We start from the raw sequence: 284,046 nt of genomic DNA on the forward strand, positions 1-284,046 counted from the left end.
ATTTTTGAGAAGATGGTGACTTTGAGGGTGAAAGCAAATAAATTTTACCTTTCCATCTCAAAGCATTAGCCCCGTAATAGCCCGTGCAAGAACTGAGTACATAGGATGCGCCTCGTGGAGTCACGGGGCCGAGAGCACACGGTATGTGTGTATTTGTAGAGATAGGGCTGTGCATGGCTCTTACTCTAAAGAGGAAAGCTGGAGCTGTTTTACGTGTTAAAAAGAAGGATTTTAGTGGTATTTTAAGGCCATAAATGCAATCCGTAAGCAGAAAGAGCAATGAACAAGATGCAACACGGGAAAGATATGCTCTGATCAGACTCGTGGGGACCAGAGGTTGGCAGTGGACACTTCCTTACGTCACCAGTGTCTGTGGGGAGGGAGCTTGCTGGAGTGACCCTCTGGGCCGCTTCCACGCTTGCCTTGCCCCAGGGGAGAGAAAGGACTCGTCCGACTGATCAGCACCAACGTCGGACGGTGGTTCTGTTGCTGCAGGGGTGTCTGCGCTGGGAGTGGGTGCGTGGGAGCTACCTCCAGGCTGGAGGGCAAAGCTGTTTTTTGACTTAGGTGGTGGTTTCAAGTATATACCTTACAAAAAATCATTAGGCCACATGTTTGTCTTTTTGTCATTTTCTGAATCTTTATTTTTCTTTTAAGATTTACTTATCTGAGAGACAGAGTGGGGGAAGCACACAAGGCGGGGCGGAGGGAGAAGCAGACTTCCCGAGACCCATGCGGGGCTCGCTCCCCGGGCCCTGGGATCATGACCTGGGCCGAACGAACGCAGATGCTTGACCGACTGAGCCGCCCAGGCGCCCCCACTCTTCACATTATGGTAGAAGGATTTTGATTGGTCATTTGGGGAGAGGGACGTGAGGCGGGTGGCTTAGCCCCTTCCTTCTGTTCGCTCTCTTTGCCTTTACCTCTCTGGAGCAGTGGGCTTTCTCTGCTCCCCACGCCGGGGTCTTAGGGGACGGTCCCCCAAAGACGGGAGGCAAGCAGTTGGGTCCCCTCCAGTGGCGTTCAGTTTCGTCAGGGACTGAGGAGGAGGGTCTGGTTCCGGAGCTGCTGCGAGCGAGCGCATTCGGCTGCGGACGGAGAAGCACATTCGCCGAGGGCCCTAACAGCGACCAGAGGAAGAGAGGCGGCCCCGGTAGCACAAACACGGGGCTGACTCTCCCACCGCCCCTGTGCTCCGCAGGGTGGGGTGGGTCATGGGGCATAATGTGCATCTCTGGTCTCGTTGGCTAACGTCCGGGGCTGCCGGCGAGGATGAGAACACACAGAAAGGGGAGGGTTGAGCTGGTCCGTGGCCGCACGCGGGCCACCCGCGCCGCAGCGCCCCAGGTACGCCGGGCAGATGGAGGTTCGTAAGCGGAGCGTGTGTGTGTCGGACCCGGACAGGGAGGAGCGGAGAGACGAAGAGCTCCTTGCAGTTCGAGACTCGACGTTTCCCTGAGGTTCCCTTCAACCGCCTTTTGTGGCCTCCGTGTCCTGGCCCTGAGAAACCCAAGTGTAGCCTGGGCCACTCTGCAGGCTCCCGGGCCGTCGTGATGGGACGGGGTGCCTGGCTGCGGCCTCTCCTCTGACGGGTCTCCCTGCTCCCAGGTCAACAACAGGGCTGGGGCGCTTTGTGCGGCAGAGACAGACAGACAGACAGACACACAGTGGACAGTAGCACCGCGTGGCCAGGGCTCGGGGAGCGAGTCCCAGCGCCTGCTCGCACCCTTCCCTGCGCCGCTCCTGAACCCTGTTCCTTTCCCTTCGCTCCTCGCTGTGTTTTAACGGACTTCACAACCAAAGTCCTCGGAGCAGCTTCATTTGGCCGATGAGACCTTCTGTGCTGGGCGTCTGGGGTCGCTGGGCTGCGGGTGTCCGTTGACGGTGAGGGTGAGCCCCGGCTGGGTCTGGGGAAGGCTCTGTGCGATCAAGGCAGTATTTAAGTGGACACCGTCAACCTGGGAGACTGTGAAAAACGACTAGTCTAGCATTAAAAAAGCTGTTAAAGCAGAAGGTTAGGAAGTAAATCCAGGTCAAAACTCAATGGAGGCCTGATCAAATATAGAGAGAAAAAAAAGCCAAGAAAGCGCAAAGCCGAAGGCAATGTCCTCAGGGCTGGGAGCTGTGAGGACATGGGCACAGGGGTGCAGGAGACGTCCGGTGGGAGCTGACCTCAGAGAATGCTCTCACACCCCAGCCCCCCACCAATGCCCGGGGGGCAGAGCGTGACCTGCAAATCCGAAAATACTGCCCGTGGCCCTGTCACCCGTCACGAAAATGAAGAACTTAAACAGGTCAGACTCTAAAGAGGAACAAATTATTGGATCAAGTCTTGGGAAACATCATGAGTTAACAGTGAAGAGGAGAAGACGCTGCGCCCGGCCACTCTGTCACTGTGGCTTTGCCTTTCCAAGAATGTCTTTCAGATGGGATCACCCCACACTTGACACCCTGAGCCAGGCCCCCAAGACGGACCCCACGTGCTAAGTGCGTCAGTTGTGGGTCCCTTCTCGTGCTCTGCACTGAGCCCTGAACGGTGCCGAGTGGCCGGTGCCGGGACTGCCAGCTACAGACCGTGTGCGGAGGCGTTGTCGGCGACAGGCTCCGGCCATACAGCTCAAAGTCACAACCTCTCCCAGGGACGCGTGGGTCGTGGCCCAACGCACACCTTAAGGAGAAAATCCGGAGCCATAACATAGGACGTGGCGGGCGAAGGGCTCGGAGAGGACAGAAACACGCTGGTGGGACCAGACGCATCTCACCTCTCACAGGAGCCCACCAGCTGTGCTCCTGAGCCTTCAGAACACTGCGGGAAAATTCTTCGGTAATGAGGGCGGAACGAAGCCACATCCCCCGACCCAGAAAGCCATTTAACAGCCGTCCAAGGGAGTGAGCCTTCTGTCCGTCCCGGGAGAAACGGAGTCAGGAGATGATGTGAGCTGGACACGGTGGACGGGCGACAGCAGACCAGCACGGGTTCAAACTCTCGGCTCGAGGAGGCCAGCCCCCGCGGCTGTCGGTGCACCGCTCCCCACGGACGCACCGACCGGGCTGCTGCGCGTGCAAGGCTGCTGCTTCTCCTCTCCAAATGGAAAGTGCACGGAATTCCTTTGACTCCTTTGGCCTAGAGAGAGTTAAGAAGCACCAAGTAAAAGTTGGCGGGAACATAAACCAGTGCAAACACTGTGCAAAACAGTATGGAGGATCCTTTAAAAAATTAAAAATAGATCCACCATCTGATCCCGTAATTCTACTACTGGGCATTCACTCAAAGAAAATGAAAACATTAATTCCAAAGGTTCATGTGTCCTTATGCTTCCTGCAACATCATTTACAATGACCGAGAAACAGAAGGAACCGGACATCCATTGACAGATAAAGAAGAGGTGGCATGTGTGTCCTCATACACACACACACACATACACACACGCACGTGTGCGCATCAGCCACAGAAAACAGTGAGATCTTCGCTGTGACAACATGGGTGGGCCTAGAGGGTGTTACACGAAATGAAACAAGTCAGACTGAGAAAGACAAATACCATACGAGTTCACTTACATGTGGAATCCAAAAATCAAAATAAACAAAGCAGAAATGCAGAGAACAAACTGGTGGTTTCCAGAGGGGTACGGTGTAGAGCACAATAGAGGAGATCACGAACAAACTTCCAGTTATAAAATAAATAAGTCCCGGAGAGGAAAATGCAGGATCGGGACCATCGTCAATAATATTGTAATGGCCTTCAGCGGTGACAGGTGACGGCTGCCCTTACCTTGGGGAGCCCTGAGTAATGGGCAGAATTGCCCCGTTCCCCTGCTGCACCCGTGAAGCTAATACAACATTGTATGTCAACTACACTTCAACTGTAAGTAAACATTTTTAAAAGCTTAGAAAATAAATTTTAAAAATAGGTCAGAGCTCAAAAACAAGAAAACAGGGTGCACAGGAGACTCAACGGTTGCGGTCTCACGGGTGCCAGTGTTTCGAGATAAACCCTCTCTCGCAGAAGCTCCAAGAGGAACCCTGTAACAGTAACGGAATCTCCACATACTGGATTGACCAAAAGGCAGAAAAAATACTTAAAAAGTCAATACTGGAATGCTTGGTGGCTCAGTCGTTAAGCGTCCACCCTCTGCTCAGGCCATGATCCCGGGGTCCTGGGATGGAGCCCCGCGTCGGGATCCCTGCTCCTCGGGAGGCCTGCTTCTCCCTCTCCCACTCCCCCTGCTTGTGTTCCCTCTCTCGCTGTGTCTCTGTCAAATAAATAAATAAAATACGAAAAAAAAAATCAATGCAATTAGTCGTAAGGTAAACAAGCTCAAACATTCTGTTGCTTCCTGCAGAGGCGTACGCATCGTGTTGAGAACGTCGGAGTGATAGCGCCGTCTTACACCAGTCCTCGGGCCAACCGCATCTGTCTGACGTCCTGAGTTAAAAAGTGTCTGTGTGTCTTCATTCTAGCCTCATTATTTTAAACCTTCTGAATTTCGTCTGTTGGTTTAGTGGGTCAGATAAATTATTCTTTATAGAAAGTATTTGAGGGCATGAAAATATAAACATGTGTATTTAACTGAAAGAAAACTGCCATTTTATTAAACAAAAATTGGTTTTTGCAGACTCCGAAAAAATAGTGCAAATCATTTTAACTCGGTTGTTTCCCCTCTGCGATCCGTATATGATTTTTAAATGTCGTTCCTTCATTGTTAAACTTGATGATTATATTACACTTCAGATGTAATTTTTGAGATCTTTGGATTTTTAACACCTGGGACTAATAATAAATTAATTTAGTGAATAACGTCGTCACCTGAAATCTTGGGGGATTAAAGTGCATAAATACAGATTCTAAAACTGATCCGTCACGCTCTTAACGCATCCTTGCTTTCTGTGAAGTTCCAATTAAGACTGAGTATGTGGGATGTATATTGCCTGGATACGGTTAACTTGTTTTAAAACTTTACGTTCTTGTCCAACTGCGTGCATGCATGTGTGTGTGTTGAAAGGAGTAAACATGCATGTGAAATGTGTTTAACTGAAAAAGCTTATGAGGGATGAAGAGGAGGAGGAGTCGTTCAGATAAGTATCGTGTTAATCCTTGAATATACAGTGTTCTCTGAAAAAACCCGGGAAACAACAAACCGTTTCTTTGTCTCTGTGGAGGACAGAACCATCCCGTTACCTCTCATCTCCCCAGGAACAGAACTTCAGGAAGCTACTCCTGTTTGTAGCTTTGCACTGATTTCTTGAATCATTTGATTGACAGATGGATGGATTGATTTTAATGATTTAATTTATTTGTCTCAGTGTGAGAGAGAGAGAACGAACAGGAGTGGGGGAGGGGCTGAGGGAGAAGCTGACGTCCCGCTGGGCAGGGAGCCCGACAAGGGGCTGGATCTCAGGATCCCGAGATCATGACCCGAGCGGAAGGCAGAGGCTGAACTCGATGAGCCCGTCCCCCACTCCCCTGGCGTGCCTCTTAAATCATTTTAAACAAAAGCTCCTCGTTTCTAAAAAGCTGAATCTACCTTGCTTTTCTGACTTTAATAATTTCTTTTCTTTAGAAAACGAGGACATGCTCGTATCTTGATGCGCTTAAATGTTGGATGACACTCTTGGTATTTCCCTGCCCTGATCTAGGTCCACAAGGAAAACAAAACTGGCAGATGGGAAAAGAGAACGTGATTGATTACACGGTGTTAAAATGTCACACACAGTTAGTGTGTCACTAACTGTTTGCTTTTCAGGTGGAGCAGAACATACATGGCCTTGTGCATCACGACTGGGGCAAAACTGTCCAAGAACTGATGTGTATTCTTAGACACAGAACCCTAGTAATTCCCTAGCAACTGGAATACATAACAAAAGAACCCAAAGGCTCTGGGCACTTGTCAGTATCCTTACTGATCCCAAGTCTGTCCCCTCTGGACCATCATGGACTAAATAGACCCAGACAGGGGACTGCACTCTTCTCCGTTCTGATGAAATACTATGGACTAATCAGACCTATTCAGTCTTAACATTTACAGGTGTTTTCATAAACTACACAACAGAAACAGGGTTTTCTAGAAGTGGGAAGAAAAAGAATTGCAATACAAAATGGTACCAGAATCCAAACAGACTTCCCAAGGACAAAATGAGGATTTCTAGTACTCGAGTCAGAAGAGATGACTGCATGAACATGCGTAGTAGTAGTAGTAGTAGTAGTTACGCTTCCTAGGTCATTCTCTTGTTCAGTTTTTCAACCTCACCCAATACTTGAGAGTGAGAAATCATTCCTAATATTGATAATATGTGTAAGGGGTGTTCTAAGCTGTTGGAACTCCCAAATGTGGGGCGCGTCTGCCCCATGTTCACAAGACGTCAAGATGATTAGTTGTTGGATTTTGTATCAACAGACTTCTTGCAGAACTTTCTGAGCATCTCAATGTTATTATGAAAGTTCACATTATTAAATCAACACTACATTGCTTGCAGAGGAATATACTGATCATAGAATTTAACTTTGTTCAGAGATAAGTGAAACAACCTGTGATATTTAAAGCAAAAGGTACAATAATCTTTAACTGGAAAATAGCTGAAAATGTGTACCTACCATAACATCTCAAAATACCTTTAAATATTGTCATTTAATTCATGGACCCCACTGAAGAATGAAATGTGTAAAGAATGTTATAATCAGGGGTGCCTGGGTGGCTCAGTGGGTTAAGCCTCTGCCTTCGGCTCAGGTCATGATCTCAGGGTCCTGGGATCGAGCCCCGCATCGGACTCTCTGCTCAGCGGGGAGCCTGCTTCCTCCTCTCTCTCTCTCTCTCTGCCTGCTTGTGATCTCTGTCAAAATAAATAAAAATAAAATCTTCAAAAAAATGTTATAATTAAAGAAATGATGATTTAATTATTTATTCTGTGAGAATTAGTATAGTGATATCAGAATGACACTGGCTACTTAACAATTCTAGTTTAAAAGCCACATGTTGGGTCTTGAGATACATCTAAAATTAAGGCGGAATTTTGGGGGGTGAGTTCTAGTTCTGACTTCATGGAAAGCCACACACCTTATTTTCATTTGTCCAACAAGAAGAATAAATATTGTCTTGCTTCCTTCCACCCCCCCACCAACTTCCTCTCTCTCTCTCTCTCTCTCTCTTTCTTTCTTTCATTCTCTTAGATTTGTTTATTTGGGACAGAGCACTAGTTGTAGGGCGTAGAGGGATAAGCAGACTCCCTACTGAGTGGGGAGCCTAACGAGACACCAGGCTCGATCTCGGGGGCTCGATCCCCGGACACTGAGATCATGAGTTGAGCTGAAATCAGGTGCTTAACCGACTGAGCCGTCCAGGTGCCCCAAGAACAGATATTTTCAACTATCCAATGTGTCTCGGGCATTGCAGAGGTCGCTGGGATGCTGTGGCGAGTATGATGTACAAGAGGGGCTTTTCCCAGGATCTTACAGTCTAGTAGGAATTAGCTATTGATCCTGAGAACATACTTAAGAGCCACAGACCTTCGTCACCATAATTTAGAAATCAGTCCTGGCTCATTGACTTGAAAAGGAAGAGTGCTCAACCCCAAACAGCAAAACTTGACATGTGGGTCTGGATTACATTTTCCCTAATTAACCTACGCGCCAGCAGTACACACAGGGATGTGCCTGTAAAATACACACATTCTAACAATCGTATTTAATGGGAAATAGAGTTGGCTTTCTCTTTGGGGCTGAACGTGACTTTTGGCTCGAAAGGCCAGAAGTTTCCAGGGCATTTGCTGGGTTATGATAGACTGCCTCGAAGCTGACATCAATCACAAGAGCTTCCAGACTGCGCCGTCCCCCTCCTGGGCTCTGCATCCCAACACCTCTCGTTCTGGAAGGACATATCTCAGGTTTTTAAAAGTTACTGTTTCCTAAGCGCGTCATTTCTTGGGCTTTCTCCTCTTTCTCTTTCAATGTGATTATTATCTCCTTCGGCAAAACTTTGATGTTGTTTCTCTTTCCTCCTGAACTGCTACCTACCACTACCTGTTTTTAGAAAAAAGGCAGAGGGCCCACCGTGGCACGTACGCGTGTTAATCTCTTGAGTGGCTGCCGCGCACAAACGTAACACAGGACGAGTGTGTGGGGAACCAGAGGGTCTGCGCCGCTGCACACGAGCGGGGATTCAAGTCAAGAGTTCTTCCTTCCATGCCTCCCAAGCCCCGATTTTCTAATTTGGAGTTGCCTAACTCTCGAGTGACTTCAGATGAGATGACTTACGTAGTTTTGCTATTGGACGCATCTATAGGAATGCTGCTGATTAAAACAAGGTCTGTCTCATTTCCTGAATTATTTATAAATCCGGTTGCTTAATATAAACTAAGTATCCAAGGCAACACACCGCTCCTGATCTGGGGGTTTGACAAAGGAGCGTTCATTGACTGCGTGAGGCTGTGGATGAACACAGCACACTGGCTTTTCAGGCCAGAGTCCAAAGTGGGACTATCCCGTCCCCTAGGACAGGTAGGCAAACTTAAATAATTAATGAATGGTTTGAAAATATTTTGTGGTCTGCATAAAAGAAGCCTCATTTTGAGAATGAAAATGCTTCTGGGAGAATATAAATATGCTTCTGGGTTTTGACTGAATCTCTGAGCCAATAGTCTCCATTTTTTTTTTTTAAATCACCATCACCCTTTTTTAAATACCATCAAGAAGAGGGTAAAAAATGGTAAGCATATACTTTCACGTGTGTGCATATAAACATGCACAAATAGCAGTTCTAGGAAGGGGTAAAATGTAAGCAGAAGTCCTAACATTTTCTATCCTACCCCAATGTGTATTGTCTTGGAGCTCATTGCTCAGTTAACGATCTCTTAAAGACAACAGTGAATGAGAGCTGACACGTACAGGATGTTTACAACACGCACTACAGTACGAACTGTTTTCCATATCTCATTTAATCCTCAAACAACCGAGGAGAGCAAATGATACTATTTTCCCCTCTTGTAGATGAAAGCTCTCTGCTTGGGCTCATGCTGCTAGTAAGAGAAATCCCTTTGCTGAAATGTATGTAGTTTGAATCCCAAAGCCATGCTTTTGCCATGCTGTCACCTGAAAAAGGCACCTGAGTTTCTGCAATATATTTTTAACTTCTCTTCCTTTTTTCTTCCTTTACATTTTTAAAATTTTCAAATAATATTTGAAAATAGTATTAAAAATGTAAATGGGAAGGAAAATATGCACGAGAAGAATAGGGAAAGTCTCCCTTACCTCCTGACGCTATTTTCTAAGGATACCCACGATCCTGGGTATCGTGACATCAAACACAGTAAATCATTTTTTTCCTCAAAAAAAGTACAACTGATTTGTTTTTGCCTTTGTTTGGAGCTCTGTTCTGGTAAAGGCAGAGTAACTCATACAGACAAATTTACAAACACAACTGTTGCTGGCCCTGCAGAGGAGAATGTGGGGAGAAACTGGAGGGGGTTGACACATGGAAGAAAAGTTCAGTGCTGGTGAGTCTCCTGCTTTTGCAGCTTTCTGCCCGAGGACAAGCCTCAGTTTGTGCTATACACGGTGCCTGGAACTCCAAAACCTGCAGATTTCTGGTTGAAATAACAGAGGAGAAACTTTGGGACAAGCACAAAAGCTGGAAAATAAAGGGAGACATCTCAGAAGGGTGGAGCTGCCGGGCAGGCGTCCCGAATTATGTGTGTCAGTGCTGCCCAGATCGCCGACTGGTCCCTGAATGGTGCCTGAGCCGGGCAGATTCCAAGCAGCACAGCTAAGAAAGGCTGAGAGACTAAGGAGAGATCTCTGCCACTGCCCATTGTAAGGGAGACAGAGTCTGCGTTCTCGTAAGTGGACCACCCGTTAAAACAAAATAATCACTACTAGTAGATGTAATCTGTCACACAATGTCCAGAATAGAATCCAAAATTATTAGACACAGGAATAAAGAGAGGAGTAGGACCCATGCTGAGAGCAGTACCTCTCAATCGTTGTGAACGGAAGGTCCCTCTACACTCCAACATTACTGAGGCTCTGCTAGGACTTTGTTATGCATCTTACCTCTATTGATATTTGTTAGAAGTTAAAACTGATAAATCTAACAATTTGTTAGAAGTTAAAACTGATAAAATCTAAAAATATTTCCTTAAATTTTTATATTTATTATTAAAAAAATAAACCTCACACATGTTGACAACAACAACCCATGTTCATGAAAAATAACTATATTTTCCAAAGCAGAAACAATGAGAAGAATGGCTTTGTTGTATTTTTTCAAGTCTCTTTGATGTCTGATTTGATGGAAGATTAGTAAGACTCTCATATTTGCTTCTGCATTCAATCTATTGTAATCTTTTGGTTTTGTTTACATTGTGAAGATAATGTGGTTCCCCCATAGTTCAAAAGATAGAAGTATTTAACAGCCTTTCCAGATAATTGTGGATATTCTTCTTTCATACTATACTAAAATTTGACAAGTGCTAGATCCTTAAAGGATTGTTGCAATGTGGAATTTGAAACTATATCACAGCCTGTTGATTTTCACATTCTATTATATTAAAATCCATTATTTTATATTGCACTTTGAATGGATCCTTTATTGTGCAATATTAGCTTTAGTCATTTGTAAAATACTGAGTTATGCAGATCTTTCAGATGTTGGCATACTTCATTGTTCAATATTTTATTAAAAAAAACATTCATGAGTATCATAACTGATTTCACCAGGTCAATCTTTTTTTTTTTTTTTAAGATTTTATTTATTTATTTGACAGACAGAGATCACAAGTAGTCACAGAGGCAGGCAGAGGGGGTGGGGGAAGCAGGCTCCCTGCTGAGCAGAGAGCCCAATGTGGGGCTGGATCCCAGGATGCTGGGATCATGACCTGAGCCGAAAGCAGAGGCTTTAACCCACTGAGCCACCCAGGCACCCCCAGGTCAATCTTTAAATATCAAGAAACTCTTATGCTCATGATAGCGGTAGATACAAGTTTTTCAAAATTTAAATTTTCACTTGAAACTTCAGATTTCATTGTGGGCCAAAAATAGTCACTTTCTTTGAAGTTACACACTCACATGATTCTTTCTTTCCTTTTTTTTTTTTTTTTGAAAATATCTATCAAACACTAAATTCTGAGAAACCAGTGTGACTACCCATTGTTCTTTCAATTAGAAGTGGTGTCTCATGAAAGAATCAGTGAGTTCTGCTGAATCATTCACATAAGTGCTTTTCCTATCTGCTTCATTATACAGCAAAAGTGACTTATGGATGACTCATATCTTGTTGCATAGAATATTGAAAAGATATGCTCTCAAAGGCTGATATTTAAAGAAAATAATAGCTCATCCGGCTTTATCAAAGAAATTCTCTCAGTCGTACAGTATAGTATATACTGCCTTGATTCCTGCTCCCATGCCAGCAGTTTAATTGACAACTGCTTTTGTACCATAATTGCAAATGTCAACATATTGAAACAGACAAATAACATCTTAGTAGAACCATGAAAATAGTTTTGACCTTGCAGTGCCCCAGAAAGCATGTTGGGGAACCTCAGGAGTTTGCAAACCATACTTTCAGAGCATCTGCACAGGAGGAAATGGAAATTATGGAGTCAGACCTCAAGATCACCCAGATGTTTAAATTAGCAGGCAAGCAGCTATTATAAATATGCCCAAAATTTTAAATGTAAATGTGCTCAGAAGAAATGATCAAATAAGAAATCTCAGCAGTCTCCAGCTCTGAGTGTAAAAAATTCACTGATGGGCTTAACAGCAGAATGGAGAGGAGGTGTGCAGCCCACTCAGAGTGGTTGTGCTTTTCCTCCTTGAGGGTAGTGTCTATGTACGTTATTCCGAATTCTTCTACTTGGGAGATTTGTCTCTTCTCTCCCATTTATTTATTCAATCATTTATTTTATATCAGTGGGATTTGTGGATACTTAATTTCTGCTTTCTGTTATAATCTTGCAGTGCTTTATTTATGTCCAACTAGTTCCAGATCTGGCAACCGGAGAGGTCTTTCTCTTGGTTACTGAGTCTCTTTGACATACTCCCATGATTGTGGGTTTCTTTATTCTGTGTTTTCTTTTCTTTTCTTTTCTTTTTTTTTTTAGCACTTTCTTACTTTCTGATTCTGCAGCATCCTTCTGGCTCATTCCATATATTTTCTATAATGTCCCAGTCCTAAAATCAGCTATTTCTCCAAGGAGCACTTTCACTGAGGGATGGTATTAGAAACCAAGATTTGGGAACTAAGTGTGCTCATTGCTACTGGGCTACCATTGCTTTTGAGTCATCACAACTGGGGGCAAGGACATGTAAGTCCTTGCATCGATATGCATTTATCTCTTTCTGTATGTAACCCTCTGCATCCATACTAAACTAAGCATGATTTTACATGGATGTCTCCAGTGTGATTTCCTTATCCCATGGGTAATCCTAGCACAACCCCTGGTTGGCTTATCTGTAGTCTCACACACCAACTGCCAGACATTCAGTTAATTGTTTACTGACTTAAAAGGAAATTATAATCATTAATATCCATTACTGGCATTATTCCTATTGATGTTCCCCTTGTCCCAGATTTGGCCAGAGAGATCTCTTTCAATCCACGTCTCTCTCACCTCTGCCAGTCTTTGAGCACCTCATTGCATCCTGGGACAACAATATTCTGGACTTGCCTTGTGTTTTCTCTGTCTCAGATATAGAATCAGTCGTATCTTCTAGAAACCCTAATCCACCTCCTCTTTTTATTGAAATATAATTCCACATGCCATACAATTCATCCATTTAAAATGCACAATTCAGTGGTTTTTGGTGTATTCTTAGAGGCATGCAAACATCAGCAGTCGATTTTAGGACATCTCCCTCACCCCAAATGGAGCTACATATCCTCTACGTACCATCCCTCAATGTTTCCATCCTTCCATCCCTCCCCTCCCCCTAGACAGCGGTGGCATGTGCCTTCAGAGCCTAAAGAACATGTGCATGTATGTTTGTGTGCATGGAAGCACACACAACTGGCAACTACGGCGTTGGCAGGAGGAAGAGGCAGTATCTGGGAAATCATAACCACAGAGGATCTGACGCGGAAGGTGAAGTTTCCAAATGAGAGGGTAGGAGAAGAGAGTGGTCAAGTCCCCACAGCAGGGAGTGGGGGTGGCGACGGGTAGGGCAGAGCCCTGATGACCACCCAAGAGAAGGGGGCAACACAGTCATGATGATTGTGGAGTTGAGTGTTTGAGACTCTGCTCTGCAAAGTCTAGTCATGGAACTCTCAGTAATTTAAAGCCTCATGTTCCCTGTTTGTGCAACACTTATCTTTTGCCTTATAGGTAGAGGGAGCTCACAGGCGCAAGTCGTCATGGTTGCTGCTTAGGAAGGGCACCTACAAAATCTCGGCAGGGGCGGAGTGCAGCGGCCAGTCAAGAGGCTTCCTCAGAGGGTGTTCTCTGCTGTACCTTCTCTGTGGGGACAATGTCCCTGGGCGAGGCTTGCTGGAACACTCCCAGACTCTGGACCTGGGCTGTCCTGGATTTGCCATTCCACCCCTCCCACTCTGAGGTGAGTATTCAGGTTGGATGGAAAGCGAGATGGTTCTGGAGAGGAAATCCACTCTGGAGGCTTAGAGAACACTTGAGAAAGAAGCCTATTTCAAAGCATTAAAAAGAGACTCAAAGAAATTCAAAGGGGCTATTGTTTTGATTTTTATTTTGGGACTAAAGCATGAGTGAAACTTTGCACCCCTCTTGAAATGCACTGTGACCACTGTTTTGTGCCTTAAAGAAACAGATACTCAAAATGCCTGTGTAATACCTAGAGAACTTTGTGTTAAAAATCACACAAATACCTCAAGTTGAAGACAATTACATATATTTTTTCTATCACTTTCTTACCGCTATCTATGAGCACACACCATTGTGAAAGTTTCCCACAGTTGTATATTGTAGAACGTGCAGATTGCAAGCTCTCTGCGTCGCTGTGTGAGCAGATCCTCATAGACTCAACATGGCTGTGGCCGCACACACAACGTCCCATGCTGTCTTTTACCTGCCTCTTCACTGCTGGAGACAGAACCGCAATTGTTTCCAGGTAGCTCACGGTGACAAAAGTCTTCCAGCTGTTTCTTGTGAAACCTACCACCTTTTAGGGCTGTGAATGTCTCTCAGGATTCACAGAAATTTTGGTTTAAGAGTAAAAAATCCAAAGAGTGTAAGGCAGATCGGGTTCCTGACGATCTGTCATTGCCACCTTTGCATGCAGTAATAGCATCGAAGCTGGGTACATATCGCCCTGCGCAAGGTTACATTTTTAGGCCCACTTTGCTGCCTGGTGCGGCCCAAGGGAAGCAGAAGGGCCAGGTGCCCACTCCTCCCTCCTGCTGGTGGCAGGGAGTGGCCACTCGAGACCCAGAGGCGGACGCCCCATGTTGAAGACGCGGGAGCTGTCGTATATGCAGGGACTGTTAACACTTCTCTAGTGCAAGCTGTCACGTCCACGGGTGCCTCAGATCCGGGGGCCCGGACTTTATGCTAAATCCTACTTTCTTGTCGACTGTTTCAGGCGAGATAGTTTTAAGACTATGCTTCCGTCTTCAGAAAAGTCCAGACAGTTCTGCTTCAATCTTCACACAGCATTTGCTAAACCAGTTTTGTCTCTCCACTTGTGCTTGATAACGTGCTGGCAAGTGTTTCAGTTTGCCGGGGACACCTGTTGTTCTCCTGCGGTTTTGGGCAGTAGAGCTGTGCTCAAGGAGGGATGGCTTCTGCCACTGAGGGCTGCCCGTATTCTAGTAGGCCGCGGGTGGCCCTCCTGTGTCACTCACACGCACTTAACATGGTATAGAAGTAAGCGGGAGGCAAATCAAAGAGTGGCAGCTGCGCGCTGGCTGGAGGCGAAGGTCCCAGTCCTGCAGACAGACAGTGGCACTAGTAACCGAATACCCCCAACACCAGCCCTACCTTCCTCTTGAAAACTGATACTGGTTGCCGACTCACCCTCTGCTCCTGGTGTACATCTTCTATGGAAAAGTACAAAGGAACTAAAGGGACTTAGATATTTTCCCGCATTGACTTCTAAGAGGCAGTTTCACAGACTGGGGTATCCCCATGACTGTCTTTCAGTGAGAGCCAGAGTTAAAATTATTGAGGACGGAGCTAGTGTCTTTGTGCCGCTCTGTCCCATCCACACCAGGGCTGTCCTTCTTCATCTGCTTTCTAACATAACAGACAGTCGGCGATGGTCTTTCTGCAGCTCTCCTAATCAACCACGTATTTTCTGAGGTTGTATTATTTTTTGCTTACCTTTATCCAGTTTGTTAAAATATGAAACTTTGGCCCTTTACAAATAATTTGTATTTTTCTGACATTCTTTGCTTTTTTGATGGTTCCCGAACAACTTTCTGAGTGTCTCTCTTCTGACCCTATTAAAAACTTAGTACAGAATGTGTACTATAATTTAGAAATTTTCATAAAGTTGAACGTATTTTCAAATTTACATAGTGTCCATTTTTTTTAATTAAAAAAAATTCTCAGTATAGTTGACGCACAATGGTACATCAGTTTCAAGTGTGCAACACGGTGATTGACCTCCCCTATACCTTACGCCCTGCCGGCCACAAGCATAGCCACGATCTGGCACCGCACAACCTCGTTACAACCCCAGATACCACGGGCTGTATTCTGTGCGTGGTGTGGTGGTGGCCATGGCGTCGTGTCACATTCTCGGCTCTACAGTAAAGTCTTCTAGATGGTTTCTATCATTGGATTCATTTATTGTGGCAAAAGACGGGTTACAGAGCTGTGTAAGGCAACCCAACTGTATTTCTTACCTGCTTGCGGGTAAGACACATCTTGTAATGTTCTCGTTAGAGTCAGAGGGCTCCGCTCAAGGTTTTTTGTGTCTCTTAAAAGGCGTCGTAGGCCTTTCAGGGGCAGCGCGTCGGTATGTGGCAGGGGCGTGCGCGGGAGAGCTGGGCCCCGCAGGGCAGTGGCCACCCCGGCTGCGCAGTGTGACTGCGCTGTGGGGCGCCCGTCGCGGCTGGCCCGGGCCACAACCGACGCCGGTGCGAGACCCCAGCCCTGGCCGGGGACCCGCGCGCCGGCGCTGGACAGAAGAGCCAGTCGCTCAGGACGCGGGGCTCTGCCGCGGCCGCGCTCGGAACGACGTCCTCGAGTGTCCCGGCACCGACGTGAACCTGAGCGTCGGAAAAGGGGGGACGACGGACACAAGACGGGCCCCAGGACGCTTGCACAGCGCCCGCGGCCGCGCGCCCGGCCTCCCCCTGCGCCCCGGGCAGAGCCGGGTCCCGCCGAAGACAGGCTCCGGGGCGGACAGGCGCCTGCAGCGCGCGAGCGGGACCCACGACCGCGGCGGCCGGCGGGGACCGGGTGGGGACGCGGCGGGGACCGGGTGGGGACCGGCCGAGGCGCCGATGAGCGCCCCCCACCCCCGGGCGGTCGTCAGCCTTTGCGGCCGAGGCGGGACCAAACGCTGTCCCTGCCCCCGGCGCCACCCGGGCCCGTCGGTCCGTCGAGGGGCCTCAGCGGGGCCCGGGGAAGGCCGTGCACCTGCCGCGGGTGGGCGGGGCCTGCTCCGGGTGGGCGGGGCTTGCAGCGGCACCGGCCCCCCCCCCAGCCCGCAGCCCCGCCGCTCGCCCGCGCTCACAGGCACGTGCCCGGACGACCTGCGGCTCGCGGACGCGCGGATACCCGGGAGCCCCTCGCACCGCTGCCACCAGCCCGGGAACCTGAGAGGGGACCGTGCCGCTCCCCTTTGCCGCTCTCACGGGCCCCCAGGGCGTGTCCTAGGGAGACCGGGAGTTCTTCCTGCGCAGACCCTCCCCCTGGTCGAGCGCTGCCCGCTCCGGCCTCCGCCGGACGACGCTCCGTCCCCGGCGCCGGGCAGGGGAGGCGGAGGAAAGTGGCCGCGGGAGCGCGGCGTCCCCGGGCCGGGGCGGGGCGAGGCGGCGAGGGGCGGGGCCTGGGGCGGGGCCCGGCGCCGGGGGCGGGCTCCGGGGGCGGGGCGTGGGCGTGCCCGGCGGCGTGCGCGGCGGCGGCGGCGGCGGCGTGCGGCGGGGGCGGGGCAGCCGCGGGCCCGCGCCGTCAACAGACAAGATGGCGGCGGCGGCGGCGCCCGGGGCCTTGGGCAGTCTGCGGGCCGGCCGCGCTCGCTTGGCGGCCGCTTGCTGCGTTCGCTGGCGGCTGGGCCCCGGGGCGAGGCTGCCCGGCTCCTGGAGGGGCCCGCGGGTCGCGCCCGCGGTGTGGGCGCGGGGCTGGGCGTGCGCGGCCGGGGGCTCGGCCCCGCGGAGGGGCTACGGCTCGGACGTGAGGCCGGAGGACGAGCTGCGGGTGCGCCACCTGGACGCGGAGAACCGAGGTGGGCGCGGCCGGGGTCGCTCGCTCAGGGGTCGCGGCTCACGGCCGTGTCGGGGCGGCCCGGAGCCCCGCCTGCCCCCGCCGGCTCCGCGCGCCCGCGGTCGGCGCCTTCGGAGCCCGAGGCAGCGTCGGGGGCGGCCCGGGAGCGTCTCCGGCGCCCGCGCGGGGTCTCCGGCCGGGCCGAGGTCGCCGGCCGCGGTGCTGTCTGCCCCCCGCGTGCCGCCCGTCGCGGGGACCGGGGCCGGGGGGTTCCGGCGGCCGCGGCCAGACGCCTCCGCCCGGGACTCGCGCCCTCGGCGCCGCGGCTCCTTCCCCGCCGCGTTTCGGACGTTCGGTGTGTCCGGCTCCGGCGGGTGCGGGGCTGCGGTTCGTGCCCGTGAGCCACCGGCGGGGAGCGATGGCGCGGGTCCGGGTGCGGGGTGCGGGTGCGGGCGCGGGGTGCTCGTGCTGGTGCGGGGTGTGGGGCGCGGGATGCGGGTGCGGGTGCTCGTGATGGCGCGGGGTGTGGGGCGCGGGGCGCGGGGTGCGGGGGCGGGCGCCGCCTGCCCGAGGGTCCCTGCGCTGCCGCGGGGTCGGGACACGGAGCACAGCCGTTTGCCGGACGAGCGGCCGCCCACGGGGACGCGGGTCCCGAGCCCCTGCCGTGCGCCGAGCCGGTGCGGGACGCAGCGTCTGCTCACGCGGCGAGGAAGGGCCCCTGCGGGCTTGGTGGGGGCGCGGGGCCGGGACAGCCGCGGAGACCCGGCGGCAGTTCGGCCTGGGGCGGTGGAGGGCGCGGCGGGGTGTTCGCGGCTCCGGGTTGGGCGTCCCCGGCGCGGCTGACCGGGCAGCGCGGCCTCCAGGGGCTCCGGCCGGTGTGCGCAGTGGGAGAAGCGGCGCCGGCCCCGCGGGGCCTCCGTGAGCGTCCGGCGCGGCTGCGGGTCCGCCCGGTCCTCGCTGGCCCCGGACGCCCCGTGGACCGCGGAGGTCGCCCGTGCGCCCCTGGGCAGCGCGTGGGATGCGGAGCGGGCGCTCCCGGAGCCCTCGAGGGCGCGTGCGCGGCGGTTGGCCCCGCGGGCGAGGACTGAAGGTCCAGCCGGAAAGTAGACTTGGGACGGGGTGAGTCGAAGCCTTTCGGGCGAGCTTGTGGGGTCGCTCCGGGGACGAGGTGCGGGCGCCGTGCGCCGTCGCGCGTGTTCGGGATTGCGGTCCGCCGGACGGACAGGGGCCCAGAGGCGGGTCGCGTCGGTCCGTGAGTTACGGTCCCCACGGAGCCCGGAGAGGACGGGGCCCACGAGGCCGCCAGCTTGCGGGAACCCAGTCTGCGGAGTCCTGGGGATGAGAGCTTCGGCCCGGGAGCACGACCGCAGCCCGCACCGTGCGGGGACACGAGGCCGGAACCGGCAGGTGCGGGAGCCTCTCGGTGCCTCGGCGTCCCTGGGGCCGTGCAGAGCTGGGGGTCCGCAGCCCGCGAGGGCAGGAGAAGCCCAGAGTTCCCTGAGACGCAGGGTCAGAGCAGCCCGAACTCTGTTCACCCTGGGCCTCGAGGCTGCTGGAAGTGCAGGCGCGGGATGCCCTGGCCTCCGTCCGTGCTCTGGGTCCGGATCCTGATGTGGCCCGGTCTGTGGCCGGGGTGTCTCCGTGGTCGTCGGGCTGTCAGCAGCCGCGGGGGCCGCGGTTCATCGGGGTCTGTCCTTCCCAGGGCGGCGGTTCAGCACTTGGTTGTTCACACGCGTCGGGGGTTGCCTTCCCTCAAGGCGAGGCCGGCCGCTCTGCCCGCTTCGGAGCTGCTGGAGCCGCCGTCGGCCTTCCCTGCTCTTCTGCGGGTCCTTCCCCGGCCCCTGGCGGGGTGCGGCGACCCGTTCCTGCTGCTTCCCAGGCTGCTCCCGGTGCGGCCTCGACTCCCGACGGCGACCCGGTCCACAGATCCTTTAGGAGCCACGTCAGGAAAACCACAGAAGCGGAGCGAAGGAGCCAGGCCCGCGCGTCAGGCCGCAGCCCTGCCCCGCTCCCAGTTCACAGGTGATCCTGACGGGCCAGGCTCTCTGCAGCCTTCTTTGTCGCCGCTGCTCGGGTCCAGCCGGCTCGTCCCTGCGGGGCAGTGGCTGGGTTCTGCCGGCCGCTCTTCCGACATCCGCCTGCTTCTCGTTTTCAGCACATTGGTTTCTTTCATATGTTTTTCCTCGTGTTTTTACCTTTATTTATTTACTCTCTCATGTTTTTCCCAACGCATCTTCATACATTTTATGGCATGGGAATTACATTTATAAACATACATATTAAAGTATGAATATATTTAAGATTTCATTCATTTACATGAGAGCATGTGACCTAGAGAGAGCTCTGGCCGCGGACAGGGGACAGGAGAGGGACGAGCGGACTCCTAGCCACAGACCCCAGGTGAGGACCTGCGCTGAAGTCAGATGCTTGACCCACTGAGCCACCCGGTGCTCCAAGATGCATGTGTTTGTAAATCTTCGTTGATGTACCACTCACATACCACAGCATTCAGACACGGAGCTGATTCTAGTCCTCGGACAGCGCTGTGCCGCCGTTTCCACAGTCCGGCTTGGGAACGAAGTCGCACTTCCTCAGCCCGGACAGAAGCCCCGTTGCTGTAGTCACGGCCGCCCATCCTCTCGCTCCCTTCGCCGCAGGATCGGGCCCGCGTGTCCGTTTTCTGTGCAGCAGCGGTGTCGCCATTGGGCGCTGCACGTGAAGAAGTCGTCGATGCGGGCTTCGGTGGCGTCCAGTCCCCGTGTGTCGGCCGCCGTCCGTGCTGCAGCAGTGTCCGCGCTTCCTTCCGTTTCGGCGTCGGGTAACGTCCCGTGTTGGGATGGAGCAGGGCACGCTTGGCTTGTTGGTCATTCACACACAGTTGGGCCGTTTCCGCGTGCTGGGGACTGTGGACACTTCGTGTGCGTTTGGTGGGCGCTTCCTTTCACTCCGTTTAGCGGAATTGCTGGGTGCCCTGATAACTCTGTGGGGACCGTTTCGAGGAGCTCCCCCACTTCTGCAGGGCGGCTGCAGCATTTCGCAGTCCCTGCAGGGAAGTATGGGGGCTCCAGCTTCCATGCGTCCTGACCGATGCTCGCTCGTGTTTCTGGTTCTAGTCGTCCCGCTGCCTGCGAGGCGGTGTCTCCTTGTGGCTTTGATTCGGGCTTCCTAATGGTTAACGATGGAGCCTATGTATCTTCCTTACAGAGTGTCGCTCACAGGCTTTGCCTTTTTTTTTTAACTGGGTGTGTCTTTTTATTGTTGAGTTGTAAGAGTGTTTTTTTTATATATTCCGGATGCAAGTCCCTCATCAGATCTATGATTTGCAGAAAAATTTCCCACCATTTTGTGGGTTTTCAGTTTTTTTTTTTTAAAGATTTTATTTATTTATTTGACAGACAGAGATCACAAGTAGGCAGAGAGGCAGGCAGAGAGAGAGGGAAGCAGGCTCTCCATGGAGCAGAGAGCCCGATGCAGGGCTCAATCCCAGGACCCTGAGATCATGACCTGAGCTGAAGGCAGAGACTTTAACCCACTGAGCCACCCAGGCGCCCCAGTTTTCAGTTTTTTAATGGTATATTTTGAAGAACTTGGGTCTGTACGTGGTTTATTAGAGGTAATCTGTTCCTGGTTTTCAGCACGTTGTGCATTACATGTTATTTTGTAGTAATAGTAGTAAATTATTCAAGTTCACAGAATTTCTAAAGTAAAAATGTTATATGTGCACACGGTAAGATTAAATAGAATAAGCACGGTGGGATGGTGCCAGCTTTTCTATTTTCAGGCCCCGCCACCAAAGGTCGCACTTCAAAGGTCTCCTGAGCTCAAGCTGTGAATGCTGATGATGTGCCCTGTCCCGTTTTGTCTTGCAGGGAATGGCTAGACCACATTTTGCTTCTGTTTTTCGGGTGTTATGTGTAATGCTGCTGAACACTGGACTGACTTGTTTGGACATACGTGTTCGTTTCTCTTGGGTAGATACTAGGCTTAGAGTCAGTGGTCATGTGGTGATTTTATGTTTAGTTTCCGGAAGACCCATCGGAGTGGTTTCCACCGCAGCTGCGCCATTTCAGCATCTTCACCAACAGCGCGCAGGGGTTCCTGTTCCCCCCGCTGCCCGCCAACGCTTGTTTCCATTGGGTGTTCCGTGCAGCTGTCCTGCTGCCCGGAGGTGGTGACTCGCGGTGGTGTTGGTGTGCGTCGTCCTGCTAACGAACGACGTGGACCGTGACTTCGTGGGCTTGGTGGCCATCTGTGTGTCTCCTGTGGAGACAGCTGTTTACACCTTGTGCCCATTTTTCATTCTGGCCGTTTGTCCTTTGGTAGTGGGTAGTACAGATTCTTTCATAATCTGGATATTAGCCCTGTGTCAGATGTATCATTTGCAAATACTTTCTGTTGTGTGAGTTGTTTTTTTTTTTAAACTGGGCAGTTTTAATGAATTACATTTTTTTCTCTTGTTGCTTGTGCTTTTGTTATCATGTTTAAGACTCTGTTGCCTAATCCCAGGTCATGAAGATTTATATGTGCTTCCTTCTGAGAGCTACAGTTTTAGGTCTCAGTGTGACTGACTACCATCCATTTTGAGAACATTTTTATATTTGGTGTGTGGGGACGGTCCAGTTTCATTCTGTGATGGTTAATCTCCAATTGTCCCACCCTTGTTTGTTGAAAAGACTCTTTTTTTTTTAGCACTGAATTGTCTCAGTATCTCTTTTGAAAACCAGTTGGCCGTAGAGTAGGTGTTTATTTCTGGACGCTCAGTTCATTGATCTGCATGTCTGTCTTTGTGCCAGTACCACACTGTTTTTACTGTAGCTTTGTAGTAAGTTCTGAAATCGGGAAGTGTCCTGATTAAGTCCTTCAATTAAGACTTCCATCTTTCTTTTTCAAGATTTTCACCCCTTGGGGTTCCTTACAACTCCATTTGATTAGTTTTGTGTATTTTTTCAGAATTATTGATAAATATAAAAATTGAAAGATGTAGGGAAGGTAGTGTGTAGGTCATATACATAATTGGAAAGAAAATGTAGTAGTTCTCAAGTTTTTAAAATTCTGAAGGTTTTAATGTTTATTTCTGTCCCTGGTTCTCTGTGTGTGAGTTTGTATTCTTTTACTTACAAGGGCTCCCTAGATTTTAGAAGCTTCAGGCCTGCAAACCCTGGATTCCACTTGGTGACAGTTACAGGATGTCTCTTTACATTTTCCAAATGCCTTCCAAGATGTCTTTCATACCACTGACGTCTGCTCTTGTGAACAAATAGGTAGTAGTGTTTTGGCTGGGTGGTTGATGGAGACAGTATTTTTAGGAGCATCTTTAAAATTAAGGATGCACACTCGGGGGATGCCTGTTCAGTAGGATAGAAATAGTGCCTTCCTCTCGGGTTGCTGTGAGGGTCTTTGGCTTCGTGAAGCCCTGGGAGCCTGTCTGGCATATCCTTCCGCGCTCTGCTAGTGACAGGGCTGTCCTCATCCGGGTTTAGTGCAGAGCCTGCTCTGGATGCAGCTGCTGCTGCTGGTGGTGGTGGTTCTTGTTTTTCTTTTTTTAATTCTTATTTATTTCTAAAAAGATTTTCTTTATTTCTCAGAGATAGAGTGAGAGCGAGCGAGAGAGCGAGAGCACACAAGCAGGGGGAGCAGCAGAGGGTGAGGGCGAAGCAGGCTCCCCGCTGAGCAGGGAGCCCCGTGTGGGGCTCCATCCCAGGACCCTGGGATCATGACCTGAGCCAAAGGCAGACACTTAACCCACTGAGCCACTCAGGCGCCCCTAGATACGAGTTCTTCATGATTTTCTCCATGCTGAGATCATTTGGAATTCTTGAAAATTTATTTTGTGAGCTGAAGTTGATCTCTGTACTCACTTTGAAAATAGGTTTGCAGGTTCTTGCCTGGAGAAGGCATGCACACGTTTTGTTGTCTTCAGTAGAACTCAGTTTCAATAAGGATTGTATCCACCCCCAGCCCCAAGGAGGTGGAAGGCATTTCCCTGCACTGGGAGAAGTTGTACTTATTCATGGGACAAGCACGGTCAAGTACAGGTCATATAGGGCTTTGAATATCATGCCAAACTCTTTGTATGCAGATGTTTTGGAGACAAAGGAATTTAAGGAGGGGTGGATTCTGTGCATAATTGCTTTTGGAAGATTGATGGTTGGACTGAAGCGCTTGGAGTGCGGTGGTGGGTTCCCTGTAGAATTAGGGGAGTGGGGAGGGAGGACCGGGCTTCATGGGAGAAAGGAGCTTTGCTTTTAGAGATTGAGGTTGACTTACTTGTTGGGCTCAGTCTCAGTGGAAGTGCTTTCAGGTAAGTATGTCAGACAGAGCCAGCGAGAAACTTGGGATGGAAATGCTGGAATGATGTGGTGCGGTGGAAAGAGTGCGTGGATACCAACTCCTGACGTCTGCGGAAAAGCGGGTCCCATGGGGCTCGCCTGGGACAAGGCCTGGCTGGCTGTGACTTCTGTATGGGCTTGAAGATGATGAAGCCACATTTTAAACAGTATTCTGTAATTGAGAGTTCTCACTAATAAGTACATGTAGTAAAATGTGCCAGATTACCTTGGTGGGGCTTAAGAGGAGAGAAAGGGCAGGCGTCAGGATGTTAATAAAGGTGTTTCTGATAGAAGAAACTGCGTGTGGAGCCCTGGATTGCGCTTACAGATGTATCGCGGATACCGCATTGTTTGAAATCTGCTTACCTTGAAAAGGAGGCTAAACGTGAACGTGAGGACGAAGCTCTTGGCGGGAACCTCAAGGAAGGGGCAGGTTTCCCAAGTCCCAAGTTACCAGCTGTGTGTGGGGGCGTTATACCCTGAGAACTCACTAACTCAGATGCTGTGCCATTTTGTTTTGTTTTTCACTAGGAATTGTGGTGCTGGGAATAAACAGAGCTTATGCCAAAAATTCATTCAGTAAAAATCTGATAAAAATGGTGAGTATAAAGATTAAGCTGTTTGTTTCTAACATTAAGATACAATGTTGACGTCAATCTGAAAAGTGATTTTTTTCCTCATTTCTTTTTTTTTCCTTCCCTACCCTCCCTTTATCTGTTTAGCTCTCAAAAGCTGTGGATGCTTTAAAATCTGATAAGAAAGTGCGGACCATAATAGTCCGGAGTGAAGTCCCGGGGGTATTCTGTGCTGGTATGTACACACACTTTATTAGGACGTTGAACTATAGTTTAAGTTTTCCTCTGTGATAGCCTATTTTCCATTATGAAGTGTTCTGTGATTTGAATTCCGTTACCAGCATTTTCTTTGTCTGTTTTTTTACTGTTTTACAAGAAAAAAAAAAAGCTCTCTATTAGTTAAGGAGCTTTCTGTTGATTGTTTCGTAAGTCAAAAAAATAATTTGAGCCACTAAAATATTTGTAGTGCATGTGAAATATTTATGAAAGATGAGCTGGGGGGAAGAGTCGAGTCTTCTACCCAGAACAGTGTGCTCTGTGCGCATTTGCTCACCGAAGACCCTGACTGCCTAGCAGCAGCTCCCCCAGTGAAAAGCATTGGGTATAGACATTTGCTTTGGACGCTCTTTGTAGAGCTCCTGCGTAAGGATGTGATGTGTCTACAGACTGTCTTTATAAGTTGGCATCCACAGCCGTGAAAATTAGGATTTCCCCCCTGATGGTACTGTATTACCAAAAGCTAAAGATTAAGTTGCCTTGCCTTTTCCTTTTATAATTGTTTCCGTGCCATGAGATTGAATGAATCGGTTTCAACTAGTAAAATAGTAAAACGACTAAAAATGTAGATGAGGAAGGTAGATGCTGATGACCCACAGCATCGTCGTTATCTACAAATCAAAGTAGAAGTTGGCTGAAGCGTAAACATTTTTTTCAGTAAAAATATAAATGAGATAATCCCCTTCAGGCAATTAGATGTTTGAGGGAACAGCACATAGTATTTTGTTCATTAAACAAGTATCTATTAAAGCTTTAGAGTAAAACCAGAATAATGCCGAGAGTGACGGGAAATGTGGAGAGTGTCTTTGTTGTGGGCGACAGGTTTCAGTTTCTTTCTCAAGAGCCCTCAGTCAGTCAGGGTTCAGCCTCTGTGGCTTCCACCTTAAAATACTGCAGAATTTTGCGGTATTTAAGAAACACTGAGTGTAAATGAGTTACATTTTGGCTTCCAGTGTACCATGGCATGCCTGAAAAGACTAGTTTTCACTCCAGCTGGGTAATCGGAGAGAGTGGGATTATCCTCCTCAGCGGTGGGGTGAAGGCCTTTTGTGATAGAGCCTCTGCTTGCCCTGCCCTAATTGCAGGCAGAGAAGGCCGTCCGCCTGGCGGGGCTGTCGGAGGCCTGGGGCCGGTCCGGTATGGCACATGAGGCCCTCACTGACGGCCCTTAGCAGTTCTTACACGGCGGGCTTTAAGTACATTTCCATTGTTGCCTGAACAGGATGGAGAACTTCCACGGAGAGAGTTCGAGTTCGGATTCTTGTATCTGTGACTGTAGGACCAGGAGACTACATCTCCAGGCGGCTGAGTCCAGCCCACGTCCGATGGCCTGGGAGGGCTGCTCAGGGGCCTTGAAGGAAAGCCCAGGGACCTGCATCTCTGAGGAGTGACAGAGATCCGGTGAAGGCAGAACAGCGTTTCAGAATTCAGCACTCCCGAGCCCGCCGGCCTTCCTGCCTTTGTGGCTTCCCTGCCGCTGGCTGACGGAACGGGGCCACTCCTAGGAGAGTTCTTCTTTTCCCGGTTCCTTTGCTGCCTGTGTGTTTTGCTTTTCTCGCTTGTTGGCACCCTGAGAAAGCCTGTGGGGCTTTAGATCAGTTTACAACTCCTTTTTATAGGTTGCTTTTTGGGGGACGTATTAAGTAATATACCACATGCTTTTCCCCAGATGAACACAGTGCCTCGAACACTGTTTCCTGAGGCTCCATCAGGTTTATTTCCTCTGTCGCATTGCTTTGTAACTTCTGCACGACCAGGATCATCTTCTGCTGTATGCTTTAACTCATGAGATTTGTTACTGGATTTTGTTAAAAAAAAATCAGAGTGTGAATTTTAGTAAAATTGGGGCAGGTCATTTATGTTAGTAACTCAGTATATGTAATGGAATCATTCTTTCAAATTTCTCGGGAAGGTTTTTCTTTTCTTACATATATTTGAAAGAGGCAGTTGGGTAGGCCTGTCATTACTAGTAGGTGCACATGAACTCTAAGTCCAGTTCATAAAATCCCTTTGCAGAGTGGACAATGAGCACTTACAGTTTTCATAGTTTGTACCAGTGTAGAAATCTGGATTTAGCCAGGCCTCGTGTGTTACTGTTGAAGAATGCAGACTGTCACGTAGTTAGAACTTTAATTTCACCATTGTCGTCCGCTGCTCGTTACTCTGAGTCCTGCAGCCCCTCCGGTCGGTCTTCCCCTTCCCTTTCCGCCGGTGGTTCCTCTCCTCCGTCTGTATTCCAGCGGAGCCCAGTTTGTTTCCCGAAACTTGGAGCTGTAAAGCGGTCTTGCCTCAGATTTCTTGAGGACGGGAACTTCTTTTCGTTCTTTAAAAGTCATCTTTCGTATTCTGGGAACACAGCCCGACAGGGACTCGGCGTGTGGTTGCTGAACCCGATCGGGCTTTGAACCGCTGTGGTTCAGGGAGCGCGGGGCTGGTGCGCGGCTTCACGGCCGTCTCAGACCGCCTTCTGCTCACTCACAGTGGCTCCGGCGCTCGACTTCGGTTCATTCTTCTTCTTCTTCTTCTTCTTTTTTTTTTTAAGACTATATTTATTTATTTGACAGAGATCACAAGTAGGCAGAGCAGCAGGCGGGGGGCGAGGGGAGCGGGAAGCAGGCTCATGCTGAGCAGAGAGCCCGATGCGGGGCTCTATCCCAGGACCCCGAGACCATGACCTGAGCCAAAGGCAGAGGCTTAACCCACCGAGTCACCCACATGTCCCAAGGTTCTTATATCCTTTTTCGAATACGCCAGAGAGCAGATGAAGGGGCGCTATTGAAGTGATCCCTAGTGTGTTGAAGGTTGGACTGAGTGACCCCCTACTTTGCCTTTTAAGTGTACTATTAAAATCGATAGCCGTATTTCACTTAATTGGTGATCAAAATGTACACAAAATGTCTAAAACGTGTACAAATAGAGAAGTCCCGCTTCTACCCTTCTGCTCATTCTTTTCCTAATAAAAGTTGAAATTTGTATTAGATTATTTTTATCCTTTTAGTATTTCATTATACAGACGCACACGGATACGCACACAGACCCAGTGGGACGTTAGGGGACTCTCGGGAGGGAGAAGACGGACAGGACGGCCTGGCGGGCGGCGCGGGGCGGGACGCGGGTGCTGCTGGGAGGGCCCGTGTGTGCCGCGGCCGGCCTCGGGACCAGGGCTGTGCGCTCCCGGGAGTCTGAGTGCTACTTTCTTGCTGTTTCCACGCTTTCTGTGAAATAATTATCTTCCAGTCATAAATTAGAGTAACCAGTGATACACGAAGTAAATAATTTGGGGGAAAAAATCACCAGGTTCCTTAAATTGTGACATTGACCGAGTTTCTGAATTATTGTTACAACATGTGAGAGGAAAAGCTTTAAAATAAGAAGATCTCATACAGCCATTCAGATGCTCTTATTTGACAGAATCCCTGTGAGGTTACGGGCCTGGTTAAAGGGAAGGACTTAGCTGGAGTACTTCTCTGGACTCCTAGAGCCCGGTTCTTTTGTTTCGTTTTTTAACTGCACTGTGATTTCTAATCTTTTGGAGTATGAGGACTTCTTCTTAAATTCTGAAAACTCCATGCACTTACATGTCCTAGTCGATTGAGAAGATGGGTAATGTCAAAATGCCAGTCTGGGTACAGCATTGTATAGAAGTGAGTTTTCTGTTAATTAATAGTGATACCTAGCTACAGAAAAAGAAATCATAATTATCACGGGTGGACGTGGATGTTTTCAGATGCCATGCCATACCCAGGCGTGACCCAGGTCGGGAATCACTGAAGTGCACGCTTCCTCGTAGGTTAGACGCTGCGTCTGGGTTCACGGCCTGCCTGTGTTTCTCCGGGACTACAAGACATGTCGGTCTCATAGTCACAGTCATCGTGAAGCCGTGGCCAAAATGTGTGCTTGCTTTCCCTGCATAGTCTAGATGTTATTTATTCATTCAAAACTTTTACCTTGTTTCTTACACACATAAAGACACACTCACATCCACACACAGAGGAAAGCTGAAATAATTCTACTACACAATTTTAACATATTGCCTGTAATGAAATTATGAAAAAGTTCTTTTGGCTGGGTTACTGAAGTCGATGTAAGTGCGTAACCCTGGATTTTTACTTTTGTTCTTCCAGTGTTCCAACACTAAGTAGCAAAGGACATATGTGTCGTTTTTACCATCAAATTTTTAGAAATGAAAGTTTTGAGAAATTACTGAGAATAAGGATTTTTTTCCTTTGAAATTACTAAAATAGATTATAAACAATTCTTGGTAATTGATTCTTGTATTCAGAACTCTAAATTGAGTGTTTCACTGAATTATACATAATAGTGTGGGTTTTTTTTTTTTTAAAGGAAATGTAGTTTTGCTTCTGCTTTTGAATTCTAGTAAATTATGATTTCACTAAAAACTTCTCACTAAAATTGTCAACATGCTTTATTGAATGTTGTGTGTAGTGTTCAGATAGACAGATGTCATGATACAGATCCATGGGGGCTGTTGACGGGTGAGGTTCTCTCTTCAGTCTTATTTCAGAATCTCAGGTTAAGTTGTAGTAATGTACTTAAACGTTAGTCCCTTACAGAGTTTGATAAGAAAGGGAAGGGACAGGTACCCACAAATCTGTAATAGTTTAGCATAGGGTTCTTTTGTTGTGTATCATTTTTTTTTTGAATTAAAATAATCTAATTTTGGGGTATGAATTTCTTGCAATAAAATGCACCAATTCTAGAGGCTCCCGTTCAGCTCAGAGCGAGGAGCTTGCCACTCTTGATCTCAGGACTGGGAATTGGAGCCTGAGGGTAGATGTAGAGATTACTTAGTAAAATAACACCTTGGAAAAAAATGTGCCGATTCTAAGTATGTAATTGCTGAGTGTTGAGATTTTGGTCACGATCTCCGCAGTGATCTCTAGAGCGGGCTCATCGCTGGCAAAGCTTTCTCGTGCTCATGTGTGGTCAGTCCCATCCACGGCTCTGGCCGCTCGGACAGCTTCCCTCGCTCTTCCTACAGTTTCTCCTCTTGTGAAGCGTCTCCCGAGACGCCTGGCTCGCTCAGCCTGAAGAGCTTGCGACTCTTGAGCTCTCGGCGGTGAGTTCGAGCCCCGTGTCGGGTGTGGCGATCACTCAGGTTGAAGGGACCCCTGCTGAAGGTGGTCTGGTGCAGGAGCTTCCGTCACTGAGCACGGTGGCTCGTGGGGCGGGGTGCTGCGGGCTCCGTGTTCATTCTGCGTGCCGAGCGGCTTGTCCTGTGTCTAACGCCTAGTGGTTTTGAGCATCTTTTCTGGTGCTTTTTTGGTCTTTTTTTTTTTTTTTTTTGGTGGTGAACTCTTTATTCAGTCTATTCCCCATGTTTTTATCAGATGTCTTCTTACTGAGTTGCAGACTTCTTCGCATATTCCTGATACAAGGTCTTTCATCTGAGGAGTGTTTCCGGGGTATTTTCTCCCATTCTATGACTAGCCTTTTTATTAACAGTTCATTTTGAAGAATGAAGGTTTTTATTTGAAGTTTAATTTATCCATTTGTATATTCTTTTGTGGGGCTTGTACTTACTTTGTGAATTAAGAACTCTTATCTTATTCCAGAGCACAGACTTTGTCAAACTGTGTTGTCTTTTAGAATTTTTTTAGTTGTTATGTTTTACATTTAGACCTTTGATGCATTCTGACTTAATTTTTGTATATATTGTGAGATGTAGATTTAGGTATTGTAGTAAAATAAAACATGTCTTTGGTCTTTGCCCCAGATTCCTGGCACAGAACACCTAAAACCCGGGAATTCCCGGAGTGCTGAGAGGGCCTTTTTATACTAAAGAGTTGAGTCAAGGCTGGGGGTACCTAGATAGCTTTAGGGCGGGGCGGGATGCCAGAGACTCAGTCATGGGATTAAAGGGTCAGAACTTTCAGTCCCACTGCCCCAGAGTCTGAGGAGGGGAGAGGGGCTGGAGATGGAGTTCAGTCACCGAAGGACTTGGTGCCTGTGTAGTGCAGGCTCTGTCAAAACCCGTACACAGTGGGAAGTTTCTGGGTTCTTGAACACATGGGTGTTTGGGGAGGTGCCGTGCCCACAGAGGGTGTGGAAGCTCTGTGTCCCCGGTCCTCTTACCTTGCTCTCAGTATCTCTTCGACCTGGCGGTTCCTGCCCGAGTCTTATCCTTTTAATAAACTGGTAAATGTAAGTAAAGTGTTTCCCAGCTTCTGTGAGTCATTCTAGTGAATTCTTGAACCTGATGAGGGTTTTGTGGAAACCCTTGAATTTAGAGCTGGCCAGTCAGAAGTTTGGGTGCCTTCTGGGACCAGTGACTGGTATCTGAAGTGATAGCAGGCTCACGGCCCTGAGCCTTTAATCTGTAGGGTCTTTGCTGACTTTGGGAGTTAGCATCAGGATCGAATTAAGTTGTTGGACAGCCTTTGGCGTGGATAATTAGAGAATTGGTGTGGAGCCCCGTGCCCCCCACGCCCCGCCAGTTGGTGTCAGGAGTAAGATTTGCTAGATTGACTCCCGGACTCGGGAGGTGCTTTACTTACCATTAGTAGTTTATTATAAAGGATAGAAAACAGGAACAAGGTAAAATGCGTAGGGCAAGAGTAGGGTGGATGGTGAGCACGTGTGTTCAACAACCTGAAAGCGCCCTTGAGCCCCATTGTTCATGGGTTTTATGGAGGTTCTGTTACATGGCCACGATTGATTAAAACATGGGCCTTTGGTGATTGAACTCAGCCTCTGGCCCAGCCTGCTCCCAGAGGTTGTCCGTGCCTCTGTCTTCCTGGTGAGGAGCCTCTGTCCTGAAGCTACTCGGAGCCCCCCAGCAGTGGTCTCATTAGCATAAGCTTAAGGATGGTTGAGAGGGGCTCATGAATAAGAATAAAAACACCTCTATCACTCCAGATAGTTAAAGGATTTTGAAAGCCCTATGCCAGGATCCTGTGAAAAGGACCAAATGTATTTTGTATTATATTGCAGGTTTTTTAAAACAAATTTTGCATATGCATATTCCAAGTTTTCTAACTGCATTTATTGAAAAGAGTAACTTTTCCTCCATTGAATTATCTTAGGACTTTCTAAAAAATATATGTATGTGTGAGTTATACCCAGGCTGTCTTTGCTGTTCAGTCTCAATTACTGTGTATACATCTTGGACATATTTAGTTAAATTTATTCCTAAACTTATTCCTAAATATTTCATAGTTTTTTGATTTATTCTAAGTGGTATTTTCTAATTTAGATTTTGATTTTCTATTGCTGGCATGTGGAAAATACAATTGATTTTCATATACTGACCGTGTATCCTACCTTATTAAACTCACTTTTTAGTTCTGGGAATCTTTTTATTTTTGTAGATTTCTTGGGATTTTTCTTTGTAGGCAGTCATCTGTACCCAGTTGTTCTTCCTTTTTAGTATGTTGGCCTTTATTGTTTCTTGTTACATCACTTGGGGTCTCCTTTACAGTTTGAATAAAGCTGATGAGAATGTCCGTCCTAGTCTTCTCTCTGCTGAAGAGGGGCGGCATTTGGTCTTTCACCCATAAGTATACTGTTCGCTGTGGTTTTCTCAGAAATGTGTTTTTATTAGGTTGTAAAAGACTCTATTCCTAGTTTGCTGGTTTTTTTTTTTAAATCACGAATAGGTATTGAATTTTGTCAAATTTCTTTCTTTTGTATCTCTTTCTCTCTCTCTCTTTTTTTTTTTTTAAAGATTTTATTTATTTATTTGACAGAGAGATCACAAGTAGGCAGAGAGGCAGGCAGAGAGAGAGGAGGAAGCAGGCTCCCCACTGAGCAGAGAGCCCGACGCGGGACTCGATCCCAGGACCCCGAGATCATGACCTGAGCCGAAGACAGAGGCTTTAACCCACTGAGCCACCCAGGCGCCCCTTTTGTGTCTCTTAAGATGATTGTATCTTTTTTCCCTGAGTCTCTTAAAAGTAGCAATTATCAAATGATTTTCAGCTATTAAACAACCTTGTATTCCTATAATGAACCCTTCTTGGTCATTTTTACATGTTGTTAGATTCGATGTGTTAACGTTTGGTGGAGGAATTCTGCAGCTGTTTTCATGAGGGAGATTCAAGTACAGTTTGTCTTGTAACGTCTGTGTCTGGTTTTAGTGTCGGGGCATTGCTGGTCTCGTGAGATGAGTCAGAAAGTGTTCCAATTTTGGTTCTTCTGTTTTGCTGAAGAGGTTGTGTAGAATTGCTGTTATTTCTTCTGTAGTTGTTTGGTAAAATTCACCAACAAAGCCATCTGGGTCCAGTGGGAAGATTTTTAACTGTGAATTTAATCTTTTCTGTAAATCTAGGGCTATTCAAGTTACCCACTTCTTAAATTGGGGTAATTTGTGTCTTTTAAGGAAATTATCTGTTTCATCTAGGTTTTCAAATTTACTGCATAAAGTTCACAATATACCCTTATCTTTTTAATGTCGACTGAATTTTTAGAGATATCTTCCATTTTTCCTGTTGATAATTTGTGTCTTTTTCTCAAATTCTGGCAAAACATTTATTACTTTTCTTGATCTTTTCAAAGAACTGGCTTTTGGTTTTATTGGTTCATTTTTTTCTTTCCACTGTTTGCTTTGGTATTAATTTATTCCTTATTTTCTAGATTCTTAAAATGGAAGCTTAGATCTTTGATCTTAAACCTTTTTCTTTCCTAATAGATGCTTTTAATATTATAAGTAATTTTAATTTTTTCATTTGGACATGCCAGAGATACCATTAAGAATGACTCAGGGTACTCATGGACTTTCTGAGAAAGTAATAATTACTGGCTGTTGCTAATTCATTTCTAACCCTATTTCCATTAAAAAAATATTTCTTAAGTAAGTGGCTCAGCTGGCTGAGTGTCCGACTCTTGATTTCAGCTCACGTGGTTCTCAGGGTCCTGCGATCGAGCCCTGCGCTGGGCTGTGCACTCAGTGGGGAGTCTGTTGGAGGTCTCTCTCTCCCTCTCCCCCTGCTCTCTGTCTCTGTTTCTAAAGTAAGTGCATCTTAAAAAAATGTCCTAAGTAATACTTTATGCTCTGTAGATCCTGTTTTCTTCTTAAGAAGTAGGGGGTGCGCGTTAGGAGTGATCCGCCGACTTCCCCTGGCAGCCCAGCCCCGCTGCAGCACGTTGCCCAGCAGAGTGGCCCGGCGGGCTGATGTGAAGGATCGCCTCACCGCCCTGCTTCAGCCGATCTCCGAAGTGAAGGTGTGGTGGCTGAATGGTGGTCCCCAAACTTGTCCATGTCCTGAACCCCGGACCTGGAGCTATGTGACCTTCTGTGACACAAGGGACGTCATCCTTAGGAATCAGTTGAAGATCTGGAGCCGGGGAGGTTATCCTGCGTTAGCTGGTGGGCGCAGCCCAACGACAAGGGTGTCTCAGAGGCAGGAGGACAGGGATCTGCAGGAGAGACGGAGCTGGGAAGTGGGGTGAGCCCGGGCCCGTGCGCAGCCTCCGGTGTTGGGGAAGGCCCGGCATCTCACCCTCCCAGGAGCCTGCAGTTTCTGCTTCTGACCTCAAACCGGAGGACGATGCCACGAAGCTGGCGGCTCCTCGGAGGAGACGGACGCCAGGCGTGTAGGTCCGGCTGCCGCCCTCCCTGCCCCGTCGGCCTCTTCCTCTCTCGTGTTCTCTCCGCCTTGGTCCCTGCCCGCCGGAGCTCGTTTCTCCGCTCAGACCCCGCGCTCCCGTGGCTCCGAAGGACCTTGGCACAGATGTCATCTCCTTGGCTGTTCCCTTGTCGCTGTAGCCACGCCCCCCACCCTCCACCACAGTTTCCTATTTTAGCTGCTTCTTGGCACTTTTCAGTTCCGGAATTTATTTTTTGCTTGTGATTGTGTGATCGGCCTGCTCCTCCTGCAGATCTGCCAATTCCCTGGAACTGGGGCAGGGCCTTTATCAGAGCGCTGCCTGGACCGTCGCAGGTCCTGAGCAGAGAGTTCGGGAGGAAGAGCGGAAGGGCTCTGGTCCTTGAGGAAGCGCCGCCGGCAGAGCGGCAGAGCGTCGTCTTACCTGCCTTAGAAGTCGCGCTCGTGTAGGCGGCTCGTGTAGGCGGCTCGTGGCGAAGAGGAGGGACTTGTGCGCCTTCTGTCTCCTCACCCTCCGTATTAAAGGGACCATCTGAAGTGCAAGCATGTCTCCGAAGAACAGAGCTGCCTCTTCTGGGGAGAGGAGAGAATGGGCCCCTCTAGAGGCGGCGGCTCGGCCGGAGGTGGCTGGCCTGGGCTTTTGTCTCTTGGGGCCCCTCGCCAGGTCTCCCAGAGAGGCCCTGCTGCCTTCAGTGGCGAGGAGGGCACTGGAGGCCAGAAGAGCTCCTGCGTGTGGGGAGTCCCAGGGGATGTAATTCAGCCTGTGACCCTGGGTGAGGTCCCGTGGAGCTCCAGGGGCTACAAAGGCAGAGCCTAAAAACTTAGAAACAGATGGTTAAGCCTCTGCCTTCAGCTCGGGTCATGTTCTCGGGGTCCTGGGATCGAGCCCCGCATCGGGCTCTCTGCTCAGTGGGGAGCCTGCTTCCTCCTCTCTCTCCCTGCCTGCCTCTATGCCTGCTTGTGATCTCTGTCTGTCCAATAAATAAATAAAATCTTTAAAAAAAACAACACAAAGACTTAGAAACAGATCGAGTGTTTATCCGTGTGCTCTGGCGGTGGAGACTCAGCCGCAGAGCTTGCTTTCTGAGGGGAAAGTTCGTCTAGACTAGGCTTCAGCAAACGCTTTCAGTAAAGGGCCAGATAGTTTAGGCTCTCTGGGCCTCTTACAGTCTTTGTCATGTATCTGACTACCTATCTGTTTGTCTGGTTTATTTTTATTGAGCTTCAGGAGACAAGAAGGACCCCTTTTAGCTGGAGGCAGACCAGCCTGCCCGCTGTGATGTGCTCACCCCAGGCCAGACTCGATTTCTTTTTCCCGTTTGCTGGTCCACATGTTTTCCCTGGACCTGGCCTCTCGGCCTGCAGCTGGAGAAGCCAGGCTGAGTTCCGTAGGGGTCCACGGAAGGTGCTAGATGGCTGGCCCCTGGAGACTGCATCTCTAATCAGCAGTGAAAGTGCCCTTTTGTCTTATGTGACTGAGGAGTGACCCTGCAGAAAGCTCTGCAGCCCGCAGTCGCACAGGTGCGTAGCGTTAGTGGCCTTTGGGGCCCCTGTCAGCGAGGATCACCTTGTGCTTTATGTTCCTGGAAACCCCCCATTAGAATGTCCGTTTGAATAACTTAGGACTTGCTCAGCAAAATCAAGTTTGAGACATGGAAGTAGTCAGTATTTTCACATTCTCTAAAACAGAAGTATAGGCCACATGGTTAACAGATACCAATGTAATGTATTCATTAAAACACTTATAAAAATGTCACGTACTTTGAGTTGTTATCTCTTCCTCACTATAAACTTTTGGTGATTTTCTTTTCTTGAATCATATGAAATATCTGTGATTGGTTATCGATGTAAGAAAGATGTTAGGTTCAAAGCCGATGGCCAAGAAAGAATTCTTGAGATGTCTTTGGTGCAAAAAGGCGGTTTTCTTAAAGCCTGGGGACGGGACGGGTAGTCAGAAAGAGCCGCGCCGGGGCCCATTACATACTTTCAGTCGAGAGGGGGTTGGGGGGCAGAAGTCTCTAAAGAATTTGGGAGCAAGGTTTCCAGGTCCTCGAGGGGGCCGGCTGTTGTTGGGAAAATTCACTTATCACTGGCAAATGAAACCTTAGTCTTGAGACCCTCCAGATGTGTGTCAGTGGGCCGTATGCTTGGACGGTGATTGCTAACCTCTATTTTGGGGAGTAGCGATAAAGGAAGTTTCTAAAAGAATTTCTGTGTTAAAGTAGACTTGAAGGATCCTATAGGTCCACAAGTCCAAAATGGACTTTTGCCTTCAGCAAAGTGTCAGCATCGAGGCAGTGGAGTCCCTAGACCAAGGTCACGCCGCCTGTTTCAAGGACTTGTCTGTGGGCTGTAGGTAGTAAGGAAATTTAATAATTTCTCTTCTGCCTTTGTTCCCACATCAGTTACGTTTGTGATGAATAGACCACCCCTACTTGGTGTGTTCTCCGGGACGATCTGCCTGACCCTTTTGAGGCTTTTTTTTAAAGCTTTTGATGTCTTTACTGAGTGCCCAGGGTGTTCTGTAGATTTTCTCAGTTCCTGCTGGTCCTAAGGCGAACAGCAGAATTGTTCGCACCCTGGCTTCCTGTCGATGTTCTTTCTTTGATAACTGCCTGTGAATGGGCATTTCATCTTCAAGGTTAAGGGAACTGGGTGCAGATTAGGGAGCTCTTTCTCTGGTTTTCTGTTCTGCGAACTGCGGCCACCCAGCCTCCCTGCTCGCTCTGTTTAGGGCCCCCCGTCTTGCGCCCATCCTGGAAAGCCCCCTTAGAAAGAAAGCTGGAACCGTCAGTGGACTCCCGTGCAGTCTGTCACTACCTGTTGATCAGCTTCTGGAGGAAGTTTCCAGTATTTGAAGGAAAAAAGGCTAGTCTGCTGTCCCTTAGCCCGTCGTAGTCAGAGCTTTAAATTTTCAGTTCCCTTTGTAGGGAATGGTGTTAAGGAAGTAAGAGCTGGGTGCTAACCATGCTCTTTGTCCCTTGGTGTCTTTGTCTCTAGGCCCTTTTACTGGATAAAGCTAAGAGCTACTTAGATAAATGAATTACACTGTATTACACACACACACACACACACACACTCACTCTCCTATCGGTGCATTTATGAATGGAAAGCCTTGAGTTCATGTTGACAGCTCCATTTCCAGTTCCTCACTGTAGGATCCATTTCCCTCTACCATTAGGTTTTTAAAGATTTTATTTATTTATTTGTCAGAGAGAGAGGGGGAAGGAGAGGGCACAGGCAGGGGGAGTGGCAGCAGAGGGAGAGGCGGACTCCCTAGGGAGCAGGGAATCCAGTGAGAGACTTGACCCCAGGACCCTGGGATCATGACCGGAGCCAACGGCAGACACTTGACCCACTGAGCCACTGAGGCGCCCCTCCTCTCCCATTCTATCCTTGCGTTATCTGAACTACATGTATTCATCTGCTCAGTTCTGCAGTATGCAGAAAATCGTTTCAGAACTGCTGGCTTGATGCCGCTGTGATAAGCGCACTTTCTGACGAGGGTTTACGATTTCCTTAGAGCATTTCTGGCTTTAGACTGGGGTGCAGAGTAAAGCGCTGTACTGGAAGTTATTCGTGTCATTTCTCGTTCGGTGCAGTTCTGTCTTGTTCCTATGAAATCGAGTTAGGTTTCCTCACTTGTTTCTTTGACTTGACTGTGTGAAATACCAGCGCCGTTCCACAGCCAAAGCTCCCCGCAGACGTGCCCTCCTCCCTCCGCCCGGCCAGCGGGTCCGCACCCTGAGGGCGTTACGGCGTCTCATCAGCTCCTCGTTCACCCATCAGGTTTCCTTTTTACAGAATCAAGGGCGTGCTTGTGTGCCTGGTCCCGTTTTCCTCATGTAGAATCTTGTCTGTGCTCTTTGTGCTTGTTTCAGTTCATAGCAGCGTAGAGATTAGCTCACAGGGATGTGAGGGTGCCCGCAGCGGATGGGGGCTCGGGAGCCTTTCTGAAGACCCACTGTGCCACGGTGGGCGGCTGGCGGTGACGGGACGGACCCAGGCTCTGCAGGGGATGAAGAAATGGCACCATCTTAGCGCGGAGGCCTCCCAGTGAGCTGGAGAGCCTGGCACGCTGGGTAGAAGGAAAGTTCTGGGTTCGGGATGGTAAAAGGATGCTTCACTGAGGGAGAATGAAGCTCTGTGTATTAGAGCTTTGAATTCAGATAAAATCCTATGGCAGAACAGTCTCTTGTCAAATGGGAGTTACTGTAAATGACCTGGGGAAAATTTACTGTATAATTAAAAAAATTTTTTTAACACTTAAGTGTTTCTAGAGCAGTTTAGGTTCACAGCAAAATCGAGAAGGGCATACAGAGATTTCCCATAATCGCCCTGCCTCATACACACGTAGCTTCCCTCATAAGCAGCACCTTCCACCAGAGCGGTCCGAACTTACACTGACATGTCCTACGCACCCAAAGTCTCTCATTTGCGTTGGGGTTCACTCTTGCTGTTGTGCACTCCGTGGGTTTGGACAAATGTAGAACACGTATCTGCCATTACACTATCATGCAGAATGCGTCTGCTGCCTTAAGAATTGTCTGTAGCTCACTTGTCCCTTCCTTATAAAGCCCTGGTGACCATTGATCTTTCGCTGTGTCCGTGGTTTTACCCTCTCCGGTATGTTACACCAGAACCACACCGTGTAGCCTTTTCAGATTGGCTTCCTTCATTTCATAAGATGCACGGAAGATTCTTTATGTCCTTCCGTGTCCGTGGCACAGTAGCTCGTTTCTTTTTACCGATGACAGTCCACTTTATAGACGTGCCACAGCTCGGTCCTCTGCCCACTGAAGGACATCTTGGCAGCTTCCTAGTGTTGCAGTTGTGAAGAAAGCTGCTATCAGTGCCTGTATCCAGGCTGTTAAGCAGACCGAAGTTTTCAACTCTTCGGGTTAAATACCAACAACTGCCGGATCACGCATTAACAGTGAGTTGAGTTTTCTAAGAACGTGTCAGACTGTCTCCTAGAGAAGCATATCATTTTGCATCCTATCAGCATGAACAATATGTTTTTGCCAGCATTTAGTGGTGTCAGTGTTCCAGGTTTTGGCCATTCTAATAGGTGTACAGTGGTGTTTCCCTGTTTTAATTTGTATTCCCATGACGACATGTGATGTGGAGCACCATGTTTATCTCCAGTCTCTATAGCTTTGGTAAAGTGTCTGTTAAAGTCTTTGGCCCAGTTTTTTTGTTGTTATTGTTTTTGTTTTTTGTTTTTTGGTGGTGGTGGTTTTTTAAATTGGCTCCATGCCAGTGCGGGGCTTGAACTCATGACCCTGAGATCAAGACCTGGGCTGAGATCAGGAGTTGGATGTAACTGACTGAGCCCCCCAGACACCCCATTTGGCCCAGTTTTTAATTGAGTTGCTTGTTTACTTCTTGAGTTTCAAGAGTTCTTTGTATAATTTAGATCACAGCCCTCTATCAGGTGTGTCTTTTGCAAATACTTTTCCCGTTCTGCAGCTGCCTTTCTCGTTCTCTTGACTCTATCCTTGGCAGAACGGAAGTTCTTCATTCGGATGAAGTCCAGCTTATCCGTTACGTCTTTCACGGGTCGTGACTTTGGTGCTGGAGACGTCCCTCCATCTGTAGATCCGGTTGGGAAGAAGGGACATCCTGACCACGTTGAGTCTTCCTGTCTATGAACATAGACTGTCTCTCCACCTACGTTGAGTCTTCCTGTCTATGAACTTAGACTGTCTCTCCACCTACGTAGTTCTTTGTTGATTTTGTTCATTTTGTAGTATTCCTCCTGCGGACCTTACACATATTTTGTTGGACTTATACTTTGGTATTTCATTTTTGGGGGTGCTAATGTAAGGGACATCATGTTTTTATTTTCAAATCCCTCTTGTTCCTTGCTTGGGTATTGAAAAGTGATTGACTTTTATATATTAACTTGTATCCTGCAATCTTGGTATAATTGCAAAGTCTAGGAATTTTTCTTTTAATTGAGTCTTTTGGATTTTCATGTCATCTGCAAAAAAATAGTGATTGTTTTATGTCTTCCTTCCCAGTCTGTTACTTTTTACTTCTTTCTTGCTATATTACGTTCATAAGGACTTCTAGTAGGAGATCTGAAAGGTGTGGTGGGGGGGACGTGCTTGACTTTTGCTTGATCGTAGTGGGAAAACTTTGAATTTCTCACCATTCATTATACGAGCTGTAGATATTTTATAGATATTCTTTACCAAGTTGAAAAGGTACCCCTCTGCTTCACTTTATCAAGTATGCATATCATGAATGGGTATTTGTATGCTTTTTCTGCATCTATTAATATGGTCATGTGATATTTTTTCTTATATAGCTGCTGATGTGAGGATTACTTTGATTGATGTTTGAATGCTGAGCAGCCTTGTGTACCTGGGATAAGTCCCACTTAGTTGTGCATAATTTATTTTAAAAAAGGTGAAAACTCATTTCCTCTTGCAATTACAGTGTGGGTTCATTGGACCTTTTTTTCTGAATCTAAGATGCATTGCGGGTTCTTGCTTTGTATCACTATTTGTATTAGTAATTTCATCATCTGGGAATGGATTTATTATTACTTACCTCTTGGTCACGGCTGTGCTGAGGAGGACTACAGTACACACATGAAAAATGATGGAACTGCCCAGAAAGATGAAGGAATAGTCAGATCATTGCTTCTTCATTGCATTGCCTCAAGAATTGCATCGTCTTTTAAAAATTTAAATGAGGGGGGTGGCTCAGTGGGTTAAAGCCTCTGATCCCAGCATCCTGGGATCAAGCCCTGCGTTGGGCTTTCTGCTCAGTGGGGAGCCTGCTCCCCACCCCCCTGCTTCTCTGCCTACTTGTGATCTGTCAAATAAATAAATAAATAAAACCTTTAAAAATTTTTTAAAAATGAAATCGGGAGGCACCATCTTCGTAGTCCGTCTTTTTATTTATGTATGTATTTGTTTATTTATTTGACAGAGAGAGACATGGAGAGGCAGTACAGGGAGTGGGAGAGGGAGAGGCAGAAGCAGGCTTTCCGCTGAGCCGGGAGCCTGATGCGGGGCGCCATCCCAGGACACTGGGATCATGACGTGAGCCAAAGGCAGATGCTTAACGACTGAGCCACCCAGGTGCCCCTGTATTCTTTCTTTTAGCTTTTATTGAACACATTTAAGAATTTAGAATTTTTAATTTTCTCCCTCTGATGACCAGGAGTAGAAAGTTGACAGAGGAAGATATTTCATCGTTATCAGATGAATAATCATCAATAGAGTCAGCAGGACTCCAGGCTCTAATCATTGAAAGTGAAGTTGATCATGTAAGGGAAATCGGAGACTGAGTGGTCAGACGACAGTGTCCCGGGTGAGTTCTCTTGAAGTCAGGACTGGAGGAGTGAGCAGTTTGTTGTGTGAACCGTGGACAGTGATTCATACAAGGAAGTGTGGAGGTGCCTTCAGTGAGTCCCTTGGTAGGAAGGACTTGCTTACGCAGTGGTTTGTGACGAGCTCTCGGACATCCCACTTTGCTAAGATGTTGTGTGTCCGTATTCCCGAATTTCCCGTAATGTTCACGCGCGATTGTTTCCTCGACGCAGCTGTAGGGGCGGGAGGTGAAGGCTGGTGCACGCCCAATGTGCGGTAGGAAGGACTAGGTGGTGTGCGGATGAAAACGCATCGTTGGCTTTGTCGCTCCAAGGTTCGTACGTCCTAAGCTGAATCTGTTTCACAGAGTACAAAGAATATGACTATTCTAACAAAATTGGGAGCTGTCAAACTTTTCAAAGCACTGCATTTCTACAGTGCAAGTTCAAGAAGAACTGCAAGTAATGATCATCTATTTTATAAAAATCTGGGATCAGATTTTTATAAAACTACATGTTCCAGGTTCATATGTGTCAGTTGATGGGCCGTTTTGTCCACATGGTGTGTCTTTGTGTGTGTGTATTTGTGTATGTATCCATATATATGAATGTCTTTGTTGTGTGTGTGTGTGTGTGTCCCCACATATATGCACATACCAGGAGTGTTTAAAAATATGGGGTTTGTATATTTATACTTTGACTAAAATGTCAAATTTGCTTTTTCATTTTTCTGTAAATTATTTGTAAAATGACCCACATATTAAATAAAACACAATGGTTTCTCATCTTCAGCTGATGAAGGTGTGCTGAGGGTCGGGGGATGCACCCGAGTGGGTCCTTGCCCTCCGCCGGCCGCGATTACGCGTTCCCGGGGCAGTACGCCTGACGGTCGGCCATCTGCTTGGCTGTAAAACCTCTCCAGATTTGAAAGGCTGTGTTGTGACTGCAAGCACTTAAGATAGAAGTCATTTACAAAAAGGTAATTAGAAGAAGTCTCCATACGTTGGGAGATTTAAAATCACTTCTGAATAACTTACGGCTCAACAGAGGAATCTTCATGTAAAATAGAGCATGTTCAGAATTACATTCTAACAAAATACTTTGAAAGTTGTGTAATACAGTTAAGATTGTATTTGAGGAAAGAATGAAGTTTTGAAGTGAATAGACTGAGAATCCAGCTGAGGCAAGACACAGATAGCTGCAGGCGAGACGTAGACAGGCCTGGAGGAAGCCGGTGCAGGTGAGCACACACGTACGACGCAGAGAACGCGGCATTAGATCAAGGGCGGAAACACACGCAATGTGCAGATCGCACAAAGACGCCAGACGTATCGATTCCATAGACATTAAACTGGTAAGGTCATGTTTGCCAATAATTGATGTCAATACATTTGAAAATTTTACGTGAAATAGATAAATTATCACAAAATAAAACTAAATCAGAACTGACTTAAGAAACAGAAAATTGACTAATCCCAGAACAGTGGAAAGATACGTGGCCCGATGATTGCAGAAAGGCATTCTACGCGGAATGTCTGGAACAGATCATTCCAGTCTCACATCGTTCTTGGAGAAGATGACGAAGACCCTTGCCCAGCTTCTTTGTGAGGCTAGGCTGACCCGGCTCTGTGCACCATGCTAGAGCCGTGCAGGAGGGAAGAGACGGGAGGCGTCTAGACGGACGCCTGCCCAGAACCCTGGGAGCATCGGCTCCCCCTGCACTGTAGATTGAGCTGTCTGGAAATCCTTGTTATCTTGACCTGATACTTGGGTTGAATGGGAGGAATAAAAGCCCTTTTGGGGTGCGAGTGAGAAAGACCAAGGTGTTTGGATTGGCAGCCCGTGTATGGACACCGGAATGACTGGGAACGTCAACTTCGATGCTGCACATATCGATACCACTACAAATCGTGGGCGTTTCATCTTCTGCTGCGGAGCAAAAGGCAGTTAAAGCTACCATTTCTTGTCCATTAGATGGGCAAGACTTAGCAAGTGTGGCAGTGCCAGGCACAGGTGCAGCGCACTGCTGGCCAGGTGTGCAGGCGGGAATACCTCGGAAACTTGTAAAGACCGCCGTCTCCATCCGTATGATCTGGCCACTGCACTCCGGGGAAAAGGACTTCAGCGACGATCTGCCAGATGGGGGTGGGGAGATTTCTAGGCATTCTAGAGGCTTTCGGGAGGAATATTCAGGAGGAATAGCTTGTTTTCAAACTGTCTAGTTGATACAGCTTACAGACGTAGGTGCACTTTCATGAGACTTCTGACCAGTCTGTGCGTGACGGTCACTCCCACCATCTTCCGTGTCACAGCGGTCCTTGCATTTCACAAGTCGTCTTGATCTTCCTTGCTTCCTTGCTCCAGGAATGGAGAAAAGGTTCTGAATTGCCAAAAAGGGTTTATTTTATTTTATTTTATTTTTAATTTGAATATTGAGAATTTCAACTGGGATCCTGTTCCTGTTCTGGCAGTTTCCAGCTCTTTGCCTAATAAAGTTCATATGGAATTGTTAAATGCTTCTTGATTACTATATGATTTTTCAAGTGGTGGATCCGAAGGAGCTGAAGATATCCGGCGGCATTGCGGAAGTGGAACTCCTTTGTTTATGTGAGAAAGCTTTCTCCACACGACTAAACTTGATAAGGAACCCTGCCTCCTCCTAGCATGGACTTGCATGCGTAGATACACGAGATAATGAGTGGAAGGAGGCAGATGGACCCAGGATCTCAGTGAGACACGTGTCCAGTGTAAGGTTGCTTTGAGTATGGAATCGTTACTGGACGTGCGCTCCAAGGCCGCTGCGGCCGGGGGTGCGCCGGTTCAGACTCGTAATGAAGTCAGTGCCGGGTAAACCACCCCCCCCGCCTTTTTTTTTTTTTTTTTTTAAGATTTTATGTATTTATTTGAGAGAGAGAGAGAGAGAGCATGAGAAGGGAGAAGGTCAGAGGGAGAAGCAGACGCCCCATGGAGCTGGGAGCCTGATGTGGGACTCGATCCCTGGACTCCGGGACCGTGACCTGAGCCGAAGGCTGTCACTTAGGTCAGTTCATTTCACCCGGTCACCCCTAGAGGAAAACTTTAAAGTTAGTGCTTTATCATAGTTACAGGAAATTTAATAAAAATTAACTCAATCCATTTATGTATTTCATTGCAAAAAAGTTTTCTATGCATAAATACTGAGTATATCAGCAAAAACAGTTACAGGAAAGAAGTAGAAATAGTAGTTCCTATAGAACAGAAACAATGTAACATTTAGGCTTTGTTCGTGTGTTAGATGTGGGTGCTTTCGTGAATCCGGTCACTGGGGTTGCACTGGGCACACTGCCATGGTCTGAGTCAGCTGTTTTGTAAGATGCCAGTGTTTAGGACCCACTGTAATCTTTACAAGTGTTTAAACGCAAGTGATAAAAGTTGTAAATGTCATATACAAAGTTTCAGTACAGCCTATTTTTCAAAATTCTTTTTAGCAGTATTTAGCAGGCATGAAAAAGGTTGAAAGACCCTTGGCTTACGCAGTAGATCTCCAAAGGGATGGGAACACACAGGGGAGCCTGTTGGAATTCCAGGGGGTTCTTCGGTCGGTGCAGTGAGAGCAGGGCCTTGTGGTCCGGCTGTTGGGGGCCAAGGAAGGTAGACCTCCTGCAGTGTGTGACAAGGAGTGCTACTGTTTCTCGTGACTTTTCTTACGTCCTCCTGGATGGTCCACTGCACGTAGAAATGAGCAGAAACCTCACACACCGTCATCTGAAGGCATATTTAAACGTGGGAATTTATATCAAAGAGTAAGTCCAGGAGTTTTAGGGGAGGGCCATTTTAGTGGGCAATATTTAAGTGAAATAGGTTTTTTTCTCAGAATTGCTAAGTTGCTAAATTACATATTAACTCTGCGTTGTGTGTCTGGTGTATTAAATACTGAACTGTGTATTTAGATGGGACGAGTTTGCAGTAGGGCCGACAGTGCAGAAGCGGTGGAAGTGAGGAAAATGTGTAGCTTGGAACCAGATACTGTTTCAGTAACGTGGCAAGCAGATGTGACTGAAGTTCATGCTACTTTCTCGGTGACACCAGGGTGACCGCACCACTGATACTGTCGTGCTGTCCACAGCCTCACCAGCCCCCACCTCTGTGGCACTGTCCTGTTCTCACCCCAAACCTTTACCACTTCCTCTGTTGGTTATTTAGTCTTTTTTCTATTGTCTTTCCCTCTCCCTTGCCTCAAAGACCCCATGTCAGAGGGGAGCTGGGAGACAGAGCAGCCCTTGGGGGGAATCTGCCTCCAAGGAAGAGGAGAGGGCGGCGGTGGCTGGAGGCGGAGCGGATGGAGTCAGGAACTTTGTTTTCACCTTTTCAGTTGGATTATAATATACATACAGACAATTGTACAAGTCTTGAGCGTGTAATACGTTTCTGTGAAATGAACTGACCTGTGCAGCCCCCCCAATTTAAGAAGTGGACCTTACGGCGGTGACCAGCAGGCCCGCAGCCTCTTTCTGTCGCTGACCGTCTCTCACCCAGAGCGACTGGGGTTCTTCTGATTTTGATCGTCAGATCCCAAGTTTGTTTGTTTTTCATCTTACGTACCTGGAATTATCCCGCAGGTACTCTTCTAAGGTTGACTTTGACTCAGCCGTGTCTGTGGGACGTGGTTTGTGCCGTTCGGCGAGGAGTGTTACAGTCCTGTTCCTCGTGGCACCTCTCTGCCATTCTGTGGGTGCCGGACGATCGGGGCGTTGCCGGGTTTTAGCTGCCGTGAATAATGCTTCTGGGAATGTGCTTTTATTCCACATTCATGTATTTCGGATATGGGTGTTTGCACTTGGGGTGGAATCACTTTCCAGAGGGATTTTGACCAGTCTGTGCTTCCAGCAGCATGAAGTCCGCGTCCCGTTGCGCTGTGCCGTCCCCAACACCTCCGCTGTGGCTGGCTTGTGAAGTTGTGTCTCCGAGCCGTGTTTGCTTGATGACTAATCATGGGTGTTCCTTTTCATCTCTTGGTTAGCCAGTCTCCTCTTTCTAGAACTATCTGAGTCTTCTGCCTGCTTTTTACCTTTTACTTTCTGTGATTTACACATGCCGGGCTTCTAGTTCCCGCATTTTTCTCAGACATTTTCTCTCTCTTTCACGTGCATATTCATTCTTGTAATGGTGTGCTTTGATGAACAGAAATATTTAATTTAATGAAGTCCAGTGTTTTCCTAAGTCTTTGGAGAAATCTTTAAAAAAATGTTGTGTATACCAAGGTCTTGAAGATATTTTTGGTTTTCATTTAGAAGTTTGATTGTTTTCCTTTTCACATTTAGGATATAATTTACCATGTATTGATGTGTGTGTGAGTCAGGTGAAGGGCCAGAACTGTGTTTTCTCGCATGAGCGTTCAGTGGTCCCAGCCCCATTTATCAGGGCGTCCGTCTGGTCTCCCTCCCGCAGTGCCATCGTTGTTATAAATCAGGTGGGTCTTTTTCAGACTTGCTGTTTTGTTCTGTTGGTTTTTTGTTTTCTTTTCTCTATTTTTGAGGCTGTATTAGTTTTCTTAATTAGAGTAGCTTTATAATAACATCTTCCTGTTTTAGTATAAATAGTCCAACTGTTTCTCCTGCAGGAGGCTTTGAAAATGCGCTTTGCATTCTTAGCTTCTCATTTTCCAGAAGCATTGGGGTTTTAATTGGAACCGCATTGACTCTTAATTCAAAGAAAATTTTTTATCTTTCAGCATGAAAGTCTTCTAAAATGAGCATGATGTATTCCTCATTTAATTAGTTCTTTAATTCATCTCAGAAGATTTTGTAGGTTTTTGTGTCAAGATGTTACTCATCTTTTGGGCGCCTGGGTGGCTCAGTGGGTTAAGCCGCTGCCTTCGGCTCAGGTCATGATCTCAGGGTCCTGGGATCGAGTCCCGCATCGGGTTCTCTGCTCAGCGGGGAGCCTGCTTCCTCCTCTCTCTCTGCCTGCCTCTCTGCCTACTTGTGATCTCTCTCTGTCAAAAAAAAAAAAAAAGATCTTATTCATCTTTTGTTAGAGTCATTCCTTGGCTCCTTGATTTCTGAATGTTACTGAGATGGTATCTTTTTTAAATTTTACACATTTCTTTTGTTAGTATATATGAAGACAGTTGATTTTTGTTTATTGAACTGTATTCTTCAACCTTACTAAATTCACTTGTTTTCATGATTTCTCAATTCTTTTGGCTATTCCTCTTATATAATGAAGTCATCTGCTCATGTGACAGTTTCATTTTTTCCCTCTGATCCATGTAACTTGAATCTTTTCTTGTACTGACTGTTTTATCTGTTACTGTCTTAGTGATTGACCTGTAAAGGTGATGGTAGTTAGAGATATTTTATTATTACTCTTAACCAGATTCAGAAAGATCCTCTTTTCTTCCTAGTTTGCTGTGAACTTCATTAAGAGTGACTGTTGATTAGATATGACAACGATAGCATGTGTGACTGAGATTGATAAATTGAACTTCTCTGAAGTTAAAACAAAAAAAAAAAATCAAGAAAGTGAAAAAAACCACAGATGGGGAGAAAATGTTTGTAAATCATATTTAGGAGAAAATACTTGTATCTAAGATATTACTCTTAACTCAGTAAGATGACAAATTGTCCAGTTAAAAAAAAAAAAGAGCAAAAGATTTGAAATGATGTTTCACCAAAGACCTGTGTGAATGGCTAATAAGCACGTGAAAAGATTCTTAACCTCATTAGTCATTAGGGAAATGCACGTTTAAACCATAACAGATACCGTTGTACTCCCATAAAATGCTATAAAAAAATGACAGGCTAGTGCTGGTGGCCTTACAAGGGTGACAGGGACCCTTAGGCGTTGCTGGTAGGAACGTAAAGCGGTGCAGCCACTGTGCAGAAACAGTGACAGCCGAGTTTTGTTGTTGCTAAGTAGAAATTTACAGTATGAGCCAGCTGTGGTGCTCCTGTGTATCTGCTCAAGACAGAATCCCGCGTCTACACAGGACCTTCCTTGTGTGTGAACGCTCGCAGTAGTATTTTTCATAGCAGTCAAAAAGTGGAAACAGCCCAGGTGTCCCTCAGGGGGGGAGTGGATAGACAAAACGTGTCTCTGTCCCTACGGAGGAATACTCTTCAGTAATAAAAAAGCCCTGATCCATTCTTGGGACGTGGGTAAGCCTGAAACACGCCGCGCTTGCCTCGTGGGAGGAGAACACAGGAACTGTCTTGTCTGTTGTACGAGTTTGTTCCTGTGGAGTGTCCGGAGCAGGCACGGGTTTAGGCAAACAGTGGCTCCCGGGGAAGCAGGTGGGAGCGGGGAGCGTCTGAGCGTGAGCCGGAGGGAATGGAAATGCTCCGCAGTTGCCCGGAGGTGCGGGTTGTACAACTTCGTAAATTCACTAACGGTTACTGAATTGTACTTAAAACGACTGAATTTTACTTCCTGTAACTTATGTCTCAAGATGGTAAAGAATGAGTTGAATTTTAAGTACTCTTTCTATGCCTACTGAAAGTTTATATGATTTTTCCCTTTTATGCTGTTAGTTTTACAAATTTAAACACTTGATGCTAAACCAGTCTTGAATCTTAGACTGAATGTAACTTGGTCTTGAAATACGGTATTTTATTTATGTTACCACTGTGTGTGCTTTACTAATATTTTGTTTAGGGATTTTTTGAGACTATATTTATGAGAAAGATTAGCCTGTCATGTTTTTTTCTTAAGGTGTTCTTAATTGGGTTTTTGTTTTGCAATTTTCCGTGTGTCAGATTCATGTTAATTTTTTTTTTTTTTTTTTAACGATTTTGTCTTTTTTAAGTCCTCTCTGTACCCATCGTGGGGCTCCAGATGACAACCCCGGGATCAGGCGTGCGCTAACCTCTGAGTCCTGCAGGCGCCCTCCCCCCGCCCATCCAGTGTTTTCGTTGTGTGTTTGGAAGAAGTTACTGTTGGAGCCGCATGAGCATGGGGTTTCCTTTGTAGCAAAGTTTTAAATTAACATATTCAGTTTCCTTCATAATTATTGGTGTTTTCAGATTTTCTCTTTGTCAGTTTTAATAAGCTGTGTTTTTTTGAAATGTGACCATTTCACGTCCTTTCTAAATGTATAGGGCCGCGGTTGTTGGTAATATTCTCTTGTTTTAATCAACGGAGAATCTGGCGTATTATCCTCTTTTCATTCTTGCTGCTCGCTTTGTTTAGGTTAAAATTCTACGTGAGTAGTTATTTTTCGGGCAGGTTCTAAATTTTTTTTTTTTTCACTTGGGTCCTTTCTCTTTAGCATTTGGTCTCGGTATGGTTTTCTTCGTGTTCACCCTGTTTTATATTTAACCTTCAGAGGTCCCGAACAGAAGCCTCTGGTGGTCTTTTTTGGCAAGCCCTGAGCTCCAACTTTTTTCTCATTTCTGTGAAATTATTTAGAAACTTATATTTGCCTTGATGTTCTCATACATTCTTACCGTCTTAGTTGTTCTCCGTTGTCCTCAAACTAGCTGCCTTATGTTTCGTATCTCGGGTTTCATGAGAGAATCGGTCTGATAATAAACTCTTCCATTAGAACTGGCAGTGAGAGTCCACATAATTTTCTTTTCTTTTTTAAGGTGAGCAGGGTTACGGTGTTCCTGTAGCTGATGGGAATGGTTCTCAGGAGAGGGATACTTGACTCTTTGTTGGCGATGCCAGCCAGGAAAGGGATGGTTGCTCGCGTGGTGGCCCTGAAGAGAGAAGGGGTGGGATCTAGGGCACGAGTTGGCTTTGGTCGTGAGCAGTTCGTCGGAAGTGAGAGGAGGAGCAGAGTGTAAGAGTCTGCTCCTGGTGCGTGGGTAGGTTTGGGGGTGGGTGTTGGTGAAACTTTTCTTCTGAGTGCATCCGTTTTCTTAGCCAGTTGGTGTCAGGTTTGGCTGGGAGGCTTGAGGTTCAAGGAGCGCGAGGTGTTAGGAAATGGCCTGAGGGTGGAGCAGGAGGGGGCTGCCGTGGGATTCCGTGGCAGCACGAAGGCCCTCGCACCCGCAGGGAGTGGTCGTGGACATGGGGGATTTACAAAGAAAGAGAAAGATGCCAGACCTCAGATACACCCGATCTTACCGGAGGAGAAATTGACAGACTCTGGAGGGATCGAGGCGAAACTGCACGTTTAGGTTCCGCGTGTTCAAGGCTCCAGGGTGCGTTTCTAAAGTAAAAACAACAGGGTGTTACAGTGTTTAACATGTAGTCTCAAGGTCACAAGGGTCCAACATCCCACGGAGAAGGGACATGATTTCTAAAACACACGCTGGATCCCGTGGCGGTCTCCACAGTGGTGAGGGCCAGACCGCCTCGTCCAGCTCTGCGGGGCCTGGGTGTGCGCCTGGACGCCCGAGCTCCCGCGGGCTCCCGACACGCGCTCTCTGGAACCGGGGCGCGGAGGCCGGTGAAAGCCCGGTCTGGAGCGCCGGTGCCGTGTCCGAGGGCACCGCCTGCGGCGTAGCCCACGCTGAGGGTCGGTGCCGCGGTCCCCCGGCCTCCTGCAGGCCCACCGCGAGCAGAGCCCCGGGGGCTCCCGTCCGCTTCTCCCCTCGGTCGCTTGGGCTCCCCTGCCGTCCGCCCTCCCCGGGCCGGCCCCGCGTTCAGCCGCGTCCACAGACCGGTGCTGGGGGCCGCGGGCCGCCGCCGCGCCTCGTGCTGTCACTTGCACTGTGTCCTCAAGCTCCACAGGTTTTTCCTCCACAAACATATCCAAGTGGCTTAACAAGTGTTTGGCCCTAAAAATATTTTTCACGGAATAAGCTTCCTAGGAAGACATACATCAGGCATTCGGAAGTGTTTAAAGCCCGGTGCAGTGAGTGGCCGTCGGCAACTTGAGCCGCGCCGTGTCACACGAGTGGCCGTCGGGGACTTGAGCCGCGCCGTGTCACACGAGTGGCCGTCGGGGACTTGAGCCGCGCCGTGTCACACGAGTGGCCGTCGGGGACTTGAGCCGCGCCGTGTCACACGAGTGGCCGTCGGGGACTTGAGCCGCGCCGTGTCACACGAGTGGCCGTCGGCGACTTGAGCCGCGCCGTGTCACACGAGTGGCCGTCGGTGACTTGAGCCGCGCCGTGTCACACTAAGCCGTTCCAGTGACCGTTGCCGGCCGCACTCCCTTCTCACAGAGCTCGCTGCGGATCGACTGTGGCATTTATCCTATCCCTGCACGTTTCACTTCCCTAAGGAGCTTTCGTTTGCTGTTTACTTATTTCTTAAGCTATGTGCCCAGTGTGGGGCTTGAACTCAGAACCCTGAGATCAAAAGTCACGTCTCCCCTGACTGAGCCCGCCAGCTGCCCCCCTCAATAGCATTCGTTTAAAGAAAAGTTATGACGGTGATGAGCATCCCGTGTGTGTTTCTGTAAATATGATAGCGTAGTGTCACTAAATCTATAAATGTGTATTAGTGTTTTAAGGTATAATAAATATACATAATTCTGTGTTCTTCAACACTTAGCTTTTTCCGTATTTCTACTTTTAATTCCTTCATTTTCATGCTGAATGTGTAATATTCTGTATAAATATATCTTAATTTTATTAAAAATTCTTCTGATGTATATTTAGGTTATTTCTGATTTTTTTTCAATTTTATATATGTTGCATTGAATGCTACTGTACATATTCCTTGGGCATATGTTTGCAATTTTCTAGGGTAAATATAGCTAAGAACTGATGAGTTGTAGGGTATGTGCTCTGACGGGAAGTGTGTGGGCTCAGAATATCCCAGCTTGGCTGGCACTTGGTATTCTGTCTAGTCCCAATTTCTTTATAACGGACTCTTCAGAGAGTAAATAGCTGAGTGTGTACCTTCTAGGTTGTCATTTTACTTTGTTTTGTATTTGTTCATGTAAATGGGAGCCATTTCTCATACAATTTTATTTTATTAAAAAGAATTCTTTGTTGAGCTACAGAGTAAGGGATCCCTTAAGAATTTCTTCTCTGCTCCAAATTTATGGCCTCTGCACCGGGTTGACGTTTATACTTCCAGCCGAATGTGGTACTGCTCAGACCGCCGGCTTTCTAGGCGCCGAGCAGGTGGCTGGCGTCCGTCTGCAGTCATTTATCTTAACACGAATGGGTTCGTTTGTATTATTAAACTAATGAATACATAATTTAAAAACATTTAATAGTTTTTAATAGAATAACTATTGGTAGATACCATCTCAAGGAAACCTCTTCCTCTAAGAGTGTAAAGGGGCCCCGAGACACCAGGTTCCAGAACCGCTGCTGTGGGCACATGCGGTATGAGCAGGTGTTTCACTCTTTCCTGTGCTGGTCTTCGAGAGGGAAAACCTAAGTAACTTACTTCCTTCAGTGGGTAAATTCAGTTGATATTCAAGTTACCTGTGAATCTTAAGTAAATTTTCAATTCATTGCCTTAAAATCTTGTTTCTAACTAGACTGTGTTTGTAAATAAAATACTTTGCAGGTGCTGACCTTAAGGAGAGAGTCAAAATGAATCCCAGTGAAGTTGGTCCTTTCGTCTCCAAAATAAGAGCGGTGATTAATGAAATCGGTAAGCTCAGTTTAACTCCTTTTAGCATGCTGAAGATGACCGTAAATGTCAGACTTCGAGAGTTGCACGCGGTCCTTCCGTAGAAGCTTTCGCTAGGGTACTTACTTACCGTGTTGTTAGATAATCATCATCTCTAGCGGGTTGCTGTGGAGCGCAATGTAATATACTTGACTTGAAAAATTGTGAAAAATATTTTATAAAGATGCTTCCTATACGTGATGACATGGCGTGTGAAGGTGGTTATTAGCAGCCAAAGAGAATGTCTCCCTGCATATAACTGCATACACACATATTTACGCATTTGGCATTGTGTTGTTGCTTGTGTAGATAGGATCATGCTATTTCCTTAGAATTAGAGACTTCTGGGTAATATGAATGTCTCAGTGCATATCAACCTACTGGATTATTAATACTTTTTATTATATTGCGGTGTAGTAATCCACAGCATTGTCATATCTGAAATTTTAAATTACTTCATTAATGTGTAGGGATTTCTTTCCATTTTTTGTTATTTATAATAAAGCAGTGAGTATCTTTGTATCAAGTCTTCGAGAGCGTTAGAATGTGTACTTACAGGATAGATTCCTGAACGTGGCATTGCAATTCTAGGTATCATGTGTTTTTTTTTTTTTTAATATTTATTTATTTATTTGACAGAGAGAGATCACAAGGAGGCAGAGAGGCAGGCAGAGAGAGAGGAGGAAGCAGGCTCCCTGCTGAGCAGAGAGCCCGATGCGGGGCTCGATCCCAGGACCCTGAGACCATGACCTGAGCCAAAGGCAGAGGCTTAAACCACTGAGCCACCCAGGCGCCCTATGTTGTTTTATATTTTAATCATTTTTACCAGATTATATTCCAAGAAGATTGTCATAATTTACATTCCCATCACTTACATGACGGTACTTGTCTCTTCATATTTTTGCCAGCATTTAATGTTGCTGCTTTTCAAGTTTGCCAAGGTTTAAAACAAAAGACATCTTAACATTTTATTGTATTTGAATAAATTTATTTTTTGAATCTTCGCATTTTATTTTGCTTTTGGCAGATGCTTTCCTGTTAGACTTTGTCCCCGCTGTGTGGATCGCCCCTTCGCGGCGCTCCCCCTCCCCTGCGCAGCGCTCATTAACAAGTGCGCAGCGACGGCCTCTCATTGTCAGTGTGTTACGATGCCGGCTCCTGGTGCCCGGCTCCTGGTGCGTCACCCTGACTTGTGCCGGTATTAAATCTTGAGGGTATGACGTTCCCTTGTTACTCTTTTTCTTTTCTCCGTGAAGATTTTCTTTGGTTCCCACATGTCAGTTCTTCCAGATGAATTTGGAATTGCTAGTTTTTAAAGCAAGGGGGGAAACTGCTGTCGCGGGCTTTGATTGGAATTTCTCTGAATCTTATTTAGAATTGGCGTTTTTGTAATACTGATTCTTTCCATCTGTGATGTGTATGGGTTTCATTCCGTGTGTTTGGCCGGGGTGGGGGGGTGTCTTTTTTTTTTAATGTTCTTCAAGAAAGTTTTCTTGACTTTTGCCTTGCTAGGTCTTCCGTCTTTTTCTCCAGCTCAGATTTACACTTGCTCTTTTATAGCATTTATTCCTTTGAACGGGACCTTTTGCTCCTGGTGAAATCTGGTTATTGTAGTTCTGTAGGAAAGTGACGAAGTTTCAAGTGCTTATTTTATGTAACAGCAGCTTGATAATTACTTTTATTAGCTGTTGTTACTTCTAGGTTAATTTTTTTGTGTTTTCCAGGTGAAAGTTCATTATCTGTAAATAATGCTGTTTTTAGTTTTGCTTCTCCTAGCATTTTACTCTTAGGTATTTTTCATGTTTATATTGGTAAGCCGGTTGGTACAACACTCAGTGGTTGCAGTGTGTCCATCTCTATCTTCCTTGTCTTTCTTCGACTCTGATGAGTGCTTTTAGTGTTTGCCAGTAATCAGCAAGTTCGGGGAGTTTTCTTCTATTTCACCTCCTTAGGCGTTGTTACTGTTTTTCCATCAGGAGCACGTGTTCATGTGTCAAATGCGTTTTTGGTGCATGTCAGCATTTATGCTGTTGAGCCGTAGCAATGTGGGGGTGTATTGAACGGTGTGTGTTACTTTTTGACTCCCCGAGACTTAACTGCAGAAGCCTCCCCTTGGCCAGAAGCCTTACTGATAACAGAAATAGTTGCTAATACATACCTGATGTGTTATAGGTATTATATAGTATATTCTTACAATAAAGTAGTAACATTTTAATAATAATTAAATATTAATATAGTAAATTTCTTAGAATAACGTAAGCTAGAGAAAATAAAATGTTACTGAGGAAATCATGAGGAAGAGAAAATACATTTACAGTACTGTCCTGTATTTCCTGAAAAAAATCTCTGTATAAATAGACCTGCACAATTCAAACCCGTGTTGTTCAAGGATGAGCTGCAACTGAATATACTAGAATTTATCTTATTTAGCCTGTAGTATGCTGAATTGTATTAGTAGAGTTATTAATGCTGTGCTGGCTTCGCGTTACTAGAATCAGCGCCACCTGGTCATGGTGGTTAGTGGCTGTAGCGGTTTTTAATATAAACGGGGGATTCAATTTTTATGTGTTTTGCTGTGATCAGTCTTCCAGTTTTTTGTCTGTTCCCCTTTTCTGGTTTAGTATCAAGGTGGTTTAACTTCGTAGAATGAGGTGAAAAGCTCTCTTTTTCTCTGTGCTGTGCAGGGCAGTCCTCTGTTCTTTCAGCTTGGTAGAATTTGACCATGTAACATTTTGGGGGGCTTGTGTGGTTTTGTTTACTTACTTTTTGTGTTTTAGAGTTCAGTTTTAGAATATATTTGTTTTGATTTCTGGAATGGTTGTTGTCAACTTTCTACCTTTTCTGAACGCCGTGCTGCTGTTTCTAGTGGCTCTGCTTTGCTTCTCTCTTCGTTTCCGGCCTCATGGTCAGATCCGATGTCCCCTGAGACAGAGCACCGACTTGGTTTCCATGTTGGTCAGAGAGCCTGATCCTGGATGTAGAGGTTGATGTTGTCTTTAACTTTGTACGTGTGGGAGGAGGAGTGGCCGAGACTGTCCAGTTGTAAACATTACCTTGATGTTTTTTCCAAGCTTCTTTTTTTTATATTGATTTTGAAATTAGAATTTTTCTGGGACATTTAAAATGAAGGATGTTTCTGTTTTTTCAATGGCATTTTCTTTTCAGTGATTGTAGCTGTAGCATTTCTGTCTGAATCCTAATCCAGTCTACTTTTTTCTGCCCCACAAGTTCCCCAGTTTTTGTTAATAATACTTTTTATTACAACCTTACAATGGACATGAATTTTTTCTTAAAAGATTTTATTTATTTATTTGACAGAGATCACAAGTACGCAGAGAGGCAGGCAGAGAGAGAAAGGGGGAAGCAGGCTCCCTGCCAAGCAGAGAGCCCAACGTGGGGCTCGATGCCAGGACCCCAAGATCATGAGCCGAGCTGAAGGCAGAGGCTCAACCCACTGAGCCACCCAGGCGCCCTTGGACATGAAATTGTTAAGTTGTCTTTTGTGGAGACTTACTGAGATTTGAAGGGGCAGATAGAAACTAAGTGGCTTGACCTAATCTACTCATTTAATATATTAACGCAGGGCAGGCCGACTTTTTTTTAAAGGGACAGATACTGACTTAGGCTTTGTATGTTCTGTTTTGTGGTTATGCACCTTTTTTTCCCCCCCGTATAGTTGGAATCATATAGTATGTATCCTTTTCAGATTGGCTTCTTTCACTTAGTAGCCACTTGAAAGTTTTCTCCCTTTTTATGCCTTGCTGTCTTGTGTTTCTAATGTTGTTCTGTGTTTCTGGTGCTGAATAAAATACTCCATTGTTTGGATGGACCACAGTTCTTTTATCCATTTACCTACTGAAGGACATCTTGGTGGCTTCCAAGTTTTGACAGTTTTGAATAAAGCTGCTAGAAACACCTGTATTTCATAGAAACATCTATGTGTGGACACAGGTTTAATGCTTTTGAGAAAATAACAGGAAGCATAATTACAGGATCAAATGGCAAGAGTGTTTCGTTTTGTAAAAAAAAACAAAAAACCCTGCCTCACTGTCTTCCAAAGTAAGTGTGCCACTTTGCATTCCCGCCAGCGATGGAGGAGGTTTCTGTAGCTCCACATCTTTGTCAGCATTTGATGCCAGTGTTCCAGATTTGAGCCAGGCTAATAGGTGTATAGTGGTATCTTGTTTTAATTTGTATTTCTGTGATGATCCGTGATGCGGAACATCTTTTTAATCTGCTTGTTTCCTGTCTGTATACCCAGGGTGAGGTGGCTGTCGAGATTTTGGCCCAGTTTCTAATTGAGTTGTTGTATTTCTTGTGGAGTTCAAGAGTTCTTTGTAGGTATTAAATAATAGTTCTTTATCATATATCAGAAAATTCTGTATTTTCTCCCAGCTTGTAGCTTTCATTGTAGTCTTATTCTCTTGACGTTATCTTTTGTAATAAGTCTTTCATTTTAGTGAAGTGCAGTTCATTATTTCTTTCATGGATTTTGCTTTTGGTGTTGTAAGTAAAAAGTTTTCTGTCTGCTAGGTCATCTAGGTTTTCTCTGTTATCTTCTAGAAGTTTTATAGTCTTGTGCTTTACAAAGTTAGATGTGTGATCCATTTTGAGTTAATTTTTGTAAAGGGCATATAAGGCCCGTTTGTGTGTAGATTCTTGATTTTGCTGGAGAATGTTGCTGTTTCAGTATCATTTGTTGGAAAGCTATCTATGCTCCGTTGTATTGCTTTTTTGTCTTTGTCAAAGATCAGTTGATTTATGGGTGTCTGTTTCTGAGTTTTCTGTTTTATTCCTTGGTCCATTTGTCTGTTCTTTGGCCAGTAACCACACTGGCTTGTTTACTGTAGCTTTACAATGAGTCTGCACGTTGGGTAGTGTCAGTGACACAACTTTTTTCTTCTCCATTACTACTGTATTGGCTGTTCTGGGTCTTTTGCCACTACACATAAACTTGGAAATTAGTTTGTTGATAGCCACAAAAAATAACTTGTAGGGATTTTGCTTGAGATTGCATCTAATCTATAATTCAAATTAGGAGGAACTGACACCTTGACAATACAGAGTCCTCCTGTCCAGGAACATGAACTGTCTCTTCATTTATTTAATTCTTTGATTTCATACTTAGTTTTATATTTTTTCTCATATAGCTCTTGTACACATTTTGTTGGGTTTATACCTAAGTATTTTACTATGAGGGATGTTAATGTAAGTGATGTTAATGTAACTGTTTCTAACTTAAAATTCCACTTGTTCGTTGTTGGTATGTGGAAAAATAATTGACTTTTGTATATTTACCCTGTGTCTTGCAACCTTGGTATAATTGTGTATTTGTTCTACAAATTTTTTTGTTAATTCTCTCCTATCTTCTGTGTTGTAGACAGTCATGTCATTTGAAAGCAAAGACAGTTTGATGTCTTCTTTCTCAATCTGTATTACCTTTCATTTCCTTTTTTTGTTTAATTACATTTGCAAAGATTTTTAGTATAATGTTGAAAAGAACTAGTGATAGGAGACATCCTTGCCATGTACTAGGTACTCAACTTTGACAGATAGTGCTGAAGCAGTCGCAGACATAATGTATTAAACAAATGTGTGTTTCTCTGTTTCAGTAAAACTATATGCACTGTGAATTTAACTTTTAAATAGTTTCCACGTGTTATGAAACAGTTTATTTTATTTGTTTACTTTTTTCCAGCTGCTTAAAAATATAGAAACCATATTAGCTCACAGGTTTTACTAAAACAGGCACTTCTCTTCCTTCCTCCCGTCATGCATCCATTTCTTCTAGCTCCGATGTCTCCTGTCTTCTTTATTTTTCCTGTTTTTTGGAATTCTAATCTTCCACCTTTTTTTTTTTTTTTTAGTTTTAGTTTTAGTTTTTTGGTTTTTTTAAAGAAATCTACTGACTTCTAGTTCTGATTTGGATAACTTGCTTCGTGTTTGGTTCAGACCTTTTTGATTTTTGCATTTTGGAGATGTAAAGGTTTTAAGGTGTTTGTGTCCTTTCCTAGGGAGTTTAAGGCATTATTCATGGATCAGGAATGGAGCACAATTCTTACAAATGAGTTGGAGGTTGGAGAATGGAGAGCAGAGTAAAAAGAAAACCAAAAACCAAAAGAAAGTTCATCAAACGTTAACAAAATGTTAAGAGGATAAAAGGGGTACAATCTTAGGATGAATTAAATAATAAGATGAAATAAGTCTGGTAATCACCATTAATGTCAGTTGACTAAACTTGTTAAAGTCATGGATGTTCAGATTTGATTAAGAAAGTGTGTATTGTTTGTAGTCGCTACCTCTGTTGTAGCCTTTTTCATACCAGGAGATTAGGAGTCATACTCTTTAAGACAAAAACCGTTAGTAGTAAGAGAAGGACACTGCATGTACTAAAAGGTTAAATTTTCCAGAAGATTAAACTTGTATGTTTCTGAAAACAGAGATCTAAAAGTATACAAATAAATGAAGCTATATTGGATATGTATAGGATAAATTGGCAAATCCTTCATCATTGTGGATGATTTCAGCTCCTCTCTCCCAACTTACCATGAGTTTGAAAGACAAAAGTTAAAAATAAAGATCTGAACAATGTGTGTATCAAAGTTGACTTAAAAGACCCTTAACCCCAAATCGGAGAACATGTGTACTTCTCACGAGCCTACAGACCATTCGCAAAAATGAATCATGTGCTGGACCCTAAGATCTCTGTTAAATTTCAGAAGATTAATACATAGAGACCATGCTCTCTGTTCATAATGCAACTAAGTTAGAAATAAAATAAACCAACTTAGAGATTTAAAGACCATATATTTATAAATTAAAAAAAAGAACTGCTAAGTTAATTATTGGTCAAAGAAGGAACTATTAAAGGAAAAAGTACTAAGACTGAGTGAATATAAAATTTCTGTATATCCGAAATTTTGAGATTTGATTAAAGTGATAGTTTGAGGGGAAGGTCACAGTTTAAGTGCCTGTGTTAGCAAGGGAAAACCACCGGCAATAAGTGGCACACATTGCCTTAAAAAGCTATGAACCCAAAGAAAGGGGAAGGAAGGCAGTATTACAGGGCTGCGGAGTTACTGAGGCAGAAGCTGCAGTTGCAGTGGGGAGTCGGCCTGAGGCCGCGCCTCTAGCAAAGCGGGAGAGGATCCTGGACGGGTGTCACAGACGGAAGGAGGGACGGGATCGCAGGTAAAGCAGAGACTGTGTCGCTTGTGGGAAGGGCTGAGGCAGTCTTTATGCCAGTAAAGAAGTTCTTGTCTCAGAAGGAATCGTATTCTGGAGTAACCCTGTTCCCACGGGAGAGACTGAGTAGGGGTTGGCAGTCTGCTCACAGAGACAGTACCAGGCCTAGCTTCACAAGCTCGGTGGTGTGCCGGCGGGTGGTGTGCCGGCTTGGTGCAGCCTTCCACGGACTCCTCCGCCCAACGGGGCAGCGAGACTTTATTCCTAAACTCAGTGTTTTTGATTAGCATGACTTTCACATGCACATGTGACAGAAACAATAGAACAGAGAGTGAGAGGAGCCCGTCCTGCTTAGGAACATGGATGAAATCCAATAGGTTTAGAAATAAAAAGACCATGTTGGATTTTCTCAGGAATATAAGGGGGAGGAGGAGGTTCCCATTTGAAAATCTCTAATTTGTGACGTTAGTCATTTAAAATAAAATCATGTTTTGTCTTACTAGATTAATGAAAAGAATTTGAGATGTCAGATCCCTCCTTAGAGAAAGGTTCAGGCACACAAGAAAGAGAAGGGAAGTTCCTTAGCTTGATGAGAGGTGTCTGTTTCTTAGCAGTAAAACCTAAGAGTCCTAGGAGTCATCTCTCCAAATCAGGAAGAAACAAAGGCCCATCGCTACCACCTCCATACAGCAGTGCTCTGACAGTCCTGGCCGGTGTGCAAAGGCAAGAAAATAGAAATAAAAGAAGGACACAAAGAAGAAATACAGCACTGCCTGCCTCAAGTGGTATGATTGTCTTGGTTGAAATCTCAAAGGATCAACAGATTATTCAGGATATGAGTGTCTCGACAGAGCCAAATATAGATGCGTGTTTAAAAATAATTAATTGTTCTTTACCAGCAACAGCCAAGAAATGTCAGTCAAGAAAAGATCCTACTGACAGCAGGAAAAAAATGAATCTAGAAAAATGTGAGCTATTTCCAAATTGTGAAACTTTGTCAGAAGATGTTAAAAAGATTAAATGGAGACACGTTATCTTCTTGGATAGGAGGACACAGTATCCAGAAGATGATTCTCACGAATGATTCCGCGTACGGATTCACTGTAATCACACTTACGTTCTCAGCACGAATTTTGTGAGGAATCTGATGAGCATAAAGAAGCATAATGAAGCCAGACACTGCTGAAGAAGCAGCAGAGGGCCCTGGCCTTAGCAGCACTCAAGACTTACGCTACAGATGTGTGAATTAAGTTGGTACGCGATGGGCTTTCGGATAGACAAACGCACTGCGGAATGGCCTGCAGACGGCTGGCAGACATTCGTAAATGGGGCACTGCCGCCGGGGAGAGGAGGTGTTTGTGACAGAAAGTGGACGTCTGTGATCTTTTTTTTGAAGATTTTATTTATTTATTTGACAGAGAGAGATCACAAGCAGGCACAGAGGCAGGCAGAGAAGGGGGGAAGCAGGCTCCCCACCGAGCAGAGACCCCCGATGCCGGTCTCGATCCCAGGACCCTGAGACCTTGACCTGAGCCGAAGGCAGAGGCTTAACTCACTGAGCCACCCAGGCGCCCCTATGTCTGTGATCTTGACAGAGTAAAATTGTTAAAATGCAGCCCGTAAAAGGAAAAGTCTATAAATTTTACCAAATTAAACTTAAGAACATTTGTTCATTAGAAGGTGCTATAAAGAAATTAGAAAGGAAAGCCACAGACTGGGAAGAAATACTCGAAACACATAGCTGCTGAGGTGTGTGTGCGTGCGTGCGTGTGCCTGCACGTGTGAATCAGCAGGGACGTGTGTGTGCCACCTGGGAGTGTGTAAGACGGCAGGAGAGAGTCCTGTCTCACACATCTGTGAGATAAGCCACGTATTCTGTGCCTGAAACTACCACGAGCTGCTGAAGAAGCGGGACACGAACTGACGTAGGTGTGGCGGAGGACGGTGTGCTGCTGTCTTACGGCGTCGAACACTCACGTTCCACGCGACCTCGAACGTTCACTTGCTGTAGAAGGCATTTACCTAGGGGGTAAGCCTAAGCCCTTTAACACTGCTTCCATGGGACCCGTAGTAAAGTTCATCCCAGTCGACACATAGGGTGGCACCAAGGGTTCCCGCAAATAGTAACCTTCCTCTGTGCGCTGCATTCGGGCGCTGTGCTCGCTTGTTTTTAAACTACCTGATAGGACCCAGTGAATGTGTTGCTGCTTGGAGTCTGTGCATTTTGTGCATGTGTCCTTGGGAAGCTTATGCCAGAATATAAGAGAAAGGTTTTCTAGTAGCAATATTGTTAATAAAAAGCTGAAGTCAACCAGCTTTCCGCAGCAGGGGAACGGATGGGCGGCTTTGTGGCTTTGTGCGCTTGTGCGGTACATAAATGAATAACCGGGAGTGTAACAACACAGGTAAATCTTTGAAACATCGAATTAAAACAAGGGATTTTTTATCGAACTGAAAGCATACAGAACAGTATATAATGCAGAAGTGTGTGTGTACTGCCGTCACGCACGGGCACAGCCACAGGAAGAGTGAGAGGGCGGTCCGCCCGCAGGGAGGTCTCCGTAGGCAGGACGCTGCGTTTGGGAAGGCAGCCGGCCAGCCGGTGAGGCGCGCTCGGGCGCAGGGGGTTGCCCACGGGTCTTACGTCGGTGATCCCGAGGAAGTCTGCTGTTAGCGCCTCCTTCCGTGGGTATGCCTTACACGGTCTTCATATTTGCCAAATTAGATCAGTTTTTAAAATACTCATTTATCTTGAATTCTGCAGACATTTCCAGTGTTACTTTTTGAATGATTTATATTTTCCACCTTGATTCTTATTTTCAGGAGAAGCCAGAATTCTAGATTTTTTTTTAGAAAAAATCTCCTAGTTAGGTTTTCAGGAGAGAGGAAAAAACCCTTTGAATGTGCAACACAGTTGGTTTATGGACCAGATTCTACACGGAGGCCTGCAGCCTACTTGTTGGTCCTTCCCCACCAGTTCTGCCGGTGCGGTCAGTTGGTTTTCTGTCCAGGGCTTCTGAAGGTCAGTGTGTCTACGGAGAGGTCTTGTCTGGAGGATGGGAGTGGATGCGGCAGGTGAGAACCCTCCCTGGCACTCGTGGGGCTCTTTCGTACGCAGACGTGTTGACGCCTGTTCCTGGAGGCTCGGGAGGACTGCTGCTCTTCAAAAACTGGGTGAGCTGCTTGTCACAGCCCTTGTGGCCCCATCAGTAGTGGTGTGAATCAGAGTATATCCTGCCTGTCTGATACCACTTTTTCCTCTTGCTCTGTTATCTTTGCATTTTCCACACCTGGAGAATCTTTCTCTGGGGTCTCAACGGCCACGGAATTCCTTCTTGACCGTGGTGGCCCCTGCGTCCCTCTTGTTTGTAATGGAAGAGTCTGTAAGGAACTGACGGGAATGGGACTCATTTGGAAGTTGTTCTCTGTTATTAAAATACAGATCTGAAAGAAGTTCTGTATTTTATTCCCCATCACTAAATTCCTTACTTAATGCTCCTACCTTCTTAGAAAGGCTCTTCTTAGAAAGTAGCTCCAAAATCCTAGAACAAAACTTGGTTCTGTTGCTCTTTTCAAAGAGAAAAGGCTCTTTTTGAGATGTTTCATTGTAAAGAAATGGTGAATTCTCAGATATCTCCAAGGTTAATCACTGTTTCAAGTTCCTTCCCCTTTCAGGGGAAGCCTAGGTTGGGAGCAGTAACAGGTTATTCTGAGATCTGAGGCTGAGCAGGCCGCCACAGCTGCTCAGCCGTGAGATGGTCTGCATCTCCTGAGAGCTGCTGGTCTGAACTTCCCGCCCCTTCTCCGTCTGCACCTCCCTTCCTGTTTTCCCTTGTGACATGGGCTTACCACTGTTGGGGCTCCCGCTGCAGAGGTGTTACTTCCTTCCTGATGGCCAGGCTTGACTCATTAGATGGTGTTTCATAAACAGCTAGAAAACATGCAGAATTCTCTCTCAGATCGACAGTCTGCGGGAGCTAGTCTACTTCCTTCGCAGGTTGAGGTCTCTACAAATTGTCGTCTAATGATAAAGAGATATTTGAAATAGGTTTTCACCAGAATATTCAGTTGTAGAATCGATGTTCCTTAGTAACCCTTTAAAATGCCAGGCATTTCCAGCTGAAGCTCTTTAACGTTTCAAGACTAGGCTGAAAAGAACCAGAGAGGAGACTCAGAGGGAGACATAGGAGGAAGACAGTTCTCTGAGAGCCAGGTGAAGAAAGTCCTTGATCTGGGGGGCCTCGATCACACGCTGCCGCCGTGTCCAGGAGGACGCACAGGCAGAACGGACGGCTGAGTCCGGCAGCGCCGTCGGCACCGGCGCGTCTGCGCGGATCCTTCTGGAGCTGATCGCTGGGGCCCGGGGCAGCTGCTTCCTGGCCGGCTGGCCGTGGTGGAAGAGCTCCATCCTTGGACAGTTGTGGACGGCCCCTTAGACAGACTGTTGGGCTTTCTGGTGTAGGTCCTTGGAGAAAGAACTAGTTATCTGAAACTTGTGCTGGTTATGGATGAAAACTTGCCATTGTTCGATTTCCTCTAAGTAAACTGTAGGTGAGGGTTTTGGAAGGTTTCTTTTTTTTTCCTTGAAACTTTGTATACACCTTTCTTTGTAGCATGAAGTCTGATTTACTCTGGGATAAGACACAGCTTTGAAACATGAATAAGGTCTGATCAACATTTTGCTAAAGGTTAGAAAGTGTACCTGTTGGCTTCATGCATTTCGTCGTCACATTTTTTTAATGACACAACACGTTACACTGAGGCCTGTGCTTTGTAAAGGTGTAAGTCCACTTAAAACTCCCTAGGGTCCCATTTTAATATTTAGACATTCTTGAGGGATGAATGCAAAAGGGCTTGCATACGATTCCAGATATACCCCTTTTACGCTTTCCGCTGACTCCGAGGCACCCGGTGCGCACAGAGTCAGACGTCGCCGCCGTTTATCGTTTGCCCAGAGAAGTTGCCATAAGGTGTTTACTTGCTGCAGAAGAGTGGCGTTCATCCGTTACCTTTGTGCGGTGAGCTTCTGGGAATTGTGATTGTTTTTTTTTTTGTTTGTTTGATAGTTTATCACCGTTATACCATTCAGAGCTTTTTCAGACACTCATTTGTGTGTCGCTTGACCTGAAACAGGACTTACTGTCAAATTACTTCCCTAGTGCCACATTGACTGCTACCACACCCGGTTGGAAGGTTGTATACTTGCTGCATTTCCTCTGCTATGCGCTGGTTATTTGACTTGGATTTTAGATGTGTTAAGAACTGTTTAGTAAAGAACCTTTATTTATTTATTTATAAAGATTTTTACTTATTTATTTGACAGAGAGGAAAATCACAAGTGGTGGGGGGGAGTGGGGGAACGGGTGGGGGGGAAGCAGGGTCCCGGCTGAGCAGAGAGCCCGATGCGGGGCTTGATCCCAGGACCCTGAGATCATGACCTGAGCCGAAGACAGAGGCTTAATCCATTGAGCCACCCAGGCGCCCCAGTAAAGAACATTTTTGAGGTTTGCAGAATTGTCAGTCTGCCGGCTTGACCCAAAATATTTACGTTCACTGCGCCTATTTTTATTTGTTTGAAGGTCAAGGGAATTTTTTAAATAATTAGTTTTGTTAAATTAGATGAATTTCAGCCTGTATTTTTATCTTTCCCCCTAACCTGATGTAGTCAGTAGAAACTGGAAGAGCTCAGTTACGGTGTGTAAGGGAGCGACTGTGGACACTCATGTTAACTGTCCTTCCTAGTTGCCAAGTGGAAACTTCCAGATCCTGCGTCCCGTTCCCTTCCTCCTCTCGTCATCTGACGGAGGCGGCCGGCGCGAGGATCCGGGAGCCGCTTGTCTTCCCTTGGAAGTGCTCCATCCCCGCCTGCTGAGTCACAGTTTCGAATCCAGTTACACTTCGCTTGGCAACTTCTCCTCCCTTTGTCGAATTCTTTGCTTTTGCTGAGTCCCACTGGGTATTAATCACACTCTGACTTGGCATGGTGGTGCGCAAAGGATACTGTTTTGCTAAATATAGCCAAAGAAGCAGGCTTATCAACGAGCTCGGTCGCTCACTCTAAAACACTACCCTGGAATATTCTAGAATTTCACTTTCAGTCTTTTTGAAGGGAAAAGGGAAATACTTGCATCATTTCTGAGCCTTTTCATGTTTGCTAGCTTTGAATTCCATAAGGAATATCTGAGTGTGTGTTTAATGAAAAAATTAGAACTTCTTTAACAGCTTTCCCCCATTCCGTTTCTGTCCACATAAGTAATTACCGCTAGTGCCCTGATTTAATATTGTAATATTTATTGATTTTAGTATTTGTCGGCCTTTTCTTGGCTGCTACGTGAATATATATTTGTATGCTTACATTGATTTAGATTATATGCAAACACATATATGAAAATGACCACACGCATAAGTTGTCTGTATTTAAGTTTTATTTATGGAAATTAATACTTTTCTAGGAATTATCCATTTCACCTAGATTTTCAAATGCATCAGTGTGAAGCCGTTGGTAACGTTCTCTTAGTGTCTCTGAGCAGTCCGCAGTGGCTGTCTCCTCTCACGCTGCGTGGGCCGGCTGGGGGGCTCGCTCTGTCTGCTGCTGGGGTCTGCCTCCCTGTAGGTTTATCTAGTACACATTTCAGAAATCTGTTTTGGGCTTTGTTAATCCCGTCTCTTGTTTCTGTTTTATTAATTTCCATCCTGATTTTCATTAAATTTTGTTTCTTCAGGATACATGGGCTGCTTTCTTTTAAACCCATGACAAGGGATGTTTGGTTCACTGTTCTCTGCCGATTTGACTCGTGCCAGACCTTCTTTCTGTGTGTCTGTCTCCCCTTCCGTCTCCCGTGTGTTCCTCCTTCCTTCCCACCGAACACTTTACAGCTCCACTGGTTTTTCAGAAGCTGCACCCAATTCGTTACAAACATTGAGTTTTTTATTTCATTTTACAATACTTTTTCGTTCTTTTAAAAAACTGTTTTGTCACTTTCTGTCATTTACAGTTTCATGCATGGCTTCATGTCTTTATTTGAGAGTCAGCGTTAGAAGATCATGGATCTCAGATTTGTATGGGTGTTTTCTTAATGTTTTTTCCTACTGTAGCTCGTTTTCGTGGTTATCCTTTGTATGATAAACATTGTATTTGAAAAATTATTTCTGGGAATAGTTTGGAGTCTAGTGTTCTGTAGTGTGGAATGTTTTACCATTGCATTTAAAAGACTTGTTTCCCTGTATTATTTGCTATAGACATACCATAATGTATGTGATTATTTCCTTCATTGATGGACATTTGGATAATTTTAGTTTTTTTACTATGACAAACAACAGTGCAGAAAACATCATCCATATTATACGGTATCTAAGGGAAATCCTCCTTCTGTCTAAGGTCTGGAATAAATTGAAAAATAAAATAAAGTATAGAAACAGGGACAAAATGTTCTCTTGATCACCGATACAGCCAAGCTGAAGGTTGTGGCTTAGATCTGTTGATGAGGAGGTTTGCTCATTTGGCTGTCCCCTCTCAGGCCGGCTTCCCCACCACAGCGACCGGGTCGGCACCTGAAGTTGCCCGTGGAAGCTAGCCCGGCGCCGGCACTGTGTGACTCCCGGGGCACTCTTCACAGGGGCGTGGAGGAGGATCGGTGTTCTGGGAGCGAAGCAGGGGTAGCTGAGCTAAGGATAAGCCCATTTGTTTTCTCTTGTCCTGTCCGTTTAAATAAATGATTTGTTGGGGTAGAAGAGATTTAGGGGCTGGAGTGCTGAGAGTGTGGGTCCCATTTCTGACAGGGAGGCATCGGGGAGGAAGAACATCTCTGTACAGCCGTGTGCACTGGACATTTTGCAGGCGCGAAGGTGGCCTTGCTGGGAATGACCTCTGGAGGCAGGGGCTGGAGTCCTGACCTTCCACGGGACCCGTCCTCAGCCGTGGAGCCTGCAGTCTCTGCCCGGCCACTAAAACAGGGAAGACTTGTGCCCTCAGCCCATCTGTATTTGTCTGTCCCCAACTAGCTAGTGTTTTTGTTTTGATTTTTAGTTTAATCATTATATAACGGCCAGAGAGGGGCTGTAATGTTTGTGCTGTGACGAATTTGTTGTTTCTCATGTGTTTGCTTTGTGGATGCCCCTGCTGTGGTGTTTTGTGTGCAGTGGACATTTTGTTGCTGCTAGACCTTCCTTGTGGACTTTCCCCTTATTAAGCCTAAAGTGCTTCTCCTTTGCCCATGTAATGCTTTTGCTCAGATGTCTCCCATTACTTGTTAGGATCCTGGGATGACTCTTTGTGTTGGACTCTGGGACACGCCCTACCCATCCTTCAGGTTTTTAAAATTTTATTTCTTGGGGCACCTGGGTGGCTCAGTGGGTTAAGCCGCTGCCTTCGGCTCAGGTCATGATCTCAGGGTCCTGGGATCGAGTTCCGCATCGGGCTCTCTGCTCAGTGGGGAGCCTGGTTCCCTCTCTCTCTCTCTCTGCCTGCCTCTCCATCTACTTGTGATCTCTCTCTGTCAAATAAATAAATAAAATCTTTAAAATTTTATTTCTTTATCATTTTAAATTGATTCATACCTGTGTTACTTGATTTTAAATTATATCTAAAAAAATAAACATAGATTATCTATTTAGTTGAGCCCTGTTTATAAGAGACCCAGAAGTAGTCTACTTTATTCTCTTGGATTTACCATTTTCATGTTATTGCAGTGTGGACGCTGTAGGAGGAGACCCGTTGAGGTGTCAGTGGCGTGTGCTGAGCTGGAGGTAATAGCACGTGCCGTGTGTGGGGTTTGACTTCTGCACACATCGCCCAACCCACGTGGCGAGCGCGCCCATCCCCCGCAGGAGTTCCTTGGTGGCGCGCAGTGGTCCCTTTCCGTGCCCCTTCCCATTCCTTACCTGTGCTCGGGGAACTGCTGAGCTGTTTTCCATCACTGGAGACCACTTTCCATTTTTAGAGTTTTTAATAAACGGAGCACAGTTTGTATCAGTTTGCATGTCATCTTGCAGCAGATTTTTCTCGAGGTTCATTGATGTCTAGCACGGGTGGGTCAGTCGCTGGTTCCTTCTCACCGCGAGTAGTGTCCGTCCTACGCAGGTGCCCATGGAGCTGCCACAGACACTCGTGCGGAGGTCTTTGCGCTTTTGCGGGGTGCGCTAGTTCCGGCGTGCGGCCTGGGGCTGTGCGTTTCAGGAGCTCCCGGTGGTGCTAGGGCCGCGGGGCCGAGACCGCGCTTTGCAGAGCGAGGGTACAGAGCCTGGTGTTCTTGGAGCCAGACAGAATAGTGTATTTTTTCCTACCAGGCAATAGTAGGCTACATCTAGTATCAGGTTTTCCTCAGAAATGAAGATACCTCCACGTATCATGTCAGTCAGCAGTTGACGTTCCAAGAGCTTGCTCGCAGCAGACCGCCTCTCTTTCATTCGGGCGATCATGCTTGTCGTGAGCACCGGGGCAGCAGTTGACGATGAACGTGACCACTCAGTTCTGTTTGGTCTATTCTTCCAGACACGGCTGTGGGGGGCGGGGGACGGCTAACCTTGCTTCCCCTTCTCTGTGTTTCCCTGTTTGTTTTGGAAGTTTGGTCGGAAAGGGATGCTCTGGTGTTGGCCCTCGTCTGCTAACCTGGAGTCGTGCACTGGGAACAGTCTGGGTTGGAGGTGTGCAGGGAAGCCTCAAGTCAGAAATCCGTTCCAGTCAACGGACAGCAGAGCTCAGAGCCACTGTGCTTGTCAGACTTCCTCGGACGCATAGTCATGGGTCCCCGAGGCAGGCCAGACTGTTGTCTTGCCGAGCTGAGGCCTGGGTCGCGGGCTCTGGGTCGAGGCTGTGAGAGCTGCTGATGGTCTGTCGGGCCAGCGGGACTTCAGTTGCGGCTGCAGCAGGCACGCGACGGCAGCTAACCTTTGCCCTGTGTCCCCATCAGCAGTGACGGTCAGGGTGCTGCTGAGGTCACAACGCTGGGAGGAAGGTTACGGGATGTTCGTAAGGTGCTTAGGACAGTGAACCCACCTCGTAAGCACTTTGTGCATGTGCTCAATCCACAGGCAGCCGTATGGAAAGTTAAGACAGGTGGAGAAGAGGTAGGGCTAGGAAAATCAAGCATCAGATTTTCTCAGATTGCACAGTGGTCGCCCCTGGCTTGTGGGAACAGTGGCTCCCGTTGACAGGCCTCGAGCCCAGCTGTGATGCGGCGCGAGTGTGTGTTGGCATCCGGGTTGGTTCGTTCTTGCTCAGAGGTCCTGGCTGGGCTCCAGAAGCGCAGCCCCTGCGTGCTTGGGCCGGGAGTGGTTGTGTTTTGTCTCTGTGCTTCCCCTGAAACCTGGGGATGGGAATGGCAGGGGACGCGTGAGTGTGAAGGTTGGAGTTGGAATGCGTGATAATTAGGGACTGGTTGTGATTTTCAATTAACCTGCATTTTATTTCTATTCTTTTTGAATGATACCAGTAAAGTCAGACCTCCAGTATGCTATATGAGCATTTCTTTTGAAATGTTTCCATTTTGTAGAAGAACATGATTCTTCAGTCAAAGCCATATTTAAAAATCACAACTGACAATAACGTTTTCCCTTAATAATTGAATCTCTCTTTTTCTGGAAACATCTGAAAACCTCTGTTACGTATAGTTTCTTTCTTGGAGCTGAAAGTTGGCCTGCTCCCTGTTCCCCCTCATTCCTGGTCTGACTCCGGTGCCCCTCCGTCATTGGGGTCCTCCTGCGGACACTGAGGGAGACCCCAGCCTTCCCGGGCAGCTCCTTTATCTTTCTCTTGAAATAGCAGAACTTTAATTGTTTGCTTTTAATTATATTTTTAGGAGCATTTCAAAGGATTATTATCTTCTTTGTCATACCTGGGCCATTTCCTGGTACTAAACTCAAAATAGCTTCTGATCCTGTTGGTTGCGTAACACACGGAGTCATCACTTCTTCCTTTTGCTGTTGGGATAACCTGTGCTCCCGGCAGCTCCGATGGCATCCAGCCGCGCTCTTACACAACTGCCGTTGTGCTGGTTCCCAGCTCTCGGGGACGGGAAATCGGCCCTTCTGAAGTGTGTGTATTCAGTCCCCTGAGATTATTAAGTGCTACCAAGCAGAAAAAATACTGGATGTAAAAACCAGCGTATGAGGTAACTGTGAAACTAGCATGTGCTTTGGGATGGCTCATCTTTTCCCCGAGAAAATTTGCTAAGAGAGACATCTTTCAGGGAAAGGTTGAGATTGCATAAAGTTTAAGATTCAAAAACAAATTTAATTAAAAAAATTTTAAATTGAAGTATACAGTTGACTCACTAGAACTTCAGAATTTATAATATTGTAAAATGGTTGAAATTTAATTACTCATTGAATGCTAATTGAGCTGTTCTTAAATAATTTTTTAGTAGGAAAAAGTTTTATAGACTGCTTTATGAAATGCTAATTTATGCTAATTAGCATTTGAAAGGTGCAAATAATTTACCTTTCTAATAATCTGAGTGTTCATACCCTGTTTACCTTGTTCTTGTTTCGTGTAAGGACCCTACACTTCTTGTCTTTCGTTTTAGATACTTCACATAAAATGTAATGTTAAACCCTTTCAGCCCCTTGAGAAAATGTCTTCAGTTTTTAACTATCAAATTTAAGAATGATTATCATCATTTCCAAAGAATTAAGCATATAGGGGAAAAGTGCCGATTCTTGCACTTTAGGATTAAGACTTGAGCAGGAGGCGAGTCATCGCTCCGCCTCCCCACCCCCACCTCCCAGATGAGCGTGTTTGCTGCGTTGGCTCGTTTCTCCTTCATTCCTACGTTGTTCCTCCGGGCCGGGCGGACCCCGGATGCCCTCTCTCCCCTCATTTTATTTTATCAACGTATGTGTGTTTACAGCACCTCTTAGTCACAGGAGGGTATATTTACTAGTCCATTTTATTTGTGCGTTTTTTAAAAATTTTTTAATGTTTCAAAAAAGTTTTTATTTATAGGTTAGAGAGAGAGGGAAAGAGCACAAGCAGAGGGAGAAGCAGGCAGACTCGCCGCCACGCAGGGAACCTGATGTGGGACTTGACCCCAGATGTCTGGGATCACAGGCCAAGCCAAAGGCAGATGTGCAGCCATCGGAGCCACTCAGGCATCCCTTTATTTGTGTTTTTAATGTGTAGTACCTCTCTTATTTCCCTTTAATGACCTGTTCTACTTCTAAAAAATAATAGCTTTTAACCTTTCTGTTGGCTAGTGTGACTTTTAAGTATGATATTTATTTGATAACATTAACTAACTAACTAACAGAATTGTAAAGCAAAGCCTTGCCTGATGATTTTGGGGCCTCCGTCCCCTGACGTACTAACACGGACGTTATAGACAGGCGCGGGTCATAACCACTTGCCGTGTGCTTCCTGGGACGCTTCGGGGCTCATGAGCTTGTGGGGTGTTCCTCTTGTAATTTACAGTCAGCTCACTCCGTGGACCCCTAACTTAGTCTGCATGTTCAGTTCCCGGTCTGTTCCCATTTGCGGGGGGAGGCCACCCTCTCAGCCGGGACTTGGCATTTTCAGAAGCTGGGCTCAGGAGTGCGTATGTTTCAGGCCCGGGTTTGACCGTAGAGGCCTTTACCCTCCTCTTTGTGGCTCTGCTCTCAGAAGAGCCCCTGTCCCGCCGGGCAGTGCCCTGGGCGTTTTCAGAGGCCGGCGGAGGGAGGACTCCTCTGGTCTCTCCCCGCTCGGGAGCCTTTGCGCGCTGCCTTTCCCATGGCTGCATTCATGTCATTTCTTTAAAGTACTAAGTGAAAGGCGTTCGTGATGACAAGAAAAGCAGGGAGAAGGGGAGGTTGAGCGTCACAGGGACGGGAGCAGCAGTCCCAGGTAGGAAGAAGGAGTTACTGACCCGCGCGCCTGTGCTGTTCATCTCCGTTGCAGCGTGGGTGCGCGGCGATCGGCGCCGCGCCGGGACAGCGTGGACGGGGTGCCGCGGGGATGCGAAGCCAGGAACCCCGGGGCAGTGCCCGTAGGTGCTAGCTGGGCGCGCCAGGCAGAGGGCAGCTTGTCCGCAGGCCTGGGTGGGAAGCGCTTCTGGAACATACAGTGTGGGCCTGAGGTTGGCGAAGAGGTCGGGCGGGTGGACAGAGACTAGTTTATCGGCTGCTTCCTGTGCCGTATTTATTGTTTTCTCCATTTTTATCCCGCGTGTGGAGTAGATCACTGTACCCTTTTACCTGGGGGCAGTAGCATGACCGCATTGGCGTTTAGAAGGATTAGACCCCAGGAAGTCTGGAAGGCGCATTGGAAGGGCCGGTCGCGGGGAGGCTCTGGCAGGGCCTTCTGCTGCCGACTGTAGCACAGGGAGGGGCTCCGGGACGGCTCTGGGCCTCTGTCCTGGGTGACGTGGGGCTGGAGACGCTACGAGGTGTGAACCAGCATCTAGAAGGAGGGCTGGCGAGGAGAGAAGCAGGTTTGAGCTGAAGCACGTCCATGGGGTACTGCGGACGTGCCGCAGGCAGGCGGGCAGGAGTGCGGCCGACAGGGACGTTGGGCGGAGGTGGGCGTCCCTGGCGTTGTGTGGTCAGGGTTCTGGGTGGGAATGAGACCTTCTGGGCGGGGTGTCTGTTGGGCGAAGAAGAAGGCTGAGAAAGAACGGGAAATGGGAAGAAACACAGGGACGTTGACAGGGGTTTGCCAGGCAGACGAAGAGAGGAACTCACGGAGGAGTGTGCGGCCCTAGTGTGTGGTCCTCGGCGCCAGCAAGTTGCACAGGGGCCAGACCGTGGCCACTGGTTTCGGGACCGCCTCCTGGTGTCCCTGGAAGCAGGGCAGGAGCAGCGGGGGACGGAGGGGCTGCGGCCGGGGCGGTCCTCCGTTACTGTCCTCCCTCGGGAAGCTTGTCCTCTTGTCCTCGACGGGAGCCGGCAAGAAGCTGAGGGGAGGGTCTGCTGGGAGCGCCATGAGACTGCGGAGACAGGAGACCGGGGGAGTGTAGAAGTCACGGTCATTTCTGCCGCCAGGATCTTGGAAAGGAAGGCGTGAGCCTTGGGTCGCAGAGTCACCCCACTTGACTTGTCGCGGTTGGAGAAGATCTTGGAAGCCGCTCAGAGGGACTTGCTGTCAGATTTCCTTACTGATCTTTCTTTCCTTTTTTTTTTTTTGGTCAGATAAACATTACCAGTCACTGTTTTTTCATTCAATTTATTTCCTGACGGTAGACCCTGACGCAGCTGTCTGCTTGCTCCCCGAGTGTCCTGTCGCGTGCACCCGGGGTGCGTCTTCGAGCCCCTCAGCCTCCCCTTCCCCGGACGTTGAGGCCGGGCCGCCTGGTGGAGGCGCCTGCCCCCCACACCCATGCCTGCTCTCCGGGTCGGCTGTTGTCTTGGCGGCAGTGAGTGTCTGTGCTCCGGCCCGGCGCTTCCGTCTTTGCTCGGAAAATAAGTCTGATAAGTTCTCACGTGTGAATGAAAGTCAGTGTACTTCAGCAAATTTGTATGTTTAAGAAGTCCGAGAATGCACCTCTCTGACGGCAACGTCCTATTTCAGAACAGCTTTGGAAGAAAGAGGTTGTTCGGGATGGTGTTGTCTGTTTCCTTCCTTCCATTTTATTTATTTTTCCAAAAATTGAGCTGTAATTGCCATGTAACATCGTGTAAGTTTAAGGTGTGTAACGTGTAGATTAGCTGTATTTATATATTACGATACGATTACCCTGGAGCATTAGCCAATACCTCCCGCCACGTGACTATTCCGTCTTTGTCGTCAGGGCAGTCAGAGGCGATGCCCACGTTCTGCTCGTCCGGCACAGGGCTGGCCGGCCTTGCTTCGCAGTCCCATTGTCAGAAGTAAAGTTAAATAGGAGGAGTCTGCTTCACCTAATCATCAGTCAGCTTTTGAGCCAGCTATAAAAACTAAGTCTGTATGTTCCAATTTATAAAATCTCATTAAAATAATATTTGGGGCTCAAGAAAGTCTGGTTTGAGCTCTTTGGTGGCTGACCCTTCCCCAGGCATGCTTTTGGGCAGGCCCTCGGAACCTTCTCCGAGCCGCGTGCCTCTGGAACGTGCTGCCGGGTAGAGCCTGGTTCTCTAGCGGGGGTGCGTCCTGCTGCTTCCGCAGGGTCGGAGCTAGTGGGCGGGGTCCCAGCAGCCGCTTAGTCGGCTGTTGTCTGCGCCGAGAGACCGGTTACTTCTTCGGGTGAGACCATCATTCCGAGTTCCCTGGTGGCCCATAAAGGATCTTGAACTTTGCAGTTACACAGAAGTCATTTCAAACAGAAATTTGTATGAGCCAAACGTCTCATAAAAGACGTTAGGCTCAAAGATTGAGGAGGGCACGTGTTGCGTGGAGCTCTGGGTGTTGGACGTGAACAATGAATCTTGGAACACTTCCTCCCAAACTAATGATGTATTCTATGGTGACTGACATAACACAATAAAAATATTTAAAAAATCACGAAGTCAGAATTGTGATTGTGCTAATTGAGCAGAAAATATTTATGGGAATATTTCAGGGATATGGGAAGACTTAAAGACATTCTTGCGTGTTTATTTGCTGGAACTCTGCACAATCGCATGTTTGAAGAACAGTAACAAAGGAAATGACTATTTTGTTTAAGGCAAACGGGCTGCAAAACTCTGTGTACGGTATGCCCTTGAACAATAAATTCACCAAAAAGAGTCTAAGATAAATTACATAGTAAGGTCATGATCTTCCCGAAGAACCTTGAACTCTTTGCTCTGTTTCAGCTAATCTTCCGGTGCCCACCATCGCGGCGATCGACGGGCTTGCCTTGGGCGGTGGCCTCGAGCTGGCTCTGGCGTGCGACATTCGCGTGGCAGGTGAGGACGGCCCCGTCAGAGATGACGGTGTGCTCGCTCTCCAGGTGCTTCCGACGCTCTGCTCCTGCCCCGTGCTGAGTAGAACGTTTGGAAGGAGGCACCCGCTGGGTGTGACGGAGCATGTGGGGACGGTCTGGTGGAGGAGAGGGAGACGGGAATCGGGTCAGACAGGACTGAAAGTGCGGCGCGGGCCCTGTCCTTCTCCGATGAGCTTCCTCCTCCGCAGTGCGGGAAAGGATAGGGCGGCGCGAGGGTCCAGCGAGCGAATCCGTGGCCTCTGCCCGGTCCCGGCACTTCGGTCATGTCCGCTGCGGGAACGGCAGCTTGATCTCTCTGGGGTTCACTCGCTGCTCGCTTGGCTTCCTGTGGGTGGGATGAGACGCTCATGGAAATAATACTGAGAACAATGAGTGCGGCCGTGCTGAGCGCTGCCCCTGCCCGGCCTGGCTCCGAGCCCCCATTGGATGACGTCACGCCGCGGCCCCGCAGCCCTCCGTGATAGTCTCCGAGCTGCTGAAAGACGCTGGGGTCCGGGGCCGTGGCCGAGCTGCACTGGACCCCAGGCGGTCTGGCACCATGGCCCACACTCCCCCCGTTCGCCAGAGCCCCACGGACTGCCACCACATGGCCACGGTGGGGTGACAGGGACCCTGGCCCTGAGGAGCGGGTGAAGCAGGCAGCAGGCTGTGTGTCACCGATTTTCCCCCGGCTCCCACCGGGACTCCTGAAGCAGCCGCCTGCTAACAGTGAGTCGGTGTGATTATGTTCCAGTCACTTTGGACTATTTCTTGGGCGTTGTAGCTGCCGGTCCATGTGGGCTCTTTCCCCCTTTCTACTTTATTTTAGATTTCTACCTACTTGTCTGAAATCACGAGTTTTAAATGGAAAAGCTGAGGTACCCATAGTCCATTTCTGAAAGAGTGCGGACTGTGGGCGTTAGGGTGTGGGAGGTGGTCCAGATGCAAATAGACAATTAAGAGGTTTTCCAGTAGCCGTGAAAACAAAACCCAGCAGGAGGAAGGAACCTGTCCAGCTGTCAGAATAGTAAAACGGTTTGTCAGAAGTAACCAGAGATTCGGCCCTGAAGAGCTGCCATATGTGACGTGCATGGTACGTGAAGCTGTTTGACTCGCGGGACTCCTCAGGCCGCTGGAGGCCCTGCTTGTCAGACACAGCTTCGCGCCTCATCCCGAACAATAACGGGGCCTCAGCCTGCAGGCTGTGTCGGGTCAAATCATGCGGTCACAACCCTGGTCTTTCTGCGTCGAAGATTACTTCACTGCCGACCAGTTCTGAAGAGGAAATGTTACGGGAACCCCCAATGTCTGTCACTTACAGTCTTTACCTATTTCTGTCACTACATGCCTTCTGAAGTGACGTAAAGAGATCTGTGGCACAGGTTTAATTAGCAAATAGAATATTTGTAGCTGATTTCAGTAACTTTTTCAAGCTGTAATATTTGAATCTGATGATACGGATTTTACTTAATTTTCTTCCTTCCTTTTCTAGCTTCCTCCGCGAAAATGGGCTTGGTCGAGACGAAGTTGGCAATTATTCCTGGTGGAGGTATGAAGTGTCCACGCCCGTTGATTTATTCTTAACAACAGGGTGTAAGGCAAAAGGGTGTGAATTGAAAAGGTGACATTTTGGGCGAAGAGACTAATACTGTATTGTTTGCCTTATGTAAAATGTGCTCTTTTATTTAGGTGGTTGAGAAGAGGCTGGGTGTGTTGGGTGCTGCCCTGGTTTTGTGGTGTCTCCTGTGCTTTTCTGTATAATTTCTTAATTTTTAAATTATTGTTTTCAGCCACATTTTTCTTGAAACATTGCACTGATACTTTGAAAGCGGCCTGCACACGGTCCGACCCTGCTGGAGGAGTGGGCAGGGCTTCCCAGGCTTCACGCCGGCTTTTTTGTTTCTGGGCAGCAGGACAAAGGTTGGGGTTAGTGGGTGGCCTGAATTTGGAGCGGAGGTCTTTCTTTTGTCACTACAATAAAGACAGGTGAGCTGCCTTTGGGGAAGACTCATTTAAGAAAGCATTTTTCCAACACTGATAATGAAATCTTGTATCACCCAATAAATCTGAAATTTGCGTTCTTTTGTCCGATGAGAGAATTTGGAGCTACTTTGGTTTTCATGAAGTTGTTCTCTCAGAAAGTAGGGTTCATTTGAGATGTGCGCGTTGATGCTTTATTAGTGTATGAATTAAATCACAGTAACAGCGTTAAAAAAAACAAACAGTAACAATGTAAAAATTAAAAGCGGCGTTTGAACATTTTAGGTATATTTGTACCTGGACAAGTTAAAATTGTGTGTTTCAACTTATCATTAGAAGAGTGCTTATCCTGATTAGGGAGAAACTAAAACACAATTCAGTTAAATTGGGGACGACCCAGGTCAATGTGTAAGACTCACGGAAAGGTTTCTGCTTCAGTTGTCCGTGAAAACGCTAATCTTGTGGGTAAAAGCATTTGGTAACTGCCTGTTGGACCGCGCGGCTCCTGTTCACAGATGCTCACGGAGATGCTGGCAGGTGGGTTTCCGTGGAAATGGATCCAACTGAACAGAATGATCAGGAAATCGATCCTGGAAATAGAACAAGGGTCAGGGAAGGAGGATGGTGGGATGTTTCTGGATCCTTCTAAGACGCATCTGTTGGTTACGGGGGTACTGCCGGCCCCAGCAGTAAGAGCTCCTTAGAATAGACAGTGTAGACGGAGTTTCTTTCTCCCTTGTTGGTGGACCTCTTAGCTAAAAGCAGATGCTGAACTTGCTGCCTGTTGCAGACGCAGCGCGGCCCTCGTCCCTGAGCCTTTGTCCGTGTCCACAGCTCCGCTGGTCCTCCACTTCACGCGGGACCAGCTGTGACGGCCACCTTGGGGTAGAGAACGGGGCAGGAGCGACAGTACTGTGGAAACAGCAAGTGCTTTGCTTTCCTCGTCATATGAAGGCGGCGGTCAGTTCCTGAGGGTGCAGGGTCTGACTGCGTGCACACGGGAAACCGCGGTGCTGCAGGTCTGGTAGGGTTGAGCCCCTCCCGGCTCGTAGAGGCTGCGCCCCCCGCCAGATGGCCCTGGCCGTCCTGTTGGCATCACTTCTTCCCCTTTGGGATGACAGCTCACGGGGAAACAGTCGACAAAGCCTAGCATTTAGCTTTCTAAAGGTTTCCTTCCTTCCTTTCATTTTCTCTTGAGCTTGAGCCCGAGTGATAACACGGTTCCTTTTAAGATATATTTTATAAATCTTCGCAAAACAAGTTAAATGAAAAATGGTTGTTTTGGGGAGAGTACTGTTCTAGTGAACATGAGCACTAGTGGGCCATCACCGATAGTGTGATTCTTAGGTGAGTATTCTAAATTTTATTGTCTATGAGACGAGAGCTTGTTCAGGGACGACTGTCGGAGGTAGTTGATGGAAAGGAATGCGGAACGTACGGGTCTGAATTGAACATCTTTAAATAGTGTGAGAGCAGATGTGATTGGGAAAGTTAAACGTGATGAAGTATCATATACTCTAACCCGTGCTTTTACTCGTAATATGTATGTTTGATTATAGACACATACTATAAAATACAAAATACACAATGTCAAGGAGTGAAAGCACTAGCCGATCTGAGAATAATTAAGATTGTCCCCAAGGACCTTGGTACAGCATCCTGAATTACACTGGGGGTCTCCGTGCGGCTCACAGCTCTGCTCTGGCCTCCGGCCTCTTCTCCTTACCGACGGCGGCTGCGGCTCCTCCGCTCTTCCCAGCGGCGATCGCTCCAGCAGTGCACGCTGAAGGTCCCTTCCAGAAACAGCCCCTCTGATGATACTGCCCTTTAAGGCCTTCGCGAGAAGCAAGCAAAACCAAGTCCAGAGGGTTAGAGTTCTTGTGACAGTGGAGGACATTTCTCGTAAGTGCGTGCAGAAAGCAGTGGCAGACGGCCTCGTGCCCGGCCTGTGCTTCTTGCCGCTTCGACTGGAGGACTTGGGGTTGGTGGCACGAACCCTCCGTGCTGCTCCGAGCACGTTAAAGCGCCCTGCTTTCACCGCCCCATGGGTCTCTCAGATCTCCTCCAGCTTTTTGTGTTGGGAATACTTCGGAACATTTGAAAGGCGGAAAACTGATCCTCTTTATCTGCCTCACCGAGCCCTGCCGGTCCCCTCGGGCCCCCTCCTGGGCTCGTTCACACCAGTTTGTTCCTGCGGAGCCGTTTCGGAATGAGCAGGTGAACCCTGGATGTGCCAGCAGCGCCTTTCCTGGGAAGAACAAACCCGTACAGAACCACAGAACTGCCGCCACCCCGCACGAGATGAGCACAAACTTCAGGTTCCCCACGGGGCTCACCGTGTTTGTGGTGGCTTTTGGCTTTGCTTTTTCACTTCAGGATCGAGTTAATAATTCCTGTTGTATTTGGTTAGATCTATGGGGTTTTACTGTTTTGTTTCTTAAATCTAGACCAGTCTTCCATCTCTTTGTTTTTTATAACACATTTTTTTTTTAAACATTCAGGCAAATTATCTTACTGAGGTTTACACATTCTGGATATGACTGAGTCATTTCCTCAAATTTAGATGTAGGTGAAAATATTGAGCCAAGAACACTCAGTGGGCTGTGCTCTGTTTCTCGTTTTAGCGGTGACTCTCGATGGTAGGTTGTCCCGCTTTGGGGGACAGTAATTTTGATCCCTTACTTCATGTGGTGACTAACTAGGACTAACCTTTGAACATTCTGTTTTTAGAAACCTTTTAGGAAAATAATCTTTAATTACTCGGTTGGCATTGACCGTTCCCCAAATAAAAGCAAGAGGAAGGAAACTCGAGAACGCCGACGTCATGCGCATGGGGTGGGGGTCCCTTCCGTCTGCGGGCCGGGCCCTGCAGGAAGGCGGCTCTGGGCACGGGGAGCAGGAATGCCATTTAGGGTGTGCCCGTGAAGGAATGTGGATGTTTAGACCCTGCGCGCCTGTTGTCCTGAACACCGTAGTCATTTTGGAAAGTGTTGTTCGTAACCTTTGTTGAAATCCTCTTAGAATTCACGTCAGAATGGCAGCTGCTTCTTGCGAACATCCTTAGTAGTGACTCATCTTTATCCTGCGAGGGTGAATTTGGTTTTCACAAATAGCAAGAGACCTTTCTGTACCCAATCTGATTAATTAAGGTCAGACTGTTTCAGGAGGAAGAATAGTGTAACAGCAAAACTAAGACTGCTTTTCTTACGAGGTTCCCCTGAGGTCGGACGTTTACCTGTGTTGCGAGCCGTGGGCAGCACTGCTGGGCTCATGCCCGCTCCCCGGCTGACCTCTGCGGAGGCCCGCTCTCTGGTTCTCTTGTGCGTGCATTTGTTTGTTGGTTGGTTTATTTTAAGGATTTTATTGATTTTATTTTGAGAGAGAAAGTGGTGCACAGCGGAGAGGCGGAGGGAGACGCAGGCTCCCTGCTGAACAAAGAGCCCCATGTGGGACTCGATCCCAGGACCCCAAGGTCATGACCTGAGCGGAAGGCAGATGTTCCACGGAGCCCACCAGGCGCCCCGTTAGGTGCATTTAGTAACATGCTGCTTACTCTGCAGACTCCCGTTTCTTTGTACTAAAAATGTAGTTCAGGGACCTCTTCTAACTGCAGTGTTTGGAGAGTTGTTTGTGGACTCCACACTGTGCACGGGCCATTGCGTTAGTCGCAGTGGAGGGAACATCGTGCGTGTGACTCGGCAGTGTTCCCTTCGAATTGCCGGGTCAGAGTCAGACCCGGCAGCAGAGAGCAGGCGCGCAAGAGCCCTAGCTGCCCTCTGCTCACTCGCCAGACTCGGACAGGCTTCGGGCAGCTCACGACTGCGACAGAGCAGTGTGGCTTCTGCCCGCTCTCGGTGTGCGCTCACAGGGGCCCCAAGGTGGCTTCTCGGCTCAGTCTCAGCCTCCAGGCCCCCTGCCGTGTGCTTTGCTCACACGGTGCCCGAGGGGGTGTGTGCTCGCAGGAAGCACTGGTCGCGTGTGCGGCCGTGACCGGAAAGGACAGGTCCCCGCGGCCGTGCGGCGGCTGCTCCGCAGAGGGCCGGGGGCTTGGCGCCCGGCGCGCTGGGACGCGGGGCAGGAGCGCAGAGGGCTGGGGAGAGGAGAGGAAGGGGCCTGCGCCGGACCGCGGCGCTGGAGGGACGATGGGGGAGTCGAGGGCTGAGCCGTGCAGATGGAGGAGAGCGTTGCCCGGACACCGGCACCGCGCTGGGCGGGAGGAGACTGGCAGCAGCTGCTGGCAGGGAAGCGAGGGGGTCCCCGACTGGCCGCCGTGCGTCCACCCTGAATGAGAAGGGCCCCCGGCAGGGTCTCAGCAGAGGGCAGTGCGGTCGGAGGCTTTTAAAGATTTTTCTGGTCTCTGCGGCGAGGCCGGTGAGAGGCGGAGCGCGTGCCTGCGGGGGGCCTGTGGCTGCGGTTCAGGTGCAGGGCGCGGGGCTTGGCCTGGGACGTGGCGGTGGAACCCGGGGGTGTGCCGCGGTTTGGAGACTCTCCTGACGGAGCGCAGCGGTGTGAAGACGACTGCCGGGATTCTGGCTGGAGTGACCGAGAGGAAAAGGTTCCCTTCAGCAGAGATGTGGGAAGAGCAGGTTTAGAAGACACAGTGAAGAGTATTGTTTGGTTAAAAATAATTGTTATACATCCAAGTGCCGTATTAAGCAGTAGGTTGTGCAAGTGTGAAGTTTAGGAGAGTGCTGTGGGCTGCAAATAAAAGTATGAATTCAGTTTCTTCCTGGCATCCATCCCTCTGGTCTAAAAAAAAGAAAAAAAAAATCCCAGAAAGGGCCATTGGCACAGCCAGAGAGAACTTCAAGAGAATCTTTCTTGTTCAAGTTTGGGAAATGGGAGATGAGTCTCTTGGTAAGGGACCGCTGTGGCAGGCAGAACCCGAAACGTCAGGAATTCAGAGGGAAGAGAACCTTTCTCAGTCACAAGAGCTGCTGTCTCAAGGGGGTGAGGGCAAGTTCCTGCTGCTTTATGTTCTCCGTCTGCATTTTGCCTTGGACGTAGGTGTAGTTGTTGAAAGTGCAAGATAGAGCAAGGTGTAGACAACCCCAGGGTTGTGGACGGAGGTCCAAAATGGGGGAGCCCTAGGGCATTGGAAAATACCAAGAGATGGTCAAGCGGGGGACGTAGGAAGGAGATCCCTTCACGTCGCTTGTGAACTCCTGACTTACTCTTGGGCTGTGCGTGCGTGTGTCTGATTCTGCACAGAAGATCAGACGCTGAGGACTTGCACCGAGAGATGGGCCACTGCCCGGATCCGAAACTGGCCGAAGTCCTCACGAACATAGCGGCGCTGAAGCCACAGTCCACAGAAGGCTGGCTGGGATGTGTCGCCTGAGTCCGTGTAGCATTGACCGAACGCTGAAACAGAAACGTCCAGGCCAGAATTACTCAGCGTGTGAAGAATCCGAAAATCTCAACTTGCATGGGAGAAGACATTGAACAGATGCCCTCTAAGATTGTAGATGTTAGGATTACCTGAGAAAGATTTTAAAGCATTTACTGTAAAAATGCTCCGAGAAGTAAGGGTGAACCTTCCAGGTTCCTCCTCTCCACCTGGTCCGTGCACGAGGGCTTCCCGTGCTGGCTGTCTGGGAATGACGAGACACCTCGCGCCTGACCCGGAGAGATGTGATCGCGAGCGGTTTCTCAGTCACATCGGTTCCCATTCCAGAGGAGGAGGAGGACACTGCGGACACCCCACGGGGCCACAGCGCGGGTGTGATCTGGAGTAGAGGATCCGGCATGGCTGCGAGAAGCCAGCTTCGGAGCGACGGGAGGGTGGGCTGCCCATGCGTCCCACAGGACGGTGTGGTAGGCTTGGTTTTTTTGTTGTTTGTTTTTGCTTTGGTTTTTTCTTGTTAATTTTATTGGAACTCAGGAACCTGAGAGCAAGAGTCACATGCTCCAGACTGTGCCAGCCAGGTGCCCTGACGGGCTTGTTTGAAGGATTCCATGGTCTGACGCTGGAACCCACTGCCCGGAGATGAGTAGGAACCCGGCCTGGTCTCTTCAGTGAGGAGGGTTCTTTGTCTAGGGCGCTTATCCGTGGGAGCAGAGTGGGGGGCTTGTGCTCAGGCCACTTGCGGCTCATCTGGTGTCCCTAGATGATAGGAAGCACGTGCTGTTGGGCCTTAATTTTAGGCCTTACACCACACAAGCAGGTGGAAATACAGCAAGTTTCAGAAAAGAAAGAAAAGATACAGAGTATGATACTTTAGGGGTGACAAATACATTAGCGAAAATAAGAAGCAGGTGGATGGACTGAATACCGGATAGACACGACAGAAGAAAGAGGGGGAACATGAAGGTGTGTCCACGTGACGCTAGGCGGCTCCTGGGCGGTACTGACACCCATTCTGTTATTATGACTTGTGTTGTTCCTGAGTGGTGGTTGGCTGTAATTTTTCTTATTTTTAAGATAACTTTAACAGCTCTACTTTATAACTGATGCGCAATAAACTGCGTGTATTTTTAGCAAAAATATTTGGTGAGTTTTGACGTTTGTATACCCGTGAAACCATCAACAGCTAAGAGAATAAATATGTCACCCCCAAAAGCTTTTTCACGCAACAACTGAACCACTCTCTGTCACTATAGATTAGTTTTCGTGGTCTAGAATTCTATGTAAATGTAATATTCTCTGTAATCTTTGCCTGGCCTTTTTATTCAGCATAATTATTTTGATACTCATCTACTTTATAGTGAATTTCCATACTTAATTCCTTTTTATGGCCGAGTGACCCTGCATTGTATAGGTATACCACAGCTTGATCACTTTGGATAGATGCTTGGCTTATCGCCAGTTCTGGGGGTCTTACGAGTGAAGCTGCTGTAAATATTTGTATATATTGTACACATTTGCTGTACACTCCGGCCTTTGTGTGGACATACATTTTCAGTTATTTGGGTAAATGCTTAGGATGGGAATGGCTTCATATGATTAAGTACGTATTTATGTTTTTAATAAATGGCCAAACTGGTTGTCCCACTTGGCTGGACCAGCATGTGAGAGTCCCCAGCAGAAGGAATGAGACTTCCCTCGTCTTTTGCCTCCTCGCCAAGCCTGGCACAGTCTTCCTGTGGACGTGATTGGTGGTTCCTTAATGTCTAATGATGTTGTGCATCTTCTCCTGTGCTTCCTTGACATCTCTGGTTCTTTTATGATGTATCTCCTCAGATCTTTTACCCATTTTAAAAAAGTGTTTTTATTTATTTGGGGGAGAGAGAGAGAGAGAGAGAGCGAGCAGCAGGCGTGGGGAGGGAGAGGGAGAAGCAGACTCTGCACTGAGTGTCGAGCCTGAAGCGGGGCTTGATCTCAGGACCCTGAGATCATGATCTGAGCCAAAATCAAGACTCAACTGACGCTTAACTGATTGAGCAAGCCAGGCACCCCTCTTTTACCCACTTTTAATTGGATTGTTTTATTTCTAAGTTTTAAATTCTTGATGTGTTTTCTTCTTATTTTTATAGATACAAGCCCTTTTTCCAGTATATGCTTTGCAAAGACTTTGTTTCCATCTGTGAGTTGACTTTTTATTCTTAGCAGTTCTTTGAAAGAACAAAATCTTAATTTTGATGAAGTTCAGTTTATCGACCTACTCTTTCATGGACTGTGATGTTGGTGTTGTGTGTACGGAATCTTCCCCTAAACCACAGTCATAAATGGCTTTCTCCTATGTTTTCTTCTAGAACTTCTGTAGTTTCGGTTTACACTTAGATCTATGATCCATTTTGAGTCCATTTTTGTGTATAGTGTACTGTGTATAGTGTACTGATAAATGCCTGCATGTAGACATCTGACTGTTCCAGCCCCGTGTGTGGAAAAGAATGTTCTGGTCTCTTACTTACCTTCGCACCTTTGTCAGATATGCGGTGTCCGTGTGTGTAGGATTCTCTCTGGGCTCTTTCCTGTTCCATTAATCTTTGTCTATCTTGATACCAGAACTTCATGGTCTTGATTACTGTAGCATTAAAATAAATCTTGAAAATAGGTATTGTTAGCCCTCTTACGTGTTGTCAAAGTCGTTTTGTCTAATCTATATTCTTTTCATTGCCGTATGAATCAACATGTTAATTTCTACGGAAAATCCTCCGGGGAGTTTGCGACTGTATTCAGAGACCCACGAACACCGTGTAACTCTCTTTATTTTGTTAGGTCGTTAATTTTTCTTTTTTCTTTTCTTTAAGGTATTATTTATTTATTTGAGAGAAAGAGAGAACACAGAAGGAGAGTGAGAGGGAGAAGCAGGCTCCTCACTGACCAGAGAGCCTGATGCAGGACTTGATCCCAGGACCCTGAGATCATGACCTGAGCTGAAGGCAGACGCTCAACCGACCGAGCCACCCAGGCAGCTCCATGGTCGTTAATTTTTCCTGATCAAATTTTATGTTCTGTTGTTTGGCAGAATGTTCTGTAAATGTGAATTAACTATAATTGTGAATTTTCTGTTTTTCTTTTCAGTTCTATAGTATTTTCTTCAAGTATTGAGTCCCTGTTAGGTGTAGAAACACTTAGTTTTGTCATGTCTTATGACGGGTTGCTCTGTGTATCTTAAAATAATCTTTTTATCCCTGGTAATGTTCTTTGCTGTGAATTCTGCTGTGCCTGGTGTTCATGTGACTACTCCAGTTTACTTTGGGTGGTATTAGCCTCATCTGTTCTTTCCTGCCTTTTTATTCTTAAGCTATTTGGGTCTTTTTATTTAAAACATGTTGCTAGTAGGCAGCATATGGTTGGTTCTTGCGTTTTCATCCTGTCTCACGATGGCTGCCTTCAATTGGACTATTCAGACTGTTTACTACTAATCTGATTATTGATATTTAAAAATTTCTCGTTTTCATATTTATTCTCTATTTCTTGTTTCTGTTCCCCTTTTTTTCTTTTTTCTGCCGTTGTATGGCATAATTGAATATTTTTTTATGATTCTGTTTTATCTGCTTGGTTGACTTATTCGCTATTATTCTTTATTTTATAGATTGCTTTAGGGCAGGAACTGTACATCTTTCATTATGACAGACTACCATCACATGAATAAAACATTTCATATACAGGAATGTTACAGTAAGTACTTTCATATAAGTGCTATCGTTGTTATGCACTTTAAATTTCTATGTATGCTTTAAACGCATGCTTCATGATTAATTTTGTTTAAAAAAATCTATTATTCTGTTTTTAAAAATTTAAGTAGGTTCGTGCCCAGTGTGGAGCCCAGTGTAGGGCTTGAACTCATAACCTTGAGATCTGAGCTGAGTTCTAGAGTCAGACCTGAGCTGAGTTCTAGAGTCAGATGCTTGACTGGCTGAGCCACCCGACAGCCCCCAAAATCTGTTATTCTTAAGAGATGTAAGTAATTAGGAAAATGTCATACATTTATTTCTGCAGTTGTTCCCACTTCGTTTATTCCTTTGTGGAGACACATACTTGCAATTGTTACCAATATCCGTCTTCCTGGAACACTTCTGTAGTGCACGCTCACTGCTGATGAGTTTCCTTGGCTTTGGCATATCCAAAAGAGTCTTTAACTCTGTATTTGAAAAACATATGTGCTGGGTGTAGCGTTCTGGGTCGGCTTACTCCTCTTCAGTGTGCTGAAGGTACTGGGACAGCGGTATCTTAGCTGAGTGTCTTTCTTGTGAGGCCCTGCTGCCGTCCTTACCTTTGTTCTTCCAGCACAGCATGTTTTTTTCTAGAGCTGCTTTAGGATCTTCTCTGTATCACTCCCTGTGAGCAGCTTGAATTGTGCTGTGCCTTGGTATGGTTTTCTTCCTTGTCCTTTGCTTGGTATTTTTTGTGGTTCTTGACTCTGCTCCCTTTACGTGCTTCTTTCCTGGGCCTTGAGGAATTTCTTCACATGTGTAGGGCTCAGAACTCTGTTGAATGTGCAGGAGGGAGTCTCTTCAGATTTCTGGAGTCTCACCTCTGTCTCACACACCCTAACCCACGTCCCTCAGGGCCACGGCTCATCTTTCACTGAAGGCGCACTGGGTTTGGCCTCCTTCTGCCCCTGTACTGTGTCCTGGCAGCTCTTTCTGGTTGATAAGTTTGTGCAGAAGTGGGGCTCACCTTGCTTGTTTTTCCTGTCATCACTGTCCCATGTTGCCTCATGTCCACTGTCAAGAAAACTGAATTTTGGCTGTTTCAGGCAGATGGTAAATCAAGTCTTTGCTACCGTATCATGGCTGGAAGAGGAAGAGCTCTTTTTTTTTTAAAAGATTTTATTTATTTGCCAGAGATAGAGAGAGAGAGAGTACACACAAGCAGGCAGAGAGGCAGGTGGAGGCAACGAGAGGTAGGCTCCCCGCCGAGCAAGGAGCCCGATGCGGGACTCGATCCCAGGACCCTGGGATCATGACCTGAGCCGAAGGCAGTGGCCCAACCAACTGAGCCACCCAGGCGTCCCGAGCTCTTATTTTTTAAGTGAATACTTGTGCACGCATCCATTAATTGCATTGTTTATTATTTATTTAATTTTGTATTGGGATGCAGTGGACATGTGGCGTTACGTTAGTTTCCCGCGTACGATCCGATGATTCTCTCTGTGTATGTGTTGTAGAAAATCTCCGCACTAAATCTAGTTCGCATCTAGTTCGCATCCATTACCCCACGAAGTTACAAGGTGTTTCTTCTGATGGGAACTTCGTAATTTACTTTTAGCCACTTTTATTCTGCAGCAAGTGTCACTAACTGTAGTCCCCAGCGTGCTCACCACAGCCTCGGGGCTGCGTACGTGTGGTTGGAAGTTTGCACCTTTAGACTGTCTTCACCATCGTGCCCCGCCCCCTCCTCTCACAGCTGCCAATTTGTTTTCTTTTTTATGATTTTGTGGTGGTTTTTTTTTCTTTTTTTTTAAGGTTCTGCATATAAGTGAGAACATCTTCTATTTGTCTTTGTTTAACATATTTTACTTATTTAGCATAATGTCCTCAAAGTCCATCCAGGTTGTGGACAAATGACAGGATTTCCTGCTTTTTATGCTGAAATAATATTCCACTGCAGAACAGCCACCCCAGCTGCATTAAGCATTCGTCTGTCCGCGGGCACTTAGGTCCTGCCGTGTCTTGGCTGTTGCAGTTAGTGCCGCAGTGGGCATGGGGATGCGGGTTTCTACGTCCTTCCTACCCTTCTGGATGCGGCTTCTTTTCCTTTCCTTTTCAAAAATGTCTTCGGTCGTGAATGATCTGTTATGCTGATCTTCAGAATGTTCTAAGAGCAGATTGCTTTATACGTGGTTGTTATCTTGGTGTGTCCGTGGCCGGAGGGGAGCTCAGGACCCTCCTGCTCCATCTTCCCCCACTCTCTGTGTCTCAGGAGAACTTTTTATTCTTTCTTGAGTTCTTTGATCCACTGGTTGTTCAGTGGTGTATTGTTTAAGCTCCACATACTTAGGAATTTCTCGGTTTTCTTCTTTAATTGACTGCGGACTTTACACCATGGTGGTTGGAAAGATGCTTGGTCTGATTTCCGTTTCCTTCAGCTTAATGACCGTTTTTGTGGCCTAACCTATGATTTATCTTGGAGAGTATTTCACACGCACTTGAGAAGAACGCTCTTGCTTTAGGGTAGAGCTTTCTGTAAACGATTGTTAAGTCCATCCAGTCTGATGTGTCATTTAGAACAGTGTTTTGTTATTGGTTCCCTGTCTTCACTGTCTGTACACTGGGGTGTAGTTGGGTGTTCAGGTCCCCATTACTGGTGCGCTGGTGTCGATTTCCCCTTGTTGTTAATGTCCGCTTTATGCATCAGTGTTTGTAACTGTGCTGTTCTCTTCTTGGATTGACTCCTGTCGCTACGTAACAGCCTTCTTTGTCTTTTTTTTTTTAAAGACTTTATTAGAGAGAGGGAGACTGAGCAGGGGAGCAGCAGAGGGAGAGGGAGGAGCGCGCTTGCCGCTGGGCAGGGGCTGGACGTGGGGCTCGACCCCAGGACCCTGGGAACATGACCAGAGTCAAAGGCAGACAACAGCAACAACAAAGCCATGCAGGCGCTCCCTTTTTTCCTTTTATGACCGTCTCTGTCCTGACGCTTACTGCGCCCGGTACTGACGGAGCTGTCCCGTGTTTGGGCTCCGTTTGTGTGGAAGACCTTTCCCACCCTTCACTTTGGGTTTGCCTGTGTCCTTTGAGCTCGAGTCTGTCTTTCCGAGGCAGCTTTTATTTTGTTCTCATTCCTTCAGCGGTTCTGTGTCGTTGGATCGGACGTCGCATCGTTTTACACTTAGGGTAATTACCGATCAGTATATATTTACTGCCACTTGGCTAATGGTTTTCTTGCGGTTTTGTCATTCCTTGTCTTCCTTCTTGGGCTGTCTTCCTTTGTGGCTCGATGGCGTTCTGTGTGGGGAGCGGACCCCTCGCCCTTGGTCTGCAGTGGGTCTGCTGCCGGTTTGTGCGGGTGGTGACCGAGACGCTCACGTTTCAGAACCGAGGTTCATCCACGTCGGGTGAAGCTGGAATGCATTCTGCGCGTCATTGCCCCTCACGGGTGCTGCTTCTGATGATCCATGCTATTCACATCCTTGCGTGCTGCATTCCCACATCGGGGTGCCAGTCCTTTGACTGCCTGTTCCGTGGTACCTCATGTTGGCTGAGGAAGTGATTGACCCACCACCTTCACAGCATTAAGTTACTCTGGACTTTCTGCCAGGAGGTTCATACTTTCATAGGCTTTCCTGCTAGTAATTAGTAGCCTTTCATTTCAGCTTAAAGCCATTTCTTTAAGATTTTTCTGGAAGGCCAGTCTAGCGGTGATTTGAGGAAACTCTCTCCAATTCGGGAGGACAGTTTGCCTGGCATTCTCCGCTGGAGGCCTCGTTTGAGCACTTGGACCATTCTGTGCGCTTCCGTCCTGGCCCGGAGCTTCTGTTGAAAAATCTGCCCAAGGTCTTGGGGAAGGCCCCTTGTTTATAACAAGTTGTGTTTGTCTGGCTGCTTTTGAGAGTCTCGCCTTACCTTTCACTTTTGGCAATTTGGTTCTATGTCTTGGTGCGGGTTTCTTTGGGTTTTCTTGTGTGGAACTCTCTGGGCTTCCTGGGACCTTATGTCCTCAATCCCCCAGGTCAGGGGCGTTTTCAGCCATTGTTTTCTCAAGAAGTGTTCTGCCCTTTTCTCTTCCCCTCCTGGGCCTCTGTCGCGTGGCTGCCGGCTTTTTTCGTGGCGTCTGATGAGCCTCTTAAGCTGCTTTTCCTTCTTCCCCTCCCGCGGGCACCCCCACCTTGCGGATGAGAGTCCCACGGGTCTCTGAGGTCCCCGATCCTTCCTTCTGCTCTGCTGAGTCTGTCGTGAGCCCCCTGGGGTTTTTTACAGGGGCCGTCCTGTGTTTCAAGGCTGTGACTTCTGTCCACCACCTTTTATTCGCCTTTGTTCAAACTGCCGCTCTGTTCACAGATGCTTCTCCCGTCTTCGGTGAGCAGTTTTAGGGCCCTCATTTTGAGAGCCATTTCATTGAGGCCTTTTGTGAGGCATCGTCTTGGTTTTTCCCTTGGGATGTATCCTCGGGGGTTTTTCCTTTTCTTTGAGTCTGTGTTGGCTTTTTTTGCATTGGGTGGAACCGCCGCCTCTCCCAGTCGTGGAAGTGAGCCTTGTCATTCACGTCTGACGCAGCTCTTAGCTGTTTCTCACCACCAGGTTTTGGTCCGAGCGGTTTGCTTCATCCTCAGTGACTCCCCGTCACGGAGGCTGCGGCTGCCCTGTCAGTGCCCCAGAGGGGAAGGTCTCAGCGAGCGTCTGGCCGCAGGCCGCCTGCAAGCCCCACCCAGTCTTGCGCTCCTGAGTTCGCTCTTGGTTGTGTGTCGCCGTGCTGGGGGGGCGCGGACGGCCAGATGGTCCCTCAGCCTCTCCTGCTGTTTCTGCGCGGGTTTTCTCTCATTCACCCACTGTGTAAGAACTCCTCAGCCAGCTTTTTGGGTGTTTTATAGGAAATTGTTCTGTATTTAGCTGTAGATCTGATGTGCTCACGGGAGGAGGTCGGCTCAGGGTCCTGGTATTCCACTGTCTGGACCTGGAATCCATCGCATTATTTTATTCAGTTACTGACCGTTAAGCAGAAAGGGTCTCTCAGCGTACGCGTCCTGATGGTGATTTTCCCATTCACGGAGATCTTGCCAGGGTCCTTCCAGGGTCTGTTTTCTACAATGTTGAAATCTTAAGATCTTAAAAGCTGTTTGGCATGTAGTGTTTGCCGAGGTCTGCTTCCTTGGGAAGGGCTCCGTGACAGCGGACGGTGGTGGCGCTGGTTGGTCAGGAGCGCGCTGTGTGGCCTGGTTGTGGCGGGACTAAGAAACGTGGGTTAATGTTCAGATTTCTTGTGTGTGTGTGTAAAATGGGCTTTTACTAGACTTTTGGTATAAGCGGGGTGACACCGTAAGCCACAATGTGATTTTGCAGTCAGGCATCTCCCCTTTGACTGTGTGTGCGTTTTCCTTTGAGGTGACACTGGGTGTCTGCCGGGCCCCCGTGCACCAGCAGTCACAGCAGCCTTCTGGGAGCGTGTGTGCGGCCCCGCTCTGTGTGGCTGGCTGTGTGCTCTTCCGGCACGTCGCCCTCGCCTTCTGCCTCTGGAGTTTCTCTCCTGAGCACAGCCCCTGCTTTCCCCGCCCTGCGTCTTCCAGCAGGGAGCCAGGAACGGGGCGCCCACGGGGCCCGGCCTCCTGGGGGGTCTGCCGGCGGGGCTCCGGTACCCTCCCTGAAGGAGAAGTGGTAGTGTTACGTGAGAGTTTACCTTCCGGAGCCCTTGCATACAAATGTCATATTGCGGGGGCTTTTTAAAGAGAAACATAGACACTAATGATGTCTGATGAGACATACAAAATAATAATGGGTGACAGTTTTGGGGAATTTCAGAATTAATCTTCTAGTAATTGAATTTCTTAAAAGCGGTTGCTTATGTTGTCTACTGTCCCTTGGTTTGGTTTCCGTTAGTAATCATCCCCATAGTGGTTTGGAGCTTTTCCTCCCCGATTCTAAATGCATCTCCCAGGGTATGAGTACAGGCGTCCACGGGCTTGTTTTCTCTAGAAGTGTGACCAGACTGGACGTTCCCTTCTGAGACTTGCTGCTTTGGATTCGCTGGTATTTTAGGTGTCTCTGCTTGTCTGTCTTACAACTAGCCGAAGAACTTCAGTGTTTCACCGTAAAGCATTCTCCTGGTCTTTTTATATATCCATAATCTCAGGGGGGTATATTATGATATATGAATAACCTTGAATTATTTTGGTACTTGCAATATTTAGGTACATTTTCTATTGGTAAAAGATTGTAGCTGTCTTTGAATGAACTGCTCTGACAGTGCTGTGTTATTCTTTCATTCTTAATGATACTTCTGGATTCGAGGTGCCTGTATGAGAACGGTACTTTTTGGGTATCTTTTTTATAGGTGAGATTAGTTTGGAGTTTTGTTTCATATGTTGTCTTGTGAGATTTTGGTAGTAGTTTAACATCTTAAAAAATTATTTAGAAGTCTTATTATTTATCTGGTTTCTGGAATAGTTGAAATAATGGCATTAACTCGTCTTTGAAATTTTGTGCTGATTTTACTTGTGTATCCTGCTATGTTTGGACATTTTAAAATTCCCTTGTAATAAATGACTTTACTAGAGAAATAACGTTACCCAGATTTTCAGATGTATGAACATAGACTTTTATGTTGTGTTTTCTTGTTGTTGTTTGAATTTTCTGTCATTTGGGTGTTTCTCTTCATTCTTCAATTTGTTTTTATTTCCTTCCCTTTTCTCCCGATTTCCTGTTTCACAGAACCGACTCTTAGATTTACGGTTTCTGTTTTCTTTGACTCTTTCTCTTTTCTGATTTATGACTTCCTGCTTTTTGATCCTTAATTCTACCTTTTCTTTGCCCCAGTGCTTGCGTTGCTTTTTTTTTTTTTTAAGATTTTTATTTATTTGAGAGAGAGGGAGTGTGCATGAACGGGTGTGGGGGGCGTGGCAGGGGCAGAGGCAGAGGCAGAGGGAGAAGCCGACTTCACCCTGAGCAGAGAGCCCCATGTGGGACTCGATCCCAGGACCCTGAGATCATGACCTGAGCTGAAGGCAGACGCTTCACTGACTGAGCCACCCACGCGCCCTCTAGACATGGCACATGTCTTCATTTTGGTTTAGAGCACTCCACCAGTGTGATGTGTCCGTTTTCCCAGGAAGTGTCTTTACCTTGACGTCTCGCGTACCCACCTGTGAGGGTTAGGAACCCTTCATTTGAGCGTCACGCTCCAGATGTGCCTTACGCAGCCTTCTCTTTCTGCCTTGGAGTTGCTTTGTTATATGTGTGTGTCATGCAGACATTACAGTTTGCAGATGTTATAAAATGAATTCTTAGAGGTAATTTTATCCCATGTTTCACGTCCTTTGTTTCGGAAGTGGACCTCAGAGTTCATCTTTCCTGGTCCCGGGGTCTTCAGACCGGCTTCTTGCCCTTCCTTTGTCCGAAAGCGATTGCTCTGGGCCCTGCTGGTCATGCCAGGCTTTGCTTCTGTGATGCTGTCTGCGGGCTCCGTTGTTCTTGATATCTTTATGTACATGTCATGTAATTAAAAGTTTTGTTTCATACTTGCATTTTTCTTTGGAATTTTCAAAGTTAGCGAATTACCTTTATGGAGTTTCTCAAAAGTAATCTAAGTCTGCTGGTATGGCTGTTGGTAGATGTTGGAAATACTTTCTCATTTAATTCTACTCATCCTTCATTTTTCACAAAAGCTGAAAGTAGAGATAACGTTCTGAGAGCTCACATGGACTTACGGGCTCACGTGGAGGAAATTCATATTTGATACTGACTCTGGATATTATTTTTGCTCTTGCATGGAAAAATTATTTAAAACTTTTTAGAAACGTGACGCTGTGCTTCAGGAAGCTATTTTGGTGCTGTTCTCGAAGGACAGATTGCTGTTCCTTTACCACCCTGACGAAACTAGGTCACTAGCTTTTGGCACATCTCCATGATGTGAGATTTATTTGATGTTCAAGTGCACTGTCTGGAAATAGTGATGCGATGTCAGCAAGGCCACTTTTCATGTCATGAACATAATTTCCAGGGCCCTGGAACTCACTCATTCGTTGACCTGTTAATGATCACACATGACCATGAGCGTCTCAGAGGCAGACGCAGCGTCTGGAAATGGTCATTGTCCGTTTCCCCATTGGATGTTATGTCGTGCGGTTTTGTTAAGTTTGGAGGTTGGCCTGTTGGGATCGTTGATATCTTATGAAAACCAAGGACCTGTTTATCAAGCAGACTTTTGCCTGATGCCATGATGGGACCCACTGGTTCCTGTCGTTGAGAATATATAGATTCAGATATCCTCTCTCTCTCTCTCTCTCTCTCTCTAGATATATATATTTGAATTCTCTCTTGCTGTGGCCAACTTTAAACATGATTGGGGAAGTTCCATGTTCATACGCAGCCAGAAACAAGTACTTGCAAACACAGGGAAGAACTCCTCTAAAGCTAATGATCTGTAGGTACCAAAATACCTGACAGTTGAAATGAGCGACTTTGAAGTCAGCCATATATTAATTCAGGGTTTCGGAAAGAGGCAGAGAAGATACGACCCATTGTAAAACCACTGACCTTGCCAGGAGTGGCCCTGGAGTGGGTGGAATCCTTGCTCTGTGGCCTTGGGAAAGTGACTTGCTTCCCCGTGCTTCTGTCTCTCACCTGTGAGGTGCGGTGACAGTCCCAAGGATTTGACTCCGGCCTTGTGACAATGGAAGGAGTCAGCGCTGCCACTTTAAAAGGGTTCTGGGGGCTCCTGGTTGTCTCAGTTGGTGGAGCATATACTCTTGATCTTGGGGTCATGAGTTCAAGCCCCACGTTGGGGGTACAGTTTACTTAAAAAAAAATCTGGGGGCGCCTGGGTGGCTCAGTGGGTTAATAAGCCTCTGCCTTTGGCTCAGGTCATGATATCGGGGTCCTGGGATCGAGCCCCACATCGGGCTCTCTGCTCAGTGGGGAGCCTGCTTCCTTCTCTCTCTCTCTCTGTCTGCCTCTCTGCCTGCTTGTGATCTCTGTCAAATGAATAAATAAAATCTTAAAAAAAAAAAAATCTGAAACTGCAAACAGAAGAAGCCGTGTGTGGCCGGGGTGGATCTGGTCCCTTGGGTTGACTCACGGCAGCGTCCAGTCCCGGGTTTGTTAACTGGTAGGTATTGAGGAAGTGTTCCTTGAGTGAAGCCTGTCGTGAAGCCTTTCGTTTTGTTTTGTTTGTTTTTTTGAATGCTGTAGCTCCCCGGAGTTCTAGGCGGCATACCTCGAAATTATGTTTACGTGCTCTTTGGATCGGTTTTTAGCACATTTGTGTTCTGTTTCTGCTGCTTTCCTTGGTATAGTTTGTCTTTAACTAGGCATATCTCAGTGCCCTTGGGGACACATTCTTGAGATTCCAGAGACCTTGTACAAGCTGTTTCGCTCCTCTGCCTTTGGTGGACCTGCGGACGCTTTTTGTGCACATCATTTGAGCCTAAGGAAGAAAGGAACAAATTATTTCTCTCAAACTCAAGCGAAGCTGGCTGGTCCTTGCACAGTTTTGAGAAGTGAGAAATAAAGTAGATTTAGATTCAGGAGTTGTTTGTATTTTGTGGCTGCGTAAAATTAAAGCTGCCAAAAGAGCATTAGTCATAGAGCCCAGGCTCCTTTTAGATGCAAACAACTGAATTGTCAAGAGTCAGTGATTGCTCTGTAACTGGAGCAGTGCCCACCCCCCCAGCCCAGTCCTTGTTATTTGGGTCACTGTGTAATTAGGTTTTCACTGATTTGCTTCATGAATGCACACATATTCCTGTTATTCCAGATGCCCCGAAAATCATTTCTGTTCAGTTGTAAAGGCGGACAGTTTAAAATACTTTAATGGTGCCCTTATTTTGAAAACCTTAAGTTGGACGGCAGTTTCCTCCCTCTGTCCGTCTGTTTCTTCCTTCCTTCTGGAGGGGGAGAGCGAGGTCTGAAGCAGGCTCCACGCCCAGCTGGGGCCTGAAGGCAGTGCTCCGTCTCAGGACCTGAGATCACGCCCTGCACTGAGAGTCCAGCGGACCCTCGGCGGACGGAGCCCCCCCGGCGCCCGTGTGACATTTTCTGTGCCGGTTGATACTGCAGAGATCTGCACCGCCGCTCAGATGTGTGAAGGCTAGCATGTGCGTTTGGAGCTGCTGTCACACACGGTGCTGTGGGCAGCTGATTCACTGACGCATCGCGAGCCGAGCACGGTGGAGTCCTTGGCAGTGCGGATATTAGGGTGTCTGCGGGCCAGGAGGGGCTCTTAGGGGAAGCGTGTTTACCTGTCCTGACGGACTCTGCTGCCGCGTGTGCACTTGCCCGGCATCGGAGCCCCTTCCTCCAAGGCCGTGGCTCCCTGCTCTATGGGTGGCTGCTAGCGGAGGCTTCTGCTCAGGATTTTGTGTCAAAACGTGACCTCAGAAGTAGGGACAGTGGGTGGAGGGTTCCTTCCGGCGCTGGCAGCTTTGTCCACACCCCGGGGGGCAGGGTTCTTACTAGAGTGGCCTCGCTGGGGTGCGGGGCTGTCATCCTCGCTCGGGGAGTCTTGGTTCCTCCCTGCTTTCTCAGCACAGTTCTTTAGCGCTCCTGGTTCTGTGGAGGCGCCCAGAAACCTTTTCGTGAATTCTCGGTCTGTAAATCCACCCAAGTTGGTTTCCGTTGGCAGCAGCCACGGAGCCTGTGCCGCCGACCCCGCACTCCGTCCGCCAAGCCCCCGGCGGTGAAGCCCAGCCGCTTACCGCTCAGGTGCGAAGGCTCACGCCGCGTCGTGTCCTTCTCTGCTCGCGAGCATTTGCTGTGCCTGGATGGGTGGCCCGGCCTGTTTCGGAGTCTGCGGTGTATTCACCTGTCCTTCAAGTATTAGACGGAGCCTTACTGTGTATGAGGTGCGCGCAGTGCGGGAAACCGCAGCGGCGCGCAGGAGAGCAGGCCCTGCCGGGGGGAGCACGCGGAGTGCCCGTTGCCGCCGCTAAACGGACGGAAAGACGGAGCGCAGCGCAGGAGGGCGCCGGGCCGCAGGCCGTCAGGTCAGGGGCCGCGCAGGGCTGTCCCGCGGACGGCTGCCACGGCCTCACCACGGCCTCACGCCGCAGCGCGGGCCTGGGGCGCGGTGGGCTCCCGGCGCCCGGATCCTGTGTCCGGAGACGGGCTGGGCCCGGGAAGGTGACGGCCGCGGCGCTGGGGCCGCAGGAGACCAGAGCGGCCTCCGTGGCCTTCCGCAAGCACAGGGGCGAGGAGAGCGGACACAGGCGCGCGGCTCGTTTACCCGACGGCGCGCGGGGACCGTTGTCATCCTGAGGGAGCGAAGCGCGGCCTGCCGAGCGCCCTCGCCGCCACCCTGCCCTGGGCCGCGGTGGGCCGGTCTCGTCCGACTCCGGCGGCCGCAGCGCGTGCGGGGCCCGGCGACGAGCCGCGTTTCCTTGGCCAGGACGGGAGCTGCTACGCGCAGAAGCTGTGAAGGCCGCGGTCGTCGCGCCGGGTCGAGGGAAGGCGCTCCCGCCGCCAGGCCTTGCCTCCCCGCACCGCTCGCTCGTGCCTGGTGATTGTAGATTTATTTCTGTCGGCGTGAAGACGACAGGAAAGCTGACCGAAGCGATCTTAATATCTTGTTGATCCATTCCAGAAAGAAAAGAAAGAGCAGACATTCAGCCTCACCCCCGGGTGCTGTAATGACCCCGTGCGAAGCAGAAGCGGGAGCTGCCGGGCTTGGACGGAGACGTGGCGAAGCTTTCACCGCGGCGGCGTCCCAGGGACGTTGTCCCTGCAGAAGCGTTGTGCTGCGCGGCGGGCCGGTGCACTAGTGCGACAGCCTGACCGACTCAGACTCGGGCCCGGTGCTTCCTGCCCCCGCCCCCCGCAGCGGAGCGTGCCGGGCTAGTGGGCTCTGGGCAGCCCCCAGGCCAGGCAGTCCGCTCGCCATCGCGCCAGCCTGCAGGCCGTCCTCGCGGTCGTCCGGAGCCACCGTTGGCAGACCAGGACCGTGGGGCTGAAGCTGGGGACACTGCCACCCGCCTGGGAGGCCGGGACTCGGGCTTCTGGGCCGGAGCCGGCTGGACCCCGCTGCGGCACTTCTGCTGTCCACCGTGTGGAACCAGTGGCAGCTGCCTCCGGAGAACAGCACACACAGCAGGGGGAAGGGAGCAGGGCGGGGGTTGCTTTCCGAGGTCATGGAGTGTCGCCCATGGGCGACGCCGCCTTGAGCCTCCACCAGTGAGGACGGACGGGGCAGTGGAACGTGCTCATCTCTAGTTGCAGCGGCGGCCAAGGAGGGAAAGTACGCGGTCCCAGTAGTCGCTTCCCGTCTGCGCCCACGGAGGCCTGAGGACTGCAGGGGGCGATCGGGGGCGTCGGAAGGAACCGGAGAATGCAGGCAGCTGGAGGCCTTGGCTCTTCTTGGCGGGCACAGCTGTCACACGAGCGCGGACCTGTGTGGCGGGAGGGGCTGAGTGGTCAGGGGAAGGACAGGCTGCATCCCGTGTGCTGCAGGTTTGGGGTTACGTCATTGACTGCATGGCGGGGTCCTCATCAGGGCCACCTCCTTGGGTCTGTGAGCTTCTCTTTCTCTGTGAAGTGACAGTGACGGGATTATCTGTATTGCTGAGCTGTTGCAAAGTCCCTAACTCGGCCGCCTTTTAAAAACTGCTCCGTAAACTGTATGACGGACACCATATGCAAGTGCTACTTTTTCTAGGGAGTTTTCACTTGCCGGCTGGCGGACCTTTCTCGTGCACGTGCTGCTGAATCTGGGTGTTGGTGGTGGGTCGGGGGCTCCGCTGACGCTTGGTGCCACCGGGACCGACAGTGAAGACCCCCGCATCGTGATGCTCCTGGCACTGTGCTGCTCACACTTCCCTCCAAAGCACCCGTAACCCAGAACACGCGCACATAGGCTGTGCAGGCCGTCCTCACGTGCTGGTGGCTTTTCTGACGTCACATTTTGTTTCCCAGCTTGTGTACAGTTTGCAGTCCAGCCCAAACAATATTTCTGTTAAGTTCCGATTACCTTTTCAGTTACCCATGAACAAGATGTTAAAAAGAGGGAAGGGGCCCCGGCTGTTCTGTACTGGTGGACAGGATGGGGGGGCCCAGCCAGTGACATCACGTGCTCCTGGACCTCGGAGCGCACACCCCCGGTTCCTGGGCTGTTCTTATTTGTTAAAGAAGAGGATTGACTGTGTCCTATGTCCCCTTCTGGGCAGCTGTTCTGTGAAAGCGCACGTAGTGCACATCCCAAGGAACTCCTGACCTGATTACAAAATCAAATTATACAACACGCTCATTCTTACAAAGTGGTTTCTAGATATTGTGTAATTCTTATCCATCTAGGTTGGTCATAGGGGACTTTGCCCCATAGAGTTTATTATTGTCGAGGCCACAAATGATCAAATTTTATTTGTTTAAAATATTTGTGAGTGTTACTCATCAGTAAATGACGTTTTATTAGGCTGTTCTCTCTGTTCTTGTGTGTCATAACTTGCCACTATAAGCTTCTAGGCCATAAGTCTTCTGGTCAAGAGGATAGACCCTGAACACTGGTACTTGCTACCTGCCTATTTTAAAACCTCATCAAAATGATAGCACAGAACATTGGTGGGGGAATCATAACCATTCGCCGATAAATAGCAAACCAAGGGGAGAGAATTCATCAACAAATGAGATATCAGCAAATTTGTTTGGAATATAGAAGATGCCAGTGGGTTAAAGCCTCTGCCGTCGGCTCAGGTCATGATCCCAGGGTCCTGGGATCGTGCCCCGCATCGGGCTCTCTGCTCAGCAGGAACCTGCTTCCCCCTCTCTCTGCCTACTTGTGATCTCTCTCTGTCTGTCAAATAAATAATGAATAAAGTCTTAAAAAAAAGAAAAAGGAATATAGGAGATGAGACAGCTCTAGCCTGTGTATTGCCATTGGGCCTGTGAAGGTGGGGAAGGCATTATTGTCTGCAGAGGAATCTTGGAGGGGCTCAAAGCCACCAGCTGTTTTAGTGGTAATAACTTAGAGCTGAGGATTCCCAAAACAGGGTCCAGTTGAGGAGCTAGGTATAAAATTGTCATGGTCACCAGGGCCCTGCGCCTCAGCCTCCCAGTGCATGTGCGCACACTCAAAGCAGAGGCAGCTGGGGTGTGGGATCAGCCAGAACAGGCAAAAACTGATTCTTCTGTACACACGAAATGAACTTGGGAGAACTGGGACTTTCCGTGTGGACTTTGGTCCCACAGTAAAGCCCTCCTCATTGTTCAGCGTCCGCTGCTCAACAGTCAGGCTCTTTTCTGTTTACGTCAGGTGAAGCCTGCCTGTCTTATTCGTGCAGAGAGCTCAGAATTGCCTCTCAGAGAGGAGGCCTTCCTAAAATGCCAGCTGACCCAAGAGCGCAGGAGACCAGCTCCCATGCTCAGAGCTGCGGGTCACCGGGCGGACGACAGCTGCAAGCGTGGACGAGGAAAAAGGGCCTCGATGAAGGAGCTAATGCAGGAGCAGTGGCAGTACCCAGAGGGGCCGTTAGATTTATTGTTTAAAAGGATTGCTGAAATGAAACGTAAGTAAAAAGAGGATAAAGTGATCTTCCAAAATGGAAATCCAAGACCGAAGGAATCCAAGCTGCGCGGTGTGACACTCGGCTTTCACAGAAGTTACGGAAGGAAAAAGAGGGGAGGCCGTGGTTAGGAAAGCAAAGGAAGATCATTCCTGGGCCAGGAAAGAGGTGTCTTTATATTAAAAGGACCCATGGAGATCCAGCACAATTAGTGGAAACAAGTCATCCGTGGGTATGTATTTGTGAAATTTCAGTGCTTTAAGGATGAAGATAAGATTGCAGAAATTTTCAGGGAGGAAGGAAAATTCTCCATGTCAAACTGGCATCAAAGTCTTCATCAGTGGTAGTGGATGTTATATATATTGCCAACAAACTCCAAAGATAAACATACTTTTTTTTTTTACTTAGAATTCAGTTACAACAGCAGAAAAAAGACATTGAGATGCTGAGGACTAGAAAAGTTAGCTCCCCAGGTACCCTTATTAAGAATGTAGCTGAGTGTGTACACCAGCAAAGCAGGAGAATACCAAGAAGACAGACTTGCCCGAAACGGAGTAGGTGACCTAACTGGGCGGCCACAGCTGATGCAGGAGGATGGCCTGTGAGACAGGTCCAGACAGCAGCCGTTCCAGACGGGAGCCGGAGCGCAAGGGCGGACCGTTGGGGAATGACCTCTGTCCACCTTTGACCTTACCGTCCCTGAAAGAGACAATTAGAAACCTTTGGAAACATTCCTGTTGTGGCCTAAATGTAGGAGGAGAGGCCTTATTTTTAAGTAATCAGCAGGAAGTGTAGAGCCCTTCAATCTTAAAACTAGTTATTTTTTTTTCCCTTGGAGTGGCCAGGAGATCATGACATTGGATTTGTAAAGAATTAAATGTAACTTCAGCATGCCTCTTGGCTTGGCATTAAATCGTATTTATATATCGCACTGTAGATGCTAGTTGATCGTCAGCACCTAGAACAAGACTGTAATAAAGAAGGCTTGGTTGCTGTTTACTTCAAAGTATGAATGGTCACAGTCCTGACGTTGTTACAGGAAAAGTGTGGCAGACCCAAGGTGTACTGTGGGAGCACAGAGACTCCGCGCCAGTGAGGAGGTGCGACCCAGTGCCGCGTCCGTGGGACAGGGAGCTTAACTATACTCCGTATACTTAAAATTCACAGTCGGTAGATGGGCTAAAAATTGAGAGAGATAGTTGAAGACTGATGAACTAAATTCTGATTTTTTAATCTAGGAAAACCTGTACACATTATGTAAGGTTATTAAATCTGGAGACCTAAATATGTTTACTATCTTGGGCATAGAGGTAATTATCAGAGGAACAAAAAACAACAGAAATGTTTTTCTGGAGAATGGGACTCAGGAAGGGTGGGAACACATAAATTCTGTATTAGATTTGTTCCACATGTGCATATTTTGAGAAAATGAAGCATTTAAAAATATTTCCTAATTTAGTGTTTCACTAATCCAGACCAATAATAAAGTTTTACCAAAGAGATTTAACGATTTAAGTAATTACCTGAATTAGTGTGATAATGACCTTAGGAAATAAAGTAATAAGAACTTTCTCTTTGCTCTTGGGTTTTTAGGCGTCATCACTTTGGACAACAATAGCAGTCATCAATTGAATGAGTAACTCTCTTTCCCCTTACTAAACCGAACAGCTCCCCCCCCACCCCTGCCAAAAACATTTGTGCTCTGTACTCTCAGGCGTAGGGGTAGAGTAAGTGAATTCAGCTCACTTTTATTTTGATAGATTTGAATTCCAGCCCTGAATCCAGTAGAGTAGTAAGCACATGGGGGGCCCAGATAACATCCCGTGTAGTAGACCGCGGTACTGGAGGGAGGAGGGGTCACAGGACACTTACCAGCGTATGCAGCGCGCGTGTCGTGTGTCGTTCCTTCCGGTCGAGTTGACTGAAAAGTAGATCTGTCTGCAGCCCTGGTGCTCTTCTTTGTCTTTACTGAAGATAAAGATACATGGAATTAAGGAGAACGAACATGTGAAGTCACTTCAAACACAGCCACACTGTGCCGCAGCGTCCGCACAACCAGAGGGCCTCCAACAGGAGGACGCGGTTGCCAGGGCTGTTCACTTCCTGAGTTCCTTGTAAGTGGGGTTGATGACTCCCGTTTATCTTCCCCGGGCAAATTTCTCACGGGGGCCTTTTTAGTTTGTCACTGTTTCCAAAGTTGTCCCTCCTCCTGGCAAAAGCAACTTCTTCTTTACAAAATAGGCAGCTGGCGCAAAGGTCATACTTGGGACTCTGGAGCCAACCAACTACCTAGATCTGAAGCTTAGCTTGCCCACGAACTGAGTTACTCTGTTTTCTCAGCTTTAGCTGAAGATAATGGAAGCACCAGTCCACATGGTTTTGTGAGAATTAAATGAGGTAACATATGTTAGGTAGTTGAGAACAGTGCCTAGGCCATGCAGCTGCTTTTCAAGCTTAGCTACGGTTTGAAATAGGGTTCAAGTGGCCATTAAATTGACCTTCATGTGCTGACTTACCATGGTGAGAGTCTGGGAGGCCATGTTTGCGTTCACTGGGAAAAATCCTGTCTAATTAACTGTGTTTGAGGGGAGAACAGAGACCATGGCAACTGGTCTAGGGCTTTGCTACCTCTTATAAATGATCCTCCTGTCCTCAAGTAATCTCTCTGTGATTAGGAAATAATGCTACATTAAAATGTTGCTGTCTGGGCACCTGGGTGGCTCAGTGGGTTAAAGCCTCTGCCTTCGGCTCAGGTCATGATCCCAGGGTCTTGGGATCAAGTTCCGCATCAGCTCTCTGCCTACTGTGATCTCTCTCTGTCAAATAAATAAATCTTGAAAAAAAAATTGTTGCCGTTGGAAAATAGATTCAACCCAGATTGTTTGAGGTTACATTAAATTTTATAGGAATATAACTAATGTAGTTTTAAGGTTGACAGACAATAAATATTACAAACCACCCTTTAAAGTTGTATTTTGTTAACATTTTGCAAAAAGAAATATATTTAGAGAACTGGGTAGTTAGTTGAAAAGTGTGAACTAAATGGAATAGAAACTTGGGGTGGTTTTATTTTTCTTCACGTGCCTTCAGCTGAACTTTTTAAAATCTTCTTTTCCATCCATCAGTGAATTCTTCATTGATTCAGTAACTTTTTAGTCACTTTTTGTAACTTATGAGAGATACGCTCCTCTGTTTACCCCAGTTCAAAGCTTCAGTCTTAGGTCTAATTCAGAAGTGTATCCTTATTCTGTTTCTAGCCATATTGGAGTAACTGAGACCAGATTTACCCTTCTATCTTAAATACCAAAAAATTGGGCAAATATATGAAACAACTGGGTACGGAGAGTAGAGATCCTTAATCCTAAGACAAAACAGTCAGTCAAGGGAAGCCCTGCAATCAGCACAGCTTTCTTCCTAGAGTCATTTTCTAGACTCCAGAGCAAGAAAGTAGAACCAAGGTGTCTGAGATGGTCTCATGGGAAGTCGAAATGGATTAGATATGTGGGAAACAGTATAGGAGAGGAAGTAGTTATACCAAAGAAGAATTCCAGAAACTTGCACAATTTGTTGAGTTTGTTGCTGAATGCTGTGATGTGCTTGCATTGTCCAGTCCGAGAACGACCTGGTAACTGTAAGAAGAATAACCCCCAGACTTCCACAGAGAGAGACTGGAAGGGTTCCACATTCCGAGTCGAGAGGCTTCGTAGGACACACTGTGAGTCAAGTATATACCGGAAAGGTTATGCTATAGGAGACCTGCACTCGCCTTAAAATAACACATTCTCTAATCCTGCCCTGACAAAGCTTAGAAACAAACCTCACAAGGGGACCGCCTGCTCTGCCGAGAACTTAATTGCCTGTGGTACAAAGCCCAGTGTGCTTTAAAGGAGAACAACAAAAGGTAGCAGGAGACAGGGTCACATAATGCCTGGCACCCAGTCAAAAATTAGTAGACACAGTGAAACAAAAATGTGCCGCAGAAGAATAAGCAGTGAACAGGAAGAAACAGATACAACAAAGATGATGCTATTTGCAGAAGACACTCAGAATAGTTTATATTTGTGCTCAAGGATTTAAAAGGAAAATGAGCATAATGAGAGAATTGCAAGCATGCAGAGAACCATGCGGAACTTCAAAAGCTAAGAATTACAGTTTCTGAAGTGAAAAAAAAAATGGTGGAATTAACAAACTAGATATTGCAGAAGAAAACTGTAGTGATTTGAAGACACAGGTAGAAAATCAAAGCAAAAGCACACAAAGGATAGAAAAAGTTCAGGGATGCCCTGCTGACTCCGTAGGTAGAACCTCAGGAAGTAGATCTCGGGGTTTTGACTTTGAGCCCCACATTTGGTGTAGAAATTACTAAAATAAATAAAACTTTTAAAAAGTTTTAAAAAATGAATAGAGCCTCAGTGGCCTGTGGGGCAGTATCAAGTGGTCTAACATGTTGTCCGTGGGGTCTCCACGCTAGCAGTAGAGGTGGGGAAAGAAAAAATACTTGAAAAAGTAATGGCCGAAGTGTTTTCAGATTTGGTGCAGGCTAAAGGGCATGGGAACTGCATACTGTCTTTGTGTTATTGGGAGATGCATAAACACTCATTCCTATCATTTCGGTGAGCTTTGTTTCCACAAGACTGTTCAAGAAGGGCTGCTTTCCTACAGGCAAACCGCTGTAAAGTTCTCAGATGAGAGTAAGAAGGCGATAGTGAAGGTAAATCGGATTAAAGCTCAAAAATCGTCAGTCCCGAAGACAAGAAGCAGCAGTACACGTCCGACGAGCAAAGTGGAAAACAGAAATCAAGATGGCGAACTTAAAACTAACCTTCTTGATAACTATATTTAGTGAGTTTTTCTGTAAGGTCTGCAAAGCAGGCAGACTGGTTGGAAAAGTAAGACTCACTTATTTGCTGATGGTTTAAAACCGTCCGGGTGGAAGAAGGTACGCCGTACCAACAAGAGGCAAGAGAGCGTAATGGCCGCACTAGTGCCAGAAAACTGGGTTTCAGGACAAGGAAACTGCCTGGTGACGGAGACATTTCCTAATAACACAAGAGCACATTCACCAGCAGGCTGGTAGAATCCCAAGCATGCCGGCAAGTATAATAACAGAACTGCAAAATACGAGAAGCAGAATTTTCTCAGAAATAAAAGGAAAATAAAGAAATCACCTGTTTTGCCAGGGATCACATAAGTTGATGGAGGAAGTGGGAAGGTCAGTGGGGTATAGAAAGCTTGAACTTGACTCTGAAATGACTGTGGCCTGACTGATCTTTTCCGAGAACTCCACCCAACAACTATGGAACGCACGTTCTTTTGAAGTTGTACATGGAGTATTCATCAGAATAGAAAGATGGAACTTAAATACATAAAATAAATCTCAATCAGTGTTAATAAATTCGAAAGATTGAAATAATACAGACTGTATTCTCTGACCCCAACACAATTGAATTAAAGATGAATAACTGAAAAATACATGAAAGTTTCCAGATTCTTGGAGAGAAAAGAATACACTTCAGAGTGTATCCGGGGGTCAGTGAAGAAATAGGAAATATTTGAACTTTGTGAAAATGAAAACAACACTAAATTTTGTGGGATATAGTTAAAGCACTGCTTAGAAATTGCAGTTTTAAAAGCTTATATCAGAATAAAGAAAGATCTGGGATTAGTGAACTAATAAACCTCTACTTTTACGAACTGGGAATTACTGAAGGACTCTGCATGCCGTCACTATGGCTATGATCCCGTGGCCGTTACAGGATAATCAGAGGATAGTATGTCTGATTTTATGCTAGAAAATTCACCAGCTGGAAAGACCCATGAGAACCAAAACTGATAGTAGAAGAAATAGAAAATCTGAATACTCACGTATTTTGTTTAAGAGGTTTTGAATTTGTAATTATTATTTTTTTTCTCAACCAAAACTATGGGCACAGACAGCTTCACTGGTAGAATCTATCAGCCTTTCAAGGAAGAACTACTAACAGTCTTACCCAAGTCCTTTCCGGAAGCACAGGAGGCGAGAATACGTTCTGACTTTTTATGATGTCCTCAACTTTCCTGCCAGATCAAACCAGATTATTAAAAGGAAGGAAACCTAGTGTCCCTCATGAAAAGAGATGTAGTGATTCTTGACAATTTAGGACATCAAACCCAATAATATATAAAAAGGAAAGTTGGGTGTGGGAAGTAAACTGAAGCCCCCGTAGGTGCTCCCGGTTCGTGGACACTGTTGTGAATGCTGGAAAAGGGTCCACTGGGATTGAGCTTTTTGCTTCTCAGAGTCGGAACTCTATGGCTGTATTTCTCCTCCTGTCTGTTGCCAAGAGGCTGGGGATGGAGGTGACGAGTGGGGGTTAGGACTCTGACTGGGCAGGGCTGATGCAGGGCTACATGCTGGGAGCTTGAAGACCTCGCGTCTGTCCTGCTCTGCCACTTTCTTGCTCAGTGAACTCGAGCTCCCTCACTGACTGACCCTGATTAAATTGCGTGACAGGCGCTGTTCTAAATGCCTTGGATCCAGTTCCCAGTCAGTCAACAATCAATCAATAAACGTCTATAGAAAATGAAAAGAAATTTAAAGAAAGATAATATATCACAACTAAGTGGGTTTCATCTCATTTATAAATCAGTTGGTATAATTAATCATTAGCAGAAGAAAAGGAAAATTGTACGATCATGCCAATGTTTGCAGATAAAACATTTGACAGAATTAACAGTGAGGCATGATTTAAAGTAAATTAGACTAGCAGGGTACCCCCTCAATCTGACCAAATGCCTTTATAAAATACCTCCTGCCCACAACCTCAGTAAGGAGAAGCTAAAGCCTTTCCCACTAATAATGGAAACAAGGCAAGATGTCTACTCTGATCACTTCTGCCTAACACTGCAACTGTAGGCTCTCGCCCGTGCAGTGGGCAAGAAGAAGAAGTAAAAGGCATGTGGATCGGAAAGAATACAAATTGAATGAAGAATGAAAATTGTGTTCACAGGTGCCAGGATCCTTTTCAGAGGAACCTCACCAACACCTGTCAGAATTAGTCGGTGAATCCAGCAGAGTCTCTGGATACAGGATCATACATAAAAACCAGCTGTACTTCTGTATACTAGCAAGGGACAATTGCAAAATGAAATTTTAAATGCTATTCATATAACAGTGTTAAAAATAGGAAATATTTTGTTAATTTGTGCAAACTCTGCACTGTAAACGCTCAAACGTGGCAGAGAGAAACGAAAGAAGACGAAAGCGGATGGAGACACATAACTTGCTCGTGCATCGGAAGATGAAATTCTGTTCGCCCCAAACTGATCAGTAGATTCTGCGCGGTCTTAGTTAAAATCCTAGCAGCCTTTTTAGCATGAAATGGGAAAGAGATGGTAAAATTTATAGGGAGATTCGAAGAACAATGTTGGCTGACTTACACAGCCTGATTGCAAGACTTGGTACGGGCAAAGGTAGGGACACCCGAGCGAGACGTCCCGATGCTGGGGTGAGAACAGAGCCGGGGGAGAGGCGCGGGCACGGAGGGCCGGGGGCGGGGGCCGGGGGCGGGCCGGCGAAGGACGTCCCTCCTGTCCCCTTGCGAGAGGCGTCGGAACTTCACGGAATCTCGGTCGTAGTCTTATTAGCAACGGTTATTTGAGGACACGTTCTACGAAGTGTCATTTTAGGCCGCTAACTGAAGTGTAAGCTTACTCGGAGCCGTCTGCGTGTGTCTGACGGCTCAGCCTCACTGACGGATTCTCCCAGACCGGCCAGAGCGATTTCAGGGCCTCCCAGGTACCACGTACCACCAGTGTCTGGTGTCTCTAAAATAAGGTGAAACTGAAACAAAATGTTTTTATGACATTATTTAAATCTAATTGTATTTTATTCCTGTAAATAGTGGATAACATGCTAGCACTTAGAACTTGTGCTTTATCTGTGTTTAAGACAGAGCTGCACAACCTCCAGCGCCTCACGTTGTGAGCAAAGAGGCTGTTTTGAGAAATTAAGAGAAGACCTTTTCTAAGTTAATTCACGGTATGCTTTTGAGTTTAAATAATAGACGTCACCGGTGAATGATGGCGGGGTACCAGGTTAGCGTTTGGGAGCTTAACATATGCCATTTTGTGACTCTGAAGTCACAAGGGGGCATCCAAAACAGCTTTTCTGTGAGACCATGCGTGTACTGCATGGGCACATGTAATTATTAAAAATGACTTGTCAGGACAGCCATGGAAATGTCCTCTGTGACAGTTTTTCTCAGCTCTGTTTCAGACTTAGGCATGTGTGACTATATTTATCTAATCAGCCTTTGCTGCGAGGTTTGGCGGTTTGATGACGAGCAGCTGTGCAAAGCTGCTGCTTTTCAGGGCTACATCCTTTTGTCGTGACGCCGTCACTCACATCTTACATGTGTAAAAGCAAGTAAACTGTGGAGCTAGACAAAGTGTGTGATGTTTATGTCATGATACCTTCGTGGAGAAACGAGTTTTTGGGGGCCATTTAAAGTGGAAATAGTAAAAGTTTTTTCAGCCATAACACAAGTCATGAGTCATGTGGATTATCGTGCTTAGGTTTATGATTCCGAAACTTCCCGTGCTGAGGTCGGCCGTGGCTGGACTTACATCCCGAGGGCCGAGATCAGCGCAGCATCTGACGCGTGCGGGGAACGTGCAGGTGCTGGCGCGCACGTTCAGTGGATGTGTGAGACTGTCAGAAGTCCAGGCTTCCAAACCTGTGACCCAGAGGGGATCTTACGGAATGTATGAACTGTTACTTAACCTTAGACTTCACTCTCACCGCCGCCGTCCGGTGTCAGGCTGAAACGTCGTCCGTTCCGGGCATGAAGCGACTCGGCTGGCGTTGGAGTCCGCCCTGGAGCGCGGCGCGGTGGTGGCCGTCGCCTCTCGTCTCCGCTCCTCCCTAGACCGTGCGGGCGCCGCTGCGGGAGCGGAAGCCGGACCTCCTCCGGGGCCCCGGGGCCACTGACCGTGTGGGGTCCTGCTGTTTGTCCTGCCCCTCTGCCGCTCCGGATTGTCGCTGGTCAGCAGTGCTCAGGCATCGGGCACGGCCCCTCACTTGTACACCGTCCGCGCTGACCGCCCCGACGCGGCTGCCGACGTCGCCAGCTGTTTACTCTTCGCGTTAACCGAGGACGGGCTCGGACGGTTGCCGTCTCTCACGTTACAGCTCGTTCTTGTTTCTTCCGCTCGGTTCCCCGGACTTCTGTTACCGGGCAGGTGAGCCGCGCGCAGCTCTGGGCTTTGGGAGTCCCTCCTCTCTCGTACGTGTACGTCCGTGTGTACGTCCGTGTGTACGTCCGTGTGATGACTGCCGAATGAATCTCACTGCGGACCCGTGCATAGCCGACGCCGCTCGCTGAAGAATGCGTAAACTCGTCCCGGTGGTGACCACTTGACTCCTGCCTCCTGGGGCTGCCGTGGGCACCAGCGTCCATGCCCCGTCGCCGCCTTTGGAGACCTTCACTCTCCCCGCGGGCCCGAGCCGAGCTGCAGGTGGGGGGCCGTGCCCTCCCTTCCCGGCTCCCCGCACCCCTCGCCCCTCCTCCCCGCAGCCTCCCCGGGCCCGGCCGGGGCACTTGCCGACGCCACGAGAGCACCTGCACTTGTAGCCCCACATCACGAGCTCCAGGACGTCGAGGCTCACACCGGAGGTGCGCGCCAGCCAGAAATCACGCTCCCGACCCTTGCCCGGTTTTTCTTCTGCCTGTTCTCTGAAGGGAGCCTGTACATTCGGGACAGGCCGTGGATCTTGAATCTTCAAGTTTGCCAAAATGGACAGTACTTTTCTTTCCATTTTAATTAGTTTGAAGTGTGATTCTTTTCACTCTGATCTTATGCGACGTTGTTATGCTAATTTCTTACTCATTTTAGTTTGTTTCCTCGACTCTCACTGTACTTCGTGCCATTAAAATGCAGTTTATATGCAGGAGAGTTTCTTGCAGGAGTAGAGAGATCTCGTCCTGCAGTGAGACATGGTCGGATGCCCTGGACAGACTCTGGTCTGGAGAGAGGCTCTGGAGTGTTCAATCGCAAGGAACCTCGTGAGGATGAAGAAACCACTTCTGGGAGCGGCCTGCAGGGCCGTGACTGCGCACCGTCCCGCGGCTCCACAGACCCTGCGGTGTGGAATCCCGGAGGGGCCCCCGTGTCTCCCTGCACTTGCCAGGCCTCTCGCTCCATGGGAGCCACGAGGTGGCTGTTACGGGTGACAAGGCACGCAGGGCCACCACTGATCCTGTTGGCAGTTCCCGCACATGCCTCTTGAATCTGAGCTCACAGGCTTCCGCACATGGTCTGTGGAATGCGAGTGTGAACTTCGCATAACACGGAGGAAGCTAGTGTGCGCAGCTCGGTTTCCGGGATGTGTCATGACCTGTTGTCTGAAGCCAGAGTGTGTGCTAGACCCGAGAGCTCAGCTCTTCATGTCACGTTATGCGCAGAGGGCCCTCCCCTATGCGTTCTAGCAGACGTGGGAACAGTGGCCACAGAACTAATTTCTTTTGCATGAGAAAGAAGTCGTTTACGTGTAGCCTGAGGTTGGAAAGTTCAGCAGTAACTTTGTTCCAGTGTAGCTCAAACATGCGTGATGTCCACAGCCACTGGTCTCTTAACCCAGTAGTGCTGACTTCAGGTTTCTTTTGCGTTTTATTTCTAATGTGTGACCTCCTCTTGCCCAAGTGTCCCCTACCCTTTGTGCTCCTGCAGCCCGTGGGGAGTTTGGGTTCCCGTGCGGTCAACCACGCAGCCTTACGAAGTATCGATGCTCGTGTACAAACCCCAGCACTGCTCACGGTCACCTCCGGGGCCGAAAGTGGGGGCAAAGGCAGCACCCCACAGAGCTGGGGTGAGGGTAAATGAGTTAATCAAGCACTTAGAGTAGGACCTGGCCCACGATAAGCACGAGACAGATGTCCCCTGCCTCTGGGTTTGACAAGGCTTGTCTGTTGTCAGGTAGCTGTTCTTGCTGCTGGTGAGAGTTTTCAAAGCTGGTCCCCGCTTCTCTCCCCATGCTGCCCTCAAGAACACAGAGAGAAAGAAAAGAAAGGCAACGGGCTGGTCGATTGGTCGATGTCCTCGACAGCTTCCGAGCTCAGCTGGACACAGAGCCGTGGAAGGGCCGTGGGGACCTCGGCGAGTGGGGAAGCTTCCAGTGCGGATGTGAGCCCGCGCCGTGGGCCGGCCGGTGTGCTCCGTGCTTGCCAAGCTGCCAGCCGGCGGGCTGCAGGCCTCTCCGGGGAGGAGCCATGTGGAGCGGGTCTAGGGGCACGGGACAACCCCTCTGGCTGGCCCATGGCCACGATTGGCTCCCTTTTCCGTTTTCTCTCACGGCTCACTGGGCGCAGGTAGCCGTGGAAGGCACAGCTTCTGGCTTTTGTGGTGAGTACTCGCTCGGCCGGTGACTGGCTTGGGTTTCCCGCTGCTCAGTGACCCTACCAGCAGCCCGGTCCTCTGTGAGCAGCAGAGACGCAGCAGGTGTGAGTGTGAGCGCTCGCACTGCACACCCGGCCTCCTGCACGGTGGAAGGACCCAGGAGGGGGACGTTCTGTACGGGCTGGACTGGAGGGAAGAGCTCGCGGCCGCGTCTCGGCTGACGGCCCAGCACTTAGATGAACGTGCGTTGGTCACCCCAACTTCAGGGGCCCCTTGCTGCTGCTCTCCGAGGGGCCAGCCGGGAGTTGGTGTGCTTGACCTTGCCGAAGAGTGACTGTGGGAAGGTCATCCGTCTTCCTCCCCTTCATGATGTTGAGATTGGTTCAGGACCCTGCAGCCCCGGTCCCCAAACTCCTGGAGTGGCACCTTCCTCTGAGGCCACAGCGAGATGTCACACGGGCTCGCGGCTTCTCTGCGTACGGAGGGAAGTTGCCAGTTCAGCGCGAGGGATTTCTAGTGGTTATCAGGCCCTTGTGTGTCATCGCAAGTCCCCGCAGGGTGCACTGACGAGTGACCTAGGAAATGGGACTTCCTTTCTGGGCTGGAGGACACAGAGCTCCCGGGGAGCGAGTCGGCACATCTGGGTGGCGCACAGTCCGATAGGGGGCTGGGCGGGGAGGCGGCCGCGGGAGGAGCAAGCCCGCGGCTCACGGGCGGCGGGAGACTGACACTGTCTTGCGTGTGAGGAGATTCGGTCGTGGGCGCTGTTCTCCGCAGGCAGGACGACGCGATGAACACGCCCTCCGCGTTTAGGTTAAGGTTTCTGATGACTGGTTTAGAATCCAATACTCGCTAAACATGTGGCTTCAGCCAGGTGGTCGGCCCATGTCCGGCTGCTCCCTGGAGTGCGGGAGGCCCCGCCGCGTCCAAGTGTGCGCACCGACGAGGCCCGTTCTTGTGAGTCCTGAGCCTTACACCGGACCCGGCAGAGAACGAGAACTTGGAAAGTGTAGTACATGTTTGCTGAGTGACACAGTGACCTCGATGGCCCTTCACGACTGTGGCACGAAGGTGACTTTCCAGGGGTGTGAGCAAGGCCTGGACGACAGGACACGCTGGGACGGGCAAGGCCTGAGGAGCCTGGGGCCGAGGGGCCAGCGGGGAGGTGGTGGCGGCGGGTGACTCTCCCCCACGCCCTGGGCGCCCTGGGACTGCCTGTCTCCTCGGGTGCAGACGCGTCCCTTTAAAGCTTCTCCGCCCTTCCCACTGGACCCGGAGACGGTTGCTTTTCTCCAGCTTTTTTCCATTTTCCAGAGCAGGGGCTTAGTAGAGACTGCAGTTTCCAAGGAGCTCTGAGTTTTTAAATTTAAACATTTCAAAATTAAAATGAAGAAAAGAGTAGTTGATAAGCGTATTTTGAACATGGTCTTTATACTTCTGTCTGTCACATTCGTGATAATGAGCAAAGGTATACAACATATTGGATCACGGAGTGTGTGTTGGCGCTGGCTTTACGTTACTGCTACACCAACGGCTGCGGGGGACGGCAGCAGGAGGAGGAGGCTGCCGCGGTGCTTTGTGACACACTGTTTCCTTCGTGCGTCACAGAGCCCGTGGCCTTCATATTCCCGGAGCCGCCCGAGCGTTTACAGAACCCTCGGCCGCTGTTCGGAAATACTGCTGTCTCTGCTCATTTCTCTGATTCTCTCTTCTGTCGTTTCCACGGAGCTCTCCCCTCGGACAGATGCTCTGTTCCACCGGTGACCATAAGCGCAAGATGCCGTTAGGCTGGCCTGCTAATTATAGCCGCGCTCCAGGGTGTGCGTGTGTGCGTGTGTGTGTGCGTGCGTGCGTGCGTGCGTGCGCGGAACCCCATTTCAGTGGGAAACGGGACGGACAAACACGAGTACTGCCTAAGTGAGCGGTGGTTAGACCGTATGGTTCACCTGCCAACTCTTGAAATTTCTGTGTCCCAGCGCATCGCCCTGGCAGCGGCCCAGCCCATGTGTCCGCTTCTGCTGCAGCTGCTCCCTCCCCTGGGCTTTCTTACAGCCTTTAGGCTACGGCCTCCTTCGTCAAAATCCAGCGTTGTTAAGAATTTATGCTTTTAGTATTTGTTAAAAAGATTTTTATTTGTCAGACAGGTCACAAGCAGGCAGAGAGCGAAGCAGGCTCCCCGCCGAGCAGAGAGCCCGATGCAGGGCTCGATCCCAGGACCCTGAGATCATGACCTGAGCCGAAAGCAGCGGCTTAACCCACTGAGCCACCCAGGCACCCCTACTTTTAGACATGTTTAGGAAGAAGGAATATATTTTGAGACTTGCTCTGTAGGCCCCTTAACAGACAAAAGTAATGAGTAATACAAATGCGAACATTTAAAAATAAAGCTTGGCATAAAGGCAGAAAATTGGGAGGAAGAATAGTCTTTTCAACAGTTGGTTGTCCAGAGAAATTGACTTTGATCTCTATCTCTCCCCATATATAGAAGTGAACTCAAAATGGATCACAGACACAAACACGATGCCTCAAAATAGAAAACTTACAATCTTTTTGCTATTCAGGTAGAAAGTTAAGATTTCTTAGATATCAAAAGCACAGTCTATATGAGAAGGAAATGTGAATGTTGGACTTGATCAAAATGAACACATTTCTAGTCAAAAGACGGGGCTGAGAGAGTAGGAGAGAGTCCCAGCCCGGGGCGGGGGGGGGGGTGGTGGGTGGGGAGGTGTGTACAGACGGGGTTGGAGGAGGCGCTGCGCTCTCTGCGTGCACAAGGACTGTCCACACTCAGTAGGAAGCGGGGAAGACTTGCTCTAATTAAAAACTCATCAACAGATTGGAGAAGACGTTTCACCAAAAATGGGTGACTAGAAAATAGGTTCGTGCAAAGATGTCCAGCATCACAAGGGAGATTCATACTGAGCCCACAGTGAGTATGAAAATTCATACTCAACCCACACTATGAAAATTCATACTTGAGAAACCCTGCGAAACCCTGAGTGACGAGTGTAGCTAAAATTAAGAAGATGGACTGCCCCACGTGCCGGCAGGGACGTGGCCTGTGGAACTACACCACACGCGGGAGTGTAAAATGGTACCACCAATTTTAGAAAACATTTTGGTGTTTTTTTTAAAAGTTAAGCATACACCTGCCCCGTGACGCGTATGGTAGGCACCGGGAAGACACGTCGAACACACCTGCCGTCACAGCCGCAAAGACGTCTTTCCTGCTTCCGTCTGTTGTGCAGCTGTGCTCTAGTCCACGCGGCCTGTGCCCTACTGATAGACTTGTTTGTTCTCTTGTAATGGCGAAGTCACAGGAAAAGCTTTGTACCTGTTTTCATGACAGGACCGTACTAGTGTGTCTTGAGGAGAGTCCCGAGGAGTGAGGTGGCCGAGGCCCGGGGTGCTCTCCCCAGGTACCGCTGGCCTTCCTGAACGGGGGGCTAACCCCATGCACCCCATGCACCCACTAACACAGTGGCCGTCTGTGGGACATTTCCAGTGTGGTAGGTGAGGAAGGGCATTTTTGAGTTCATAGAACTTTCATTTTTCTTTATAAGCAAAGTTAGTAGTTTTGTGTTTTCAAGGGCCTGTATGGGAGATAAAGCGCTTTTCCTCGGCCCCCCATGGGCAGGTGTCTGCCTGGGGCCCTGAAAGTCACACTGACAAAAGGACAGATTAGCGAGAGAAAGTGTATGGAAATGTGCAGTGACCCTACCTGGGAGAAAATTCAGTGGTGAGTAACTCCAGGAGGCCGTTGGGATTCAGGATCTTCTGTGCCTTCTTAGGCTGAACCCAAGGAAAGAGGTTTGGATTTCTGTTGGGAGGGGGTGTGCAGAACGGTGGTGATCGGGTCCTGTTGAGTAAGGTTCGCAATGCAGATAGATTTAAGTTCCTGCCTTTCTCCACGGATGGGAATTATTAGGAGTTGTCCTCTTCCCGATGCGAGAGAGGGAGACACCTTTACAGATGGGAATTCCTATGAATGTACCTTTTACCAAAGGAAAATGTAGGCTCGATTTTACAGCTTTAATGTCTGCTGCTTCTCCGTTGCCTTTAGCTCAGAATAGTCCTCCTGCCCAAGTGGCATTCTCTGGAGCATATTCTGGTCTCCGCACACCGTTTGAATTTTCCATGGTCTGTTCATAACTTTGGCTTTCTCCATTATTACTAAATTGCTTTGTCCGTCTTAAGTTTGAGTAGTTTGTTACACATGAACAATTAGTTCCTTGTGCCTTTTTCCCCCACCGGCCCATTCTTGACCAGTTTTCCTCTTTACTAATTTGTCTTGGAAGTTTGCTAGCACATGCTCTCTCTCTCTGTTTATGAGCTTTTTAAAAAATGCATTGATCTTTTTTACTTATAGATTTTGAGATACAAGCCCAGGTGATTAAGGATTCATCTGTTTTTGTATGTTTGTGATGTTCGTTTTTGAATAGCTTTGTTTTTTTTTTACTCTTAGACCTCAGTTTGGAATTTTAACCTGGTATGTGCTGGGAGAAATGATCTCATCTTTCTTACTTTCTTGCCTTCAATCTTGAAGAATATGTTCCTTTGGTGTAGACTCTGTTGAAAAAAGAAAATTCAGCTGAGTAAACTTGAAGATTTAATTGGCTTTATTTAATGATTCATGAATCGGCAGCATCCTTTTAGCACATGGAGCGGAGCTTCAAGGAGCTGTTCCACGTGGAAGCATCTACAGCCAGAAGGGGACATAGAAGGGAAGATTTGGTGAAGAGTTGGTTGTTTTGGGCAAAATTACATTCCTTTGGGGGAAGAAGGGGTCCATAGGGCAGATAGTGTCACTCGTGCCGACCAGGTGATGCCATGCTGCTTGGGTAAAGGTGTCGCGTTTGCGAGAGGCCGAAGCTGCAGTCGGGTTAGGGTTAGTCGGGTGGGTAGGGGGTCTTGGTTGGCTGACGTGGGGCTGGGCACACGGGATTCTCATTTGGGGCCAGTTGTGTCTTTTCTAAACACTTCCTCCCTTTGGATTGGATTCTCAGCCGAGCTGAAAGATGCGATCAGAGTTTCAGGCTCTAGCGTCACTCTCGGCTAGGACCTCTCTGTCCTCACGGCTTTCAGTGATCTCTGTGTGACGGTCACAAGTCATGATGGCTTTGGGTGTGTGTTTTCTTTCTTTCTGACTCTCTGTGGTATTCATAGTCACAACTTCAGGCTCACAGCTTCTTAGGTGGTTATTTTTTCACTCCTCTCCTGGTATTCTGGCCTTCAGGAGATCGTCTGCTTGGTGGTTAGTGGCTGCGGACGTGTGTCGTGTGTGTGTATTACTGTGAACAAAGGAACGTAAAGACGAGTACTTAGGTACCGTCCACAAAACAAAATCAGTCGTTTGTGCAGTCTTGCCATTAATCTACACACATTTTAAATGTAATAAATATTTTGTATTTTGTATGATAAAATCTTTTTAATTTTTTTTACTTTTCTTTCTTTTTTTTTTTTTTAAGATTTTTATTTATTTATTTGTCGTATAGACACAAAGAGCACAAGCACACAAGCAGGCAGAGGCAGAGAGAGGAACAGGCTCCTGCTGAGTGGAGGGCCCAGTGTCCTGTGGGATCGTGACCTAAGCCGAAGGCAGTGGCTTAACTGATTGAGTTACTTTGTTATTTTTCATGCTTCATTGTATCCTTTTTAGTGAATGCCCCTCTTTTGTGTTATTTTATCTTTTATGGCAAATCGCTTTACAGTCATTAGTCATGTGGCACAAATGTTTGTGGCAAAGATGTCTACAGCAGAGAGACTTCTGGTAAAAATACCAGACACAGGTCCTTAAGACCAAAACCACTCAAAATCAAGTAAACCCAAAAAAGACCCCTTTGAAGGAGTCATTTTCTTAAGCCATGTGGCTCAGTGGTCTTACGTAGCTGAGTTTCAACTTCCCCAGAAGTGTTACTACAGGTACAGGAGGTGGTGTTGGCCACAGCACAGGCCCTCCGTGCTGGGCTGAAAGAAAATCCAGGCTCCCCTGCCAAGAACGACCTTGCCTGCGTGTCTCGGGGTTTCCGGTGCGCAGCTGTCTCGGCAGTGGATTCTGCGGTGTTTCCGAGGGTTCGGGAGAGGTTCCGGAGCGTAGCGGGGTTTACACGTACTCCTCACCGGGGAAGTAGGCGCCTGCCGGGGGTTAGGGAAGGCGCGGGCTGGGAGATCTTTTGAAGGCGACGTTGTAAGTCCTGGAGGGCGGGCTGGGCGGGTGTCTGTCTGCGGTCAGGGTGCAGTTGGTAAGAGGCATTGCCCAGTGAGGTGCCAGCCCGCGAGGCATTCGCAGGTGCGAGGGAACGAGGACCGCCACAGACCCGGGTAAATCGCGTCAGGGCCACACCATGCCTGCCAGGGTGGCACTGCTAGTGGGGCAGAGCAGCTTGGTCAGATGAGAGATTTTGACTCCAAATCCAGGAGTCTGAGAGGTTATTTCATTTAGCAGTGGCTTGGGACATACGGCTGAGCTGTGATCTTCACAGGCCAAGTGCCAGAGTAAGGAAAGGAGCAGCAGAAGGAGGTAAGAAAGTGTGCCATGGTTCAAGTATGATGTCTTGATCCGAGGTCTTGGGAGGAAGCGGTCTGCCTCAAGCTCAGCTACTTCTCTTCCTAGTCCGTTTTATTCGGGGTCTCCAGCGTGCGCATAGGACCAGATGTCGGGGGTCCTTCTTCAGCCGGGAGATGGAGACCCAGGCTCAAGCCGCTGACGTGTGCCTGCCACCTGCTTAGTGAGGAGGACCTGGTATCGAGCCTTACGAGGAGGTTCAAGATCAGTCTCCATTCTTAGTCCTTCCAAAGAACATAGGAGACACTCATTTGGAAAGTCATACCCAGATATTTGAGGAAGTCAGCAGAATTCCAGATCCAGTCCGGTTTAAAGTTACATAACAAAACCTCAAAGACAGTTAACAGGACTAGAATCTGATCATTTCAAAGGTACGAACCTAATTTTTGTTTCTATGATGACCCCCACTTTCTACTGAAGATGGTCACAGTGAGACTTAATTTATTTGCATTTGGCTTGGCCAGACTATTTACTTAAGTGCAAGAATAGATTTTGACCTTGTAGCTCTTTTTAGAAACTGCTTTCCTGAAACCTTTTGTAGGGAATCTCAGATCGGACCTTTGAGAGCCCCTGAGGCCAGGAAGCCATGCCAAGGATTTGCTGTGAGACTTTACCTGCAGGAATCATTCCAGTCGGAGCCACGGTCATAATAGCTAGGGTTCCCAACTCTGTCCTGTTACGAGCAGAACAGGTTACTGTAGAACTGAAGCAGATAACTAGATCTGTTGCCATGAGAAGAATACTCAAGAATTCCTGAAATTGGGTGGGGCAGAGAGGGAGAAAAAGTAAATGTTTCATCTTTGTTTACAAAGATACAGTTGATTAAATTGCTGCATTGAAAAAAGAATCATAATCCTCCTCCTGGTAAGTTTATGCAGTTGCATGTAGTTAATCCTTGTTTTCTTGAATGCAGTTTTTCCATTAGTTCTAGAAATTCTTACCCTGTAGTTGTGTTACCCTTCAAGTTATCAGAAAGCTGTTGTCAAAGTCCTTGCTGTGACTCTCCCTGAAGATGAAGAGCGTTCGTACTTACGAAAGCATCCAAGTAATCTCTCAATGACAGACACTGAAAATGCCCATTGTTAGAGATCCATCCGAGTTCCTCCGATGAGGAAACGTAGTTCTTTCTGTAACGTACACTATTTTAAGATAATAGGACATAAAGAGGGGATGTGCTGCTGGGGGGGGGGAATTACGCAGTGTTTTACAGTTTACCTTGTTACAGAAGATTTTTCTTTCTTTTTTTTTTTAATTTAAAATTTTTTATTTTTTATAAACATCTATTTTTATCCCCAGGGGTACAGGTCTGTGAATCGCCAGGTTTACACACTTCACAGCACTCACCTTAGCACATACCCTCCCCAATGTCCATAACCCCACCCCCCTCTCCCAACCCTCCTCCCCCCAGCAACCCTCAGTTTGTTTTGTGAGATTAAGAGTCACTTATGGTTTGTCTCCCTCCCAATCCCATCTTGTTTCATTGATTCTTCTCCTACCCCCTTAACCCCCCACGTAGCCTCTCCACTTCCTCATATCAGGGAGATCATATGATAGTTGTCTTTCTCCGCTTGACTTAATTCACTAAGCATGATACCCTCTAGTTCCATCCACGTTGTCGCAAATGGCAAGATTTCATTTCTTTTGATGGCTGCATAGTATTCCATTGTGTATATGAACCACCTCTTCTTGATCCATTCATCTGTGGACGGACATCTAGGTTCTTTCCAGAGTTTGGCTATTGTAGACATTGCTGCTATATCATTCGGGTGCACGTGCCCCTTTGGATCACTACGTTTGTATCTTTAGGGTAAATACCCAGTAGTGCAATTGCTGGGTCATAGGGCAGTTCTATTTTCAACATTTTGAGGAACCTCCATGCTGTTTTCCAGAGAGGTTGCACCAGCTTGCGTTCCCACCAACAGTGGAGGAGGGTTCCCCTTTCTCCGCATCCTCGCCAGCATCTGTCATTTCCTGACTTGTTGATTTTAGCCATTCTGACTGGTGTGAGGTGATATCTCATTGTGGTTTTGATTTGTATTTCCCTGATGCCGAGTGATGTGGAGCACTCCTTCATGTGTCTGTTGGCCATCTGGATGTCTTCTTTGCAGAAATGTCTGTTCATGTCCTCTGCCCATTTCTTGATTGGATTTTTTTTTAAACATTTTTTGTTTAGTATTTATTAGACAGATCACAAGTAGGCAGAGAGGCAGGCAGAGAGAGACGGGGAAACAGGCTCCCCGCTGAGCAGAGAGCCCGACGCGGGGCTCGGTCCCAGGTTCTGGGACGCTGGTAGGCAGGACTGCAGGGTTGCAGGTCTGTGAGGTCTGTGGCCAAAACTGCCCTAGCAGTTTTCCTCTTTCTTTTTTTAAAAGCGCCCCCCGACCCCGCCACCAGCTTGCTGTCTTCAACATGAGCCCGAGGGCAGCTTTCTTAAAGAACCCCTCTGGCCTCCCCAACCCGGCTCTGGCTGTAGCTTTACCCTCCATCCCGCAGCCCTGGGACCTGGATCCGGAGCACGGGCTGCGGCACCCGAGGGTTGCGCTGGGACCTGGGTGACGGGGGCCCCTGTATTCTGCTTACTTCTGTGAGTCTGGTTTCCTCCCTGGGGTGGGTCAGGTGTTCCTGGCTCTTCTTTCAGATCCCGGGGCTTTTAACTTGATCCATATGTAAATCTTGAAACCCAGCATTCTTTTGTTTGCTTTAGAAGGGAAAACTGTCTGATCCGAATATCTCAGTCGGCTAGACTTTTCTGCTTTTCATGAAACATACAGATGAATTTTAGGATTGAGATATTTATCATATTAGGTACTTTCTTGCAAGTCACTTACATAGAAATCTCATCTGGTTTTTAACTGTCTTTTTGTGGTAGTTACCTGCCATTAACTTATTTGTATGCTTTTAATGTGGAAGTGTAGGTAGCCGTGCAGACTGTTTGGTTTGATACCTGATCTTCATGGCTCTGTGGATGACAGACTGGCATAAATTACCTTGTCGTTGCTGAGAGTTGCTTTCTGACCTAGGGTACACTTAGTTTTCATACATGTTACCTACGTATTTGAAAGCAAAGTGGGGTGCAGAGTTCTTTAGCTTGAACTTAATATTTGTATCTAAATCGGGGTGGGGAAACTTTCTCTAAAGGACCAGCTGGTAAATTTATCAGGCCTTGCGGGCCATTAGTGGTTGGGGGGCCAACTCCTTATCTTAGCTGCGTTGCATGGGCCCCGTGGACCACACACCGAGGTGGGTGTGGCGTGTCCCCGTATGACGTCACGTTCAGAGCAAGCCATAGATGGATAGGCCTCTGAGTATACCCGTGCTGTGTCCGTCTGTTTCACATGCTAGATTCTCATAGGGCAGATCAGAATTTCCCTTGCGTACTGTGTACTTACTGTCTGTGTTCTCAGGACCTGTCTCACTGCAGTTGTGTCTTTCTGGTCCTATTCCCTGTGAGGGATCTTGTCTGCGTTCATCTGTCTGTTACCACAATGTCAGTGTTGAACAATCTACTCCTGGAGTTAGTGGCTCAAAATAATAACCATGCATTTAGCTCTGGTGCTTATTCAGGAGTGATTTAGGCTGAGCCCATCAAGCAGGCCTAGTCCTGCTGGGGGGCTGCTCACATGCCTGGTAGCTGGCCCACGTGGCTGGTCCAAGACAGACCCCCTGGGACAGCTAGGACCTGGGACAGCTAGGCTGACTCAGCCTTCACCCGTCCTTCTCCTGCCTGCTGGCTGGTTACGGTGCAGTCTAGTGTAGGTGGAGGAGACCTGCAGGTGTTGCTGAAGCCCTGTGTGCACCACTGGCTGATGTACTTGACACGACTGCCCTTGCCTGGGGTCAGGGGTGGGGTGTGGTGTAACACTCGTACTCAGAACCAGCGAGAACAGCAGCTGCAGTCTGGGTGTTTTGTTGGACACCCGTTATCAAAAAATTATTACACCATTCTAGGTTTTAATCCAAAATTGATGTGTTACTTTTGTTTTGAGGGAAACTTCAGAGTTGTTTGACAAATGTAAGTTAAAAATTGAAAAAAAAAAAAAAAAGCCCATCTATTTTATAGCATTTTCCCTTTCCTTCTTCAGCCTGAAGTGTCCCATGTGTCTTGTTATAATGACAGACGACTTACTAAAATAAAAATAATAAAATGCATCAACTTAGTTTTTCTGAAATCAGCTTACTTAGCTTAGTTACATGAAAATGTCTGAGACTCCCAGTCAAGATGGCATAGGAGAACCTCGCGTTCACTTCCTCCTGCGGAGACACCGAGCCTGCAGCAACATGTAGAACATCTCTTTTTGAGAAGGACCCAGAGACCAGCAGAACAGCTCTTCCATGGCTTACGGTTTAAAGAAAAAGCCACATTGAGAGTGACAGGAAAGGCAGAGATGCTGTCGGATCGGACCCATGTCCGGGCGTGGCAAACCCACACAAAGGAAGAATATCAGGGGCGTGGAGTACAGATGTGGTGCACTTAGAGTGTACTCGAACTGAAGCCACATCAACTGAAAATAGACTGCTATATACATAGGGTGTTACATGAACCTCATGTAGTCACAACCCAGAAACCGATTGTAGATACACACAGAGAGAGGAATCTAAACGTAACACTAAAGAATGTCATCAGATCATAAGGAAGAGAACAAGAGAAGAGGAAAGGAATCGGAGTACTGTAAGACAACCAGAAGCAATGACAAAATGGCAGTAAGTGTACCTAATCAGTAATTACTTTAAAGAGATTAAAGGCTATGATCAGAAGATACAGGGCAAGAAAAAAAAAAGACATGGGTTAAAAAAATAAGACCCATTGTATATTACCTGCAAGGTACTCATTTCAGACCTAAAAACAGACGAAGTGAGGGGTAGGAAAAGATACTCCATGCAAATGGAAATGAAAAGAAAAGCTACGTATATCAGACAAAATGTACAAAACTATATTTCACAACAAGAGACAAAAAGAGCATTGCATAGAGCTAAAGGGATCCATCTAACAAGTGGATATTACAGTTTTGTAAATATCTGTGTATCCGGCACAGGACCACCTAAATACATGGAGCAAATGAGACATAAAGGGAGATAATGACCGCAATACAGTAATAATAAGAGTCTTTCGTAGCCCACTTACATCAGTGGGTCAGTCATCCAGGTAGAAAGGAAGAGAAGAGCAGCTTTGAACAACACATTTTACCACATGGACTTAATGGCTGAATAAGTCCATTAAGACTAAATTACATTAAATCAACAAATCAAAGAGGACCTAAAAAAAAAAAAAATACCGTGAGACAAATGAAGAAAACACAATGTTCCAGAATCTCTGGGATGCAGCAAAAACAGTTCCAAGGGCACATTCATAGCAAGACAGGCCTGCCTCTCAAGGAACAAGAAAAATCTCACATAAACTGACTTTATACTGAAAGAAATGGAAAAAGAACAAAGCCCAATGTTAACAAAAGGGGGGAAGGAAATAAAGATCAGAGTGCAAAAAAATGAAACAGAGACCAAAAAATGCAGTAGACAAGATCAGTGGAACTAAGAGTTGGTGTTTTGAAAAGATAAGCAACATTGATAAACTTTTAGCCTGACTCATCAAGGAAGAATGAGAGGGAACTCCAGTCAGAAGTGGAAGAGGACAGGTTCCATAACGGACATCACAGAAACACAGAGGATCATGAGAGGCGACGGCAGACAATTACATGCCAACACACTGGACAGCTTAGAAGAAACAGATAAATTTCTGGAGACAGATAGTCTTCCAAGACTGAATCAGGAAAATAGAAACTCAGGATAGATGAATTACTAGTAGTGAAACAGAGTCAGTAATTAAACAAAAAAGACACCTCTCAACAGAAGTTGAGAATTAATCAGCTTCACAATTGAATTCTTAATAAAATTTAAAGAAGAGTTAAAACCTATTTTTCTCAAGTTATTCCAACAAATTGAAGAGGAAGGAACACTTGTAAATTCATTCTGTGAAACCAGCATCACTATGACACCAAAACCAGACAGACACTACTAAAACCAAAAATTACAGGCCATGTCTTTGGTGACAGAAAACCAGATTCAGCAATACATTAAGAGGTTCATATGAGGCGGGGTTTATCCCAGAGATGTAAGGATGGTTTAATATATGCATGATATGCCCCATTAGCGAAATGAAGGCTACAGATCATATGATGACCTCAGTAGACGCAGGAAAGCATTTGACCAAGTCAGCATCTGTTTGCAGCAGACTTGCAGCAGGCAAGCTCCTTCACCATCTGACGGCCACGTGCGGCAGACCCACAGCATGCTCCCGGATAAAGAGCTGAAAGCTTCAGAGTAGAAACCACACAAGAATGCCTACTCTTGCCAATGTTACATTCAACATAGTACTAGAAGTCTGGGCCATAGCAGTAAGACAAGAAAAATAAAAAGCGTCCGGATTGGAAAGGAAGAGTTCAAACTGTCAAACTATTTACAGGTGACATGATAGTATGTATAGAAAACCCTAAAGACTCCCCCAAGATGCTCAAGATCCTGTCACAACTAATAAATGGGTTCAGTAATGTTGTAGCATACAGAACTGACAGACATCTGGTGCAAATACATACAGACCAGCGAAAAAGAAAAATCAAGAAAATTCCAGTTGCAGTTGCATCAAAAAGTGCAAGATACCAGAGAATGAATAAATTCAAGAAGGTGAAAGACCTGAACTCTGAAGGGGGGCGAAAAAAAAGGAATAGAAAAAGACATTGAGGAAAGAAATGGAAAATGATACAAATAAATGGAAAAAATATACCATGTTTGTGTATTGGAAGAATTAATACTGTTAAGATGCCCATCCTACCCAACGCAGTCCACAGATCTAATGCAATCCTTATTAGAATACTAATAGCATTTTTCACAGAACTAAAGTAAATAGTCCTAACATTTGTACAAATCCAGAAAAGACCCTGAACTGCCAAAGCAAGGTTGAGAAAGAACAAAGCCGGAGACCTCACACTCCCTAATTTCAGGATACACTGTAAAGCTACAGTAATCAAAAAAGGGTGGTACAGGCACAAAACCAGACCCGGGGTCCGTGGAACTTGAAGACCTCAGAACAAACCCACACTTAGTCAGTTAGGCTATGACAAAGGAGACAGGTAGTCCATGACAGTACACAGTGGGGAGGAGGCAGTCTTTTCAACAAATGGTGTTGGGAAAACTGGGTAGTTACATGCCGAAGAACTAAACTGGGCCTCTTGTTTACCCCGTGCACGGAAATGGGCTCAGAGTGGAGGGACCTATGTGGACCCCCGGAAACTCAAGAAGTCCTGACAGGAAAATGGCGCTCTGAGCTCTCGGGTATTATCTCGGCAACGCGGTTTTGGATCTTTCTCCACAGACATGGGGGACAGGAGCAGAAATGAACTCTTGGGACTACATCAAACAAAGCTTTTGCATAGGGTAGGAAACCGGCAACCAACCTAGTGAACAGAAGAAGGTACTTAGAAAGGATACGTTCTCTAAGGAGTCCGGGTCCGAAATACATAAAGAACTCATGTAACTCACCAAGAAAACCGCGAGCAATCCACTTAAAGAATGGGCATCAGGCCCGAATAGACATTTTCCCCCAAGGATTGAGTTAGTGAGATTGTTTATTTAGACATTATTTCATAATGCAGCCTAATGCTGGGTCGCGGTGTTGTGTATGTGAGTGATACAGTACTGCCCGTCGGTGACTTCAGCGAAGATGGGGAGCACGAGGTGGGTCGGGGGAGCAGTTCTGTGATGTTGTGGCTGTAGACCCGGAAGATCATTTCTGAAGGCTGCTTTGGGCCATCGTGTTTGAAGTTCTGCGGGCGCCCTGTGTCTGAAGGCCGGTGGGCTAGGGGAACGCAGGCAGCGCGCCTGTCTCTCAAAGACCGCTTCGATCTCGGGGTCTGTCACGGGCTGCCTTCGCGCCCTCCGTCCTCACCCCGGAGACGGGTTGTGGCCGCAGCGCGCAGGTGTTGCCCTCCCGGGCTTTGCCCACGTGGCCCGTCCTGGACGTCCGTCGTGTGTGTTCCTGACCTGCTTCTCAACGATTATGCCCTGGGGTGGCACTTCTCCCTTTTATTTCCTCCCCCCACATCAAGTTTTCAGCTACTTTTTGTGGCCTTTTTATTTAAAGGAAGAGTCTAAGAGTTAGTCCCGAGCTCACGGAATTTCTGCCCTACAGAAATCTGCCACATACGTTTTAAACCTGTGATCGATGCATGTTATGTCTCCAGTGTTACTAAAGCTTTCCATTTCAAATACTGACAGTATGGCTTAACTTTAATACTTGCATCTCAAACTTAATTTTTCAAAGGAACATCTTTGTCGATCCATCGTTGACGTGACGCCGTATTTCGCACAGCGGCGGCGAAAGCACCCTCACTGGTTCTTAGAACCCACTCTGCTCCGGTCTCGCTTGGCAGGGGCGGAGCTGCGTTGCGGGCTGAGCTCTGCAGAAGGAGCGCCGGCCGCGCTGTCCTCTCCGCTCCGGGCCCCGCTCCTTTCTGAAGTAACGGTTGACGTGTCCGCTCGCCCCCCTTCATTTTGCGAGACGGGAGAGTGATCGTGCGGTTGGGAAATATTCTGTGAACGCGCCCTGGACGAAGGCTCTCGGGAAAGGGCACATGGGCAGGAGAAGCGGTGGCCGTTACGGCACGGCTGCCCACCGAGGCCCCGTGCTTGTGCCTGGCACCGTCCAGATGCCCCCCCACCGGGGCCCTTCCCTTGTGAGGCCTGGGCATGGAGAGGCCGCCTGGAGAACGTGGCAGCGTGCGCGGGAGATCGCCTCCCGGTCCGGCTTGTGCGTTTGCTGCCTCGATCGGCTCATCGTGGGCGGCTCTTGCCGGGTCAGCGTGCGGCCCTGGGGGGTGGCTGGTGCGGAGGGGGCTGCAGGGGCGAGGCGTCGAGAGGCAGCCTGCACGCCCAGGGCCAGGGCTCCACGCGTGGCCGCGGTTCCTGCCCCACAGAAACCGTGGAGGAGGAACTGTTTCCCGCCGCTGTGTTTTGCGGTGACTTGCCCCACGCACGGACTCCTGCGGCGGTGCCTAGGGAAGTCTTCGCGGCTCCCGAAGACGTTTCTTCCTGAAGCACAGACCGCGCGCCCGCTGCTTTCCCGTGTTCGCCAGCCATTTGACTTGGGGAGTATTATTGCCTAATTGTTTCCGGTGTTTGTGAGATCTTTTTGTTTTTTTTAACTTTTTTTTTTTTAAGATTTTATCATCTATTTGACAGAGAGAGAGAGAGATCACAAGCAGGCAGAGAGAGGGGGAAGCAGGCTCCCCGCCGAGCAGAGAGCCCGATGCGGGGCTCGATCCCAGGACCCTGAGATCATGACCTGAGCCGAAGGCAGAGGCTTAGCCCACTGAGCCACCCAGGCGCCCCTTGTGAGATCTTTTTTAAGTATAAAATGGTAAATGCATCTCTGTAGATATCAAGCTATTAAATTTGGTGTTTGACTTCAGGAATCCTATGACTTACCGGGTGGTAAACATGAAACTTAATACAGTAAATATCACTGTATTAAAGAAAATTAATTAAGAATTTTCTCTAAGGCTGTCATGGATATACGCGTGTGTCTCATGCTCAGTCCACACCATAGTTATATGCGCAGACCATTTCACACAGGGGGCTCAGCCGAGTCATGATCCTTGTGATGTACTTGTAGATGCGACTGTGACATTAAACCAGTTATGTTTGTCAAATGTTAAAGTATATGATCTGCATAATTAACTAGAGTCCGAAGGGAGAAGATGGAACATATGTCCGGCAGTTGTGGTGTCACTTCATGGCCCAGAATTTTTGCTGGAGGGACATTTCTGCAGTCACAGTAGTAGTAGTTTGCTTGGTAGACGTACACAGCGAGACGGACATCAGGATACAGAGAGCCCGTGGGTCCCTTCTCTCCACGAGCTCCGTTTCCTCGGAGCAGGTGCCGTGTCTGAGCGCAGCAGACCGGGAGAGGTCCGTGCTGCAGGCTGCTAGGAAGGCCTTCGTGATGTGCGCGGTCCCAGCTGCGGACGCCCCCTTTTCTCGTGTGTGACCCGCTCTGGCGGAGGAGCAGGCGGTTCCTGTGGCTTCGGGCTGCGCCCTTCTCATGGGCGTGCCAGAGGCCGGCGAGCCCGGGGAACCACGTTTGTCGCCAGGCAGGTGCCGCCTCCTCTCTCCCTTGTGCTGGGGCCTGTCCTCCTGCAAGACAGGTGAGCTGTGCCGGGTCACGCGGACCTGGCACCTCGGCCGCGTTACCCACTGAGGTGCTCTCCGTGTCCGATGAACCCTAGACCTCACCAGACTCTCTGGGTTTGCAGCAGAAACGAACTTTGTGACCAGAAAGGAGCTCACGGTGGGGGCGGAAGGGACGGGTGACTCCACGCTGCGCGGTCCGTGCCGTGGCTGCAGACCGCAGGGCCGTTTGGGTTGACGAAGATGAGCTCCGCTGGAACCGCAGCCTCGCGCCTCGCGTTTCCAGTGCAGAGGAGTCTCGTGCGGCTGGTGGCCCCCATGTTGCACGGCCCAGACGCACACGGCCGCCACCTTCACAGGAAGCTCTGCCTGGCAGCATCGCGGCCGCTGGGCGCGCCCGAAGCCTGTGCTGGAGCGGGGGAGCCCAGCCGCCTCCGTCGTCCCCGTGCTCCACGCACGATTCTGCCATGAGGGAGACCGTTTGCCGGCCGCTCGTCCATGCCGGGCTGACTCGGGTCCGGTGGGAGCCGCCAGCAGCCCCTCGGAGCCACTCCCGGGCCTCAGGGCTAGCACCGGAGTTCAGAGCCCCCGCACCGCAGAGAGCCGCAGAGGGCAGTGCGGCGCAGGGTGGTGGTGGACGCGGGGTGGTCCGAAGTGGGCAGAGGTCCACCATGGCAGTCTTCAAACGGTTGGAGAAAGTGAGATTTTATCTTTCATCTGGTGTACCGCAGTATCTCTTTTCAAAAGTTAAAATAAATATAAGTGCTTCAGATATTTTCTGTAGAAATTACACAGACAATTTAAAGAAGTACATTTTTTTTTCTTAATATGAATAAAACCTTTCCACGTCTGTTTCCCTTTACGGTGAATGGGAGAAGGGTCGAGCAGGGGTTCCGGAGTGCGCGCTAATAGACACCACATCACAGGCTGCTGATTTGTTGCCGGTCAGCTGAACGTGCTCTGGAAAACTATTTTCGATAATCAACCTTTTTTCCTCTGCCCCGATTCTGAAAAGTTCTTAGCTTTTGCTAACAATGCTTCTCTAGGATAAAACACACAGAGCTCACACGGATGCGTTTCTGTGGGTGCTGCTGGGGTAGCCAGTGAGGACTTTCTTCCCACGTGCCCCTGTGTCATTCCTCTGTGTGTGTGTGTGTGTGTGTGTGTGTGTTTACTTTACAACGTGCTAAAACCCCTCAGGGAACAGAAGGTATTGCAACACTTCAAACGTTGGTCACAGATTGAAGGATAAATATTTTTATGGTTTTGCATGATTGTGACATGTTCGGTCATGAGACCAGTACACGCTCATGTTTGTTCACATAGCACATTCCTCAGAGACCTGGATGTTTCGGTATAAAAGCAAGAGGAAGTCGGTTTTGTAAACATCCAGGCCAGATCTGTCAAGAAAGCCCCTGCCTGAAGCCCCCTGACAGAGCTTCAGAGGGGTCGGTTGCTGTAGGCATTCTAATCCACAACTAACGTTTTCCTGCAGTATTTCTTCCACAACTCAAGGAAAAAGTAACCTTAATTGGCTTTCTATTTATGAGAGGGGACTCGGACATCATTCAGAAGGGCTACTTCTAGAAGTCAGAGGTCCTTTCTCATTATAGCAGCCCATACCCTTCATGTGGGAGCTGCCCAGTTTCCAACTTGCCTGATTTGTTGGAAGTGTCCCCGGTATTACTGTGGCTTCTTTTCTCATGGAGTTGTAAGAGAAAGGAGAAGATAAAGGCTGAAAAGGAAAGCTAAAGAGCAGAAACCTCTTCTACCTTGTAAATGCCACTGAAACGTGATCCGCAGCCCGGAAGCTGCGGCAGTATGATTGTGAAAGGCCAGGGAACGCTTGCCGTCGCGGTTCACATGATGTCAGTGGAACAGCAGGAAGGTGGCGTCTATGCTTGCTTTACTTTACACGTTCAGTTTAGGACTCAGGTTTGGGAGGACAGGGTTGGGGCCCGCATCTCCCCGTGGCGTCGGAGGCCAGCAGGCCCACGAGGCCGCAGGGAGTTCGGAGCAGCGGGCGGATCGTAGGAACATGGAAATGCTCACCTCTTGCCTTTGCTGCAAAAACAAGCTCGCTGGGTTTAAGCCATGGCTTAGCTGGACGTTGCTACTTTAGAAGCAGAGAGTCCCGGGAGAGATGATAGAGGGGAAAGATTCTTGATGCCTTCTTACACTTAAACTCATAGATGTTAAATGGGAGGAAATTTTGAACAGGACTATAACATTTCAAATATATTTTTATTCTACACAAATAATAGATAAACATGAGAACATTTTGTTCTATGATTAATATAGTTTTGCCACTTGGGGTGGCAACTGCTAATTGATTACCTGTTTTCATTGTCTCTTAATAATATGAGCCCCAGTTTTATTCCCTATGTCGGTGGCAGAACACTTGAGCAAGAAAGTGACCTTTCCTGCCACCCCCATGTGACCCAGTGCCCGGTCAGGGAGGTTGAAGCATTGTCGTGGGCCGTGGGGCGTAGCCATGCCACAGTGGTGGGCTGCAGCCGAGCACTGCCTTCCTCCTGCGCTTCTGCTGCGTCCCTCGCCGCGCCGGGCACCTCCCGGGCTCTTGCCCACGCTCTCTGCTCCTTTGTGTTGTGACCCGTCTCCCAAGGGATCTCATGCAGGCCCTGGCTCGGAATACCGTCGGGGGGACAGTGATGCTTGCTAAGCAGGGACGACTGCCGCACTTCTGTACGTAAAAGATGCCCGCGTCACAGGCCGAGTGCGCCCCGCCGCCGCCTGCCCTCCCGGTGTCAACAGCGGTGCCCCTTCCTCTGCTCCGGTCAGAGAGCCGGCTGACAGAGTGGTTCCCTGTCTGCCCGTGTATTTCTCACCAGTTTCGACACTTGCACCAAATGCCTCCCCTCACCCCCTCACTCTAGTTCCGTCCGAGCTGCCATCCTGTGGCGCGTGGAGGACACAGCAGCCTCCTGCTGGGCACCTGCCTTCGTCCTGCGCCTGTAGTCTGTCCTCTGGCAAGCTTAAAAGGATCTCTTAAAATGCAAATTGAATTATGTCCCCTTGTGCTCCAAACCCTCCAGGCTCTTTGCACCACCCACAGAGTGAGCCATAAGCCTGCACGGTGTCTGTGGGCTCCGAAGCCTGCCCAGCCCCATTCCTTCCACGCCTCTCACGTCCCTCCCCTGGGGGCCTGCCGCGGCCTCTACCTCATCTCCGAACGGCCTGAGCCTGGCTTCGCTGGAGGGGCCTCGCGTGGCCGGGATCATCCCTGGGTGTTGTCCGTGGTCTTCGTGGGCTGCTCGATACGACGCAGACACGCCTTCGCTTGTATCCGGCAGGCCTCCCCGGCCACTCAATGTCCGTTAGACCTGGTGGTTCTGTCACAAGCTGTTCCCCTGCCTTTATTAAATTCTCGCCCCGACGCTCGCTCCGTCTTGTCCCTGCACTGCTCTAGTGCGCCTTCCCTTCCCTGTCTGCCTCAGACGGAAGCTTTCTCAGATCAGGGGTCGGCCTGGCTCACCGCTGTGTGTCCAGCACCGGGGACGCATCTGGCACATAGTAGGTCACTAAACCAATAAATTTGAGATTGAACAAATGGATCTTATTTGCAAAGAAATAGAACAGATAAACTCCCATTTGGCTTCATCTGTTTTGAGAAAGAGGAAAACAAAACTGCTAGTTAAATGACCATGTCCTTCATGAAACATACGATAGAAACGGACTCCGGCCATCCTAAAAGAAAAAGACATTTACTGTCAGGTGGGCCGAGTCTGTAGAGAGCAAGGCTTAGCACACAAGCCGGAAGACCTGGCATCAGACAGCCACGGTGGTGGCGGAGCAGCAGGGCTCCGTAGAAGCCCGGGGTCATCGGGTCTGCACATTACAACCCCCGCATCGCCCATAAGCCCTCCAAGGCCACCCATTCAGGACGCCCCGCACCAAGAAATCCCGTCCTGCAGAGCAGAGCTCACTTGAATGCCTGCCCGGCTGTGCTAGAGCAGAGAGGAGGAGGATCCGGCCCCCTTGGCCTCCGTGGGGGGTTTTCACTGTCCCAGGCTGCGCACCTTAGGGGTCTCCAGAAGCAAAACCAGGATTTGAATGGGGGCAGCCAAAACAAGGCAGATACTGAAAGCATTTGGGAACTCGTTTTGAAGGTTCTTCCAAGCCTGTCGGAACCTACAACGAGTAGTGGGAACATACTGCGCTCCTCATCTTCGCTCATCTTGACCGTAGCTTGTCCTCAGACCCAGATCCTCACTATGGAAGGGTGTTCCCATGCCCCTCTTTTCAGACAGTGCTCTCAGATGCTCAGTGTCTTCCTGTCACCCTCAGAGTACTCCCTGGGGCCTTCCGGGGCCCACCAGATCTGGCCCTGCTCCTCCTGGGCCATGTTTGCTGCCCCTCGCATGTCCCTACTCTGGGCTCGAGCCTGCCCCGTCTCCCTGCACTCTGTGAGTCAGACATGGTCTCCCCAAGACCAGCGCACTGGTTCACGCCCCACTTTCTCCTGGTCTTGGATCCAGTGTCCCCTCCCGAGAGCCCCTCCCTGGCCATCCCGTCTAAGCTCCATGCGTGGCGCACCCCGGCACTTTCCCGTCTGCTCTCTGACAGTAGGGATTTGTTTGCTTGCTGTGGGCTTCCCGGTGAGAGTGTGGGGTCCACGAGGTCGGGGCTTTGTTCATTCATGGCTGGATGTGTGCACCCAGGGCTGGAAGCGGCCCTATGTCCTCGTTGAATGCGTGCACGCGTGTGTTGTCATCTTGGAGATCACACTCCTGCCGTCCTGCTCCTATACGCTGCACAGCATTTTGGAAATACAGCCAGGCTGTGCGAATGAAAAACGAGGGAAAAGCAGGTACTCTCTGACTCACAGAGACAACTTTCCGGGCACGTTTGATATGTGTGTCTGCCTATGTATGTGATCACATACGGCCCGTAGCAGATACACACCTTTTATTTCTAAAACAAGCATCAGTGCATTTCATAATCTGCCCTGTGTGCTTTCTTACCCCGTGGTAGGTAACAGTCAGCAGAACACGTCTGAATCCTGTCTCTGCCAGCTGACTGGATGAGCGCCACTCTCCGAGCTGCACAGTGGGGCTTCAGCACGAGGCACAGCTGCGCGGAAGACGGACAGTGCCCGACCTTCTGCGCAGAGGCTCGAGGCGCTCCGTGACCTTGACTGTGTCCGGGCCGCTGCCGGGGTGGAGCGGTTCTCCTTGTGCCAGGGACAGACTCAGTGGGGTCCCGTGCTGGGTTTGGTCCCCGAGACTCTGTCTGGAGGTGGCATTTTACGGTCCTAAACTCAAATCCTGCGGGAAGTTAGCCGGTTGTGTGATCTCGTGGCTGAGCCTGGGGTAGGAAAAGCGGCTGACAGATGCGACACGGCGTGTCTGTTTTGACCTAACGCTAATACCTAAGCTGGAATCTAATGTTCAGAAGTTAATGAAAGGTGAATCGAAATACATCGTCTCTAGTACTTCTCTGTGCACGTGGGACAGAAAATCTGGTGCCTTTTCCCTGGCGGCAGGTGTCGGCCATGCATCTTTTGTCTCTGGTCGCGGGCGCCATGCGGCTCGCGGCCTGGACTCCCTGACGGGTGCTCGTGTTCCGTTTAATCTTACGCTAGAGAACAGTTGTCCACAGAAGCGCTTTCCAGCTGCAGGAGTGTTGACATAAGCCGTTCCTCTTTAGGGGCACTGTTGGCGGGATGGGGGGGCCCGAGGCTGCTCGTCGATCGTGTGCACAGGGTAGTAACTTCTGTTCTTAGCTATCGCTCACGGTGTCCGTCTTAACTGAGCGAGGCAAACTGTACCGGACACAGTCTTTTCATGAAGTTGGAAATGACAAAGTCAACGTGCCAAGGGTTGGAAGCAGGTACCGTAGTTCTGCGTCAGTCTTTGATTCCTGCCGGTGGACTGCAGCAGAAGAAACGGGGCCAGATAACTTCTCACCGGACAGGTTTCCTGAAGATAAGATTTCAGTAGGAATGAGTGAATTAAATGACATATTTGTGTGACTATTTAAGAGTGCCCCTTTCAGCAAACGGTGTTGGGAAAACTGATTTCCACATCCTGGGGCCATTTGTAAAGATTAACCCCAAGTGGATTAAAGACTGTAATGTAAGAGGTGAAGCTACAAAAACTTAGAAGAAAATGGTAGAAAAGCTTGATGACATTGGATTTGGCAGTGATTTCTTGGATATGACACCAAAATCACAAGCAACAAGAAAAAAATGGATTTCATCAAAATGAAAAGCTTTCATGCTTCAAAGGACAGTCAACAGAGAGGAAAGGCAATCCCCAGAATGGGAGGAAATATTTGCAACTCCTGTACCTGGTAAGTGATTGCTGTCTCGAGTGTAGACAGAATCCCTACAACTCGGTGCCGGAGAGCAGCCCGGTTAAAAAATTGGCAGAGGTCTCCAGTAGATGTTTCTCCGAAGAAGATACACAGATGGCCAGTAAGCACGTGAGCAGGCCGGCTGTTAGGGAGTCAGGAACCACAGCGAGATCCCCCTCCACACCCATTAGGTTGGTTGCCATCAAACCTCCCCCCTCCAAAAGAGATAAAACCCCCTAAGAGCGCATGTTCCTGAGAATGTGGAGAAACTGGAATCCTTGTGCTCTAGTGGTGCAGCTAGTAGGGAAAAGTATGGCTATTTCTAAAAAAATAGAGATTTTCTGTATGACCTAACAACTCCGCCTCTGGGTATCTACCCAAAAGGACAGGAAGCAGGTACACACGTGTATGGCGGCCTTATTCCTAATAGCCGAGAGGTGGAAGCAACCCGAGTGACCATCCCCAGGTCAGAGTACATGAAACGGGGTCTTCCTCTGGTGGAGTCTTACCAGCCTTCTGAAGGAAGGAGCACTAGGACGCACCTGGGGGGCAAGGTGCTTAGTGCAGTAAGCCAGACACAGAAGAACGAGCACCGCATGGCCCACGTACACGGGGTCCCTGGGCTGCATGGCTTGTGATGTCAGCCCACAGGCCGAGGCTTCAGTGTTTGCTGGTGAGCCAAGGCTAGACTTCTCCTAGATCCTCTGGTGCACTGTTTCCAGCAAACCCAGAAAGCTCTCGGCAGCAGCATGGCGCTCAGCCCGCCCTGCGGTCTCGTCCTCCAGCGGACCCCTCTGCACCCGTTTCTCCAGGCAGAGGCTGATGTACGTGCTGTTCAGCTCAGGCAGTGCATGTGTTCCATGGCCTTGGTTTCGTCACTGTTCCTTTCTTTAATTTCTGCAAAGTCCTCATTCGTGGGGGAGGACACCGTGGATGAAATGATAGTGTGAAAGGCGTAAGCTTCACGGACCTGCAGGACTCCGCAGTTCCGGCTGAGTACGTGTGACGCTGCCAAGGACCGTTGCGGGTCACGTGCGCTAATTTTGAGCAATCGACATCCAGCTTCTCCAAGAAACGAGAAAGTCATTTCCTGATCTGTGCCCAGGACGAATGCTGTCTCCACAAGTTCTTCCGTCTGCGGAGAATTCTCCTCAGCTGCGTGAGCTGTGTTTCTGTCTGTCCTCTAATCAGCGGCCATCGGGAGCACCGTGAATACCTTGTCTCTTCCCTGCACCGTGTCCCGTAAGTTCTCGGACCTGTCTTCAGTACACGGAGCAATATCACTGTGTATGGTTTCGTGTAAATTTGTCAATGCTTCATTTTTTTTCAAACCCACAATTTCTGCCATATCGAGTAAAGCACCTGCAGATTCACCATCTCCCCCTGCTTGGGCAGTGTGCACACTTAAGCTGTGTTTTACAGACGCAGTGATCACTGATGTTCAAACCCAGGCCGTATTGAAAATAGCAGTGCTTTCCAGTTCGCTTAGGGGTGTGTGTGTGTGTGTGTGTGTGTGTTTCTGAATCACGCGCGTTTCCCAAATCAGCGCTCGTGGTTCGTGCTGCCGTGGTTCGTGCTGCCGTGGTTTGTGCTGCCGTGGCTGCATACCGGCGGCAGAGGCTGTGTGCTCCCGGCACGGGCGCACGTGCTGCGCTGGGTGTCGGGGTGTGCGCTGCATGCAGAGGGAGTGTGCCTTCTGGAACTGGGGATCATTATTTTTCACGTGGCCACTTTGGATTGAGATGTGAAGAAGAAAAGATGTTGCTTTGCTTTTCAGGTTGTTTCACCGAAAGCAGAGCTTGTCCGTCTCAAGCCCTGCAGGGGCGGTCGGCTTCCAGGGGGAAACTAGTGTTTGTCAGAAATCACCACCCACTTTTAAGTGTTGGGAACTCATATTTAAAAAAAAAAGAAATCTGAACTTTGTGGGCCAGAGAAAGCGCCGGGAGCTTGTTCGGGTGTGCGCTCCCGGTAGCCCGCCTGCCCCTGCTCCCCGGCCTCGGGCGCCCCGCAGCCGTCCTGAGGGGGATGTGTTGATGAGTCCTAATGTCGCAGTCACTTCCGTATCCGTACTGGTAGAAACTGAGGCTTCCAGGTAAGAATATTAATGGAAGCATATTAGCTCTCGTCTAACTTTCTTTCTAACGAGATCCTGGTCTTGTCGCTAGAGTGCAGTGGGTGGCAGGGAAGTGGGTACCTCCTGCTCGTGCTGAAAGCTCCGGGGCCACCGGGACAGAGCTGTCTGTGCCAGTGACCGCCTGGTCTCTTTCTGTTAAAGTGACGTTAGTGGGCGGTTCATCTGCCGTCCGCGCTTCTGCACAGAGCACATGGGGAGTTGAAGACCTCGGGCTCTGACAAGTTTCGTCGGAGCCAGAGGACCTGTCACCCCACTGGTGAATGGACGGAGGGACGGAGCTGCTTGCCCCCCACTGGTCGTCGTGGCGTGGGGGGGGGGGACGCTGATGTGGTTACGGTTGTGGGTGCGATTCGGGAGCACAGCAGCCGTGTCGCAAGGACTAGATCGTGCCAGAATCGCTAAATGGTTACAGAAGATGCTCACGTTCTGTTTTGGGTGGGCTTAATTTGATAAACTAACTGGATTCTGCCTTGAAGTGGTTCTCCGCTTACTAATCTTGACATAGAAACTTGTGGCCCTGGTTTATTTTATAAACCGAGGAGTGAAACGTTTAGATGTGAGGACTGAACGGTCTGAAGTCACGGCTTGCACTCCCCCGTTCTCCCTGCAGGGGGGACGCAGCGCCTGCCGCGTGCTATTGGGGTGTCCCTGGCCAAGGAGCTCATCTTCTCTGCGCGCGTGCTCGATGGCCAAGAAGCCAAAGCCGTGGGCCTGATCAGCCACGTGCTGGAACAGAACCCAGAGGGGGACGCCGCCTACCGCAAGGCCCTGGACCTAGCCCGAGAGTTTTTACCTCAGGTATTGCTAATTACATTGCTTTTCTGTTTTCTTTTCTTTTCTTTTTTCTGTTTAAAGACCTTTATAGCAAATGGCCACAACAGTCATCTCCCATGCCGGGGATGTGCGTGTCCTGTTTTCCAAGCAGAGAAGTACCTGGTAGCCCTAACACCAGGAACAGTAAGCTAGATCAACATGCAGGGCCTTCAGCATCGAGACGGGAGAATGGAGGTGGTCTGGGGCCCCCACTGTGGCCGGGCTCGGTAATATCGGACGCGCCCATCGGCACATGGGTCGGAGCTTCCTAGGAACTGACGTCATTCACCATCTGACCCTTCTGACCTGAGCTGTGCACGTGGAGAGAAACAGCCATGGATGGGCTGTCACCCTGAGTCCCCCTCAAGCTGAAACCCACTGAGAAGCACATGCTGGGGAGACCAGAGCCGGTTAGGCAGCGTGGGCTGTCCTTGCCACAGCCGGGTGTGAGGTGACCTGCCTGCACAGCAGCCTTTGTGTGTCCTCCCCCGTCACTATAGAGGAGGGAGAGGCAGTGAGAAGCGGATCCTCCGCTGAGCAGGGAGCCCGACACGGGGCTCGATCCCAGGACCCTGAGATCATGACCAGACGCTTCGCGGACTGAGCCCCCAGACATCCCTCCTTGTGTTCGTGTTTATGGTGACGTAGGCACTGTTTTAGCCCCTTTGTGCGCCGTGGTCTGCCCACACTGAAGCTCTGGAGTCTGGGACACGCCGCATCTCCTCGCAGATGTTCCCTGGAGCAGCTTGACGGTAGGGTAGGGCTAACAGGGCGCATCCTGGGGCCCGTTCCAGCAGTTTCTTCCATCTCTCCCTTCAGTGTATTTTCCAGATGCTCCTTTCTTCTGAGATCACAGATTAGAGGACTTTTGCTGTGCAAGTAATTAGCGATTTGTCTTTATCCCTAGTGGGGTTTCAGGCTTTACCACTCCCCGGCCAGTCCTGGAATCAGAGTGGCTTCCTCTCCGACTGCACCATTTGGCGCAAACAGGACTCGTAGCCTGTTCTGGGGCTCCGGAGCCTCCTGGGAATCTCAGGATACTCCCTCTAGGAAAATGCACACGCTCTCCACATTTGTTGGGAGCTCTGCATCCCTCCTCAGAAGGTGCTGTTAGACTTTCCGGTGGCCCGACAGGGGCCCCAGTCCGCCGACTGCTGACAGGCAGGGCCTCCCTGTGCGGTTGGTTCTGGGAAGCACACTGCTCCGTGCGGATGCCGAGGTCCTTGTCACTCAGCCCGCGGCACCCTCTCCCGGGACTCCGCTCTTGCGGGATTTGCTGTCCGTGTAAGTAACCAGAACCCTGCACTCGGAGCTGAAGGAGAGAGCAAGCAGAAAAGATTTTTAGTGTCTTAAGGTAAACTGAAACTTCGGTATTAATCTTTCCCCAAGCGATTGGAGTGGTGTCGCCTGAAGAGCGGTCGAGGCGCAGGTGTGAGGAAGAGGAGGGTCTGACTAACGACCGGCTTCGCGGCTTCCTCCGGCTTACAGCTCTAGAACCGGTGCAGGTCTGCCTCGAAACAGGGCTGTGTTTGAGGGGTGCATCCTTCCCGTGCAGAGCACCATGGCCTCTCCTGGTCTTCGGACGGCGGTGCTCAGCTCCCTGCTGTGAGCTGCGTCCCTGGGCACCGCTGGGCCTCGTCACTCTTTCTCCTGTGCCCTCCGTGCCCGCGCCTTCCCGCCTGCCGCCCGACAGCCAGCAGCACTTCACCGCGGGCCAAGCCAGGATCCCTACGGCCCATCCCTTTCGCCTGGGGGACCTGCCTCTGAGGACACTAACCCCTAAGCTTTCTCTCCAGGGCAAGGGAGACGCTGAATGGTTCGGGAGATGCGTGACTGTACAATATGCCGGAGTTACAGAACAAAATTCGAGGGGCCGTGGTCTTTATTTCTAGTTTTTGTCACTGAATGATTACTCTTCCAGAAACTAGAAAGCCTCTGTAAAATTAGTATTTCCATCTGATTTCTGTAGTGGATGTTAGTTCCCTTGTCCTGTTCAAGAAAAAAATGTTGGTCCAGAAGAAGAGCTGTTGGTTTTGTGTTTTGAAAGAGGCGTGTTAAATAAGCATTGCATCTGCTAGCATTTCCAGTTTCCTGTTTTTCTAGTTATGTGAGCCTCACTGCCCAGTACAACCCAGGCATCCTCAGGAGTGGGCCCCAGACCCGCTGCCTTTTCACGAGGGGCTGGGGGCGCGTGCACACGCGGGAGCGGGACGGCATCTTGTTTGCGTCATCTGGGGGACACGAGGGCACAGCTAAGGCTGTCGCTGAGAGGCGCGCGCTTCAGAAAACAGTCGAAGACTTGAGGCTCTCAAAGACACGGTTCTCGTGTGAGCCCCACACCCCCAGACGGCATTCCGGGGGACTCTAACAAAGATACTTGTGTGAACCTCGAAGACCTGTGGCCTCTGAGAAAGATATTTATTAAGTGTCCGGATTAGGGAGAGAACTTAGCTGGGTTAAAGTTGATGACAGAGCCCCTGCGCGGGAAAACGGACGCTCCATGCCGTCGGGCGTTTGTCACTGGTTCGTCAGACCCTCCGCGGCTCCCCTCACTTCGAGCCTGCTCTGCCCTTTAGTCCGGAAGACGCTTGCAGAGATGCCGCTGCGGCCTAGCTCCTGACCCGGGAACTGTTCTTAGGGATTTAAAATGTGATCAGACAGCTAAATTCCACCTGGGGCACTCTTGTTTTCAAAGATGACAGAAGTCATGTTCTCCTTCTCCCAAGGACACCCAGTTCTCCCGTCTATGACCCTCACACTCGCCAAGGACGCATCAGGGCTCTAAGCTTTCGTATGGTGTGGGAGCACTGGCTGGAGGGCACAGCCTTACCCGTACATCGTCATTGTGCTCAGTGCCGAAAGCCCACGGAGGACAGGGGCCCGCGGAGGACAGAGGCCCGCGGAGGACAGGGGCCCGCGGAGGACAGGGGCCCGCGGAGCACCGGTGTCTGCACAGGACAGAGGCCCGCGGAGGACAGGGGCCCGCGGAGCACCGGTGTCTGCACAGGACAGGGGCCCGCGGAGGACAGGGGCGGGGCCAGTGTGTGGGACGGACGCGGACAGGAGTGTCGGCCTCATCGCCAGCCTGGGCTCCTGTCGGGCCGTTCGTGGGTGTGCTATCATGGCAAGCACAATGCCCCCTTTTCTTTGCCTGCTTCCCTTCTAGGGAGACCTGCTGGAGGGCGGTCAGCCCCCTCCTGGGCACAGCCCCTGTCGACCTGCAAGCGGGCTGCGTCGCCGACGTGGGAGCTGCTCCAAGTGCTGTTCAGACCTTGCGCAGCCGGGAGGGATTTCCCATTAACTGTCTTACAGCTTCGGATGTTTCTTTGCCATGGTGCCAGCAGTGGGAATTTCTGATTTTTACTGGTTTATACAACATAATTTGCATAAATCGTAATTAATATCTTATTTCTTTAATTGAATTTTAGGGACCCATTGCAATGAGAGTGGCAAAATTAGCAATTAATCAAGGGATGGAGGTGAGTGCCTTGATACTCGACTTTGTTGTCGGAGGAAGTAGTAGACATTTCATTCTGTTTAATTTATTATATTTTATGTTCCCAAATCCAGCTGTTTCAATGCTATTGTTACTGCAGGCTAGGTTATTTTTTTGCTTTTAGCTCTACTGTTGATTTCATTCTGCTCAGGCTCTTCCTGACTCGCCTCCGTCACAGAACTCGGGAATTGCCCTGGAGTCCCGCAGCTTGTGGCACGCTTCCTGTCTCTGCCTTCAGCTAAGAGATTTATTGGCTGGTGGTTCCTAGAACACCAAAAGAAAAGGTCACTCGGTGTATTCTCAACACCGTTCATTATAAAAAACATCCTGAGAAGCACTTCCAGGCTCAGAGCCGAAGCGAGCTCTCTCTGCCTTACGTCACCACGCGCTCTGCGCAGGGAGCCGCACTAACGAGGCGGACGTGTGGCGTGTCCTGGGGTTACCCCGGGAGGCGACTTCTCAGGAGCACAGGCCTCAGGCCGGGGGAGCGATGCAGGCACCGGTATACATTGGGCGTTAATTACCCCGGTGGGGTTTTGCTTAAATACCAGAATTTTGCAGAAAGATACTCTTTCTTATAGACTCAGAGGCCGCCATATCTTCCTTGGTCTCTTAGCAATAGAAAGAGGTTGAATTTGTTAGCAATAAATACAGTTTTAAAGATGTACAAAGCAGAATGGTTTTAAAAATGTTCGTGTAATTGTAACAACACTAACAGCAAATGCCCTGTGGCTCATTCTGCATGGCAGGCCGTGTATCCGTGCTTTATCAAGGCGAGATCGCCCTGCGTGGTAGACAGTACAGTTAGCCTCTCTGAGCCACGGAGAGCATAACCAGCTCAGCCACGGTCACACAGCCCCCACGTGGCGGAGGCAGAACTGGAGCGCAGGCCATCAGCTCAGCCTGCTCTGCTGCTCGCACGGCCGGTTTGCTGTGTGTCATCGAAGGGTTCTGTGCTCTCGGAGCAGTGTTATGAGTTTGAATTTATATCGAGTGCTCCATGTTTTGAAAAGTAATTCCTGCTGAAATGTATTATGTTTTCATCCTCAGGTTGATTTAGTAACAGGATTAGCCATCGAAGAAGCTTGTTATGCTCAGGTATGTAATGCAACTCCAGACTCAGCGAGGCTGTCAACCTTCTGTGTAAGTCAAGTGAATGGTATGTCTCAGAGCAAGACTACGCCCACACCTCTTCTCAAATCATACAAATGAGTTGAAAGTGGGTGTCTGTGCTCTTTGACTATACTAGCCCTTAATCACTGGTTCTCTTCCATACACTAATGTCTCTTGTCTAGCTAATTTAGAAAACTCTATCAAGTTAGTACCATATGTGCTGTCGCTGTCTCTCAGTCTCCTGTTATATTTTATGGGTGTCAATATGAACCTTCCCTCCAGTGTGGATGGGTGGGCGGAGGCAGTGGTGTGGGTGTGGACCTACGGGGGGAGCATCCGTGTATGAGACTCAGTGGTTCTGAGCCTTCCCTCCTGCCCACTGAAAGTTCCCTGATTCTGTGTATACAGTTTTCTGTTTCGTACACAAATTAGTAGGACTTTGTATAGAGGAATAAAGCTCCTTTATTTCTTTCCTTCCTTGTTTTCTAAAAGATGTAACTTCATTTAGGGCATCCAAAGTAGCAAAAGAATTTTGTTCTACCTTTTGTGAGAATTGGAAACTCACTGGAGCTCCCATTTAAGCATGGCGGTGTCCTGAATTAGGAGGAACAGTGGAATGTTCCCCTGCACCTGGTCTGCGAGTGTACATTGCAACCTTTCATGATGAGCACACGCCGCGAATGAAGAAAATTATACTCTTCCCACAAATGGACAGCCTTAGAGTCCAGAGAAGAATTTACAAGTATGTTTGGCCGTAAATCCCACCTTACCAAATGTGAAGGAACAGGAATCCTAAGCATTTTGTCAGACCACAGTGGAATTAAACTAGAAATCGTAACAGAAAGATAGCTGGGAAATCCCACCTGGTAATGGTAGGATCAGTCTTTTTACTCTGGGTTGAACAGCGTACTTTTCAATGGCACGTGTGTCAGAGGAGAAGCTACTGAGGGCACTGCTTAGGGAGAGCAGCATTTCGGCATTGAACACACGTGTGTGAGAAGGAGGACCGAGGATCAGTAGTAAGTTTCCGCTTCAGGAACGTAGAAAAAGGAGAGCAAAAGAAAAGAAAAAGTCAGCAGAAGAAAAGGAAAAATAAGCTTTAGAACAAAAACCCATGAAATCAGAAACAGAAAAACAGAAAGAAAAGACCACAACAAGAAAAAGCTGGCTCTCTGTCAAGACCTGTGGAGTTGACAGACGTTCAGGCAGACTGACCATGGAAAGAGGAAGATAATCACCAACATCAGAAATGCAGGAAAGGCCACCTCGAATGATCCCATGGACTCGGAGAGAATGATAAAGGGATACCTTGAACAACTCTGCCTACGGATTTGATAACTTCGATGAAACGGACCAATTCCTTTGAAGACGCAGCATGCCAAAACTCATACAAGGACAAACAGATGATCTGAATAACCCTATGTTTGTTAAAGAAATAAAATAATAATTAATAAACTGCTAAAATAGGAAGCTCCTGGCCCAGATGGTTTCTCTGGTGAATTCTACCAAACATTTAAGGATGAAGTCATATAAATTTTAAGTGAGTTTTCTAGAAAATAGAAGCAAAAGGAACCCTTCCTAACTCATTCTGGGTCGGTATTATCCTGATACCAAAACCCAACATTATAAGAAAGGAAAACCACAGGTCATTGATCTGATCTAGATGTAAAAGTTCTCAGCAAAATATTAGCAGATCAAATCCAACAATGTATAAAAAGGTGTTTAAAAACAATTTCAGTTTGTCTGATTTGTATAAAATATATGGATACAATGTATAAAAAGAACCAAATGGATTTTTTTGGTAGATAGGCAAGCCAGGTTTGAGAGTCAGAAAGCATTACAAACCATGAACCATCACACCAACAGGTTAAACAGGAAGGTCAGATGATCGTATCAGTAGATCTAGAAAAAGCATGTGACAAAATCCAACAGCCGTTCATAATAAAAACTCAGCAAACTATGATGGGGGATTCCTTACCTGATGAGAACCTCTATAGAAGAACTTGGAGCCAGCGTCATACGTCATAGCCAAGGTCAGGCCAAGGTCATCGTCCTCACTGCTCCTTGTCAACATCTACTAGAAACCTTTGCTGATGTAATAAGACAAGAAAAAAATAAAAGATACACAGATTGGGAAGGAAGAAATAAAACTTCACAGAAGATGTGATTGTCCGTGTAGAAAGTCTCAAAGAATCAACAACAGAAACGCCACTAAGAAGCAGTAGAGCAAGGTTGCAGGATACGGGTAGTAGACAGGTTCAGCCCCTTCCCTGTACGCCGGCAGTAGAGAACCGGGATTTGAAATTAAAAGCATAACATGATCTTCATTAATATAAAATACCAAATGCTTAAGTATAAATCTAAAAAAAAAAGTACGTGATCTATAGGAGGAAAACTAACTGGTGAAAGAGATGGAGGTGTAAGCAAATGGACAGGTCAACCTGTTCATGGATAGGAAGCCTCGGGGTTACTAAGAAGTCATTTCTTCTCAATTTTATTTAGAGAGTCAGTCAGTACAATCCCAGTAAAAACCTCAGCCACGTTACTTGATCTGTATCGACAGACCAGTTCAGAAGTTCATATGGAAAGTCCAAAGAGTTAGACTAGGCAGTCCAGTAGCGCAGAAGAGCAGAGCTGGGGGACTGGCACTGCCCAACTCCAAGACTTACGGTAAAGCTCCAGTAAGCAGGACAGTGTGGGTTGACAAAAGAGCAGACAGTTGGATCAGTGGAACAGAATAGGGAACCCAGAAGTAAATTCATATGAAAGTCATGGAAGTAGACTCATAGAAAATGAAATGACTTTTGACAAAGGAGCAAAGGCAGTTCAGTGGAGAAAAGATGGTCTTCAAAATGAGTAGTACTGAAGCATCTGGGCCTTCAGTGACAAAAAATGAATGTAGACACTGACATTACACCCTTCACAAAATCTCACGCAGATTGGGCCATAGACCTAATGTAAAATAAAAACTATGAAACTTCTTAAATATCACATAGAAAATGTAGGCATCCTTGGGTTTGGCAGTGACTTCTTTAAAATTAACACCAAAAGTATAATCTATGAAAGAAAAAACTGGTGTTTTACTTCATTGAAATCAACAACTTCCCCTCTGGAGTGACATTGTGCAGAGGATTCCCCTCCCAGGAAGGGAGGGTCTTTGCAGTACACATCGGTAGAGGACGCGCACCGAAGCAGACACAGGGCTTGTAAAACTCAACAGTAAGAAAACAACCCACTAAAAAGCGGGTGGAAGAGCTGAGCCTGCCCAAAGTAGATGCGCTGATGGCGAGTGAGCCCAGAAGCAGACGCTCCACATCACACGGTGTAAAGATCCGATTTGCCCATTTCTTACAAAGCTAAGCATAATGTTAGCATGTGATTCGGCAGTTGTAGCTCTAGGTGTTCACACAACTGTGTCGAAAGCTTATGTCTGCACCAAAGTCTGCACTTGGCGTTTTAGCCGCTCAGTTCCTAACTGCCGAATGTGGAAGCGGCTGAGATGTGGAGGTGCAGGCACATGCACGCAGTCAGGTATTACTCAGTGACAAGACACAGAAGAACCGCAGACGCGTACTGTTAAGGTACGGGTTTCCGTCTAAAAATTGCAGGTACGATAGGGTTCCAACGGTCTGACCTCTGGAAAGGCGGCACAGGGCAGGGATGAGAAGATCGAACCTGAAGAACTTGGTGCGGGGAAGCTGTTCCGTGGCTGCTCTAGGGTGGATCCGTGACATCGTGCCTTTGTCAGAACCCATGGTGCACACAACATACAGGCTTTGCTTAACAAGAACGTGTGGATCCTGGTTCCTCAGTTGTGACAAATGTACCGCATTGACGCAAGGTGTCAGTAAGGGGGCAACCCTGAAGTTTGTTCAGTCGTTTGTAAACCTAAAATAGTCTAAAAAATAAAGTATGTCGGTTTTTTAAAGTACGTTTGAAATCGGGGGCAAAGTGTGTTTGGAATTAGAATGTAAATTTGGTCACAGAATTGTTCAAATGATGGGTAGATTTCAAAATTTTCGATCGCCTTCTAGTTCCTTTTCTCCTACTTAAATAAAGCTTGTTAGACTTTCGTAGTTTCTTCCTGTTGGTGTAGGTAACACAATGTTTTGTTTCTCTAGACGATTCCAACAAAAGACAGGCTTGAAGGTCTTCTTGCTTTTAAAGAGAAGAGGTCCCCGCGCTACAAAGGAGAGTAGAAGACACAGAAATGCTCACAGCCCCAGGGTAAGGAGCGCAGCTCTGGAAGGATCTTTCGGACCCACACATGCCTCCGCGCCTGGAGACCCAATGACCAAAGTGAGTTCAGCTTCTGGAGCGGACCCATCTGTGTACGTCGCTCAAATGTGCGTCTTGTCGCGTTCCCTCAGATTTACAAAGCTAGTAGTGCATACTGTCAGAGTCAACGTAGGGACACATTTTTAAATATTTCCTGCATATGAGGCTTTCTGTTCTTGATTTTTTAATGTGAATAATTTATATATTGCACATTCTAGGAAATAATATCGATTGTATGTCTACTGTGCTGCAATACGAAATAAAATTATTTCTATATACCAAAAACGTGAAGTTATACCAAATAAAGTTTCTAAGGGATTATACAGTACATCCACGCATAATACATCTCAGACTGAGAAAGGAATTGGAAGACTCTGAGTGAAAATTACCAAATAAAAATAAAATTGGTGGAAAGAAAACTTGGAATTTTTCTGTTCCCCGATTCTCTTTGAACCAAATAAGTCACCGCACCCTGATCTGAGGAGAAGCCGCCCTTCAGTGCCGAGTCTGTCGGGTCACCCTGTAATCTTAGAGCCAGTGTGGACAGTGTGAGCTCAGCGGGGGCCCGTGGCCGCGGGAGGCCGCAGGAGGCCTGGAGCCGGAGTTCTCCTAAGATCGCCCAGCACCCGGCCTGGCCCTTGGGCTAACTCCCCAAGAAGGTGGTGTCGCCCGGGTTGGGCTGTCGAAGCGGCGTGGGGTCAGGGATTTGAGGGGAAGCCCAGCGGCTCCGCTTCGCCCCAGCACCGGCACCTGGATTCAGGAAGGAAGGGAGGTGAACACGGCCGCTGCAGCCCCTCTCCTCGACTCACCCCTGGCCAGGCCAAGTGACTAGAAATGGAGGGCTCGGGGGCACGTCTGCGCTGCTGGCCTCGCCTGGGGAGGGAACCGTGTACACGCGTGGCCAGAGCTGTGGGCTTCAGAGTGCAGCGTGGGGAGACCTTCGCGGCTCTCCCGGGAGGCTGGAGCTAGCTTTGGTGTGTTATCCGAGCAGACTGCCCTCTGAGGCTGTGTCCAGGGCCGAGTCCGGCGGTACTGGGGAAGCCCTGCTTTTCTGGGACCTGCTCCTCCTCACCTGTGGCTTGGGGGCCGCCCGCTGCCCTCCGAGCAGCACGGCTGTGCTTTGTTGCAGGGAGGGGACATTCGGCGTGTGGGTGGATGACTGTTCGTGTGTTCCCACGCTCCGCACCGCGGCTTCCTTGGAAAGCACATAGACTTTGACCTTTTAAAAATCACCAAAACTTTTGTTTTTCACCTGGGGAAGTTGAGCGCTCAGTTGCAGGAGGCCAGCATGGAGTCCCCGTCGGGTGCTCCCATGCGGGGGGTGGGGGGAGGGCGTTGCGCTCACCGGCAGGTTCGCGGCCGGGGCCCGGGGCGGGGGGTCCTGGGGAAGGGGCTCGGCGAAGCGGAGGCGCACGCTTCGTCTTCCGATCGCCTCGTGCCGTTCACATCACACGGGGTGACTTGCGGGTGTGGTGCTGGCCGTGGTTCTCGTGGTCCTTTAAAGACTCCAGGGCCGCTTTGTCTGTCTGCAGCACGTTCTCCCTGTGCGGGAACAGTTATGTCCATGGGAGACTGCTCGGCGCGCGCTGGGTGACCTGTGTGTCCTCACAGATGCCGGGTCTGTGGCAGACCGAGCGCCGCTGGATGCCCGGCAGAGTTCTGAGGAAGTCACTGCAGTGCGTCCAGAAGCAGAGACATCCCTCCTGGGGCTTCAGAGAGCGCGGACTGCCGTGTTAGGGCGCGGCGCCAGAGTGTAGACGTCGGCCTCTGCCGGGGTCTCGTCTGCCGCAGAGCGGCCTTGCTGGGCCTGGTCCTGACGCCGGCGCGGGGTCCCGGGACTCTCAGGGAGAGGGCCGCAGCCGGGGCGAGCTGGTGCCCGCCGGCCCCCCAGCACGCTGTGCATTCGCATGTCCTTGCACCGAAGCCGTGTCCAGCGGACGCAAGCCGGCGACGCCGCGGCGACCCCCATGCCTCCCCGGGACGTGTAAGAAGGCCCGGAGAGAGGATGCATAACCGAGCACTGCCCCGGTTCCGGGGAAAAGCACCTCCCGTCGTCTGGGGTCTGCAGGACCGCGTGCCGGCTCACTCGTCACTTCTCTCTCGAAGAACAAGAGGCCGCCACGTCCCAGACGCTCTGGGACGAAACGGGCTGTCACGGGGGCCCAGAGAAGACTCAGGTTTTCTGGACTCCTTTCTGTGATCTAAAAGATTATTTCCAGTTCAATAAAACTTGAAAACTGGCTCATTGTGTTCAATAAAAAATCGATGGTTTTCCTTAGTCTCTCTCCCCTCTCTTCCGGCTGCCAGGAACCTGGCTTGTCACTGAGCTCAGCTTCCTGGCCACACCTGGAAAAGAGCTCTGTAGGGACCAGAGCAGCGGCGTGTCCCTCGCGGGCGGCGTGCTCGACGGCAGGCAGAGGCCTGTGTCTGCCGCGCGCTTGACCTTGGCTGGCCTGGCCGCTGACCCTCCGCTCACTGGACCACGGCTCTCCCTTCTGGTGGTAGGTCCCGAATCGCTGCGATCTGGGGTCCAAAAATCCCGGCAGGCAGCGCTCTCTAATAATTAATCATAGCGCTGTGTCTTCCCCTGCCCGCCCAGTTAGATACTAACTTGTGTTCCTCAGCACTGTGAGGCTTCATCAAAGCAGCAGTGAAATTGCTCTTATTTTAAAGAATAAGTGTACCTTTGTCACAGAGGAAAAACTACAGCATTTTACAGTTACTGGGTAATCTTTTGGCAAAATGAGAGCCACTTTCCTGCATAGGTGACACAGGCTCCTGATTGGGGGTGTTTGGGGCGTTAGGGACGGAACCTTCTGCTCAAAACACCTGTGGGTCTCGGGTGCCAGAGCCCACTGTCTCCCATACCGTGGAGTCCTTTCTCTTCAGGAGCCTTCCGGCATCCGGCTGTCCCGTAGAGGGACGGCTCCCAGCCTTCCAGCCCTTGGTGTGTGGCCTTTGTTCTCCAGGTGAATTCTCAGGGCAGCGTGAGAGCAGGACGCCTGACGGGGAGAACGGAAGGCGCCGAGGACGGGCTCAGACGTGTACCTGGAGTGGCCGGGGCCGGCCCTCACGGTGCCTGTCCACGCAGCGCAAGCCTCGGGAGGCAAGGTAGGGGGGCGGCCGTCCTCAGCGAGCGGACTGTTCCCGGGGGGCACCAGGGTGAGCTCAGAGCCAGCAGGGTGTCAGTCCCTCTGGAAGTACAGAACACACTGTATTCCGTGGCCGGTTTGGGTTCATGGGGACATGGACCAGATCACAGAGAGCTCGGGCTAGTTGTCAGGGGAATGGCACCGGAGCTGAGGCCCCGACCGTCTCCACGTGTCCTGCGTGCGGGAGTCGTCTCGGGAGCAGCCCCAGGGGAGAGGCTCTGGCAACTCCAGGAGCGGCATCTGGGGCGCAGGGTGGTGGCCGGAGGGCGGTGGGGCTGGGAGTCGCCCCTGGGGCCAGAGACTGGGCCATCTTGGTCAGCCGGGGGACGGCTGGTGTGTGTGTGTGTCAGAGAGAGAGAGAGACAGATTGAGCCTCTGCCCTGATGGGTGCCGTGGTTTCCTCACGACCCGGGAGCTCCCGGACGTGTGCGTGTCCGGCGGCCCGAGGACGGCAGGCCGCCCACCGTCTCCGTGCGTGTCGGCAGCCAGCACACGGGGACTCGGACGGCCCCGCCGGCTCCCGGGCTGCGAGCTGAGGTCCGCCGTGGTACTCGCAGGAGAGGAAGCCCGTGGGGCCCAGGTCACCCTGCCCTTCGGGGCAGTGTCGCCAGCGTCTTGCTGTCTCCGCACTGGCCAGACTCACCCAGGGTCTCGCGTTCAGGTCCGGCTCGGTCAGAGGTTCACTCTGCTTTTCTGGAAGGCACACGGGAGCCCTTTGACCAGGTCCCGTCTGAATTCGATGCCGAGCCCAAGCTCAGCATCTCCCGCCCCCGGGCCTGCCGGCTGCTGCTGGTGGTTTTCAAAGCCAGATGGGACAAGTCCGTGCCCAAGGGCTCTGCGGCCAGGAACACCGTCTTCCACAGATGTGGCGTCTGTTTTCACCAGGGATGGGCTGGGACGGGGACAGGGGTGCAGGGCTGCATCCAGAAACCCGTCTTTTACCCAGGGAAAGAGCCGTGGGGGAGAGCTGGTTGCTAGCTGTCTGTGGGTCAGAAGGGCAGGGTGACGCTGGGGCCTTAGAGGCCGCCACCGGCCAGAGCAGCCACACCTGCCCCCGGCCCCAGGGACACTTGCACGGGCCACTCTGTGCTGTCACTCACAGACCCAAGGATCGTCAACAGGAGGAGAAGCTGCTGAGGCCCTCCCAGGTCTGGCCGCAGGGGCAGAAGCGGGTGGTGAGCCATCGGGGCAGGTCTGTCGGCAGGCGTGGCGGGGCAGAGGGCAGCCCTCTAGCTCCACCATGTCCGTCCCCAGAGTCCCCCAGATGGTGCTCTTCCGCTCTGGCGTGGGCTGAGATGTGAGATGCTCGGCTACGGGGCTGCTCACGGGTGGGCTGGGTCAGAGGAGGCACAGAGAACCATGTGTGCCCCGTGGCGACCCATGGCTGGGCCCTACCCTGGCCGTGAGCAGGAGTCTGGATGCCAGCTTGGAGCGCTGGGGAGGGACAGGTCCCTGAGGAAGGCAGCCCCTGTGTCGTGTTCTGCCGGCTGTCCCGCGGCTGCCATAGGGGACATGCCGAGGGGCTCTGGCCGCCGCCGCGGGCGCGTGTGCCCACCCCCGGAGCAGGGCAGCATTCCCACACAGCCACGGCCCCCACCTCCCTGCCGAGGCGTGGCCGTGGCGTGCAGCCCTGATGTCCGCCCCGTGTGGGTTCGTCAGACGTGGTGAACCCATTTCACAGAGTGGGACAGAACGCTGCCACCGACGAGGGAAACAGTGGCACCACGGCTCGGGGCTGTGACGGCTCAGGGCTGGACCCCATCGTGATGATGACTCCAGGCCAAGGGTTCGGAGGAATTTGAAGATGGGCAAGTGCCCTCTTCTGACCTTTTCAAAACCAGTTTGCTCACTTTCACTTCCAGCCTCGCAGCCGGCTGAACGGGACCCGTGTGCCCTTTACAGAAAGTGAAGCGCGGGTTCGCCCGAGAAGTTCAAACTCCTCGCGGCCTCTCGTGGGTTGAGTCACAGTTCTTCTGAGTTGTCTGTCAGCTCTTTCTGGAACCGCCCACTTTTTGTGAGGCTTAGAACTTGCTCACAAGTGGCCCCGATTTGAGGTGACGTGCCGTACCCACCAGCAAGCAGCAGTGCCCAGCTGACTTGGTGGAAAGTTACTCGGATGCCCGGGGAGCCTGGTGGGCGCGGTGGCCGTGGCTCCCGTGGACGCTGGCACACAACAGGAAAGGGCACGTCCTCTCCCTCTGGTCCTTGTGGGAGTGTGTACGTGGCATGCGACCGTCCCCCCGCTCTCCTCCAGAGACCAGCAGTGTTCCCTGGCCTGTCCTCTCGCCTGCACTCCCGAGTTCAGGGACAGTGTGTGACCTTCCGTGCGCTCGGTGTGCATCTGAACCCGTTTGCGTGTGTAGGTAGGAAAATTTGTGTTGAATTTCCCATAAAACTCAGCAGAACTGACCGTTTTAATTGTATCCGGTGTGCCCCAGGGATGAGCTAGCCTTGGAAAGTGAGCGTGCGGGGTGGTGACGGGAGCCAGGGAAAGGAGCCGAGTCCTGGCCCGGGACGGCTCCTCCCGTGCTGGCCCATGACCTCCGGCAGACGCAGAGCAAGAAAACGATTTCGGCGTGTCTGTCACACAGGAGAGCAGTGTTCCCCGCGGCTGCTGGCACCTGGAGAAGTCATGTTAGGGTGCATTGTGGGGGACGCCTGGGCAGCTCAGCCGTTAAGCCTCGCTTTTGGCTCAGGTCATGATCCCGGGGTCCAGGGAAGAAGCCCCGCGTCGGGCTCCCTGCTCAGCGGGAAGCCTGCTTCCCTCCCCCTCCCCTTCCTACTCATGCTCATCCTCTCTCTGTTTTTGTCAAAAATAAATCAATAAAATCTTTTTAAAAAGTAAGAAAGGATACATTGGGGGGGGTCTATTTTGTATTGATTCTGGGTTTAGAGGCCTAGCATCAGAATTGAAAAAAAAGACACTTTTTTGACTTTTGTGGATTTTTCAACTTATTTTTTAAAATACATAATTTACATACCATAGAAGTCACCCTTTGAGCTGTGCAGTTCAGTGATCGTCCTGTATTCACAGAGCTGTACAGCCCACCACTGTGTAGTTGTAGACTATTTCCTGGGCCCCTAAAGATGCCCCATACTCATTGGCAGTCTCCTGACTACGCTTCCCGCCAACCTCCAGCGACCAGTAATCTACTCTTCTGTTTCTGGATTTGCCTATGTTGGGCATTTTGTATAAATTTCATACGATAGTAACCTCTCTTTGGCTTTTTTCATTCACTATAGTGTTTTTAGGGTTCGTCCGTGTGTAATATGCACCCACACTTCATCCTTTTTAGGGCTGGACGTTCCCCAGCGCACGTACATGCCGTGTTGTGTCCATCCACTCGTCAGCTGGCGAACTCTTAGGTGTGTCCACTTTGGTGCTGTCACCAACGACGCTGCTACAAACAGCGGGTGCGGCTTGGGTCCTGTGGATCGATGGTACCGTTTGTCGCAGGCGCTCACCCAGAAGTGGGGTTTCACTGGGTCGTGCGACCACTTTATGTTTAACTTTTCAAGGAAGTGCAAAACTGGTTTCCAAAGAGCCTGCACCAGATGACAGTCCCATCAGCAACATACGAGGGTGCTAACTTCTCAGCGTGCTCATCGGCGCTCGCCGGTGACTTTGACTTTGGTTATAGCCATCCAGTGGGTGTGAAGTGGCACCGCATTGTGCTTTTGATTTGCATTTCCCTAATGTCTGATGATGCTGGGAATCTTCATGCATGTTTGTCATTTGTGTATCTTTTTTGGGGAGAATACCGGTGGGAACCCTTAGCCCATTTTTAATTGGGTTGCCATTTTATTATTGAGTTGTGACTGGTCCTTATATCTTCTGGGTACGAGTCACTTTAGATATGAGTATCTTATTGGATATATGATTTATAAATCTTTTCTTGCATCGGTTGTCTTTTCACTTCTTTGATGGTGTCCTTTGAAACACTAAATTTTAGATTTTGATGAAATGAAGTCCATTTTTTCCTTTTCTTCATTGTGCTTTTGGTGGCATATCTAAGAAACCATTGCCTAACCCAAAGTGATGAAGATGTGGTTTTGTCTAAGTATTTTTACACTTTTAGCTTTTACATTTAGATTTTTTAATCTATTTTGGTTCATTCTTGTATATGGTGTGAGGTAGGATCCAACTTTTTTTTCCCTGCATGTTGATAGCCAGTTGTCCCAGCACTGTTTATTGAAAAGGCTATTTTTCTCCTATTGTATTTTCTTGATAAACTTGTCAAAAAGGTTAATTTCTAAACTGTTCTACCGCATGCCAGTGTCTGTTGATGTGAGGATGCAGTGGTTATTTTTTATTCTACCGATATGCTGTTAACTTAATTGATTTTCAGATATTAGACCCACCTTGCATTCCTGGGGTAAATTGCTTGGTTGATCATGGTGTGTACTCCTTTTTGCTGGATGTAGCTTGCTAATATTATATTCAGGATTTATGAGTTTATGTTTAGAAGGAATATTAATGTTCAGTTTTCTTTCTTGTGGTGTTTTTCTTTGTTTTGGGTATTGGGATAATACTGGTTTCATAGAATGATTTAGGAAGTATTTCCTTCTTAAAAAAAAAAAGAGTTTGTGTAGGATTGGTGCTAATTCTACTACAGTCATATAAAGTTTATCCGTGAAAGCATCTGGACCTCAGCTTTTCTATGTTGGAAATGCTTTGATGGGTCACCCCCTTGTTTCACCTCGATCCAGAGCTTCTGCTTCTTCTTGAGTCAGCTTCAGTACTTTGCTTCTTTTTAGGAATCGTGAATTTCATCTGGGTCCTGCACATTCACTGGCAGGGTTCACGGTTCTCTGGATGAGTGGTAGTTCCCCCTCTAACCCATTCGTGAGTTTAGGATTTGGGGCTTCCCTGTTTGTTTCATTGCCCATTCTGCTAGGTTTGCCTGTTGGGTTACCTTTCAGAGTCAACTTTGGTTTGTTTTGTTTTCTTTTCTTTAATATTTTTCTGTCCTCTTTTCCATTAATTTCTATTCTAATCTTTATTATTTCTTCCCCTCTATTTACTTTGGCTATAGTTCGCTCTTATTTTTCTAATTTCTCAAGGTAGAATCTTAGTTTATTTGATCTGTGATCTTTTCAGTATGGGCATTTACAACTCTACCGGTCTCTCTAATCAAGCTTTATTTGCATCCCATAAGTTTTGATATGTTTGTGGAAAAGAGTTAACAGTTCTGAGCTTCTGTCCTCGGGAAGGGCTGGCTGTGAGATCAGCCCCTGGCCTGCATTGGGAAACCTAGATCTGGGGGAGTTCCCCCCGTTTCCCAAACTGATAAGAGTTATGCCTGCACTGTGCAAACAAAATGGTTTATGCTTTCCTTTCTGGGATATGGAATCTGGATATCTGCCAAGCAGAGTATGCCTGCCTGTCTACCCCCTGGAAACTGGGCTCCGAGTCTCTAGTGAGGTTGGCAACACTTCACACATGTGGTTATACTTCATTGCTGGAGGAATCACCCTCGTGCTGTGTGACTCCACTGGGAGGGGACCTGTGGAAGCTTGGACCGGTCTCCCCTGATACTTACCCTACACCTTTTCCTTTGCTGCTTTTGCTTGGGATCCTATTGATTGTGTGATATGTCATAGCCGTGAGTAAGCTGTATGCTGAGCGCTAGGAGTCTTCCTACTGAATTACCAAACCTGAAGGTGGTTTGGGGACCCTGACACGTGTGGTTTTGTTTTCATTCATCTCCAAGTATTTTTAAATTTCTCTTGTGTTTTTTCCTTGTGTTCTTTTGGTCTTTTAGGATTGTATTCCTTAATTTACATATACTTGTGAATATCCCAAATTTCCTTTTATTATTGATTTCAAATATAATTACATTGCGGTTGACAAATGTCCTTCAGTCTCATCATTGTATAATTTCAGTCCTTGGCAAATTTTAATGAAACTTTGTGGCCTAAAATATGATCTGTCCTGGAGAAATCTCGTGTGTGTACGAGAGGAACATGTATTCCTCTGTTGTTGGGAGGAGCGTTCTATCAGGTCTGGTTCATTTGTAGTCTTGCTGCTGCTGCTGCTGCTGCTTCTTTTTTTTTTTTTTTTCTTTTTGAATATTTTATTTATTTAACAAAGAGAACAATCAGGGGGAGCAGCAGAGGAAGGAGAGGAAGAAACAGGCTCCCCACCGAGCAGGGAGCCCAATGCAGGGCTCTATCCCAGGGCCCTGGGACCATGACCTAAGCCTAAGGCAGACACTTAACTGACGGCCACTCAGGACTCCCTCATTCGTTTTTGGTTTTTAAGTATTTTTATTTATCCATTTGAGGGAGAAACAATGAGAGAGACAGAGAGAGAGAACACAAGCAGGGGTGGGGGAGGGGCAGAGGGAGAAGCAGACTCGCCCTGAGCAGGAGCCTCATGTGGGTGTGATGCCGGGACTCTGGGACCATGAGGTGAGCCGAAGGCCGACAGGTAACCGACTGAGCCGCCCGGGCGCTCTCTGTTTCCTTCTTTTGTTTCCTGTGGCTCTTCTCCTTGTTCTGATTTAAAGTGAGACGGTGAAGTCTGTGAGCGCTGTCGGTGAGTTGTCTGTCTCTCCCTTCGGTTCTGTCCCGTTGGGCTTTATATGTTTTGGGACTCTGTGGTTACACGTATATATTCGTCATCATTATGTCTTCTTGATGGATTTATCCTTCGTCGCTATAAAATGTGCTTCTTTCTCCACAGTGGCCGTTACTGTCCTGCCGTCTGCTCGGCGTGATACTGGGACGGCCGTTCCGGTTCTCTTGCTTGCGCTTCACCATCTCTTTTGTCTGCTCTTTTGCTTTCAGCCTGTTTACATTTTTTAATCTAAAGAGTATTTCTTGGGGTGCTGCAGTGGCTCAGTCATTAAGCCTCTGCCTTCGGCTCCAGTCGTGTTCCCGGGGTTCTGGGATTGAGCCCCGCATTGGGCATCCTACTCAGTGGGAGGCCTGCTTCTCCCTCTCCCGCTCCCCCTGCTGTGTTCCCTTTCTTGCTTTCTCTCCGTTAGACAAATAAATACAATCTTTAAAAAAAGGAAAGAAAGAAAGTGTATTTTTTATAGACAGCATAAAGTTGTATCGTATTTTTAATTAGTTCTGCCCATGCTGCCTCTTGATTAGAGTGTTTGATCATTTACATTGAATGTAATTATTGATAAGGTAAGAAATACGTCTTCCACTTCACTTTCTGGCATATCTTTTTCTCCCTCTTTTCTTGCATTATTGGTTTTCTACATTTAATAGGTATTTTCTCGTGTACCATTTTTATTTCCTTATTATTTCATTTGCTATGATTTTTTTTTTTTACTTTTTTTCTTGGGAATTACAATTACAATTTTTACTTATAAAATCTATTTTGGATCAATACCAACCAATTCCAATGGTATACAAAAACTTCGCTCCTATGTTGGTTTGAACTCTTCTGCTTCCTCTGTGCTGTTTCCGTTATAGAATTTAAATCTGTATGCATGGTAGGTCTGCGAGAACAGCTCTATACCCTCGTTTTACACACTTGTGTGTGTGTTTTTTTAAAGATTTTATTTATTTGACAGACAGAGATCACAAGTAGACAGAGGCAGGCAGAGAGAGAGGAGGAAGCAGGCTCCCCGCTGAGCAGAGAGCCCAATGCGGGACTCGATCCCAGGACCCTGAGATCATGACCTGAGCTGAAGGCAGAGGCTTTAGCCTGCTGAGCCACCCAGGCGCCCTACACACTTGTGTTTTAATTCTGATTGGAGCCAAAAAGGTAAAGATGAAAAACATTTATACTGGGTTTGGGGTTGGGTTTTTTTGTTTTGTTTTGTTTTTATGTGCTGTTTCCTTTCCTAGTACACTTAATGTTTTCCAGTGGATTCGAATTATTCTCCAGCCAGTGTCCCTTCACTCCAGCCCAGAGGCTCCCTCTGTAGAATTTATCGTAGGGAAGTTCTGCTAGTGACAAATTCTCTGTTTTTGTTTATCTTGAAATGTCTTAATTTCTTCTTAATTTTTGGAGGGAATTTTTGTTAGCTATCTACTTCTGGGTTGACAGTCTTTTTACTTCAGCTCTGTGAATATGTCATCTCACTGCCTTCTGGGCTCTGTGGTTTCTGATGAGAAATGGGCGGTTCATTTTTCGGGAGGCCCTTTGTGAATGACAAGTCATTTCTTTCTTGCTGCTCGCAAGGTGCTTCAGCTTTTGGCAGTTTATTCTGTGTCGTGGTGTGGATCTGTTCGAGTTCATCCTGCTTAGATTTCACAGAGGCTCAGGGTGTAGAAATCATGTCTTTTTTCAAATTTGTGAAGTCTTTGGCCAGAGTCTCTTTAGACACCCTTCCTGCCCCTTTCCCTCTTCTCACTCCAGAACTCCCGGTATGCGTGTTCGCACACTCGATAGTATCCCAGAGGCCTTTGAGGTGCTCTTCATTTTCCTTTGAACTTTTTTCTCTCTGCACTTCAGATTCGAAGATTTCTACGGATATGTGTTCAAGTTTATCGATTCCTCTGCTGTGTCAAATCTGTTCTTGAGACTACTAGTGAATTTTTTTGTTCTAGGCGTATTTTTGACTTTAGAATTGGTCTTTGGTTCTTTTTTGCATTTTTTAAAAATTAAGAGTCCGTGTTTGATGAGACATTGTTCTTATTCTTTTCTTTGGTTCTTTGAAGATATTTAACGGATTTAAAACCATTTCTAGTACATTCCATGTCTTGCTTTTTTCAGGAACAGTTTCTGTCGCTGCCTCTTTTCTTTGTATAGAGTGACACTTTCTTCTTTGCACGTCTGACAATATATTACTGAATAATGGGTATTTGAAATAACCTAATATGGCAACAAATAAAATAATCTAACACGGCATTGCTGGAAACCAGGGCCTTGCTCCCCTCCCCCAGGTTTGTGGTTGCTGTTTGTTAGGGTTGCAGCGTGGACGCCTGACATAATTCTGTGTTCTTTGCTGTTTGCGGTCCCTGAAGTCTCCACCCAGTTAGTATAGTGACCGGTAATGACTGGACCAGGATTCCTGTAAACCCTTGCGGCAGGAAGGGCCCCAGGCTTGCAGAGGGCGCCGTGTGCATGTCAGGGCCATGCCTGCCTTCAGTGCTTTGCGGGACAGTTGGCAGCCTTGCCTTAGTCTTTACTGCCTTTCTGTGCAGAGCCTTGGGGTCGGCCAGAGATGAGAGTTGGGGCCTTCTCAGGTCTTCCCTGTGTGGGCAGACAACCCTGCATATACACACTGCCTTCCAGATTCCTAGGAGCATGTCAAGAGCTTTTTACAGCCCTGTACAGCATCTCACTCTCCAGTTTCTCCTTTTAAGTTTTTTGGCCCATTTCTTCTTTGTACCACTGCTGTCACTGCCTTAGGTCACTTTGATGCTAAGCAGTTGCCACTGATTGTTTTCTGCAGATGCCCGGTAGACAAAGCTGTTCACAGGGAGGGGCCCCCGAGGCAGGTCTCCTAATGACCAGGCCCGCGGGGAGGGGTTTTCCTCAGTCCTCCATCCTCCGGGTTGCTGCCGACAGGTCAGATAATGACACGTTTCTAAGGAAAGAGCTTTGGGTGGGTCACAGACACGACGGCGGGCAGGTCATGGCCACCCAGACTTTGAGAGTGTTGGTTTTCCAGGAGCTGGGAAAGTGGACCGGAGACGCGGCAGTGCGAAGTGCTGCAGAGCTGCTTGTTCTCAATGGGATGCAGCTCCGTTCCTGGCATAAGTGTTCAGCAGATTCTCGCAAGCTTTTGGTTAGTTTTTGGGTTTTGTAAAAGTTGATCTTAGAAATTACTGCTTATACGGAGAAGCTGGTCTTTGGAGATGCTCACTGCGCCTGCCTGCAGGACGATTCTAACGTAACCACGTGTATCCCGGATGTTGGAAAATAAGGCATGTAGCCACCTGACTTCCGGTACATCAAAACTGATGTTTGTTGAGTAATGATCATGATAATAGTATGTTATCATTAATACTAATACCATATCAATCATATTATAATATTTATTCTTGTCTTGTTGTTATAGCCCTCAATACTAAATACACCTTATGCCCCAAATGTTAAGTGTATCTGCAGTCAGAGAAATACAGGGTTCACTGCTGTGTTGTCTCATAAATGTGCATTTAGGCCCGGGAAGCAAAAGTTTGCTGTTCCAGCTGCAGCAGTGCCTGCCAGGCCAGGAGGCTGGCTTGGTCGGTGGAGGATTTGTGCTCTACCACCAGCGGTGAGGCTAACAGCCGTAAAGCAAAGCAGTGCATAGAAGCAGAATTCAAGTAGTAAAAATCAAGAGGTAATTGTTGAAATCTGGCACTTGGGTGTTCTGTGTTTCCGGAGGAGTGTGAACTTTCCGCCCGTGCTCCTCAGTTCATGCTCCACTGCTGGACATTGAAACTATGGTGACCAAACCGTGTGCTAATTTGAACTTGTCAGACCTTGGACAGGATTTCCAGTACAGCAGGACTTTGCTAGTGATGGAATCCAAGAAAGAGTCCTGTTCTTTTCTTTTCTTTTTTCTTTTTCTTTTTGGAAAAAAAGAGTCCTTTTCTAAAACAAAACAAAGAGTAAAATGAAAACAACCAAGGTGCAGTTTGATGACTTGTGATGTCTAATCCGTGCCAGGGGACAGCCACCCTCTAACTAGACTGTGCAGTGGGCTGTTAGGTGGGCGTCCGAAGAGCTTTCTGGTCAAGCTGCCGCTGACAGCAGCAGGCCGGCGCCACGCACTCCCGGGGCCGCTCGGACACAGCGGCATTGTTGTTGCTGTGGCTTATTACCGCCCTGCTGCTCTCGGGCCTGAGTGCATGTTCCAAAGGCCGTTTCTGCCGCACAGGCTCTCTATTCATGTAATAATTACAGCATATTTGTCTTGAGGATTTCGCAAGTGTTCTCTTTGGATAATACTGGCAAGATGAAGTAATAGTTTCTCGCTAACAGTATTGCTCAAGCACATCAAATGCGGCGGGCCCAGATTGGATGGATTACGCGTACAGCTTGGGCTCCTAGTGCCTTTGATTTTTTTTGTTTTTCTTTTCTTACGTTTAAAGTAATCTTATTGTGGGGCTATGGCTATTGTTTCTAACACAAATGCCAGGAATCACTTAGCAGAATATTTTATTTCCACTTTAATGGGTGGTTTTCATAATGATCAAGAGGAACACAGTCCAGTCAGCCCCAGCACTGGGCCGGGAACCAGGGACTTCAAAGACGGTTCTCTTCAGGACTCTGAAGGAACCGAAATCCCTCCTTCTGCTCCTCCACATTATCCAACTTAATTACTGGCCATGAGTGTCCGTCAGCAGGAAGCTCTCGTCCCGCGTTTCCAGTTCTGCCTCGGGAAAGGTCAGCAGGAGGCAGGACCGCCAGGCTCGGATCCCCTGACGCGCGCCCCGGAGCCCGTTACGCAACAGCCACTTGCACAAGACGGTTCTCATTACCCAGATGCGCACGTCCTGGGAACGATGAACTTCCTGACATACTCGCAACACTCAGATTCAAACAGAGCTTCAGAATAACGTGCTTCAGAAATAACCAAATGTGCTCTAGTGTCTTAACGTGAATGCGATCAACAACTGTTTGAAAGCCACAGAGCGAGACGGAGAAGCCTCTGGGAGAGGTTTTAGTTTTTGGGGTTTTTTGGTTGTTTGTGGTTTTTTCTTCCAGGAGGAGGAGTTTCATGAGATTGGCTTGTGCGTGAACACTCTTCTACCATATTTTAATTTTACCTTTACGTACTTTAATTTGCCGTAAGAAATGGGCATCAGTTTTCACAGTGTCTCCATCGCGTGACGGAGACACTGACGAGACTGTCGCTCCCATGAAACCCTGTTCAGGCCACAGAGATGGGACTGCCCCATGCCCGTGCCGGGCGGGCGTGAGTGTGACGGCGGTTGCTGGTTTCATGGGACTAAGAAGGTCAAACGCAGTTCCGCCTCCTGTTAAAGGTTTCCAAATCTTCCCAGTTGGGTGCGGTTGGAAATGCGTGGTGTCCTGGGACTTGGGCCGTGAGCGGCAGGAAATCAGCCCAGGGTAGCTCAGGGGAGAGCGAGCTCTGGGACCCCCGGCACAGCCTGCGGGCAGGACGGGGAGCGGCGTTGTCAGACCTGGCCGCGGGGACACGCTGTGTCTCGTCACGTGTTCGCGGGCACGCAGCCCCCTCCTCGGGGACTGGTCTTGCGACTGGCTTCCCCGGTGGCCGCTCCCAGCTGCCCGGCTCCCCACTGGGGGCGAGGGGATCCTTTCCCTCACCGCCAACTCGGAACGCGCCCCGGAGAGGGCTCAGCGGGGCTGACGTCGATCACGCGCTCCGTGGCCGTGGGCGTAGCTCTAGGGTGGGCAGGCGACTTTTCCAACCGCGGGGAGGGCTGCTGTTCCGGCCGCCGAAAGCATGGCAGCCGCGGAGGCCAGCCCTGGCCCAGCCGGCTATCCTCGTCCCCACGACCCCCACTGCCGCGCGCCGTCTCCCTGCATGTCCGCGGGTGCACATGCTTGCTCGGAGCCGCGGCACGGTTCTGCCCAGCAAGCGAGCCCGGCTCTGAGCCCAGCCCTCGCGGGCTCGTCCCGATACGAGCGGTCTCTGTCGCTCTCCAGAGCCAGACGGGCTTGGCCTGCCTGCTGCTCAGCCGACTCAGGCCTCAGCACGCTGTTCCAGCGAGGGGAGGAACCGGTCGATACCCGGGCTGAAGCGCGGCCAGCTCTCCGGCTCCGAGCACTCCGCAGCAGAGCAGGGACGTGACCGGGTCGGTGGAGGCCGGACGTCCACGGCGGTTAGCCGGTCTCGCCGCCCAGCCTCCTGCTGATGGTCCCCCCAGTGGGTCCCTGGAGAGAACTTCTTTGTGGCGGGGGGGGGGGGTCTTTCTGTGGCTCCTTCGTTCACTTCTGTTGGTGCTGCTGTAGACGGTCCTGGAACGTGTCTGGGGCGAAGGATCCCCTCCCAACGGCATTTGGGGTTAGTGCAGGGAGGGCAGAGCTTGTCAACCCTGGAATGTGATTTTCACCAAATTCTCTTAGCATTGTCTTTGCGATTGGGTCTCCCTGGACCTCCGCTTAGTGGGATCCGCCTTCCAGCAGCTGGGCGAGGAGGGCCGGAGAGGTACGGCTGCAGCCCACCGAAGGCGCGGGCTCGGCCGGCGCAGGGGTGTGGGCAGGGTGAGACTCCGAGGCCCGCGGCGGATCTTTTTATTTGGCGAGTAACACACACCCGACTTGCAGTGAACTAGACCAGAGAAGGGCATGCTCGGAGCCGCCAGCTCCCGGGGCCGCCAGCCCGTGGCCCCATCTCCCAGCTCCCCCCTCCCCGGCCAGCTGGCCGGCTTCCAGCCTTGCCCCCAGGCAGTGGGCGAGCTGACCTCTGCTCCATCCAGACCTATCTGGGCGAGGACTCGGGCCCTGTGGCCGGAGGTGAGGACACCACGCGTGGGGTGAGGAGACGAAGCAGGTCACGTCCCCACCCTTGGCTTGTGAGGACAACCGACGGCCATGTGGAGGACCCCCGGGCAGGTCTCCCCCGGCCTCTCTGCAGCTCATGCATTTTCTCGCTCACCTCTGCCCTCGCCCCACGGCTAGGACACCGAGGAGACCGCTTGGTGATCGCCGGCTGCTTCAAGTCCACATTCCCACTGAAGCAGCTGCCTGTGCGTGGACGCACTTTCCCGGCTCCGTGAGAGCGGCGTCTCGTAGAGCTGGTCCCTTCACCGGCCACCTAAGCCGCGCTTGTCACTTACAGTCGTTTTCTTCCCGGAGGGTAAGACATGTCCAGTTCCTTCCACGTGGGGCCAGCCCCTCAGAACCGCCGGTGTTAGCCGAGAAGTACAGGAGCCCCTGTGTCTCGCACGGGGTCAGTTCTAGAATCTTCTACTGCTAGTAGGCCAGGTACCACCGGGGACTTTTCCTCAATAACACATCCCACTCCCTCAACAGCACCTCTGAAGGAGGCCGCTTGCTTTTCTTCCTTCTGAACGACGTGCACGGGGAAGGTCCGCGAGCCTACAGCGCTGCCCCACGTGGCCGCGAACAGCAGGAGAGAGAAGGGGAAGTGGGGCTGCCCACCCCCCGACACACGCACAGCCCCTTCCAAAGCCGCGGCCTGCGAGGGACCTGGCCCCGTGGTACTTGAGCTCTCGGCTGGGTGAGATGCGGGCGGCCGCCGTGCTCCGCATGGGACCGTTCTCGTCCTGGCTTCCCTGCTGAGGGCTCAGTGTTTGGACTCCTGTCCGCACTCACCTCCCACACCCCGGCTGCCCTGAAGTTCCAGGGCGGTGGGTAAACATTGACTTTGGAGTTGTCCCAAAGTCCCTGTAGAGGCCCAGGAAGCCGGTCCCCGGGCTGGCTGAGGCTGCCTATGCACGGCAGCTCTGGAAAGGGCCGGGGCCAAGAGCGCTGCCCCTTCCTGGGAGGGGGCGCTGGGCAGAGGTGGCCTGTTGGCTCCCGACGGCAGAGGAGCTGCACCGCGAGTCGCAGAGCCGCGTGGCCCAGCTTCCCTCAGGCTTCTGTCCGTGCTCGTCTCCCCAAGAAGGACTGTGTGTTTGGGGAGGGGAGACAGGAGGCGTGTGTGCATGTGTGAGCCGGCGTGATTTCCTTTGGGGGATTATTTCAGAAAACCTTCAGAGAGGCCAGAAATAGTAACCATCGGGGGCCTCCCTTGCCATGGGTCGCATGGTGTCCGTAGTTGGACACCACCCCGAGATGGGCCCTTTGGGCCAGTGCCTGGGAGCCACCGTCCTGAATCCTGCCTGGTGGTTCCCCAAGCTGAGCCCCCCCCCCCCCGGGACAGGCTTGTCTTGGTTGCGGCATCTTAAATGCCTGTCACTGACCACCTGGGTGTCCGGTTTCCCTTGCAAAATTCCCTTGGACCCGGAGGAGAAAAATGTATTTTTATCCTGGTTATTCGAGAGGGTGGAGTGAGCTAAGTTTAGGGGAGTCTAAAAATAGCAGAGCCCCAGGGTGGGTCTGGCCTGTGGGCTCAGGGCCCTGGCCCAGCACCCCGGGCCTCCCAGGGCACCACATGCAAGTGCTGGTTCCAGAGGGTGCCCGGCAGCTCATTACTCATATGTCAGCTCCCCTCTCTGCTGAGGTACGTCAAGCACCAACTGCATTTCCATAGAAGCGTGTGAGTCACCAGCGGGGGGTGGTGGGGGGAGGCGCTCTCTGAGCATCGAGAAGGACCGGGCTCCAGAGGGAGGGAGTGGCTGTCTGACACCGGAAAGCAGGGGAAGGGGCCCCTCAGAGCTTTCTGCGTGGCTTTCTGTTTCCATAGGTTAATTTTTATCTCAACGACCGAGATACGGTTGGATGGCCTTTTTATAAGAAACCTATTTACATGCAAGGGATTGTCTGAGCTCCGTTTGTAAAAGCCAAGAGCATTTTTTTGGTGGTGCTCAGTTTATAAAGAAAATAACTCATAACTGTTGTTCGGTGGACACTCCCGGGGCTCAGGGCCTGTGACGGTGGGATAGAGGGCCCCCTCCCCAGGGCGCAAGCTGGCCCTTCGTTCTGGTCTGTGGGGACAGCCGGGAGCGGCCGAGCGCGCCAGGCCCGGACCTGCTAGCCGGGCTCGCTGCTCAGAGCAGATGGTGGTTCTCAAGCCCGGTGCTATTCTAGTGCACTGACTTAGGAAAAGGACCTAAAAATAGACTTGAATGAGCATAACCTGCAAAAATAAGTCGTCAGCTTCTTTTTACTCCTGCCGGGCTGAGAACAAAGCTGTCAGCAGTTTCTGGGAGTTGAGGAATCTGTGTGCTTTCTTATTTTAGAGAAAGCTTTTTCGGTCCGGCTGTAACCGAGTCCCCTTAAATCTCTCGGTGTCAACACATCCCCATCTGTTGTTCTAGAGCCTCAGTGCCAAGGCTGGTCAGGCCGTGGGGGGGGGGGGGGTGGAGGGGGGGGGGGGGTGGAGGCCGGCCAGCAGGGCCCAGGGGCAGTGGGCAGGGGTCCCTCCTGGGAAGACCAGGCTCCGCAGGGGGGAGGAGGGGGGAGTCTGGCTGGCGGGACTCCCCGACACGGACACTTGTTATGACCTGGACTGGGCTTTGGGGAGCACAAGGCCTCCCTCCCAAGGTACCTGGGGCCATCAGGACATCTGGGAAATGACCCACATGCCAACGGTGGGTGGACCCTGGACCGGTCACGGGTGGCTGGACGTGTTGCCCACGGGGATGGTACGTCCCCCGGCAGTCCCCGGGCTCAGCCCCTGGAACCCCTGGAGGTTCCCATGTCGGACCACGACCAGCTAAGCTCCCAGCACGTGCAGGTCCCTGCCAGCCACTGGCCCTGAGCGGGACGGGCTCCAGGCAGCCAACAGAAAGGGCCTCCCAGAGCCGCTGCCTGGTGATCAAGCACAGCAAACCCCGGCTGCTCGACAACAGGGTTCGGTTCTGCTCAGAAACAGCCCACTCGGGCTCCACTGTGCCTGACCCACACACGCCTTCTGGGAGTAATGAAGACAGCTCGGGGCCGGTGTGCAAGAGCACACACGACACAGACACACACATGCCACACCCCCCACGCACACCCCCACTCGTGCACACACACCTACACACCCCCACGCATGCACACCACACCACACACTGACACAGATGCACACAGTGTGCTGAGGAGCGTGACTGCTCCTGGGACGGGGTTGGTCACATACCCGAGGGGACGGGGCGACAAGGGAGGTGCCACGGACGGGAGGGCAGGGCTGGGCGAGGCCACGCCAAGCCCACGAGGCCACCACAGCGGACCCAGGCACGGAGCCCCCGCCGACGGCCCGGCGCAGATTGTATCGGTGGCTTAGGGTCTCCTTCGCTGCTGAATTCGCTTAATTTCACCGGTTTGTGCCGAGGGGGGCACAGATTCACCATTCGGGCTTTTCCCGAAGCTGAGCTGGGACAGAAGCCCGCACGCCTGCGCGATGCCAGCCCTGGGCACACACTCACTGGACACTGCTGGCCAGGGCCTCCAGGCTCCTGAGGGGACAAGGCCGTGCCCCCAGCTTCCAGCGGGCGACGTGAAGCCCCGGTGGGCTTCTGCTCCTACATAGCACGCTTCCAGCCGCAGGCACACCGAAGAACCAAAGCTTTGTATTTCAAAGTAATTTAAAAGCGCCGGCCCCAAATCTAGACCCCGACACATGGTCCTTAACGGGATGAAGTCAGGAAAGGGACGAAAAGCCCATCAGACACAGAGTGGGGAGGTCGGTGAAGCCTCGACGGCATCGGAGCCCTCGGGAGAGTGACAGCCCTGGCGGGGACGGCCGGCTCCCCCTGGCTGGATGGCCCCACAGCCCAGCTCACCCAGCTGTGCCCCCGTGACATGATCCCTGAGACCGGGTCCAGCGCTGAGAACGGAAGGCTGGGGGAAGGGGACCTCTCAGGAGAAACCGTCTCCCGAGCCCCTAGGTGGGCGTGATGACACCCCGTGTGGGTGAGGGTCCAGGGCCGTGGACGACTTGCACGGCCGTGGTGGTAGGAATCGAAACCGCCCGCGGGGAAAGAGCCTTCCGTCCTTCAGTTGTAGGGATTCACCCCGAGACGCTGACCCAGTTCGCACCGTGGACCGCCCATCTCCAGGACAGACCACGGCCTCCGTCCGGAGGTGGACAGCAGGAGCCCTGCGTGGTGGTCCGCGCTCAGCTGGAGCCCCCCCCCCACAGCCGGGAGTCCCACCGCAGCAGTGTGCGACCGCTGGGGACACGGGCCCTGCGTGCTTGGAACAGCAGGCGCGGCTCGGAGACACAAGCTGACCCTGCTGTCCTGTGATGTGCCGGCAGCGTCTCTGCTGTTCCTGATCTCCCCAGAGCTGCGTCCGTTCTGTGCGGCAGCAGCAGCAGCAGCATAAACACCTGCAACCCCGTGGCCCCCCATGGTCACACCTGCGATCTCCCGGTTCCGGAGGCCTGGAGGTGATCCGGGTGTCCTCGGGCTGAGTCTCCACCGGCACCCACAGAGCAGCTACCCCGGTTCTGCGTTTCCGCCCACCGTCTCTTCTGCCCTTAGCCCCGGCCGGGACCTGTGGCCACACTGTGCCTGCCCAGGCTCTCCGGAGTCTTCTCTCAGTATTAAAGCCGATTAACAACCTTCCCTCTCTCCTAATTACCTTCCTCTGCTGCCCTAATCCCCAGGGTAAGAAACCTGGCTTAGGTACAGGTTCTAGGATGAGGACACAGACCAGTATTGTGCTCAGGACAAGATGCGTGTACCTGTCTGTACTCAGCCAGGGAGAAGGGGACCCCAGAGTGATCCGGGCGCTCCGTGTGCACTTTTCTTCCAGCTTTACGGACTCCTTCCCTTCTGGATCCCGTTGTCCGGTTCTCGGCGTTAGCGCTAAATGCACAGTAATTCACTCATTCGCCTTCATTTCATACCGTGGCTTTCCGTTCCCGGGTCCTTGACGGAGCGGGCGGCACAGAGGAGCCTGAGTGTGGTTCAGGTGTTGCTGCGTAACGAGCCATCCCCAGACTTTGTGCTCGAGACCACGTCACCTTTTTTCCTTGCTGTCCTGCAGAACTTGGACAGCGCTCTGCGGGGCAGCTGGGCTTTCCCCGTCCCCAGGGCCTCACCGTGGGACCTCGGATCTCCACGCGTCCCGCGGGTGGCACTGGGGAAGTAGGATGCCCGGACCCTCGTAAGGACCGGGCATGAGAGTCTCAGAAGGACACATTTACAGTCTGTGCTCAGAGCAGTAGCCAGGCCTGTGCAGAGGAAGGCAGGAGGCCTTGTGAGCCAGCGCAGGCCTTCAACGAGACCACTTCCGGACGAGGTGTGCCGACACTCAGTATTCCCTGCAGGGGCTGTGTCGTCGCTGGGACCCCCTTTGGTCCCTGCTGCTATCCCTGGAGCACCCACCCTTACGTGTGCCTGCCCAGGGAGCTTGCACATGGAACGCTGACAAATGCAGAGACAGGACCCCCAGGGTGGGCGAGGGGGCAAGGCCAGACTTCTGGAATGCCCCTCAGTCCCTCGAAACCTAGAAACAACGACCTACACACCACACCCCACACTCTGAAGAAGGCAGAGCCCGCTGCTCAGCTCTGCAGATCCCCAGGTTGTGGTTCAGGGTCCCTGACGCCCCGGAGAGGTTTGGTCTCTCTGGAGTACCATCTTGGTTCCGGCTGTGGGGCCCAGCCCCTGCCCACTCCCCGCAGGTGTGCACTGGTGACCTTGCTCAGGTGTGTGCCTCTGGGCCGATGCGGGGCTGCCTGTCCTTGCATAGCTGCGGGGCTACCACTCATGCCGCATCCCTGGCCTGCTGGGGCTTGGTGGGGGCACCCTCCTGCCTCAGAGTGGCCGGTGTTGTCTTAGACTGTGGGTCTGTGGACCTGCTCCAAAGACTCAGGACCTTAAAGGTCCTCACGGCCACCGGGGCTCCCCACAGGGGACTCAGCCTCTTCTCTCTGTCCCGGCCCCCACATGCCCCTCATTTTCTGAGCAGGCAGTTTGTCCTTCTGCTTGTCATCGGAAGACCACCCCATCCCCCACATGGCCCTCTGTTTCTCGGGGGGCCTCTGAGGGCTCCCCCGGTTAGCGCCGGCCGTCTCCCGGGGTCTCTGGCAGCTGCGGGTAATGCAGGAGCTGTTCAGCCCGGAGCCAGCGCTGCCGGAGGGCGTCCCGGGCTGCTCCCCTGGGGGTTCACATGTATCCAGACTCCAGATGACCTGTGCCCGTCTCGGGGGGATTACATAAGGCCGGACTGGAGGCGGCGGCCGAGGGCAGGCAGGGGGCTGGTGGAGCTCGAGACCCCGCTGGCTGGCTGGGCCGCAAGGCCGGGCACGTCCCCTCGCCCGAGCTGGCGTCCGTGGCTGTGACGCGGTGCTGGCACGGGCGCTCGTGCAGCCGACGGACCACGCGGAATCCACCCGCTCGCCCCTTCAGTAGCAGCCCCGGGAACCGGAGCCAGAAAACCTTGAAAGTAGCGGCAGGAGAGGCCGCGGGAGAGGAGCCCCTCGGGCGGGTGGCTGAGGTCACGAGGCTGGACGGGTCTCCCGGTCCCCCCGCTAACTATGGGTCCCACAGGCAGGTGTGGCAGGCCTATTCCTTCTGTTTTCGAAGCCGCGTTGGACGGGTCCCAGCCTGAGGATTTCGTCAGCGTCTCCAGCACCGCAGCCACTCGGGGGACACGATGCCTGGTGGTGTAACTCCATGCACTTCCCGCTGTGTCTCCGCGGGGCTGGCGTCCGTCACCCGCCTGGGGGCCGAGGCCAGGGGACGTCCCGCAGCGCCCGCCCGCGTGAGGGGGCGGGGCCACCGCGCTCAGCTGTGAAATAGTAACTGGAAATACCGAGTACTTTTCTTTCTGAAAAGAGAAAAAGTAAAAAGAACTAAGACAAAAAAGTAAAAAAAATTAAAAAAAGACAAAAAGTTAAAAAAACAATAAAGTAAAAGACACGCAGCCACCTGAAGTGTTGGACAGTCCTCGCCGCTCACGACCAGACGGGGAAACCGTGGTGGCGGTCTGGGATTCGGAAGCGGGTCTCCTGCACTCGGATGTGATGCACACTGGCCGAGGGGCCTGGGGGGGTGGTCACTTGGCTACTGGCTACCTCAGTTTCCTGATCTGTGAAGTGGATATGGCAGTAGTGAGCCCCGGGCCGGGTGGTTATGGGACAGAGCACATGGTTGCTGCAGTGCTTCGGCCCGTGCCCAGCCAGGGCACAGCTCAGCATGTCCAACAGCACTGTCCTCATACCTGTGTCCTCGACCTCATTATTCCTGACTGCTTCCCAAAGCCGACATGTGCACACCCACGTGCGACAGATTCACACCCGTGCACGCTGGCACACACACAGGAACACGCATGCGGACATGCACAGACACTCACGCACACCTGTAAACACACATGTACATTTTTCCGCAGAAGATAGCATCATACTCTCCAGACAGGCCCGTGGTTGGCTCTTGAACTCAGAATAATCATGAACATTTTCCCCAGTCGGCAACATAGCCTTCCTTACGGGGCTGCCCTTCCTCGTAGCTGCTGCTTTCCTGCTGGACCTTGTGGCTGCTCTGAGGCTTCGCAGCTGCAGGGCTGGCCCTGGGTTGAGGAGGCACTGTTTTAATTTTCCCAGATACTGCCCCACTGCTCACCCTGATTCCTGCCAGTCGGTCTCCCCCTGGCCATGCGGGTTGACGTCTCCACCCCCAACAGGAGGGGACGCGGCCCCAGCACGCTGCCAGCCCAGTCCTTGAGAAACAGCTGTCCTGGTTTCGTTGCATTTCTGCAATTAGTATTCGTGTGACAGCCTTCACCAATCCCCCTTTTTATAAACAAACAAACAACAACCAAAAAAACCACGTACAAATGATCAACAACCTGGTCAAACCGCTAATTTGCCAAATGAGCGCGTTCAGGGAAGAAAGAGGTCTAAACTGGGAGGCTTGTGTTGCTGCCCGTGGTAGTGCTTGTGAAGTGCTCACTCTGCAAAGAACCGAGGGGAAAGTCGTTCAGCCACGGATGGTTCCGGAAGGCCCGTCACAGGAGGACCGGTGTTTTTCAGCTCTGTGGCTACCTCAGGAAACAGGCATTCAGGAATCTGTGCTGGGGCATTTATGATCTCTCCTGAATCACGTGGGAGCTGAGATCAGGGCTGTGGAGGGGTAGGTGGCTGCTCTGGGCCAGCGCCCAGGATAGGCCTGTTGGGTGGGCCACCGACCAGCCTCCTGTGCCCCTCACCTGGGGCCGGCATGGAGGCCACGTGTATCTGGGGTGCAGACCTGGCCGAGGACCTGGCCTCCCGATGCCCCCAGGGCTGCAGGGCAGGATGGGCCGGTGCTGTCTCAAGGCATCTGAGCTCCTGTCCACGCAGGTGGGACAATGCAGCCCAGAGCGGCCGCCCGGCCCCTGGTGCACACCCACCCTCCCCGTCTGGCTCTGAGGGAAGCTCCAAGACGTGAGGTCCGCCTGGCTGGACGCCTGCTCGTCACATGCTTGCTCGAATTTGTGCGCCTCCAGCGTCCTTGTCCTTGGGCTTGCTGCATCTGGAGAGGCTGGAAGAGCCGTCAGGCCTCAGCCGTCAGGGCCTGGGCCCCCTGCACCTGCCCCCGACGTAAGGTAGCAAGTTGGCAAGTTGTCCAGGGCTGGCCCTGTGCTCTCAGCTCCCAGTGGAGCTGTGGTGGCTCGCCGTTGGCCAAGGCACATACCTCTGTCCCAAGCAGCTGTGGCCAGGAGGGTGGCCCTTATCACTGGGCCAGCTGGTCACTGGTGGGGCCATGTGGCGCTGTAGAGCTGTCGCTGCACAGTGTGTTTGGGAAAGGGACATGGTGCCCCTACCCTCAGGGCAGCCCCTGAACATGGAAGCAAGGCACAGGTGGCCACAACGGTGGCCTGTGGCAAGCCTTTGGGCCACCAACTCCTGGGTGTGGCGAGGCCCAGTCCTCTGACTCAAGCCCGTGCTGTTGAGGCTCTACCAGGTGCTGGGGGTCCTGGGGGAGACGCCGAGCTTATAGGGTCGGGCAGGCCTCTGACGGAGATGATGGGTGCTGTCTGGTAGCTCCACGGACCGCTGGACTGACCTGCCATCTGTCCCCACCCCACACACCCTGGCATGGGGAGGGCCAGCACAGCGTGTCCCTGGGCTTCCTGCACATCCCCAGCCGGCAGGTCCGAGAGCCTTTCGGGGGAGGAGGGGTTCAAGGGCGAGTGTCGGGCGGGGCACGACGCAGGTGCGGGTCCCCATGGACGCAGGCCAGTTCTGCTCACCCTGCACCCTGAAGAGCCCGCTTCTCCCTTCCTCCAGAGGTGTTTAACCACGGCGTATGGGAGTAGGGACGCCGAGGGCACGGCCCTGCAGCTGGGGCCGTGGCCAAGGAGCCAGGTGGGTCGGGCCCACGGCCTTTCCTGGCCAGGACCCAGGGGCTGCCCTTGCCTCTGCTGGCCTGTCCCAGCCCTGGACCGCCCACCAGTGTCCTTTTATGCCTAGCCAGACCTTCACCCAGCTGACTTTGCTTCTCTGCTTCCCAAACCCACCCCGCTTGGCAATGTCCCTGCCAAACCACAGAAACGATGCACGGCCCGCTTCCTGGCAAACGCGCCTGCAGCCGGCCCGGGCGAGTCCCCAGGTGCGTTTACCAGGAAATCAGCGGCCATGGCGAAGCTCACTGGGCTTTGGTTTTCCTGAGGAGGGGTCGGCATGTTTCAGAGCCGAGGAAGGAGGTCGCAGTCTGTTCACCTTGTAGAAGAGAACCGTGGCGATGTGGAAGGTTGAAGTGCTGGCCAGCGGGGCTGCGACCCCAGGCCGGGGGCCGGCTTGTGCTCTCTGCTGGAGGTGGCCCCGGGACGGAGACGTGGCGTTTCCAGCCTGCGTGTGCGAGGCCCCGCACGCGAGTGAAGCTTGGGGCCGACTCAGAGAAACAGACTCATTTCAGGACTCTCGGAAGATTCAAGGTGAGCTGGGCCTCTGTGCTCCCGCCTCCCACCAAAGTCGCCGCGTGGTGTGACGGTCCCTTGTCTCCAGCAGAAGCCTCATGCTGCCTTGTCCTCGATGCAGGGACGCCGTGACGGCGGTCCCCCACGCAGGGGCACCTGGACAGGGGCTCCAGCCGCTCTGTGTCCTCCCGGAACATGCCGGAAAGCCTGGGGAGACTGTGTCTGCCCTCGGGTCTGCTAAGCCCCCGCCATGTCATCCGGCCGTCCATTCCTCGGTGCTCTATCCCCTGGTGCTCCCCCAGAACCCGTGGCCGGAAAACCACGCTAGGGAGCTGCTGTCCCGCAGCAGAGCCGCACCCTCAGTCCGTGCTGAAGAACCCGTTTCTTTGGACTGGCGCTTGTGTAAAATATCATAAACCTGAATTCCAGAGCCCCGTGCCCACACCTGGTGGCCACAGGGCTGTGGAAATCTGTGACAGTTCCAGATCCCGTCGCTGCTCTTGGGGGTCTTGTCCAGTAGCTGGATGAGCAGCCGGCACCCGGGGCCTCGGACCCTGGGTCCCATGGTGACGGCGTGTGCCGCCCCACACCAGCTTCTGCGAGTTGTTCCGCTTGCCACCGTGCTCCAGCTTGACCAGGTGCTTCCAGACCCCGGGGCTGTCAGATGCCGGCCACGGAGTCCTTTGTCAGAACCAGGGTCCTGAACTTCCCATCAGAAGTTCCGGGGAGGTGCGGCCTCCTGCGGCCCCCAAGGGTGTTCACGGCGCAGGAGTCACAGGCAGAACCGGGCGCCGGCTTCCAGGTAGCATGCAGGCTCCGAAGAGCTACTTCAGGAAGTCCTCCCGCATCTGCTGCGCCAGAAGGTCCCTCGGCGCAGAGAGGGAGAAACCACAGCGAGAACAATGTCAAAGTAGACGTTGCAAGTGTTCACCTCTGTCCAAAGCGTTCACCGCTGCACCCCGAGAACACTCCGCGCTCCCCGCAGCGACAAGGAGCCCGGGCCGTATCCCTCTTGGACTTTCCGGTGTGTTTCTCCTGCAGTTCCCTTCCCGACACATAGTTTTTCTGGGTCCTACGTACTATATTTGGGTTTCTGCTATGCCAATAATGTGTTTTTCTGTGTTTCTTTGCTCAGAGTAAGGGTTTTTCGGTGTTTTTTTTCTTTTAAAAAGATGATTTATTATCAAACGTGGCAAGCTCTGAAGAGACATCGTGGCATGAAGTTTAATATTATGATGTCGGGAGTTGAAGTCCGTGCTTGTTGCCTTACATTAGTCATTTCTGTTGCCACGGAACCTGCCGACTCTGAGTCTCCCCCGAGCGCTACCTTTCTGACTTCAGCACTTGAAGAATAAGCCCCCTCCGTCTTTGTGTACTGTTCTGTACTGTTTTGCTGTCTACATTATGCTTGTTTCAGGAATACACTGCGCTGCCCCATATCTGTTTCCTGAAAGTGTTTGCATATGCGATCGGTGTTATTACTTCTGTGAATATTGGACAGAGTTCACAGAGGGCGCTCGGTGGGTCCGGACTTTCCCCGGTGGGAGGGTTTATGATGACAAAGCCAAGATCTTTAATGAATACAGGGCTCCTCCCATTTTCTCGTTAAGCACGTCCAGATTTTGGTGAGTCGCATTTGTCATGGCATTTGTCCAGTTCGTGAAGTCACCAAGCTGACTGGCCTCAAGTCCTTCACAAAACCGGCCTGTCGTCCTGTTACTGTCATATCCCCTGGGACAACCAGGCTTTCATGCTCGGGATCGATGCTTTATGTTCTGGTAATTCTTTTTTCCATGACTAGTCCGGGTATCAGTTTACCTGCTTTGTTGCTTTGAAAATACTAGGATTTCACTTTGTAATTTCTTGGTGATGTTGGTTTTCTATGTTGCTGATTTTTGCTCTTGATTATTTTCTTCCTTCTATTTCCTTTGTGCTTCCTGTGCTTACTTTCTTTTGTGGCTCTTGAGAATGACCCTTATTAGAGCACTGACCTCAGCCCGTTCCTCTTTTCTAACACAGGCATGGATAGCTATAGCTCTCCCTCGAGCCACTGCTTTGGCTGCACCCCACACATTTGGATACGATGTATCTGCACTCCCACTAAGGTTTGAAATACTTTCTAAATTGTTTGCAACTTGTTTTTTAAAACATGGGTTATTTAGAAGTGTGTCATTTAGTTTCCAAATATTGGAGTTTTTCCTGTATATCATTTGGCCATTGATTCCTAACTTAATTCTGTTGCAGTCAGTGAATCTGCACCATATATTTTCAGATCACTTCCATTTTTTGAGACTTGTGGTATGTGTCATTTTCTCCTATACTTGAAAAGTAAATGTAATGATGTATTGATAACAGTTAGGTTAAGTAAATGGTGATGTTTGGCTCCTCTATGTGTCTACTGATACTTTTCTCTAACTGATAATAAATTGCTGAGAGAGGAAAGTTAACATCTCTTACTATGATTATGCAATTGTTTTTTTCCTCTAGAAAACTAAGCAAAAAAAAAAAAAAAAAGGACTTCTTTCATCTGATAAAGGGCATCTGTGAAAAACGTAGAGTTAACACAATACTGTACCTACTATTGAAATATTGAATACTTTCTCTCTAAGATCAGGAACCTGATAAGGAAGTATGCTCAGTCTTATCACTTGTCGTCATCTTACGGAGAGCCCATGGTTATAAAACAACAAAAGATGTAAAAGACATAAATTGGTAGGGGACATAAATTGGCATGATTGCATGGTAGGTCTCCATGAATCTCTAGGATGAAGCCACTACTATGAATCGCAGGATACAAGGTTAATGTACAAAAATTAATTGTACATGTATGTACCTGCGGCAAACAATTGAAAGATGACATTTTTTTTAAAGAATTCCATTTCTAACACCAAATGAAATAGTTAAAAACACATTTAACAGAAGATGCACACTCCTGTTCACAGATAAACTGCAGGACAGTGTTGACAGACTCTAACAGACGTGAGTCCGTGGACAGATGCGCCGTGTTACTGGATGGAGAGACTCATTGTCACAGAGATGCCTGCTCTCTGCAAACTCGTCTCTAGGTTCAGTGCAATCCCAGTCAAGATGCCAGCAGGGCTGTGTGCAGAAATTGAGAAACTAATCCTAAAATATACTTTGAAAATACAGTCAAGCCTTGAACAAGACGGGCTTCGACTGGGTGGGTCCACTTAGATGTGGATCATTTTCCAATAGATACAGGATGGTTCTGTAAATGTACTTTCTCTCCCTATGATTTCCCTAGTAACATTTCCTTTCCTTTAGCTGACTCGATTTTAAGAGTACGGTACATAATGCATATAACACAGAATACTGTGTTAGCCAACTGTTCGTGTTACTGGTAAGGCTTCTGATCGGTAGTTGGCTATTTTAGTTAAGCTTTGGGGCAGTCGAAAGTTCTGTGTGGATTTCTGATCAGGGGTTTGGCACCCCTAACCCTACATTGTTTGAAGGTCAGCTGTACAATAGTCCAATTGTACTTGGACTAGAATAGTCCAAGCGATTTTTGAAAAGTTAGAGGATAGATATCCCTTGGGTTCCAGAATTCCTCCAAAGCCACGGTGATCAGGTAGTGTGGGTGTAGGTCAGTGGACTGAGAACCACACAGCAGTAGTCAGCTGATTTCCAACAAAGATGCCCAGTCAATTCGATAGGGAAATGAAAGGTTTTCAAAGAACTGAATATCTGCACGGGGGAAGAAACACATCAATCCTGCCCGTGTTCTATGCACAAAGTTAACTCAAAACGATCATGGACATAAAACTCCTAGAAGAAAGTCTTTGTGATTTGTCTGTTGTTGCCTCAGGTACCATTTCCAGCTTGTGGTGCAGAAATCTAAAGTGTGGGGGCCGGCGCGTCCCTGGGTGGTTCCGTCGGTTCAGCGTCTGCCTTCGGCTCGGGTCATGATCCTGGGGTCCTGGGATGGAGCCCCAGCAGGGAGCCTGCTTCTCCCTCTTCCTCTGCCTGCCACTCCCCCTGCTTGTGCTCTCTCTCTCACAAATGAATAAAATCTTAAAAAAGAAAAAAACCTAAGCAGGCCCCCACCCCCACCCCCAGCGTTAGCTCCCGGGGCTGTGTCACCTGTCACCTTGCACAGCAAAGGGGTTGGCATCAGTTGACCTGAAAAAGGGGAGATTATCTGGGCAGGGCGGGGATGAGCCCGGAAACGGTCCTCCCGATGCCTCCCGATGGGAGCCTCGACGTCACCTCCCGGGGCACCGAGCAGAGCACTGGCCCGCCCACCGGCCTGTGGCCTGCACAGCCGAGAGTCTGCGAACCAGTGACTGGCAGTGCCGCGTCTGTGACTGTCGTGAGCAGAAGGCGACCACGCGGCGGCCTTCCTGTGATCGCGGCAGTGAGCTGTTTGCTCTGTCCTGTCTCCTGTTTCCAGGAACAACGGGTATCATCCTATTTGGGTTTTTCCCTCTTTTTTTGATATGACAAGCCTTCGATTTCCAAGCTGTTGCAGGCCTCCTGTGAAATGATGGCCCATCCTCTCGGAGACCTCGTCCGAATCCTGGCTGGCCCGGGGATGGCCCTGGCCCCACGGCAGCATCCACTCACCTGGGAGCTTGGGAGGGACTCACGATCCCAGACCCCGCTCGGGCCCCCTGACACAGAGGCTCGGTTCAGGTCGCCCCCAGGCACTAAAGCGTCCCCAGTGGTCGCCCGCCTTGCCCGGGAGTGTGGCTCGTACAGGTTCTGAACGGGACGCCTTACGGGGTGGCGTGTAGACCAGGCCCCTCTGTCGTGGCGCTGCTCCGGCCGCAGGGTCTGGATTTCTGGTCTCAGACACGGGACCTTCCGTTCCAGTGAGCTTTCTTGGCGGCCTGTGAACCGTCTCCAGCACTCGGGCCTCAGACATGGTCCCGGGCAGCTCCTGTGCCTTGCGAGGCCCGGTCTTCTCCACTGGAGTGGGACCTGCGTGTGGCAGCTGCCCTCACCGCCCCGTCTCGGGGAGCCCAGGGTCACCCGCTCGCAGCCCTGAGCATGTTGGAAGAGCCTTGGGGAGAGTGGCACGTGCCCTGGTCGCCAGCTGCTGCTGTAGACACCCATCGTCTCCGCCAGACAGATGCACAGCAGAGCCGCCGCGACTTCTCCGGGGCCGCAGAGGGGACTGCTGCTCCCCCGCAGAGGCCCCGGGTGACGGCTGGGTGCGCCTCCTCCGCGGTCAGCCCAGCGGGGACTCCGGAGTGTCTCTGCCTACGTCGTCACTGTCTGCCCTCTTCCTCCCGCAGCCTGCACGCCCGACACTTGGCGATTTTCTCTGTGAGAGATCGCAGCCCTGTCCTTCTCTTGCCCCGAGACACTCCTTCTTCCAGGAAGCCTTTCTAGAATGTCCCACCAGGATGCCCAGTGCAGTGTCCCTGAGAGTCATGGCCTCAGTGCTCTGACCATCCGTTGAAGCCCAAACCACTCTGAATGCCGCGGCTTAAAGCAACCATTTGGTTTTGCTCCCAGTTCCGCAGGTCAGGAGTGTGGGCCGGGCTGGTGGGGCGCTTGCCCTCGGGCTCTGCTCTGCAGGTGCGGTCACCCAGAGGCCTCGCTGGGCGGCTGTCCAAGAAGGCAGCCGCGTGCTGCTGGCCCCTGGCGGCTGGAAGCTCTGGCGGGCTCCAGCGGGGGTGCCTCCCCTGGCCTCTCTCCACGGCTGGGGCATCCTCGTGGGCCTGGAGGGTGAGGGCAGGAGTTGTCAGAGACGAAGACGGGGCCCAAAGCTTGCTGCCACCCAGCGCCGAGCTCCCGTAGCCATGATCTTGTGTTTCCACGGGTCACTCCGGCCGTGCTGGTCAGCTCAGATCCAGGGAGCAGCAGCCACAAGGACCTTGAGGTTTCCTCCCTCACACGTGGCCCCATGTCCTCCGCACCGGGATTCTCCAGCAGCACCGATGCAACGAGCCAAATTCCATTTCCCAAAAGTTGGGGCAAGGCAGGCTTGGAGATGGAGTCGCCCTGTCCACGTGGTGCGCAGGTGCGCGAGGCGGCTTGACGTTCATGCAGAGTCGTTCACTGGTCAGTCCCAGCGTGGGGCCAGCAGGCGCCTGGAGCCCTCGATTTAAAGAACCGTGAGCCCCATCCATGGGACTACACCGAGAGGCAGCCTGTTACGGAAAGTCTTCAGCCTGGTGCCGGGGGCCAGGCGGGCCACTGGGGCCACAGAGCGCAGGCGTGCGGAGGAACAGGGTCAGCGCGCTGCTCTACGCAGGGGCACGCTTCTCCACGCTCCTCAGGCTCCGGCCCCCCCGGCGGCGGAGGCACCTCCCCTGCCACGCAGGCACCTGAGCCCTCAGCGAGAGGGGCGTCTTTGAGACAAGGCTCATGCCGAGCTGGTTTCGGGAAAACGTCTCGTCGACGTTGCAGGCAAAAGAAGTTTCTGCAGTCCTCAGCTCGAATTTTATTTACGGCGCAATGTTGACTCACCGCAAACATCCTGCTCCGCTATATATACCGCCAGCTCCTAGAACAGGGCTGTGGTTTGCGAGCACGGCGTCTGTCCCCCCTTCTCGGGCTGGCATGTTGGGCTGCGCACGCCCTTCTGTGGTCGCCTACCCTGGGGGAGGTGGGTGGTCGCCGGAGCCGGGGGACGTGCCGCCGCCCGTCGGGTCTCTGACGGAGGTCTTGGCCGTGGACGGAGGTCTGGGCAGCAAGTCTGGTGCCCACTGCCGGGCACGGCCTGCCTGCGGGGCGTCCTCCTCTGACAGGCTGCTGTGGCCGACGCTCACCAGGCCGTACTCACACGGCCAGGGCTTTGCAGGAAGGAAGGGCTTGGAGCCGAGGCAGGCAGAAGGGCAAAGCCTGCCCTCCCACGACTCGGCTGCAGAAGCAGAGGCCCAGGCCCCAGGGATCGAGCCCGAGCTCCAGGGAGTGGCCGGCGAGGCCCCCGTCCTTGTCACCCTTGTAGAGAGAGACAGGCCGGGCACGCGAGAAGGAGGCAGGGGTGCGATTGCAGGGTTGCTTCTGCTCACACAGCAGGAAGGCGGGAGGGAGGAAGCTCTAGAAGGAACAGAAGCCCACTCCCCGGGCTGCGGTGAGCCTGGGCAGCCCCCGGGGCTGCGCTCCAGGAATCCTGCAGAAGACTGGATTCGGGGGTGGGCGGGCAGTGGGCGTGAGGGAGTTAGGGCACCCCAGCCCGTGTCCCCATCTGGTTCTGCAGTGGCCACAGCAGGAGCGCTAGGCCCACGCCACACCTCCTCCCTGGAGCTGCGGGGGGACTGCCACTGGGCGCAGAACGTCCCCTTCGTGTTGTTAAATGCCCAGTGGTTGCAGGCACTGGAGGTGGGTGGGCGGCCGGGGCCTGTCCCCTGCCGCTCCCTGGTCCCACTGGCAAGCTGAGACCCACAGTCCAGCATCACATGGGGCAGGTCGAGACCCCAAGGCAGGAAAACAGGGAACATACTTATGGGGCGAGGCCCGGGACAGGCTCCTGGTGGAGCCCGGGTGCAGGATGTCGGGCCCGGTGGCAGTGCCGGCCCTCTGCGGGGACAGCTGGGCCCTCCGAGCCCTGGGAAGACTGTGGCTTTCCCGCCTGCTTCGGCCCCGTGCGGAAGGAGAGCCGGGCATGTCTGGGCGATGTCGCCGCACGCCTCTAGGCATTTAACATTTTCTGTGAAGCCGCCTGCCAGGGGGAGAGTTTTTATTCCTCTCCGCTGAGGTCAAGAGATGCCTGACAATGAGACACCAAGGTTCCCTGAAGGGACATGCGCTGGTGTGGGCGCTGGCACCCCAGAGAGCAGCCTTCACGGAGGTGAGCAAGCCGCCGGCTCCGGGGAGCTGAGCGAGGGCTGACGGGCGCAGGCGCCTGGGGCGTACAAAAGCCCAGATGAGCTCTGACTGCCCACCCCAGCCAGCGGCTCTCCAGAGGGTGGGATCCTGCGGTGCCGCCGGGCCCGGGAGATTCTCGGCTGCAGCTGCTCTGGTGGGGCCAAGGGCTGGCAAATCACCACCTGTGGGCCAGGGCCCTCCGCGTCTTTTGTGAATAAAGTTTGATTGGGACACAGCCACACCCATGTGTCCCCGTGGTCTGTGCTCCCCCCGCAGAGCTGAACCTTGTGGCCACAGCTTAAGGCCCGGGAGGCCTGAAATAGCGTCGGGCCCTGTGCAGTCGACTTCCTGACTCTGGGCCTGAGCCATGGGTCCTTCTGGAATGCTGCGGGATGGTCTCTGGCGCTGGCCTGCCGGTCCCACCCTTCTCAGAAAAGGCACCTGGCCTAGGTGACCCCAGTGCAAAGTACCTCATTCCTGCAAGTCACAGCGGCGGTCGGAGACCATCTGCTTACGCGACAAAGAAAGCTCAAAGCTGATTTATGATCAACAGTCCTGGTGCATAGCACAGGCCCTCGGAGGTCACCTGGCTGACCTCTTGGTTGGTGATGGGGGTCGGAGCCCCCCGAGGGGCGTGGGCTTGCGGGGCCGGGTACAGAGCGGGGAGCGGGGACCTGTGCTCCCAGCCCGGGCGTTGGTGCAGGCGTCCCACGGCTGCTGTGGAAGCCGGGCAGGGCCTTGTCCCTGTGCCCGACACTTGGCTTCAGAGCCATTATTAATTTCCCGGTACGTGGGATTTTTATGTGAAGCGGCGGCGGGGCTGGAGTCAAGCAGAAGTAAATAAAGCCTGGGGACGGCTGTGTGTCTGCCGCCGGAGTGGGCGCGGGGCCCTGGAGCCCGTGGGAACTGCCGGCGCGCGGCACGCCCCTCCCCTGCCTGCCTGTGCCCGGTTGGCGGCTCCTGGACCCCAGGGGGGCACTGGGGTCTGAAGCCGTCACTGGGCAGGTGCTCCTCCGCCCGCCTGGTGCCTCCTGAACCCTCTGCTGCCCCCGGGGCGGTTTTTAAAATTGTGAAGCCCTGCCCCGACCCCAGAGCTTCTGCAGTCGCGGTCTGGGCAGGGCCATGGAGTGGAGGGTTTGGAGCGAGTGTGCAGGGGAGGCCGAGGGCCTCAGTTGATGTTCGCTCCGAATGTCCCAGCCGGGAACCCATGCTAAACCCCGGCGGGCCAGTGAGGACTCAGCCCTCAGCTCGGGGCTCGGGACTCACGCTGCCTGGAGCCCACCGTGTGTTCCGCTGCCCTGGAGGGTCCTCTCTGGGGCCCCTGCACGCCGCGGAGCTTCCAGGAGGTGTGGCGAGGAAGCTGGCTGACTTCCCCCGTGACGGGAGGGGAAGCCATGGCCTTTCCAGGGGCTCCTGCTGGCAGGGCTCCTCTGACGTCCCCCTGCCTTCCCGCCAGCACAGACGGCAGTGCTAGAAGGAGCCCTCGGTCCCTCGTAGTCCCTGGCTGGCGGCAACGGGCCAGTCGCTGAGTCTGGGGTCTCTTCCCTTCTCGCGGACCCGGCCTGGCCTGATGACGGACCTTGATGGGCCCCGGGGGGCATCCACACATGACCAGCGTCACTCAAGGCCTGTCTGGCCGTGGCCCTCCGAGTCAGGACAGACCCCGCTCTGTTCTCTCCCAGCTCCATCCAGACAATAACAGCCCCGCTCAGGGCATTAAGAGGCCCTTCTGGGGCCAGGCTTCTGTCCCACCCACGGTCCCCATGAGCGCCCCTCCCTGCCGGGCATCAGCCTCCGCCGGCCCCTCCCACACTCGTGCAGCACGCAGGGCCAGGCCAGGCTGGGCAGGGTGGCCTGACCTGGTGGAGGGGTTGGGGCAGGCAGAGAGCGGAGATCCAGTGGTAGGAACACAGCCCTACGGGCACCTGCTGGATGCCTTCTGTGACCGCCGTGTGGGGCCCCACAGTCCTCCAGAGCCCACAGCGCATCCCAGAGGGAACCCCGGCATCCACAGCGGCCTGAGGCCCAGGACGGCCTCCAGGCCAGGGCCTTGCGGGTGGGGACACTCCTGCCCTCCCACTGCCCGCTCTCCTGGGCTGGGGCAGCCACTGCTCCTGGGCTGGGGCAGCCGCTGCCCCTGGGGCCAGGAAGCAGGACTTAGCAGTGCGTGGGGATTTTGAGACTAACATTCTGAGGCCTCGGTTTCGGACGAGCCTTCCTGTGCCCGGAGGAGCTCCGGTCAGAGGGGGTCGTGGTTCTCTCCTGCAGGTACGTTACTGCATGCATCAGGTCTTTTCCTTGAGTATTGAGTAAAATCAGGAGGGCTTCTAAAATGGTAAAATCCAGGGCTAACCGTCCTGTGTCCCCACTTCCCTCCTGCCTCGGTTTCCCCTGAAGGGAGTCAGCAGCCCCTCGCTGGGCTTTACACCACGGAGCTCCTGCTTACCGGGACAACCGCACCCCCAGGGCCACGGAGAAGGGCCCATGCCTGCCAGGAGCGGGCGGCCTTCGCCCTGCTGAGTAAGCGCTGAGATTTCACACTCGGTGGAGGACGAAGCTTTAGCGGAGAGGTCACCTTGGTGAACGTGGACAGGCAAGGCTACAGTGGCTGGGTGTGCAGGGGGACTGGCCCTTTCTTTTTCCCCTGAAAAGAGCTAACTCCGTCCTTGGGGCCAGCGTCGTGAGAACCAGAAGCACTGGTCTTGCAGAGTCGGGTGACCGCCGGACTTCCTTGGGAGGAGACGAGCCCGTGACAGGCCGTGGAGCTTTTCAGTGCGACCCAGGGGCCAGGAGACTGCGCCTCGCAGCAGCAGGGCTGAGCCGGCCCAGGTGCTGCTCGTCCGTGGGGTCTGCCCAGTGGCTGGGGGCCTTCCACCGCTTCCCCTGCCCTGGACTCTCCAAACCCAGCCCTATCACGCCTGCAACGTCCAAAGCCGCCTCCTGTACTTGTGCCTCTGGCCGGGAGGGTTTTCTGGGCCTAAGGGTGCATGAGATCGGACAGGACCCTCTGCCCCATGGTCAGGCCAGGACGGGCTCTATTTAAAAATCTATCACCTTGGACCCATCTGTAGAGTCCCTTTGGCCGTGCAAGAGGAGGCCTGTGGGGCCTCCCGCCTGACCTGTCATCTGGGGAAGGGACCTGCTCCCCCGGTGGGCAGTCCCCCCGGCATCCCCCGAGTCGGCCACCGTGACCCTGCCCGTTGCCTTCTGAGGGTAGCACCCTCCACTCCAAGAGGGAAAGGCCCCGAGGCTTCTGCCAGGTGCGCTGGAGCCCCCGGGACACAGGAGTGTGTTCTGATCGTCACGGCAGCACCGAGCAGAGGGAGTGGACGGGTTCACCCGCCGACCGTGAGCACCGCGGCGAGGCCCCAGCCCTCCTTGTCTCTCTGCCGCTCGAGGGCCCGTAAGTGCCAGGCCCGTTTCTTTAAGCAGGCGTTCCAGAACTCAGGGCCTCTGCAAGAACCCACAAGTGGGAGTGGGAGGAGCTCCCGTCCCGCGGGACCCTCCGGGTTCTCCATGCCTTCGTAACGATCAGATTCATTGAAAAGGCAAAAACCCACAAAGTCGAGTGCGGTCAAACTGTTGCCGAGAGTAGGGTGACGTATGAGGGGCAGGAAACAGAAGTGTGTGGTCGGGGCGATGCTTTCACGATGAGTTATGCTGCTTCTCCAGAAAAGCTCTGCCCTCGGATCCGTCTTGCTATTGGCCACGTCGGGAATGGCCCTGGCCACGGTCACATGTCTCCTCTTTGGCGGCACCCAGGCCGCAGCCCCATCACCGTGGGGCGACGGGAGGAGGAGGAAGGTCTGGGTGGCCACCGTGCGACAGCTGACCCGGCACAGTGACTCGAGGCTGCCCTTCCCCGCCTACGCGGCGGGCTGCCGGGGTCCACAGGGCCCTTCTACGGCCCGTCCTCCTCGGGCCTGCTGACCCGGCGGTTAGGCCACCAATCCCCGGGCACCGTGGCTGCCCCGAGGAACGGCAGGGCCCTCTTTCTGTCTGTGGTGTGTGGTGTGTGGTGTGTGGTGTGTGGACTCCTTAAATCTGGGTTTGCAAAGTTTTTCCATATTTTTCCCTTTGTGAACACGGCCTCTGTCCCGCAGCCTCCAGTTGTAACGGAGAAGCAGCCACAGACCATGCGAGGTGGCTAGGCCTGACCGTGCTCCAGTACAGCTCTACTGACAAAACGGGCATCGGGGCCAGATCTGTCCGATGGCCGTCATTCTGTCTGACACGGTGACCCAGGACTCCTAAAAGCACAAACGCAGACTCTGCTTCCAAGTCTTGGTCCTGGAGCAGTCTCAGCCCGGCCTCTCTAGTGGGTCACGGGGCCAGCCCCGATGGGATACGGGTGGCCGCACAGGGTAGCTGGGGGCAGGGACCCTGGGCATCTCTGGGGATGACGGTCCTCCCGGGGCATGGGGGTGGGGAGGGAGATGCGGGGATCACCCTGCTGACGGGTTTTAAGGAGACGGTGGGGTGTACAGCCCTTGTACTGGAAGCAAGGCCGGGAATCCTGCCCTAGGCCCGCCGCCTGTGTACCTTGCTGTGAGTTCCTGGGAGAAATGTCCAGGCCTGGTCGTGCGACGCCCCGAGACGAGAAAAGGACCTGTGCTCACACGACTTCGTGGCGAAGACGCGGTCTCCTCCGCCCGCCTCCTCTCGTGGGGTGTCGTACTTGGATACAGGATGGAGAGACACGATGTGACCGTGACTCTTGGAGGGATTGGTCCCTGGGGCCTCTGTAACATGCATCTTGCTGGGCTCCAGAAGGCCCCTGCCCGGTGTTCTGCCTCCTCCCCGGTCACCTGTTTCTCAGGGCCCCAGGCTGTCCTATGGACAGAGGGGTGTCCGTGGCTCCTAGAGGCCTGAGGGTCCCCGGACACATGGGGCAACTGCAGGCCCCCAAGTCTTGCCCACAGAATGTTGCAAGCCGCCCCATCCTGCCTCCAGCTGCCCCTGCCCCGTGGCTCTGTGTGTGGGGGGGATTTTATAGCGCATGGGCTCCCTTGGGACGAGCCCCCGGCCACTCCCCGTGGCCTCAGGCTGCCGCTGCCTCAGGCCAGGTGCCCCGTGTCCTGACGTCACCCGCCTTCCCACCCCCCGTGCACACGCGGTGCCCCGGGCCCTTCTCCGTTCCCCACGGAGCCACCTCTGTCCTCCGGGCTTCCCGTTTGCTCTGAGCCGGAGACGTCCCCCCGTTGAAGGGGATTCTGCGCATCCCGACCCAAGTGCTCCTTCTTCCTCGTTCCGTGAATGCGTCCGGTGCTCCGTCCTGGGGGCGCCTGGCGGGCTCGGTGGGTTGGGCGTCCGCCGTCAGCTCAGGTCACGATCTCAGGTCCGGGATCCAGCCCCACGTCGGGCTCCTTGCTTGGCGGGCGGCGTACCTCTCCCGCTGCGGCCTGCTCGTGCCCTCTCTGTCTCCAATGAATAAAATCATAAACAATCACAACAACAAAAAATAAATGCTCCTTCCTGAAAGACGGGGGGGGCGGGAGCGAGAGGTGGCGTGGGGACAGGAGAGCCTCGGCCTTGACTGACCCGCGCGCACTGCCTTGTCGACCCATCGGGACACTCGTGCCTCCGCAGGACGCAGGGCGGGTTCACTGAGCGTCCAACGCGGTCGCTTCCCGTCCATCGTGATTCCTCTCTGGCCCAGTGCGCCGTTCTGGGCCTGACAGGAGAGTTTCTGAAGTGGTTCCCAAGCCGCTTGCCGGTGTTTCCAGGTGGGGTGTGGGGCCGGGGGCGTGCGTGGACGACCCGGCCAGCATCCGAGTCTCAGGCCGCCCTTCCGTGTCCCCAACACCGTCTGTGGATGCATGTGGAGCTTGAAACCAAAACCAAAGACGAAGAATCCGAGGCTGGATGCTCCTTGTCCCACAGAGGGGACCGCTCTGCCTTGGGGGCGGCCAGGGAAGGCGCGTAAGCAGATCCCTCGGCCCGGGCCAGCGAGGACGCAGGCCCCCGTTCTTGTGTCGTTGTGATTTTTACATAAGGAAGTTTGGGAAACTGCTGTCCCTCCTGCCCTGAGCCGGGTCCGGCCAGAGGGTGGGTCCCTGGTCCCCGCGGTGCAGGGTGTGCACTGAGGACAGGCTCGCACAGCCACTGCCGCAAGGGGCTAGGGTCACTTGGGTCACGCCGGTGAGTGAGACGTCGTACAGCACCAAGGGGTCCCCTGGGCAGGGGCTCGTCCAGACACCCAGACCCTCTCCGGGCCGCCCTCCCACCCCCGCCCCGAGCCCACCAGACCCGGCCAGACGGCCTGCCCCGATCTGCAGACTTGCCTGGGGGACGACAGCGCCCCCAGGAGCCCCTCGGGCGGGGCAGCCGTCACTGGCGCGAAAGATGTGAGCAGACGCGTGTGCGGCCAACGGGAACACGGGAAGATGCCGTGACCAGTCATGTGGGAAGCGCAGCTCGAGACCACAGGGAGCGCTCACCTCCTGCTGGGACAGCATCACCAAAGGGACAGCACTTCTCGGGGGGACGTGGGGGACAGAGCCCTCGAGTGCTGCGGTGGGAACGCAGGCTGTGCAGCCATGGCCGGGAGCGGCGCGGAGGCTCCTTGGAAGTTCCGGATGGAGACGCCGCACGACCCGGCCGTCCGGCCCCGGATCGATGCTCAGAGGAACGGAAACAGGATTTTGAAGAGATCTCTACCTCCCGCGTCCGTAGCCGCTTTGTTTCCAGGGGCCGAGACGCGGAAACCAAGTCGCCCGCGAGCGAGTGAGGGGTACAGAGGCCGCAGCGGGTCGGCGTCGCGGAGGCTCACCGAGCCGTGGGAAAGCGGGGGTTTCGGGCGTTTGTGGCGCCGTGGATGACCTCGAGGATGTGGCGCTACGTGAAGTCAGTCAGAGAAAGACACGCACCGTGTGACCACTTACACAGGGACCCCCAAACCAGAACGGAAACCCTAAAGCGAAAAACCACCAAACTCTGAGAAAAGAGACGGGCCTTGTGGTTCCCAGGAGCCGAGGCGGGGACAGGGACGCTGGTGGTCGGAGGCTCGGACCCGCCGTTGTGGGGGGAGCGAGAGCGAGAAGGGCCGGACGGACGTGAGACAGCTCGCACGGCCGCGGACGCCGGGAAAGCCGCGCGCGAGTCGGTCCCAAGTGTCGTCGTCACCAAGGGAGACGTTCCCTTTTCTCGTTTTTGCCTCTTTGCTGTGTCTGTGGGCGGTGGCCGGTCCCCACCCTTCCCGGACGACCACGGCGCGGTCCGTGTGCGTGAAACGGCGCCGAGACCCTGAACCCATACGATGACGCACGTCAGTTACATCGCAATTTGGAGGAAGAAAATGAAGCAGAATAAAAAATACATAAAAGAATAAAAAAAAAAATCCTCTTTTTGTCTGAAAATGTCTCCACTCGCTCTGTCTCCAGGCCCGTCACGCGGCGTCAGGAAGCGGCCTTGGGAGGACTTGGTCTGGGCGCTGTGGGGACCTGCCCGGCTCTTTCCTCTCCCTGCCTCCGACGTGTCACCCTGTCGCGGTGGTCCCCTTCCCAGGCCCTGGAACGAGCGTGTCTGGAGACCTTCCCGCTCCCCCGCAGGCTCCCCGGGTGCCTTCTGGTGCCTCTCCCCGCTCCCGGCTCTGCCGATCCTGGCCCACAGCTGAGCCCCGGAGCCCCGGCCCCGCCCCCCGTGCACGGCCGCCTGCGCAGGCCCCACGGATCCCCCGGCGCGGGAGCCCTCCCGCTCCCTCCTGTGCGCTCCAGCTCGGCGGGGAGAGGCCCGCGTCACCCGCAGCTCCCCCCGCCCAGACCTCGACTCCCCCTTTCCATAAGCCCTTCCAGGTCCTGTCACTTCGGCCTTTGTGCTGCCCTCTTCCTCTGACCCAGTCCCGCCCTGGTTCCCAGCGTCCCACGTCAGGCGGAAGACCCCGGGGGCTGCCACCCCGGCCTGCCACGCGGCTGAACGCTCGCCCTCCTCGGCGCAGAGCTGACCGTCAGTGCTCGGCCGCTCGTGAGAGGGACGTGGACCACAGGCCCCGGGGCCCAGCATCGCAACGAGGCTTGTTGTAACGTGCGAGGGCGTGGCCTGCTCTGGGGCAAGGGCCCTGGGGCCCACCTTGTCCCTGCGATCCGCTAGCTCCCCCGAGAGCTGCACCAGCTTCGTGAGACACGAAGCCAGTCTGTGAAGTGGTCTCGACAGAAACGTGTGACCTGCATGTCGCGGGGGCACCCGGGTCCCTTTCCGTGTGTAGGAACGCAGGAAGAAGGAAGCGGACCCCACGGGGCCAAAGCGATCAGTGAGACGGACCCAGCCTGCGGGACAGACGTGGGCATTCTTCAGCCTCCCGAGGGCCCAGACCCTTCAGGAAGCCGGTGCGGCTCCAGGTGCCGCAGGACGCAGGGACACGGCCTGTCGGGGGCAGCTGAGGTGGTGACCTGCGAGCCCTCTCCACCGACTCTGAGGGACATTCTGGGGACAGCCTGGGACATTTGGACGTGGTTTGGGCCCAGCACGTTAGGAGGGGGTTAGCGTCCGTTTTGTTCCATGGGGTAACCGAGGGAGAGGGCCCTGAGTCTGCTGCTTCTGGATGACCCGAGCCGGCAGACACAGAGCACCCCAGTGCCCACGAAAGGAGGCGCTGGAAATGCAGGCAGCCGCTGAGTCTGCCGCGCGTGGCCGTCAGACACGTGCTGTGTTTCCGACTTCCCTCTCTGTCTGAAATTTCATAGCGATAGAAGGTTACGGGGAAAATAAAACATAAAACCAGCTGCTCCTAGGCCTCAGAGTAAGTCCTCGGGCCTTGCCCTGGCCTGACGGGCCCCCGTAACCACCCCGCTGACCGCCTGAGCCCGTAAGCTGGCTGCCGCTCCCAGACCTTGGCCATGTTGCACTTTGCTGTGGGCTGGGGGGACACGTCACCCAGCATCGGCCCGCGTGGCCGCTCTGGAAAGCTGGGCCGGCGGTGAGAGCCGGGAGCGGCCGGAGCTGTGGAGCAGGGACTGCTGCGGGGCTGCCGTGTGTCTCTGGGAGGGGGCCCTGGGCCCTGTCTTCCCTGAGTGGGTCACAACAAGTCCACACTGCAGGGAACGACGCCAGGCCTCCCGATGCCTCCAGCCCTTCGACGTCAGAGGGCGGCCTGGTGCCACGGGGGTTCCTTCGCACCGCTGAGCCGAGGACAATTCCGGTTCCTCGGCCGTGTACACAAAGGAGAACGGCGAGATCTCGTTCCCATTGTCAAGCAAAGAAGACGACACTGGAGCCGAAGGACACGGTCGTGCACAGACAGGTGGACGGACAGATGACGGGGGGCGTGGGGGAGCGCATGGACGGACGGACGGACGGGCGGAGGGAAAGATGGTGATGATGGCCGGACGGGTAGAAGGAGGTGCGGTGGGTGCGTGCGTAGCTGGACGGACGGAGGAGCAGGAGGGTAGGAGAGTGCACGGGGGGCTAGGGACGGACGGACGGACGGACGGGTGTTAGTGGGTGCTCGCGTGCGTGGAGGAGGCAGTCGATGTAGATGTAGGTACGGATCTGTGTGTATTGATCCTGGATACGTTAGTTCCTATAAAACGAGACGATATCTCACCTACAGACCTACGTCTCCGCCCTCTACACGTTTATCTACACGTTTATCTGAAAATCACCTCATTTTCGAAAGGTCATTATTTTGCCCAGATACCATTTCATAATGGCCTGAGCTCAGGCGTATCTCAAAAGTTTCCCTTTTGGGAAGTCATTGCTTTCGGGATGATTGTTGCTTTAACCTCAGAACGTTTGCTTCTGAAGCGTGAGGGGTTTGGCTTGTGGGAATGATGGAGCTAGAGGTCCGGGGGTGTCCTAGCTCCGTACCCGAGGGCTAGGCATGGGCCCCGATGACTATCTGATGACAAGTGTGCAGCGGTAGGGCCAGGAGCAGGAGGGTGAGGCTGATTCCACGGTCTCCCTCACGGTGGGGACAGAGCCAGGTCACGGGGCGAAGGGCCGGACGGTGACTCAGCCGGCACCACTGTGGCCCATCCAAGCGCAGCCGCAGGAGCAGGGAAGGGGGGGCAGTGGGAGGGCGGGGAGCGAAGTGTCTCCACAAACGGGGGAGGGGTCGGTCCTGTGTGGACGGGAGGAAGAAGGGGCTTCGTGAGGGAAGGCCTGGGCTCCGAGGAGCTGGGGTTTGGGGGAGGAGGGGGGGGTGGTGGTCTGGGGGCCGTGACGGGGAGCTGGAGTCCCAGCTCCTGAACCGCTCGCCGCCCGGGGGCCACAGGGACGGACTGAGCAGACGTGGTTCGCCTCTGCCCTCAGCGGCCCCTGAGGAAAGGGCAGTAACCATTGACAGCGACGGCGGCACTCACCAGGCCACTGAAGGGTTCAGAGCGTCACCAGGCCACTGAAGGGTTCAGAGCAAAGACACTGAGGTTTCCTGGAGAAGAAATTCTGTCCCGGGATCACAGCATCGTCTGCCGCCCGAGCTCCCGGCGCGCCGTCACAAGTAGGCTCTCCGGCCTCCCTCGCGCGAGGGCCCGTTCCTTGAAGGAAAGCCCTTCGGCTCCTTGTCCCTCTGTCTTTATGTCTTAGCCACGTCCGGATTTATAGCCTGTAGCTCCCGTGGCTTCTGTGTCTCTGGAGGCCGATTCTAAAAGGGGCCTCGCTCCTGACCGCGGCTGGCCCGCAGAGCACCCCGGAGGGCAGCCTGGACGTGGAGCCGCGCAGCCCTGAGCAGCTCCGGCCTCCCCGGGCCCCTCCCCGTCTCCCACGCTCGCTTCTGTGACGTCGCTGGTCCCGACGTCGCGCCTCCTGCCCCGGGCCCGTGGCACGTCCTGCGGGACAGGAGCCTGGCTGCACACTGGAGCTATTTCAGTGCAGGGCACTGAACCGCTTCTTGGCTTGCTGGTTGGGACCCATTCAAATGCTGGTCTGCAGGAGACTGCCCAGCCCCGCCCCTCCTGGCCAGCACCGCAGCGCCTGGCCATCTGGTGTCCACGAGCCTATGTTCCCGGTGCTCTCGGTGCTGTGTCTGCCTCGTCGTCTCCACTGAGGGGGACTTTCCTCTAGAAGTTTCCTGATGGGTCCTGCAACGCTGCCTCGTCTTGTGCCCAGACTCCCGTGCCGCGGACTGCACGTTTGTGAGCCCCTCTACTTGCACGTGCGTTTCCTCTGTGGGACCATAATCAGCCAAAAAGAGGATACTGGTTCTCTCCTGTTGGGCCACTCAGGATACGCTGGTCACTGCCGTGACAAGAGCCCCTTCAGTCCGTAGACTTCTCTTTCTCGCACTGTGTCCACCACGGGCTGACGGGGCGCGGGCTTTGTTCCTTGGGACAGTCCCTCAGTCACCGGGGCTGATGGGATGGGTAGCGCCCCCAGGGTGGCCGTCGCCAAGCAGAGGGAAGGAGACCCTGGAGGAGGAAGGCCGCTCTGGCAAGCTGTGCTCTGGGCTCGAGGGAGACACACGGCTGTGCTTGCCGCCCAGTGCCAGAGGCAGTCCTGAGGCCCACCCGTCGGGGGCGTCAGGAGGTGCCGTGCTGCCTGTGCCCAAGGTGGACAGCTGGGGACATCTGGTGAGCAGCATTCGTCCCCGCCTACCAGTCGGTTCCATCCTAGCGACTGGCGTAGGGGCTGCTCTAATCCACGAGAGGAGACAACACCCTGTGTGGCCCAAACATCTAGCGAAACAGCCGCTAACAGGTGCTTCACCGGCGGCTGAGTGACCAAGGGGCAGGACACATACGCCAGCCTCTCAGCTGTGCCCGGGCTTGTGGGCCAGGAGGGACTGCTGGGTCCTGTGCAATGGCGGGGGGGGGGTATCTTCCCTCTGGGGGTGCTGGGCAACTGCCTCGCTGTTCAGACTTCAGTTTTGACTGCTAGGGAGGGTCCCCACGACCCAGTTGCCACCACTGCCCTGCTGGCCAGAGGCCACGACTGCTCAGGACCGCAGAGCAGACCGTCCTGGGGCCCCTTGGTGTTCCTCCGTGGCCGGCTCTGGGCAGCGATGCGGCATCGCCCGTGCGTTTCTGCATCCAGATTTCCCTCTTCCTGTCAGGACACCAGGCCCATTGGGTTTGGGGCCTCGCGCAGAGCAAAGGGCCTTTCCTTCGCCTTTCCGTTCAGGTCTCCAGCGGCAGCTCACCAGGAGGCTGGCCTCGGAGCAGGAAGGCGAGGACGGTGGGCCCTGGGGTGTCCCGGGCGTGCCGTCTGCGGACGTCCATCCCCTTGGCCGCAGAGGAGAGCACAGAAGGGCGGGCCTGGCCAGGGTCGGCAGAGGAATTCCGGGGGGGAGCTCAGCCCAGGACCGCGGCCAGCAGGACAAAGACCACTTCTAGTCCCAGAGCCTCTTTCGAGACAGCTACACGACGGCTCTGGTCAGAGGCTCGGTGTCGCCTTGAGAAGGACGTCGAATTGTTTCAGACACAGTTTGTGTATGTTTTCTCGTTTGCCTTCCCGACACGTCGGCGTGCACGGATCCAACCAACTTCTCCAAACGGTGAGTCCGCCTGAGCTCCGTGCGCGAGCTTGTGTCTGAGTGGCCATGCGGCAGGCTGTGGAGCCAGGCTCCCTCCGGCACCCGCCGCTTCCGGTCACCCGAGGGTCCCGCCGGGTCACCTGCCCTCCTGTCTCCTTCACTGCTGACGGCATGTCAGCAGCCCGGAGTAAACTCGGCTCCCGAAACCGCAGCAGCACCGTGCACAGGCCAGCTCTGAAGTTACTCGGCTCAGGGATCCGAGTCAAAGCAGACCAGTCGCTAGTGCTGTTTTCATGACTGTGCCATCGTGGAAATAGTCCGTGTGCATGAGAAATTTAGAATCTAGGAAATTTCAGAAATGAAAATTTAAAATCATGGTTGACATACTGGTATTTCACTCTGAACTCTGGGCGATTCTTCCAGGGCTAGGTAATTTTTAAATTAAAAAAAAAGTAAGTAAATGCATGAAAAAGATACACTAGGCTTTGGTGGTGGGGGCAGGGGGCAGGAGCTGGAGTCTCCAACAGTTAACTGAGAGCAGCAAGAGACCCGGCCGGAAGGGGCCGGAGGTCGTGCATGAACAAAACAGGAGCAAACAGGCACGTGATAAGCCGTTTCAGAACGGCAGAGTTATGGCCCGTGAGCAGGACTGTTGGAGCCAAACGTAAACGGCTCACTCATCCGCGATTCAGGTAGGAAGAGAATTAATCCCCAGACAAGCAGGAACCTTGACGGCCTCTGAGCCACCCAATCAGTGTTGCTAAGATCCGTGCTCTGAAGTCTGCATTTTTTTTTCCCCAGTCAGGGGAGATGCTGATCCTCGTTCTAAGGGCTGGTTTTAGCTCACTTTCCACACATTTCTAACAAGACTCATGTTAGGGTCGTGCAGCCAGAAGTCACAACTGGAACCCAGAAACCCCACTCCGCACAGGCTCCTGGGCCGTGCTCAGGGCGGGGCTGCGAGAGAGCCCAGGCAGAGACGCGAGAGAAAAGAAAACGAATGAAGAGCGACAATGGAGACTGAGTCGCGCAGGGGCCCGGACACACGCCCCGGCCTGAGCACAGGTTCCCAGAAAGGGAAAGCAAAAGGGCAGCCCGTGAGGTCCTTCCCTCCCTGGGGTGGGGGCGGGGACACATCCTAAGACAGCCGGGAACTGGAAACTTCTGAAGAATTGGCTTCTCAGAGCTTGATCTTGTTTGATTTGGTTTCGTTTATTATTCGTTCGGTCATTTTTAACATTTGTGCTGAGCTTTCCTATTAAACCGCACACGTCACCGCCTGAAAGCGTAGCTGGTCGTTTCTGGTGTGTTCACGGGCTTGGGGGGCCCTCCGACCTCACCACGTTTTCACCCCTCACAAGAGGAAACCCCGTGTCCTTTCCACCAGCGGACGCCTCCTACCCTCCCACGAGCCCCCGGCGACCACGAATGTAGTTTCTGCCTCTCTAGCAGGGCCTGTTCCGGACGTGTCATATCCGCGGAGCCTACAATAGTCATTTGTCACCGGCCGCTTCCGCTTGGCGTCAGGAGCCCCAAGCCCATCCACGTTTTGTCTTCTCTGGACTTCGTTCCTTTGTATGGCCCAGGAAGGACAGATCACACACACCCACGACGTACGAGCCCACCGAACGGTCCGTCCCGTTTCACTTGCCATTCCCCGGCTGATGCAGGGCTGAAGTGGGTCTCCTTCCCGGCGGTCACGAGTCCCGCCGCGGCGGAGGGCGTGTGTGTGCGTCTCATCTCTCTCGAGTCGATTTGGAGGACTGGATCGCTGGTCCTATGGCCGCCCCGTGTTTAACAGTTGCAGGGACTGACGAGTCATTTCAAACAGTGGCTGCACCACCTCGCTTTCTTTTGAGCAATAACTACGCGCAGATTCCGACTGCCAACTTGGCGCCCTCACGGCCCTGCTGTGGTGCGGATCCCGGCGGCCACCGCCGTGTGGCTTTGACGTGCGCTCTCCTAACGACCGATGGCACTGGGCACCTTCCCGTGGGCTTACTGGCTGTTCGTACATTTTCTTTAGAAAGTGCATAATTATATCCTTTTGTCATTTTTCCATTACATTCGTTGTTTTTTTAATGTTGAATTGTAAGAGTTCTTTATATATTCTGGATAAAAGTCATGTCCCATTCTGTGGATCTTTTCACTTTCTTAATAGTCTTGTTTGCACAAAGGAAAAGTTTAATTGGATGAAGTTCACTTTTGTTTTTATGTTTTCTTTTGTCGCTTGTGCTTTTGGTATCATATTTAACAAATCATTACATAATCCAAAGTCCCCAAGATTTTACTCCTGTATGTCTCTGGAGAGCTGTATAGTTGTAGATGTTACACTTGTATTCGTGATCCATTTTGAGTTGATTGTTGTCCATGACGTGAGGTGGGGATCCGGCTTCATTCTTTTGCATGTGGATATCCGGTGGTCCCAGCACCGTCTGTGGAAAACATTCTTTCCACGGCACGGAGTTGTCTGGGCACCCATGTCATAGACGAGTCGGAACACGGCGCCTTTGTACGGCGTGAGGAAGAGCCCGGGCACCGTGCGCTTCCCCTTAGGCCTCCCCACTTTGCCACGTGGCATTCAATTCCCGGGAAGCCGTGAGGATCCCTCCATCTTTCCTTGTCCTTCGGAACTTGGCACTCGGAGGAGCCCTGGTCTGGGAGTTTGTAGGATGTCCCGGAGTCTGGGTCCGCCGCTGTGACAACGAGCTCTGGAGGCGACACGTGCCGTCCGGGCCACGGGGCTGGGGCTCGAGATGTCGGTAGGAGTGATGACTGGTGCTGCTGACCTTGAGTACTGGACTGAGGCAGTGCTGCTGGATTTCCTAGAAGAAAAAGGAGTATTCTAAATTGTTATAAGGTAAACAAATATTTATAAGAAATATTAGAAGTTTTAAGGTAAAAATAAATAAGAAAATAGTACAATTATTCTTTTTTTTTTTTAAGATTTTATTTATTTATTTGACAGAGAGAAAGATCACAAGTAGGCAGGAAGGGGGAGGGGGAAGCAGGCTCCCCGCTGAGCAGAGAGCCCGATGCGGGACTCGATCCCAGGACCCTGAGATCATGACCTGAGCCCAAGGCAGAGGCTTAACCCACGGAGCCACCCAGGTGCCCCAGTACAATGATTCTTTTTGCCCTTGTAATTAATCAAGACCTTGGGGGAGCTCCTTTGAGACCCTGCAATACCCTGTTCTCCATGAACGTTCGGCACATCTTGCTGCGACGGTGATTACTCTGGTGTTTGGTAACGATTCTGTCCTGTCTTCGTTCTCCCTGGGCTCAGCAGTAGATACCTTCCGGCCGGTGACCTACCTCTTCTCCCCGATGGACTTACGTGTCGTGTTGTTTACTTTAGTTAGCACAGACTCAAATATGTGGGTTTTATCCTGTGCCACGCAGACATCTTACAACAGTCAAACGGGGGCTCCAGAGTGTCGCACGTGTGGGAGCGTGCGATGCCGAAGGGGTAGTACACGCCTCCCTGTGATGAGAATACACAGCTTGCTTTAAAGGGGATAGGAATAGCTTGAAAATTACCCTAAAATAGGGTCCATCGTGTAGACCATCCTGTCCCGTCTGAGGGCCTCTATTCGAGGTCACAGGCCAATAAACATGGGGCCTGGGGCCGGAGACGGGTCTCGCCTCTCAAATGACAGGCGGCCTCGGCTGGCGGGGCTCTGCTCCGTGAGCTGCGATCTGCCTGTGCACACTGGACACACGCGCGTGCACGAGTGCACACGGGCCTCCCCTGTCCGGCCAGTGGCCCTTGGGGCGTGGCTACTACGCTGCCCCGTGTTCATGTTTCGGCACTTTGGAACCGTCACCGTGACTGGCCCCTGAGTGCCCTCCAGCCCGAGCCGTCCCAACGACCCAGGCAGCCACATCCGTTGCGGCAAATGTGCTCCCGGAAACCCTACAACATCTCAAATGAACTTAAATGCAGAAATATTCTCATAGAAAAAATATTCAAATAAAGAAACAGGTGAAATTGATTTAAAAAATTTTCTTGTGGCGAAACACACAGAACTTAAAAGCGACCACTTGAGCCATTTTAAGTGTGGAGTTTAGAGGCCTTAAGTGCTTTCCCACTACTGCGCCGCCAGCACCGCCGTCCGCCCCCAGAACTTTCCGTCTTCCCACAGCGGACTCTGTCCCTCCTGAAGGGCGAGTCCCCGGACTCCGCGCTGTGACTACTCACCTGCGTTCTGCCGTCTGCCTCTGAGGCCAGGGACTCAGGCCCCTCTGCCAAGAGGACTCACAGGGTCCTCTGGTGACCCGCTTATCTACCGGGGGCCTGTCCTCGGAGCTCCTGTGTCAGCGTCCCGGGTTAGCACTCCTTTCTCTGCGGGAACGCACCCATTTCCTCCAGCCTGTCACTGGTCCGGTCCTCACTGATGCCAGTGACACAGCGGCTGCTTAGCCCCGCCTGCCCCGCGGAGATGGTCGGGCCTCCGCTGGCACCGCGCGGGCTCCGGGTGTGCAGGTGGAGCTCGTTCGTTCGGGTGCACGTAGCCACGGGGGGGTCTTGATGGCTGCACACACCCTGGCTCAGTCTCCCCGGCCGGAGCGCTGCCTCCCGATGTCACAGCAGCAAGCACGTGGGAACGGCTGGTCTGCTGCTGGTGGCCCCTCTGCGCGGCTTCCAGCGTGCCCCCCCCCTCGCGTCCCCCTTGTCCCCTGAGGGCAGAGGCCGGGAGGCAGAGCCCCGCATTGCTGAGGTGCCCGCCCGTGGGCCCGGGGGCTCCCTCACCGCGGTGTCTGGCCTGCAGAGAATCGCTTGGTCGTGGCCGCGTGGGCACAGGTGCCTGGCTGAGCACTGGCCTCGCAGGCTCAGGGGCCGAGCGCTGTGGGTCCTGCCGCTGCAGACGGCCTGCGAGGCGCTTCCTGGAGCCGTGGCCGGGGCCTCTCGGGAACGCCGCGTGCTCTGGGTGCGGCCGTGGGGGGCCGGGGTGGGCAGCAGCTCCCTGGCCACTGGCCGAGCTAGCTTGCTTGGGGAAAGCTGGTTAATGCCCTGCCTTACAGCCGAGCCTGTGGAGGGGTCTCGAGGGAGGTCTGTGTCTGTCTGCCGGAGCAGACCCCACCACCGGCTTGGAGCCTCTCATGGGCTGAAAGTCTGTGTCCCCGGATTTCATGTGTCGAACCCTACCTCCACAGAGCAACGGTCACGGCGGGGTGGGGGCCTTGGGAGGCAATAGATGAGGTGAGGCCACAGGGTGGGGACCTGTGATGGGACTGTGCCCTCCAGGAGGTGCCCGCTTCCCCTCCGACCCTGGACCTACCGCCTCCAGGACGGGGGGAAAGAAGCCACCCAGCGTGCGGCACCTTGTGTAACAGCGCCGAACGACAAGCCGGACCCTTCTGTGGGCGTGGAGGTCCGCATACCGGGCGGATATTTTCATTAAGACACGGACGCGGCAGCAGCACCACAGCTAAGCCCACCTGCTTTGTGCGGCGCTCCGGGCTGCACCGGGAGCGCTGACGCGTCTGCCCGGACGAGCGAGTCTGTCCCACTAAGGAAGGACACGATAAACACCATCGTCGGACTTTTGTCCGACTTCCTAGAAGCAGCTTCAACAATTACAGAAAGTCCTGAATATCAGATCATAATTCAGTCTCCCAGTGCTTTCAGGAGACAGTTGGTCTGAGGGGACAGCCCCTCACTCGTGCCGGCTTGATGGAAACAAGGCGGATCGCGGCCGCAGGACACGGATGTTGTGGGAGGCGGCGAACGGACCGATTCTTCTCTAGATGCGAAAGCGATTTAGGACACCAATCCATACATATTTTAGGAATAAATTTTTTATTTGAAGAAATGTTAAGCGTGCCTCCCATCCCCCACTGTGGGCCACATGCCGGGGTTGTCTCGGGCTTTATGCAAATGTGGGACACGTATGTGTCTAAGTGTCTCAGGGGTGTGTTGCAGCGTCTCTTGAGAGACCAGTACACTCCGGCCGGTCCCGCTAATGCAGTGTCTGTGTTAACACCAACTCTGCAGGGACTGCCGGGCGTCCCTCTGAACACTGGGTGAGCGACACCAGCAAAGCTGCGCTTGACGCAGGGGTTAGAGACTGCTGGAAGCCGAGACACTGCGCGGCTGACGTTGGGCTGCAGAAGGAGACGCTCTCTGCCGTCCGTGCGGCACTCCCCAACACACGTACACACGCGTGCACACGCGCATGCCGTCCGTGCGGCACTCCCCAACACACGTACACACGCGTGCACACGCGCATGCCGTCCGTGCGGCACTCCCCAACACACGTACACACGCGTGCACACACGCATGCTGTCCCTGCGGCGTTCCCCAACACACGTACACACGCGTGCACACGCACGTGTGCGCTCATGTGCTCAGTCAGATGCCCTTCCACATGCCCAGGTACACACACGCACCGTGCACACACACACACCAGATACACACACACCTGGGTACACACAGCCGTGTACACACACACACACCCAGGTACACACAGCCGTGTACACACACACCTGGGTACACACACAGGTACCCAAGCACATAAACACAGAAGAAACATGTAAGCAGGGACACATGCAGACACGGACAGACGCACACACCATTGCCCAGTTCGCCAATCGTTTGCCTGTACTTTGTGTATCTCTAGACGGCGGCTTTCCAGACTGTTGTTCCCATGGGTGCTCAGGTGGTTGGCTTGTGAGGGCTGACGGCGGAAGCTTCTAGGGCTTCGTTTGGCCTGTGAGGCTGGTCACGAGGACAGGCAGTGAGTGTGGCCAGAGCTCTGAGCACTGTGTGTGACGGGCTTGCGGTGGCTCCGCGAAGGGGTCCCCTCACCGCTGAAGGAATCGAGCCGCGGTCCTAAATAAGTGAGCAGTTGAATTAACAGAAAATGTTTCCATGACTTGGCAGAGGCCGTCTATCAGAGAAACGGTTTGGGTCAGTACCGAGACGCCGTTCTTCTGGAGGCACATCTCAGTGTCGTAAATATTGCAGTTCTTCCCAAATCACACAAATCTGTTTCAATCACAATCCAAACAAGATTTTTTGTTTTTTGAGTTGGCAAGCGGGAGATCACCTCTGTATGAAAAATAAGGAACAGAAGAAACGTTCCGAAACGTTTGGAAAAGACAAGGAACAGATAGGGAGAAAGTACTGAGCAACCAAAGGAATAATATCCAGAATATATCAAGAGTGCCTACGAAATGGTCAGAACCCTGCAAGGAGGGAAATTAAAAAACAACAAAAAAGGGGCGAGATAAGTAGGTGATTCGCAGATAATGAAGCACACACGCGGGGATAATCACGTATGAAGATGCCCACGTCTCAGGGAACCGCACATTCAAACGAGCGGCGGGGTCTGGGGGCCATTGGATCAGGAACAACCTGAACATTTGTCAGCAGGAGCCAAGTGTTGAGTCGATCACATTTCGTTCACATAAGGAATCGCATCTGCACACGTGGCGAGCTCCAGGAAACACGGCGAAGAAAGTGTGGGGAGCGTCACGTGTGCAGTCCACACGTCTACACCCGCCAGGGCCTGGCCCAGCCCAGTGCGGCCCAGAGCGCCCGGCGGTGAACGGTGGCCCCGAGGCCAGCGGGTGGGCCTGGAAGCACAGCTTTCCAGACTTGCTCAGGACACTAGTACGTTACCTGAGTCTTGGGCGTGAGGGTCTATTCATGGTTCTTTTTCAAGTGCCCTTCAGTGCCTCCGATAAAATGGAGAATACTGTGCTTTTGCTGCTCCTGTCGAGAGCTGTTCCGCACCAAATGCAGGTGCTTCTTTTTGGCGCATTTCCACGAGTTCTTCAGCTCCCCCGTTAGCATCCTGACCCCACAGAAGAATGACGATGCTATAGTAAGTCGCCGGTGCCAAGGCGGAGGCCAAACCATGGACGGGAACATCCTTAGTGTTTCAACGAACTGGATATGCCCGAGGCCCGTTTCCTGAATGCTTCTTCCGACGGCAGAAGCGTGAAATTACCCGCCGCGCCGCAGCTGACATTCCCGGAGCGGCACCGTGCATCCCGACGGGGCCCGGCCCGTTCCCCGCACGCGAGAAGTGTCCTGGGAAGACCGTCCCGCCTCTGGGACCCCCTTTATGACCTGTGCTCTGGGTGCAGGCGAGGGCTTGTCGGGAATCAATAAAACGAGCGAGAAAGGACCCAGTGCCGAGACTTGATCCAACATTAATCCTCACTGAAACGACGGGTTCTGATTCTCTGGACTTTCTCCACCTCTAATTTTAGAACGGAATGAGATTCTTTTTGAATGTAAGATTATGACTTTCCTGGCCACTTTAAACTTTAAATATTTAGCACTTTCTCAAGAAAGAAGAAACTCTAGTAACATGGAAATTCATACTCCAAGTAGACACAAGCGGTGACTTGACGTACACAGCGCGCCGGACTCGTCTGAAAACCTCCAGCAGTTTCTCCTCAAGCAATCGGATCCCGCCGCTTCCTGACTCGTTGTCTCCCGGCCTGCGGAGAGTTGGAAGAGAGACCTTCTCAGCTCCGTGTCCTGGGGGAGCCCCGGCGGCGGTGAGGCAGGGCTGCGACCCCGGGGTTGGGGGGCGACCGGCAGTGAGCGGGACCCCAAGGCCAGGCTGGCCCTGGGCGGCCCTCGGGGCAGCGGAACCTGGGTGAGACTCCGAGAGACGCCTCTCTCCGCGCGGGGTCTGGCCCAGGACACCGGGAACGTTGTCGGCAGCATCAAGGCTGACTTTACGATTTCTCTTTGAGCCAAGAAAACACCGAATGCCCTTTTCCCTGGCGCTCCGTCGGTGTTAATCCGATAACCCAGCCCACCCCAATCGGCCGAATGCCAGAGGAACGCCAGGGGGTCCCTAGAGACGGAAATGCCCTTTCTACAGCTAAGACGTTAGGAGAAGAGCCAGAAACGCACTACAGAGCCTCACGGGGGGAGGAGGGTAGAGAAACGTCTTTAAATGTGTGAGACGCCTTCCAGGGAAGGGTACACGAGGTCCGGACGGTCCTACTGAGGCCCGCCGCTCTGCCGCACGAGCTCGGGCTTCCATGAGATCTCGGGGCAGCCTTCCTCTGCCCGGCCCCCCTCCTCTGTCAGCTCCCCACCCCGCCTTTCTGAGTCGGGTGACCTCTTCAGCAGCTGGCCTTCCCGAATGGACCCGTTGTCCGAGCTAGGCTGCGTCTGGTGGCTCCACAGCCGCACAGACACGCTGCATTTCCAGCCCGGCTGCCTGCCCTACTTTCTGTCCGTGCCGGGAGCTGGGCCTCGTCCGGAGGCGGCCTCGACAACGCGAGTGCCCCGCAGCCTCTTCCCAGCCAGCCGGCGTGCTCTCTCCCCAGTCCTGGAGGCCAGGCCTGCCGAGGGGCGGGTGTCCATCCCGCTGCCCCCGCCTCCAGCCGGCGTGACCGGTCTGTACTCCGCGTTTCACAACCGGCACGTCTCGACATTCCCCAAACCCCGGGAGAATCTCAAAATAGAATAAGAAATGAGAATTTAAATTGGAAACAACAGCCCCTGCACCGGCCGCCAGCTTCGGGGGCAGAGGGGACCTGCCTCCTCCTCCTCCCCAGGACGGTCTGGTCGCCTCTACAGTGCAGCCGCGCGGGACTCAGACCGGCCTGTTGGAAAGGGAGGCCGGCGTCCGGCGGCGGGGCTGGCGTCAGCGTCCCCTGCCTTGTGAGGAGGGGGAAGGACGCCGGGTCCCTCCACCGTTCAGCGCACTGGCTCGGCCTCCGAGTGAGAGGAAAGGGGCCACGGGGTGGGGAAGTCAGGTTGGCTGGTTTGCCTCCCGGTCGTGGGTCTGCGGTGTTTCCGCGAGCCGAGCCCTTAGCCCTGTGGTCACACCACAGAAGAAAGTCCCCTTTGCCGCTCGGACGGGAATCCTGAGCTCGATCCGTGCGCGTGGCCCGTGTCACCCCGTGGCGCGTGGCAGGGTAAGGCCCCGACCAGGGCTGTCTGCAGGAAGGCATCCTCGGGAGGTGACCCCTCCGGACGCGCCCTCCCGCCCAGGGGGAGCCGGACTCCGCTTCACCTGCACCTGTGTCCGGCCTGGGGCTCGTGGAGCTCCGGGAAGAGCCCCCTGGACAGCACGGCCCTCCCGCGCTCACGTCCTCACTGCGGACTCCGGCTTGTTTCCCTCACACGCTTGGGAAGGGGCTGGCCAACTCCGTGCGAACCCCGAGCTCACAGGGCTCCCCGCTCTTCCTCCCCCCCCGTCTGCTGACGGGAGACCCCGGAACTGGGGACGCACAGAAAGGCCATGCAGGACGCGGGGCGGAGCCGACGGGACACGTCAGACTCACCCTCCACTGTGGCTGAGCGGCGTTTGCCGACTCTCCTGCTGGCAGGGCCGGCCGTCCCGGGCCCCGCGCTTCCTTCACCCCTGGGTTCCCTCGGGAGCACCTCCCACGAGGTCCTAAAGGCTACCGGAGGCTGCCCCACGCGGAGCAGAGACGGCCCAGTCCCTTCCAGCTGGACATCCAGCCTTGGGTGTGTGCTGGACGGAAGTCCCCTCGGGCTCAGGGTCTCCAGACCGCCTGTGCCCCCTACCCCTGCTCCCAGGGCCCATGTGCGCCTTTCCTGCCCAGACCAAAGCCTGTCCTCCGCTCAGCTCTGTCCTCCAGGCCCGTGGACGCGGCCTCCTGTCCCGGGCAGGAGCTCCTCTTGACTCACACACGTTAGGAAACAACACGCACAAATGGGGTCATTCGCTCCCCATGACCACAAACCCGGACTTAATTACAGTTTCGGCCTCTCCCAGGAATGTGACCTTTTCACCGTCCGACATTTCCCGGGCGGCGCTGCTGAGATCATCCCAACGGCACAGGCGTCATGGCCCAGCTCCCCGCCCCAGCGCCGTCCCGGCATCGCACAAGGCGTCCTCTCGCTCGCACCTCCTTGCCCGGCCGCGGCCCAAGAAAACCTTCGTGACCTGCACGCCCTTGCTCCTGCGCTGGCTCGCTGGACGGGACGCCGCCTGGTCACGAATCGGCGTCGGACAATGCTAGTTAGATTGGCAAGCTTGCCGGGCTGAATGTTGTCTTTTACCCGCGTAGATGCTGCACAAGCGGGAAGGTGGGCCCGCCGGCTACTCTCCCCCCGGGGCGGGGCATCTCCTGCCACTGGTGTTCGGTCCGTCCCGGCAGGACCTCAGGCTCTGCCGCCACCCGAGTCCCCGCCCCGGCCTCCGCCATCCTGGAGGTGACTTTCAGTCTTCTGGAGGGGGGCAAGGGCTGAGGTGTCCACGCTGTCCCGCAGGGCGCCCCGGAGAGCCGCGGTCTTCCCTGCCGGCACCACGGGCCTGGGCTTGGGAGCGCTGCTCGGGGGCCGGCGCGGGAAGGTGACCAGACAGGCACTGAGCGGGTCATGAGTGTGCGTTCACGATGATGGAGCCGGGAGATCCGCGTCGGATGGGGACCCGGCTGTCCCCCTCCGCGGCGGGCATGCAGCCGTGAGAAGGGGAGCCGCATCTGAAAATCCCTACTCCCTGATTTCCTGAGCGCGACACAGGCACAAAGGTCGCCCGCACGGTGCAGGGTTCGGACACCGGAAGGGGCGCAGCCCGGGGCTCGACCGAGAGAGACTCTTGCACCAACATCACGCATGTGACACTCATGTCCTTACTATGACGTTTAACGTCCTCGCTGCGTGATTCGGAGCCTGGTTCTCTGCAGGAACCGTGGGCCACGTGCTCGGTCGAAGCCTGTTCCTGCGACCTCGACACCCTTCTGCTGTCCAGAGTGAGCAGCTTTCCTCTGGAGAAGATGGACCGTCGGTTCTAGAAGGAGAAGAGGCCAGAGGGTTCCGTGCCTGTGCGGGGCAGCCCGGAGCCTTCCACAGCTCAGTCTCTGTTCCGAGGAGACCACAGATGGCTCCACGGCCAACGCTTCCCAGCAGGACCCAGCGGGGCGTCTCCTCCAGCACGTGGCCAGTGACTAGTGGCAGAGAACACACAGGAACGCGTGATTTCCTTCTTCATTTCCAGCGTGTGGGGGTGGTAAGCCAGACCTGGGCGTCACTGGCCCAGACACTGGGCCTGCCGCCGACCTTGGGTCGGTCCCGGGCCCGTTTGGTCTACCCAAGCCTGCTTACTGAGTCGTTCTGACCGCATCTCCCGGGGGCCGTGGAGAGGATGTACGTCACCGGCATGGGCGCGAGGTGTCCTTCCTAACGCCCCCGGCCGCCTCCACGTGGCCAGCCAGGTCCCACTTGCGTCCCCAGAGCCAGCCACAGTCCCGCTTTGAGGTGCCTGCGGCGACGGTGCAAATCCTGTGAGCATTGTCAGCCGGCGTGTTTGAGCGGGTGCCTGTGCGCACTCCCGTGTGTGCCCGGGGGCCTGCGTGTGTGTCTCGGGCCTCTGCGGCGTGTGTCGTGTGTTCAGCCCTCTCTGTGCCGACCTCGCTCCTGCCCTGTGAGCGTTTGTGCCGCCGGCCACGCGGCTCACATCCAAGTGTCTGAGCGCGCCAGGCCCCCGGGTGTTTCTGCGCCGCAGCACTGCTGGTGAGGGGGTGAAGTAGACCTTCGTGAGGTGTGAACGCAGGGGTCCCTAGGCTGGGAGCGGGTGGGGGAGCATCAGTTCGGGGAGCCACACTGGGGCCCCGGGAAGGATCCGGACACTCGCCCCCAGCAGCATGAGCGGCGCCCCCCGGCCTTGGCTCTCCAGCCGCCCCACCGAAGCCAGTCCAAGGAGGGAGCCGCGGCTCGAGGCGACACGTGCCTGTGCAGGGTCCCGGCAAACGTTTCCGCGGCGTTGCAGCCACAGGCCGTAGGCGTGTCCCACTTGCGGGCGCTCTGCTGAGGGCTCCGGCGCGGCCCTACGCGACACTTCGGGCTCATCGTCCGGGGCTCTGAGGAGGGCCTGCGTGACCGACGCGGAGGCCCCGCGCTTGCCTCGTCCTCGGGGAATCTGGTTCTTCCGAGAAAAAGGCCAGGGAGCCCGTCCCTAACCTCGTCTTGGCCGATCTTACTACAAACCTGCCTCACACTGTGCGTCTGGAGCCCACTGCCCTCGGATCGAACCCGGCGGAGAACCGGCACCGCGGGGCTGTCCTTCCCGAGGGCTGGGGGCACCGGGACGTGTAGCCTGGGGGGCTCAGGGTCCGGGGCGCACGCTCAGGGACAGGGGAAGGTTCGTGGGGGACCACGGGCTCAAACGTCCTCACCCTACAGCCCAGGACGCACACGGCCTGCACAATTAACCCTTCAGGGTAAAACAAGAGAGCTCGGGAATCTCAAAATGGTGAGAGGTCCCAGTGCAGCCCCCAGCCCGGCCCCTCTGCCCCCAAGCGCAGGGTGACGTGTGGTCATCAGACTTGTGTCTTTCCTTCTCTGTCACTTCCATGTGGAGACTCTGCCCCTTCTCGCTGTTCCTCTAGAACCAAGAGGCCTCCTGGGTGCCTGGGAGACATGTGTGCGGTGCACCAAGAACCCGTCCGCCACACTTCAGGTGAAAAACACACCATGTGGAGCCGGTGACTTAATTAGGAAACACAGGCTGTTCCTGGGATTATGGTGGGGATGTGTATAATTTTGGACCAGATAATGGATTTCAAAAGCACAAACGTTCAAGTGCCCTGTGTCGCTGGCTCCGTGGCTGTAGACCCCGGAACACGCCTCCCGGGGCCGGCTTCGGGGCCCCACGCCTGGAGGCAGCCGGGGCTGGTTTTCCTGCTCCGCTGTCCCCATTCTGAAATTCTTAACAATTTTTGAAGCAGGGCCCGTACTAATATTTGGCTCCTGGCCCTGCAGATGACAGCTGACCCTAGGGTCACACAGCATGACATTCCTGGGTACAGACCCACATTGGCATTTTGTTTCTTTGTACATCTTTTCTGCAGGGTCGGCTGCAGGGGCTGGGTGGGGAGCCTCAGCATTGTCCGGCTGTTTCCTGGGTCGGCTCATGGTGTAATTCGCACGTGTGGCTGCGGGGCACCTCCCCACCGTCCGATGTCCGAGGGGAAGGCTTCTGCTGCCCCAGAGGCTGGAGGCTGGCGGCCTGCTCCCCGGCACCGCGGCCAGCTGTCGGGCCCACAGCCGCTCGTTGGAGACAGCCGCTGTGGGCTCCTCTGCTGAGAGGCAGGGCTGCACCTGGTGTATGGGGTGAGTGCTCCCCGGGCACTTCTGTCCCGTGTCTTGAACACGCCAGGTCCCTAAGAAGTGCGGCACGGGGTGCCAACGGCGGCTCTGTCTTCGCTCCCAGAAACTCGCATGGGGGCCTGGCGGGGGCAGGGGTTTGATTTTAACAAGCTCCTTGGGTTTGTGAAGGACGAAACTGTGAGGGACACTCGGCCACAGGCTTTCTCTCCGACACCGATGACGAACAACTGCAAACTTAGAGAAAAGCTAAAAGGGACCCGGTACCCTCACCACCCAGACGATGCGAGTAACAGTTTGCTGCGTCTGCTCCATCACACGTCAGGCCTCGCTCCCTCCATCCACCGCCATCCACCGTCCACCGTCCACCGTCCACCGTCCATCCGTCCATCGGTCCATCGGTCCATCGGTCCATCTGCCCATCGGTCCATCTGTCCATCGGTCCATCCGTCCATCCGTCTCACTGGCTTCAGTATACGCCACTCACAAACACTCTGCTCAGATCTCCGATTTCCCACGACTAAGCAACACGGGTACTGGCAGCAGGGGTCTGTGAACGCATGACACACACCTAGTGAGGATGACTTCTTCATCTGCCTCTCTGGGCTGTGGCATCCATCTCTCATGCGGGTTTCGTTTTGGGAGGTAAATATTCATTTGCCACAAATAACTCCCATTCACAGAGAAGTACATATGAAGAGGAGGAAACACGGAAACCACGTTGGTGCTGTGACCGTGACCTCATGGCTCTGGACAGCGCTCTGCCTCGTGCTCTGTGCAGCTCTTACCCCTGGTCCTGGAAGTGCAGAGTCTCCGAGCTACCGTGTTGTCAGTCTATCCTGTGCTCGGCGGCACGGGCACACCCCTTGACCGGCCCTTGGGGTGACTTGTGGAGCTGTCGCATCTGCAAAGGACTGTGGCAGCTGCCCAGCCCAGCTGGACGTCCTGAGCTCTTGGCCCCATGATCCCTTGAAACGCAGCAAGAACGTAGGTGCCCTGAGAACTGGGGGGCAGCGTGAGGCTTGGCAATCCGGCGCTGGGAGCCCGTCCATTCATACTCCCCCCGAAGGCTCTGGTGGGAAGGCGGCATACTTTGATTGAACTTAGAAAACTCATTACCAGGCAGGTTTGTGGAAGAACTTCCCACGGGCAGGTGAGATGCAGCCTCCCCAGAAAGAAAAGCAAAGAAACCTTAACGAAACCCCAGACACGAGAGGAACACGAATTCTTGCGTTTCTCTCGGCGATCTCGAGGTCCCGTCGGTAGAGGGCGGGGACACTGCTTGTTCCTGACCCGCTGCCCTGCTCAGAGCCCCAGTCTGTGCGCTCCCGTGTCAGCTTGTGTGTGGGGACCCAGTGTGTCCTTGAGTCCTGTGCCCCCAGTTCAGACTCCACACCCCTGCACGTACGTGCGAACCAGCCCACCTGCTCGCACAGGGACACGAGGTCCAGCTCTGTCCTGACAGTCAGGGGAAGACAGGACTCAGCGGAATCTAATATCTGATAAATAACATTCTTAAAAAGCAACTCTCAGACCATGTATTTGAGCTGCAGAAACCTGTAGACACATACCGACGTCCACACGTACATCTGCTCAGGTCAGTGCGTATACAGTAAAGTTCCAGGGAGCATTAAACTGCCTTCAAAAATTGAGGATTTTAGGAACAAATATTTATAAACCATATTATACCTTTCCTTCATTTTTAAAATTTACCTATGTATTTGAGAGACAGAGTGGGTGGGAGATAGAGGCAGAAGCATCGGGAATCTCGGAGCCGACTCCCCACTGAGCACAGAGCCCGACGCAGGGCTCGATCCCATGACCTGAGATCATGATCGAACTGAAATCAAGAGTCAGTGCACGACCAGCGGAGCCACCCAGGCAGCCCCTTTGCCTTTCCTTCTTAAAAAGGTTTCTGGGGTGCCTGGGAGCCAGGGTTTGCTGGAGACGGAGGCCAGGCGGTGGGGAGCAGCCGACGTACGCGCGCTGGGGTTGTGTGTGGTCCTGAGGTCACCGGGTGAGGACGGGAGCCCGACCGCAGGTCAGAAGGAGGCTCACAGGGCACAGGGCTTCCTTCTGGAGTAATGAAAATACTCTGAAGTTAGAGGGCGGAAATGGTTGCCCAACAGTGTAAACACACGAAAGGCCACTGAATTGTGCCCTTCAGAACAGTTAGAGCGAGGGCGCCTGGGGGTTCAGGAGGTTAGGGTCCGACTCTGTATATGTGCTGTCGGAGCGAGCACAGGGTCCGACTCTGAATTTCAGCTCAGGTCAGATCTCAGGAGCGTGATTGGAGCCCCGCGGTGGGCTCTGCACCCACTGGGAAGTCCGCTTGGGATTCTCTGTCTCCCTCTGCCTCTGAAGATGCTTCTTCTGGTTTGAAACTTCTTGGAGGCACCTGCGACCCAAAGTGACACATGACTTTGACTTCACCTGAGTTCACTTTCCCATTTACTTCAGGAGGAAAGCAGGCACGGTCACCACCCGAAGGCCACATACTCCAGTACAGATCAGGACTCCAGACCCCAGCCCCTCACTGAGATTCCCTGGGAGCTGGGGAAACAGAGCAGTAATCCCACCCATGACCTTTCTGTGACCCGTATGGGTCCCTGCGAACCCAGGACATCAGTAGCCCCGTCCCGGTGGAACAGCCCTGGGGATCGCCTTGAGGGCACAGCTGTTCACAGACATAAGTCCCTTAGGCTGCCCTCTGTCCCACTGGGAAAGTCACTGTTTCATATGATTTGCACACGTTCAGGCTGTGTTTCTATCCAAGGTTAATCTCTTCTAATTAGTGAAGCTGCTGCAGGAAACAAGCAGGGCCCTTACGTGGGTAGCAGGACTGAAACCAGGACATGATCTTCCCGGAGAGCTCTCGGCAGAGCCATTCTAGCAGCAGGACGAGAAGCAGCACGAGACGCGGGAGACTGTGGCGGGCCAGGGGGCTCGCGATCTACTCCAGGGCCCTCTGGAAGAAGGGGGCTTGCAGTCGACTGGTCAGCCGCAGCCGTCCTTTGTTGTCAGACTGCGGGACGGCCGAGAGACAGAGAGGCGAGGGCAGCCTGCACCGTGGACAGCTCAGGCTTTACGGTGCACTAGCGACCCCAGCCATCCGGGTAAAGAGGCCCCAGGGCACGGTGCTCGGCAGGGACAGGTGGAAGCTGGGCATCAGACGTCCCTGCTCCCCTGCCCATCCGTTCCAGCACCGTCCCTCAGCTGTGTCTGGTCACCACCAGCAGAACCTGCAGAGCCGCTGCTCATAATCAGCAGAGACCCCGCGAAGGGTCTGGGCTCGTAAACCCAGGACAGGTGAACAACATGCACACAAAATGGCTAAAAGTCAAAGGAACAATCCAGCCTGTGCATCTCCATGAAAGTCAAAGCTAAGGAAAAATGTGTCCTTTGTGGGAAACCCCCGAAGGCGAGGGGTGGTGCCCGAAAGGCTGCCAACTAGTCAGGGACGAGAAAACAGCAAACAAGCAGGGACTCGGCGCCTGTGGCCCCGGGAGCCCCGCCGATAAGCAGCTGCTGGTGGACCCCGCGCCAGCCGCCCTGCTCGAGGGCTGCGACCGGACACCGGGCGGCGGGCACCGCGTCTGCCTAAAGAGAGACACGCAGGCGGCGCGCGTGGAAACTCCAGATAGGGAGCGGGACGCAAACGCTCCAGCATGACAATTTAGAGATAATTATATAATTAGCAAGAATTTGGAGATGCAGAGAGAGCAAGAAAAAGGAAACCGGTATAATTATGCTGCTTCCCTCGGCTCTCGCAGCATGAGGACACCAGATAAAGCTTCCGAGTGATGATTCTGCGTCTGCTGATTTAAGTGTATTATATCAGGTTGCGAAGATAATTGTGGAAGGACTAAAAGCGTTGCCAGTGATCAGAAACCCCACCATGCTGCCAAGACGGGGCTGGCACAGGGGTCCGACGCCGTCGGCTGAGAATCAGTTCTGGCCGTCTCTTTGGGGAGGAATGTTTTCAATAAATATGCCACTGCTTGGAGCTCGGCCAGCAGATTTGCTTACACAGTTCGCGGGGAGCATCCTTGTGGCGGGCGGACAGCCGGCGTGCGCACGCGAGGGGCCTCCCCCGGGCCGCTGGCTGGGCGAGCTTCCATCTCGGCAAGAGCCCCTTGACGACCACTCCTCACAGGGAAGGCGCTTGCCCGCGCCCGCCTCCTTCCAGCTGTGACCTTGGAAAGTCACGACTTTCTCTTCGCGGGTGTTCTTGTTGGTGAACCGAGGCTGCTTTATGGTGCCGCTCGCCACTATGCCCACAGGCTGGGTAGACTGGGAATTCAGACGGGGCGCAGAGGGTCGCTGGGCTCTGCTCCACCGTGCCCAGGACCTCAACCGAAGGACCCTGAGTCTGGGGCCTGGGGTGCCCCGTGGCCTCAGTCCCCCAGCGTCTGGTGATTGCTGTCAGCCCTCGGCTGGGGTCTCCCCATGTTGGCGAGCTGGGGCCCCACACAGCATGGTGGCCGACCTAGACCTGGAGAGACAGGAAGCCGACCTAGACCCGCAGTCACAGAGTCGCCTGCGCGGCCTTCTGCTGGTGAGGCCGGGACCAAGTGTGCCCCGGCTAGGGAGGAGTTTGCCGGCGCTGCAGATCCAAGTGCCACAGACCGCAGCTCGGACGGAGGCGTTCCCCGCCGCGTGGCCTGGAGCCCGCATGTCCGGGGATGCGGTGTGAGCAGGGGCTCGCTGGGGCTGAGCCTTCTGTCTGCAGCCCGCGGCTGTCTGCACCCTGTGTCCTCGCGCGGATGTTCCTCCGCCTGCACCTCCGTCCCGACTTCTTCCCTCATAAGGACACCGGTCACCTTGACTGTCCCCCCTGGCAACAACCTCATTTAAATGTAATTACTTCTTCGAAGACCCCGTGTCCAAACACAGTGACAGGCGGAGGTCCTGGGACTTAGGCTTCAACCGTACATCCCGGGACAGAGTATAGACGCCAGCTCTCGCGAGGAAGCTGGTGTCGCACCCTAAGGAGCACTGGTGGCATGGCCTAAGCCCACGCGTGTGGCCACTGTGGAGGACGGAGTCCGCCGCCCCGGCTCGCACCATCTGCGCGGTAGACGAAGGTGACTCCTAAATGCACCTGCTGTGATTTCCAGGCCGCAGGGAATAGGCCTCTGGTGGAGGGGCCCACCCACGGGCACGCCGTCCCCCGTGGCATGACCTCAGCACCTGCTGTGTGGAAGATGCACATGACGGGCCATGGACACGAACAGAAAGGTCCCCCCTCCCCGACCTGGGGCTCAGAGCGGAGCTTTGGAACAGTGCTTCTGAGGACCAACTCTTGGAGCAGCTAGGGCTGCCGGCAAGCCCCCCACACCTCCACTCCCGGCAGCGCGGGCCTGCCACCCCACTCCGGCCCCACATTCCGGCAGGGCCGGGACACCTGCAGGTCATGCCCCCACCCCCGCCCGGCCAACCTTCCACCGGGGCCCGGAGCAGCTTACACACACTCCGGCGACTTCCCTCCCTGGCGCCGGGGGTCCCGATTCCGCTGCGTCACCCCGGCCACAGCTGTGACAACGGGCTCTCTTCCTGCCTTCCCCAACCTGTCTCCTGTCCCTGTCCCGGCCTTGCGTCCTGCTCCAGCTCTGGGAACAACCCCCCTGATATGCTTCAAGTACGGGAACGTTATCCAAGTGTGGCTTCTCGGGGAACCCTAACCAAGTCAGGCACAGACACAGAGCCGAGAACAAGCACTGCGCGCACACGTCCGGTGGTTCCTGTTGCCAACGGCCGGCTCCCGCGTCAGCCGGGCTCCCCCAGGAGAGCTCCCGCTGCCCCCCACCCAGGCCGCCTCACCAGACGCTTGGTAGGGTCCCTGCCCCAGGGGCTCGCCAGGGAACAGCTGTAGGATTTCAGCAGCCGTGCTGCTGAAACGCTGGGTTAATAGAATAGCAGCAGGCCTGCCCCAGAGGGTTTATCATCCCAGCAAAGCCAGTCCGGGTGTTTGGCTGGAATGGGAAGCAAGTGGCATGAGATTTGCAGATGAAAAGCCATTGGCAGGCCTGGTGGTGCTTCTGGGATAACACAGTAATCATGGCCTTAGGTGACCAGCCAGCAGGGAAGAGGGGGGAAGGGGTGACTGGGCAGGTCCAGAGGGTCCCTCCCTGACCTCTGCTGCCCCCTGCCGGCTCCCTGGGACCATCTTTCAGCCCACCCTGGCACGTGGCAAGGCAGTCCCCTCTGTGGCATGCTGGGGAGTCCAGGCTGTACAAGCCCTGGTCAGGGAGGTGGGGCGCAGCCCTAACACAGGGCCCTCGTCTCCCAAGCCTTACCCATACCCGGCTCTCCTGGGGCCCAGTACAGGAGGATCCCCTTCCCTGGAATGAGGGAGGGGCAGCACCAGGGCCCACCCCCCCGGCTGGAATCTGTCTCCTTCGCGAGGGGGCTCTGTCCTTAGCCTTTCTTAAGTTCAAGGCCCATTTGCCTCCCTGTGATCGGCTGAGCCCACGGAAGCCCCTGTGCCTCTGCAGTCTTTACCTTTGGAGGCTCAGCAGTCCCTGGGCACGGCCGCTGGTGCTGGGTATGCCTGGTGCTGTGGCCACCTCTGGGAGCTGGGACCGACCTCTGACCCAGACCTTGTGGGTTCCTGCAGCACCAACTCGGCCCGTGGGGAAGGATCCAGACCCAGGCAGGCTGAGGTGCAGCCACAGGCACCCAGACCCCAGGCAACACGGTCTCCAGCCCAAACCCTTAGAAACCAACCAACGAAGAGAGGAAACTGTCCCATTCTGGAAGGGGATGTGTGGTTCTAAAGTGAGAGGGAAATCAGACAACAAAAAGAGATAAAAGGCATTCAAATCAGCAAAGAAGAAGTCAAAAGCTTCTTCTTCCCAGACGACATGATACTCCACGCAGAAAATCCGAAGGACTCCATCCGAACATTGCTAGAACTGAAACAGGAATTCAGCAAAGGTACAGGATATAAAATCAACGCACAGTAGTCAGGTGCATGACTACACACCAACAAGGAAGCAAAAGAAGGAGAAATCAAGGAATCTCGTTTACAATTGCACCAAAAGCTGTAGGATACCTGGGAATAAACCTAACCAAAGAAGGGAAGGGTCTGTACTCTGAAAATTATAGAACACTCATGAAAGAAATCGAGGAAGACACCAAAAAAATGGAAAAACATTCCATGCTCATGGATTAGAAGAAAAAATGTTCAAGTGTCTATGCTGCCCAGAGCGATCTACACATTCAATGTAATCCTGATCGAAATTCCACCAGCATTTGTCACAGGGCCGGATCAAACAATGCTGAAATCTGTATGGAACCAGAAAAGACCCTGAATAGCCAAGGAGATGTTGAAAAAGAAAAACAAACCTGGAGGCATCACAATTCCAGACCTCAGGCTTTGTTACAAAGCTGTCCTCCTCAAGACAGTGCGGTACTGGCACAAACACAGACACAGAGATCAATAGAGAACTCGGAAATGGACCCTCAACTCAATGGTCAACTAATCTTTGACAAAGCAGGGAAGAATGTCCAATAGGAAAAAAAAAAAAAAGACAGCCTCTTCAACAAATGGTGCTGGGAAAACTGGTCAGCCACATGTAGAAGAATGAAACTGGGCCACTTTCTTATACCACACACAAAAATAGACTCAGAATGGATAAAAGACCTCAATGTGAGACAGGAATCCATCAAAATCCTGGAGGAGAACACAGGCAGTAACCTCTTTGACCTTGGCTGCAATGACTTCTTGGTGAGCACATCTCCAAAGGCAAGGGAAACAAAAGCAAAAATGAGCTACTGGAGGTTCATCAGTAGCTTCCACACAGCAAAAGAAATAGTCGACAAAAGCAAAAGACAACTGACAGAATGGGAAAAGATATTTGCGGACGACGTATGAGATAAAGGGCTAGTGTCCAAAATCTATAAAGAATTTATCAAATTCAACACCCAAAGGACAAATAATCCGGTTCAGAAATGGAAAGAAGACATGAACAGACATTCTCCAAAGACATACAAATGGACAACAGACACATAAAAAAATGCTCAGCATCCCTTGGTATCAGGGCAATACAAATCAAAACCACAATGAAATAGCACCCACATCGGTCAGAATGGCTTAAATCAACAAGTCAGGAGATGACAGGTGTCGGCGAGGATGCGGAGAAAGGGGAACCCTCCTACACTGCTGGTGGGGTGCGAGCTGGTGCAGCCACTCTGGAAAACAGCATGGAGGTTCCTCAAAAGGTTAAAAATAGAGCTACCCTACTCCCCGGCAGTTCCACTACTAGGTATTTATGCAAAGGATACAAATGTAATAATTTGAAGGGGCACCTGCCCCCAGTGTTTAGAGCAGCAACGTCCACAAGCCAAACTATAAAAAGAGCCCAGGTGTCCAGCGGCAGATGACTGGATAAGGAAGAGTGGTGTATGTGTACAAAGGAATGTTACTCAGCCCTCGGGGAGAATGAAATCTTGCCGTTTGCAATAACGTGGATGGAACTAGAGCGTACTATGCTAAGCGAAATAGGTCAGTCAGAGAAAGACAATTATCATAGGATTTCACTCATACGTGGAATTTGAGAAACAAGACAGCGGAGTATAGGGGAAGGGAAGGAAAATAAAATAAGAGGAAAACCGAGAGGGGGGAAAAGCCATAAGAGATTCGTAACTCTAGGGAGCAAACTGAGGGCTGCTGGAGGGGGGTGGGTGGGTGGTGAGCGCTGGGTGTCACAGGCAACTGATGAGTCACTAAATTCCACCCCGAAACTAAGAACAGTAATGGTGAATTTGTTAAAGCTTCCATCTCGACAAATAAATAAATAAATAAAAATAAAGTGGCAGAGCACAGAAACGAGGTCCCTGGGGCAGATGGGGGGAGGCCCGGCAATCGGGCTTCGCGCTGGCTCGAAGGAGGTGAGGAACTTTGAAACGCGGAGCGGGGTCAGCCTTCGCAGGCTGAGGCGTTGGACAGAAAGCTTTTAAAACTGATTAAAATCACGTTGCAGAATTCGCCTGGAGGAGGGGGGAGAAGCCTCGGTCAGGCTGTGGACATGGGACTGAAAATGCGTTTATTTACGCTGCTCGGGCTGAGAAAGCTGCACCTTCTTCTAAGGAACCTGTGGATCCGGCCGCAGTCCTTTGGGAAACGCAGATGATTAAACATTTCATCAGGGGCCTGATACCTTGTTGCGAGTTCATTGCGGCTGCAGGAAGAGATCTGTAACCGATCTTTATATAGCAAACCTGCGGCTAAATTTCACTTCATCCATCAAAAGCCGCTGCTAGGCGATGACCTAATTTTAGCTGCTTATCAATTCCCCGGGGCTTGTTGGTTGATGTAGCTTTGATCCTCTGATGCTAGATGACTTTTGTGCTGAATATAGCTAGAATTTAATATGAATCATTTGGACGGCTGCCCGGCTGAGCTCAAGTGTTTGAGGGGTGGGGAGGGGAAGGACACACACACACGTGCGTGCACGCACGCACACACACACACACACACACACGATGCAGGCCAGCGAGGTGGACAACCGTGCGGCTCCGCGCTTCCTCAGTCCCGCGGCCATCTGCTTCCCATCACGGGCGTTCCACGCCCAGGGTCGTCGGACTCTCGTTTTATGCCCCGTCCTCATCAACGAGACGCCGCCCACGGCGGGCACACACGGGCGGCCAGGGGGACCCGGCTCTGCCAAGATCTCATGAGAGCGTCAATAATTGCCAGGCATTCTAAATGCATGTTTTCTAAGCAAACCGTTGCCTTTTCAAAGAGCTTTTATCTCGGCTGGGAGAGCAGCCGACGGCTCCACGGAGCAGAGGCGCTTCTGAGAACCCTCCTCCCCTTCCAGTTTCTGAACTAGCAGATAGTGCCTCTCCTCCTCTTCCCCCGCTGGGCTCTCTTGCCGTCATCCTGGCTCTTCCCCGAGTCGCTCCTGGGTGTGCGTGGGAGGAGCCTCGGCGCACGTATTTACCTGCCCTACTTGGTGTCCTTTCTTGCCACAAGACAGGGTCACGAGGCTTGTGATCGCCATTTTCTGAATGTTGTGGGGGAAGCTGGCGGTGGGGGCGAGGACACTGGCCCCAGGGCTGCCCGCCCAGTCCGCCCTCTTACCCGCGCTGGGAGGCTCTTTCTCGTTTCTGTCCCTTCTTTGCCCGGGTTGAGCCTCAGCTTGCACGTAGTCTCCTCCGCCCTCCGATTCGGGGCCGTTCCCAGTCACCCTCGCGCCCAGTCCTACGGGCCAGCGCTGCGGCTGTCCGACACCCACATGTCCCCCATGCTGCGCTCCTCCCCGGAACCAGAGAGGAGCTGGTGGAGAGAGACCTGGTGTGCAGACCCCAGCCGCCCCAGACCCCCGTAGCGGAGTGCCCAGGCCAATGCCGGTGAGATCCTTCTAGTTTCCAATAGTAGAAGCGATTTGAGGCTTTGAGGACGGAATTTCCTGAAGTGTTGGGGCGGGGGGGATTAAAAACCTTCCTGATACTGAAAAACGGTGTTGGTGATTATTAAGTAGCTGATTATTTACTGAGTCTCTGGCTTCCATAATCATTTAACATTTTTTTTTAATGTGTGTTAAGAGTCAGTAAAATACTTGCCTTTATGCATGAACATGGTGTTGAAATTCTTCCAAATGTATTCATTTCTCTGTGTGTTTTGTTCCATTTTTAAAGATTAAATTTTTTTTAAGATTTTACTTATGTATTTGACAGAGATCACAGGCAGGCAGAGAAGCAGGCAGAGAGAGAGGAGGAAGCAGGTTCCCCGCTGAGCAGAGAGCCCGATGCGGGGCTCGATCCCAGGACCCCGAGATCATGACCTGAGCCGAAGGCAGAGGCTTAACCCACTGAGCCCCCCAGGCGCCCCAAAGGTTAAATGTTTTTATCTTGAGATAATTGCCAATTCACGTGCAGTTGCAGCAAATAGCACGGAGACACCCCGTGAATCCTTGATGCGTGCTCCTCCAACGGGAACATCTTGCAAAACTACGATCCAATGTCACAGCCAGGGTGCTGGCCTCCAGGCGGGCAAGACTCAGGTCATTTTCCCCGCCGTCCGGATCGCTCAGGATGGCTTCCGCAGCCACACCCACTGCCCTCCGCTGCGTCCCGGCCCCTGACATCCACTCGCCTGTTCTATTTGCATACTTTTGTCATATCCATGGAATCACATGTTTGTATGTATGTAACCTTTAGAGATTGGCTTTATTCTTTTTCACTCAGCATAGCTTCCTGGAGCTCTGTCCATGTTCTCATGTGGGCCAATACCCTGTTCCTCGTTACCGCTGAGTGAGATGGAGAGGTGTGGAGGGACCACAGTTTGCTTAACCGCTCACCCTTGATGGACACTGTGGTGGCTCCCAGTTTCTGAGTGTTACAAATAAAGCCAGTGAGTATTCGCGTACGAGGTTTTGCGCAGACAGAAGCTTTCCTTCCTCTGGAGGAAATGCCGCCGGATGGAATGCTGGGCCGTGTGCCAGTGGCACGTTCAGGTTTAGAAAGAGCTGCCCAAGTATTTCTTAGGGTGGCGGCTGCATTCTACGTTCATCCGGCTCAGCCGTGCATGAGGGATCCAGTCCCTCTGACCCCTGAGCATGGGGGGTGTCCCTGTTCTCTGTTTTAGCCGATGGGACAGGTGTGTGGTGATCGTGGCTTAAAGTCGTGTCCCCGATGGATAACAACGTGGAGTATCTTTCCATGGGCGTGTTTGCCATCGCTGCATGCTTTTTGGTAAGATGTGTTATGCATTTTGCCCATTTTTCTTTTATTTATTTATTTATTTAATTTTTTGGCCAATTTTGTAATGGTAGTTTTTTCTTTATTGTTGGGTTTTGAAGGTTCTTCATATATTCTAGATACAAGTTCCTGATTAGATGCACATAAGGTTTGCAATTAGTTTTTCTTATCCCTAGCTTGTCTTTATCCTTCTTGTAATAGAAAATTAATCAACAGTTTTTAATTTTGGTTAAACCCTGTTTTTCAACTTTCTTCTTCTGCGGACGATGCCTCTGGGCCACATCTAGGAGCCCTTTGACTAGCACGAGACCCTGAAGAAGCTCTAGTTTTCCTGTTTCATAGCTTTTTTGTTTGTTTGTTTGTTTGTTTTTATAGTCGAGCCCATGATCCATCTTGAGCTACTGTCCATGGGGGAGGTGTAAGGTAATGTGTTGTGCTCGGTGTGAGAATGTGACTATCTCTGTAACATTTTTCTGCATAAACTCCAGTTCCTCCGAGCGACCGCCATGCTCGGCGCCTGTGGCTGTGAGCGCACGCTCTCGCCGGCCTTGTGCGGGCCTCACTACTGGGTGTGATTCCTTTCCTTCTCTGATTTCAGAGGTCATCCTTTTCTTTTCCTTTTAAGATTTTTTTTTTTTTTTATTAAAGGCAGAGAGAGGCCGAGAGTTGGGGGGGAGGCCAGAGGGAGAGAGAATCTCAAGCAGACTCCTGAGCACGGAGCCTAATGCGGGACTCGAACACTTGACCCTGAGATCACGACCTGAGCCAAAACCTAGCCAGACGCTCAACCGACAGAGCCCCCCGGGCCGTCTTCCTCGTCCTCATCGGCCAGACCCGTCGCTGCTGCAGACTAAAGTTTGGGGTGTTAGCTTCACGGCCGACAGGGTCAGCGCCCCGGGGTCTGCGTCTCTGTCCTGGTGTGATCTTCGGCTGGACTCCGTTTGAATGACTTACAGCTGATCCGCTCGTGTGGCTCTGTCCCACCCTGCTGGGACAGCTTCCGTTCGCTCGCCCACACTGCCTGCAGACTCTGCACCAGCCGGCTGGTCGGGAGCCGACGCCGGACTCTGACTTGGCTTCCCTCCGGCAGCGCAGCCTGCGGTAACGGGCTCTGAATCTGTATTTGGACGGAGACGCCCGGCTCACAGGTGAGCCGGAGGGAAGGAAGGACGAGCCAGTGACGGGGAGTGACGCGGCCTCTTCTCCACTGGGGCCCCTCCGGTGAACTCGGGATCTCTCCACCAGGGACAAGGAAGCGGGCGTGTTTCTGCACCAGCCCCCCCATTTGGCGGAGGGCTGCCCCTAGGACGTTCCCGCCTGAGGGAGCCCCTGCGTGCGGGAGGCAGCCCCCCAGAGAGCCGGAGAGACGCGGGTGCCCGGAGGCGGCTGCGGCAGGTGTCCGTGCGGGCTCCGGTGAGTGGGATTGCGGCGGGCATCGTCCCACAGGCTCACTCTTCAGGGAGGGCGCAGGACACGCTGCCTGGTGCCACCTTCCCCTGCTTTTAACCTCAGAGGTACTGTGATGGCAACGTGTCCCGTAAGGTCCTATATCCCGACTCTTTGAAACTTTCCTTGCCAGGCTGCAGTAGAGGGGCAGGAAGATTCCAGAGACTTCGGGGGAACAGAGATGTAGGGACCCGACCTTGCCCCGCTCTCCAGCAACTACTCCAGACAACCCACCAGTCCTTTGATACGGGCTACAGGACGGGTCATTCCCGTCCTCAGTCACGCTTGTGTCCCTGCCGGTAGCTGCTGCTGGGTGTGCCTGCAATCACGGCATGTTCCGGTTTCCACCTGCAAACACTGGACGTAGCAGACCTAGCAGGGCAGCTGCAGCTTACCTAATGCCCCGGGGAGTCCTCGAGCCTGCTGCCTCGAGGGGCATCCACAGCTCGCCGGGCTTGACTCTGTACCCTGCACCCTGACTCGGGTGGGACCATTGGAGCATCCCATGGGGCACAGTGGCTGTTAGCGTCCCTGGCTAGGGTTGCAATGAGTTCAGTCCCACTAATAAAGTCAGAAGCTAACTGGCTGCGCACCTGCTGAAGAGAGAGAAACAGAGGGAGCTAGCCCCAGAAAGAGCTTTGCAGCCACATTCCGAGCTGCGGGAGCGCCCGCCTGGCCCCTTCCCTCTCCTGGGAGTGAACTACGTCCTCAACTTAAAGCGTTATTTTTATGCCACTTCCACGAAGCCACGAGAGCCACTTGATAGTTCAAGGAGGCTCTAAACAGAGGACATTAGTGCTTCTTGGTCCTGGAGCTCCTTGCCAGAAATTTAGAATGATGTTGAAGTCTTTACAGCATTCAGTCTGACGAAGAGAAGAAATAGCATAACCCCAAAGTGACGTGTTCGACAGCATTTTAAAAACCATCAGGAAGAAAGAGCTGGCCCCTTGTCGCCTTGTCGCCATAAAATAACATGATCCGCTAACAGGAGTTTGGTGTTTTTTCCTTATTAGATCAGAAAACACGGACACCAACACGGAAACGGTCTCTCCACTCTTCCCGCCCGTGCGCTGCAGCCCTGGTCTGTTCATGAACCGGCAGGTTCCTGTGTACTGCCTTGCTGGACTGGGTTCAGTTTTGTCCTCTGGATCTGTTTAGAAATCTGTGGGTTGGGCAGTCATGGGGACAGTTCGGCATCTTCACCTCTGGCGCGTCTCTCACGAGGCGTCCCCGTCTCCCGCGGCTGGAGGTTTCCAGCCAGAACGAGCACGTCCCCACCAAAAGGGAGGCGTTGGCCGAGCGGAAGAGCCAGCCACGTCCACGGGTGGAAACGTCTGTGAGCCAGAGGACAGACTCGGACGAGGAAACGTAGAGACCACGGCCGTGTCCTCGGCTCCAGCCAGGTTGTCCCATGTGCGCCGGGGGGGCCGTGTGACCACCGCGCTGTGGCTTAGAAGTCGGACATCTGGGCTGCCCTTTGGACTTTACCGATATTTGAGGTGTTCCCTGGGCCAAGAGAAGAACAGAAACCAGCCGAGTGCATCTAAGGGTTGGGCGTGTGGCTCGCCCCGTTCTTCAGTCAGGTTTGTCTGCTTCTGCTTCTCCTGCTCCCCAGGACTCTGCTTCTACTAAAGCTACGGACTAGCTTTGTTTCAGCGGCTTTATTCTTGTGTTACCGAATTTTACATCGTATTTATTGTTGAGTAGGTAATGCGTGCGTGTGGTACCCAGGTCAAAGGGAATGAAAAGGTAGATCATGAAGTCTTTCCGGAGCTGCCCTCAGCCACCCAGAAACACCCCGTGCATACGTTCTGTTGGTCCAGACGTGTCACGCTCCCCCAACCTTCGTGCCCTCAGCAGATTCTGACGGTCTTCTCAGTAGGGTTTTAGATTTATAGAATAAGGGGCACCTGGGTGGCTCAGTCGGCTAAGCGACGGCCTTCGGCTCAGGTCATGGTCCCGGAGTCCCGGGATCGAGTCCTGCGTCGGGTGTCCAGCTGCACAGGGAGTCTGCTTCTCCCTCTGACCTTCTCCCCTCTCTTACTCTGTTCCTGTCTCTCCCTCAAATAAAAAAATAAAATCTTTTAAAAACAGATTTATAGTATAACGGAGCAGGTGGTTCATGGAGTCGCACAGGCAGGTTCTTCTATCACCAACACGCTGCACTCCTGTGTTCGATCTGCTGGAATTAATAAGCCGGTGCTGATGCACTAGCATTAACGTGCGTCCGTCACTTACCCTGGGCTCGCACTGCGTTGTGCGGACCTGAGTGATGCCGCAGACCCGCCCCCCCCAGCACCGCAGAGGAGGGCCTCACGGGCAGGTCCTCGTCTCAGGGCCCTGCCATGCAGCTCGGCGCAACCCTGTGGGGGGCATCGAATGAGCACTCTGAAGGGACCCCAGCAGGACGAGGCTCTGACGTGGTGCCAGGCCTCATGGGGCTGGGTCTTCCCAGACATCACTTGTCTCACACTTGTGGTCAGTAGCACGTGGAGGGGGACAGTGCGCAACCTCCCTCCCGTCCTGTGGGTCCACGTGAGAGTCGTGTGTGACCCCCAGCGCTCTGTAGCGTATTTGAAAAATCTGCATTTGCCTGACTGAGAGAGCATTTCTATCAGGGGAACCTAACTCTTCCGTAGGACCCGCCCCTAAATGCTTGTCCTAAAGTGCTGGAGGATGTGGCGCTTTACAGATTTTCTAGCGGCTGCACAATGCTCTTCCTTTACGTCTCCCCGGATGTCTGTACTTCAAAGCCCAAAGGGTAGCCTCTGGTTTGGGGTGGAATTTACTGGAAATAAAGGCAAGTTAAGAGCTCCTTTGGCAGGAGTCTCGATTTGCTTCCGGGTCTAGAAATCCAGGTCCAGGACGCTCCAAGAGCACCTACGCAGAGTAGGGATGCGTGCCCTGTGTTCACCTGTGCTTCTGTTCCTTCCTCCGCTTGAGTGTGGAGGAGTGTCTCTGCATGGAAACCACGTCGGATGTGTTCTCCTGTGCTTCCGTGCCGCACTCACCCCTGCTTCAGCGGGTGGTACCCAGTGGGCCTTGGGGGTTTCTTCTAGCAGAGTCTCTGTGGTTTGACCCACACAGCCAGGTTGCCCTTTCATTACTTTCTGATACTCAGGATCACCAGGGATCTGAGAAGGGATGTTGGCTGCTTTCTGGCTCACTGTTCTTGACTTTGGAGATGGACTAGCCTTTCTAGGAAAGCCCTTCATGCATGTCGGGTGCCCCAGGGTCGGAGCCAGAGCCACTTCTTATGCCTCTTTCTTGAAGGACACGTGACAGAATCTCACGTTCACATCCCCCCCCCCCCTTATTCCAATGCACACCAGAGAATGTCCTGTTCAAATCAAACAGCAGGCTAGACTTACGGACGTGCATACTGGATCCCCCCTCGAGAGTGCAAACCAGTACTTTTTCTCTGGCGGTTCTTGCAGGCCAGTGTTGCTTCCCTACCCCCTTTCTGGAGTCTTTTGTGGGACACCACGGTGGAAAAAGAGAAGTGTTTGTGATGTGTGTTAATTTTATGTGTCAAACAGGGTGGGCCACAGTGCCAAGACAGGCAGTCCAACATTATTCTGGACATTTCTGTGAGGATGTTCTGGGGGGAGGTTAACATTGAAATTGGTGGACTTTGAGGAAAGCAGATTGCCCTCTTTGAAGTGGTGGGCCTCATCTAATTCGTTGAAGGACTGGACTGAACAAGAAACGGAATTTCTCAGAGGAAGAGGGAAGTCCACCAGCAGACGGCCTCAGGACTCGGACTGCAACATCACATGTCCCATAGGTCTCTGCCTGCCGGCCCCCCTGCAGATTTGGGGCTTGGCAGCCTCTGGGATTGCATGAGACTGTCTGTCCAAAACCTCCCTCCCCTTGTGCACACACCCTGTTGGTTCTGCTTCTCTGGAGGACCCCAACAGTTAAAGCATAGACAAAGGAGAGGCAACACATGGCTGCTTCCCACTGCCACAGGGTCTAGGAGAAGAAGGTACGGACAGAACCTCATGGGGAACATTTATTTTCGGATATAGAAAGAACATCCAGTTTACCTCTTGCCTTGCTTTTGCCACACGACTGGTTTACTAGGTCTTGCTAAGATTGAAGACAGAGCCAAGCATTTGATGCTTTGTGACGAAGACTTAAAAAAAAAAAAATGAAAAGCAGGGGGGTGGCAAATTCTGTGGGGATCCTGGAGCAGAAAAGAACATGAGTATAAAGACTGGTGAACTCAGAGTGAAGTCTGGCGTTTAGCTGTAGTGACATTGCCCTGTCAGTGTCGACAGGTGCCTCGTGGTTATGTGACATGAGGCCAGTCGGGGAAGCCCGGGGAGGAGACGCTGCCCTTTGACTCTTCCATAAGAAGAAAGTTACTCCAGAACTAAAAATGTACTAAAAACGAAACTACGGGGCGCCTGGGTGGCTCAGTGGGTTAAAGCCTCTGCCTTCAGTTCAGGTCATGATCTCAAGGTCCTGGGATCGAGTCCCGCATCGGGCTCTCTGCTCGGCAGAGAGCCTGCTTCCTCCTCTCTCTCTGCCTGCCTCTCTGCCTGCTTGTGATCTTTGTCTGTCCAATAAATAAATAAAATCTTAAAAAAAAAACAAACAAATTAGGAGCTGAATAAGGGTCCGTGGCAGCTGATGGTCAAAGCTTAACAGGAGTGACATTGCTACAGATGACACTATCTCAGTTCATAAGAAAGCATTAGCATTCAATGGCTAACTTGCATGTTTGTAGATCTTGAAGAGTCCTTAGTAGAAATGAAATATTATTTTCCAAAGTGGTATAGAATCGTCACCTCCCTGTGGTTGGCAGCCACCGCATTCTTGGGTTGGGGCAGATTTTCAGGTCTGGATGGGCATCTGGAAATGGCGAATATAACCCATCATCTCCTACCGTGACCACCAAGCTGGCTCAGAGCCCGTCGCCCGCCTGGCTTCTCAGAATGCCTTCAGCAAGCCCGGGTACCCCCTGCCTCCCCTCTCCATCTGGGAACCACTGTTCCAAACTGAGGAGATGAAAAGCTGTCGGGACAGGACAAATATGTAACAGGCGCGTGCGGCCCACATGCGGCACCACCCACCCGCGCCTTTCGCTCATCCGCTCCCTTCACAGGTCCGTGCCGGGGCTCTTCTCTCTACTGCCCTGACTCATGTCTTCATTAAGCTCATTGAGTTAGGACAGTCACCAGGTTCAAAAGCCCTTTCCTATCTCATACCAATCCCTGATTCTCCCTCCCGGGAGCCAACCCTCTCACAGTTCTTTCCACGGTCTCTACTGTCTACTGACCTCGGCTGAAAATTCGCAAAGAGCAGAAGTCAAACCAGTGACTCGCCGCAGTAGCAGTTAGGAAGAGTTAGTTAGTTGTGCGTGACTGAACAGGCAGTTTGCAAACCAGGGTCACTCAGATCAGAGCATGGAGCAAGGCCTAGAGGGAGACGGCCACGAAGCAGCACATACGGGGAGAAGTCACGGCTTCCCAGGCATGGTCGTGATGCTAGAATGTTCTCCAGTTCTATGGAGCTGCTCACTGGTTACCCCATCTCAGCCCTGGGAAGCGTTTCAAGTTGCGCCTGTGATTTCCAGAGGCACAAGCAAGGGATGAGCCGGGTCCAGTCAGTCTTGCAAAATAAGCTAAATGAAGCTTTGTTTGTGTGATTGCACCGGTTGTGTCTGCTCAGGACTCCTGAGGGCTGTGTCTGCTTCAAGGCTAGTCCCCATTAGCATCTGAGTTTAACAACCTCCATATTCCTGCGTAGTTTGGACACTGCTCTTTCTTGACTTTGGGGTTTTAGTTATCATCTAACGACCGGCTACTTTGGAAAGTGAGCATTAACTTGTGGCCACCTAACCAGATGATTCTGACTACGTCAGTGCTCCGTGCTGTCCCGCGATGGTGAGTATGCGGTGTGCCCAGCTCAGCCCCCCGGCCCGCGCTCGCTGCCTTTCCGGAGACTGCCGTACCTTGCCATGTCTTCTTGCTCTTGGAGTGAGCAGCACAGAGGGGACAGTGACGGTGTGGGTGAAGGGCGTCTCTGAGGAGGTGGAGGGGCATATCCTTGGGGGTGGGCGTCAGGTCGCATTCACGTGCTTTTCCTGAGCGGCCACCATGCTCTCGTGGTGCCGGGAGTCAGGGTCGGAGCCAGAGGAAGAAAGCCAAACCCCGAGCACGGTGAATGTCCAGGTTCCTTGGCATTTCGGGTGAAGAGGAAGCCGTGTTTGGGATGGGGGTGGGGAGAGTGCGAGGCTGTCGCTGCAATCAGAGCAGCAGCCCTGGAGAGAAAAATAAATACTTGGGAAGGCTCTTGACCTTTTAAATGCCGAGTTCTAAAAATAGGGATGGAGCCTCGTGATGGCTTTCCCGGGGCGGTTGAGCTAGGCCCTGCTGAGTCTCCCTCCCAAGGACCTGGCTCCTCTCCCGCTGTCAGCCACTCAGCCCCGTCCCTGTCCCTGGCGCCGAGAGCCGCCCCCACCTGCCCCGAGGTGCGCTCGCCTGGGACCAGAGTCGCCGAGGTTCCAGCCCTCGCTGCCGGCTTCGTCACCACGCCACACCTCCCTCCGTGCGTTTAGCAGGAAGCGGATTCTCTGGGCTGGAAATGGGGCTGGCTTGCCCCGTTGGGCTTTATCTCCACATTTCCTTCGAACTCCTTTCAAGTGTGTGGTGGGAGCCTCCAGTGTTGGGGTCCGGGCCAGAGGCTCCAGATGCCGTGCTCACGTGGTCCAGGGCAAAGAGGCAGGGCAGGGGAGGTGGCGTCCTCCTGCCGCCAGCATCCTCCGTGGACCGTAGACCGTGGACCGCTCTGCTCCCTCGACGAGGGCTGCCCGCCCGCGTCCAGCCGGCCCGAGTCCGGGACAAAGCGGCTTCGGTGCAGCCCAGCCCAGAGTCCCCCTGGACGTCACGGCGCCAGGGCCGTGGGGAAGGTTTCTGAGCACGGTGTGCCAGCCTGTCTGTCCCCACGTTCGCACATGTTAGCAGAAGGTTGTCCGAACACCTGCCGACGGGACATCAGAGGACGTGGAAAGGCCCCCGCCCCACCCCCACCCCCGCCAACAGGGAGGTGGACACTGCTGGACCCTTGTTCCCTCTTGACTTCCCTCAGGAACAGACACTGTAAGTGCGAATCAGGTGGAAGAGTTTCTCTTATTCCTCAAGGGCTGGGGGAGGCGGGAGGGAGGGGACCGGGTGGGCTCTGCTGGCTGGGGGCCTCCGGGGAACGGATGACCCGGACACGCTGCCGTCCTGCTGGCGACTGAGGCGTCGGCTTCCCTCCCGGCTGCTGCCCGAGCACGGCTCGCCTGCCATGGGGGAGCCCCGGGGCCAACTCTGTAGCACGGCTGGGGCTCCGCGGCGGGAGGAGGGTTCCGCGGGCTGGGGTTCCATGGGAGGGGGTTCCGGGAAACATACTCCGAGCGTGATCGCGCTTCATCTGGGTTAATCGTACGACCGAGTGCCGTGGCTGGATCTCACGCTGTTCCTGAGTCCGCCCCTGCTGGGTACCGAGCACATCCTTCTCGGGTGGAGGAGGGGGCCGGGGGAGGGGCCGATCGCGTGCTGCCATGGACCCAGGCTTCGCTGCGGGGCCGCCGGTTGGTCCCTGCCGGTGCAGAGGCACAGGCTGTCCCGGGGCTGTGCTGAGAGCAGGTGGGAAGCAGGTGTATGTCGCGGGCTGTCCCTGCGGGAGAGCCCCGACACGGAGCCCCACGGTGCATGCCCACGGGGGCTGCTACTTTTCTGCTCAGAATCATTCCCCAGAGGGTAACACCAGCTGGTTTATGGAGTCATGAATCGTTCCTTCCGAAGGACTTGCCGGCGCAGCTCACCCGCTGAGGTACCCCTGGGTCGTTCCCGTGTTTGGCTCGGACAAAGGGAGCCTCTGGACCATCCACAGGCAAGTCCGCGTGCGGACGTGAGTCTTCCTGTGTCTAGGATGGAGGCTCACAGGCCCGGCTTCTTGGCTGTGTGGGACTCGCGTGTTTAGTTGTGTAGGAAACGGACTCGTCATTTTCCAGAGCGCCTGTGCTGTTGCACACTTGCACCGGTACAATTTATTTTTAAAATGAAATGTTATTAAGTTACTGGATGTGGTCATAAAAGATCCACCGGGGGCCCCCAGGGATGTGGAAATGCTTAGGACCTTGACCCGTGTGCGCGTCTGGTAGCATCATGCAGGGGACCCGAGGGCCACGGACGGGCCGTGTTAATGTCAGTGTCGCGACTCGATCGTCCGCGAGTTTTTGTGAGAGGTGGACAGACCGCGAAGCGGAACCGCGTGCACATCTGCAATTACCTAAAAAATAACAATTAAAAATATATACCATATATGGCATTAATTTAGGAGTAAGACGGGGGAGAACATGTAAACTATTAAGATTTGGACACAAACATTGTCACTCCCCTGTTTCTGCTAGCCAGGCAGTGGCCGCTGAGCTTCCCGGACTGGGTTCTCCCCCGAGGGTCGTCCCTCCCTCACACACACCCACGAGAAGAGGCTCAACTCCACGCGCCCTCCTGCCCGTTCTAGGGCACAGAAGGACGAGCTGGGGAGAACCCAGGGAAAGGCATCCTGGGCGGCTGGGCGCCGCGGAGCTCTGTCCCCGGCAGCCGAGGGAGGAGTGGCGAGGAGCCGCGTGCCTTGGGCAGAGAGAGACCGTGTCTCCGCGGCGGACTCCTTGGCACACTAGTGCATAAAAGCCAAGTGTGTAGGTGCCCCCGGACCAAGAGGAGGCCATGCTTTGCAGTGTTGGTGGGGCTGACCTCTGAGGCTCCCCACACCGGCGTTGGGGAGATCGCGGGCACCTGCAGACGGAAACTGTACAAGACAGCCCCGGGCCGGGTCAGGGCCTTGAGCTTGACCCCAAAGTCCTTGCTGAGGACCACCTGCCCCCCGAGGCTCCTGGGGTGGCAGCGTCCCTCCAGGGAAGTGGTGACCTTTACGATAAACTATCTTATGACCAAAATTATCGCGGCATTAAAATGTGACCCAGCTCCTTAGGTTGTCCTATGAAGCCTATAAATAATCCAGAAACGCGGTCCTGCGACAGCCTTTCACGGCGATTATTTAAAACAGATACTGGTTATTTACAGCCAGCGTGGCCATTGCTCCCCAAAGACTCATTTCCCTCCATCTACCCTGAGAGACAGGACCTTTGAAACAACCCGGACGGTGGCCTGGGGTCCCGCAGGCTGCCTCCCCTCCCTCGAACCTGACCTGGCCGTCTGCGTCCTGGCTGCCTTCCTGAAAAGGCTGCTGACGCTTCTCTGCCTTCACAGTCCTCCCCGGACATGATGGTTTCTCTCCCGATATGTTCACCGTGACAAGAGCCGTGAAGGGTCCAAGCTTTGCCCTTCCTGCAAAGCGACGAGTCAACCTGTCCGTTTCCTCTCCTCGGCAGAAGACAGGAGACTCCCAGGTCAGAGACGAAGGGCAGTGTGCTACCCGGCAGACAGCAGCCGGAGGACCGGCGTTTTCATGCTGCCTCCCTGAGCCCCGCGGGAACTCCTGGGTCCCCGATCCCGAGGGTCAGGCGGTATCTGCGCCCGGCGGGGCGGGGGTGGTTCTTTGCAGAAGCAGCAGCCCCCGCTCAGGGAACTTGACTTTTCCGTACACACGCCTGCCTTTCGTTCCGCAGGGAGGCCTTGTCTTTCTGGTCTGGAGCAGTCAGCATGCCCGGTGCGGGGTCCAGAGGGGCGCACCTTTCCTCTCGTCCACTCGACCTCGCACAGAAGGTCTGCGGCAAAGGCCAGTCGGCTTCTCTCTCCTGGTTCCTGCAGAGCCGCCAGAAACCCTGGAGAACCGTCTCCCAAAGGACCATAGAGTAAATTATTTAGTTAAGGTTTTTCTTCCCGAATTAACTCTTGCCCCAGCTTTGCCCGTGACGGGCTGTTCTCTCACTAACAATCCGCGAGGCCCTGTGGGCAGCCCCGGAGGGGTTGCGGCGTGGCTGTCCCTTCAGGGAGCACGAGGGGTGCAGTCAGCGCACAGCCTCGGGCGGGCAGCGTTCAGGCGGACGCCGTGTTCTCCTCGGCCCTGAAGCAGCGGCAGGAGACGACGGGGCAGCGGGTCTGGCCTTTGTGCCCGACATGCGCAGCTCTGTGCGCCTGTCTTTGTGGGGCGCTTCCTGCGGGCTGGTGAGGGGCCTTTCCCAGACCCCCTGCAGCCTGGGGCTCCCCCGCCCCGTCTCCCTCTCCCCTCATCTCACGGCGTGACTCCCGAGGACTCTTGCGCCCGTGCGACTGTCGATGGGACCGGCCTCCAACTTGCTCTCGGACGAACGATCTGACAAAGGCCAGCTTGAGCCAGGCTTCCGCAAGACCCTCCACGCTTCAGAAATCTGAGACTCTGCTGTAAGGCTGGAAGGTTCCCCATCCCGGGGACAGCTCAGTGCTTACACCCCTTTTCCAGGAACCTGTTCACAACCCATCAGCCTCTCCCGAGGCCAGAGACAGACTGCTCCAGGCCACAGCCTGGGCGGACTCCCTGGGTGTCCGTCGCCCTCGCCCGGCCTGGAGGCTCCGGACTGCGTCTCTGACCGGCCCGCCTTTCTCCCACTCTATTCACGCTCGTCTGGCCGCGAACGTCTGCGTGTTCTGCTCAACGGCAACAACTTTATGGCGGTAGGACTCTTACTTGTCCCTGGGAGCCAGAGCGATGCCTGGGTGAGCACAGGTGAGCATTAAATAAAAATTGACCAGTGAGTTACTCACGGCAGATACTCCAGGCTGTCAGTTCGCTACCCCCTGAGCCTACTCACAACCCCACCCAATTTGGGCCTGACGTTTTTTTAATTCCTTGTGCTCACGCCTCTGTCAGACACGCATGGACCATCGTCACCATCGTGTCAAGGATGACCGAAGTCCCTCCGCACCGACAGTGAGAGTATCCGCCGTGAGAGAGAAGAGAAGAGCAGCGACCCGGGTGCCGCCGGGTCACTCAGGGGCCGGGACGTCACACAGCTGCAGCCTCGGCTCCAGGTAGCAACGATCAGCATCTCTGTAGGAGATTCCAGCTCCAGCTGTGCTAAGGAATGCACTTCCTCTGTGTCACCGCTGGGAAGACCCACAGAGATGCTACCCATCCATAGCCCAAGGGACGTCCCCAGCAAGGGAAACAGTTGGACCGTTGAACTCCTAACTCATTGTCGAGACCCTCGAGCGTTCTCTGATGGGGCCCGATGGCCGTTTCTGGAAGCACAGGGCTCCGGCCCGTCCGCCCACCTCGCCCGCCCTGCAGTTGCCCCGCCGATTTCAGGCTGTTCTGCTGTTTCTGGAAGCCAGCGCCCTTCTTAAGCCCATCGTGTTCCTGGACAGTCCACGTGTGAGATGGTTTTCAAACCTCCGGGGATGGCCAGGCCGTCCGTGCTGGTTCACCGCGCGCCCAGTTCTGACGCCTCGACCCGACTTCGGTGCGGCAGCTGGAAGCCGGTTCCGACCTGCGGGCGTGAAGAGGCCGCGGGCCCCTCGTTCTCGCCCTGACCATGGCCAACCGGCGCGGGGCCTGAGATTCCCATGACTGTCTGCAAAACTCAGGGATAAGGCATGACTTGGCCTTGGGCCCCGTAAAATGGTGCTGCAAGTACTGGGTAAGCTCGACGGACCCTCCCCGTGACCGCCGTGACGCCCTCCGCCGCTGCTCGTGTGGCCTCGGACGACGGCCCTCGCTTACCTGTGCCGTGTCTGTGAAAGAGCACCGCCCCGCTCGCCTTCAGTGCCGTCTCACAAACTCCCCGACGGCCATCTGTGGGTCCTTAATTCTGTGTCTTTCACGGCCACGACCACGGCTAACGCTGTGGGGCCGGCACTTTATTTTCCCCCCTGAGTTAAAAGCAACAGTTTTAAGTAAAAATGTGATCATACGGTGTGAATTCTTTGTTGTTCTGCCCTTCTCCCTCAATATTTCATTGTGAGAACACTCGCTCTGCTTCTAGAGACCTTCAACAGAGAAGTTGTATTTGTTGTATTTATTCTGGGATTATACCCTTAGCTGTAATTTATTTGTCCAACTCCGTTTTCTGACATTTAATGCTGTTGTTAAAATTATACTATTATCAGTAATGCTCCTGTGAATCTCATTGGGTATAAATCTTTGAGTATTTGTCAGGACCTTCTAGGCTCAAGCTGATAATAAACAATCGTGAATCTCCGTGGCTTAACCCAACAAGGGCCATCTCCGGTCACTTCCAAGTCCAGCCGCGGGAGCTCGGCCCCATAAAGCCACGCTGTGTGCAGATATGAATCCAACTCCTCCAAGGTTTTCTTTGGGGAAGCCCAGAGCGTGCGGGGAGCTCGCATGCCTGCCTGGGCTTGGCCGGGATGTGAAGAGCATCATTTCTGCTCATGGGCCCTGATCCTGAGCCGGTCCCAGGGCCGAGGTAGGAGCCCAGCCCGCCTGCTGCGAGTGGGCAGTGGCCATGTCCCCCCACAGAGGGAGAAGAAAAAACAGCCAGAAGACATAAATCTGCAACACTAGGAATGAAAGAAGGCGGGTCATTACAGATAGAGATGAAAATAAGAGTATACTAGAAAAACAAACAAACAAGATGAAACAAAAAACCAGAGAGGAAAATTATCTCTAAAAGTGCAATTCAGCAAAATTTCAAAAGCAAAGAGAATGCGAGTAGACCTTTAACCATCAAGAAATGTGGCCAGCGGTTTAGAAGTCTACTCCACCTCGTACCTTGCCCAAGATGCCAGGACCAGGCGGCCATAGGAGGATTCTGCCCAACGGTCAAGGAAAGGTATATCCCAGTGTGGCACAGGCTGTTCCAGAGAATAGGAAGGCGCTGATCTCTGACTCATGTGTGTGAGGCGAGTTTATTTTTTTTCTACCGAAGCAGACAAGGACAGCATGGGAAGGAGACCCGTTGTCCTCATAGGTGCAAGCATGAAAATCCTGATGGAGATTAGCCGATGGAGTTCAGCAATATGTAAAAACAAATTGATCCTGACGAATCTGGCCTTTTTAAGGAACGTAAGATTACATTTGAAAAACTATTTGCATAATTCACCACAATAACAGTTTAAAATTCTACATACATTCACAGCACACAATCAGAGGAAATTGGGAATCGAAAGAAGTTTCTTAATTTCATAGACAAAAAAACCACTACAAAATACGTGTAGCAAGCAGGCTCCACTGGGGAAACCTCAGCATGAGTGTGTCGAAGTCTGAGACGAGCCGAGAACACCAGTCGCCACTCACTGGAGCTACTTATTATCATAAGATATTGGCGGAAAATGACGAACGCCAGCATTCCCCGGAGTCAAGAAAAGCCGAAATTTCCTAGAGATGAGAAGACGGTGTGCATAGAGAAATCCAAGGGAATCTACAGATAAAACATTAAAAAATCAGGGAGAGCATTTAGCTGTTTTTCTGGACACAGGATGGGTGTGTAAAATCAATGTGTCATTCACAGCAACAGACAACCTACAAGGCAATTTAAGAAATATGCCATTTATAGCAGCCCCCAAAATATGTAGTGATTAGGCAGAAATCTAACAAAAGTTGTTAAAGGTCTTTATGGAGGACACTTCAAGGTGTCACTGAAGTACGTAAAAAAGATAGACTAATGTAAGATCTCAATGAAAGGGAAAACTCAACAGCATAAAGATGTCCATTTTCCCGAATTAACCCAAAGAATTTTTTTTAAAGGTTGTATTTATTTATTTGACACACAGAGATCACAAGTAGGCAGAGGAGGCAGGCAGGTAGAGAGAGAGAGGAGGAAGCAGGTTCCCCGCTAAGCAGAGAGCCTGATGTGGGGCTCCATCCCAGGTCCCTGAGATCATGACCTGAGCCGAAGGCAGAGGCTTAACCCACTGAGCCACCCAGGTGCTCCAACCAAAGAATTATTGATGTCCAACAAATATTTTGGAGAAATTTATCAACCTGATCAAAAACTCACCTAGAAGGAGAAGTAGCATAAAATGAGCAAAAGTAATAAAGGTGGGAGAATTTGCTTATTAGATTCTTTTTTATAAAGCTACAATGATAAACAAATAGATCAGAGGAAACAGAGGGAGCTTGGAAGCAGAGCCCTGCTTCTGAGTGGGATTTATAGATGAGGGAGGTGGCTGTGTAGATCAGCGACATGATAAAGAGTTCAATCAATGCAGCGGGCACAAGTGTCAGAAGACATAAAATTAAATCTCCATCTCACGCCACAGTCAGACACAACTCCAGGTTGATTAAAGACCTAAATGTGAAAAGCGAAGTTATAAAAAATTTTTGATGGTATATACGGGAGATATTTATGATCTTAAAATTGTCATGGATTTCTTAAAAGACAAAAGGCAAAACCATAAAACAGAACCTCAATCCCTTGGACTACACTAAAGTTAGAAACAAGCATAGAAGACAGTGTGGAGGGGCGCCAGGGTGGCTCAGTGGGTTAAAGCCTCTGCCTTCGGCTCAGGTCATGATCTCAGGGTCCTGGGATCGAGCCCCACATCGGGCTCTCTGCTCAGCAGGGAGCCTGCTTCCCCCTCTCTCTCTGCCTGCCTCTGTGCCTACTTGTGATCTCTGTCTGTCAAATAAATAAATAAAATCTTTAACAAAAAAAAAAAAGAAGACAGTGTGGAGGAGTGAACAGCAATTTGCAGTCTAGGAGACTGTCTGTTTGCAAATATATAGCAGACAAGGATTAGTATGCAGTATATATAAAGAACTCTTTCAGTTTCTGAGAATAAGCAAACAATCAATGGAATAATGGACAAAAGATACAGACAGGCAACCCACATGTGACATATCCTCGAAGACCAACAAACATGAAAATATGCACAATCTCACTAGTAATCAGAAGCTGAAAGTCATAGCCGCAAGCAGATCGGCAGAGTTACAGCTGGCAGGACTCTCTGAAGGGGGCTGTGGGGGCTGGGAGCTCTGACTTTGATGGCAGGAGTACAAGGAGCTAACTTTGGTGAAGGGCAGCATGGTGGCATCTACAAGATGCGTCCCTTATGGTCTGGCAGTTGTGCTGCTGGTGGCTCCTCAGAGAAGCTCATACAGATGCCCAAGGAGTCATGGGTGCACTGCGACTCCTGATAGTAAACACGTCAGTGGTTTTAATGTACATATCCAGACGAATGGATCAATAAACTTTGGTAAAAACCATATAATGTAGATTGTGTGCTTTTCTATTTAGTAAAATGAATGAATTAACATCGATAAATCTCAAAAACATAATAAGGTTGACTAAAGCGAATGATTTACAGAGCGGTATTTACAACATGAGAACATTTATAAATAATTTTATAAAGCCAGAACATGCTGTGCATTGTTCATGGATACACAATAAAGAGGACAAATATAAAAATATGTGTGGGACTTACAAGCTCCACAGTTAGGACAGCAGTTACTCTGGGGGAAAGAGTAGGAGCGATGTGACCGGAGACCTGGTGTTCAGGGGTTTTAGCCATGATATAAAATTTTATTTCTTATGTAATAAAAGACCCACCTGAGATATGATAAAATATTGGGATTCTACAAAGTTAGGAAGGTGATCCATGGATTTTTTTGTTATTTTCTGTATGCTTCAAGTATTTCAAAATAATAATTTATAAAAAGAACCACTTTTGAACATTTTTCAAATATAGTGTGAGATAAAATCAGTAAAGAGAGAAATCTTTGTCACCCCTTATTATCATTTTAAAACAAAATCTAAGACCACAAACACTATCTGCAAAACTTCTTCTCCCTCAAAATAAATATTCCCTTTGACTTTTTAAAAACATTTCAGAGTTTACTTGAGCTATGATTAACATACCACCAAATTTACCCTTTGGACGTGTATGAGTCGGTGGTTTTTAATATAGTCACAGATTTGCACACCATCACCTAACTTTAAAACACTCACCCCAAAAAGACAGGAGAGAGGGCATCTCGGGGCGAGGGCATTGTGATGCCTCGGGTACCATTCTAAGAAGGTCATCTGGGCTAACCCTTTGCCTGTTCCCGGGGTTCTCCCTACAAATCCCCCAGCAGGTGCCCATCAGGTCTCGACCTCAATACCTCCCGGGAGAAGTAACCTGTCACCTCTTGTGAAAATCCATTTGACCGTGGGTCTACTGCACCTGTACAGAGTTCCTTCCTAGCACCGGAGCGCCAATCCCCCTCCTGACCCGCTCCCTCCCTGGCTCCCGTTACTTCCCCTGGAGTTCGTTTCTCTGTGCAATTGTGCACAGCCAGTGTGTCCCCAGGCAGGCGAGGAATGCCCTTGGTTTTTAGGAACTGGCGGGTTATCACTACTTCAGTGTAGAGACGGGAGCCCATGGGTATGGCTGTAGCCAGGATGAGGTATCACGGCACCCACCTAGACTTGCATGGTCCTGGGGCCAGTTTGTCACACCAGGTGCCCCCGTGCTGGAAAGGGTGAGGGGAAGAGGGGCTGGCGGTTAGAGGTAGCTTGGAGAGACTCCGGCACAGCGACTCTGGAAATGTCAGCAAGGCAGCACACGCACTTGCTTCCTCCCGAAGTGGGAACAGAAGGCGGGCGGACTTGTGCCGCGGGGCGGACCCCGGGCACTGCCAGAAACTGTCTCCTAACGGCCCGCCGGGGAGAGGGACGCGCTGGGGCTGTGAGTCCGCGCGTCTGGTTTGTGAAGCTGCTGCTGATGCGCTCTGGCGGCAGGACGACGTGCTCCGCTCAGACAGTTAACAGTCTCTGATACAGCACCAGGGATTTGGGGGAAGTTTTTAAAGAGACTCGGAACTGAAATCGCAGTCTGGTGGAGGAAAAAGAGATGCAGACCGGCGTAGCGCTTCCTTCCCGGGAGGCGTTCCACTTGGACTTGGAAACGAAGGAAACCGACGCGGTTTGTTCCTTCCGAAGCCTCCCTCCGGCCCGCGGGGTGCGGGGGACAGGGAGCGCCGTGTCTGGGGCGGGCGGCTGGCGCCGGGCACACACCCTCTCGTGGCGCGGCGGGGGCGGTGGTGAGGCTCTGGAGGGCTGACAGAGGCGATGAGGACCAAGGTGTCGGGTGCGGGACAGGGCCCGTCCCAAGGAGCCCCCACAGACAGGCGGCCTTCCAGGCTCGCCCCCGGCCGTGCGCAGCAGCTCACCGAGACTCCAGGTTTGTTGCTCACGCGGGGGCGAGTGAGACCTTTTATAATATTGCCCTTCGAGGCGGCATCTGGGTGCGGTGGAGCAGACAGACCCTCCGTCCTCCTGACTCGGGGCTGTGCCCGTGCCCGGTGGGCCCCACACTCCTCTCACACTGGAGGCCGCCTCCTTTGTGACCTGAGTCCTTCCAGGTACGAGAGGGACGCATTCCCCGGGACGGAGACGTTGCCGACCAGGCCACGTGGGCGATTTTCATTCAAAAGCAAAGAGCGTGTAGAGCGTGTATTTCTAGTACGTTCCAAGCCGCCGTGCTAAGTAGCAGAGGCTATCTGCAGCCTTCGATTCCCTTCAGGACGCGTCTGCCCGGAGGTCAGAAACCCGCCTTAACGGTGCTTGCGGACGGGGCTGCGCTTGGGGTGCGCTGCACGGGCAGCGGCTGCGTCGCTCTTTGCTGTCTCCACGCACCTGCTCCTGCCTGTGCGCTGATCCCCCGCCCCGGCTGTCACTCGGGTGGGTGGGCCGGGTCCCCACCGGCAGGGACCATGGGTTTGTGCTGGGACCGGGAACGAGGGGTGTTCAGCCCATGACAGTGGGTGCTGCTGGAGGCAGCCCCCGGGGTCCGGGCTGGGCCTGTGCGGGCAGCTCACGGGGAGCAGAGAGGTCACGAACCAGCGAGGAAGCTGTTCGCCCCAGAAAAGCGAGCTGGGAAGCCCGGGTGCCCCACACAGGAGAGGGAATGGCGGGCGTGTCCGCGGGGCAGGCTGGGAAAATCCCGATCCCACAGGCCCTCGGACACCCCTGAGACTGAGGCCCCGGCCCCACAGACCGCTGTCCTGCGTGACGCGGGCGCCCTGGCCCATGTGGCCGACGCCCGGGGCCACATGTTTCTTTCCCCTGGGAAGGCCAGAGAGCGTCTTCTCAGGAGCACGGCCCTGAGAGTCACCCCAGGGCTCCGTGCTGGCAGGGCAAGGACATCGTGGCCGGGGAGGGTCTGACGCCCGGCCCCAGCTGCTGCTGTTCGCTTGGTTTCGTCCACAGAGCGAGGAAGGGCCCCGGCGCCGCGGGGGTGTTACAAGGCCGAGAGGGGACGCAGCTGGCCCGTCGCTCCCCTGGGGGCTGTTCACAAGTGCATCGGGTGACTCGTGGGGAGCTGTGCTGGGGTGACTCGTGGGGAGCTGTGCTGGGGTGACTCGTGGGGAGCTGTGCTGGGGACAGGAGGTCAGGAGAAGGGGTGGGGGGAGGCAGGAGGGGGACTCCCACGCACACACCCCCTCGCGTGCGTTTCTGTGCTCACAGACATCACACACACGCTCATGCGTATACACACCCACATGCGTTCACACCAGCATGAACACACGTCCACCGGGCTCTGGGTGAGGCCATCCTCGCCACACACCACCCCTGCCACGACCTGACTGTCCAAGGTGGGTACGGACCCGGGGCCCGAGTCTCCCACGTGACGGACGATACGGTGCCTCCAGCACCCGTTTCCGCGCACTCGGGCCGGCCCAGCAGCAGCTGCCCCCTGCCCCGCGCTGCACGGCCCTTGGAAGGCTCCGGCTGCCCAGGGCCACACGGCCCACGTCTTCCGAGCGGGAGTGGTACACCACGGCTTCCTGCCCCACGTCACGGTGTGCGGGTCGTTTCTCAGCCGTGGGTTTGTCCTCAGGACCAGAAGAGCCCTGGAACGCGCCGTGGGTACAGCTCACAGGGTCCTGCCTGCCGCCCCGTCCTTTGCTGGCAGTGACGGAGGCAGGGGTCCCCCTGGGAGCATCCGTGTCCCTGCACCTCCCACTGCAGCCACGAGGAGCCTCGTGCTAAGTTCCCACCAGCGCAGCGGGCAGGGGGCGTGGCGGGAGCCCTGGCGGGTCCCAGCACGATCGCTTGCCAAGACCCCTCGACCCCAGGCCGGCAGGTGTGTGCGTCTGTGAAGACGCAGTCACTCAAAGTCAAAAGCTTCCTCTTTCTGATCTAACACCGTCCCCGCGGGCTGGGGGCAGAGCAGGAGGGCATCTCCGCCGGTCCCCTGTTCCACCGGAAACCAGGCCATGTCGACAGACACATCTTGCGTCCCGTGTCCCGCAGCCCATCGCGTCGACTGAGCCGGTGCCGGTGTCCCTCATCACTCGTCCCGGGCAAGCTCTCTGACCCCACCCCTGCGACGGGGGCGTCCAGGGCCATCGCCGCCCGCCGCCCACCGCCCGCCGATGGCTCCAGACGCGCCCTGGGGTGTCTCTGACCGCCCCCGGCCCAGGCCTCCCTCTGCTCCGGGCCGACCCCCACAGGTGCCTCATCAGCCTCGCGGGCCAGACCCCTAACCCCACTCTCATCTGACCTGCGGCCGGTCCCGTGGCCGGAAATGGCCCCCACCTAGCGCAGGCTCAGGCAAGAGAAAGGCTGGTGTGCGCTCGCGCTCTCTCTCTCTCTCTCTGACAGGTCAGAGATTTTAACTTTTAAGTCTGGAAGCTGTCTGAGGCTTGAAGGAAACTTGTGGGGTCACGTGGGGGCACCGGAGCCGGGTAGGGCAACCATCGCAGCCGAGAACGGACTTTGGTAAAACAGTGCCAACCGACCCCAACTCCAGCCCTGCCCCGGGGGTGCCCTGGCCTCTCCGGGGCCCCCCGGCGGGTACCGCAGTCACCCCTTTGGACTCCTCCAAGTGCTGGCTCCCGAGTGTGTCCTGTCCCTTGGGGGACGCGGTTGCCCTGCTCAGCCCGGCCCGTGGGGCGGGGAGGGCACGGTGCACCAGCCGCTGCTTTTGCTCCCGGCTCCGGAGCCACTCAGCGCGGCGCTGCGACCGTCTGCAGTGATCGTGCGCTGTGCCGCGTTCATTAGGACCTTTCAGTGTTGCACTACTAACGTTCTTTGTTTGTTAGTGTTTTGTTGACACTATTTGTCTGATGCCTGTGGTTCTGCTGTTACATTTTGTTCCTGAGGCGACGGCCTCCCTTGCCTGCCACGGGCCGCCCAGTACCTGTGAACAGGAGTTCGAGGTGGGGGCCTCGGGGTCAGCGGTGCATGCCCCCCTCGGGCGGCCCGCCTTGTGGCAGGGGTGGTGTGCCGCTGGGGTGGTCTCCCTAGGGCCCGGCGTGTGCCAGTGTGTGTGTCGGCCCGGAGTGTGTCGGTGTGTGTGTCGGTGTGAATATGTGCGGGCGCATGTAAGTGTGTGAGTGTGCGACGTGGGAACCTGTGTGTCTGAGCACGCGTGTGAGGTGTGCGTGTGTGTGAGCGCGGGCCTGGGAGCGTGTGTGTGCAGGTGCACGTATGTGTACAACGGTGTGCGTGTGCGTCCGTGTGAGTGTGTGTGTCAGCAACGACCGCCCCACAGGGACGGGCACAGGACCGCTGTGTGCCGGGAAGGCCCTCCTGTCTGGGCCTGCAGGTGCCCGTCCTGCGGCTCTCCGTGTCCCTGCAGGGCTAGCGTGGAGAAGTGGGGGAACCAGAGGCCTGTGGGGAGGCCTGGGAAGGAAGGGCCGCCCCTGAGCAGGAGAGCCAGGCACCTGCAGGCTGACGCGGCCGGCGAAGTGGGGGCCACTCTGGCTCTGGCACCGGCCCGGGCTCCTCCGTCCTCCTGAGCACGCTGGCTCGCCGGCTCACCGTCAGCCTCCCCCTGCACAGACCCGGGAGAGCAGCCCACGCGCCCTCCTGCAGGCACCCGCTGCTTCCCTAAAGGAGTCACCCAGCCGGACGCGACCCTCCAGGAAAGACAGCTTCAGCCACACTCTGGAGACTGCGGACGTGTGTCCGCTGCCCTGGGCGTGTGTGTGACTTCGGGGCCCTTCTTTCCCTCGGGGCTCTCGTTTGGGTGTGGGTCTGAGAACGTTCTCGCACGGAACCCGCGTCCAGCTTTGGTCGAGCTGTGTCCCTGTCACCCAGCTGGCTCTGCCCCCTGGAGGGGTGTGGCCGGAGTCGTGTGGGGTTGTGTCCCCTCGTGACCGATGACCCCCGGGGCAGCTGCCAGAAGGAGGGCAGCCTCGCACGGGAAGGAGCAGACACGGGGTCTTGAGTGCAGCCACGCCTGGGCCCCCCGCTCCGTGCCGTCCCCCTCTGCTGGGAGTCCCCGAGTCCTGACGGGGCGGGCTGCTGCCAGCCACCCGTTCGCAGAGTCCATTCTGATGTCCTGCCCTGAGCCGCTGTCCTGCCCCGTCTCCCATCACTCGGCTGCCTTCGCACTTTTGCCCAGTTATTAACCCCCGCCCCAGCCGCCTGGAGCATTTTGTGCCATTTTGTCCGAAAATTGTTTCCTTGTTAGCCTTTTGGTCCTCAGGCCGTCACAGTACTGCCGTGTGCACGTACGCGCTTCTCCAGCTCTGACAGCGGCGCCTCTCCGGCCTTGTCCTCTCCTGCCCCGGACCGAGCGCTGGGGACGGACCTGTCCTGCGCGGGGATGGGCTGCGAGTGACCGCAGCCTGGCCGACCACAGGGCCGTGTGCGAGCCTAGGCGTGGTCTCGTGTGCAGAGGAGGCTCCGTGGCGACAGAGCGTCCTGGAGCCCAGGACAGGTTCCATTCTCGCAGCGAGAGGGAGCCCCCGGAGGAGAGCGTGTGCGACGTTGAATGACTGCCCCCAAGTGTCCTTCTGCGGAAGAAGACCGCACAGCATGCTGCCAGCGGCTCTGGGCGAGACCTCGGGGCTCCTGCCTCCAGGCAGGTGCTGGGAGACGGGAGCTCAGGGAGCTGTGCCTTTCTGGAGCAGAGCGCCCCGCTACCGCATCTGGGGCACGGCCAGTGGGCACCCCCTCCGTGGGACCAGCACTGTCGCACCGGCCCGCGGGGGGTCCCCGCTGGGTGCCATCCAGGGTCTGAGCTGTGTCTCGGTGGAGGCGCAGGCATACAGGTCAGTGTGCCTCCGGGGACCCATGGCTGCCCTTACTGATGCCCAGGTCACCTGTCTGTCCACGGTGCGGCTCTGTGGACGATAAAGAAGCCCCTTCCCTGGGGCCTTGCTCCCTGCGGCGGACCTGCTGTCTGGCCCGCATCCTTCCTCCCCGTCCCCAGCTCTCTGTGCCCTTTGACGCGCTCCTCCACACTGGAAGGTCTTCTTAAACGCCGGGGAACCCATGTCTGTTCACGTGAGGGAGAGCGAACAAGAGGCAGTCGGCCTCGGGGCCGCGCTGTGCGGAGCCGTGGCACGGATGCCGGTGTGCGTGCTCCCGGGTGGGAAGCCCCCCCCTTCCCCACCAGACATGAGCGCCCCAGCAGGGGCAAGCCTGACCGCCCTGCTTGTTGGAGCAGTCGGGGGAAGTGGGAGCACAGCCACCACGGTGGGAGGGGTGGGGAGGGGCTGCATCTGTCCGGGGAGTGGGGACGTGGTGACAGGTGACCAGCGCCCCTGGGCAGCCAGTTCCCGAACTTCCCGTCTTGTGGGACACTTGGGCAGGATTTTCTGCACGTTTGTGGCTTGTGGCTTTGTCTGCCCTGCTGGTCACCAACTACTTCCCCACTCGCCTTATTTATTTTTTAAGCAGCTTTATTGAAGTAGTTGATACACCAGGCGCCCAGTTTGGAAGGTGCAGTCTGACGGGTTTGGCTCGGCACTCCCTCGTAAATCCGTCACCGCCACCCAGATCTGGGACGGATGAGTCAGTCTGGAAGCTTCCTCCTGCCCGCTGCGGGTCCCTCCACCCCCCTCCCCTCCCCGCCTCTCCCCTCACCCCCACCCCCATCCATCCCTGGCAATCCCGGAGAGAGAACTGCTTTCTGTGTCTCCGCATCAGACAGCACATGCACTTTCTCGTCTGGCCCCTTCCCTCAGTGTAATTGTTCCGAAGACGGTTTTCGTTAGGGTCCCTAATGCATGGTTTCCTGTTGCCAAACGCTGTTCTGTTCGGAGGGTATATCCGCATTTGTCCACTTAGCTGTTCATGGACGTTTGGGCTGCTTCCACTTTCTAGCTCTTTCCAGTAAAGCTGTTGTGTCATCAGCGTTGGCCTTTCTATGGACCGATGGCTTCTTTTGTCCAGTGAGACGCTTCAGAACGGAATGCGGGGGGTGTTTGATGTCTGTGTGTATAGGTCATCTGCTTAATTGGTAAGAAACTGCTAAAGTGACGCCCAAAGTGATGGTATCGTTGTGCATTTGCAGCAGCAAGGCAAGAAGCGCCCCGTGGCCCCATCCGGGACTGTACTTGACGTGGTCTTCTACATGGCATCCGCCCTGCTGGTGCGCGCTGTGGCACCTCGCTGTACTTTTACTTTTCATTTTCTTAACATCTGCTGATGTGGAGGATTTCTTCTACTTATATGCCATTCGTATATTTTCTTTAGTGAAGTATCTGTTCAAATCTTTTACATGGGTTTTTTTTTGGTGATTCTTTTATTATTAATATTTTTGTGTGTTCTTTATATATTATGCATACTAGTCTACTTTCTTTCTAACATTAAAGAATACTTCAAATATGAAAATAATCACAGATATAAATATAAATAATAATACCAAAATCTTATAAGCCTGTCCCCCATATTTAACACATAATAAAACATTCTATGTTTGTTTATGATTTTATTTTTTAAAATAAAATATCATAGATACAATACAGTGGGAGCTGGGTACCTGGGTGGCTCAGTTGGTTAAGCAACTGCCTTCAGCTTGGGTCGTGATCCTGGAGTCCAAGGATCAAGTCCCTTATCAGGCTTCCAGCTCCATGGGGGTCTGCTTCTCCCTCTGACCTTCTCCTCACTCATGCTGTCTCTCACTCTCTCTCAAATAAATAAGTAAAATCATTAAAAAAAGAAAAGAAAGATACAGTGGGAGCCCTCATCCTATACCTCCCTGATTCTCTCCTCTTCCTCCTAAAAAGTAAACATGAATCTGAACATGATGGTGTATCGCTTCTCTGCCTTTTGGCTGAGACCAAGCGCAATCTGAACAATGTGTATCCACGCTTTTGTGCTTTTACGGCACACACACAGAGACAGTTAACGTGTGTATTCCCTAAGCTGTTGCCTGTTTCTTGGACTGCAGACTGATGCAGTCATACTGTGTGTGTTCTGTGTGATGTCTGCGGCTCATGTCGTGTTGTTGAGATCCGTTCATGTTGACACGTGCAACTGCGGATCATTTCATCCTGGTAGAGTTTTATTGTTTGATGACACCAGATTTTATTGCCCATAGTATCACTGATGGATGTTTGGGTTCTTTTCTTTCTTTCTTTTTTTTTTTTTCCAATTTTCAGCACTTCTGCTGTATGCCTTCTGGTGCAGGTTCGCAAACGTTACCCTGGGAACAGCCGGGATGGGACATGGGGCAAGCCTCACTCAGTGACAGCAAACTCTGTCTTGCTGGTTATGCAAACTTGCAGCTCCACGGGCAGAGTCAGCAAGAGTTACCACTGATCCATATTCTCTTCCACACTTGGTGGTACTGGACTTTATATTTTTTGCCAATCGGGCAGGTATGCAATGATATCTAAACACCTTTTTGACAATTTGCCCAACTTAGATCCTTCCTGCTGCCATCTTTGGTAGCTGTTCCTTTGTAAATGCTCTGTTCTGTTCTTCATGATGTTTTAAAATGGTTTTTTTCTCCTCCGGGGGTTTCTATGGTGTCACGAGGATACATCTACATGTGTGGGAACATTTTTTTTTTTTTTCAAATTTATCTTGAAGTTCATTGAGCTTTCTGGATCTGAGCATTGGTGTCTTAACAATTTTGGAAAATTCTCAGCAACCACCTCTTAAAAACATTTAAGATGTTTCATCCTTCATTATTTCTTTTTCTAACTCCAGTGAGGCACATATTAGACCTTCTCACCCATGCTTCCGCATCTCTTACTACCTTCTGTTCCTCCTGTTCCTCCATCTTTCTGGATTGTATTCTGGATGATTTCCTGATTTCTATTTCCTGCTCCTCTCCCAGTTCTCTCTGCAGCTGGGTGTCATCTGATGCTCATTTGTCCACTGTGTTTTCATTTGAATGAAGTGTTTTGCATTTCTAGAAATTCTTTTTCATTTTTTTAAAACCTGTAAGGTCTTACTTGTCGTGTCCTGTCTCTGGATCATATTTTCAGGCTTCTTTTAAAAAATTACTTAATAACATAGTTATCTTAGATTTAATTTCCATACATCTCAAAACCTGTGGGATCCAGGAAGTTGGTATGTGGTTTTTTGTTTGTTTGTTTGTTGTTGTTGTTTTAAATTCCAGGTGATTCTGATGTCATTGTTCCTTAGAACACCTCAGAAAACATGTCTAGGACTTAAGAAATGCAAAATACCCACTTTACAGCACAATCACTCACAATAGGTATTCCCATTTTTTTTCACGACTTTTAAAAAGATTTGACTTACTGGTTTGTCAGAGAGAGAGCACAAGCAGGAGGTAGCAGGCGGAGGAAGAAGCAGGCTCTGCACTGAGCCAGTAGCCCGATGCCAGGACCCTGGACCCTGGGATCACGGCCTGAGCAGAAGGCGGACGCTTAACTGACTGAGCCATTCAGGCATCCCCTTTTTCACAATTTAATAGAAAAAAAAATCATACATTGAGACAAGTGAAGAATGAAAGTAGGCTTTTCACATTAGGAAAAATGCTAGAATTTTCTAAATTCTCTTATTCTTCCTTTGCTGGCAAAATTTGCATTCCGTGGTTCTTTTTTATCTCTAAGAATACTGCGTGTGAAATTCCTATGTTGTGTCTTATTCAACTTTGGTCAGAAAGTTGGATTCTGTGGCTGGCAGGCTCAAAATACCAGGGTTTTCTTCGGAATCGCAGTAAGAAACACTGAGGGGGTGCCTGGGTGGCCAGGCCGTTAAGCACCCACTCTCGGGTGGGCAGAGGCTGGGAGATACAGCCCTGTGTTGAGCCGCGTGTCCAGCACGCTGTCCGCCCGGTCTGGTTCCCTGCTCCGTGCCAGAACGCTTGCCCCTCCCCCTCTGCTTCTCCCCCTGCTCTCTGTCTTTTTTCCTCTCTCTCTTCCTCTAAGATAAATTAAAAAAAAAAAAAAAAGGAAGCGAGAGAAAGAAAAGACCTCCAGACTTCCAACTTGATGGGGCTCTGGCATTATTTCTTTCAGAGTTTCAGGGCGTGATGATAATAGGACCTCTATAAAATTAAATGCCTTTTCTTTCCTGTAAACCTAGATATACCTAAAGACACACGGAAATCCACAGAACACTTAAAAGTTGCCTTACGTTTCTGAAGTATTTTTTTGCGAAATTAAATCCAAAATTACCTTGGGCAAAATGTGAAAGTCAGTAAGGTTAACGTGCAAAGATCAGCTACTCGAGCGGGTGTCCAGTGCTTTTCTACTTGCTCTGCGCTCACGGACACACACGTCCCCTTCGGAGGCGATCTGTGAGGTCGGTGTTACTCTTAATCTTTTTTTACAGATGAGGGAACTGAGGCACAGAGAGTTTAAGCACCTTGTCCAAGGTCACACACAGGGAATAATAGAAAATCCAGATTAGAAGGGAAATCCAGGGTGAGGGCAGCGGAGTTTCCAGCATCTGTGCTCCTAACCGCTCTGTGCTAACGCGCTCTTCAGCCTGTGACCTCGGTAGGCTGCTATGGTCTAAGGGGTCAGTGATGGGACAGGAAAGACGCTACCTGCAGAATTATAGAGCTAATTTATCAGGAAGTGTATCACGTTGTACTTTTTAATCCAAGGGATTGTGGCTTCATAATAGGCTAAAAACTAGCTTGAATCACATGAAAGTGACTTAAAAAGACAGCAAACGCGGATCACAAATGGCGGCCCTTAGTAAAAAGTGGCCGACTCTTGGCAACGGTGTGTGGTTCAACTGAATACAAAATTTACATCCACACGATGCTCCCTGGTTTACCGGAGATTTTACACCATTCTTCTCTTTGCTTCCTGCTGTCTTGCCAGGTGGGCAAGAATGTTGTGATGACCCTGGTTTACCGAGCACGGGGTGAAGGCCGCATTGAGGGACCTGCCCCAGGGGTTTGTAGCTGGGGGGTGACAGCACTGATCTTTGACCCAGTTCCCTGGGGGCCGAGTCTGCTGCTCTGTTCCTCATGTCTCCATGTTCCTGGTGCCCAGCCAGTGGCCGCTGATCGGGGCCAGTGTGCAGGGGGTTTAGGCATCCCCTTTCCGCGGATGTGTTCAGTTCATCAAACATGAGCTTTTCAAAAAGTGAGCAGCAGGTGTAAAAGGCAGGGCGCTCCCTACCACAAGAGCAAGAGCAGCTCATCACATGCTTATGTGCTTTTTCGAAGTAATTTCTCGAGCTGAGCTTCACATGACATTAAAGGAACCACTTGAACACGAACAACGGCTTCTTGGTGGCACTTAGTACATTCACCTTCTCGTGCAGTCCCCACCTCTGTCTGGTCCCAAGACATCTTCATCACCCCCGAAGAAACTCTGTGCCCATTAGGCGGGCAGCCTCTGTTCCTCCTTTTCCCCAGCTCCCAGCAGCCAACAACCTGCGTCCTGTCTTTGTGGATGTATCTCTTCCGAACACGTCCTGTAGACGGAGCCGTACCATCCGTGCGACCTTCCGCGACGGGCTTCTTCAGCTCAGCATACCGCGGCCGAGGGCCATCCAGCTAGCACGCAGCAGACTTCATTCCATTTTACAGCTGAAAAATAGGCCCTTGTGTGTATCTACCACAGTGTGTTCCTTCATTCATCCGTTGACGGACCTGTGGGCCGTTTCCACCTTTCAGCCTTGGTGAATAGTTCTGGAATAAAAATGCATGTACAGGTACTCGTTCGATGCCTGTTTTCAACGCTTTGCAAACACACACATTGGAAAAGAATGGAAGGGTCGTGTGGTAACCTGTGTCCGACTCTTTCGAGGAAACCTAAACCGTTTAACAAAGTAGCTGCTTCATCTTACGACTCCCCCAGTGGGTTTGAGAGTTCTGGTTCTCCGCAGCTTTGCCAACAGCTGTCATTGTGCGTCTCCTTCAGGATGGCCAACAGTCTAGCTGGGCCGTGGTTTTCCCATCGTGGTTGTCACTTGCATTTCCCTGGTGAGACATGATGGCGAGCATCTTCTCATGTGCTTGTTGGCCATCGGCACATCTACTTCGGAGAACGGTCTGTTCAGATCCTTTGCCCATTTTCAAATCTGGTTGTCTTTTGATGGTGATATATGAGTTCTTCAGAGGTTCTAGATACAAGTCCCTTATCAGATACGTGATTAGCAAGTATATTCGCCTGTCCTGTGGGTTGTGCTTGTCACATTCTTGATGGTGTCCTTTGAAGCGCAAAAAGCTTTAAATTTTCACAAAACCTAATTTATGTATTCTTTCTTTTGTCATTTGCATTTTTGATGTTATGTACAAGAAAGTATTTTCTAACCCAAGGTTAGAAGATTTAGATTTTCTCCTAAAGGTCTTTTCTTTTGAGTCTCAGCTCTTAGGTCTAGGTTTATGATCCATCTTGAGTTACTTTTCATATAGGGTGGAAGGGCCCAACTTCATTCTATTTTGATCATAGAAATTATGCATACTTAAAGTGTGCAACAGGATGATCTGATATATGGCCAAAGAGGGAGACTGATCTGTACTTACAGTCCACCTGATCAACATACTCTCTCGTCACCTAGTCACCATGCACGATGATTTGTTTTGATTTTTATGTCCTTCCTGGAAGCGGTAAGTGTTTGGAGGGCGAGGACCATTTCTGTTCGCTCAGCACTGTTTCCTCAGCCTCTTGAGCGCTTTCCTGTGTACCTGCAGAATAAATGAGACCTTGTCCTAATCATTTCACCTTGAGAATCAGCCTATGTCCTACAAAACGTATGATTCTATGCAAGCCTTTGGAAACTTATTCATAAAATCATATAATTTTTTCTAAGCTAGGATAGCTTACTAACATGACCATCTGCCCTTTAATAATTGATGCTAGCTCACCTAGCATTAGCTTGAGAGACTTCTCGAAAAAGCCCACGGTTTTTCTGGCACGTGGTACCTATTGAATAATTCCATTTCATAGCTGAGCCAAGAATAATAATCATTTCTCATAGCTGAAGCCTTTGCAAACACCATAAATGGCCATACCTTCTGGTCACCCCAGAGATAGGTCATTTCTAAATTGGCAGTCTTGACAATAATGGTGATTATACAGAGAAGGCGGCTTCCTCTGAAACACCCTGAAGCTTTCGTATGGAAATCTTTTTTATCTTCACCCGCCCTTGTGAAGTAGGAGAGGGATGAGCAATTGTTTGTGTCAAATGACCATTTCCTCGGGCTTGGTGCATCGACCTATTCTTGTACATTTCAGCTATACAATTTTAGTTTTATAGTTTTACTGTGGCCCTGGCCATTGTGATGGGCTGCGTGGACCCTTTTAGAGTACAATTTCCATTGCTCCAAAAGTGTGTGTTTTTATTTGTCTCCATGATACCATTTAATAATACATTTTTCATGGGGAATAATATTGATTCAGAAATATAGTTTGGGCATGAACTATTCTCATTCTATTCTTTAGAAGAGTTGGAGTGCTTTTCTTAAATTTATGTTTTCCCTACGTGTTAAGATTTCTACACCTGGGTTATCTGTCTGCCTTCAAAGAAGCTGATTATTCAGGCACGAATGCTCCTGCAGTCCCGGCCACACCAGGCAGCACACCCCTTCAGCGGATGGAGAAGCAGTGCCCCGGCAGGACACTTCTCAATCGTAAGATTGAGATGCCCGTTCCTTGTTATGCAAACAAATGCAGCAGATCACAAGAAAAAGAAGAAAATGTCTCATCTACTTCATATTTTACCCACTATGAATTTAATACCAAACTCTGACTTTAGAGAGAACAAAGGAAGAGGAAAAGCAATGGATCCGCCGCACTGGTAAGTACAGCTGCCGAAACCCAAATCCTAGAAAATACTAGCAAATCACGGCCAGCAGTAAATTAGAAAACACGTTTTGTTTGACCAAGTAGGACTTATGCCAGGAATGTGAGAATGAGTCGGCGTGTTTTAACAGACTCATTACATAAACACTTTAGAGAGCCGTGTAATTAGATCAACAGATTTAAAAATAACATCGGAGTAAATTCTAGCTATTTGTGACATAAGCCATAAGTAAGATGGGACTGGGAATAAGCTGCTGAAACGTCATGAAGCTGATTTATTAGGAATCTACAGATGAAATCGTGAACGAGGAAGCTGCTGAAATGTGGACCAGGACAGCGATGCCCTCTGCCGTCAGTGTTAAACGACATTATCTGGGGAGTCTAGCTAATGTAATAAAATAAAAAGGAAAGAAGTCACACCAGTGTTCGAAGGAAAGGATCGACTTTGTCTTTATTGGTAAACAATAGGGTTGGCGGCTTGGAAAATACAACAGGCCAAATTGGAAAAAAACAAAAACAAAACAAAAAAACAACACTATCGAATTAAAAAGACAATTTTGTACATAAAATAAATACGTAAAAATCAATAGCTTTAAAGCTTATTTCCATAAATAGAAATTAAATAGAAAGCTGCCGTTTTGGTAAAAATGAAAGCCATAAAATAAACGGGAATGATTTTATCGAAGACGCGTCTAGAGCAGAAAGGCGTCTTCCCGCAGAACGTGCACTTCCCAGCGGCGGGAGGCTGCGGCCCTCGGGACTGCCCCCCTCCCGACCTCTCTTGGCTCTGCCCTCCTGTGCCAGCGTCCCCCTGCAGGGGAGGAAAAGGCAAGGCGTAGACAGTACCCACAATAAAGCTTAGTGACGAGGTGTCCCCAGAAGGCGCAGGTGGGGTCCGAGCACGGACCGCAGCCAGGCCTGCGTGATACAGGCAACGGTGGGGAGCTGGGAGGGGGACGGGAGGCGTGGGGGCCGGAACGTCCACGGCGGGTCCCAGCAGGTGCGCGGGCAGGCTCCCAGGCAGCGGCCAGTTCGCGGGTGAGGGCAGAGACTGGGAAACAACTGAATGCCTTTGGGGTGGTGTGGGTTTGGGGGTTCTCCGAGCTCCGTGAACTACGCAGCAGAGCTCCCCTCCCGAGCAACGCTGCGGTCCAAGAAGGCCCTTGCTGTGCGGCTGCCGGAATTCGGCCACGGATCTGCACGGGGGAAAGTGGTCTGCACCTTTGTTTTCTCATGATGTCCTTGTTTTGGCTTTGAAATTAAGGCCACTGAGTCTTCATAAAACCAGTTGGGGAACTTTTTCTCTCTGGTGCCTCGAGGCAGATGGTATTTGCCCACTGTTCCAGCTGCTCTGGCGGAGGACGGGGCCGACCGGCCGGCCTCCCCAGCACCATGTGGCTTATGTCTTCTCTCTTCCTCCTGCTTACATGGGTTCTCCTTGCCTTCACCGTCTCTGCTGCTCGGGCTGCTGTCCAGGCTGTCCGGGGGGACAGGAGGCTGCTCTTGTAGCTCTCAGGGCCGTTGATGCCCACAGAGCCCTTGGCCGCCCAGCCGTGGGGCCCCGGATGGCTCGAGTCTCTTCATGCAGCCCGTGTGCCCTCGGACAGGCACAGGTGACTGAGTAGATCACACTTCGAAACAGAGGACGTGGCCCTGGTGCTGAAGACCCCTGAGCTCACAAGAAACATCTGCAGATAACATCAGACCAGACTTTCAATTCTTCCTAGTACTTGCCCCATACACTGTGTCACGGTCAGTCAGTGGACCCGGCTGAGAGCCCTGAACTCTCCCCGGAAAACCGATGGAGGGTGGGCTCACCGCGGTGACTTCGCCTGGCACAAATCACACCTCTTTTGGCAGCCGCTGTTTGGATGCTTTTAGGGGACATGATGTGAGCTAAAAGTGTTTCTGAGTCTCTCAAAGGTGGTGTAGAACTTTGGCTGGGATTCAGTTTAGTTCTGCAAACACATCCCGAGTGGGAGGAGGGGCGAGAGGAAGGGGTGAGACGCACGGGTCAGTGGGTGGGGGCTGTTCGCCCACCGCCGTCCTTGGAAACACCAGCAGATCCAGGGCTGAGACGTCTCGTGTCCACCTGAGGAGCAGCGACAGCTCGGATCCCTGGGCCTGGAGCCGCGTCTCAGGCAGGAGCACATGGGCAGGAGGGAGAGTGAAAGTCTCCCAGGGGTGCTCGTTGCCTGAGAGGCAGGTCTGGTCTTGAGCTGTGTGTGCCTTCCCCACCACCCACACTGGGGGTTCTTTTAGGGAGAGAAGCTCCTTTACAGAAGAAAGAAAGGGTTGACAGATTTACATAAACCTCCAAACCCTGCACAAGGGCGGGTGAAGCCCAGAGTCGCAGGGCAAGCCCTGTGTGGTCTGTCTTCACCTTCAGAACCCCAACCCGTGCCGCCGTGCCCCCCCCACTGATGATGTGTCCAGGGCTGGAGCCCCAGCGTGCAGACCTGCTCGCGATGCTTTAGGTGAACTCAATTCTTTCACCTCTGGAACAGTCCCATCAGTGTGGAGCTCTCCTGTCCCCGTTTTATGGATGAGGAAGCTGAGACAAGTTAAGTATCTTGCCCAGAAAGCGGTGGATGTAGGATTCAGACTTGGGCACTTTGGTTCCAGAGTCTCTGCTTTCCTGCTAAGCTTACCCGGGTCTGAGCACAAAGCCGTCCTGCTGGGCGGACACCTTGCTGGGGGCAGTGAGGGAGCTCCACACTCATCGCCGGAGAAGAATGAGACCCCCCCGGCCCCGCACGACCTGCCTCCTTCAGCTTCCAAGTGGAGCCTCGTGGAATCTGGAATCACAGAAAAATGGCCCCAAATCATGGGACTTAACAAAGTACATCAGAGTTTGCAGTCACGACGGTGATGGGCAGGACATCTTAAGCTTCAGCTAAATGTTTTAAGTTTTCTGATTTACACAAGGTCTTTAATCTCTCTGCTCCGCTGGTTCTGTCTCCAGGAAATGCCTCCGGAAGCCCCGCGGACACCTGCTTTATCAGCAGCCGCAGCAAAGAGGCAAAACTCCAAACGATGCCAACTCAAATAATTCCAAATCTTGAGTTCGCCATAGGCACTGAAGCACAATAAAACCCACAGGTTTCCATAGACATCAGTCCGGTCGGAACGGGAAGAGAAATAATGCATGAAGTTTGCATTAAATTCATCACAGTTGTTTTATTGAAGATGTTACAAAGTCAAAGCTGGCTTACGTTCCCATCGTGATGCGCGGAGTGGTGAGCTTTCCTCGGGGTGGTCTGGGGAGAAAAGCCACTGGGCCCTCACTGCGGCGGAGGGAGGAGCCGAGGGACCCTCCTGAGAGACGAGAGGGTCCCCACCGTGGCCAACAGCTGGGTGAAGGTGTGATCACGTTGCCCGGGCGGTGGGATCCCTGAGGTAGATGCACAGCCTGCTCGAGCTCTGGGCCTGAAAAGCACTAAGCCAGCATTCTGGAGCCTTCCATGACAGAGCACGTGGAGGGGGGGGGGGGGTGGGCCGGTCCCCTTGAGCTCACAGCCTGGAGTGCTGCCGCGCAAACGTGCTGCGGGGGTTCCCCTACCTTCCTGAATGGACTTGCTGCCGTTAGCTAGGAAGGCTGTGCACAGGGGAAGGGGTACCCAGATTTTCTGGGAGTAGTAGACCCAGGATCTGGGGTGAGAGAACCCACCCCAGAGTCAGGACTTAGCTGGGCAGGGGGTGGGAGGTTCAGAGAGACATGGAAGTTCGGCCCAAGTCTCCAGTGGCTCTGGAAACCCATCTTGTGTTTTTTTCCTGGTTCCCGAACATGCAGTTAAGACAGAGGTATTTGATCATGGGCTGTGTGCTCGCATGACCCCTTGCTCTGGCCCAGAAAAGGTGAGTGGGCTCCCGGGACCTCCCCTCCAGCTGAAGCCAAAGCCATTACAGCGTCTCCGGGAGGACTGCAGAGACCGTCCTCACCAGGACGCAAGGTGCGGAGATCCTCCCCGTCAACGACCCGTGCACGGACAGACAGCTCTGGAGAGTAAGAGTGACTTGTCATCAACGTCACCGCGTCTGACCGTTCTTCAAGAGGTGTCTCTTCAGCAGGGAAAACCAGCACAGCCCTCGCGTCGAGGGTCACACCTTTCCTCTGGCTAGTGCCTGCTCCTTATCTTAATAAACAGGAAGTTGCAAAAGCACATGCTTTCCTTGGGCAGGAAAGCTGCCCCCCTTCAAGGTCTTGGGCCATTTATTTATTTATTTATTTAAATATTTTATTTATTTATTTGACAGAGAGAGATCACAAGTAGGCAGAGAGGCAGGCAGAGAGAGAGGAAAGCAGGCTCCCCGCTGAGCAGAAAGCCTGATGCGGGTCTCGATCCCAGGACCCTGGGATCATGACCTGAGCCGAAGGCAGAGGCTTAACCCACTGAACCACCCCGGCGCCCCTTGGGCCATTTAATTGAGAAAGAAAAACTGCCTTTTCCAGACTCCCTTGCAACTAGGGTTCCGGAGAGAAATTCGGTTCCACTTAGATCCCTAGAGCAAGGCTCGGCCAAGTCCGGGTTGCCCTCTGGTTTTCTCAACAGGAGCCCTCGTCCTCTTACTATCGTCCATGCCGTGCTGCCGCTGCGGCGGTTCGGGGGAGTAGTTAGGACAGAGACGCCATGGCCCGCAGCGCCAAAAGTAGTTACTTTCCAGCCCTTTCCGGGAAAAGTTTGCTGAGCCGTGGTCTAGAAGTTCGGGACGGCAGGGTTGAGGCTATGTGCTCGTTCTAAGACTTCTGTCTTTGCTCCTTTCTCCTCCAAGTGCTCCCTCTCCCGTCTTCCTACACTCCATTTGGAGCATAAAAATGTCACCCCTTGGATGTGTTGCGGCATGAGCCCAAACAACTCTGAACTTGGCCTGGTGTGGCTCCAGCAGTGATCTCAGAAGCAGTAATTCTCCCACTGGGCTGGTTCTTACTGTTCCAAACGTCATTCCAAGAATCCTAACTTGAAACGTGTTCCTTCGGCGGTTTTTAAAACCCTTAATTCCCAGTATTAGACTTTTTCCCAATTGGGCGCCGACACTTTTTTGGTGTCCTCAGCTGGATTCTGACCCCCGCGTATGTCACGTCTGTGAACAGGTATTGGCCAACAGACCATCCATTTCTTCATCTACACAGTGATCGTTTATAATTTGTAACATGCGTGCACACGCTCTCCACATAAATCAGAGACAAAGACAGCACGGCCCCTTTTACTTAATAAAGTAAAAGGCAAAGACGAACAGTGTCTTACGAGGCTCGCGGGCTGGTTGGGTGGACAGCCCCCGGGGGCGGCTTGCTGGGAAACAGCCGGGAACCGGGGTCAGTTTCCACTTTCCCAAGTGCATGGCCATCACCGAGGAGAGCTTTCTCAGCTGTCCGGGGTCAGCTCCGTCCGGTCTCCACGGCTGTTGCACAAGAGCGGAGGGCGAGCAGGGAACGTGTGGGTTACACAACCTGGCTTCCTCATTAGATCACCTCTGATGGTCAGGCTTGGGGTGTTAATTAGCAGCTGGGCTAAAGGAAAGCCTGTTCCATCCAGAAAAGAGCTGAGGGTGACAGACGGGAAGTCAATTAAGACGAGATAACGTCACAGCTTCAGGCAGAGGTAGGGGCCATCGGTCCTCCTCTTCATAAGATGACCTAATTCAGTTTTCTGAGTTACCCTGGGGCGGGGCTAGGGTTGGGCTGCATACCAGGACCAAGGTGTCCTGGGACGCTGCCAGCGTGCAGTCTCCCACGCAGTCTGCTCTACTCCTGTCCTTGAGCCAGAGGACAGTCCCCCTGCCCCCGCCCCCCGTCGCGCGGCTCCGTCGCTGAGTCCGGCACAGAGAGCCCTCAGACACTGCGGGCCGCTCATTCCGTCCTTGTGCAGAAGGTCTGTGGGTTCAAGGTCACGAGTGCAGGTTTCCTTGTTTTTCTCCCTTTTCTTTCCTGCGATCTTGCCGTCTGACGTCCAGCCTCCCCTCATGGCTTCAGGGGGAGAAAGAGTGAACTTCTCCAAGGCCGTCACGAAAGGAGGAAAACAAAGACTAGTTCCGGAAGGAGAAACGGCAGGTTGGCCCTGGTCTGCCAGCACAGAATCTATTTTTGATCCAATATCCAGTGGCGACGTGTTGGGACACATCATAGTAGCAATGCACCCTGTGCTGACTCGGAAGGGGCGTCCGTATGTCTCCCAGAAGAGGCCCCTGCCATCTGGGACCCCTTCGGGTCACCGACCAGACGTGCTTTTTAAGACAGAGGAGACCATGAGAGTAAGGATCCCGGCTTTCCCGCCCGTCACCCCAGGCCCCCCGCAGCTGATGTTCAGTTGCCGTGAAGGCAGCCAATTCTGTCCTATTTTATTTGATCTTAAATTACTTTATTGCTGCTTTTGAGGCCATTTCTCTGGGTCCGTAGGACGCAGACACGTGATCACGTCTCTCCGAGTGTTTCCCTCTTTCACGGTCCTCCCTGGGACTCAGGACTGTCCGGCGTCATTCACACCTGGGTTCTTCGAGCCAGAACGTTTGCGCACGGGTGGGTGCTGCTTCGAGAGACGCCGGCCTTCAGGATCCCAGCCCCCCGCACGTGAGCCGGGGCCCTCCTCACCGACGCTGCTGGGTGTGGCGGGGCCCAGAGCCAGCCCACGTCCCCGGAAATGGTTGATTTTATTTGTTTGCGGCGTTGTTATTGGGTGACTTTATTCTCCAGCTCATCTGCTAGGGTTGTGGCGGTTGAAGGCGGCCGCAGTCCTCCCGCAGCCCACCGTTGAGAGGCGGAGCGCGTTTCCTCTGCCTGGGAGGGGGAGGGGCCGGGCGCGGGACCTCTCTGAGCCCCAGAGAGCGCAGGGGGTGGGGTGCTCTGGCCTTCGTAGGCTGGGCGATTCCACCCTGGGGACACTGTGTCTCTGAGCCCAACCCCAGCACCTGGAGATGCCCAGGCACCGCGGGGAGGCCTTGCGGAGGGCAGCAAGACCCTGTGGCCCAGCGCAGCTAAGCTACCGCTGACACAGTCGGTGCCTGCCTAGAGGCCCTGGGCCAGTCGGGCCTTCGGGGGTCCACGGTCAACACTGTAAAGGTCAGAAAACCTACCCTGTCCACTCCAGCTGGCTGGCAGAATTTCAAGTGTAGGTTAACAGTCTCGGTACCTTAAGCCGCCATATGCTGGGGTGGTTTGTTGTGATGGAAACACATCGAGTGGCACGTGAGCAGATTGCTTCCTTCCCGTGGGTGTTGTCACAGAGGTCACGGCGGGGCTGCACCAGGGGACCAGCAGGTAGCCGGGAGGCACTGGGGAGTCGTAGCGCCTCCAAGTAAACGTCTGACAGAGGGGGCCGGTGTTCATCCGGACATCTTGTCTCTGCATTTGAGATTTTACACTCACACACACACGCACACGTACACACTCACACACTCTCACATATGCGCTCGCCCATACACACAGGTACACACACACACACACACACAGAGTCACACACACACACACAGAGTCACTCACACACACAGAGTCACACACACACGCGCGTACACACACACGCACACACACACACCCGGAATCACTCTGGCAGCCCAACCACAGACGCAGGCTTGGGATGTAGGTGTTGTTTTGTGACTCAAGGACTGTAAGTGGCTCGTCACTAGGAATGTGATTTTCCGAGACGATGAGATACTGTTGGTAAAGTTCCAGACAAAGTTGAGGAAAGTGTCTTAATTTACGTGATAACTGCTTTCTTGGAAATTTCAAAACGTTACCATCCTGTGTTAAAATGTTCCTTGGGCTTATTTCCGTGCGGAGTAGATTATAGGCTTCGATAATTATAAAGAGGTTTGTGGCCTCTGCAGCAATCCGGGGGGCATCGAAAATTCCTGTGAAACGAGAGGAAGTTGTCATTTTGGGGGATGCCGGCGTCCCTGTCTTGTCCGTACCGAATGCCGGACGCACCCCATCACGGGGGCCGTAAATGACCCCGAGCCCTACCCTGTAACAGCGGGCCGCAAAGCAAATCGATTCTTGAGCTCACAGGGTCTCTTCTGTTAAAGCCAGAGCACTGACCTTCAAGGACTGGGGTCCTGAATGGTGGCATGGGGATGTGGGAACAGATGCAGGGGTGCCGGGGACCTCCGGGCCCTAGACGCCACCACCTCGTCTAGGACAGTTTGTGTAGGAAAGAGTTACGTCGAGAGGCCCGCTTGCGAGATTGAGCCTGGGCTGACCCCGGGAACTCAGACTTTGGGCGGGCTCCCCATGCCGTAAAGGAGGCGACGGAGCATCAGTGGGAACTGTGCAGGAGAAGGACCCCACGCCGCAGTCAGCAGGCGCTCCGGATTTCTGCAGCTAAACTCAACTTCGAGTAACTCCTTCTGCTTTCTTTGTAAGCGCACCTGTGTCTTTCCGGTGTGGCTTCTGCTGCTTTGAGATCGGAGGAAATGGTCACCTTACTTTGATTGGGATCATGCATGAGTCTAAGTGGATATCTGCATTCCTATCCCCAATAACATCCCGTCGAAGTTTGTATGAAGTGAGGAGTCTACCGGAGATGTCTGGAGGTGCGTGTGCGTGTGCATGTGCGCGTGTGTGCGTCCAGAGCACCCGAACTTGGAAAACGGTCTAATTTGCTTAGAAATGAATCTAATTTGGTGAGAGTCAATAAACTCATGCAGAATAATTGGGTATGTTGAGAAGAAATTTGAGTCTGTATCAAAAAAGAATATTAAGAAATAGGAAATCCTCAAAGAAAAATGAACTTGGAAAAAGACCACTTTTTTTTCAAACACAAGAAAATGAACGAGACAGGAAATGTGAGAGGTTGGTGGTGGGTTAAGAGGCTACACGAAGTTAGGACGCGTGTGTCCGGGGTCCGGCCCAAAGGACTGACAATAATCCGGCTTCTCTTCTTAGCTTCCACCTCTCCATTTCCGATTCGGTTTTATAAAAACGAATCCCTTTTAACAAAGGAAAACAAAAATTAAATGGTTGGCTCTCGGCGCCTTTACCACCAGGCAAGTTAAGATAGATTGTTCCGGAAATCCTGTTGTAACTGCCCCAGCAACGCTGCTGGACTGCGGACTTGTAAGGGCGCGTCGAGGCGGCCGGAGCAGTGAGCCGATGAGGTCATTGTTTTCTGCGCACTCAGGCAGAAATCATGTGTCTGTGAGTCCGCCGTGAAACGGCAGAGAGAAGTCATTTGCTCAGTCCGGGTGTGTGAATCACGGCCTGGGAAAAGGTGTTGCCAAGTCCCAGAATCTGCAGGGACATGTCACCCAGTTGGGAAGGGACTGTCAGGTGGCCAGCCTGGACTAGCGCGTCTGCGGGGTTTACAGGAAGCCACGCTTAGGGAAGAGTCAGTGGTCTTACGCGCCAAGGGGGGACAATACGGCCGTAGGGGTTCCACGTCCCTCAGAGAAGCTCTGGCCACAGCGTCTTCTCTGCCTCTTCGTCTTGGGCGACACTTGGGCACCTGCTCCATATTGATAGGAACCCAAGGAGGTTCTGCAAGAGCCTGAGCGAGTAGACAGCAATGGAAGGAAGGAACTTCTGGGTCCGGTTGAGATGTGTTCACTGCTCAGAGGACAGACAGCTACGAATAAAATAGATTCCAGAATCCCCACAAAAGTGAGATCTCTGAGAAAGATTACTAACCGCCATTTTCGGGGGTGGGTGAGTGGGTTTCTGCAGTTAAGCCATGAGCCACTGGGGGCCACTGCTTTGGAGGGCTCTGGTGACATTATGTTTTGTGCACTTTTATTTTAGCCCTATAACCCTGAGCAGCAATCACAGATAGAAGAAGGGAGAATGGGTGGTGTTCCAGGACCAAAAGCCTTACTTGCTCCCAGATATTTCCTTCTGGATTTTGTTGGCCACCATCGGTGCCAGCATTTCCTGGGTTTGTCTGTTGAAGGCAGGAGATAGGAACAAGATAGGAACCCCATGAAGCCAGTTTCTGTCTCCAGTGGGTAAGCACAGAAGTTCTTCCTGAGGGGGGGGGTTGGCGCAGCGACAAGCGGAAGGAGCACGAGGGAGCGGGCAGGGACGGACAGTTTGGAGGAAGACTCTGCTCCGTGGGGTGCGGCGTGGGCCCCAGCCCGTTCTGCGGACTACCCGAGGCAGAGTGGCGGGGGCAGAGCGTGGAGAGTGGGTAGCAGAAGGTGGTGGCCAGAGGCAAGAGGAGTCTAGCTCAGAGCCCGCTGTGCAGGTTTACAAAACGTCTAGAGCAGTGCGCTGGCAAGACCCCTGTGCACGAGGGTACGGTGGGTGTTCTGGAAGATTGCCTGGTCCGCTCGGCCAGGGGACCCTCACGTACCCGCACCCCCGCCTGCGTCTTGCACGCCGAGTGGCACCATCCCCTTAACGAACTGAGGTGGTGAGAAATCATTAGGTCCCAGGCTGCTGGGACCCAGTTTCGGCTCCTGTAATTGCTTTTTGGTGCCCGGGGAGGTGGAGATTCTCGTAACACACACACACAGACGCACGATGCATGTGTACCGTGTGTGTGAGCGGATTCACGCGGGGGTGTGACGGTGGTGGGGGTCCCAGGGTCGACTCGATGTCACACTACCCAGGGGAATCCCTGCGGCCGAACTCCCTGGGTCGAGTTCCGGTGGGACACACGCAGTCCTAGCCGCAGCTGTGAGAGCCTCTCCTGTGCCCTACTGGGCCACCAGGGCCTTTGCGGGGCTCCCAGCTGTGCTGTGTTTCCCAGAGGCAGGGAGGGGAACCTGGGGTCCCGACAGTCCTGCTCTGCAGCCATGAGGCTTCGGGTGGCGGAGCCGCACCTCGAACCACGGATTTGCTATCTGTCCGGGGGGAGAATGATAGCTCCTTTTCCAGGGCCGGGGGTGTCTGATATGACGCAAGCCTCCTCTGCCCGCCGTGGGGCGCGGGGGGCGTCCCCAGCTGCCAGCGGGTGAGGGTGAGGACGGTGAGACGACCCCACCCCTTCTCCTGCATGTCCAGTTCACAAGCACTTAAAGGGCCAAGAAGTCAATGGCAAGTGTTACAGTAATTTGTGGTTACAAAGAATCCAGAGTCATTGATCGGTCGTTCCTCAGCCTATTTCCCTGCTAAACACACACGCTTGCCTTTCGTCGGACGAGTGAGACGGTCTCGCCGCAAACAGCCGAGCGATACGAAGAGGAAAGATCCGGTTCTTGGCAATGAACACAGCCTTAGCCCTCCAGCGTCTTCCTCTGCGTGACAGATGTGTACGTGGCCAAGACGCGGGTCCTGGGTCGAGTCCGACATCACTCCATACGTAGGACTTCACGATTCTCTTCTCAAAAACACAGCTCGCAGTTGGTTTCCTCCAGATTTCATCTAACCTTTGTCCGCTCCGTCGACATTTCGGTCCTTCTGAGCTTGCGAAGCTCCAGGGTCGGCGCTGCCGTGTTTTCGTGGATGCGCAAGACTAGAAACCAGAAATAAAATCGTAGGTCAAAGGATCTGCCCGTTATTAATGCCGCATTTACTGATTTATTTCCCCGCAAGCAAAATGTATGAGAGCCTCCAAGTCTTGCCACGACCGTTTATGCTCAATGCTGTAAAGGCTCTGCAAGTGGTCTTTTACTTGTAGCTCGTTATTCACGAGTGCGAGTAAACACTGAGGAAAGGCTGTGTTTCCTCCGTGTTCGCCGCTCCTTTCCACGGTAGCTGCGCTCTGATTTGCTGAGCTTTCCAGCAGTTTTCTTATTCTTATTGTTCTGCAAACATTTAAAAAAATTATCTAAGGACACTCTCCTTTTTTTAATCTCCAATCTGTCTCTTACATTTTTAATTTTTGTGTTTTTCGTAGTGAAGCTGGTTTTAAACTTTCTGTGGTTGAATTAGTTCATTTTTCCATTTATGGCTTTGTTCTTTTTATATTTTCCTTTTTTTTCTCAGATTCATACTTAATCCAGGGGTGATAGAACGCCTGCTTTCATTTAAATGCATTTCTCTTATACGCATCAGTCTGTTTCTGGACTCTGAAATTCTGTTCTGTTGATTCACTTGTCTTTTTCGTGCCCAAATCTACTCTCACTGTTCGAGCCGTGGAATACTGGCGGGTGCGGCCCGACCACTTTTCCCTCTTGCATGTGTCTTAGAATCAGCGTGGCAAATCCCACCTAAAAACTGGTTGAGGTTTTGTCAAGATTTCTCGGCCATCGAACGGACAGCCCTGCCGTGGTCGTGTGCAGTGTAACATTAGGCAGGACTCGAGGAAGACTGGACTCTGGACAATGCGGCCCCTTGGCTGAACCCCAGAGCCTTTACGCCGAGCGCAGGGGTTAGACACGAACGAGGCCATCGGCAGGCTCCGTGTGTGTGAGCGTCTGCCAGAGACCAAACTGGTGGAAAAGGTCAGGAGTTTGCCTCAACGTGGGCGGCGGGTTGGCTGGCGGGTGCATGGAAGAAACCTTGGGGTGATGTTAACGTGTCGTGCTTGAGAACAAGCTGTGCTACGCATAGGTAGATCCTCCCAAACCTTAGGAAATGTTCTCTTAAGGTTTGTGTGTTTAATTGTAAGACAAATTTTCCCTACAGAAAAACCTGTGAAATGTGTCTGCTCTAGTGAATGGTCAGTACGGGACGTATCGGAGGGGAGAGGTAGTTCAGAAAGACGGGTTGATGTGTGCACAGAGGAACGGAGAGGCGGGTAGCTCGTCTGCTCGGGACTCGTATTTAGGGTGTTTTCCTGTTAGTGGGCTTTGGGGGGAATGGGGCAAAGCCGGAGGCGGGCGTCAATATGGGGCGTGCTGGGATGTCCTGTGGGCTCCCCGAGGAGCCCTCGGTAGGGGGCTCCCCTGACAGCGGGGGCAGCAGCAGCCACCCACCGAGGATGCGCCTGTGCCCGAGGGGGTGTTCCCCGTGTGTGTCCTTCTAAGGGTATCAGTGAGGTGGATGTTAACCTGGTTTCCTTTTTGCTCTGGGAATTCTGTTCTGGGGTGGTTTCTTGTTTGTATGTGTTCCACTGGCACAATTTCCCTACAGTTCACGTGTCCCAGAGGTACGCTGTGGGTCAGGCCTTTCCCGCTCCCGGGTGGGACCCGTCCTGCTGTGCTCCCAGGAGCGTTCCCGCGCCAAGAACCGATGCCGTGGGCATGACGTCTGGTCAGGGAAGGGACACCTGTGGGCCGGTGCTGTGCCCTGTTTGCTCTGACCCAGTGGCCTCCAGGACGGGCTGGGAACTGGCCATCGGAGGAGCTGGTGCTCGGGCCGACCTCGTCCCGAGCGTCCTGCCTCACGGGGCTCCCTGTCGCGGGTGGGCGGGGGCTTGCCCTGGCCCCTCTCGCCGCGGGTCTGGCAGGCACTGCCTCGTTCTTGTTTCTTGACCAACGTGGATCCCGCATCCCTTCCACCCGGCAGGGGTCCCTACTGCGTCTGGCTGCCCGACGGCCGTTTCTTACTCCCTGTGGCCCCGGACGGACAGACGGGCCGTGCGCAGCCCTTTCTTCTTTTTCCTCGGACCCGCATGTGAGCATGGTCTGCCCGCGCGGCCCAGTGCGTCTCGGCGGTCGCTTCCTTGGAGGGCTCGTGGCCTGGGTCGGTCGCTTCCTTGGAGGGCTCGTGGCCTGGGTCGGCAGGCAGCCTTCCCTCCTGTCCCGCCGCCTCCAGCGCAGGGCCCCCACGCACGTTCACCATCGTCCTCACTGTCACAGCTCCGTGGAACTCGCCTCGTGGGGGACGGTCCCGCACGGCCTCCGTGTCCTCTCTGTCGGCCTCGTGTCCGGCTGGCTCCGTCCTGGAGCTCCTCCCCCCCGTGCCCCGCGGGTGCCTCTTGCCCTCACTAGCTGCCAGGCCCTCTCTGCCTCTGCCCCGGGACCCCAGCCCACACCGAGGGCCCCTTCCCCCCTCGCGCGCCCCCCAGCCTGTGGGCCCGGGGTGTGCCTTGGCCCTGTGGCTCTCCTCCAGAAGCCCCCCAGGGCTCCTTCTGCAGGAAGGGAGACTCCTGGAAGGGGATGGTACTTTCCTGAGACCTTGCCAGGGAGCATCGCGTCCCCAGAGACATTAGTGACCGTGTGTCGTGCGCACACAGGGGGCTTAGACCAGGAGCCCTTCCTTCAAGGCACGCGGGTCTCCGCTCACCGGAAATCTAAAATTGCTCCTCCGGGGAAAGGTGAAAACGGGTCGCGCAGGGGTGGGGAGGCCCGTTGGGGCACAGGGAGGTCTGTATTTCTGTCCTGCTGCTGGGAGGAAGCTGGTGGCCGGGACGACAGTTGGCGGGCCGGGCAGGCAGGCCCGTCTCAGCCGGCACGTGGCCCGGTGGCCCAGGACCCTATAATTAGGAACCCCAGATGCTGCCGCCCGGGCCTCGCCCACCGCACGCAGGGCTCCTCCTGCCCTCCCTCCGAGGGTATTTTGGAACTGGGGGATTTTGATTTTATTTTTGCCTGAGATTCGCCTCGGATGGAAACAGCCGCCTTGATTGATGGCCCAGGCCTTGCCGCCGCTGCGGGCGCTTCCCCGAGGTGCAGGTCCCTGTGGCTTCAGCCAACGGCAGCAGGAGGCCTGCTGAGGTGGCTGTGGAACCCCACAGCCGTGCCTGATTTCCGGCAGACGTCCCAGATCCCCGGCAGGAGAGCCCACCACAGAGCAGGTTGCGTAAAAACGGGTCGCTCAGCGTGACCCGCCAGCCACAGGACGGTCATGCTGGGCCAGGAGAGGGCGGAGATCCAGGCCGTCCTGTGCCCACAGCCCAGAGTGTCCCTTTTTCCATGACAGCTGGCCCTGGGCTGCAGGAGAAGCCTCTCCGCTGACCCTTGTCCTGCGGGACCCGCTGAAGCGCCTGGCCCCCCAAGGAAGGGGGCACACGGTGGCAGAGAGCCCCCAACCCCCTTCTCCCTTCTCACGCCAAGCTGCGTGCCGAGGGCAGGACCCTGGAGACGTGGGGGTCGATAGCCCGCAAGTGAGCCATGACTGCTTGTTGAGCCAGCGGTACAGCGGGACCCCCACCCCGGCTGCAGGGTGCAGGGTGGGGGCATGGCGGGAGCCCAGGAGCTGACGGCCGTGGTCTCTCGCAGCCCTGTCTCCGGCCAAGGACCAGGCACGGGCATCTGTGCACGGGGCAGATAAGCAGGGGGACTCCATCCTATGCCGGAGGTGCTGGAGGCCCAGAAAAAGCACAGGGGAGGGGAGGGAGGGGCAGTGGGGAGGGCACGGCGCTCCGGCGAGCTCAGGGAGCTGCTGCCGCAGGCGCCGGGGCGTGCGCAAAGGGAAGGCCGACGGCCTCCAGATTCACACCCCCGACAGCCTTGCCATCAGAGGCCGGGGGTCTGGCGGGTGGGCAGGCTGGGGCTGAGCGCCCGCGGTTGGAGGCGGCCGGCTGGGATTTGAGCCGGGCCGCCCTGGTCGCTGTCAGGACCTCAGAGGAAGAGAACTGTTCTGAGGGTGGAGACGGCCAGAGGCCTTCCGCACGTGCAGACGAGCGGTTTCCGTGTCGCAGAGCGCATGGATGAGCCGGGGAAACAGCAGAGTGCGTGGGACGAACTCTGGTGGCCTCGGGCCCCACTTCTCCCCCACGCCTGGCTCAGGCCTTCCCCGCGTCCCATGGGCACTCCCTCTGGCTGCCTCGTCTCCCTCCCCTCCCGCTGGCGGCCTGTTCCATGAGCATCTGGCACCTTCTCCCCTTGGCCAGGAGCTCGCTGGTGCCCTGGGGTGAGACGGGCCGCTGAGGTCCTCCCTGGGGAAGCCGCGTCCTCCCCGAGTGGCACAGACGACGCAGCCCGGAGCGGCGGGGACGACCGTGCGTGCTGGGACGCCTGTGCCCGGCTCTGGGAAGGCCGGCGTCCCGGGAGCGGTCAGTCAGCGGGTGGACACCGCAGGGCCTGAACGCCTCCACCTGCGAGGGGCTGACCCTGCGGCGAGAGGACGTGGGCGAGAGAGACAAGACTCCCTTTGCTGCTCACCCGCCGTGCGCCCGTGGGTGCCACCGGCCACTCTGTGTCTGGGAGCTCCCACGGGGACAAAGGCTGTCCCTCTTCCCTTTGGCTCCCCGGTGGCTGTGAGTCCCACCGTAGGGCTGTGCTGTGGCGCTGCCGAGGGCGTGGCTGCGTCTGCTGCGCCACTGAGCTCTGCTCCTGTCTGTTTGTCCCTCGAGTAATTTTCGTTTTTTGGGGCTGACTCCCTCGGCAGCAGGAAGCTTTCACACTCCTTCTCAGCATGTTTCAAATACGTACACAACCCACAGGTCGTGTGTCTGTCTGCAGGGACCTGAGATTTCCGAGGTGACCGGACCGTGCTGTGGTTCGTCACCCACACTCGTGGCTGGGGCTGATTCTAAATCTCCGTGAAAGGACTCGCGTTTCCTTGTCTGTGCCCGGGGACCTGAGCCCCAGATTCCACACACGGGCTCTTGGGGGGACCCAAGGTCGCCAGGGCAGGAACGTTGGGCTGGGATCAGGTGTGTCATGGCTTTAGGGGACCGCAAGAGAAAGACGAGGTGGCCGTTGCATCGGGATGCTGAGATGTGCTAACTCAAATGGTAGAGGGTAAACGGGGCGAGAATCCCACGTTTGTACTAAGATGATTTTGTTTCTCTGTGATCCACAGAGGAAACTCCTCTAGCTAAGGGGGCCGAGCGCAGTCTTACCGCTGCAGAGGAAGGAGGGTCCCCGCGGCCCCTTGCCGCACAGCGGGGTGTCTGACGCCCGCATGCCTGGTCAGCGGCCATGCCGGGCTGCCGTTTGTGTTGAGCGAGGCGTGGGGCGTGGGGGCCGGAAGCCTTCGAGGAGCACCGGAAACGGAGCCAGCCAGCGCCCCTGGGGACACACGACCTGCCTGGGGACACAGCTCCCGGACAGACATGGTCCGCACCACCTCATGTGACAAAGACTGGGCTCTGGCTTGAGAAACCCAGTCATTTCCCTCCCTGAGACCCAGTATCCACCGTCGGAGGACGTCTAACCCCACGCACACCCTCCAGGCCACAGGCCAGATTCACGCTTCCTCCCGGAGCCGGCCCTGGAAGCCGAGAAGGGTCTCTGCGGGTATAGACCACCAGGGAAGATGTGCGGGACACAAATTTCATGCTTCTCTGCGAGTCCTTGTTTTTATTCTATTTTATCTTTCCTAAACACCGAAAATCCCTGATCCCTGAACCACTTCTAGAAATGCTGCCAAGACTCGGTGGTGTCCGTTTGAGAAAGTGCTGTGTCGTGCAGCGCTCCCCGCTGGCGGACGGCCGTCCACGCGGCTAAGCAGGCAGCTTCCCCGGCCCGAGTGCTGCTCTGGCGCAGCTCCTGGCCCTAGAGAGCTCCAGGCGGGCAGCCGGCTCAGGTTCAGCCCTGTGCCCCCTCGGCTCCCCTCGGAAGCTGTGCCGCACCCCTGCTTCTCCCAGACCGCACCCTGCTTGTCTCCCCGGGGCAGAGCCCGTGGCCGCAGTCTCCCGCGAGGTCATGGAAACAGAAGAGGAGAAAGCGCTCGGGCGTCAGTGCGCTGGTCTCTCTGGTGAGGCGGTTTCACAGTTGCCATGGGACGAAAACAAGCATTCTTAGTCATGGAACTTCTGCTTTTTTTTTTTTTTTTTCCAAGCTACAAAATGACTCTGTTTCTATTTTCTGGTGGAAGGGTCTTCCCCCGAGGAGGGCTCAGCCAGGACGTTCTCTGGTCTGCTGCTCTGGGCAGGGGTCTCCGGGCTTGGCTGGCCAGTGCTGTCCCCTGGAGGAGGGAGAACCATGCAGGCGCCCACTGCCAGCCGCCTCACGGCTTCTGACCGGTGGGTGTTGGTGGGGCCCAGCCATCGGGGCTTCCCAGCTCCCCGTGGCTCCGCAGGTGCCCGTCGGAGAGCCAGCGCCTGCCCCGTCACTCCTTCAGACGCTGAGGGAAGGGGCTTGCCTCGCTCTCCGTCCTCTGTGCTCCAGGCCACCAGCCGTCCAGGCCGATGTCTTCTGCCCATTGAAGCCAGACCTGTGGAAAAACCAGAGTCACTCGTTTGAAAACTCGTCATTAGTATCCAACGCGCTAGACTGAACCCCTTCTAGAAACTTTGCTGCGTTTTCAGACATGGTCGGATCAAGGGCCTTTCCAGAGTCTGTGAGTCGGCCATAAAATTTTACTAGGGGCGCCTGGGGGGTCAGTCAGTTTGGCAACTGCCTTCGGCTCAGGTCATGATCCTGGGGTCCTGGGATCGAGTCCCGCATCGGGCTCCCTGCACACCGGGGAGCCTGCTTCTCCCTCTGCCTGCTGCTCCCCCTGCTCGTGCTCTCTCTGTCTCTTTCAAATAAATAAATAAAATCTTTTAAAAATGTTTGCTAAATATAATTGTGCTCCAAAATGATTTCCTTGGTGACCATAAGCCATCAGGACATACTATCAGTCTATTTTTAGAATGAACTAAACAAAAACAACGAGCTTTTATTTGGTGCAAATTCTTTGTCTTCACTTGAGGATGTGCTATCTGCTCCACACCACACACACATAGCTTTACGGTTTGTTACTTGCTAATATCTGGTGGCTCCGAAGGTCCGAAGACGGGCCGGTTTCCAGAGCCTTGGCCGCCATCCACAGGGAACAGGAGCATGTCGTGGGGGACGTGGGACAGGACGCTGGTGCGGGGCCCGGTGTGGCCCTGTGGCCTTATCCTCGCACGTTTTTAACACGTGGGGCATGCTCGAGCTGTCACCCGTCTAAGTGGGAGCTAGAAATATGGGCCCCCAGGGAGATGCCGCCCGTGGCCAACACTGAGAACATGCGTCGGGTCGTTACGGTCGGCATCTGTGATGACGCACTGCGACAGCCGGTGTCGGTTCCGCACACGGAAGCACCTTCCCTCCCTCCCTTTCCCCGGCATCTTGTTACTCTGCTGGGAGCGGGAGGTGGACAGTAAGCATCTGTTCCGGTTGAAATAGCCCAAGAAATAAGAACTCTCGATTTCCGGTCAAGCCTGTCTGCTGCTCATCTACAAAATGGGGACGGCGGAGCTCCTTCTGGGGATCTACGGGCCCCGACAGACGTGAGGGAAGATCGCGCGTTACAAGCAGGGCTGCCCCTGTGCCAGGAGTAAACTCGCTTGCACCTATGTACAAAGGCTGTCGAGAGCCGCCCACGAGCTCGCCCTTTGATCTGGGCCCCCGTCGGACCGGCCGTTTAACAGACTCCATCCGGATATTAGCAAGTAACAAAGGTGCAGAAGAAAGAGATGACACTGTGGCCACCCCTGCCGGGTGGTGCAGTTGCCATGGAAACCAGGACTCGCAGCCAGGGGCACCTGCTCCCCTGCGTCCAGTGCCACGGTGGCCCGCTCAGCTCTGCTTCTTCAGGGGAATCGGTGAAGGGATATACGAGAGCAGGTGGTGAAGGCCGGCCCTCCCCATGTCCACTCGGCCTCTCTTCCTTTTGAAACCCTCAGAGGCTGAACTGGGCGTGTGGACTGGAGACTGCGTGGCCCCTTCTCCCGGCTGCCGGGTGGCACCACGGGACCGAGTTCTGACGGTGAGATGGGAGGGAAAGTGGGTGTCGGCTGCTGCCCACCCCCTGCCGGCTGGGGGGGCAGGACCGTCGGGGCGGCTGCCCAGACCCAGACCCGGACCCACCCCCTGCCGGCTGGGGGGCAGGACCGTCGGGGCGGCTGCCCAGACCCAGACACGGACCCACCCCCTGCCGGCTGGGGGGCAGGACCGTCGGGGCGGCTGCCCAGACCCAGACCCGGACCCACCCCCTGCCGGCTGGGGGGGCAGGACCGTCGGGGCGGCTGCCCAGACCCAGACACGGACGTCGTGAGCTCATATGGTGGCCGAGCTGCCGCAGCGACCCAGGTGGTGTCTGTGATAACTGCGCAGCCTCTCGTCTGACTGTGTCCAGAGCTGAAGGTCGGCTTCCAGTGGGTCCTTCTTAGACTTTCCCGCTGTTTCCTCCCCAGCTCTCTGTCCACGCGTCTGGCTGGCTCCTTCCCTCTCCGCACTGCTCTTAGTTCACGAAATCCAATCCAGAAGGAAGAGATTTAGGAGGCTCCTGAAGGAATCCAGGGCATGGCGAGGACCACCGTGTGGACAACCAAGGGGCCTGCTTGACTCTCGCGGAAGCGGGGAGAGCCTGTCTCACACTCCTCCCTCCTACCTAAATCTCCGAGCGGAAACTGTGCGTCTGGGACAGGACAGGAGTGCACGGTACGTGGGCTTCCCTCATCCGATGTGGGGGAAACAAGACACAGGAAGGGCAAAGACAGGACGGCCTCTCTTGGAGACGTACATGGGGAGTCTGGGCCTGGCCGAGCAGCCCCACACCAGAGGCGGCCTATAGCCCGGCGCCGGCTCCTTCTCGGGCCTCAGGGCTTGGGGAGCGACGAGAGGTCCCCGTGTCCCTCCCTACACACCATCCTCGGACTGGGGGCAGCGTGGATTTTCCAAAGATGCCTTCTGGGACATCTTGCGTCCCCTAAGTTCGTCTGCCGTATGGCTTTGCTGCCGCCTCTCCCCTCGTGAGCGGGGGGTCCTCACGCCTCCCTCGGGTCAGGCCCCGCCACAGACCCTGGGGACCAGCAGGTGGTTCGCGAGTGACGATGGACCTCCTGAAGCTTCCTCGTGCGCACTTACGGCAGGAAGCCCCAGCCGCGGGAGAGTGCACGGCGCGGGGTCGTGTGAGGGTCGACCACGGGCCTTTCCCTGGGGGCCGCTGGGCCTCCACTGAGGCCAAGGCTGTGGGAGGCAGCCCACCGGGTGGTCTCAATCCCGCACAGGCCAGAGGCCATGCGTGCAGACCCCTATGCAGCTGCTGCTCAGAACCCCCTTCCCAGCCCAGCTGGGCCCCAGGACCCACCAGAACCCATGGGGTGAGCCCGTCTAGCTTGGGGCTTTCCAGATCCTGTTCTCCTCTGCTAAAGATTGGGGGAAGCCTCAGCTACCCACATTTTATATGTTCTTAGTTCTAATTTTGGGTTTTTCTCCTCATGATAAATTCAAATATGTGGGGGCAAGTCCTCCGTCGGAGAAATTGGATAAGTTTCCCAGGACCACTTTCAAAACACATACCCGAGGTAAAAATCACATTTGACAAGCAAAACAAAACTCTCTCTGTACTGACATTGGATGAGATTTGCTGCAACGGATCTCTCCTTGGAGTCAAGCAGAATTTCCCAAAGTGATGCGGAATATGACGTGAACAACCCTTGTCACCTAAAAGCTGCGTATTTATGTTAGAGCATCTCATAGGACACAGAACCGGCACCACAAGCCTGTGACTTGAGTAGCAATGCCGAGCTGTCTCTGCGATTTTACACGGTCACGGTGAGCTGGTGACCCGCCCCACTCGGGCTCGGGCGGCCGGAGCTGTGATCAGCACTACAGAGTCTGGTTTTGTTTTTGTTCTTCTGACTGAGGACTCTGGTAAAACGGAAGGTTTTGCCAGAGAAGCAGCACAGTCGCGTGGCTCCTCGGTGAACCAGGCCTCCAGTGACACTTTGTTCCCGTATCTTTCTCCGCCCTGCGCTTTCAAGGGAGTAAGTACTGAGCCATAAACTTCAGGCTGTTATTCCAGTAATATTGCTTTTAATGGTCTTATGATTGGGAAGTTAATTTTGTCTCCTTGGTTAGCTGCAGTGCCCAGCTGCAGTCTAGGTCACCAGGAAGATATTTCTCTAGATGTGATGAACACATCGGCAGACTTTGAGTAAAGCAGATCTACGTGGGTGGGCCTCATCCAATCAGTTGAAGGCCTTCAAAGCCAACCGGAGGTTCCCAGAGGAAGGAGGAAATTCTGCCTCTAGGCCACGCCATAGAAACCCTGTCTGTGTTTCCAGTTTGCTGGTCATCCCTACATAGTCCAGATCCATCCCTGCAGAGTCAAGTTCTACCTGAATGTCCAGCCTGCCAGCCCACCCTGCTGGGCCCCAGAGCTGGGTGAGTCAATGTCTTAGTGTTGAGTCCAGGGATGCGCAGGCCCCTGTGGACCCCGAGGTGGAGGCGCGCCCTGAGAAAGCAGACAGAGCAGCCCATTCAGGCAAGCGCACACCTGCTCCTGGCTGAGCTGGGGACGGCCGCGTGGTGTGCCAGTCACGACCCTGACAGCCCGGTGTCCGGCCAGCGTGCACCTGTGATGGCTCGGGGACAGCCAGCCGCGGTTGCTCCCCGCCCCCCAGCACAGCACCCCAAAGCAAAGCTTCAGCCTTGAGGTGCGCTCGTGTCTGCAAGTGCCTTCTGAGAAAATTCGGCTTGCTCAAAAATGACACAGCTTAGCAAGATCCGGCCTAGAGCAGGTCATCACTGCCCTGCGGTGGGGTGCAGAGGGCAGGGCTCTTTCACCAGTCCACTCAGTGGTTGGTTTGGGAAATAGTCAGTGCAGAGTTTATCCACTAATTGTGGACGGGCTGTCAGAGCGAAGCATGGGGTGCCTGTCCCCGAAGCTCTGGCGGACTCGGGTGTGCAGGGAAGGGCCTGGCACGGATGCCCCACTTCCCGGACCCTGTGGTCCCTGCGTGTGTTCCCCATGGCTGTGTAACGAATACCACCAAGTCGGCCGCACAGAGCCCTACAGGTGCCTGGGACCCCCGCTCCGTGTCCCCGAGGCTCAGCTCGGGCACAGCAGGACAGTGGGACTGAGCACACAGAACCGGCACCTAGCGGTGCTCAGGACACGACTGCAGCTGCCCGCCGTCCGTCGTGGTGACAGGTGTGTGATGGGAGCCCCAGGATCGTCCTCCCTGGGGTGCGACCCTGCGGCCACTTTGCCCTGCCCATCTCTAATGCGAGCCTGACTTTCACCTCGGACCTCTCTGAGGAGGCTGGAAGAGGGGCTTCTCCTGGCAGAGCCGTCTCTCGCTGTCGGGAACCGGGGTTCAGTCTCGACGAATAATGCTGTGGTGTTTCCATTCCCTCTTGTGCGCCCACCATGCGGTGCGCAAGTAACGCCCTGAAAACACACAGCAGGGCCATGTGACCTGACCACTGTCCCTGTGACGATAGTTTCCCTAATCAGAATCAAAGCCGACCTTCGTCAGCCTTACTGCTGGTGTTTAGTGAGCCCGGTCGGGTCTCTACCTGAGGACGAATCGTTCTTAGCAAATAGCAGATGGATTTTCTTTTCCCAAACAGCTCCCAGCTGCACAAAACAAATCAAACAAACAAAAACAAGAAACACTTTCTTTCTTAGATTCCAAGGCAGCAGGCTTTCCCCCTTTTTTCCTTTCAGAAAAAATCAGTTTTTCAGGTGGATCGGAGCAGTTGTTGGAAACAGTGTTCTCAGGTATGTTTCTCCCAAAGGTACCAGGACTTCTGTGTTTTTGAGTCAATGGAATCCTGGTGCCTGGAGACAACCCTGCCTGCAGCCCACACTGTGCTGGGGACGTTGTGAGCATTTAGTGGGGAGGGAGGGTGCTTTACTGTCGACTGATTTCTATCACGTCTGATTTCTTTCCTCGTGTGCTTGGAGAACAAAGACATCTCTACAGTTGACATTGGTTTGAACACAGTTTGAGCAACCCTGACACCTCAAAGGACTGGAATCTGCACTGTCCGGTAGGGTGGCCAGTAGCCCACACAGCTGGTGCTGTTTGAAATGTGGCCAGTCCCAACCCAGATGGCTGCACGGTTAAAAAAAAAAAAAAATTGCCATATCTGGCTAGTAATGTTTTTACACTGGCTACATGTTGGAAATACTATTTCCTTATATTGAGTCAGATAAAATGTTATTAAAACTAATTTTACTTTGTTTGGGTTTTGCAGTGTGGCTATAGGCGATTCAAAATTCACCAAGTGGCTCACATTTGTGACTTGCATTCTCTTTCTAGGGGACAGGACTCCTCTAGACACGAGCCCAGGCTAACATCTGAGTTCTGGGCTGGGTGCCGTGCTGGGAATGGCCGTACACGGAGGGAGGGCACTAGGCTTCTGGCCAAAAGGCTGACTTGGTCCTGCTTCCTGGTCCTGCTGGCTGTGCATTCTTGCCCACGTGACCCACCTCTCTGGACCTTGGTTTGCAGGCCTGTGAAATGGGCACCGGGATGCTTCTTGCCAGACACTGCGAGGGTCAAGTCGGGTCATAAATAGAGCATCTGGCACCTAGTAAGCCGTCACCAGTTTGGCCAAATGAAAGGTCTTTTAAAGCACCTTATTTTCTTATTTAAACACTTCTACTGGCGTCATTCAGGAAGCAGTTGCTTGTATGGAACACAAAATAGGATGCCGGTGGCAGCGTCCTGGGTTGCGACCACACCACCTCAAGGAGGCGGGCAGGTGCACACCGGGTGGCCGCTCCACAGAACTTCCCCCAAAGAGGAGGAGCCCAGCAGCCCAGAGCTGTTCAGAAGAGGAGGCAGGCAACCTGGAGCTCCCCGCCCGTTGGCAGGGTTTCCCGGCGCGGGACTCACACCGCTAGTGGTGGAGGCAGGAGGAGAGGCGCCTGCGCGTTTCCAGGAAGTCGCCCCCGGTGACTGCGGACTCGTGATTCGGAGTTTTGTGCGGCACGGGTACTTTCCACCCAGACTACGCCGTGCCCTGGTCTGACAATGAAACCTCAGTGCTGGGCTCTCGTGTTCTGATTTGTTCCAGTGGATGTCCTAGTCGTTCCTCCACATTCAGTGATTCTAACAGTGGGATTGCAAATACCCAGACGTGATTCTAGCAGTGGGGCGGTTTGATAGGGAAGGATGCTCTGAGAAACTCAGGAGAGGTGTTGAATCAGAGCCAGGCTTCAGGAAGGCGGCCAGAGCCCCTAGACCTTGGGCAACAATCAGCACCTTGATCGCTCAGCTCACTCGGAATGTGTTTTGGAGGGGCTTTATCCTTTCGTGATACCTCCCTGGGGCTCGAACTCTCACCCACTTAAAACTGCCACTTCTCAAGTAGATGAGAGTTACAGTATCCAGGAAAACACCTACTCTTGGGAAACTCTGTAACCAGTGATGCTGTGAATGAGTCCTCAAGTCACAGAGCTTTGGTCTTTGGTGAATTACTGGTCAAAGTGTCAAAGAAGGAAAAAATGTATCCAAACCTGCTAAGTCTTCCCATTGCTGTAGGTATCCCTGATTATGCGCGTCTGAATGGTCCCCTGTATTTGTATTCCTAAACATACTGACTCTACTCTTGTACATGTATTACGATGATGCCCGCGTATGTGCTGTGATGGGCGCTACTGAGCCCTGGTATTCACACCCTGGTGTTGTCCCCTCCGAATCACTGCGACCAGGCACCCGGCTTTGGCCTGCAGGACGTTAGCCAGCAGTGTCTGGAACAGTGTCTGCAGCCGCGAGTCTCATGAGAAGAGGCCCGGCTGCAGTGCCGGGAAGACGGTGTGCGGGGCAGAACACCCGGCCAGCCCCGGCGGGGTGCAGGGACCAGCCCGGGCTCCAACCCCAGCGATCGCGGTGCCCAACCCCGATGCTGAGTCAGGAGCGCCAGTCATCACCATCTGCACCCCTGAGATGGTAGCGTGGCGGGCTGCACGGGGCGGATAATTGAGACGGACCATTTACAAACACCGCTCTGAGATGAGAGAAGATAAAATGACTCATCAAAGCACTGGTCAGAAGAAAGCGTTGAGTGAATCACCGATTCATTGCAAGGTTAGGAGTAAATAGCATAGTTAAGACCCACGCACAGAAGGGCTTGCGACTGGATCCCGAGCGGTGGCGGGTGTGCTAAGGTCCGGGGACCGGAACCGAATGTGGACACATGAGCGGGGAGGAGATCCGAGGTGTCCGGAAGGAAAAGCAGGGCTGGGCTCTGTGCTGTGTGTCTGTGTGTGAATCCCGAGTGCGGACAGTCAGAAGCCGGGCCAGCCGTTCCCCGCAGGCTGCACTGAGTGGGGCCAAGAGCAGATTCTCCTTTTATCTTGCACTTATTGTGAAATATAAAGCACAGTCAAAAACTGGTGCGGAGCCAGATAACGTATCAGCACGTAAATACCTGCACAGCCAGGCCCCGGGGCCAGAAGGACCGTGCAGCCGCTCCCAGGACCTCCCCTGCTTGTGTCCCTGCCCCTAAAGGTGACAATTATCCTGCCTTTGATGGAAATCACTTTCTTGCTTTCTTTAGCGATGGAATGCTGTGGTTGAGCTCTGCTGGCTTTGATGCTTGTCTCCATGAAAGCGTGGTGCGGTGAGTACTCTGTGGTCTCGGGCTGGCTGTCTTTAGCGGCAGATCATTCCTTTTCCTTGCTGTCCGCTCACACACCTCACACACCCGTCCCTCTCCTTGCGGTACTTCTGTGCTCAGTTCGGGGCTGGAACAAACACGGCGCGCTGAGTGCCGCTGTGCTGACCCCTGCAGCGCGGGTCCGCGCGGTTCTGCTGGGAACACGCTCGCTGCTGGACGTGGCGGTTCCCACACAGACTCTGTCCTTGGCTTTAGTGAACGATACTGAGCTGCCTTCCAAAGCTGGTCGACGGGCCTTCCCGCAGCCCCGAGAGCCCTGTCACTACACGTCCAACCAGTGCCCTGGCGCGCTCAGTTTTGGCCGTTGCTCGCGTGGCGATCCGTGAAGCAGCTGCTCGTGGGTTTACTGTGTGCGTATGCGCTCTGGCTCAGTTTTCTGTTTGATGGTCAGTTGTTCTGTTCGTTGGTAGGACGCCCTTCTACACACCAGGACAGAGCCTTGGGAAGGTCGGTGCATGCGGATGCCGCCTGTCGCCTTCTGACTGATTATCTCTCCCCTTCTTACTAGTGCTCTTGGGGACCAGAGGGTCTGACCAGTATCATAGAGCAAGTTGCCAAGTCTTCTTGTTTGTGGGTAGTGCTTTTTTGGGTCTGCTGCATGCGTCTTTCTCCGTCCCGTGTCCAAGAATTTATCCTCTTACATTTTTGTCTGAGAATGGTCTTGTCTTGTCTTTGACATTTGGATCTGCGGGGCGCGTGCACGGCGTGAGCCAGCTCTGGGTTTTCCCACAGCTCCATGCAGCTTTCCCACAGACCCAGCCACATCTGCAGAAAACTCAGGTCTTTCACTCCGGCCAATGTTCCCGTGGCTTCATACCCTGTTCAGACCTGGCTTCAGTTAGTCCATGGGATACGCCACCCTGTCTGTCAGGTGCTGTCCGTGAAGTGGGAAAGGTCCCCTGGGAAACAGCCACTGAGCTGAGCTGGCCTGGGCTGTCCCCGTCTTCCCCGGGATCCGGCCTGGCAATTCTTGAATGTGCTGGCACTTCCCCGGCACCCTGGACCCACGTCTCTGTCCAGCTTTTCTCCCACGCCCAGCGGGCGTTCCGTTTCTGGTGACCCTGTTCATTCCTACTAGAAGCAGAAGTCCGACTCAGATTAGGGTCACCTTCGGACCCGGCAGGAGAAGGTGGGGGCGCAGGCCGGCAGGGCGTGGGGCTTCTCGGGGGCGCACGTGCCCGCCGGGGCGTCAGGGAGCAGGTTCACGCTGGGGGTGGTGTAAGGCTCCCCGCGGCACCTGAGGCTTGCAGCGAAGGCGGTGGCCGGGGACAGAGGGAAGGCGGGGGTCCGTGGGGGCATTTGCGAGGCGGCAGGCGCTCCAGCGCCGGTTGGAGCTGCAGGGACATGAGCCACAAGTGACACACAAATGAATTCGGCGTCTCTGGATGGCAGGGGAAGTGCGTTTTCTCATGTAGCGCAAATTCTGGAGTCGGGTGATTCCAGAGTTGATTAATTCGTCTCCTGGTACCACCGAGAATGCGGGTTCTGTCCATCTTCCTGTGCCCGATAGTGCCCCGCAAGCTGTCCACGGGCAGGAAAAGGGGAGGCGCCGTCCCGGCCTCTGTCTCTCTCCACAGCAAGGACACCCTTCCCCAGAGGCCACCAGCAGAGACCCCTCAAATGTCTCTGACAGAGAGTTCTAGAATGTCCATGCCTGACGCCGTCCCAGGAAGGTTGGATTGAGACTCATTCTCTGGTCTGGGGTGTGCCCCCAGCCTCCCACACAGCAGCGGGGCCTCTGGGGGGGGAGCACTGGAAGGGCACAGGGAGAGCGGGTTCGAGCACTGCCTGGCTGGGACAGGGGAAGACGGAGAGGCCCCAAGGCCAGCGGTGGGGGCCAGAGGAAGAGAAAGGGGGCTGGGGGCAGCTACCAACCAAGAGGGGGGCATCAGAGTCGCTCCAGCCCAGGCCAACTGTCCCTAGCCCGGCTCCCCGGCTCTGCCTGCTCTCCTCCCCTGGAACGTCAGGTGCCCAGACTGACTGGAGCTCTGGCATAAACCGAGCCTCAGGGTCTCCTCGCCACTCAGCCTTTTCAGACCCACCTTTTTGCACGAGATGACAGCAAGCCCAACGATGTGGCTCTGTCTGCACCCAGGGAACCGTTCACACCCGAGATGGGGATGGACGTGCCAGGGTACAACATCGCGGCCGAGCTAAACCTTCTGAAGCAGGAACCAGCTTGTGCTTTGGTTCTCCGGTAAGGTAGGGCCCTTCCCAAGCTGCTGGGGTCTCCGTCCCGCAGCCCGTGGTCCAGGCAGGTCTTGTGATTCAGAGACGCCCCAGCACCCATGGGAACAGAGGCCGCAGCTGTGCTTCCTAGGAGCAGGCGGCCCATCTCTGGGATGTGCTGGTGCTCCGGGATGCCGGCCGGCCCAGCAGGAGTCATGGTGCACACGCTCTTTCCCCGGGTGTGAGCTTGGCGCCCATGCTCTCTCTTCCATGAGCGAACGCTGGCCAGGCAGTGGGGGAGGCCAGGAGGCTACAGGTGGTCGTGCCTCCCGAGTGGCACGGGCTTCCCAGTCGTTACATCCCAGGACCTCTGGACGCAGCTTCAGGCTCAAGGGCACAGATCAGGGCCAAGCCGACTCACGCCTGACGGACCAGGTAGAAAATCATTTCGGGTCCAAGGTCAGACACTCTGCATTTCAACCCCCACCCCTGTGGTTACAACCTGGAAACTGGCTGCGGAGCAATGTGAGTGAACGAGTTCTTGTAAAACTTGACGGACCACGGCAGGCAGAGTGCTGGCTTTGGCCCCTGGGCTGTGGCTCACCCGCTCCCCATCTGAGCCAGTGGGTGATGCTGTTTTCTATGGGAGAAAGAAGCCGGGGAAACGGGGCTAAATTCTTCTTTTGTCTGGATTCACTATCTGTTCGAAACACGCGTTCATGGCATTTTAAATTGCCATTTTTAGTAAATATGACGCGTCACAATTTGATCTCTTTCTGGTTGGCCATCCCCACGGGCGCAGGCCAGGAAGCAACCACTGGCCCCAAACGCCCTCGCAGGGGGATTCTGGGCGTGATTTCGTCTCAGTGTGATGAGGTGCGTGCCTGTGATTTCGAGCGGAAGGGGACCTGCTGGGCTGTGTCCGCTGCTTCCACCGCAGTGCTCGGGAGGCAGGGGGCTCTCTGCAGCAGCCTTAGTGGAAGTCCCGATGTCCACAGGGCCAGGCGGCCGGCGCACGAATGGCGGGAGCAGGGCTTGGCGCAGCCGCCACACTAGTAGCCTCTACCGGGGGCCTGGGGACCTCTTCTGCCCCTCGTGCCTGGCCGCGTGAGCCTTCCCTGAAGCACACAGCTCAGGCTGATGGTTTCCTGCTCTGGAATCACAGTGGAGGTAGATGCCCTCGGGGGTACAGGGGGCTCTCCGAGGGGGAGGCGGCGGCACCTGCTCTGGGTCCCTGACTTCCCACAGTTGCAGAGGGAGCAGGGCCCTGGGTGGACGGTCCGCTCTGAGACGGCTCGGTGGCCCCGGCGAGGGTCGGCCCTTGCTCCTCTCTGCCAGTTGGCCACGAAGAAACTGCTCCCGGCAGATCTGCCTGGCTTCCTGGCACCTGGTCTGTGTGAACCAAAGGTCCAGCCCCGGGTCCTTGGAGGGCTCTGCCTTCACACTCCCCACCACACCCGCGAACACACGGAGCTTCAACTTGCCCTGAAAACATAAAGCCTGTCCCTCAGGAGCGTGAGCCGGCAGGTGGGGCCTTGCTCTCAGCCAGGCATCTGGCCAGCCCCGCACCACCTGCCCTGGCCGAGGACCCCCCGCCCCCCGAGGGTATCCGGGTGCCGCTGCTGGCCCGGGCGAGTGCGACCCACCTCACGCCCCCAGGAGGACTGCGGGGCCCCGCACAGGAACGGGGTGTTCCTGGAGTGGCGGGCGGGGGGGGGGCTGCCAGAGTCCTGGAGAGAGCAGTGCCTTTGGGGCCCAGAGTGAATCATGTTCCTGAAATTCGACCAGATTTCCAGCCGGAGGTCAGACGAACCTGGGAACAGAAACTCCTTCCCTCGATGGACGGGTCCATTTACTCTTGTGTTGGATGGATGATTTACAGAACGGTGCTCTCTGGGGGGAATAAAGGGCCCAGAGCCTGCAGGGACCAGAAGACAGCCTGCGGTGAACGTGCCTTCACCAGAAGTCGTGCCGGGCGGGCGTGTTAGTGACGGCCGGAGAGCATGGATGCTCAGAGCCCTGGCTCCCCCGTGGCACGGCTGCAGTGAGGTCCCGCGGCTCTGTTCCCCTCCAGCAGTCATTCACCTGGTCACCTGCGTGGCTGGATGTGGTTTGTTCCTTAAATTCTGTAGACAACGTTAGCTGTGTGCACGTGGATGTACCCTCGCCAGCGCCAGCTGGCCACCCAGGGAGGAGCTGTCCGCCCACGGGTGCCGTCGGCGCAGGAGTGCATGGGTGTGTCTCAGCCCCGTCCCACCGTGGAGGGCATGCCAGGCATAGCGAGGACACGGTGACCTCCAAGTGCCTGGCACACACACAGGGGAATCCTGCAGAGGCAGTCCAGGCCCGGGCAGCTGGAGGGAAGAGTAGAAGCTGCGTGAGTCCCCTGCCGTGATGTCCAGGGAAACCGAGCCTCGCAGTTAGAGGCTGGGGCAGAGGTGACCCAGGTGGGGTCCTGTGGCCGGGCAGTGACCCCCTGCGGAGCAGCTGGGGTCCGATCTCATCCTGGGGCCGAACACGCGGGATGAGCAGCACGGCTGAGACCCCAGACGCCGAGCTCTTAGGAAATGTGTGCGTCTTAGGTGGGCCGGCTGTGTCGCGGGGTGAGCAGATCAGAAGACCCTGGGGGCCTCTGGTGGGGGAGGCCTCCCCACATACCGCCTTCCTCTGCCCGGCGGTGCTCTGGGCTGCGTTTCCGTCCTGTGGCTTCAGTGACACCCTGGAGACCCATGGGGACGGCCAGCACAGGCCGAGGTGCTGTTCCTGAGCGCCTCCACGTGGACAAGGGGTGACCAAGAGCTGATCCCTGCTGTGGGGGTTCTCGGGAGTTTGACTCCAGATTACCCAGAACAGTGACCACCCCGAAGTGCATCGTGGCGCTTGAGATGGAACATCCAGGGTCTTTCTGGAATATTTATAACGGGACAGAGAGAGCAGCGTGGGGTGCCCTGGTCCCGGGCTGGAGGGAGATACAGCGAGGGACCGCCCAGAGCCTGGGAAACGGGCTTCCCGCTACAGACCTCTGGGGGCTGTGTCCGGAGTCTACTATTGGGATTAGCAGCCGTGGCACTAAGAGTAGTTAGTAGTGCAGGGAGTTGGGTTCATGCAAAACCGAGTCCCTTAGGAGGAAGAAATTCAGTTTCCCTCTCAGAAACCCTTAAAAAAAGAACCATCCTCTCCCGAGAGAAGCGGACAGACCAGTTCAAAACTCTCACTTCCTCAACCCTCGGCAGAAACTCAAGCACCCTTAAGGAAAGAAAAAACCACCAAGACACACAGGACTATTTTAAGAATATCAGGTATTTGCACATCTTTGTGTTCTGACTTATTTCTAGATCAGAAACGGGGCGGCAGGTCCGCGCCGCCCGCCCGCCTGCCGTTTGCTCCGCACAGTAGCTGAGGAAAAGCAGCTGCGCGCCCAGCAGAAAAAGGCCGTGTCGTCCTTCTTGTGATAAAATGCCAAGAACGGACTGACTTACAGCCTCAATGCTGACACGATCCACAGAGGCCAAGACTGGAGCTTAGCCCGGTCTTTTCTGGAAACGGTCCCTTTGAAGTCCGGAGGTCCACTTAGGGAGAATAAAGGAATGACGTGTCCCCTGGCCACACTCATCGCCACCGCCGCGTGTGGCCTTCGGAGCCGAGACTTCCTCTGGAAGCCGCGGACGGGGGTTCTGTTCCCACGCAGAGCGCGAGGGTGTGCGAGTCCCTTCCTAGAACCGTGCCGGAATGAGTGAGAGGGATTGCACAGACATCCAGGTCTGGGGGTTCCCCACAAGGAATCCGACCGTGTTGGAGCGCGAACCAGCCGTCCGAACGTCAGGCCTGTTGGCCGCACGGGGACGGGGTCGCCGGCCCAGGAGCCACAGGGCACAGCCCGTGTAGAGGCGAGGCCGCCGGAGGGACCCGGTTGGCACCTGCCCCCCACCCCACGTTGCTGCACTGTGCTCCCACAGACACGTTCCCCCCGACAACATGTACCAGAGCTAGAAGAGTTGTGCCAGTCACGGGTCTGCAGACAGGCGGGGGAGCGGAGCGCCCAGCGTCACCAGACATTGGAGAACCATCACTGTGAAAATGTAGCAGCCCAGCGGCCCCCACCCCCGGCAAAGCCCGCACAGCAGACTGAAGTCTCAGAGTCAGACGTAGACCATCCAAGGGGCTGGAGAATACAAACTACTCACAGCCAAGAAGAGGTTGGTACGAGAAAGAACCGAAGACCTGCGAAGTTTATAAAACAGCCGTTGACACGCCTCCCTCCGCGGCTCACGAGCCCCACAGACGGGACAGGAGGGCAGGAGGGACAGGAGGAGGCCTCCCGGAACGGCCGAGCTGTCCCCGCCGCTCACTCACGAGGACGGAGGAATGAGTCCGAGAGAGGAGCTGCTGCTGGCGAGCCCTGACGTCTCCTCGGGCATTTGCCAGGATTCCAGGAGGAGAGGAAGTCCGGGGGACGCGATCCATTCAGGAGGACGGGGCCGCTTGTGAGAACGTCGCCTTCTCGGCAGGGCTGGCCTCACGGCTGTGTGGCCCTG

At 52.4% G+C, this 284,046-nt stretch overlaps 1 protein-coding gene and 1 long non-coding RNA gene across 8 annotated transcripts; both read left to right on the forward strand.

Annotated features, from left to right (window-relative positions):
• Positions 1–17,064: 17,064 nt before the first annotated feature.
• Positions 17,065–148,084, forward strand: AUH (AU RNA binding methylglutaconyl-CoA hydratase). 7 transcript variants are annotated; one of them, XM_045083003.1, is made up of 10 exons: positions 17,065–17,356; positions 24,195–24,262; positions 24,386–24,473; positions 52,808–52,894; positions 75,779–75,871; positions 77,381–77,437; positions 138,576–138,763; positions 142,207–142,257; positions 143,325–143,372; positions 147,509–148,084. In XM_045083003.1, exons 1-10 carry the CDS (start codon positions 17,095–17,097, stop codon positions 147,584–147,586), a joined length of 1,020 nt encoding a protein of 339 aa, XP_044938938.1. In that variant the 5' UTR covers positions 17,065–17,094; the 3' UTR covers positions 147,587–148,084. The 7 variants fall into 7 exon arrangements, with proteins under 7 accessions (XP_044938938.1, XP_044938939.1, XP_044938940.1 ...); XM_045083009.1 differs by lacking the exon at positions 17,065–17,356 and adding an exon at positions 17,868–18,011; XM_045083007.1 differs by lacking the exon at positions 17,065–17,356 and adding an exon at positions 18,094–18,453.
• LOC123392883 lies at positions 85,244–100,315 on the forward strand. The gene is made up of 2 exons (XR_006607569.1): positions 85,244–86,935; positions 98,489–100,315. It is a non-coding gene; the product is annotated as an uncharacterized LOC123392883 (long non-coding RNA).
• Positions 148,085–284,046: the final 135,962 nt, after the last annotated feature.

Source organism: Mustela putorius, unplaced genomic scaffold, assembly GCF_011764305.1.
Source record: "Mustela putorius furo isolate JIRA1106 unplaced genomic scaffold, ASM1176430v1.1 tig00000680_pilon_pilon_pilon, whole genome shotgun sequence".
Classification (NCBI taxonomy): Eukaryota; Metazoa; Chordata; class Mammalia; order Carnivora; family Mustelidae; genus Mustela; species Mustela putorius.

Coding starts and splice junctions, on each gene's coding strand:
- AUH (XM_045083003.1), top strand. CDS start 17,095: ATGGCGGCGGCGGCGGCGCCCGGGGCCTTGGGCAGTCTGCGGGCCGGC. Junction 142,258..143,324: donor CAATTAATCAAGGGATGGAG/GTGAGTGCCTTG, acceptor TTTCATCCTCAG/GTTGATTTAGTAACAGGATT. Junction 143,373..147,508: donor AAGAAGCTTGTTATGCTCAG/GTATGTAATGCA, acceptor TTGTTTCTCTAG/ACGATTCCAACAAAAGACAG.